Raw genomic sequence first — 288,358 nt, forward strand, 5'->3', positions numbered from 1 at the left:
CCTGTCTGAATCTATTTCATTGGAATTTTTTCAAACGTATTTTACAGCAAATAGTCTATTAATATTTCCTTTCATACAACCATATCATATTATTTGACTGTTTATAAATATTTCAATGTTTATATTATTTTTCTTGTTCTAAGGTTTGTAAAAATTTACTATAATATAAATCTTGAAATTATATATATATATATATATATATATAAAACACTATGCATTTCTGTTTTTAATGAATAAAACTGTTTCCTTCCACAAAAATTGAAATTATTCTTCAGCTTTTCCCCAATATAGGTATGATTAACAGTTTTCAAATTTTATCTAAAACTTTTTCTAATTAAATATTGAGGTGTTTCCCATACTCTAGCAGATTATTCTAGTTATCAGTTTACAGTTACCATGTGAACTGATTTCTCTCATTTTACAAATGAAGAAGTCAGTTGTGGAAGATTGGAATTACTTACATTTGACCCTTTAGAGAATAGGAAGCAGAATCAAGGTGGAGCCAATGATTGTCAGATTCTAAAACTGATCTTTATTAAAGAGGAAAAATTAAGAGTTTTAACCACAATTACATCTTATCTGTGATTGCCTATATTACTTTAGCTTAATATTGTTTTCTAAACATTAAACTGCCACTTTTTATTTATTTCTCTAGAAACATCTCCTCAGAATAACCATACACAAGTATTTGAACTGAAAAGGAGTTTATTTTTCTATGTTTTTTGTGTTTGTGTTTGCTGTTTCTTTGTGTCTAGTTACTAGTTCATGAGCAGGGTGGAAAGGAAGAGGTTATTACGTTCTGCCACTCTGAAATTACTACCCACAACCAAAATAATAGCTTAGTTTCTTCTCAAAACACATGTTTGCCATTTTTAATCACAGATTCAGTGATTAAGAATGGAATGAAAAAGAGACATGAGTAAGGAGCAATTCAAATAAACAAAGAATTAGGATGTTGTGATATATTTATAAAGACAAAAACATCTGGAATATTCCAACAAACAGTATAGATAATGCACTCTTTCTTTTTAATAAGGACTTTGAGTACCATAAAATCTCAAAATGCTTAAGTACTACTGAGATCCTCTGTTATTTTTCCTTTGTCTTCTAGGAAATGCCAATTCTGAGTTTTCTTTTTATTCCAAGGTGTTTTGTGTTCATTACTTCTGACTCATAATAGATTTTAGTCTTCTTTATTAAAGAATCTATATTATTGTGTTCAAACTGTATCATGTTAATTAAATCTTGAGCAATTATGCTTGTCATATACGACTATTCACTTAAGTCACTCTGTATTCAAAAGGACGATATGTGATGTCTGCTATTCTGAGAACAAACAATGTGCTTGAAAAAAAATTGAAAACAGAATAATTTTTACCACCTATGACTGTACCAGCCAAGGTAAGGTCCAGTTGAAGGAACTATTAGGCAGTTTGCTCCAAAAAGGACATTTAGCGAATCAGGTTCTTTCAGAATTATTTGGATGGTGCTCTTACATGTGACTTCTACCACAATCAGCAAGGTGGAAAAATAGGAGGTCTCCATTGGAATAATTACTTTCATTAACACATCAAAGTAACTGTGGTCCAGGGGTTAGGAATTTGTTACAGCTGCAAATGATGCAATTGTTGCTTCTCAACACACACAGCTTGAACAATGACACTGACACTCCAGTGTGGGTAAGCAACTATGGCTATGCTGGCTGCCAGAGAAATAGCTAAAGAAAAAAGAAAGGGCATCTGTATATGTTTGCCTAACAAACTTTATGTGTGTGCAATTAAATAGAGGAACACTGCATGGATAACCATGGATAAAAGAGCGTCTGAAAAAAAGCTTCTGGAAATAGGCTGGAAGTTTTTAATGTAAGATGATTGTCAAGCCACAATATCCATTACAATGTTTTGATTTTTTTTTTTAATTTCTCCTTTGTCATATCATTTGGTATCTTCTTCTGAGTTCCCTGGAATCATCTGTGAACACCAACCTTTACCACATTTTAAAAAACAATGTTTTAGACTGAGGAATTGAAAGCATTTATTATTACTCTTAAAATGTTTATTTTACTTTAAAATTTAGTAAACCTAATAGTATGAAACTAAACAGATATTTGTTGAATACTGTCTTAATTCTATGCATTATGCTAGATTCAGAGAAAACAAAGTATTTTCCTGCCTTTGTGGCATTATGCTAATTGATGCAACATAATTCTGACAAAGAAATAGAAAGAAAAGCAGAAAGAGGTAAGTATAATTAAAGTTTTATGAATACACATTTTGTCTCTGGATAAAGGAAATAATTATAAATTTAAAAGGCAGGTAGTTGTTTATAAGCAAAAACAAATAAGTTTAACGACAATAGGAGCAACAATCAAAAAAATATCTGAGACCCCCAATTGATTAAATTAAGTTGGCAAAAAACATGAATGATTTCTGTTAACAAAAGGAAAAAATGACTAAAATGCAAAAAAACATAATGGAAGTGCATATTAAAAAAAGACAATCATTTTTATCCCCTTAAGTGGCCAGGATTCAAGATGTGCTACATTCAAACATGTTTATATTTTTGTTTTGCTAGGACGTGAACTTTGATATACTTCAGTTTTGATTATAAATTGGTACATCACTTTTGCTATGCAGAACATGGCAATAAGTTATACGGGTCATTAAAAGTTAAAATTTTTTTTAAATTTCTGTAATTTGACTAAACATGGCAGAAGCTCTGTTTTATTCACCACTGTTTCTTCTGTAGCTTCTAAAGTACCTGACACAAAGTTACCTTTCAGTAAATTTTGGATGAATGAATGATGATTTTCAAAGCACAAATTTTAATAGCAAAGTAACCTAGAAAATCCTGGATGTCAACATTAAAGGAATAATTCATTTTTGGTCTATTCTTGTAACAAAACGTTATTCAGCTAAGAAAATAATATGTAATATTACAAAGGCAAGGGAATGCACATTAAGCAATAATACAAAATAAATTAGTCTTATAGTAGTTTATTAGCTCAAATAAATTTAAATATTATCTTAAATAAATTTAAAATAGAAAATATGATAAAATGTTGGCTGTGGGTCAAGGTTTGTGTTCTTAGAATCAGCCCTTCTGTTGGGACTCTCCTTATTCTCCACTTGTTTGTTGTTGATAGAAGTTACAGTTCAAATTGTTCTGTATTTTCAAACTTTTCATGTTTCATAAGTTTAGCAACCTAGAATGAGTATCATATCATTCTACTTAACAGTTTTCTGACATGACAAATATATATATTATGAACAAATTAAAGTTATCTATTTTCTTTATTCTCTTTATAGTCTAGCACAAAATTCAATATGAGATGCATTTTAATGTTAATGCAGACTATGACTATTAATCATATTAAATTAGATACTTATACCTGTTAAATATTAAAATATGTCCAACCGTTGACATAAATATTTCAATAAAAGGGTAGATTGTCTCAAACATTTGTTGGACTGAGCAGTTTCTCCAAATTATGGTAGGCAATTACTAGTCTGTGGCAAATGCCACAATATTCAGAAATCGAGTCTCCCATTTAGCATAAGCAATTTCCATTCCAGTGGGTTTGCTTGCATACTCACATGTACCATATTATGAAGGATTTTCAAACTAACCCTTCATTTTGTTTCTCCCATAAGTGTGATGATAAAAAATATGATTTTATTTTCTATCATATAGTTTCAGATTTGTTTACATACACTGGTGTTTCCACATAATCTTTGTAAATTGAACACTGTCCAGAAAAAAATGGGTAAACACACATATTATATAACCATATATAATAGTTACATATATATGAAGGAGAGGTGAATAATGGAAGGAGAAAGCTAAGTAACAAATAATAATGTCCAGAACAATTTTGTAAAAACTGGAAAGGAGAAGTTTAAGAAATAAAAAAGCTTTTCCCTCTACCCTGAGTTGCCTTGAGGTAATTATTGTCTGCTTCTCTGCAGAAACTGGAATCAGCATCCAAGACATCAGTGTCCTCATGAATTAAGTGCCCACTAAGTAGTTCCCTTAGGCATTGACTACCCTGTCCTACTCCCTACCAGGGCTATGGATTACAATTTAGGGAGATTGTCACTTTCCAATATACTACTTCCTCACAGTTTAAAATGTAAGATTACAAAAATTCACATGGTAAAAAGAAGAAAAAGTACAGTTAATGTAAGAGACATAGATATTTTGAATCATATTAAAAGTATTAACTTTAGATATGTATATACATATTTATATATAAAAAAACAAAAAGATTACAAATGGAAATGATCAACAATGGTCATCTGGTAGAGTTTTCATTTATCTCCTATGTTCTAAAACAGTGGTCAGCAAATGACAGCCTTCAAGCCAAATTGAGCTGCTTCCTCTTTTGGGAAATAAAGTTTTATTGGAACACAGCAGTACCCAGGAATTTCTTTATTATCCATAGCTGCTGTCACATTACAAGGACAAAGTAACAGAGATTGTCTGCCCCTCACAAACTAAAATGTTTACTATCTTGCCTTTTCAAGAAAAATTTTGCAAATTCCTGCTCTAAACTCTCAGACTAAGGCCTGGATTTTGATCCCTTCTTAAAGCACATTACCAGTACAGCCAACAGCCACCAGACAAGAGCTCACAAGCCAAAATAACTACACACATAAAGAAATCAATATCTTAAAGAAAGACAAAATGGACAACATAGGCCAAAATAAGAAGAGAATTTTAAGTAGATGGATCAAGAATCTAAAATATGTATATTAAAGATAGATTACTGATGAATAGAAAGATATTCTCAAAACAAAATAAGAAAGTTCATTTAAAAGTGAAGTAAAAATAATAGGTATGAAAATATATGAGTTAAAATAAAGAGGAAGAAAGGTTAATCAGTGGTAGATTAGATATAGGATAAGAGTAATTTAATGGATTGCAACACCAGAGTGAGGGATTTTTCCATAAAATAGCAAAAACAGCTAGAGACCTGACTTAGGATAAATACTAAATAAGATTTCCAAAAGGAGGAAAAATAAATAGAGGAAAACACTTGAAGAAATAATGGAGATATTCTTCCTATTCTGGTAATATGCCAGGCAATTATTTACCACTAAAATTACTAAATGTTAAAATATTTTCTAAAAAGATTAAATATCTGACATGATAAGACAATTTGGAACTTGCAATATGAGGTCTCAGAAAACCTGTGAACCCACAGACGTATACTCAACATTGAAGTAACTTTTGTTGTAAGGACATTTGCCAAACTTCACAAATATGGGCTTTGACTTTTAATGAGGGTATAAATATATAGGAGACTTCTCCTATTAAAGTTGGAGACCCCAAGTCTTATGTCCTCAGTTCAGATACCTATATATATCTCCAAACATCAAACATGCAGTTACTACATCAGAAAAAAATCAAAGAGAGAATAATGGGGGAGTTTCCCAATAAACGCTATACTACTTTGAGCTGGATCTTCCAAGAAAGAAATCTAAAATCTGTCTTATCCAATTTATTATGCTATGGTTTCCTTTTTACATATATTGAAGAATGACACAGGGGGTGGAGCCAAGATGGCTGCGTGAGTAGAGCAGCGGAAATCTCCTCCCAAAACCACATATATTTATGAAAATATAACAAAGACAACTCTTCCTAGAATAGAGACCAGAGAACACAGGACAACATCCAGGCCACATCCACACTGCGAGAACCCAGCGCCTCATGAAGGGAGTAAAATAAAAGCCCTGGCCCGGCGGGACCAGGCGCCCTCAGCCCAGCTTCTGGCAGGAGGAGAGGAGTCAGAGCAGGGAGGGAGAGGGAGCCCAGGACTGCAGAACACCAAGCCCGAGCCATCCGGCCCAGAGCGCAGACACAGTGCATGTGTGGGGTCCTGAATACTAGGGAAACAGGACAGCAAGACCTGTTAGCAGGTCCCTGAGGCCGGCGCCCAGGGACAAAGATAAACAAGCAGTTTTTTTTTTAAATTATTTATTAAAATTTTTTTTTTCTTGTGAGTGCTTTTTGGAAGTCTTAAAGGGACAGGGACCCCAAAACCAGACGGAAACGTCATGGGACACTTAGTAAAGCAGCAGGGAATATGGGGATCTCTGGCCACTATAATCCCTGGGCAGCAGGGAGCATGGAGACTGCTCAAAGAGATAAATAGCCTCCCGGCCGTTCCCCCTGCAACTCGGCTCCACCATTTCTGAGCAGGAGCCCAACGCACGCCACGCCCACAGCAACAGTGGAGATAAGCTCCATAGCAGCCGGGCAAGAATGAGAAGCCCTGTCTGTGCGCAGCTGCCCAGTACAAGCCACAAGAGGTAGCTGTTCTCCCAGGAAAGGAAGGCCAAAAACCAACAAGAAGGGAATTTCTTCCAGCCGTCACTCATCCCAGCTCTGCAAACTATCTCTATCACCATGATAAGGCAAAATTACAGGCAGACAAAGATCACAGAGACAACACCAGAGAAGGAGACAGACCTAACCAGTCTTCCTGAAAACGAATTCAAAATAAAAATCATAAACATGCTGAATGAGATGCAGAGAAATATACAAGACCTAAGGGATGAAGTCCGGAGGGAGATTACAGATGTCTGGAAAGAGATTACAGAAATGAACCCAAATCTGGAAGGATTTATGAGCAGAATGGATAAGATGCAAGAGGCCATTGATGGAATAGAAACCAGAGAACGGGAACGCATAGAAGCTGACATAGAGAGAGATAAAAAGATCTCCAGGAATGAAACAATATTAAGAGAACTGTGTGACCAATCCAAAAGGAACAATATCTGTATTACAGGAGTACCAGAAGAAGAAGAGAGAGAAAAAGGGACAGAAAGAGTCTTTGAAGAAATAATTGCTGAAAACTTCCCCAAACTGGGGGAGGAAATAATCGAACAGACCACAGAAATGCACAGAACTCCCAACAGAAAGGACCCAAGGAGGACAACACCAAGATACATAATAATTAAAATGGCAAAGATCAAGGACAAGGAAAGAGTTTTAAAGGCAGCTAGAGAGTAAAAGGTCACCTACAAAGGAAAACCCATCAGGCTATCATCAGACTTCTCAACAGAAACCTTACAGGCCAGAAGAGAATGGCATGATATATTTAATGCAATGAAGCAGAAGGGCCTTGAACCAAGGATACTGTATCAAGCATGATTAGCATTTAAATATGATGGAAGGAGGGATTAAACAATTCCCAGAGAAGCAAAAGTTGAGGGAATTTGCTTCCCACAAACCACCTCTACAGGGTATTTTAGAGGGACTGTTCTAGACGGGAGCACTCCTAAAACTAAACAGATGTCACCAGAGAAAATAAAATCACAGCAAAGAAAACAGACCAACCAAATATTAACTAAAGGCAAAAAAATAAAATCAACTATCCACTGAAACCAGTTAAAGGAAACATGAAAGAGCACAGAATAAAACAACCAACATATAAAGAATGGAGGAGGAGAAATAAGAAGGGAGAGAAGAAAAGAATCTCCAGACAGTGTATATAACAGCTCAATAAGCGAGCTAAGTTAGGTAGTAAGATACTAAAGAGGCTAACCTTGAACCTTTGGTAACCACGATTCTAAAGCCTGCAATGGCAATAAGTACATCTCTTTCGATAGTCACCCTAAATGTAAATGGACTGAATGCACCAATCAAAAGACACAGAGTCACTGAATGGATAAAGAAGCAAGACCCATCTGTGTGCTGCTTACAAGAAACTCACCTCAAACCCAAAGACATGCACAGACTAAAAGTCAAGGGATGGAAAAACATATTTCAGGCAAACAACAGAGAGAAGAAAGCACGGGTTGCAGTACTAATATCAGACAAAATAGACTTCAAAACAAAGAAAGTAACAAGAGATAAAGAAGGACATTACATAATGATAAAGGGCTCAGTCCAACAAGAGGATACAACCATTCTAAATATATATGCACTCAACACAGGAGCACCAGCATATGTGAAACAAATGCTAACAGAACTAAAGGGAGAAACAGACTGCAATGCATTCATTTTAGGAGACTTCAACATGCCACTCACCCCAAAGGATAGATCCACCAAGCAGAAAATAAGTAAGGACACGGAGGCACTGAACAACACAGTAGAACAGATGGACCTAATAGACATCTATAGAACTCTACATCCAAAAGCAACAGGATACACATTCTTCTCAAGTGCACATGGAACATTCTCCAGAATAGACCACATACTAGCTCACAAAAAGAGCCTCAGTAAATTCCAAAATATTGAAATTCTACCAACCAACTTTTCAGACCAAAAAGGTATAAAACTAGAAATAAATTTTACAAAGAAAACAAAAGGGCTCACAAACACATGGAGGGTTAATAACATGCTCCTAAATAATCAATGGATCAACGAACAAATTAAAATAGAAATCAAGGAATATATGGAAACAAATGACAACAACAAGCACAAAGCCCCAACTTCTGTGGGACGCAGCGAAAGCAGTCTTAAAAGGAAAGTATATAGCGATCCAGGCACACTTGAAGAAGGAAGAACAATCCCAAATGAACAGTCTAACATCACAATTATCGAAACTGGATAAAGAAGAACAAATGAGGCCTAAAGTCAGCAGAAGGAGGGACATAATAAAGATCAGAGAAGAAATAAACAAAATTGAGAAGAATAAAACAATAGAAAAAATCAATGAAACCAAGAGCTGGTTCTTTGAGAAAATAAAATAGATAAGCCTCTAGCCAAACTTATTAAGAGAAAAAGAGAATCAACAAAACTGAACAAAATCATATATTAGAACGGAAAAATCATGACAGACTCCACAGAAATACAAAGAATTATTAAAGACTAACTATGAAAACCTATATGCCAACAAGCTGGAAAACCTAGAAGAAATGGAGAACTTCCTAGAGAAATACAGCCTTCCAAGACTGACCAAGGAAGAAACACAAAAGTTAAACAAACCAATTACGAGCAAAGAAATTGAAACGGTAATCAAAAAACTACCCAAGAACAAAACCCCCGGGCCAGACGGATTAACCTTGGAATTTTATCAGACACACAGAGAAGACATAATATCCATTCCTGTTAAAGTTTTCCAAAAAATAGAAGAGGAGGGAATACACCTAAACTCATTCTATGAGGTCAACATCATCCTAATACCAAAGCAAGGCAAAGACCCCACCAAAAAAGAAAATTACAGACCAATATCCCTGATGAATGTAGATGCAAAATACTCAATAAAATATTAGCAAACCGAATTCAAAAATATATCAAAAGGATCATACACCATGACCAAGTGGGATTCATCCCAGGGATGCAAGGATGGTACAACATTCGAAAATCCATCAACATCATCCACCACATCAACAAAAAGAAAGACAAAAACCACATGATCATCTTCATATATGTTGAAAAAGCATTTGACAAAATTCAACATTCATTCATGATAAAATATCTCAGCAAAATGGGTATAGAGGGCAAGTACCTCAACATAATAAAGTCCATATATGATAAACCCACAACCAATATTATACTGAACAGCGAGAAGCTGAAAGTTTTTCCTCTGAGATCGGGAACTAGACAGGGATGCCCACTCTCTCCACTGTTATTTAACATAGTACTGGAGGTCCTAGCCATGGCAATCAGACAAAACAAAGAAATACAAGGAAAAAGAGATTGGTAAAGAAGAAGTTAAATGTCACTATTTGCAGATGACATGATATTGTACATAAAAAACCCTAAAGACTCCAAAACTACAAGAACTATTATCAGAATTCAGCAAAGTTGCAGGAATAAAAATTAACACACAGAAATCTGTGGCTTTCCTATACACTAACAATGAACCAAAAGAAAGAGAAATCAGGAAAACAATTCCATTCACAATTGCATCAAAAAGAATAAAATACCTAGAAATAAACCTAACCAAAGAAGTGAAAGACCTATACCCTGAAAACTACAAGACACTCTTAAGAGAAATTAAAGGGGACACTAATAAATGGAAACTCATCCCATGCTCTTAGCTAGGAAGAATTAATATCATTAAAATGGCCATCCTACCCAAAGCAATATACAGATTTGATGCAATCCCTATCAAATTACCAACAACAGTCTTCAATGAACTGGAACAAATAGTTCAAAAATTCATATGGAAACACCAAAGACCCCAAATAGCCAAAGCAATCCTGAGAAAGAAGAATAAAGATGGGGGGATCTCACTCCCCAACTTCAAGCTCTACTACAAAGCCATAGTAATCAAGACAATTTGGTTCTGGCACAAGAACAGAGCCACAGACCAGTGGAACAGATTAGAGACTCCAGACATTAACCCAAACATATATGGTTCAATTAATATTTGATAAAGGGGCCATGGACATACAATGGGGAAATGACAGTCTCTTCAACAGATGGTGCTGGCAAAACTGGACAGCTACATGTAGGAGAATGAGACTCGTCCATTGTCTAACCCCATACACAAAAGTAGATTCAGAATGGATCAAAGACCTGAATGTAAGTCATGAAACCATAAAACTCTTGGAAGAAAACATAGGCAAAAACCTCTTAGACATAAACATGAGTGACCTCTTCTTGAACACATCTCCCCGGGCAAGGAAAACAACAGCAAATATGAACAAGTGGGACTATATTAAGCTGAAAAACTTCTGTACAGCAAAAGACACCATCAATAGAACAAAAAGGTACCCTACAGTATGGGAGAATATATTTGTAAATGACAGATCCGATAAAGGCTTGACATCCAAAATATATAAAGAGCTCACCCACCTCAACAAACAAAAAGCAAATAATCCAATTAAAAAATGGGCAGAGGAACTGAACAGACAGTTCTCCAGACAAGAAATACAGATGGCCAACAGACACATGAAAAGATGCTCCACATCTCTAATTATCAGTAAATGCAAATTAAAACCACAATGAGATATCACCTCACACCAGTAAGGATGGCTAGCATCCAAAAGACAAACAACCAGAAATGTTGGCAGGGTTGTGGAGAAAGGGGAACCCTCCTACACTGCTGGTGGGAATGTAAATTAGTTCAACCATTGTGCAAAGCAGTATGGAGGTTCCTCAAAATGCTAAAAACAGACTTACCATTTGACCCAGGAATTCCACTCCTAGGAATTTACCCTAAGAATGCCGCACTCCAGTTTGAAAAAGACAGATGCACCCCTATGTTTATCGCAGCACTATTTACAATAGCCAAGAAATGGAAGCAACCTAAGTGTCCATCAGTAGATGAATGGATAAAGAGGTGGTACATATACACAATGGAATATTATTCAGCCATAAGAAGAAAACAAATCCTACCATTTGCAACAACATGGATGGAGCTAGAGGGTATTATGCTCAGTGAAATAAGCCAAGCGGAGAAAGAGAAATACCAAATGATTTCACTCATCTGTGGAGTATAAGAACAAAGGAAAAACTCAAGGAACAAAACAGCAGCAGAATCAAAGAACCCAAGAATGGAGTAACAGGTACCAAAGGAAAAGGGACTGGGGAGGATGGGTGGGTAGGGAGGGATAAGGGGGGGAAAGAAGAAAGGGGGTATTACGATTAGCATGCACAATGGGGGGGTGGGAGAAAGGGGAGGGCTGTACAACAAAGAGAAGACAAATAGTGATTATACAACTTTTTGCTATGCTGATGGACAGTGACTGTAAGGGGGTTTGTCGGGGGACCTGGTATAGGGGAGAGCCTAGTAAACATAATGTTCTTCATGTAATTGTAGATTAATGATAACAAAAAAAAAAAAAAAGAAAAGGGGGATTACTCCCTGATTAGATAAAACTAACTGCAAATCACCGATTAATGCATGCTTTAACTATCCTTAATTTTGATCATTTAAAGGGTGTCAGATGATCAGCTATGGAAGTACATTTTTCTGATAATATTCCTTTCTCTTAAAAAAAAAAAAAAGCAGTTCCTGTGTGGGGATCTCCAATAAGTTCTTCACAATGGTATAAAGGGCATATCAAAGTGTGGGCAAAGGGTCAAAGGGTTTCTTTGTGTTTATACAGAGGATCAAAGCCTAATTTGGCTATCTAGAAAACGAATTAAGATACGATATGAACAACTTTCAACATCAACATTCTCTGGAAGAGTCATTCCAGAAGATGATCATCAAAAAACTTCAACAAAGATCCTGGTTCTGTTGCAGTTGTAGCTGCATTCATCCCACTGGTTCCTGGGCTTGCCACTGGAATGAAGAAGGAGATATCTAAGCTGGCCTGTGCATACAGTAAAACAACAAATTTGACTGGATCTATCCTGTTGGAACTCAACCAAGAATTAGGAGAAGTGGAAGTTGCAGAGCTCCAAAATCTTGCGACTATAGACTATCTACTATTAAAAGAACATATGGGATGTGAACAGTTCCCAGGAATGTGTTGTTTTAATTTGTCTGATTTTTCTCAAAATATTCAAATTCAGTTAGACAATATCCATCATATCATTGATAATTTTTCACAAATGCCTAGGGTGCCTAACTGGTTTTCTTGGTTTCACTGGATATGGCTGGTAATTGTAGGTCTGCTTTGGTTATGTAGCTCTATTCCTGTTATGTCAATGTGTGCACGCAATTTAATTAGTAATTTAAAAGCTATACACGCTTATGTTACACTACAAGAAGATATGTCAAAGAAATAATCAATCTTCCCATGTTTTCTTCCATCTGCTACTTCTATAGCTTCTCTTCTTCCTTCATAATTACAACCCCTAAGTAGAATTTGTGCCTCATATCAAAATTACTGAGTATCATAATTCTTCCAAGTGGTAAAGACACCTCAAGACAAATGCTGGACATAGAAGTCATAGGGCATAAATCTGCAAAAAAGTAAAAAGCTAACCTTTTCAAACAATATTGCTTCTCTCTCATTTACCAACTTTACATTTCCCTGTATGGCCCTGGAAGGTTAGCCAGAGATGGGTAAGATTCCTCAAGGGAGGAACAACCTAAGAAAGGCACAGTCGCAGGGGGGCCATCAGGTGAGAAATTGGGGATCAACAGAGGTGAGGCTTAGAACCTCACCCCCCCTGTTTTGAGAGAAATCTTCTGCATCCGTGGATGTTTTGTTGCCCTTGTCTAGCTTGGATTAATACTTAGTGTATAGGCACATACCTGATCATCTACATTTGCCCTCTTACAGCACTTAACTATGTTTTCTACCTTTATCTTGCATCTACCTACCACTTCAGCATTTTATTAAAAATAAAAATAATAATAAGAAGAAGAAGAAGGGAGAAATGTGGGATTCACATATAAATCAAGTATAAAAATCATAATTGACCTGATTGTTTATAGTTCATGATGCATGATCAAAACCAAAAGTTTCTGTGATGACTGCCCTTGCACTGTTCACCATGTAAGAGCTTATTCACTGTGTAAGAACTTGTTCACCATGTAAAAACTTGTTCATTATGCTTCAGAAGATTGGAGACTGTTGAGATTTAAAAAAAAAAAAAAAAAGAATGACACATAGAAACAAACTAAATGAATGTAAAAGATGTCTTTAAATAAATAAAAATTCAAAGGGATGAGACAGCATTTTTTATGGTTTGATTGGCAACATTATTTCATGAACTATTTTCACTCATAAAATATTGTTCTTTTTTATTGTTGGCATCTTAGTTTCGATGACAACGGTAGTGGTTTGCATCTAGTAGTAACCCACAATCACTTAATGGAAGCATAATCAGATCTTCTTTACAGGAGCAAATCTATCCTAAACCTGAAGAAACATCACAAATAATTTGCCAATTAAAACAACCAGTTCATAGTCAAACAAAAGTAATTATACAAGGGAACAACTTACTATAACCTGAAACTAGCAACAACAATGGGAAGCAGATACAGATGATTAACTCTTTCTTATATTGGAATTATAAGACATATACTTAAAATAATATCAAAACTATGTTAAACATGTTCAAAGAAATGAAAAGCAAATGAAAATATCCTCAGAGGATAGTTAACTGCAAAACACAGCGATATATTAAATTATAAGAATTTAGTAATTAAATTAAAAAATTAAATAGATGAGTTTAGAAGTAATTTAGACACAGATAAAGAGATAATTAGTGAACTGGAAGGTGTCAGAAAATTATTCAGAGTTAAGCGCAGAGAAAGTAAAAAAGAAAATATTAAGGTGATATTAAGACACGTAGAAGATATCATGAGAAGTCCTAGTGTATGTCTAAGTAGAGTTCCAGAAAGAAAACCAAGGAGAAGGAAACTAGGAGTAATATGAAAATATAATGATTGAACATTATCCAGAAATAATGAAAGAATGATTTACATCATGAAGAGTTTGATTTCTAAGCAGGATTAAAAATATATTTTATACCTACAATATGTACAAAGTAAATCTACATAACATCAAAAATAAAAATATTTTAACAGCCAGAATAAAATGACAATTTACCTTGAGCAAGAGATAAAAATAAATAAGAATTAGATTGACAGAAAAATGAGAGTCAAACTTCTGTGTGACTTAATGATGATGATAAATATGGAGAGTGATGATTCTGAGACAAAAAAAATGAATTCATGCGGATTGAACTACCAAAGTGTAGTATTAAAAATGTCTTAATTTATTTGTTATATTTTCTTCATATTTGCACTAGATTTGCATATGATATAAAAATCTATGTTTAAATGATTCTAAAATAATTTAGAATCTGGAATTTTATTCTTAAAGAAAAAAATATTTCAAGAACAGGGGCACTATAAAATGCTTCTACCAGCAACTGCCATTCCAAAGGAAATTCAGGATGTTTTTCAGGCAACATGCAAGTGGTCCAGGATAACATGCTTGTGATAGAAGAAGGATTGAAAAGCAAAACAAAGTGTGAATATATCGTTACCTTTTAAAAAATAAAAATACTATGTAAGGTTAAAATGAAGAATTAAAAAGAAAACCCAAATAAGATGTAAATTGGGAAGTAAATTTAAATGTATTGTTCTAGAAGAAACCTCCTTTTTTCTTAATGAACTGATTTATTTTAGACTCTGAGTAGAATGCATTTTTTTAAATTCTAGAGATAAAACTAAAATTGCTGATCCAGAGTACACATCATCCAAAATAATTAAACTGGGAGTAAGAAACACAGAAATAAGCAAGAACCATAAAACTAGACAAAAAAATAGCAAAACACAAAATTCGATAGATATAAACAAATATGAGTAGTTAAATTAAGTCTAAATAGACTAAAATAGAGGTAAGATAATGATTAGAATGTCAATAAAAAACAATGAATATATTTACAAATATGACATTGTGTCAAAAAGACACTTTAAAAATACTATAGTACAGGGAAAAGGAGGTAAAAGGATAGAGAAAACAATTTGTGATGATAAAGCCAAAGAATGCTAGTTACCTGTACATTCATCAGACAAAAGTAGATTTTAAGGAAAAGTACATTATTTAGGGAAAAAAGGAGTTGTAACTTAATTGGACAAAGTTTAATTCACAAGGAATATAATATATTTGTGTGTGCATGTATGTGACAAAAAGCCTTAAAATACCAAACAAGAGCTACATAACATATAAGGAGATTTAAATCGGAGGTCATAAACACAGATTTAATATGCTTCTTTTAGTATCAATACATGAAACTAACAGAAAAATCAATGATGATATACAATATCTCAATAGGATGATTAACAACTTAATTGATGTTGATAGAACACTGCATACAAAAAATGCAGACTCTGCATTCTTTTCTTACTGTTATCAACTTATTTGAAGTCTTGAGACAACATGAAATCACTAAGGAACTGAGAGCTTAGAAAACAGGAGGCAATTTGTCTCTTTAGTCCTGGGGTGCTGCACAACATCTGAGACTGCAAAGTAGTGGTCTGTGAGGCAGGTTGGTGTCCTAGAAGTAAATACACAAAGCTAACCAAAGAGAAGGAAGTGATCAACTATGACCTTGATACAAAAAATTGTGGTGGATTGCTTTGGGTAAAACTGACTGGAGTGGATTAAGAAAAGATGAAAGGGGATAAATTAGAGACTTTTTTCTATCACAGATTATCTACTTTGAATATAGCACAATGAATAAGTAGTAACAAAGGGATACCGATTCCATATACCAGGGAAAATGGTAAAAGGCAGCAGGATTTGCTGAAGGAGAAGAAATTATTAGTTTACACATTTTGAAATAGAATTATATATTAATAAATGATCTTGTGCTACAGAAGAAACCATAAAATAAATTACTAAATATTTGCAGATGACTGATAATGAAATCACTACATGGGATATTTTGTAAATAATATTTTTGGGATTAAATTTAATGCAGTACTTTGAGGAAAAATACAGCTTTAAATATATTTATTAGGAAATTAAATCTAAAATACTGAATTAAACATTTAGCACAAAAAGTTGGAAAGCAAAACAGCCAGACCAAAGAAACAAGGGAAAGAGAAATAACATAGATAAGGACAAAATCATATCCACCTGTTCCAATGTTATCAAGAACCAGTTGTAAGAACCACTACTAATCCATCCCAAATCAATGCTGCATTCACATTCAAGAAAAACACATCTGAAACTCAGCCAATCTGCAAAACCACAGTCTATTAATTTCAATTCCTTAGCAAAAAGTTAACCAATCTCTAACCCCTCCCATTTTCTGAAAGTTTGACATCTCTGAGCTTCATGCTTCCCTAAACCTAAGATTCATTCTTTTTGCTCTGAAATATGGTATGCTACAAACACAGCTCTCTCTTGCTTAGCAAGCAGTCAGCTATTCCATTTGGATATGGAATAGAGGCCTCTTTCTTTGACACCATGTATCCCAAAGATAATTCATTTCCACTTAGGAAGAATTACAAGGATGTTCATTGCAGACTAATCTGTGATGTTAGGGAGCTGGAGTCAAATTGGATGTTTATAACTATGCAAGTAGATAGGTTAACAGTAATGGATACATACCTGATAGGAAAAGGCAAAAGTCAGAAACAACAGTTCAGAGAGACACATAGCAACATGTATAAATCTGAAAAACATAGTTCATGGTGAAAAAGGTAAGAAACAAGGTAAGACACATGCACAGTATAACCCAAACCAGGACACAGGTGACCTACTATATGGGAGAATATATTCATAAATGATATTTCTAATAAGGATTAATATCCAAAATACATGAAGAACTCATACTGAAGTAGGGCAGGGACATGGAACAAGCATCATTAATTTTTCCTGTTATGATGAAAAATGTTGAGAAATAAACAGTATAGAAGGACAGGTGGGACTCCATCTTAGGGCTGAGATTCCATTTTAAAAAACAGAGAGTTAGGAGGTAAGATTTCTAGCATCTTTTATGGTAATCAGCCAATAACCTACCCTATCTCAAAGCAGGAAAGGCAGTACTAAATGATATGTCTGCACTGCTTGAGAGTAACCATTATCTTAGGGAAGAATAGGAACAAGAAATTTCTTTTGTTAAGTTTACCTTACAGAACATCTAGAGGACTGACTATAGATGATGACACAATGTCTCTCACTGGAGATGGTCATCATGAGACTACATGTCAAGTCTACTCTTCACCCCACCCTTTCCCCCATTCTTGAAAACCTTAAGAGACAGAATCCTAAGCCTTTAAGCATGCATCCTCTCTGAAGTTGCCCTTGCTCCCCTTTCTTTGAGTGTGTACTTTGCCTTAAACAAACACTTACCACTGCTCAACTTACTGTGTTCTGTCCCTGTGCTCTTCCAGTGGTGAGCATCTCATTACTTAGGTATTTCATTCAATTTTTAGGTTTCAGCTCAAGTCTTCACTCTCTCTGTCCTACTTCAGACAAGTAGGGAAGGGTAACTAAGATCTCTGATCTGGGCTTTTAAGTTCCTGTTGCCTGGGTGCTGGACAGGACTGCAGCTGTACAATCATTTTCTTTAGTAGCCTGCCCAAAATCTCCTTTCTTTGCCTTTGGGAAGTTCTCAGAACATAATCTCACTCCATCCATTGCTCTGTGGCTCCCCCAAATCCTGGTGTGCTGCACAGATTCAAATGGACACTAGCTACCAGGTGACTCTGGCTTTAGGAGTTGGCAGGGAATTTGCCCTATGCTGAGCAGGAGTTCAATGAGCTTCCCTTTCCTCCCTCTGTTCTTCCTTGCTCTCTGCTGCCTGTCCAACTGCTGCCATCCACTGCTACTCTTGCTTTAATGAGTTCCTTTCTTATTGTCTGACCTGTTAGAGAATTCTTCCTCAATAAAGTTAAAAAGCCCTCCCCACCCTCCCACCCATCCAAGTTGAGGTTTCACTTAATGTGCAGGGAGAGCCCTCCCCAGATGCAGCTGCCTGATAATATGACACCACCAAGAAGCAAATAACCCAATTAAAAAATGGGCAGAGTTACTGAATAGGTATTTTTCCAAAGAAGACATACAGATGCCAATAGGCATAAAAAGATGCTCCACTTCACTAATCATCAGGGAAATGCAAAAAAAACCCACAGTGAGATATCACCTCACACCAGTCAGATTAGCTACTATCCAAAAGACAAGAAATAGCAAGTGTTGGTGAGGATATGGAGAAAAGCGAACCCTCCTACATTGTTGGTGGGAATATAAATTGGTGCAGCCACTGTGGAAAGCAATATGGAGGTTCTTCAAAAAACTAAAAATAGAAATATCATATTCTTAGTAATTCCAATCCTAGGAATTTACCTGAAGAAGGCAAAATCTCTAATTCAAAAAGAAATATGCACACCTATGTTTACTGGCACATTATTTACAATAACCAAGATATGGAAGCAACCAAAATGCCCATCAATAGATGAATGGATAAAGAATATGTGGTGCATATACACAATTCATCCATGAAAAAAGAATCTTGTTGTTTGCGACAACACAGGCAAACCTAGAGGGTATTATGCTAAATGAAATAAGCCAGGCAGAGAAAGACCAATGCCGTATAATTTCACTTATATGTGTAATCTAAAAAAAAAAGAAAATGAACAAAATAACAATAGACTCATAGAAACTGAGAAAAGACTGATGGTTACCATGAGGGAGGGTTTGGGGTGGGTGTGTGAAATAGGTGAAGAGGGTAAAGAGGCACAAAATCTTCATAATGTAAAATGGTCAATGAAAGTACAGCATAGAGAATATACTCAATAATTCTGTAACATCATTCTACTTTGCCAGTAATTACACTAGTTGGAGTGAGCATTTAATAATGTAGATAACTGTCAAATCACTATGTTGTATACTTGAAACCAATATAATATTGTATGCTAACTATATTTCAATAAAAAAATAAATCAGTAAAAATACATGATAACTAGATAACACAAATTTTGCAAAAACATGGAAACGAAAAGATACACATTCCACTCAGTAGAATGTTTGCCTCGGGAGGTTTAGGAATGGAATTGAAGAATACTAAGGAGAGGAGGGTACGGCTGAATAAAGTGAGCAAAGTGTAGCAAAGTATAAAGGGTCATGTGAAGGGAAGGCAGGATAGAGGTAGGGACACGAAAGTAGGGTAAAAACCCTAGGAAGGGAAGGGAAAAGAGGTCAAGAAATTGGAAGGGAAGGGAAAAGAGAAGAAAGGAGATAAGGAGAAGGAAGAAAGGGAAAGAGGAATACAAGGCAGACAAGGAAAGGAAGGGAGGGGAGAAGAGTGGAAGAAATTTTTTTCTTAAAATAATTATGCTTTTGATGAAAAAACAAACTAAACTTTGTTTCTTCATCCATATAATCATATATGTCTTTATTTTCTTTCATTTTACTTTTTGGGGGCATCCCTATTTTAATCATGCATTACATACCACATTTTTTGAAACCTAGGGGGAAAATTATAATAAGGATTTCACAACTTGTCTTTCATTAAAGCCATGTTCTGTATCATACCTTGGATTAGTAGGTTGCAATTTTTTGTGTAGGTTTTATCTATAAATGAATGCATTATTTTAGTTATCATGGAAAGCTCCACTTATTCAAATAACTGTACTATTGCCTAAATCATTTTTGATAATCCTCTTTCAGAATTGTTCAAAAAGTTAGTTTACATACTAAATATATACACATTTTCTATATTACTTAATTTTGCCATATTGTTTTTTATTTAAAAATATATTACACAGAATTAATACTCTCCATTCCACAAAATGAATGATTTTCACCTGTTCCCCAAATTCAATCCATTCATAAATGATGTAAATTTAATGATGAGACTAAATATGAAGATTATCCCACAGGCTCTTCAAACAGCCAACAAAACAGCAAAAGTACCTGATCTCCGGCAACAAGTACCTAAATGTTTTCTTTCTACTCTTTCCTACCCAATCTTTGAATTATTGAATTGTAGTGCATTGACAAAAAACAACATACAGTTTAAAAAAAAACCCTCTTATTCTCTTAAAATCACACATCATATCCTGGGTGTGTAAAAACTGTTGGTTCCATTTTTATCTACAAATCTTTGTTGGCGAAATTACACCATAATAATGGTATTTAGATTGTAACTTCTTGGCAGAGATATGAGATTTGAGAAGACTTAAAAATGTCTTTTTTATAAAGAATTCCTTCTGATGCTTTCAAGTTTTCAAGTCCTAGAAGTACAGAAATGGTGAAATTTACCTCTCTTGTGTTTCCAACTCATTTATTATATATATTGTATATATCATTATATGCAGTAGAGGAATATGTAGAAGTGAATGTTCTAATCTAAACAAAAGTACTGGTTATAGGGTTTTTAGTATTCAGGTTTCCACATATCAGTTTGGGTTACAGGCTGCCTAGATCAACCCACTTGAATTTGCTGACTGCTCTATTGTTCTTAAAATTTTTTTAACATTAAATAAGGAAAAACACTAAGAGATTCCTAAAGATCTTTTTACTCTGCTATTATCCCTAGGCAAGGAAGAATTAGCCTTGTAACCAGATCCTTCTAGTGTCTGCATTTAATTTTAAGTAAGAAACCGGGAGACTAAAGACGTTAAGATTTAGAGTAAACAGCAGAGGGCAGTATTTACTCATGGCTGAATTGTCTCAGGGCTCAGACAAGATTTAAATTGGAGGGGTCAGTGTGGCAGAAATGTATGACATATAACCTATATTTCCATCGCTTGGCTTAACTTACTTCTAAAAGGTTTCTCTTAAAGGGGAAATAATACTACTGACTTGATTCCTATTCACTTTTTTTTTCTCTTAAAAAATCGATGCATAGCCACCGCAGAAAATCAGCTACAGTAAAGAGTAGGGGAGCTAATCTGAACGCAGAACATTGCCCATGGGCATTTTTAAAATTTCATTTTATTTACTTTTATTTTTGTTATATCTATCCTTTCCCCAGACAAATACAAAACAAAATGAAACAAAACTTCATCAGGATTCTCTGGCTACAAAAATGTCAAGAGGGAAATACTCTAACAGAGATCAAAATTCCAAACTTTGCAACAGGAAAAGATCTCCATCTTTCCAAAGGGCTATCATTGTTATTGTTGAAACGCTAAGGTTTGGCTACTGGCACCTGGGATCCATTTGGGAAGAGAAACAAAACAAACCCCGAGTTCCCCGGGCTTTTCCTATAGGAAGTCCAAAGTGTGGTTGGTACCGTGGCCTCAGTGCCCCCAGTCACCTGGAAGGTGGGGGAAGGGACAAGTGGGAGCAAGTTGAGGGTTTAGCTAAAATTCAGAGAACTCACTCTGTAGAGAGAGGAGGAATGGGCAGAATTTGGTTCGGATTCTGTCGGACCACTTTGTGCAGCAGTTCGTTCCCCTGCCATCAAGAGAAGAGGGAGGAAATGGTTAAAATAAATCTGCGCTGTGCATTCCCAGACAGGCTTTGCTTAATCCTTCCTCCCTGCTCTAACAGACCCTCACCACCACCATCACCCCCGCCTGTCTTTTATTTCTCTCGACCCCCATACCCCTAAGTTATTACTATCTTAGCAAACTAACGGTCTTCCCCCAGACCCGCCACTAAAGTTATTTAAATGCAAATCTGACCCCACCCCCATCTATACTGTGGCAGCTTTTTGCTGTTATTGCTTAGACTCCGGCCAAGATTAGACCAAAACGGGGGACGGAGTGGGGGGAATCACCCCTACCCTCCTTCTCAGCGCCTCCGATTCGCCGGGCTCTCACACCCGACCGCCTACGGTCCTCCGGGAGGCTGGAGTGATTAGCATCCAGAGAAGCCAGTCGGAGGCCGAACGGGTCCGAGAGTGCTCGGGGTAGGACTGCCAGGCGGGGCTGCTCCAGCTCTGGCCCAATGGGGCTGCGACGAAGGAGGGGCAGTAGGTGACAGAACCCGGAGCCAGGAGAATGCGGGAGAACTAAAGTGCGGGGATCAATGAGTGGCGAGCAAAGTTTCTGAGTCCTGCTGCAGCTCGCGGTCTTCCCTCCCCCTCTGTTTGTGTTTCGGCGACGTGCTGTGTGTGTGTGTGTGTGTGTGTGTGCGCGCGCGCGCGCGCGACCGCGCGTGTGCAGCGGGGAAGGGGCGGGGAGAGTGTGAGGGACCCGCCGGAGGTGGAGAGGGGCTCGCTGAGCTCCAGCCCTACAGCGGTACTACCTTCAGCCGCGCAGGCGACAAGGAGAGCGCTGACAGGCGCCGTCCCGAGCTGCTGCGGGCGCCGCCGCAGCCCCGCGCCGACTTCCCGCCTCCCCCGCCGGCGGTGCAGGAGGAAGAGGGACTAACCACCCCTCTCCAAACAAAAGCCTTGTGGATTACAAAGTGAAACTGACAAGGGACAATAAAAGCAAAGATAACGAGGGCCGGGCGAGGCGCGCTGGAGTGGGCTTCTGACTGGGGCTGCCGAAGAACGAGTCCCCTGGCATGCTGAGGGGAGGGGACTCGGGGACCACGCGCTGCTCCAGCCCGACTCCTGCGAGGCCAAGAAGAAAGGGGAATCTGCGTTCCGTTTGGATGTACAAATAATGGGTCTGCAGGCGCCCCTGCCGAGGTAAAGAAAAAAAAAGAAATGCCGAGGAGCGCTGGATGTTGCCTGCGCCCAGCCTCAGGTTCGAAGCCGCAGCAGGGGCGGCGTCGGCGGCGGCGGGAGGAGAAGGGACGGAGCTGAGCGCTCCCGGGTAGCGGAGCCCCGGCCCCAAGGCCAGCGCTTGGAACGCAGCTCCGAGCTGCCCGCGCACTGACGCCGCCGCTTGGGCCCAGAGGCAACTTCTGCAGCCCGGTTGGAGGGGCGTTGCAGCCTCGTTCTTGAGGAGTGAGGACTTTAGGAAATCCCTCGTTTCCAACTTTTGGGAAAAGAATTCAATAATCTCTCGGTTCCCCATCACCTCCTCCCCCGCGCGCAGTGGTTCTTTCCACACGTCGCTACCGACATTGGTTCTACCTCTTCAGTTTCTTCGCGGTCGGTAAGTTCTAAAGTTTCTGAAGACAATTATTCGCAATGATTCCTTATACACCTTAAATACAGGCAGCCTCTTCCAACTCACATCCACCCGGGCGTAAACGCCCAGACTCTGGATTCAAACACAAAGTGAGGGGGTAAAATAAAGGAGGTTCAAGAAACTTTTCTGGGAGCTCGTCAACGCACAGGAGTGCCCGCGGAATGCCCTGCGGCTTTTCGTCACGCATCTCTTTCGCACTACACGTCCAAATGGCTACCTGCAGACTCTCCCTGTTGCGACTTCCTTCTGCTGGGCTGGAGGTTCTTTGAAATAGCAGAGCTCTCAGATCCATCGGCGGCATTTTTGTTGGGGCTACTCAATCCCTGTCGCTATCATTCGTTTTGCCTCACTTCTTCCTTCTCTTTATCACACCGTTCCAGGGAATCAGGACCATGGACTTGGCAGCCGACTGGGTTCCTGGCCGCCCGTGGCTCCCACTGCCCACTCTATCAGTAGTTCGGGTCCTTCGCGTCTTTTGGCTGCTATCGTTGCTACCCGGGCCGGTCCGGGTGAGCGGAGCCGAGCAGCGCCAAGTGTTCCAAGTGCTGGAGGAGCAACCTCCCGGCACTCTGGTGGGCACTATCCAGACGCGCCCTGGTTTCACCTACCGGCTCAGCGAAAGCCACGCCCTGTTTGCCATAAACAGTAGCACTGGGACCCTGTACACCACTGCCACCATAGACCGCGAGAACCTGCCCAGCGACGTGATCAACCTGGTGGTCCTTTCCAGCTCGCCCACCTACCCCACGGAGGTGCGAGTGCTGGTGCGGGACCTCAACGACAACGCCCCCGTCTTCCCGGACCCCTCGATCGTGGTCACCTTCAAGGAGGACAGTAGTAGCGGGCGCCAAGTCATCCTGGATACGGCCACCGACTCGGACATCGGCTCCAATGGTGTGGACCACCGCTCCTACCGTATTATCCAGGGCAACGGGGCGGGTCGCTTCCGCCTGGACATCACCCTGAACCCGAGCGGCGAGGGCGCGTTCCTGCACCTGGTGTCCAAGGGCGGGCTGGACCGTGAGGTCACGCCGCAGTACCAGCTGTTGGTGGAAGTGGAGGACAAGGGCGAGCCGAAGCGGCGGGGCTACCTTCAGGTAAACGTGACTGTGCAAGACATTAATGACAACCCCCCGGTTTTCGGTAGTTCCCACTACCAGGCGGGGGTGCCTGAGGACGCGGCTGTAGGCTCAAGCGTCCTCCAAGTGGCGGCGGCGGATGCGGACGAGGGCACCAACGCGGACATCCGTTATCGGCTGCAGGATGAGGGGACACCCTTTCAAATGGACCCCGAAACGGGGCTTATCACGGTGCGGGAGCCCCTGGACTTCGAGTCCCGGCGCCAGTACTCGCTTACAGTGCAGGCTATGGACCGAGGCTTGCCTTCCCTTACCGGGCGCGCGGAGGCGCTGATTCAGCTACTGGATGTCAACGACAATGACCCGGTGGTGAAATTTCGCTACTTTCCTGCCACCTCGCGCTACGCTTCCGTAGACGAGAACGCCCAAGTGGGCACTGTGGTGGCTCTGCTCACCGTGACGGACGCAGACTCTCCGGCGGCCAATGGGAACATTTCTGTGCAGATTCTTGGGGGCAATGAGCAGCGCCACTTTGAGGTGCAGAGTAGCAAAGTGCCAAACCTTAGCCTCATCAAAGTGGCCAGCGCCCTGGACCGCGAGCGCATCCCCTCCTACAACCTAACAGTTTCGGTCTCTGATAACTACGGGGCGCCCCCTGGCGCAGCAGTCCAGGCGCGCTCTTCAGTGGCAAGCCTGGTGATTTTTGTCAATGACATCAATGACCACCCTCCTGTCTTTGCACAGCAAGTGTACAGAGTGAACCTGAGTGAGGAGGCGCCCCCAGGAAGCTATGTGAGTGGAGTGTCTGCCACTGATGGCGACTCTGGTCTCAATGCTAATCTGCGTTACAGCATCGTCTCTGGCAATGAACTAGGTTGGTTCCATATCAGTGAACATAGCGGCCTGGTGACCACTGGGGCTGCTGGGGGTTTGGACCGTGAACTTGCTTCCCAGATTGTACTGAATATCAGCGCTCGGGACCAGGGGGTTCACCCCAAGTTTTCTTATGCCCAGCTTGTAGTAACTCTCCTGGATGTGAATGATGAAAAGCCAGTATTTAGTCAGCCAGAAGGGTATGATGTGTCTCTGGTTGAGAATGCTCCAACAGGGACAGAACTACTGGTGCTCAGGGCAACTGATGGGGACCTGGGTGACAATGGGACAGTACGCTTCTCCCTACAAGAGGCTGAGACAGACCAGAGGTCCTTTCGTCTGGATCCTGTGTCTGGGAGGTTGAGCATTATCTCCTCCCTGGACAGAGAGGAGCAAGCTTTCTACTCCCTGTTGGTTCTGGCCACAGATCTGGGTTCCCCACCCCAGTCATCAATGGCTAGAATAAATGTAAGTCTCCTGGATATGAATGACAACAGCCCTGTGTTCTACCCAATACAATATTTTGCTCATATTCAGGAGAATGAGCCTGGAGGAAGCTACATCACCACAGTGTCTGCCACTGACCCAGACTTGGGTCTCAATGGAACTGTCAAATATAGTATATCAGCTGGGGACAGGTCTCGGTTTCAGGTCAATGCTCAAAATGGGGTTATTTCTACCAGAATGGCCCTAGACAGAGAAGAAAAAACAACTTACCAGTTACAGATAGTGGCTACTGATGGGGGCAATTTACAGTCCCCCAACCAGGCAATAGTAACCATCACTGTTTTGGACACTCAAGACAACCCACCTGTATTCAGCCAGGCTGCCTACAGCTTCGTGGTCTTTGAGAATGTGGCTTGGGGATATCATGTGGGTAGTGTGTCTGCATCCACCATGGATCTCAATTCCAACATCAGTTATCTCATTACCACTGGGGATCAGAAAGGTATGTTTGCTATCAACCAGGTCACTGGGCAACTTACCACAGCAAGTGTGATTGACAGAGAAGAGCAATCCTTTTATCAGCTGAAAGTAGTGGCCAGTGGGGGCACAGTGACTGGAGACACTATGGTTAACATAACAGTTAAGGATTTGAATGACAACTCTCCCCATTTCCTTCAGGCAGTAGAGAGTGTGAATGTGGTGGAGAACTGGCAGGCAGGTCACAGCATTTTTCAAGTCAAAGCTGTGGACCCTGATGAGGGTGTCAATGGCATGGTACTCTATAGCCTGAAGCAGAACCCCAAGAACCTTTTTACTATCAATGAAAAGGGTGGTAATATTAGTCTACTGGGACCCCTGGATATTCATGCTGGTTCCTACCAGATAGAGATCTTGGCCTCTGATATGGGTGTTCCACAGCTCTCCTCCAGTTTCATCTTAACAGTTTATGTCCATGATGTAAATGACAACCCCCCAGTGTTTGACCAACTTTCTTATGAGGTCACACTTTCTGAGTCAGAACCTGTGAATTCTCGATTCTTTAAAGTGCAAGCTTTTGATAAGGATTCAGGAGCAAATGGTGAAATTGCATACAGCATTGCTGAAGGAAATACAGGGGATGCTTTTGGCATATTCCCAGATGGTCAGTTGTACATAAAGAGTGAACTGGACCGTGAACTTCAAGACAGATATGTTTTGCTGGTCATTGCTTCTGACAGAGCAGTGGAACCTCTTAGTGCTACTGTGAATGTTACTGTAATTTTAGAAGATGTAAATGATAACAGACCTCTTTTTAACAGCACCAATTACACATTTTACTTTGAAGAGGAACTGAGAGCTGGGTCATTTGTGGGCAAAGTAAGTGCTATAGATAAAGACTTTGGGTCAAATGGAGAAGTGAGGTATTCTTTTGAAATGGTGCAGCCAGATTTTGAGTTGCATGCTGTTAGTGGAGAAATTACAAATACTCATCAGTTTGACAGGGAGTCTCTTATGAGGCGGAGAGGGACTGCAGTGTTTAGCTTTACTGTCATTGCAACAGATCAGGGGCTCCCTCAACCTCTGAAGGATCAGGCCATGGTACATGTTTACATGAAAGATATAAATGATAATGCTCCCAAATTTTTAAAAGACTTTTACCAAGCTACGATATCAGAGTCAGCAGCCAATCTGACACAGGTTTTAAGAGTATCTGCCTCAGATGTTGATGAAGGAAATAATGGACTTATTCATTATTCGGTAATAAAAGGAAATGAAGAAAGACAGTTTGCTGTAGACAGTACCTCTGGTCAGGTGACATTAATTGGCAAATTAGACCATGAAGCAACACCTGCCTATTCCCTTGTAATTCAAGCAGTGGATTCAGGGGCAATCTCTCTCAATTCAACTTGTACTCTAAATATTGATATTTTAGATGAAAATGACAATACCCCCTCTTTCCCTAAATCAACACTATTTGTTGATGTTTTGGAAAACATGAGAATTGGTGAACTTGTGTCCTCTGTTACTGCAACTGATTCAGACTCGGGTGACAATGCTGATTTACGTTACAGTATTACTGGGACTAACAACCATGGAACTTTTAGCATTAGCCCTAACACTGGGAGTATTTTTCTTGCCAAAAAACTGGACTTTGAAACACAGTCTTTGTACAAATTAAATATAACTGCAAAAGACCAAGGAAGGCCTCCTCGTTCATCTACGATGTCAGTGGTTATACATGTGAGGGACTTTAATGACAATCCTCCTAGCTTTCCGCCTGGGGATATTTTCAAGTCTATTGTTGAGAACATTCCCATTGGAACATCTGTCATTTCAGTGACTGCACATGACCCTGATGCAGACATTAATGGGCAACTATCCTATACGATCATTCAACAGATGCCAAGGGGCAACCACTTTGGCATAGACGATGTCAAAGGCATTATATACACTAATGCTGAAATAGATCGGGAGTTTGCTAATCTCTTTGAGTTAACTGTAAAAGCCAATGATCAAGCTGTGCCTATAGAAACTAGGCGATATGCTTTGAAAAATGTGACCATATTGGTTACAGACCTCAATGACAATGTTCCGATGTTTATATCACAAAATGCCCTTGCTGCGGACCCTTCAGCTATGATTGGTTCTGTTCTGACAAAAATTATGGCTGCTGACCCAGATGAAGGTGCTAATGGAGAGGTGGAGTATGAGATCATCAATGGGGATACAGACACCTTCATTGTGGATCGTTACAGTGGAGACTTGAGAGTGGCTTCAGCACTGGTGCCGTCACAGCTGATCTATAACCTCATAGTTTCAGCAACAGACCTTGGCCCTGAAAGGAGGAAATCAACTACTGAATTGACTGTCATTCTGCAGGGCCTTGATGGACCTGTTTTTACTCAACCCAAATATATAACTATTTTGAAGGAAGGAGAACCCATTGGTACCAATGTAATATCCATAGAAGCAGCTAGCCCTCGAGGATCTGAAGCCCCAGTGGAGTATTATATTGTTTCAGTTCGTTGTGAAGAGAAAACTGTTGGGCGTCTCTTTACTATTGGACGACAAACCGGCATCATTCAGACTGCAGCCATTCTGGACCGGGAGCAAGGAGCATGTCTTTACCTTGTGGATGTTTACGCCATAGAAAAATCAACTGCTTTTCCCAGAACACAGAGAGCAGAGGTAATGGTTTTGCAGTCATTTATTTTTTTTGATGTGCTTTTTAGAAAGATCATTCTCTTTACATTTACTTTCTGAAATTATTTACCTTTCTTGTTTGTTAATTTTACAGGCGCATATAAAAATAATCTGTCACAAAGGCTGATAAAAATTACATAAAATTTGGATTTAACCCTGCTCAAAACCAAACAAAAGTTTTTCTTTTATGTTTTATCTCTTAGCAATCATATGTGTAAGGCTGGGGAGAGATCTTGAGCCATTTCAGAAGCACACACAAACAAATCTATTTATCTAAGCTCAGTCACCATACTAAACACAGCATGTCTAGTAAGGAAGTCTTTTAGAGAATGGATAATTCAGACTTAAGAAATCGCTGGTCCCCAATGAACTCTGGTAGAAGTCAGCATTGTAGTAGAGCTTTTTGGGGGGAGTGGCAGTGGAGGATGGGCTGACAGGTAACATCAGGACAGTATTAACTTTCACATCTTCAGCAGTCTTGACAGTTTCTTTATACACAGTGACTAATTTTAATGTGCTGAGCCAAGTTTGGGGAGATTCCTGATCATCTGCTTTAGCATTTTAGGCACTATCTCTAATTCAGGGTAATTCTTTCTCTTCCCTCTTGAACTAAAGCATGAAATGTGCTGTGAATTAGCAGAGATTAAGGATGCTTCTTGATACAAATCTGTGTTGTTCAGTGCCAAGGTGGAAGTACATGTTGTTTTGTCTGCTGATGGGCAAGAAATTAGCATTTCCAGCATAAGCCAGATTCTAAGCTTGGCCTTCTCTGAGGTACATTTTAAGCTACTGCCTCCATTTATCATTGGTTTGTTTTTTAATTGAACTACTTCCCATGTTGTTTGATAATCAACTAGAAATGATGTAACTTGACTCTGGAAAGCCCTTGGTTGCTATTTTCTAAGTTCTCTCTCTCCCTCCCCACTCCCCTCAAAGACACTCTGGTGTCAGTCAGCCAAAAACACAAAATTTCAAGTGTGGTTTGTGATACTTGGCAGGAACCAAGACATAATATGCTAGTGAAATTGAGGATCATGTGTTTGTTTTCTTGCTCTCTTTTCTTTTTTGGGGAGGTGAGCGATTTTCTTCGTTTAAGATGTTCATTTATTATTATTATCCTTTTTAATATCCTATGACTTTTTCATAATAACTAGTTACACATGTTCTATGGATAGAGCAGTGTATTCTTGGTCTGAAGGACATTAGAGATATAATTCTTAATAGAGATAGAATTTTTAGAGATATAATTCTAAGTGTAATTCACTTTTATCTTATATACATAATCCCTAAGGGACTTCTAACCCAGATGTCCCCCTTTATTTAATTAGTATTTTAAAATATTAACATGGTCTTATATATATTGAGCTATTTGGTTTAACTCAGGCTATAACTTATGTCTAATTTTATTTTGATTTGGGTTTACCTCTCCCCTGAGCCCATTCCATCTCTGTCTTCCTTTAGTTTGAAAACTGAAATATGTGTTAAACACAGGCAATTAAGCCATTTTAGACTTTACTCAAATTTGTTAAACTGTAAAACAAACTACAGCATTGGTCGCTGTTGTTTGGTTCAGAGCATTACATTTTATTAGAACAATATGGAGAATAAGAATAAATGCCCATTGTTACCATAGAAGATTTATTTTGTCTTATTCTTTTCCTATTATGTGTACGAAGATTGGCTTAGTTTAAATTTATTAAGCAGTGCTATCTCTGCAACAGGTATGAGGGTTAAAAATAATAATTATAAATCATTTTGTTAGTTTCAGGGGACAATATGTTACTTTTTAAAATCTCAAATAATACCAATATGAAAAGTTACTCATATTTACTATGCCCTATTTATTTAAAAATCTGGGGAGAATTCATTAATATGATTTTTTATAGAAGAAATTATCTGTCAGGGTATCTTCTGTCAACTAAAGTGCTGAAATGGTAAACCAAGTTTGAGTTCTCAAGCTCCAAACCACTCCTAAAATTAAAAGCAAATGTGTTTCTCCAAAGAATATTGAAAGCAGTAGTTGGGAGCGAGAATTTCATGTTATTATTGGTTGTGTCTTTAAAGTAAATAGAATAAATTTCTTTTTTCCTTCTACTCAAACAATGTACCATGATTATGCAAAAAGAAGCTATAAATTCCCTTTGGTTGTGAGAAGTGAACTTTAAATTGCTTGTTTCCAAGTGCAAACTTTGCTCCAATGCATTTTAAAACATTTATTCATATACACTGATAGGAGTCCAGATTGCTTACTCAGGTTTCTGGCTAGAGTCATGGTTGATCACATTCCATAGGTAAGCAGGTAGTCCATGGGTAAATGAGAAATGATTTAATCTGCATTACTTTTTAAGCTCTGACACTTGTGGAGGAGGGCTGGGTACTGTGACTCTGATATTGGCCATTTCAGAGATCTGTCCAGTTATACACCTTTACTTATCCTGTCTATCATATTAAACCTTTGGTATGAACAGGACCGTCTTTGAAGGATGGTTTTTGGTTTGCAGACACAAGGTTTATAATCCTTTTGTTTTGTGTTTTTGTATTCTCAAAGGAGCCTTGATTATGTTAGGATAGCTCATATGAGTACCATTTTTATAGGTTCTACCAAAATATAGAGACATAGTACTTCAACCAGCAGTTCTCTTTTAATATGTTTTGTGTAGGAACATGCAACTTAGGCACTTCCTTGGATCTCATCAAGGTCAGAGGCTTTGTTTCATTGATCTTATATTATCTCAGAACCTAAAATATGTATTACCTGATGTGTAGCAGGTACTCAGTTCATGGTTGCTGAATGAGATGCTAGAAGAGCTAAGAAAAGAACATGAGTTCTTGTGCCTCAGGAATAAATCAACAGAGAGAAGCTGAGGAAATGGAGGAAGTTGGGAAATTTGACACTGGGCATTAATTGAAGTAAGGACATAATAAAAATTTATTATTAGGGCATATCAGTTATCTCTACAGATGAATTGAGAATTGTCAGAAAACTCAAGGAGGAAAGGTGGAAGTTCTCACATGGAGCTCAGAGTTTAAGGAAGTACTATATATATATCCTGATCACAGTTCTCAATTTTTTTTGTCTCAGGATCCATTTATGCCCTTAGAAAATGTCAAGGACCCCAAAGAGCTTTGTATAGGTGTATCTTATCTATTGATATTTACTATTTTGAATACTAAAATTAAGAAAATTTAAAAATATTTATTAATTCATTTAAGAATCATATTAAACATATAAAATTTTTATTTTACTAAAAAACCCTTCTTTTGCCCAATTAAAAAAATAATGAAAAAAAAACATTATTTTACATTTTCATAAATCCCTTTAATAACTGGCTTGAGAGAAGACAGATGGATTCTCAAATCTTCTCATTCAGTGTATTGTATGTGTTACTTTGGTTAAAATATATGAAGAGTCCATTCTCAGTTACAGATATGGAGTTAGATAGGGACAAATACTTTGATATCCTTTCAGATAATTGTCAGTTTCTTTCTGATACTACACCAGAACTCCACAAGTGGCAATTTCTTAAAACTTACTTGTAGTGGGGAATCTGGAACTCTATCAGGGAACTATTCATAATTTGTTACATAAAAATATATTGATATATCTTGCATTCTGAATGGATCTTTTACATACGCATGACTTAGAAATATCAGGCATTGATCATTTGGAAAATATTTGTATAAGTGATAAGGATCTTATTACAAAGGTCCTTAAGTATATTGATTCTCAATTTCACGGTGATGTAGAAGTTTTCCAAATTTGGAATTTTCACTTGAAAGCTCACATTATTTGTAACATGTGTTGTTAGTTGTTTTCCTTGAAGTGTCAGGCTCCCTTTGTTCATTTGTAAGCAACAACAAAAAATGTGTGCCCCACACTTAAGTCTGAAAAAACATAGTATCTCTGTCAGTGGGTCTTTCAAATAAAAATTGTATTCCAGAGATAAAGCAGCTAATGCAGCTTGTACCTTGAACAATCATACACATGTTTTTCTTTGAGAAAACTACAGCCCTTAATACAGATTAATGGTTCTTTGTACACATTTCACTATTTGTCACACAAAATAATCAAAAGACATCAAGATTGAAGGGCCTCAATTGAATGAAATTAATAATGTTACTATTTATTTAAAAAATTTCTTCAGTTTTTACATGAACCTGGCATTTCATTTTTATTGTGAGTGCCTTGCAATGAAGAATGCAATTACTGCCAGACTTAGGAGCTGCTGCTTCAATTTGCGCTGAGGCAATAGCAGTTTTACCACCATTGCTTTCGCACCTCTTGTGTAAATGTCAATACAGTGAAAAAAGGCAAACAATGTTTTGCATTATTACGAAGACAGCTTTGATTTCCCAGGCCTCTTTAATGGGTCTCTGGTATGCCTAGATCCCCTGATCCACCATGGAAGAACCACTGGGCTAGGTACTGAAATTTTTGCCATTCAGTTAGGAAAAAAAGCCACTGGAAGTTTTTTATTAGAAGTATGAAAGACCTTATATTGTATTAGGTGAATGGACTATGGTTCTCTAGATATTAGAAATGAGTTTAGCAATTGGATAGAGAATTAATTTTTTTTTCACAGGGATATCATCAAGATTTCCAAGAGAAATGATAGAGTTAGATTTATGAGATTAGGGCAGATTTGTAAGATCAGTACTGAATACCAAGTGTTTACAAATCATTTTCTTCCAGAGGGCTTAGAATCAGAGCTAGTACACCTTAGATTAAATATCTGCATATCTGCATATCATCCCTCATAGGCAAAATATAAGCAATGGAATTGGGTATATAATAATGATAATAATAACTATTATTATATCAACATTTATTGAGTGTGTTATGTCCAGTCACTGAGCTAAGTGCTAAGTGCTTTTTTAGGGATTTTATCATTTGAACCTCACAGTAGCCCTAGTAATGTCATTCCTACTTCATACCTGTGGAAACAGTCTACGGAAAGTTAAATGATTTGCTTAAGTTCAAATTAGGTAGAGAGGAAAACTGCATTCCCGAGTTCCATAAGTTCATTATTTGTACTCATAACTCCTGTTCTAGAAAGCCAGGGCACTCTGTGATTTTGGTTAAGACAAGAGCTCTTTAATCTGTAGATAGGACCATGTATGTATGCTTTTAATAATAATCTTGTTTTCACACCCTTATTTGTTCTTTAAAAATCTTTGTAAAGTAGTATTAGGCATTGTTTGAACTAAGGGAAGCACACGTTTTGCCTGCTTCAGTCAAGACCACCAGCAGACACTCTGTATCCCTGTGGGTCAGTGAGTGATGTTAGCAGGGATGCCAAATTGAGGATTTGTGGAAGTAGTTCGGAGGGAGGGACAAAGGGTGAGGCTATGCTAGAAGGGAAACAGAGAGCCCAGGTGTATGGAGTGCTTCTAATCCACAGTGCTGTGTGCAGTTTGGAAGCAGTCACTGTCATTTATGGATGTGGAGAAACCATCTTTGGATTCATAGATGATAAATCTTACTCTCTAAGGAATAATATGAAGTTGGGGTGAAGAGAGTGTGAAGATTATATTAAAAGGGAGAAAACATTTTACTGCTTCCTTTGCTTTTGATCTCCAGGGTGTTTTTTTGAAACACAACCTGGGATTATTTTCTGATTTTGCTTTTTCCTAATTAGTATGTTTTTAAGTTTATTAAACAAAATACTGTGACTTAAAGAGCTCTCTAAGTTTTCAGGACATGTACAAATGTGTATCACAAATAGGAATACTGATGGCCAAGTAAGCTCATGATGCATATTTTACATATGGCTTCAGGATGCTTGATTTGCTCTCTCTGTTTTGGTGATAGTTTCCATAGACATAATTTATCTTCTTATGAATATATTGTTTATTTCCTTTTTACCCTTATTAAAACTTTAAGCACTTTAATCCTTTATTGCTCCACTAGATTTCGAGACAACTCTTCTAGGAATAGTTTTGAAAAGTATTTATGAACTTAGCGTTTTGTGGAATCAATTTTTATCATATTGTGTGCAGCTTGCACTCTGTCATCATTACAATGAAAAACTGCCTAAGAACCTCATTAGTTGTGAGGGACTGTTGACTTGGTGTCTATAAAGGATTCCACAGGCCCTGAGGTAGGTCCTGTATTCCAAGAATTAATAAATCTGAGGCTCAGCTTTTTATAATCCCATGAAAGTAGGTGGTATTCAGAATTAGGAGCTAGCAGGTAGAAATAAAAAAGAGTAACTAGAAAGTTATAGAGAGCAAGTTGATTTGAAAAGTTTCTTAAAGGTCCTAAATATATGTTATGGTAAATATTTTTCAGTGCTTTCAGGCCTCAGTGGTGGCAAGTTTTCATAGTACATTAAATAAGGAGGAGAGTGTATGAGGAATGCAGACAAGTGAAGAATTTTCTAAAAATTCAATTAGACTAATATTCTCTATAAAATACATACATGTAATATATATACATATATATATATCATATTATGTTCTAACATGTATACAATCATTATATAAAGACTGCTGGATTTTCCCTGCTGTTGATATCCTAAAATGGGAGCTAAAGTCATGAAGATGAAATATAATCTAACTGGCAGGTAATTTATATGTGGTAATCAAGAATTGGCTATAAGAACACAGTCTTTTTCAGGTTTCAGACATATATCCATATTTAAGAAACAATCAGGGAAAACCAAGTTTTAATATATTGAGGAAATGTTGAGACATTTATGAACCCTGCTTGACAGCTAGCCAGTGGGAAAGAATGAAATTGTTACTGATTATCTGTTTCAGATTACTTGACATTTTTCTGAAACACTTGATCATTTATAGATTCTAACATAACATACAGTGCTTACATTATGTCAGACACTGTTAAGCACCAGGCATAGTCTTGCCTTCACAGTAATCCTGGAGGTACATGTGACATTTTGTCATCTGTCACATGAGAATACCAAGGCTGATGGAAGTTAAGTTTACGGAGCTGGTTTATGGTAGAAGCTGAATGTGAATCCAGCAGGCTGACTCCAGGTTATGCACATTTAATCCCAACACAGCATTGGCTAACACTATGTATTGTAAGAATGGTTGATATTTTCTGTACTCTCATTGGCATATAATTTTTACTATGTAAAAGGTCATTTTCATATTTCTCTATTTCTTCATACTGGTGACTGAAAAAGATAAAGGAAAAAGTGAAATTTAGGTAATGACCCAGTACTAGTATTAGTTTAGGGTTCTTAGGTTAAGCTTGAATAAATACACCTATAACCTGTCAGTTCTTTATTTTGAGTTCTTAAACTTGAGGTGGAAATATATTTCCATTCTTCCAGTTACTGCCTCAACTATTTTTTTCCCTTTTTTGCAAAATTTCTTGAAAGAGTTGCCTATACCTGCCTTCTTTCTTCTCATTATTTTTTAAATCTACTCCCATTAATCTTGGCTTCTGCCACTCCAGTGAAATTACTCTTACCAAGGCCACCATAATAGCCACCTTTCTACATCCAGTGGTCAGTTCTCAGTGCTTATTGTGTACATACTTGTAAGTCATCAGACTCTGGATATTTACCCTATTTCTTGAACCAATTCCTTCTCGGCCTCTTTCACCTGCTTTTCTCCATCTCCTCAAATTCTAAATGTTGGAATGTCTCTAGAATTAGTTCCTGAAACTCTTTTCAATCTGCAATTACTTCCTTGAGGATCTCAATCTATCTCATGATTTTAAATAATATACGTATGCTGATGACTCCAAAATTTCATCTGCACACCATGTATCTCTCCTGAACTCCATACTCATTTTCCAAATCTGGAAATTAACATTTCTAAATCTGAGCTCCTATCTTCCCCAGTAAAAATTTACTCCGCCTTCAGCTCTCTTCTTAACTGATGGCAATTCCAATCTTTTAATTGTTCAGGTCGAGTAACTCAGAGTCATCTTTGACTCCTCCCTTTCATACCTTTTATACAGTCTGTCATCTAATCTTTGCTCTCTCTTAAAAATAGATCCAGAAACTGATCACTTCTCATCACTTTACTGTTCCTACCCTGGTCTAAGACACCATCATCCTTCCCTTTAATTACTGAAGACATCTTACTGATCTCCAGCATAATTTCCTACTATTCTCCTCCATTGCTTATCTGCTTTACCCACACTGGCTTCCTGCTGTTCTCAGAACTTGCTGGGTACACACCTGCCCCAGAGCTCTTGCTCCTCTCTCGTCCCTCTCATAAAATATTCTTTCCTCCAGACATGTATTTCGATAATTTCCTCCCATGCTTCAAGTATTCTAAGTGAGAATTAACCTTTCTTTACTAACTTGTAGCTGCCCTCTCATCCTGCCTTGTCCCCATTTTCCTGCTACAGGTTTTCATATTCCTCCCCAATAGGATTTACCAGCCTCGTTCACCAGCTTCTTCTCTTCTTCCCAAATGTTAAATGTTGGAATACCCCTGGAATCAGTAATCAGTTCTCGAAATTCTTTCCTTTCTCATCTACACTATTCCATTGAGGAGCTTAACCAATGATAGTACTTTAAACTCACTCTCTCTCTCTCTCTCTCTCTCTCTCTATATATATATATATGTGTGTGTGTGTGTGTGTGTGTGTGTGTGTATATACACACATATATACATGCACATACTTATCCACACACTACACATGTATAAATGTATGTGTGTGATATAATTTTCTGATCTTTAATTTTGATTGTGATATGTTTTCTTCTCACTAAATGAAGTTCCACAAGGCCAAGTATGTTTATCTGCTACATTTACTGATACACCTCAAGAGCTTAGAACATTACTCAGAACATAGTAGACAATAATTTTTGTTGAATGATTGAATGAATGAATGAATGACTTACCTGCTTCTGTCTTTTAGGCTAGTCTAGCATCTAGAATGATACTTTAAAATGCAGGTCAGATCATTTCACTCATTTGCACAAAACTCACAGTTTTCCATTTCATTCAGTAAAAGTCAAATACTTACAGTGACCTTTAAGGCCCTCTGTGACCAGCTCTCCTCAGTCACTTTTCTGACTTCTCCTCTGGGCTCTCCCCTGCTGAGCTTGCTCAGCAAACATGAGGTCCTCCAGGGCCTGGCCTCTGGTGCTCTTGCCTCAGGGTCTTTGTGCTAGCTGTGCTCTGTCTGGGCTTCTTGCTTCAAACTTCCCAGGCATCTTTTCTCAAAGTCGCCTTGCAATGTCTCTTTCCCTCAACCTTCCCTTTTCTTTCTTTCCTTTTGTTTCTTCATAGTCTCTGTCATCACCCAACATAACACATATGTTACTTCTTTATTTTGTTTATAGTATGTCTTCCCTCCAAAATATATGTTCCATAAGGGAAAAGGTTTTCATCTGTTTATTACTGTTGTATTCGTAGTACCTATAATAGAGCTGGCTCAATGCAGACATTTGGTAAATCTTTGATAAACTAAGGAATTCTTGTTGAACACACTGCAAATATGCTGCTCAAGTGCCAGGAGCTGAGTCAGTGGCGCGCTGAAGTAGAGGAGTCATTTTTCATATCTCAAGCCAAGCTGTGGAGCTTCTTCTGAAATTAGTGAGGTTAGCTAATGGGCCAGGACTGATTTTCCTGGACAAAATGACAGTGGCTGCATGACTTGACTGGGTAAGAGCCTTGTAACCCAACCTCCAGAAATCTTTAGTGTCTGAAGTACTGTGAGATTACAATGCTTATTTTATGGATATTTTGGTGAAATAGAACATTTTCGAATGTATACCAAAATAGAGCCACACCATTACCATGTTTTCTCATTTCCTTGGAACTTACCTAATTTTGCTTTAGAGAGCAATCAAAGCAGAGTAAACTGCATTGCTTTTTAGCAGTGAGTATATAGATACGTTTTAAAAATTACTACTTTCAAGATTGATAAGCTTAAGTACTGTCATTCTTTTTCAGATTTAATGTCCTTACTCAACATTTCACATCAGTAATATTTGTAAACTTGATTAATAAAATATAGCGAAGAAAATATTGCTTAATAATTGTCTCATCCTGACTGAAATTTAGTTGAAAGAGTATATACTTCTGATTTGGAAGAATCCTGATGCAAATGTCCTGGCTGCCTTCAGAATCTCCTTTTCCTCCCCTGTAAAATGGGAATGATAGTACCTATTTCACAGCTTCTTGTGAGGAAAAAAAAGAAAGGTACACAGTAAAGCAGTAAATTAGTTCCCTTTCTCTTTTGCCAAAGTACAGAGATAGGCACTATTAACATTAAAAACTATTATATTGAAGGACTATTAAACTAAATTAAACCATTAAATTAAAGAACTATTAACATTTAATAAAACACTTTATATTTCTAAAGTGTTTTTTAGAGTGCTATCCTTTTTTTCTTGGTTTCCCTAACAGAGAAGTAAGGTCAGGTTTTTCTCTTCCTTTTAAGGAAAGGCACTGAGAAACTCATGGTCTGTGTGTGGTCACAAATCTAGACTAACATCCAGGCTTTTTTGACTTTGGTCAACACCCAGCCCCATTCTGTTGTTAAGTTAATGCTATTTACCCATCCACCATTTTACTGTTGTTGACATAATTCAATAGTAGTTATAATCCTTTAAAGGAAATAATTTATTAATCCAGAAACTTTTTTGAGAAGCTTAGTTGCTTATGAAACAACCAAATTAAAATATTAGATTATTCAACATCCATTTCGTTTTGAAGCTTTCTCTCTGATTTAACTTGGGATGGTTCATCTCTCAATTTTCTTGGTAGTGAAACATCAACTACAGTAAAATTGTGTTTATCTATTTGTGTTGAACTATTTGAAAATAGTTTTGTCAACAACTGCAGTTCTCTTAACTGATGTCAAATTGGTTTCATCAAACAAAGTAAACTATCTTTTCTTCAAAATGACTTGGTTTTTCAAAAAGCATACAAAGTCAGGTAACCTCTTAAGTGAGATTTTTCTGATTCATAATTAAAACATTTCCCTTAAAAAAATGTTTTTTTACTTACTGAAAATTTCAAAATAAGAAGATACCCAGACAAATCGGCCTTCTTTCCTTCTTGGTATAATGTTGTATAGTATAGAACTCCTTGTTCTTGAGGGGAAAAAATATATATATATATATCTGGGGAGTAAAAAGAAGTATAGTTAAAACATAATCCTGGGAATCTCTGGAAAGTAAAAAGAAGTATAGTTAAAACATAATCCTGGAATTTATAAGATCAGTGTGCAGAAATATATGACTTAGGTAGCCTTGCTTAGTTCGTGTTTAGCTTTTTAAAGGCTGAATCAAACAGAGAAATAGGATCAGGAATATAAGGCATTCTGTCCTGAGACTAAACAAACACATAATTGCATACATAAGAGAGTTAACAAAAGAAGTACAGATTTTCTAAATACAGGGACCTAATAAGAATTTGTCTCAGATGCTCAAAGAGAGATTTTTTCCAGTGATGATTTTCTCAGTGCTACCCTCAATAGTACAATGACAGATTTTCAACACCTCTTTATTGTGATGTCTATTAGTGTGGGTTTATGGCAAGTTGTAGAAATGCAATTTTAGCAAATAATTTATTTATGTTTCAGAAGAGATTTCCCATTGGTAAAGTGCTTATGTGTGACTTTATTTCATGTAGTGGATTAATATTTTATAATCACGCAAAGAGCATTCCTATTGGGGTTTTCACATCAACACATCTGTAGCATATCACAGGGAAAACCTTACTATAGGATTTTCAGGAAGATTTCAGCTTAACCCACAAGGGGACTTCATCGTATTTTTAAGGCAAAATTTGTTAACTTAAGGCCATTGGTTAAAGCACTTGTCACAGACCTAGCAATTTGTGTCTTAGATTGAGTATATTTTTTAGAAAAATAATTCAAATATTATTGAATTGCTTATATTGCTTTATTGTAACACGTTTCTTCACCAGTAGCTGTATGGCAGTCCTTTAATTTCTACAAAAATTGACTCATAGTCAGTGTTTGAAAGATGGTACATTAAATTGCCCACTAAAAAGATGAAACACTAATTCACATATATGACTAAGTGGGACAGAATTGCCTATATTTCAATGCCAGCTTAATACTGTATTGCTTTTCATAATAAATTAAGGAAAGTTATTTATTGATCCATTGAGGTTGTAATTATTTACTAGTAATGAATCTTCAGTATATCAAGTCCAGAGCCTGACAGATTTAGAACACCACCTGACCTATGTCTTTCTGGAAAATGAAGAAAGTGGGAGTAAAAATTTTCTTTATAGTACAAGATAGCTTGGGATGGGAGGGACAGCACAAGCTTGCCAAAAACTTAGGTCAAACTGAACACAGATGTCTGTACTGATAAAGGTGTCTATTACTATACTTTCTTCTCAGCACTTTTCTGTGTGTGTCAGTGTGCTTATACTTAGATGAAGGATTTTCAGTTGCTCAGCAACCAAGAGAATACATTCAGAGGATCCCTTTCTGTTAAAAAACAAAAGTTGATCATGGAAGATGATAGATAGTAGAGGATGAGGCAGTGTTGCTATTGAGCAGTATTAACATTAAGCAGAGGTGATTCTCCCAGAGAGTTGTTCTTATACAAGTCTAAAATTAAATCAGTCACATTGTACATTTACTTGTTAGCTTGTCTCTACCTTCTACATCAACTACTATTTGAAAAAAAGGCCTAACTAAATTCATTATGCTAGCTAATTATGTTATAAAAATGCACAGGGTAAACATTTTATAATTTAAATTTTATTTTCATAACTTTAGCTTTTAGTAAATTTAGTTTTCCTTGATTAAAGGATTTAATATATACTTCACTTTCTGAAAGAATTTTATGTTATTGTTAATAGTGAGTACAATTGTGCCCTACATGGTCAAATACTAAAATAAACAGAAATTTGAAAGGCAGAATAATTTTGTTCAAATCCTTGCTTTACCCTTCATGCTATATAACTTTGAAACAGAAGCTATAAACTTCTCTAAGCTACAGTGTATTCATCTATAAAAGGGAGATAATTCTAACCAGTTACCTTATTAAGTGTCATAACAAAAAATATCTGGTACATACAGCAGTGAAGATTTTCCTAAAGGGCTGTTTGGTTTACTTTCATTGATGCTACATTCAGTTACTTCTTGTGTGGTCCAGAAGGTAATGATTAGGGAAAAAAAATGTAAACATCTACTGGCATGTAAATAGCTACTGTTACGTGCAGGAATTCTGATGACATTTCTAATGATACCATGTAGACAGGAAATAAAACCAAATTTACACATTTTATGTCCTGGTTCAAGAAAAGTTATTAAAGAAGCACATTAAAAAACACATCAGTGGTAATTTTTTTCATTGTACTCTATCAAGTAGAAAAACAATTTTTAGATGACAGTGGCTAGAGAGCTGAAAGACATAGCTAAGGAAAAAAAGGTTATTAGCTAAGGCAGGGAAATAATGTGGTTTTAAAGGTATTGATTTTGCAAATGACTTAATTAAAAAATTTCAAGATTCTTTTTAACATTTAGATACAAAGCAAATCCAGATAAGCATTTTCCAATTTATAGACTGTGCTCTGATGAGAGTATCAAATACTGAAATCATTTTAAACCATAGGTAGCCTATCAAGGGAGCACAATAAAAATAAAAACTTTATTGAAAGATAGGGTGTACAATTGTTAATACTATGCCAGAAATTAGATTTCATGACATATTTAGACTCTAAAAGAACTTTACTTCAATTGAATACCATCTCTGAAACATTAAGTAGAGACAGAACTTCAAATATTCCAACTAATGTCTGATCATTGCAAGCATTGCAAATTGCTAAGTTCTATTTCTAAGAAAGGTTATTTGAAAACTGTCCTTCTATCTCTGGTTTTCTGAATAAGAAGTTTTCTTTGTGTCAATAGAAGAAATGAAACAGAGTAATATGTTTATTCTGATATCAAGGCACTTGTACAGAAACAATTTTAAATGTACTATGACTACAAAGGCAAATAAATTTAAGCAGAACTGGAGTGATGGTATGACGCTAATTTTTGATGAATTTCATCTTAAGAATCACTCACTATACTGTATGCTTTCCAATCATCTCATTTAATTCTCTCAAAACTTATTTGAGTTAATTCATGGTATCTCCATTTCACAGATGGAATATAAAAAACAATGACAAAAAAAACTCAAAAAGGACTTGAGTTCCTTTGTTCCAAAGCTTTGTCTCTTACCACAGTACTCTACTACTCTTTAACTTTTCTAAATCATTTTCTTTAATAGAAAGAATGAGATTAAAGGAAAAAGAAACATAAATATAAAAGAAAACATTTGTCTTGAGTGTTGACTTATATCGTAATTGGACCTTACTTTTCTGTTTGGAATATTTATGTAATATATATATTCACTTTTGTAAAACTAGAAAATAAAATCAAATAATATTTTTTTAAAGAGTTAACAATCTTGCTTCAAAGAACATCAAAGAATCATACTAAATCAACCATTAATCAAATTGAAAGGAAAGACATGCTTAGAAAAAACAAAAAAATTATATTTGCTAAGGGTTGAATTTATAATTTATGGAATTAAATTAGATGTTAAAATAACTTCGAAAGGAAGAATTTTATAATTGATATACTTAAACAAATGTCTCATAATTAAAGACTTAACTATAAATGAATCAGTTTTGTTTTTAATAATGGCTCTGGGAGAAGAAAAAAAGGAACATTCAACTTCAATTTAGTAACTGATCATTGATATAAATTTAGTAATGGAATAAGGGGTAATACAGAGCCTGCACTTACAAATATACTAAACCACCTTTATATATGTAACTAGGCATATTTATACATGAGTTGCTTTGAAGATTAGTGTAGTTGTATGTAAAGTTTTTCTTACAGTAGTGGGTAAACAAATATTGCTGAATTCAAATTTAGGAAACACTGGAAGAAAAATAACACCTTTTTTGGAGAAACTATGCAATACAGTGGGAAGTGCTAGGGCTTTTGGTGCAGACACAACTTGGGTAAAATTCATGACCTTGGAAAAGCCAATGTAGAGATAAAATAAATAAATGTACGCAGGATATGCACCCTAATGAGTATTAGTTCACTTCTCTGTCACCTTTTTTATTTGCATAGATGCTGATTTTGTCTGAAGATAGCAAGGATACACACTGAGAACTGCATAAATGACATCTTCTTATCCCTGCCTTTAAATAAGAACAAATTTGAGAACTTTCTTACAGTGTTACTTCTAAGATGGAAGATGGACATAGGAATAGATGAGATCTTAATCTTTCTGGCCTTTTGCCCAGATATATTCACCTTGCTAAAATCTTGTTTCTGCACATTGTCACTTAAGCAGTAACCAGTGTCTTCTAAATAAGAAGGAATAAGTACTAGGAACTTGTTCTTATTTTTTATTGTGAACGATTTATTTGCCTTTGTTTGCCTTCTCATCCTTAACTTTCATTCCAGTATTCAATTAGACAGGCATAGTGTTCAGGATTGGGGATTTAAATTTGCATTTTCCAGACCCATGCCTTCAAGAGATTAAAAGTCTAACAGGAAGACAAACATCACATAAACCGTTATTAGAACATGTGTAAGATTGTTATGATGAAAGAAAGTTTTACCAATTGATTAGAGTAACTGGTTTCACACAATTGAAATCATTTATCCTGCTTAAGTGTTCAGTTTTTGTACTTCATAATGAGTTACCTGCATATTTTAAACTAGTTGAAGTGAAAAAATTTTCTTGGTCAACATTCTGAGAAAACATCTGTAAAACAAGCCTTCCTTTATTATTTTCCCATTTTAAAAATATTCGATATATCTTCATGTAGCTAGATGGAGTTTGGCTTAACGTATGCCAAGACCTTGGGTCTTGTCCCAGAGAAACTCTAGTGTACCGGGTCTAAGGCTGCTTCTTGGTCCTCGTGTGCATTTCCTCCCTTCCTGCTTAGACACAGAACCATTCTGTGCTGTTACGGTCTCAGCCCTCAGCAGCCACCATTGCCTTAAGATGCCTCAATGCATGTTTACGTTTGATGAAGTAATTGCATATCTTGGTCAGGAACTATATTTATTCATCTGTTCTCAATGTTATTTCTTAATAACCACTTTGTTAGTGGTTACTAAGCAATAACAACATGGTTATTAAAGAATAATTATTGAACAATAATAGCAACTGCCCCTAAAACAATAAAACTATTATGAACAAATGGCTATCTATGTTTTCAATTCAAATCTCAAAATAATGCTGTGAAATAAATGTTATTATTACCATTTTTGGATGAGGAAACTTAGCCTTAGTGACGACAAATTTGCTCACTTCGAGTCATACAGTGGAAAGGCAGAGAGCCAGGATTGGAGGCTAGACATTCCTCCAAAACTCATCCGGCCAATGGCACATTCTGACTGAAGTTTCTGATAAAGATACCAGTTTGAGAACCTTTAAATAAGCAGTTGATATTTTCACAGTACATGGTATATTATTTGTATAATTTTATATGTGACTATTTTTAAGATATCACTTGAAGTCCTCTTTGATATAAGTTATAAGTACAAAAAATAGTTTGAATGTAGAAGGAGGATTTTAATCAAATGAATCTGGAAAATATTCTTTAAGCTATCGCTGACTCATACAAAATAGGAGAATGTATGAAAACATTATTTTCTTCAATGTAGTTTTTCAAGAGTTTATATTGTTTATATTTTGTAGTTACTCAATTTAAGGAAAATTAAAACTCTATGTCAGTTTTCATATGTATTTTAGTTTAATTAGTTCTCAAAACTTAGTGTATATGAGAATCCTTATGTGGATGCTTATTTGAAATGCAGATTACTTTCAGAAGATTCAAGGAAGATCTTTAGAATTGTATTAAGTTCCTCAAGTGATTCTGATGCAAATGGCCCACAGACCTCATTCTAAGAAACCATTCCTCTTTGATAAGTTAGGTTTTATATTTGCAAAATCTTGCAAATTTGGAAATTCTTCTCTGAAGTACTAGTAGTAGTGGTAATAGTAGTTGGATCAACACATGGATTGAGCATGGGTCATTTACCTTTTTTAATTTGATAGCTACTCAAAAATATTATAATCATTGGGCGATAGTTGACAATCTATGTCAAATATCTGTAGCAACTAGTGAAATATAATGTGAATTGAAATAAGTAAAAATATATGTCCCTGTTTATTGATTAATAAGCTCATATAAATATGTTTCGATGGCTATCAATTTTCAGAATCCTCCCATTGCCTTCTTACATTTAACAACATAGCTTTTATGTATCTATATTTACATTTATTGTACACTTAGAAAGAAAATGAGAACTATAGATTTTTGTTGGAATAAGTCACACTTTGAAGCTTAGGAGAAAGCAACATTTCAGAAGGATACACAGGGAAAAAAAAAACAGTATGAAAGAACTATATAGTGTTCCAAGCATAAGAAATGGCTCTATGAGCCATCCCAAAGAGATTTTACTTAAAAAGGACTAAAATAAGGATCTTTTGGTCAGAACAGAATGTATGGAGTGCTTTTAAAATTACATGAGGTGGGCTTGAGGCAGTACACATATATAAGAATTCATGCTAATATTAGAGATTTAGATTCAATAGTAAATGATATATTATGGACTTTAATGATTTGAGTAAGACCTTTCATTTTTCATATTATAGTTCTACGGTCGGGCAGTCATTGTTGGTATAGAGTCCCAAAGTGTTTCTTATATCTGAAGTCTTCTGAAAAATGAAATCATAGAAGGCATAGTAATGTCCAGTTATGAGAAAATTGATTAATAATTAACGAAACTTAAAAAAAATTAGGATTCACCATGTACTCAATATCTTTTTAAATTTCTGACTAGTATACTATGCAGTATTTTTACTTCTTTTATATTCTCCCTTATCTAAAAAGTATTTGCATTTACAAATAAACATATTTTTACCTGTAAATATCAAGATAGAATCAGTAGCTAATTTTAATTATGCATTCTAAATGTAGGCTTCTAATAAAAAAAATTTAAATAATTTTTTAGACTTTTGCATGATATATTTTATGTAATTCTGTGTTGTGTTTTTGCTTCTAAGGTAAACATGTCTAATATGCAAAATACATTCTATAAGCAAAAGACTAAAAGAACACTTGAAAGAAGTTGTAATTTAGCTTAATTGAAACATGTGCCTAGCCATCTGGAGCACTTCTGCATAATATAAAGACATTTGGGATTTTAAATAAAGGATTTGAATTAAACCAGAAATCTTTTGTGTCTTCCAAAGACATTGATTTATTGAGACTGTGTAGCTTTCCCCCATATACAAAAGATTAATTATTTCCTAAGTGTCCTTTCATTCTGTCATTTTATAAAATGAATACATACAGGTAAGCAAAATAAAATCTCTAAAGTTCTATGAACAGAGGTGACAGGAAATATTCCAAAGTATTTTGTTTCAACAATTCATCAAATGATATAACATATGAATTTTCCCAAAGTAAAAAACGATCTTGGCATAATTGAATGTTTGTTGAATAAATGAATGTGTGAATGAGTAAATATATGATCATCTTAATATTACATAGGGATGATTTTTATGAAGCATATTAAGAAGTGCTATAAAATCTTTCCAACTTTTGATCTACAAACTTCTAAATTTCAGCATAATGATTGTTGTTGATAGATTAAGCAGATGTGATCTTACCAATATGAAGTAGTTAATGTAAAGGTATTTTCGAGAGTACAATTTTTATTAAGCTCCAGTAATCCTATATCTTATAGTTCAAGTGATTAAAAGTAACTTTTGTTATGAAATATGAAATTGTAATTGATATTGTTATAATAGCTCTTGGTATTATAACTTTTAAAATGTTATTTTAAATTTTTATTAAGATTCTATAACTCAACTTAGAAGTTTATTTTTTGCAGTCAAAATAAGAACCCATGGTCACTTCTTCAGTGGCCTATTTTAATGCAAAATGTACTTATGAGGTTGTCACCAGAGAGGTAGAATTTTGTTATTTGTTGTCAAATATACATGCAAATCTCCTTAGTCAAATAAATTGAGTGACTTTCATATAATCACATACAAACAAGATTGGACAAGTGTATTGAACCAACAAAAACAGGAGAAAAAAAAATTTAGGACCTTCAACACAACCCTGAAAACTCCCTTGAAAAATAAATGAATTTAATCTATCTTTATTGGCTGATCAGAGCTCGATTTCACTAAGTGACATTTATATATTCTGAAAAAAAGATAACCCATATATTTAAAAAATGCAAGTTATGTGTGCATAAAGCCTTATTTATAGTGTTTAAAATTATTAGTAGGTAATTTAATTTATTCTATGAAAGGCATCCATTAATTCACCAAAAATTATATTTGTAGTGAGATTTTATAGTTACTTGATTTGTCTAAAACTAAGTGATATGAGAATTGCTGAGTTATTTCCTTATATGTTTGCAGAAGGAACTACTGATTTAGTAGAAAAGTTAAATAAATAGAATTAAAAAAGTAAAGTTAAAATATGCTATTATATTTTGTTGGTTCTTACCTAGATTGAATGTATTCTAAAAGTAAGCCTCTAATCAAAACACTATTTAGGAAATTTATTAAATTGCTTCATGATGCAAATTTGAGGCTGCTAAATTTCATCTGTGTCCCTTAGATTATTATTGCTGAATTACGGCTATATTACCTTTTTTAGTTTTCTTTTTTTTTTTTTTTTTTTTTTTTTTTTTAGATAATTATTTTTTATTGAAGGGTAGTTGACACACAGTATTACATTACATTAGTTTCAGGTGTACAACACAGTGATTCAACATTTATATACATGATAATTCTAAGTACCAGCTATCACCATACCAAGTTGTTACAATATTTTGACTATATTCCTTATGCTATACATTACATCCCGGTTGCTTATTTATTTTACAATTGGAAGTGTGTACTTTTTCTTGGTTGTTGTTGTTAGGGCATCTCTCATTTTTATTGATCAAATGGTTGTTAACAACAATAAAATTCTGTATAGGGGAGTCAATGCTCAATGCACAATCATTAATCCACCCCAAGCCTAATTTTCGTCAGTCTCCAATCTTCTGAAGCATAACGAACAAGTTCTTACATGGAGAACAAATTCTTACATAGTGAATAAGTTACATGGTGAACAGTACAAGGGCAGTCATCACAGAAACTTTTGGTTTTGCTCATGCATTATGAACTATAAACAGTCAGTTCAAATATGAATACACATTTGATTTTTATACTTGATTTATATGTGGATACCACATTTCTCTCTTTATTATTTTTAATAAGATGCTGAAGTGGTAGGTAGATACAACATAAAGGTAGAAAACATAGTTTAGTGTTGTAAGAGAGCAAATGTAGATGATCAGGTGTGTGCCTGTAGACTATGTGTTAATCCAAGCTAGACAAGGGCAATAAAACATCCACATATGCAGAAGATTTCTCTCAGTACAGGGGGGGTGAGGTTCTAAGCCTCACCTCTGTTGATCCCCAATTTCTCACCTGATGACCCCCCAGCGACTGTGCCTGTCTTAGGTTGTTCCTCCCTTGAGGAATCTTACCCGTCTCTGGCTAACCAGTCATCTTCCGGGGCCACACAGGGAAATGTTAAGTTGGTAAGTGAGAGAGAAGCCTTATTGTTTGAAATGGTTAGCTTTTTATTTCTTTGCATATTTATGCCCTGTGGCTTCTATGCCCAGCATTTGTCTTGAGGTATCTTTACCACTTGGAGGAGTTATGATACTCGGTAAATTTGATATGAGGCACGAATTCTATTTAAGAATTCGTTGTAATTAGGAAGGAAGAAGAAAAGCTATAGAAGTAGCAGGCGGGAGAAAACATGGGAAGATTGATTATTTCTTTGACATATCTTCTTGTAGAGTAACTTCAGCATGTATATATTTTAAGCTACTACTTAAATTGCGCACACACATTAACATAATAGGAGTATAGTTACCTAACCAAAGCATACCTGTAATTACCAGCCATCTCCAGTGAAACCAAGAAAACCAGTTAGGCACCCTAGGCATTTGTGAAAACTTATCAATGATATGATGGTTATTATCTAACTGAATTTGAATAGTTTGAGAAAAATCAGACAAATTAAAACAACCCATTCCTGGGCACTGTTCACATCCCATATGTTCTTTTAACAGTAAATAGTCTGTAGTTGTAAGATTTTGGAGCGCTACAATTTGCACTTCTCCTAATTCTTGGTTGAGTTCCAACAGTATAGATCCAGTCAAATTTGTTGTTTTACTGTATGCACAGGCCAGCTTAGATATCTCCTTCATTCCCATGGCAAGTCCAGGAGCTGGTAGGATGAGTGCATCTACAGCTGTAGCAGTGCGTGGATCTTTGTTGGGGTTTTTTGATGATCATCTTCTGGCATGAGTCTTCCCGAGAGTGCTGATGTTGGAAGTTCTCTTTCATATCGTTTCTTAGTTCATTTTCGGGGTAGCCAAATTAGGCTTTGATCCTCTGTATAAACACAAACAGACCCTTTGCCTACACTTTTATATGTCCTTTATATTATTGTGTAGAACTCATTAGAGGTCACCACATAGGAACTGCATTTTTTTTTTTTTTTAATCATTAATCTACACTTACATGACGAATACTTACGAATACTTTGTTTACTAGGCTCTCCCCTATACCAGGTCCCCCCTATATACTCCTTTACAGTCACTGTCCATCAGCGTAGCAACCTGTTGTAGAATCACTACTTGTCTTCTCTGTGTTGTACAGCCCTCCCCTTTCTCCCACCCCGCTATGGATGCTAATCTTAATACCCCCCTACTTCTCCCCCCCTTATCCCTCCCTACCCACCCATCCTCCCCAGTCCCTTTCCCTTTGGTACCTGTTAGTCCATTCTTGAGTTCTGTGATTCTGCTGCTGTTTTGTTCCTTCAGTTTTTCCTTTGTTCTTATATTCCACAGATGAGTGAAATCATTTGGTATTTCTCTTTCTCTGCTTGGCTTGTTTCACTGAGCAAAATACCCTCCAGCTCCATCCATGTTGCTGCAAATGGTTGGATTTGCCCTTTTCTTATGGCTGAGTAGTATTCCATTGTGTATATGTACCACATCTTCTTTATCCATTCATCTATCGATGGACATTTAGGTTGCTTCCAATTCTTGGCTATTGTAAATAGTGCTGCGATAAACATAGGGGTGCACTGATCTTTCTCATACTTGATTGCTGCATTCTTAGGGTAAATTCCTAGGAGTGCAATTCCTGGGTCAAATGGTAAGTCTGTTTTGAGCATTTTGATGTACCTCCATACTGCTTTCCACAATGGTTGAACAAGTTTACATTCCCACCAGCAGTGTAGGAGGGTTCCCCTTTCTCCACAGCCTCGCCAACATTTGTTGTTGTTTGTCTTTTGGATGGCAGCCATCCTTACTGGTGTGAGGTGATACCTCATTGTAGTTTTAATTTGCATTTCTCTGATAATTAGCGATGTGGAGCATCTTTTCATGTGTCTGTTGGCCATCTGTATTTCTTTTTTGGAGAACCGTCTGTTCAGTTCCTTTGCCCATTTTTTAATTGGGTTATTTGTTTTTTGTTTGTTGAGGCGTGTGAGCTCTTTATATATTCTGGACGTCAAGCCTTTATCGGATGTGTCATTTTCAAAGATATTCTCCCATACTGTAGGGTTTCTTTTTGTTCTATTGATGGTGTCTTTTGCTGTACAGAAGCTTTTCAGCTTAATATAGTCCCACTTGTTCATTTTTGCTGTTGTTTTCCTTGCCCGGGGAGATATGTTCAAGAAGAGGTCACTCATGTTTATGTCTAAGAGGTTTGTGCCTATGTTTTCTTCCAAGAGTTTAATGGTTTCATGACTTACATTCAGGTCTTTGATCCATTTTGAGTTTACTTTTGTATATGGGGTTAGACGATGGTCCAGTTTCATTCTCCTACATGTAGCTGTCCAGTTTTGCCAGCACCATCTGTTGAAGAGACTGTCATTTCGCCATTGTATGTCCATGGCTCCTTTATCAAATATTAATTGACCATATATGTCTGAGTTAATGTCTGGATTCTCTAGTCTGTTCCATTGGTCTGTGGCTCTGTTCTTGTGCCAGTACCAAATTGTCTTGATTACTATGGCTTTATAATAGAGCTTGAAGTTGGGGAGTGAGATCCCCCCTACTTTATTCTTCTTTCTCAGGATTGCTTTGGCTATTCGGGGTCTTTGGTGGTTCCATATGAATTTTTGAATTATTTGATCCAGTTCATTGAAGAATGTTGCTGGTAGTTTCATAGGGATTGCATCAAATCTGTATATTGCTTTGGGCAGGATGGCCATTTTGACGATATTAATTCTTCCTAGCCATGAGCATGGGATGCGTTTCCATCTGTTAGTGTCCCCTTTAATTTCTTTTAAGAGTGACTTGTAGTTTTCAGAATATAAGTCTTTCACTTCTTTGGTTAGGTTTATTCCTAGGTATTTTATTTTTTTTGATGCAATTGTGAATGGAGTTGTTTTCCTGATTTCTCTTTCTGTTGGTTCATTGTTGGTATATAGGAAAGCCACAGATTTCTGTGTGTTGATTTTGTATCCTGCAACTTTGCTGTATTCCGATATCAGTTCTAGTAGTTCTGGGGTGGAGTCTTTAGGGTTTTTTATGTACAGTATCATGTCATCTGCAAATAGTGACAGTTTGACTTCTTCTTTGCCAATCTGGATTCCTTGTATTTTTTTGTTTTGTCTGATTGCCGTGGCTAGGACCTCTAGTACAATGTTAAATAACAGTGGGGAGAGTGGGCATCCCTGTCTAGTTCCCGATCTCAGCGGAAATGCTTTCAGCTTCTCGCTATTCAATATAATGTTGGCTGTGGGTTTTTCATAGATGGCCTTTATTATGTTGAGGTACTTGCCCTCTATTCCCATTTTGCTGAGAGTTTTTATCATGAATGGATGTTGAACTTTGTCAAATGCTTTTTCAGCATCTATGGAGATGATCATGTGGTTTTTGTCTTTCTTTTTGTTGATGTGGAGGATGATATTGATGGACTTTCGAATGTTGTGCCATCCTTGCATCCCTGGGATGAATCCCACTTGGTCATGGTGTACGATGGTTTTGATGTATTTTTGAATTCGGTTTGCTAAAATTTTGTTGAGTATTTTTGCGTCTACGTTCATCAGGGATATTGGTCTATAGTTTTCTTTTTTGGTGGTGTCTTTGCCTGGTTTTGGTATTAGGGTGATGTTAGCTTCATAGAATGAGTTTGGGAGTATCCCCTCCTCTTCTATTTCTTGGAAAACTTTAAGGAGAATGGGTATTATGTCTTCCCTGTATGTCTGATAAAATTCCGAGGTAAATCCATCTGGCCCGGGGGTTTTGTTCTTTGGTAGTTTTTTGATTACCGCTTCAATTTCGTTGCTGGTAATTGGTCTGTTTAGATTTTCTGTTTCTTTTTGGGTCAGTCTTGGAAGGTTGTATTTTTCTAGGAAGTTGTCCATTTCTCCTAGGTTTCCCAGCTTGTTAGCATATAGGTTTTCATAGTAGTCTCTAATAATTCTTTGTATTTCTGCGGGATCTGTTGTGATTTTTCCTTTCTCATTTCTGATACTGTTGATTTGTGTTGACTCTCTTTTCCTCTTAATAAGTCTGGCTTGAGGCTTATCTATTTTGTTTATTTTCTCGAAGAACCAGCTCTTGGTTTCATTGATTTTTGCTATTGTTTTATTCTTCTCAATTTTATTTATTTCTTCTCTGATCTTTATTATGTCCCTCCTTCTGCTGACCTTAGGCCTCATTTGTTCTTCTTTTTCCAATTTTGATAGTTGTGACATTAGACCGTTCATTTGGGATTGCTCTTCCTTTTTTAAATATGCTTGGAGTGCTATATACTTTCCTCTTAAGACTGCTTTTGCTGCGTCCCACAGAAGTTGGGGCTTAGTGTTGTTGTTGTCATTTGTTTCCATATATTGCTGGATCTCCATTTTGATTTGGTCATTGATCCATTGATTATTTAGGAGCGTGTTGTTTAGCCTCCATGTGTTTGTGAGCCTTTTTGCTTTCTTTGAACAGTTTATTTCTAGTTTAATGCCTTTGTGGTCTGAAAAGTTGGTTGGTAGGATTTCAATCTTTTGGAATTTACTGAGGCTCTTTTTGTGTCCTAGTATGTGGTCTATTCTGGAGAATGTTCCATGTGCACTTGAGAAGAACGTGTATCCTGTTGCTTTTGGATGTAGAGTTCTGTAGATGTCTATTAGGTCCATCTGTTCTAGTGTGTTGTTCAGTGCCTCTGTGTCCTTACTTATTTTCTGTCTGGTGGATCTGTCCTTTGGAGTGAGTGGTGTGTTGAAGTCTCCTAGAATGAATGCATTGCATTCTATTTCCTCCTTTAGTTCTGTTAATATTTGTTTCAGGTATGTTGGTGCTCCTGTATTGGGTGCATATATATTTATAATGGTTATATCCTCTTGATGGACTGAGCCCTTTATCATTATGTAATGTCCTTCTTTGTCTTTTTTTACTTTCTTTATTTTGAAGTCTGTTTTGTCTGATACCAGAATTGCAACACCTGCTTTCTTCTCTCTGTTGTTTGCTTGAAATATCTTTTTCCATCCCTTGACTTTAAGTCTGTGCGCGTCTTTGGGTTTGAGGTGAGTCTCTTGTAAGCAGCATATGGATGGATCTTGCTTTTTTATCCATTCTATTACTCTGTGTCTTTTGATTGGTGCATTCAGTCCATTTACATTTAGGGTGATTATTGAAAGGTATGAATTTATTGCCATTGCAGGCTTTAAGTTTGTGGTTACCAAAGGTTTAGGGTTAGCTTCTTTACTGTCTTACTGTCTAACTTAACTCGCTTGTTGAGCTATTATAAACACAATCTGATGATTCTTTATTTCTCTCCCTTCTTATTCCTCCTCCTCCCTTCTTCATATGTTGGGTGTTTTGTTGTGTGCTCTTTTTAGGAGTGCTCCCATCTAGAGCAGTCCCTGTAGGATGCCCTGTAGAGGTGGTTTGTGGGAGGCAAATTCCCTCAACTTTTGCTTGTCTGGGAATTGTTTAATCCCTCCTTCATATTTAAATGATATTCGTGCTGGATACAGTAGTCTTGGTTCGAGGCCCTTCTGTTTCATTGCATTAAGTATATCATGCCATTCTCTTCTGGCCTGTAGGGTTTCTGTTGAGAAGTCTGATGATAGCCTGATGGGTTTTCCTTTGTAGGTAACCTTTTTTTTCTCTCTGGCTGCTTGTAATACTTTGTCCTTGTCTTTGATCTTTGCCATTTTAATTATTATGTGTCTTGGTGTTGCCCTCCTTGGATCCCTTGTCATGGGAGTTCTGTGTACCTCTGTGGTCTGAGAGGCCGTTTCTTCCCCTAGTTTGGGGAAATTTTCAGCAATTATTTCTTCAAAGACATTTTCTATCCCCTTTTCTCTCTCTACTTCTTCTGGAATGCCTATGATTCTTAAATTATTTCTTTTATATTGATCACTCAGCTCTCTTAAAATTCTTTCATTCCTGGAGATCCTTTTATCTCTCTCTGCATCAGCTTCTCTGCGTTCCTGTTCTCTGTTTTCTAGTCCATTAATGGTCTCTTGCATCTCGTCCATTCTGTTTTGAAGTCCTTCCAGAGCTTGTTTTATTTCTGAATTCTCCTTCCTTAGTTCTTGCATATTTCTCTGCAAGTCCATCAGCATGGTTATGACTTTTGTTTTGAATTCTTTTTCAGGTAGACTGGCTAAATCTATCTCCCCAGATTCCTTCTCAGGGGAAGATGTAGCAGATGCCGAAGCTGTCTGGGTTAGTCTTGTCTGAATCATATTTTTTTGCCTTTTCATGTTGACAGGTGCTATTGACTGTCAGCTGGGAGGGCCAAAATTTTCACTTACTACTGGCCTTTCTTTACTGGGGCAACTGCGACCCCTAGTGGCTTGTGTTGGGTAATTGCGTGTAGAGTGGGTCTTTGTGTCTTGCCTGGCCGGAAGGGAGAAATTTCCCTTTCTGTGGGCGGAATTTGTCTCAGGCTGCTTCTCTGCTTTCGCAGCGCCCGGTGGGGTGATGGATGGGGGGGCTGCTTGACTGTTTGCCTCCGTGAGGGGTCTCAGAGCTGTTGCCCAGGGGGTTAGTGCACCCGGTTTTCCCTGTAATTTCCAGCTGCTGTACTGTGACCTGGGTTGTTTCCGTCAAGCTGTTAAGTCCCTGTCCCTTTAAGACTTTCAAAAAAGCCCCCGCTTTTCTTTGTCACAGGGGCATCAGCTTCAGCACCCGCTCTGAGGTCTACCCCCTGTTCTCCCAGTATCCAGGGCCCCCTGGGCATATACTGTGTCTGCGCTCTGGCCCGGATGGCTGGGGCTGGGTGTTCGGCAGTCCTGGGCTCCGTCTCCCTCCCGCTCTGCCTATTGTTCTCCCGCCGGGAGCTGGGGGGAGGGGCGCTCGCGTCCCGCAGGGCCGGGGCTTGTATCTTACCCCCTTCGCGAGGCGCTGGGTTCTCGCTGGTGTAGCTGCAGTCTGGCCACTGTCCTGCGTCTTCTGGTCTCTCTTTTAGGGCTAGTTGTGTTTGTTGTATTTTCAAAAGTATATATGTTTTTGGGAGGAGATTCCCACTGTCCTACTCACGCCGCCATGTTGGCTCCGCCTCCCTTTTTTAGTTTTCTGTTGCCTATATCCGGCAATACATTTTGATCTGTATTATAAATCATTTTATTACACTTATAACATATTTATTTTCATACGAAATTTATTTAGGCTGCTATTGCAAGTAGCAAGGTCAGTGTCCAAGGTTTGTTAGTCAAATTGTTCCATTACTACATATATGTATGTACACACATATATAGTTCCCTAACTATAACGTTATGTTTCATGACCATATGTAGATGCATGTATCTATACGTGCATTACTTTAAAAAGGTGGTGCAGACTCTGTAGTTATTTTCAGAAACAAGTCAATGTTTTATTCCTATTATGATGGACTTTATTTCCACTGGCTTAAAAACAGTGATGAATTAAAATTACTTCAGTTCGAGGGGCTGGTTACTTTCCAGCAGCCAGGGCTGAAATCCACTACACCAGAGCAAGAGACTCTTCCCATGTCACCACCAGTCTGTGTTACCACCTACTTATTCTATTTCGACTCCTATATCAGTGAAGAATTTTCATCTGATTTATAATTCCATTTGGTTAAAAAAAGTGATGAAACTTTAATTTTATTTCTTGATATAGTATTAATAGCAGTTCTTGATAATTTTATGCATCTCAGCCTTTTGAACATATTTTTAAAATTCTGAGTTTGATTATTAACTCATATGTGAAGAACTTAGCTGCTTACGAAAATAAAGTAAAAATAGATACTGGCTCTATTCTGAGAGAAATTTGAGAAAAAGAAAGCCTATAGACAAAAAGAATGGTGTCAAAAATTGTGTGAGAGTATATGAAGTAAATTAATTAAAGACATTACTAGATGGGTTAGTTTGAAAGGGCTTCCTGAAGAGAAGTTTGATCTTGGACTTACAGGAATTGCTAAACATAAATGGGCATGGAGAAAACACCAGGCATTTTCTAAAGAAAATTCAGCCCAAGAGTGTCAAATGAGGATCAAGAACAATAACAGCAGTCACAGTACCATGTCATGTTGTAATGGATGAGTAGATACAGATTTGGTTTGTGATGTTAGAGGGCATGAGCAAGAGGAGTGCATTAATGACATAATGACAGAGACTTTTTTTGATATAGTGAGCAATCTCCATTTTAAAATTTGTAGGGACCTCTTAATAGCTCAGCTACTACAATGCAGTAACCTCCTGAAGAATGTTGAGCAATGCTGTAAATTTTGCCAGAGCATATCCAAGAGACATTATGTGTGGATTTGAGTAAGATTACCTGCTTTATATATGTATTATTTTAATATATTGTATTTTTTATTATTAAGGTATCATTGATAAACAATCTTATGAAGGTTTCACATGAGCAACATTGTGATTACTGCATTCACCCATATTAACAAGTACCCCCCACCACCCCATGCAGTCACTGTCCATCAGCATAGTAAGATGCTATAGAGTCACTACTTGTCTTCTCTGTGCTGTACTGCCTTCCCCGTGACCCCCCCTACATAGTGTGTGTTAACTATAATGCCCCTTAATCCCCTTCTTCCTCCCTCTCCACCTCCCCTTCCTGCCTCCTTCCCTTTGGTAACCACTGGTCTCTTCTTGGAGTCTGTGAGGCTGCTATTGTTTTTGTTCCTTCAGTTTTGCTTAGTCATTATATTTCACAGATGAGTGAAATCATTTGGTACTTATCTTTCTCTGCCTGGCTTATTTCACTGAGCATAATACCCTCTAGTGCCATCTATTTTGTTGCAAATGGTAGGATTTGTTTTCTTCTTAAGACTGAATAATATTCCATTGTGTAAATGTACCACAGCTTCTTTATCCATTCATCTACTAATATATTGTGTTGATCCCCCCTTCCTGTGGTGAATGAATTTCCAAGTAACTTTGAAAAACTGTAAACTAATTTATTAGGTAACAAAGAATTATGAGCATAGCAAGAATAACAGGCCATTATAACTTACTTTTCCTTGTGAGCTTACTGATGAGATACTCTATTAGAGCCAAAGTTTTCACTGCAAGAAATTTCTAAAGCACATCCCAAACACCAGTCCCCAGTTTAGAAATACCTAATTGCTATTGTTGCTTCCTTGTGTGCTCAAATTGATGGGCATTACTCACCCTTCCTCTTTGGAAGATTTCTTTTACTCATCTCTATTTAGATCAAGACCCTATGAAAAAAAATCCATAGTTGCCTTCCAGGCAGAATTCATTATTCCCTTCTTCTCAGTTTCTTAACATTTTATTCACACCACAAACGTAACACCACACTGAATTACAGTTACTTGCATTTCCAATTGTCTTCCCCACCAGATTGTGACCTCTTTGTGCCTGGGCCATTTCTCACCCATCCCTGGTTCTTCAATGTCCATAGAAGTGCTTGATATGGCAATGATTAATACATGTTGAGAGAATTAATTCATTGAAGTTAATTGTATGAATAACTGGGTTTACCTTTTTTGGTCCTGTTGTACCTATGGTTTTGAAATGATTTTCTTCTTTTACCTTTAGAAAGTACATTTGTAATTTAGACATATGAGAACTGTTTTAAAGAAACAAAGATCATCCTTTATTTAAATTTCTATAGTGGCTGATGTTTTATTTTAAACATTATAGGCAATTAGCAAGTGTCTGTGAAATTGCTAAACTAGGTCAGTGTCCAGGCATCTCCGGGAGGAAACAATGAATAGAGCAGGTTATTGTCCAGCTTAATCATCACAGTATATTTCTTACATTGGAGTAGGAAGTGAAAAAAATCTTTGAAAAAGAGAAGTGTTGACTAGTGAAGGTGTTAAGTTTGATTTTCTGTGTTTTTAATTGGGAGACTGTTTGAAATGACATCAGTGCATTTCTGGTTTCTTCTCCTGTTAACCTTCTGTTTAAGGCCAAAGAGAAATGTCTAAGAACATCTAAAAAGCCACTGGAAAAGAAAGGGTAAAGAGCTAACAATACCTATTGTTTTCTTTTTAGTAAACTATTTTCCTTTAAGTTTTTTCTTGGACTTTGTTCATGTTTTTATTGTAACCCTATAAATGCAAATAAACAAATATTGACTTTGATAACACACACAAAAATCATACATAAATTATATGTTATTTTTCCTTCACTTCCCTGTTAGTAAGAGAAAGCATGACTTTAAAAAATATTCTTGTCCTATCTATTGCTAGGGTGCCGAATTTTTAGCGGCACTTAATGATTTTCCCTTCTCCTAAATATTGCCTGGCATGCATTTTTAATAAACCTTCATTTACATTTGCATGTTGGAATTTCTTTTTGGCTTGTAATTAAATTAGAATGCATTCAGAGTTTCAAAAACTTGTAGTTTACATAACTTACATTATTAACTGTAAGTGGAGTTCTGGATTTATCCTTAAGCCAAGGTATTACAGACATCTAAATTTTAAGTCAATCTATACGTATAGTACTTTCAATGTTATCCAGGCAAGTTTTCCCAGCTGTCCAGCCAACGAGTACAGCATATTCAGTATCACAGTTCGGCTGAGCCGTCATTATCTGTATGAGAGCAATGTTTCGGGGAAGGCAGTGAAGTTTTTTTTATTCAATTTGCTTTCAACCAGACTTTTTTTTTTTTTAATTTTAAGTAATGCTTTTAGTAGGTAATTAGACTTTGAGAGTTATTCATGCTGTTAGCCCAAACACTAAAACTTTGTGTCTTTTAACTCTGATTAGTGACACTTTAATACAGTCATTTGAAGTTCAGTGGACTGAATTTTCCGACATTTCTGATGTTTCTATGGTCACAGAAAAGCAACCTGTATTGAAGCTTGTGCACAATCTTTTAAATGCAAATCTCGGAAAACTGTGTATAATTTTGTATATCTGACTTCAATGCCAACTGCAAAATGTGAGGGAATTGAAATAAAAGCAGTAACACTGTTTTCCTGCTTCTTTTGTTTTTCAAGTTGGGGTACAGTATGTGGTGGGAAATAGAGTTGTCACTTTACTAAACTTGGGTCTTTAAGAATAAAAAGTTTGTGGATACAACTTTTATGTCTATACTTTTTTTGGACAAACCAATAGGAAAAAACCTCATTTTCTAACACATGATTAGATAATAAGGGTAATGCAAAACTGTTGAATGAAAACTTTCTTAGAGATAGATCCTTGAATTATTTTTTTCAAAAAAAGGTAAAAAAGTATGTCCAATTGGTTATAATTAAATCATGCACGGTGAACTCACTTTGGAGGAATTAATGCATTTTGTATTGGATTGTGGACTTGAGTGAACATTTACAACATGTGAGAATGGAAAGGATGAAAAATTATGGTTGTCTTTTGGTTCACAAGAAGCCAAGGAGGCAGGTCATTGACTTGATTTTCATGGGAAGACTGACTCATGCCTGCTCGCATACTCAGGGGCTGAACAACCTGGTATTGACAGCGGCAGTTTGGGAGGGGACATGCAGTAGCATTGTGTGATGGTTTGTTGAGGAAAAACAAGGGAAGATTTAAAACAAAACGTGAATAGGAACAGTAGTTCTGTGTCTTGAAGTGGACTGACTTTCCCTCTGTACCGCTTCATGGAAGTGTTACCCTTTTCCCTAAAGAAGGTCTATACTGTGCTAAGAGAAATATTTAGGTTATAATTCAGTGACTCTACAGAGTGGAAGCACTTTGCTCTTTGAAGGGAAAAACGTGGGAGTAATTAATTGCAAATGCTTAAAAATGCCTGAGCTAGAGAGGTACGCTCAGTGCTATTCAAGGAATATATAAAAATACCAATACTAACAGGTTTATTTTTCCAAACCAAATGAATTAGTAGCCTTGCATATTTTTGGATTATTAAATCTTGTATTAATAAATTAGGGTATTTGCATTATATTAAATTATATAGAAAATATGGTTCAATATTTAGCTATTGTCTTAGTGAATTTTAAAGGGCATATTTTTCTTTTATATCAACTTAATGAATCCATGGATATTTTCTATGAATTAAATTTATGGAAACAACAGGAATTTTATTATGTAGGCACAATCTAATATCAAAATTCCAGTATATACACTAGGGACTTTATAAATGTTTGTGTTTAACAAGTGAGAGCATCAATAAATTATGATAAGGTAATGGAGAAATTAGTGGCTAACAGTGAATATAGACTTGGTTGCATTTTTCATGAGTAATGAAGTGTATTGTGCAATGCAAAATGAATATTTATTTTTAATGAAGCCATCTACCAAAAACTGGTGAAAGAATAAAGGCATTCTTTGAATTGATATCTTATGAAGATAAGTAATAAGAAATACTTTAATTTTAGTTCCTATAGCTTTAATTAGTAACTATTAATCAGAAATATTTGTTACCAAATATATTCCATGTACAGTTTATATCATTTGCATATATAATATGCATAATATATATTATCTATCTATAAATATTTCAATCACATGACCTACTTTCTATAATGGGATATAGGTCTGTAGATAGAAAGACTGGCCTACTAATGGTGCTAGTTAAAATGATACAAAAAAAGGTATAAGAAGAAATAGAATAAAAACAGTACAGTAAGATGTACAGTTATTTTTAGAAATTAAAGTGTCAATTATACTTCTAGTGGAAAAATAATTTTCTAGAATGATCTCTTTTACCACTAATTCTTCAGTTTGTTGATATTTAAAGAGATGGCTGCTAACACTTAACCAAAAACATTCATTTTGGAAAAGAAAAATTAATTTGTATGTTTGACTATATACTTAATACATAATTTGAACATTTTATGTATTATATATAGTATAGCATTAATATAAATCATGAATAAGTACTACTTATAAGTTACACTTTGTAAGAATTCTCACTTTGTTGTATTTTCACTGGGGTTTGAATCCATTTTTCACCAAATTGAAATAATAATCACTTTTATTTTTGAAAATCAGTATGGCTTTCTTAAAATGTTGAGATGGTTTTAATGCATATTTTCTAAAGTTTGAAAAGACCCAAGACTATTATTTATTATCATTGGATCTGTGAGTTACTTGACTGAAAATTAATTCACTTTTTTACTTGGATATATAACTAATTACTTAGCGATTTTAATTGGGTTTATTCGTTAAAGTTTAGCAATTTTATAACAATAATCCACTGATGCATAATAACCTTTGCATCTACTATATGGGATTTCTAGAGTTGACAAGAATTACAATTTAACAATGAAAAGGAGCTCTTAGAAAGATAATAAATTTTGAAATCAGAGGGCTCAGGGTTTAAATTTCACATCATTCAGCCCTTGAACTAGCTCTATGACAGAAAGCTGCCACATATTTCTGACCCTCAGTTACAACTATTACCCATAAAATGCTTATGTTAATACCTACTTATTTAGTTACTGTGTATCCTAAAATTAGCTAATGTAGCAGAACCTTGAATATATTGTTTTCTGTATTGTAAGAAACATGCTTAAGGAACAAGCTGTTTATCTCATAAACTGAAACACAGCCTTTGATATTATAATATGGCCCAATAAATACATAACTTCAAAGGCAGAGAACATCACAACAAAATATCAAATTGTCCACATCTACAGTAGAATGAAGCTCTATATCTAGCACATACAATTTAGAAAGGTGAGAGATCCTTTCTGTCCTTATTTATCTTGTTCATCACTGTATCCACTGTACTGAGTCTAGCGCTTGACAGCTAGAGTGCAATCAATGATGATTTACTGAGGAATTGAATAAAGACCACGGTATTAGAATGGGAGGAAATTAATTAATGTGAAAATAATATTCTTAATCAAGATTTCTCATTGGAGGGGCTTTTATTTATGTATGGGTACATAAAGTAATAATCCTGGGGAATATATACAGATGATCCAGGTAAATATTCAAACCTGGAACCATATAATGCTGTCTAAATGGATAATCTCAAACAAAATGATGTTGAAAATGCTGTATTTTACTAATGACATAAGCAAGGCTTTTTTTTGTAAAATGGTGTCCTATGTTTTTATAAAATTGGGGATAGTTTACATTAAAGTGATCACATCAAAGAAAAGTACAGATGTATTTTATGGCAATGAAGGATACAGAAGAATCTGGGAATTTTATGTAAATAATTCTTGGAAATTGTAGTTATTTTTCAAAATTCCAACCAAATTCAGGAAAATTAGAATCTAAAATAAATCATCGTGTAAAAAATAATCAATGCATTAGGAATATTATATATAGTTTTGGTTTCTCTGGTTGAGAAACATACAGTGGTACTGGAAAGGGACATAAAATGATTGAGAGTGGTTTAGAAGAGTATAATGAATGTATAAAACATGAGGGCTCTTAAGTCTAGAGAAGAAAATAAAAAAGGCATTTTTGTTGAAGTTTATAAAATGATGTGAAATATTGCTGAAACTGGCATATGTTCAGAATTTCTCAGTATATTAAAGATAATGGCTAACACTTGTAGCTTGAAAGAGATATAGTTAGGAAAGTAATAGAATATACAGTTTTCTATTATATATAGTGTATTAACACATATGTTATGGATTGAATTACACCAAATCGTGAGATGAAATGATGGGTTGAAAGTGTAAGTTTGAGAGATTTAGATTAATTTGTGAATGACTTTCATACCCTTCCACAAATGGTCCTGTGCTTCCACAGACAGATATGGAAAACTGGACTTGTGCACGAATGTTCTTGCATTCCAAATTAAAGTTCATATTTAAAGAGATTTACAGGAATATAAGCATGCAGATAACACAAATAGATTTATATATGTACTATAAGCTATGACATGATTAAATATATATGCTTATGTCTAAACTCTTAAATATGTCAGCAGTGCATTTTGGAATAAAACAATGAATCATTTAGAATGTTGTCATTTTACTTGATACTCATGTTACATAAACTAGATCCAAATGATTTAAAAATACACAAAGGCTCATATCAGAAGTACAAAACAAATAACTGTGATTAATTTTTCAAAGGTGAAGACAATAAAAACTGATTGAAATCTGGTTTAATACAATCCAGAGTGCTTTTATAAGACCCTAAACTCAATGTGAAATTTTGGACCTTCATATTGAGTTTACAATTACTGGCTATATTAAATTTATTTTTAACTATGGTCAGGTTTCCCTGTGTGAATCCATTAATTTCAATTAAATTTGAATTCAATAAATTTCTATCCAGCAAAACTTAGTTATTTGGTACTTCATAAAAGTTCACATGTCATGTAATTAGTAATTTATATTATGATTTCTCCTGGGTAGGACAGCTTCTTGAAGTAACACAAAGGAACAGTAAATTTTGATTCCAGCAGAGTCATGTACTTCAAAAGCAATTGAATGCTGAAGTCACTTGGTTGTGTGCATCTTTGGTCACAGTTAGTGTTTTTTGTTTCGTTCTCCCCAACAAGATTGGAGATTTGAAGCTTTTCTCTACTAAGGCCATGTAAATTCAAAGAAAATGAGAAAATCCATTGGTTTTGGGTTGGCCCTAGAATGACTGTAATTTTACATTTTCTAAATTAAAAAACGAGCACTTCATCCAAAGTCCTGTTCTGTAATGCTGATTAAAAAAAAAAAAAACAGTTTCAATAACTTAGTTTCTTGTATACGACAGAAAGAATCCCGTTTGGTCTTTGTAAGGAGTGAAAGACTAGGAAGGAAGGATGTGTTGTATAGACAGTGTTTTGAGTCAGTAGTTTTTGCTTTTGTTTACTGTGTTTCTCATGCAGCTCGAACGTCCCTGTCTGTAACAGCTTTGCAGGAGCACCTTTGTCCCCAGGACGGGCCTCCAGGAAGGCTTGGATCCTTACAAGTTTGGAGAAATGGGTACTGGCTGTTGTCCATAGGAAAACAGAACAAGTTTACAGAGCTCCTGCTGATTTCCTTGAAAGTTCTGTCCCCTCCTGCACTGCTGTAAGCCATTTAATGTGACTAGGGACAGACATGGAGTAGAAAGATTTCTGAGGTGTCTATTCATCTTTCCCAGTCAGGCAGTCGATTGGATTTGACGAAGAATGCCTGACTCTTGAAGGCTGGGTGGTTCATCATATTACCCATTCTGACAAATTTGGACTGAAGGACACTTGAATTACTATTTTTAATATCAGATTAGAGGCATGAGGATGGTGACTTGAGTTTTCTCCGTAGAAGATTCCTGACTTCAAGCCTTGTGCCACTTGGCAGTCCACCAGGCGAGTGCTTAGTGGACTTGTTTATGGTCATGTGGTGTGGCTGATCAGTCAGATTGGAGCACATCTTGTTTTCTATTTTTTTAAATACTGTCTTACTTCATCTTTATTTAATGGACTTATATTCAAAGCCAATGAATCATAGGAATGTTTAATTTTAGGATTACAATGTTTATTAACATAACCTTATTGCCACCAATTTGGAATTAAATGGTACAGATGAAATACAAGAACCATCCCTGATACAGTGACTACTTTAAAATATTTCACAAATGTCATATTTGTTAATTTTGGTCCATGTGCTTTGTGACATTTAGTTTTACAATTTCCTTTGCTGTAGTGTTAGTCATAAATAAGCAAAACATAATTTCACATACATTTTCTTTTGCTCTCTTCTAATGTCTTGTTAGGAAACTTCTTGTTTAGTCATATCATTTCTATCAGCCTGTCTGCAACACCACAAATCTACACATTTCTCTTTGTGATCAAAGTAAGTTTAATTTCATTGTGTGCACAGAAGCTCTTCTTCATTCCTTAGATTTTTAGCTGTTTCAAGTGATGACTTGATCTCACTAACTATAGAACTGAACCACATATGAAGTTAGGAAGCATGTCAGTGAGAGCAGAAATTTGTTTTTCAAAAATTGTCAGTAAACATAGGGAATATTTGTACAAGCTTCCTACTGCTCATGACCCATGACTAAGTTTTTGTATTCACAATTTTTCCTACCATGAGGCATTCTTTTTTCTGAGAGAGATGGACTGTTCAGAATTCTTCAGAATTCCCCCACTTCAAGCAGAATTCTGACTCTTCCCACCTCAAGGTAAACTTGTGTTTGAAGGATACGCCATTTTATGCATGGGATTACTGTAGCAATTTGTAGCATTTCAGAAAGATAGATACCCCCTATTGGAGCATTTCAACAAACAGTAGATATATTAAGCTTTTAGCTTTATTATGGTATAACTTATTTTCACTAATAGTCACTTTTTTTTATAAAGGAATTGAGTTGTTCAAATAGTTCTTACTTTAATTTTCATGATTTGTATAACATACAAATTAGTTACAAAGACTCATGCATTGAAGTGCTGTGCTTAAATATGGTATAGTTCTATGTGATTATATGAAGGGCAATTAAAGTATTCTGCAAACATTTTTTTTATTTTGTTATCATTAATCTACAATTACATGAAAAACATTGTTTACTAGGCTCTCCCTTACCCTAAGTCCCCCCCACAAACCCCATTATAGTCATTGTCCATCAGCATAGTAAGATGTTATAGAATCACTACTTGACTTCTCTGTGTTGCACAGCCCTCCCCTTCCCCCACCCACCACATTATACATGCTAATCATAATACCCCCTTTCTTCTTCCCCACCCTTATCCTTCCCTACTCTCCCATTCTTCCCAGTGTCTTTCCCTTTGGTAACTGTTAGTCCATTCTTGGGTTCTGTGATTCTGCTGCTGTTTTGTTCCTTCAGTTTTTCTTTTGTTCTTATACTCCACATATGAGTGAAGTCATTTGGACTTGTCTTTCTCCACTTGGCTTATTTCACTGAGCATAATACCCTCTAGCTCCGTCCATGTTGTTGCAAATGGTAGGATTTGTCTTCTTCATATGGCTGAATAATACTCCATTGTGTATATGTACCACCTCTTTATCCATTCATCTACTGATGGACACTTCGGTTGCTTCCATTTCTTGGCTATTGTAAATAGTGCTGCGATAAACATAGGGGTACATCTGTCTTTTTCAAACTGGAGTGCTGCATTCTTAGGGTAAATTCCTAGAAGTGGAATTCCTGTGTCAAATGGTATTTCTATTTTGAGCATTTTGAGGAACCTCCATACTGCTTTCCACAATGGTTGAACTAATTTACATTCCCACCAGCAGAGTAGGAGGGTTCCCCTTTCTTCGCAACCTCGCAAACATTTGTTGTTGTTTGTCTTTTGAATGGTAGCCATCCTTACTGGTATGGGGTGATATCTCATTGTGGTTTTAATTTGCATTTCTCTGATAAATAGCGATGTGGAGCATGTTTTCATGTGTCTGTTGGCCATCTGAATTTCTTCTTTGGAGAACTGTCTTTTCAGCTCCTCTGCCCATTTGTTAATTGGATTATTTGCTTTTTGTTTGTTGAGGTGCATGAGCTCTTTATATATTTTGGATGTCAATCCTTTATCGGATCTGTCATTTACGAATATATTCTTCCATACTGTAGGGTACCTTTTTGTTCTATTGATGGTGTCCTTTGCTATACAGAAGCTTTTCAGCTTGATATAGTCCCACTTGTTCATTTTTGCCTTTGTTTTCCTTGCCCAGGGTGATATGTTCATGAAGAAGTCACTCATGTTTATGTCCAAGAGATTTTTGCCTATGTTTTTTTCTAAGAGTTTTATGGTTTCATGACTTATAGTCAGGTCTTTGATCCATTTTTAATTTACTTGTGTGTATGGGGTTAGACAGTGATCCAGTTTCATTCTCTTACATGTAGTTGTCCAGTTTTGCCAGCACCATCTGTTGAAGACACTGCCATTTCCCCATAGTATGTCCATGGCTCCTTATTGAATATTAATTGACCATATATGTTTGGGTTAATGTCTGGAGTCTCTAATCTGTCCCACTGGTGTGTGGCTCTGTTCTTGTGCCAGTACCAAATTTTCTTGATTACTATGGCTTTGTAGTAGAGCTTGAAGTTGGGGAGTGAGATTACCCCCCACCCCCCCCCAGTTTATTCTTCTTTCTCAGGATTACTTTGGCTATTTGGGGTCTTTGGTGTTTCCATATGACTTTTTAAACTATTGTTCCAGTTCGTTGAAGAATGCTGTTGGTAATTTGATAGGGATTGCATCAAATATGTATATTGCTTTGGACAGGATGGGCATTTTGACTATATTAATTCTTCCTAGCCAAGAGCATGGGATGAGTTTCCATTTGTTAGTGTCCTCTTTAATTTCTCTTAAGAGTGTCTTATAGTTTTCAGGGTATAGGTCTTTCACTTCTTTGGTTAGGTTTATTCCTAGGTATTTTACTTTTTTTCATGTGATTGTGAATGGAATTGTTTTCCTAATTTCTCTTTCTATTGGTTCATTGTTAGTGTATAGGAAAGCCACAGATTTCTGTGTGTTAATTTTGTATCCTGCAACTTTGCTGTATTCTGTTATCAGTTTTAGTAGTTTTGGAGTGGAGTCTTTAGGGTGTTTTATGCACAATGTCACGTAATCTGCAAATAGTGACAGTTTAACTTCTTCTTTACCAATCTGGATTCCTTGTATTTCTTTGTTTTGTCTAATTGCCGTGGCTAGGACCTCCAGTACTATGTTAAATAACAGTGGGGAGAGTGGGCATCCCTGTCTTGGTCCTGATCTCAGAGAAAAAACTTTCAGCTTCTCGCCGTTCAGTATGATGTTGGCTGTGGATTTATCCTATATGGCCTTTATTATGTTGAGGTACTTGCCCTCTATACCCATTTTGCTAAAAGTTTTTATCATGAATGGATGTTGAATTTTGTCGAATGCTTTTTCAGCATCTATGGAGATGATCATGTGGTTTTTGTCCTTCTTTTTGTTTATGTGGTTGATAATGTTGATGGATTTTCAAATGTTGTACCATCCTTGCATCCCTGGGATGAATCCCAATTGGTCGTGATGTATGATCGTTTTGATATATTTTTGAATTTGGTTAGCTAATATTTTACTGAGTATTTTTGCATCTACGTTCATCAGGGATATTATCTGTAATTTTCTTTTTTGGTGGGGTCTTTGCCTGTTTTTGGTATTAGGGTGATGTTGACTTCATAAAATGGGTTTGGGAGTATTCCCTCCTCTTCTATTTTTTGGAAAACTTTAAGGAGAATGTATATTATATCTTCTCTGTATGTCTGATAAACTTCCGAGGTAATTCCATCTGGCCCGGGGATTTTGTTCTTGAGTAGTTTTTTGATTACCACTTCGATTTCTTTGCTTGTAATTGGGTTGTTTAGATTTTCTGTTTCTTCCTTGGTCAGTCTTGGAAGGTTGTATTTTTCTTGGAAGTTGTCCATTTCTCCTAGGTTTTCCAGCTTCTTAGCATATAGGTTTTCATAGTAGTCTCTAATAATTCTTTGTATTTCTGTTGGGTCCTTCGTGATGTTTCCTTTCTCGTTTCTGATTCTGTTGATGTGTGTTGATTCTCTTTTTCTCTTAATAAGTCTGGCTAAGGGTTATCTATTTTATCTTATTTATTTATTTATTTCTAATGTATACACTTTAATGAGTTCAGACATATGCAAACACCTAAGATACCAGAACCACACTCAAAGTAGTAGATATATCTGACATTTCAGAGTTTCCCTGTGTGTCCCCATCCCTTTTTTGGTGGTAAGAACACTTAACATGAGTTCTGTCCCTTTCACAAACATTTAAAGTGTGCAGGACCATGTTGAGAACTCTAAGGACCATGTTACACAGCAGACCTCTAGAACCTGCTCATCTTCATAACTGAAGCTTTATAGCCATTGAACAATTCTCATTTCTCCCATCCCCCATCCCCTGGAAACTGCCGTTCTATTTTTTGCTCTTACCAGTCTGACTCTCTCAGATACCTCATGTGAGTGGGGTCATGCAATATTTGTCTTTCTGTGACTGGCTTGTTTCACTTAACATTGTGTCCTCCAGGTTTGTCCATGTTATTCTGAACATATGTTAGAAAATTTTGTATACTATGTTCTAAAATTTATTCTAAATCATATTATCTTTCATAAGGTGACTAACTCTTTTTCCTGCTCACAATCAAGTCTGCAGGGTCACATTTTTTTTTTTTGAGCATGCATCTCTCATATTTATTGATCAAATGGTTGTTAACAGTAATAAAATTCTGTACAGGGGACTCAATGCACAGTCATTAATCAATCCCAAGCCTATATCTTAACAGTCTCCAATCTTCTGAAACATAACAAACAAGTTCTTACACGGTGAACAAGTTCTTACATAGTGAATAAGTTCCTACATGGTGAACAGTGCAAGGGCAGTCATATCACAGAAACTTTCGGTTTTGATCATGCATCATGAACTATAAACAATCAAGTCAGATATGATTATTCATTTGATTTTTATACTTGATTTATATGTGAATCCCACATTTCTCCATTATTATTATTATTATTTTTATTTTTAATAAAATGCTGAAGTGGTAGGTAGATGCAAGATAATGGTAGAAAACATAATTTAGTGCTATAAGAGGGCAAATGTAGATGATCAGGTGTGTGCCTATAGACTAAGTATTAATAATCCAAGCTAGACAAGGGCAATAAAACATCCACGGATGCAGAAGATTTCTCTCAAAACAGGGGGTGTGAAGTTCTATGCCTCCCCTCTGTTGGTCCCCAATTTCTCACATGATGACCCCCCTGTGACTGTGCCTGTCTTAGGTTGTTCCTCCCTTGAGGAATCTTACCCGTCTCTGGCTAACCATTCATCTTCCAGGGCCATACAGGGAAATGTAAAGTTGGTAACTGAGAGAGAAGCAATATTGTTTGAAAAGGTTAGCTTTTTACTTCTTTGCAGATTTATGCCCTGTGGCTTCTATGCCCAGCATTTGTCTTGAGGTATCTTTACCACTTGGAAGAATTATGATACTCGGTAATTTTCTATATGAGGCACTAATTCTACTAAAGGTTTGTAATTAGGAAGAAGAAAAGCTATAGAAGTAGCAGATGGAAGAAAACATGGGAAGATTGATTATTTCTTTGATATATCTTCTTGTAGAGTAACATAAGCATGTATAGGTTTTAAAGTACTAATTAAATTGTGCACATACATTAACATAATAGGAATACAGCTACACAACAAAAGCAGACCTACAATTACCAGCCATATCCAGTGAAACCAAGAAGACCAGTTAGGTACCCTAGGCATTTGTGAAAACTTATCAGTGATATGATGGATATTGTCTAACTGAATTTGAATAGTTTGAGAAAAATCAGACAAATTAAAACAACACATTCCTGGGAACTGTTCACATCCCATATGTTCTTTTAACAGTAGATAGTCTATAGTCACACGATTTTGGAGCACTGCAACTTGCACTTCTTCTAATTCTTGGTTGAGTTCCAACAGTATAGATCCAGTCGAATTTGTTGTTTTACTGTAGGCACAGGCCAGCTTAGATATTTTTTTAATTTTCTCAAAGAACCAGCTCTCCGTTTCATTGATTTTTTTCTATTGTTTTATTCTTCTCAATTTTGTTTATTTCTTCTCTTATCTTTATTATGTCCCTCCTTCTGCTGACTTTAGGCCTCTTTTGTTCTTCTTTTTCCAATTTTGATCATTGTGATGTTAGACTATTCATTTGGGTTTGTTCTTCCTTCTTTAAATATGCCTGGATTGCTATATACTTTCCTCTTAAGACTGCTTTCACTGCATCCCACGGAAGGTGGGGCTTTGTGTTATTGTTGTCATTTATTTCCGTATATTGCTGGATCTCCATTTTAATTTGGTCATTGATCTATTGACTATTTAGGAGTATGTTGTTAAGCCTCCATGTGTTTGTGAGCCTTTTTGCTTTCTTTGTACAATTTATTTCTAGTTTTATACCTCTGTGGTGTGAAAAGTTGTTTGGTAGATTTTCAGTCTTTTTGAATTTACTGAGGCTCTTTTTGTGGCCTCTGGATATTATTCTGGAGAATGTTCCATGTGCACTTGAGAAGAATGTGTATCCTGTTACTTTTGGGTGTAGAGTTCTATAGATGTCTATTAGGTCTAACTGTTCTAGTGTGTTATTCAGTGCCTCTGTGTCCTTACTTATTTTCTGTCTGGTGGATCTGTCCTTTGGAGAGAATGGTGTGTTGAAGTCTCCTAAAATGAATGCATTGCATTCTATTTCCTCCTTTAGTTCTGTTAGTATTTGTTTCACATTTGCTGGTGCTCCTGTGTTGGGTTCACATATATTTTAATGGTTATATCTTCTTGTTGGACTGAGGCCCTTATCATTATGTAATGTCCTTCTTTATCTCTTGTTTCTTTCTTTGTTTTGAAGTCTATTTTGTGTGATATTAGAACTGCAACACCTGCTTTTTTCTCCCTCTTGTTTGCATGAAATATCTTTTTCCATCTCTTGACTTTTAGTCTGTGCACATCTTTGGGTTTGAGGTGAGTCTCTTGTAAGCAGCATATAGATTGGTCTTGTTTTTTTATCCATTCAGTGACTCTATGTCTTTTGATTGGTGCATTCAGTCCATTTACAATTAGGGTGATTATCAATAGATATGTACTTATTGCCATTTCAGGCTTTAGATTCGTGGTTACCAAAGGTTCCAGGTTACTTTCCTTACTATCTAAGAGTCTAACTTAACTCACCTAGTATGCTGTTACAAACAGAATCTAAAGGTTATTTCCTATTTCTCCTCCTTTTTCTTCCTCCTTCATTCTTTATATATTAGGTATCAAATTCTGTACTTTTGTGTATCCCTTGATTGACATTGGGGATAGTCATTTTAATTTTCCATTCACCTCACAATCAGCTGTTCCAACCTCCCTAGCATGGTTTTACTACCTCTGGTGACAGCTATCCAACCCTAGGGACACTTCCATCTATAGCAGTTCCTCCAGAATAGACTGCAGAGATGGTTTGTGGGAGGTAAACTCTCTCAGCTTTTGCGTATCTGGAAATTGTTTAATCCCTCCTTCAAATTTAAATGATAATCTTGCTGGATAAAGTAATCTTGGTTCCAGGCCCTTCTTCTTCATGGCATTAAATACATCATGCCACTCCCTTCTGGCCTGTAATGTTTCTGCTGAGAAGTCTGATGTTAGCCTGATGGGCTTTCCTTTGTATGTGATCTTATTTCTCCCTCTGGCTGCTTTTAGCAGTCTGTCCTTATCCTTGATCTTTCCCATTTTAATTACTATGTGTCTTGGTGTTGTCTTCCTTGGGTCCCTTGTGTTGGGAGATCTGTGGATCTCCATGGCCAGAGAGACTATCTCCTTCCCCAGATTGGGGATGTTTTCAGCAACTAACTCCTCAAAGACACTTTCTATCCCTTTCTCTCTCTCTTCTTCTTCTGGTATCCCTATAATGCGAATATTGTTCTGCTTAGATTGGTCACACAGTTCTCTCAATATTCTTTCATTTTTAGAGATCCTTTTTTCTCTGTGCCTCAGCTTCTTTGTATTCCTCTTCTCTAGTTTCTATTTCATTTATTGTCTCTTCCACCATATCCAACCTGCTTTTAATACCCTCCATCGTGCTCTTCAATGATTGGATCTCCGACCTGAATTCATTCCTGAGTTCTTGTATGTCTTTCCACCCCTCCATTATTATGTTAATGATTTTTATTTTGAACTCACTTTCAGGAAGAGTCACGAGGTCCATATTTAAATCTTTCTCGGGAGTTGTATTAATAATTTTACTCTGGACAAGTTTCCTTTGGTGTTTCATGTTTGTATATGGCGCCCTCTAGTGTCTAGAAGCTCTACTCTCTGGAGCTGCTCAGCCCCTGAAGCCATGTCAGGGGTCGCAGGGGAGCGGTACTGGTGCCTGGGGGGAGGAAAGAGCTGTTCCCGGCCTTCCGGCTGCTGTGCCTGTCTCCACTGCCTGAGCCAGTGGGCTGGTCACACAGCTATGTTTTTGTCCCAGAACAGCCGGATATGGATCCCTGCTTTCCACAAGCAGCCAGAATCCCAGTCTCCCCAGGAACTCTGCCTGTATTAACTTTTCAACCAGGTAGTCATGTGAGTCTCATGAAAGCACCATGAAATGTAGGTTTGAGCTCCCAGAGCAGATCTCCAGAGCTAGGTATTCAGCAGTCCCAAGCCTTCCACTCTTCCTCCCGCCGGTGCCCTGGGGTGGGGGAGCCGCTCGAGCCACAGCTCTGGTACGTTACCCCATTCGGTGACGTCTGCTCTTTTCTCCAGGTGTGTGCAGTCTGACTGCCGTCTTCTTTCCTGTTGCTGTCTCAGGATTAGTTGCGCCAATTAAATTTTCTAATTGTATCTAGTTTTAGGAGGAAGCTTCTGTCTCTCCTCTCACACCGCCATCTTTAATCCTCAATCTGCAAACATTTTTAATCACTTAATGAATTGATTTCCAAACTAGAATTGATGATTCCTCAAGGGCCTGGGGAAGCTATATTACCAGTATTTCTCTCCTTCTCTATTTCAACTAGAGCAGCTCCAAATTTAACTGTTTTAAATGCTCTTCTACTTAACACTCACTTTTAATACAACAATTCATTTTTCATGATAAAAAAAAAAGTTTGCCCAGAATAGGTAATCACTGTGTTTTATTTGAAAATGTACGAGCACATAGTTTGCCAACAGATTTGAGAAATGTATCTCCTGTTCTTGACGGTTCCTCTTAGAGTTCTTTTTCAGTTGTTACTTTAAGCCTAACCAGCAGTATTTTCAAGTTTTCCATTTGTGCATATTACAGCAAAGATATTTTTAAAGTGGAATTCTGAGGTCCTGATTTCAAAGAGTCATTCTTCAGATCACTTCCCCATATGGATAATTGATAATAGAAGCATTTTCCTCTGTGAGAGCTGCCAGTCTCCTCCTTTGCATGCTCAACACATGTAAGTTGTCCTTCTGTGAAATGAGACTGGGGCTTTCCTGTACTTCTCCAACATACTGCAATCTTAGCATTAAACGAAAAAAGCTGGCATGATCTACACAGGCCATAAGACTATATTAAATTCTATGGGATGCAGTGGTGGTATTAGAAAAATGATTCATTTCTGTCTTACCCTGTCCCCAGCAGAGTGCTTTGTACATAATAAGTCCTTGATGAATGTGTTTTTGATTCACAATTAGCCCTCTTTGGTATGGTATGTTAAAATATGATTCCACTTTAATTTGAAGATGTTTTCAAATCCTTATGAAATTTTAGAACTTGGCAAATTTTAGAAGGACACAAAAGGTACCTTCTTAATGACTAATAAAGATTTTAATGACCCAAACCAGATCTTATTTTTCAAGACATATTCAGTTCCATAGGAAGTTTGGCATTCAGTTCGAATGACTTTTTTATTCAAGCAGTTTTACAATAATTTGAAAATGAAAACCAGCCAGCATTTAGTGGTGATAGTCAACAGAAGTTTCACCAAAACATTACTTCATCACAAACAAAGAAACTATTCATTGCCTGTTAAGCATCATCTCAACATCTGTCCACTATTGACATCCAGTTTCATATTAAACTTAAAAATTCCGTTGTTTTCTTTTTAGTTTAAAATTGTATTTTGTCCCATGAGAATTGGCCTACAAGTGAGATAAGTATGTTTTAAAGTAAAACCATTTTATAATATGTTACCGCCCTTTGTCATTTTATTTGTTGGTCTAAGGCTTGATATTATCTTCCAAAACAGAAATAAGAGTACTGTAATAGAATTTATGGTAACATAGATTTGGAAGGACCACGGTTTAAATTGTATATATTACTAAGCAAAAGGTCTCAATGGTGGTATTGTGTTATAAAGGACGTCTGCTGTTTCTATAATATAACTTAGACAGATACATCTTTACTTACAAATGAATATTTATTACATTCTAATTTTTAGAGAAAAATATTTAATGGCTGAAAAATTCAAAACGAAGATAAAATATGCTTTGTTTGCACTGTAGTGTTTGAGAATTTGCTAAGCCATCATTATAGAACTGACCCAAAGATGTCAGAAATGTTATAATCAACCATCCTTTCTTCAGACTGAATTAGAGTTCAGTCATCATAGGCAGATAATATGCTGTTATTCAACAAATAGCCCCAAATGCATGTAATTCATAACATGAAAAAGTAAATACTTGAAAGTATGCTAATAAGAAAAGAGTCTATATGTTTCAAAGATGAAGACTGGGAATTTTATTGCCTTTTACAATTTTTTAGAAAAATCCTGTAGACCAATATAGCTAGGAATTCTTTTTTAAAGATTTTGCCCTATATGTCCATAGATTAGCTAGGTAACAAATATATTACCATGTTCTCTTATTAGTGGATATTAAAGTTAATGGAAAAATTTTTATTAGGGATTTTTAATTTATGAGCATTTCTATTTGTCAACATATATATATATATTGCTTTTAGGTATAGTTTTTGAACCAAATGCGGAAAGGAATAATTAAGATGCTTTGAGGTTACATGTAGATAGAGTCAACTTTCAAAATTCCACACATAGACTCCTTTTATTGTGGTCATCCATAAGCGAGTTGTGATTATGTCTTTGCTGATAGAATACTGAGCAGAGTATAATTCTCTTTTCTTATATGATGTATAGCAACAGTGTATGTCAAATAAGAAAAAAGAGATTCAGGCCAGTTTAAACAGTGATAGAGTTCATCCTTCTTAGTCTCCAGAAGCCAGTTCAGGGAGTTAAATTAAACTGCAAACTAGAGGGCCAAAGGCTGTAGATGGAAAATTTAGTGTCAAGCCTCAAATCCAACAAGAAAATAGAAATCAAAGAACAAAGGAAAGATTGGTAGATGGGAGAATAATGAACAAGCCATGCATAGTTTAATGAAAGGAACTGATAAGAATAATTGGGGAAGAAGGAAAAGAAAGTTTGGTTTTTAACTTGATCAGAGTCCTGGATCAAACATGGTATCCTAAAAGAACTATTCAAAACAGTATTTTTAGAATTGTTTCTGAGACTTCCCATATTTTGGACTTAGAAATGTGAGAGAAAATCACAATAGTTTAGCTTCAACAGTACATTTATATCATGGCAGACTTTCCTATGGTCCATGTGTTTTTACATTCAGATATGCATATAAAGAAATTTAGTATAGCTTCTACTTAATAATTTTGATACTTCACTTTTCCCAAATAGTTTCCTGCCTATTGTCGACAATTTTTATTTTTACCTCTTTTAATTTTAGACCTTCATACATTGATACTGACAAGAGAGTTAAAGACCTTTTTAAAGAATTATTCATGTCCAAGAAAATGATTGATAAATACATTTATTAATTTCCTTTAATTTTAAAACATACATTTCTACAGTAAAATTTGCTTCTAAGATATCTGTTAGAGTTGTGTATGTGTGTGTGTATATAAAAGATACAGATATAGATATAGAGAGACAGAGGGTACTCTTAGTAAATCAGTAGTCTCCACATATTTTGATATAACAAAATACAACAAAAATAAAAATTCCTTTGATCCATCTCATTAAAGAATTCTAGGTCTGATTCCAAATGAATTTAGGTAAATGGTAAGAAAAATTTGATTCTGGTGCTGTGGTGATAAGAAAAAATTACCCCAGATATGTTTAATCTCAGCTCTTTATACAATTTTATGCTCTTGGTCAAGATACTTAATGTTTTTGAACTTCAATTATCTTATCTGTGAAATGAGAAAATCACCTATATTTAGGGTAAAGATTAAAGGATATAATTTATGTATCGTACATATAACAGTGCCTCTTTAAATGTTACAGGTGAAATATATTTTCATTCATTTGTTTCTGGTGATGTGGAGATGGTAATGGTTTCAATCTTTTTGCTTTTTTTCTCCACTAATCGATGAACTCAAGTGAATGGGGAAGAGAGATACTTTATGGGAGAGAGAAACATATTTGATAATGGTGGTCATGATGATGAGTGATTTCAAAGATCTTTTTAAACAGATCAGCTTACTACAGGGCCATTGACAACTATGTAACACTGATATATGTAACACTGATACAGTTTCTTCCTCCCCACTCTCCCCGGTATATTTGTGTTAGAGGATTTTCTCTATCACAGCTGCATCCCTTGATTGACATAATAATATCCTGTGAGCAGCAGCCCTGCTGCTTGGATCGTGTTTTGTTTGCTGTCAGCAGTGTATCACAAGTATTTTCCTCAGTGGGCTAAACAGACTCGGAGTGGGAGGCTGATAAAAGCAGCCTCGTCTTCATGCATCACTTTGAATGATTTCAAAGAGAAAAGAAGCAGCTGTGACAGTGTTCACACGAGCCACTCAGGGTGGTCTTATCTTTGTAGTCTAACAATAATAGTACACCCTGGCTTGCATTCCTCAGCTTGAGAAAAGCAAAGTCACCCAGGAGTCATACATTTTTATTTCTTGCCATGTCTTAAAATTGGATCTGTGATAAAGGGAATGACATCTTTACCTCCCTTGGTAATTTGTCTTCAAAGTAAATGTAGAGAAGTGCTGTTTATAGATTTATTACATGTCTGAATCAATGTTTATTTTATACAGATACTTGAACTAATAGGTAACAGATTGGTATTCAAATAACCAGTCCGAAGGTTTTTTGATCGGTTAAAGGAATATGGAAAGAAGTTTTCTATGTATGCAGATCATTATAGTAATAATATTCTGCTCTAAAACTGTGATCTAATTTTTTGTCATTTTATAAGTCATGGACTGTGTTTACATATTTGAAACTGTCCCGTGTGAGAGCTATTTTTCAAAGTGACTATATTATTCAAACAGTAAAATCAGCAGTAAGCAATATGAGTAAGATATAGTTGGTTTATAGAGTGTTTTATATAATTTAACCTAATACAGTACATATACAAATGAAAGTCATTCACCAATAACAGAAAGTGGGACATTTCATTAAACCTCCAATAGTTCCTTGTTGAACATTCATCAGTCTAAAAAGATGAAAATTAAGTTTCCTGAGGGTTTGACTGTGCCTTTGTATTTCTTCTATTTACTAATCTCACCATAACCATTCTCTCCAAACATCTCCTATTGCCTGCTATCATACCAAGCTAATGGCAATAATGATGAATGAATAAAATAAAGTGAATACACCATATGATGTGCTATATAAAGTGCAATACAAAGCAATATTAGAATGAATGGAGTAATTGCTCATCAGTGTACTCAAGTGTAAAAGTCTGTGTTTCTGAGCCTCTGTAAATTAAAAAAAGCATTATAACTTGTCAGGTATCACAATCAGAATAAAATGCTAGATTTTTTTCCAGTGAATAAATATGTCTGAGTAAGTTGCTCTTGATCAGTTTTTTTGATACATTTTGGCAGATGTACAATCTCTTGATCTATAATATTTGTCATTTGCCTACTTAAAATTGATACAGATTTCTAAAGAGCAAAAAATACCTGTAAAACAAGATCTGCAATTGATTTAAAATTTAACCCAGACAATATTGGAACTTTAAATAATAATAACAAAACAAAAGAATCAAATAGAATTCTCAGAATATTTTACTAATATGCCCACTAGCATTTAACTAAATGAAACAAATTTAACATTCTAGCTGTATTTGATAACATTAGGTTTTCAAACAAAGATACAGGAAATGTTATTTTACTGCTCATTCTTGTGGATTTTAGTCCTTTCACTAAAGAGAAACAAAATGTTTTAGCTCCAATTTAAAGTGTAACAACTAAAGCATGAATTGTTGAATGCTGCTGGCATGTGCTCTATGGATATGTTTGAATCAAGGGTTTTAACAAAGGGATCAGACCTTCCTCCTAGGGGGCTGTCATTTACCAAAGACACTCTTGTTCATTGTGGGGAATAGCTTGAGAGCCTCTCAGTGTTGTTTGTCAAATCCTGTAGATTAATGAACTGAGCCCTGTATACCTTCCCCTTCACATATGAAGGAGTGCCTAACTACTTTATAGAGCTGGAAAATTATTTCCTTTTGTCCTTTGGTATTGGTTTCTTTTGTAGTTATTTAATCTTTAAACACATAAATCCACCTAGAGTTCTTTTAAGGAAACCAGGAGGAGGGAAGAAAGCCCTGCAATTTTATTATGAGTGTGTAGTTAGGGAAAAACTAAAATGGAATTTCTGTTGACTGGTATTAGTCTTTTTTTTTCTTTACATGAATGCTGTTTAACTTCAAGTCTCTATTTTTTAAATAATTGGAACATTATGGACAAATAACCTGTTACATTGTGAAATACATGATTTTCTATTACCATTTACATCCATACTTTTTGTCTTTCCTGAGGATTGGTGTGGGCTTATGGATTTAGGAGGCAAAAGTTATATCTGTCAAAAGAATGAAGACAGCTAGAGAGGAAAGTACAACCACTTACTCTGTACTTTCCTTAGAACCCACATTCTAGGTATTATAAATCATACAAACTTGTTCAGTATACATAGCACAATCATTTTATCATTTTTTTTAGAAAATTCTTCATTAGGTGTTCATACATCTTTGCTAAATGGGATATTTGCAGACCATACACTGCTTGACATACTGCTATTCTATTGACTTTTTAACCAACTAGAGTAGTGTAACATTTACCAGTCTTGAAAACATAACTATTTATAAGATAATTATTTATAATTCTAATCTTGCATAATTTTCCTTAAAATAAAAAAACCTGTACCTTTTTAATGCTGTGAGTATAATATTCCAATAGAAAAGAGAAGCTTCAAAGGGAAAACTGAAATAGTGGAGAATAGCAGTCAGAAGAAAATCATACTTGCATTTAAATTAATGTTGAAACATTTCTGTGATACCCACATTCGGGGAATGAATGTCTTTATGTTTTGTCTATTTATTGTGTGATTTTTCTTTTGATTTTCTTTCCTGTTTATCTTCCTTTTACATTTGGCCCTAGCCGGGATCTCAGGGAAAAAACAATTCCAATGTTCACACTCCTTAACCTTACTTCAAAAACAGTACTTACTGACTCGCCACTGGAGTCCACTCAGCCACTTTCCATAGATGGACTTTCCTTTGGAGCAAACTAACCTAAATTTAACCATCCTAAAGTCTTCTCTTTCTCTCCCTCCTGCCATTCATTGCCTCTCCCTCAGTTTCTCCTTTTATTCTCTTCTGTTAACCCTCTGATTATCTAAAAACTGTCATGTCCCTTCACATTGTTTCTCCTTTGCACATCACCAGCACCAACCTGCTGTCACCCCAGGATGACCGCCTCCTTCCTCTTTCCAAAACAGTGAAGAGATCTAGCATCGTAATGTCTGGATTCATATCCCACTCTTCATAATTTACCAGCTTTGTGATCTTATCAAGTCAGTTAACTTCAAGAAGCTTCCATGTCTTCATCTTGACAATATGGATAACATTTCCCTCTTAAGATTCTAAGGAGGATAAAATTGCACAATGAACACAAAGTTCTTAGCAGAGACCTAGTGCACAGGTCATATATTATTATTATTATTATTATTATTATTATTATTATTATTATTATTATTATTCCTCCCTTAGGCCACACTATTAAGCCATTATTTTTCAAGTAGTCTACTAATTTAGCAACTGTTTAATCAAGCCTATTATGTCCAAGGATCTGAGTAAACACTACTGTCTTTAAGATGCTCACAGTCTGATAGGAAAAGCTGACCCACTGAGAGATAATTATAATGCCCCTATACTATTTGCATCGAACAACAATACAGATGCACTTATAGCCATCTCCCTGAATATAATCCTAAAACTCAACAAACCTTTAGGGAGGGGAATGGATTTCAGATATAACATGGGAGGCACAGTTATCTTTATTTCATTAACATTTTAATTTGTGAAAGTAAAGATTGTAAACATATAAAATATGATTTTGCTTAATTCTGGAATAAGTATTTGTGGAGACATGTTCACTAATGTGTATTGTTTCAAGTACTTTTCATTAAGTTTAACATCAAATTGCTAGTTATTGTATGGCTCAACATTGCATTTCCCTATGGGGCAAAGTTCAATTCAGTTAGCTGCAGTGAATACGTATTAGATTTCAATTCTCTCAGGGAGGTACTGTGATAGATGTTGGAGGGAATTCAAAGATAATGAAAAAAAATCTGTTCTTTGGGATTTTGGTCAATTATTAACTAAGCATATAAAGCAGTTATTCATAAGAGGCAGTTTAGTATAACAAACAACGAAAGAACTATGATAAGGTGCAGTGGGAATAAAGAGAATGAAATCCATCAGTCTATGTTAATCTAGAAGGCATAGTGAGGGAGATGTTGTTGGGGAGAGTAAACCAAGGGTGATGTGTTTTCAGTAGTTAGTGAGGAAGTAAGGGCTCGAGTGGTGAAGACAAATTTTGGAAATGCAGTCATTGCCTTTGCTTGAAAGCGGGGAAGGTATGAAGATGTGGTAATGCTGAGAGGCAATCTAACCAATGTTCATTCACAACCTGCTTCCCTGAACAAGGGATTGTGTTAGGTATAAAATCATTTATAAAAGGAAATGAATTTTGCCATAAGATGGAGGACAGGCAACCAAAGGATTTTAAAATTGTGATATTTCCAAACTTTGGAATATTATAAACCACAAACATCACACAGAGAAGGGGTTATTCACTTGGCTGGTAGAACAGAGTCTGACAAGAGCAGCATGTCTGGCCTGAGTTTTAAGAAATAGAATAGGGAAGCGAAGTAGATGAGCTGTTGTGGGAAGCAAAGGCATCCATAAAGAAAAGTGATCATTTTTCCCCCTATAATTGTTGCTGAATCCCTGTCCTTCTATGTCCTACATCAGCCACGAGCCCCACTCATTTGTCCTCATATGCAAGACCCGGACTCACTGAGATGGACGTCAGTCCCCCATGAAGCACAGGGTTGGGTTCAAACCATGCTTTGGCTGCTTAGGTAGAATGTTGCCCTGCTCATTTTGAGTATTGCATTCTATTCTATTTCTGACTAACCAGGAAGTTTGCTCAGAGGACTTTCATTGGACTTTCCCTTTTTTCTCTTTCCAATATCTCCTTAGCAATCTCATAGAATCATTTGTCACATTTATGTTGGTTACTTTTTACATGTCTCTTTAATTCAAGAGCATCATTCAAAAGCATCATACCCGGATTACTTGCTGGAAATTTCTACCTGGAAATATAACCCCTCAACCCACTTCAAGTTCATCCTGTCCATTGAGAAAAGCAATTAACAAAGTATTTCAATAAGTTATGTCTAATAGAAAAACAGGGTATTTTAAGAATATATTGGAAGGAACTGAAACTAGACTGCGGATCACTAAAGGAGTCACTATGGAAGTGCTATTTGAACTGCTGCTTGAAGGATCGCTTGAAATTAATTAGGCAGAGTTCAGTGGTCAGGAGGCAGCATTCCAATGAGAAAGAACATCATGCATAAATGCCCTGAGGTGGGAGAGTGGACGAGTCTGAGTAATTGAAAAATGAGAAGCTGATTGAGCCTCACATGGAGTGCAGAAAGGAAAGAAGTACGAAATGACCCAGGAGAGTTCACTTGGGTGTATGTGAAAACCTTCAGAAGTCAGGTTAAAGGTTTGCTATTTCTCACGCTAAAAGGAGGAGCCACTGAAGAGTTTTCATCAAATTATCGATTTGATCGTATTTGTGTTTTATAAAACCATGATAGAACCATGAGTGGATACAAAGAGAGCAGCTAGAGGTGGAGGACGTCATGGTCTTAGTAGTTTACCATAGAGAGCATGGAGCCCTAGAGTAGTAGCCCTAGCCTTAGTAGTTTAGCATAGAGAGCAGGCTGTGGCAATAAAGCTGGAGAAAAGGGCATTGACTTGAGATATATTGAAGAAGTGGTACTGGTGGTTATTGGCGATGAATTGGATGTGGCTGTGGAGGAGGACGGAAGGGCAAGCTAGTGTTAGGTTTCTGCCTTGAACGGTTAAATGGATGGTAAGTTAGGGGGCACTGGAGATGGGGCAATCATGGGAAGGAGGGGAATGTAATTTGGGTGTGTTAAATGTGAGGGTATTCTTGACACCCAGTGGAAATACCAGGCAGGTAGATACTTGCATCTGGAGAACCACAGAGCAGTCTAGGTTAAACTTGTGGTCTGGAGTTCATTCAAATAGCCACAGGAATAGACATGTTGTGCAAAGGAGACTGGGTTCTCTTCTGATATTAAACACAATCACTTCAAGCTCAAAACCTCAGCTTTATACTTTGACTTCTCTCCCTCATTCTCTCTCACTTCCTGTGTGTAATTTAATTGTCAAGTCTCATCATTGTTGCTCTTTATTTTCTTTATTGTTCATACTGCCATTTCCATTTCCAGTAGACTAATTAGGTTCTTGTTATTTCTCACCAGAACCATTACATATTTGAGAGTAGAAAGACTGTTGCCAGGGGATTAATAGACTACTGCAGTAAGCTAGGAGAGTTATGACTCTCATTTGAACAGGAGTATTGACTGTGGGGAAAGAGGAAAATGGTTAAATTTAAGAAATATGGGATATGGAAAGGGGGAATGGGAAATGAATATTTGATTAAAACGACTAATAGGGGAGACATTAGAAATGCTTTAGTGTTTGTTTATAGAACATTTTTTTCTCCTTCATTTTTAACATAGCAAATATGCATCAAACAACATCAATATTATAAACAATTTAATATTTATAAAATGTCTATGAAACTCTTACTTATCACATCTAACAGATGAGGAAGGTTGTCGTGTGTCTGTCCCAAGCTCACGTAATTTGTGACTGTCAGAAATAGATTTGAATCCAGATGTCCTATTTCTAGACTCTGTATACCCTTATCAGGAAAATAAAAGATCATTTTAAGCACTTACAAATGAACAGCAATGAAGTAGGAAAAATACACGATTTAATATTTAAGTATACATAGATATTAAAGATCTATTAAATGTCTACTAAATACCCATTAACACATACATAATATTTAAGAACTCATGGCAACGGAGTAGAATAGTGCTTGCCAGAGGCTGGAGAGGAGGGAGAAATAGGCAGAGATTGCTAAACAGTATAAACTCTTAGCTGTAAGATGAATAAGGATCTAATATAAAACATAATGTTAGAGTTGATTACATTATATTGTATGATTGAAATTGAAGAGATTAGAAATTAAATATTCTTACCCCCAAAAAGATAAATACATAAGGTAATAAATTTAGTAGGTGGGGTGACTCCTTTCACAATGTACAGCAGTGCCCCCTCATCCAGAGAGGGTAAGTTCCAAGACCTCCAGCGGATAGTCAATAGTACTAAACCCTATATATGCTTTGTTTTTCTATATATATATGCCTGTGATAAAGTTTAATTTATAAGTAAAGTACAATAATAGATTAACAATAATAATTGATAATAAAATGGATCAACTATAGCAATACACTGTGATAAAAGTTATGTGAATACGGTCTGTCTCTCTCAAAATGTCTTATTGATCTGTACTCACCCTTATGATAATGATATGAGATGATAAATGCCTGTGTGATGAGATGAAGTGAGATGGAGGATGTCGGCATTATGACCTTGGGTTAGACTACTATTGACCCTCTGGCAATACATCAGAAATATGATCATTTTCCTCTGGACCACAGTTGACCATGGGGAACTGTAACTGTGGACAGCACAACTGTGGATAAGGGGAACTATCATATACATATGTCAAATCACCATGATGTACATTTTAAATGTATGTTACAACTTTATGTGTCAATTATACCTCAATTTCAAATAAAGCACAAATACAAATGAATCCATCCATCCATTCATCCATACTTATAGCTTAAATGTCATGTTGGGAGAAAAAAGAACATAACTCTAACTAGTTTTAAAACCATGTGTCATAGAAAGTGAAGAAATCATTTAGTTGTTCAAATTGAGTTGATTTCAAAGAGAGATGGTTGAAATGGAAAGGTTTTCCTATAGGGCAAATTCAAGTGTGACCATTACTGTTTATACTCAGACATCTACAGCATTCACCTTTCCTTGAGAAGCATGTGAGAAATTGCTGCAAACTTAGTATAATATAAAAAGTGGATTTGGTGACTGTTGCCAACAAAGCTACCATAGTTTTAAATTAGGGGAAAGGGTGTGTGTCTGTGGAAGTTCCACCCTGTCTCAGGTAGGTAGATATAATGAACAAAAGAGGAAAACGCCATTTCCTACCTGATGGTGTAGAACTCTCTAAGTCTGCCAAACCAGTTTTTTTTTTTATGCTCTTCTGTTTTAGGCTTTATAGAACTTTCTAAATAGTCAATTTAGTATTTGTTACTAGTTTGGAAATTATTTTCTGGAGCCAGTATGAAGTGTTAAGTATTTATAGACAGAAACTTTGGCAAAGAATATAGAGAATCTTGAAATGGCCTTTCACTGTGGCAGAAGAGCTTAAACAGATTCAAGTGCAAATCCAGATTTGTAGAAAGTAAGTGTGGGTTTGTGGAAATGAATTGTATGATTGAGAAAGTCGTTTTTTCCAGCATGACTTAGTGATTGTTAAATTACTGTGTGTTTTATCTAAATTGCTTGGAGGGAAGCTCCATAGCATTTAGTAGTAAACAATTTATGCAGTTAAAATATGAAAAAGACAAAGAAAAGCAAACTAAAAATATGTTTTAGAGTAGAATGGGAATTGAGCCAATAAGCCTGACTGGTAGGGGCTTTGGAGGCAAGCCAGGAAGTCTGTGATATTTCTCTAGTTAGGATATATATATGTGGTATGAATAAAAATGTTAACTCTTTCCTTTGAATTTAAGACTTTCCTGATTTTGAAACTCAAAACTGAATGCAAATTAAGACTTTCTAAAAAATATGATGAAGAAAATACCACATGCACAGATGACATTTGGCAATGCCTTAGATCTCTCTAAAATGTCAAGATAGGAAAATATCCAAAACCTTTTTTTTGGGGGAAAAAGAGAAAGTTGAACTGTAGCCAAATGCCTGCAGAGGAATTCTTATGAGAATTCCTGGAAACTGTACTTTTTAAGGTAATCATGTTCTCCATGCTTGCATAGCCCCAAATGTTACTTGAGCAAATTTAAAATCTCATCTATTTGCGCTTTGTTATTGTACATCCTTTAGACTTCAGTAGTCAAGTTTCACTTTGGCAAGGTGACAAAAAATATATATTGTGTTTGGCACTACACAATCTTAGAATAGTTTAAGAATAAATATGCCGAGAGAGTCATATTATGTAGCTTGAATTATGTTTTTCGTGTATGGTATGTATGTCTCCTTATGCTAGACAAATCTATATCAGTCTTTTGCTTTTCCATTAAAGTAAATACACATCAGATACCTGATATACATTTGCTACAGTTGGAGGTCGTAAGTGAGATATGATTTCAGGTAAATAACGTAAAATCAGCACAGCTTTCAGCTGATCTTAATGTTTAAAATCTTATCAACATTGTTTTTTAAGAGAGAAGAAACAACTGCCTATACTCAGAATGGCCAAGAAAAAAAATACCTAACTTTCCTGCAATGATTTGGGATATTTTTTATTATCATTTGTATTCATTTATTCATTCTGTTGTTTAGTATCAATGATGAAAATATGGCCATAACATTGAGGATTTTTTTTAAATTCTGGTAAGATACACATAACACAAAATTTACCATTTAACCATATTAAGTGTACAGGTCTATCACCACCATTCACTCCCAGAATCTGTTCATCTTTCCAAAATAAAACTCTGTATCTATGAAGCACTGATTTTCCATTTCCCTAGTCTCTAGCACCTGGCAACCACCATTCTGCTTTCTGTCTCGATGAAGTTGATTACTCTGGATGCCTTTTATAAGTAGATCCATACAATATTTGTCTTTTGTGATTGGCTTATTTAACTTAGCATGTCTTTAAGGTTCACTCATGTTCTAGCATGTGTCAGAATGTCCTTCCTTTTTAAGCCTGAATGATATTTCATTGTATGTATAGACCATGTTTTTCCATCCATTCACTTATCGATGGTCCCTTGGGTTGTTTCCATCTTTTGTTATTTGTGCACTGTGTGCCTTTTAATGTCGTGTGATCCTTAGAAAGGGGAACACAGGAGTGAGTAATATGACCAATGTATCTCTTTTGAGAGGATTGTCCTGAATTTAGAAAATACACAGAAGAACCAAACAGGTATGCCACTATTAATAATCTGGTATGAATAACTGAACTCCTTTTTTCCTAAGAAATTATAAATTTGAAATCTTTTTTTAAATTTGCATTAAAGCTGAAGGATGAACCGATTTTAATCTATAACTTAAATTTATTTTAATGAATTAACAATAATTCAATGAATTGTTTAAATCAGAATTGCCATATGTAGTTTCACATATAGGAAGCAAGTCAACATCTTGCTTTTTTTTTATCTCTATTTTTTCTTAATTGCTCTAACAAAGGCTTGCTTTATCTAAAAGGAGGTGTAAGATCAAAATAAAGATCAGAGCTCTAAAAAAAGTTGACATTTAATACTGTGTGCCTAAAAAATGTTCTTTCTAATGAAGGTTTATTTCTATAACTAGACTGTGTGTGTGTGTTTCTGCTGCTTATAAAAGACACTTCAACAGTACACTATTCAATACTACTAATATAAATATCAGTCTCTAATACTAATATCCAGTCTTGACTTCAGTACAAATAAGTTATGAGAAGTGAGCATCACTTCCTCATTCTATGGATTTACTGATTACTCTTATCCATTTTTTATGAGCTTTAGCAAGATATAATGCACATACCATAAATTTCACTCTTTTAAAGGGTACAACTTGATGGCTTTTAGTATACTCACAGAACTTTCCAGATGGACCCTTACTGTCTCTCTTCAGTTGATCAAGATCATCTGACCCAGTAAATTGTAGCAGTGGTGGTATTCTATCAGTATTTGCTAAATAAGCCACTTAATGAATACAAGGGTATAGCAGAGGTTACCGAATAATCCGAGCTAAACCCCAATGAAATTGCTTGTAAAAACACAACGAATAATTAAGATATGAATAATAATTCAGATATAGATTCCCAGAAGCATGCAAATAAATGATTAAAAGAACACATTTATTTGTAACATCAGTTCCTAGAAAAACAATGTAGGCTTGTTAGCATCAGATAAATCATCAAGCATGACATTTGTCCCTTACATTTTTTGAGTAGCTTTTTGTGGGTAATTTTAAATTCATAGACACTTCTTTTTCTGAGTAACTGTACATTCACAGACACACCTTGGCATCTTCAGGGCAAAATGAATAAAGACTCATGAGTGTTGTTTTGTAGATCATCACTGGAGAGAAGCCAGTATCATTACATTTAATGGCCAAGTTTGAAATTTTCCTACGGGTCTTAGTGATTTAGCAACTCATAAAACCAACAAAAAAGGAAGTTTGATCATTATTTTAGGTTCCTTCTTAGTAATTCTAAATTGAAAGTATAACAAGAACATTTTCACTGGCACCCTCTTTTGTCTTAAAATTTAGTGGCACAGCACATTTGGCAAAACAGCTTAATTATTTCTCATGTATATTTTTGGTTGAGGCAGTTATTACTATAGAAAAGACAAAAATAAAATGATTTTATTTCCTATCCTGCTTCACCTGTAGGTCCAATGAGCATCTGTGTGAGTGTTCATTTCACTGAAAGATCGATCTTTGTGTACTTGCTCCGGCCACGGCAACCTGCTCGGTGCCCTAAGAGTGGGGTTCCCTGGAGTTTGGGCCTGGAAATAGTTACTCTAATTTGTTAACCTGGTTGGGAATCACTGCACTAAAAGCCAGTAAGCTCTTTTAGGTCTCTGCCCTGGACTCTGTAGTTTTCATTATTCAGTAGATGTCTTTTGTAACTTGGCTCAAAGATTTTCCTGACTTTTGATGCTATCCATAAGAGCATTTTAAGGAACTACTCAGTTACTATTTTTAACTGATTACAAGATTTTATTAAACATTTTAATGTGTCATAATTATTAGTAAGCTCTTCATTTTAATAATTAGATTCGTAGTAACTTGCACAACATTTATATAAAACCTCTCTTTATGATTACCTTCCATTTGCCTGACAATATGCAAAACTGCATTCTTTTTTTGCATATGGGAACCCCCTTTTATATATGAAGAAGGGGAGGCTTAACAAAGATGATAGGTGACTGGATAATGGCATCAAGGCTGGGACTTAGATAACACAGAGGTACCTGTGCAGATCTCACACTGTTAATGGAGAATTTATTTTCAGCAAAACAATGTCCATAATACCCAATTACTGCTATCAATTTGATATTAATTTGAATTCTATCAGATATTCATTTCATTTATAAATTTTTGTTGGTTTTTCATTTGTATAAGAATTGTACATTTAAAAAGATTTTACCAAGTTATATTTTTATGTATTTAAGTTGGTACCACTTCCAGTCCAGATTATGCTGCTTTGTTCTACGCTTACGTGTTTTTGCCTTACAGTTATTATTTCTGAAAGTAGAGTCAAAACAAGCTAATTTTGGTTTTGCTAATATTTGCTTAAATATAAGCTTGTAGAAACCCTTAAATGTATTATTTTATAAGTAGTAATGAATACACACTTGAGTTGTTATTTAATCTTTTGTTACTTATGTTCTGAGTAATCATGCACAATTTAAAAGACTATTAACCCAATTAAACTTTTAAATTTTGGATTTTTATAGTTAACCTTTGCTTCTCCAGAGTACTGGACTTCTAAGAATTAAAACCACTCTAATCATGAATAAACAGACTCAAAAATGTTATCAAGTCCTCACAAGCCAATTTACCTTAGCAAATAAAAAAAATAAAAAGTTAGATTTAAAAAAATTTTCATTTGAAGTAGAGAAAACCTTGTTCATTATTTCATACACACATTCTCCCTAGTAAGTAGTTGAGTGTAAATTACATGTTGTTGGTTCCCTTAATAAACAGTTTGCTCAAGCAGAGAAACTGAAAAGGTAAGGGATGTAACAGCTTAATTAAGACCTGCAGAACAAGACACACCACTCCTCTACTGAAATGCTTACAATTTAAAAGAATTCATAGATGTGAGAATAGCTGTTGCCAGATAAAAAGTATGTCAACTCTGTCCCACATTAATTATTGCATTATTGGTTGCATATTTTTAATTGAGTTGAACATATAGATTTAAGAATATAGTATTTTAAAACCTAACCTGTTTGCAGCCAAATGTCATTGTAAAAGCCCAATATAAAGGGTAATTTTAAGAATGTCATTAGAATGTAAGCTATAGATGTTCAGAAAATATGGTTGGTATTTTGTCTATTGTCATACATCTACCACTTAGAACAGCATATAGTAAGTCCTCAATAAATATTTATTGGATAAATTAATGAAATATAATTACAGAAGCATAGTTTTTGCTCAGAAGGTAACAATATATGACATAACAGCAATTTTTAATATAAAGTGAACTGTAATTTAATATTTACTGAGATGGTACTGGGTCAGAAATATTTTTCTTATCACAGATGAATCATAAAAAATTTGGATATCGTAGATCTTCTCAAACTGGGCCCCCATGTGAACAATTATTAATATTTTCTTTTACTAAGATAATATTTATCTTGTTCTAGATTCTCACCTCTAGGAATTTTAGACATATCTTCTAATGTTTGGTTTTGTAAACTTATTTTTTCATATGCTAAATAAATATTTATTACCATTCCTGCTCACCAAAATGTGTAATGCATTTTTTCGAATGCATATGAGTATATCCTCTACATTTAACAAAGTTTAAAAGACTATCCTATGAACTAGGAGAAAAATCCCATGCCTAATGTTTACCATTGTAATATAACTTAATTACTTTTTCAGTTGCTACTATGAAAATTTTAAATGTAGAAAGTAAACTGAACTAACTTTTCCTAAGACAGTTTCATTGGCCATGGAGTAACTGGGTACTATATCCTCTAATGGAAAATGTTTATAAAAATTGCTTATTTTACAACTTCCTTGGTTGTATGGGAAGTCCATTCTATGCAAAAAAAAGATGTGTCATGAAAAATAAATGTATCCACACAATAGGCAACAAAGAAACCTTGACTACATGAAATACAAAAGATGGTTACAGGCTCAGTGCAATTTATTTGAGTTTGCAGTTGTTTGGAAGCATGAAGTTTGTTGTGCCTTTGTTTTGACAAAGAATACACTTTTTAAAAAATGAGAATAAATTTCTGTTTATTTACATGATTAAAAACATTAAAGAGACTGAAAAGCATATGCATGTTTAACTTCTGAAACATGAGAGCAATAGACTGTAGATCTATTTCTAAAGGAAAAACAGTGAAATTTTCTAGTAAATAAATTGTATGTATTGAATCTTTCTCTTTAAATTTTGAACTTATTTAATATATGCTATACTTTAAAGAACCATGCTTTTATGAAGTTTTGTAGAATTTATTCTTCGGGAAATTCCCATACATCCATGAGTTTATTTTTAGGGAAATGAGGCAGGTGAAGATGCTTATTTACTTAAAAAGACAAAAATTGAAAGAGGTAAACTTTGGCTGTTTTGAGTGCTATTACCACAATCAACAATACTAACCTGCAAAAATTAAGTCATTGTTGGAACAATGAATAGTCACTGTTGAGGTATTTTTTAAGGAAATACTTTTGAAAAGACAGACCCATAAAATGTAATGTATAGATGTTTTTGGTAGTTTAATGGGAATTTGTGAGAATTTGCATAATGCTTTTTTATGGTAATATTTAGAATATTAAAAATTGTTAGTTAAAACATGTTGACAATGCTTATTCACTCTTTAGTATTAGAAAAAATGTTAATAAAGACTATTAAACCTATAGTTTATTCTCTTACTAAAAATTACTCTCTGATGAGCTGAGCAATCACAGGCTGTAATATTTAAGTGCAATGACCAGAGGAAAGAGATAGATTTCCTGTAACATTTATTAACTTAAACAGGCTGAGAATTCTATTAGTCTAGACAAGAGAACTTCAGTGTTGCTTTTGTCCTTCTTAGGAATTTTGACAGTGTTGAAATGCTTGTAATTCTGTACTACCAGGATTCCATGAATCCCCTTCTCAGATATGGTTTAATCTTTTCATACTTAACAGGTGTTTGAAAAATGTGATCATTTCTTAAATATGAGTGCAAAAAAATCTAATTAGTAATAAAAGATTACACAACACATTTTTCTTTCCTTTTTGATTTCAGTAAAGGAAATATGCCTGTATTTGAAAAATACCATCCAAGCAACTATTGATATCATCCTACTGATAGTAATATAGTCATAAATTAAAAAGGAATGAGAGTGTATTGAACAAATAATCAAACCATGTTATTTCCTGGAGATGATTATTTGTAGTGAGTAAGAACTTATCATTGGCATGTCTTTTTCATTACTCTTGAGTCTTACCTCATGTTTTGCATAAGTATACAAATATTTTATCATATTTGCATGATTTTTTCTTACTATTGGGAGAATACATTTCTGTAGGAGTGTGAAGATTTCTTGAAAATGAAATATCTTTTAAAAATATATTGGTTTTTTTGGATGCTGTTATTTCACTAAAAATCTTTGGTACTTGGGCTTTGACAATGAGAAAAAGAAGATAAATAGCCTTCCATACTGAAACATCTTCTTATAGAAAATTTATTTTTGATATTTAAATATTGTCCTCAGTTCTTACTTTGATTCTCAGGACTTTCATTCCTTAATGTTATTGTAATAGTCGATAGTTTACCCCTGCTTGTTTCCTCTGCTCTTAATTTTCATATAAAACACCATTCTTTTTGCTTATGTGTATTTAAAAACAAAATGTGCTATTTCAATGAACATATTGGCTCTTAAATCGTTGAATAAACATATGTTAAGTGCCTTCTGTATGATAGACACTATGCTAGAACTAACTTATCCATTGGAACTTAGAAAAGAAGCAGTCTGAATCTGTAATATTAGCAATATACTAATAAGTCACTAAAATCAAAAAGAATAGCTGTAAGTTAAGCCTTTGTGTCTTTTGTATCAAGTAATAGAAATTTCTCCCAAAGTGAGACTGATGTGTAAAGGTGAAATGGGGCGGAGGGATTATTTTGGCATTGCAGTAATTTCGTAAAAGTAAAAGTCTAGCCAAACCTCATGGGTACTAGAAAGCCACTAAAGATGGAGTCCAAATATCCATGGGGGCTGCATTCTCTCATTGTAATTGTGCCATTTTTATTCTCTTGTAGTGTTCCCTATCTTTCCATAATTGTCTAGTCTTAAGAAAGACAATCTAATTAATTCAACCTACCCATTATTTTAGCTTCTTTTACATCAGGTATTACCACCCATTCCCCTAATCTCTGGTTTGTGGGTAGGGGAAGGGAAAGTCATATCTTATTTTGACTTGTTTTTCTAAAATACAGGGTTATGGCAGGTTAATTGTGAATGGGAAGTTATGCAGGGTAGGGAATTTATTAATAAGTTCATAACAATAAAACTAATCTCGCAGTACAAGTCATATTACAGATAATGGGTATACATTAACTTTTTAATCTTCTTTTTGCATCTTTTTTAAACAGAACACTAATCATTATTTAGAACATGAAAATTAAGTAAAATATCCAATTAATGAACTGTTTTGATTTGTGTATTATTAAATATTGCCATGATAATGTTGCATAGTAAAGAGCCAGAAAGTCTTAAAGGCCCAGAGAAATACATATTTTTCTCCCTGCATCTGTGGGGGAATCTAGTCTAGGCTCAGCTGGGAAGCTCTGCTTCAGGCTACAAGTGTCTCAGTTAGCTGGGACTCCAACGCAGTACCTGTTATTTTATTTTCATTCTGATACTGGGGGACTAGCAGAGACATGTTATTCAAATGATCACAACAGAGGTACAAAGGAGCAAGCACATTTCAAGTCTCTCCTTGGATCATACTTGAAAATATCCCATTGACCTAAAAAATTATCATGAATGAGCCCAAGTCCTGACAGAGACACTCCACCTGTGTTTGGAGGGACTGTGAAGTTGCTTATAAGGAGGTGAGAAGAATTGGGATCAATGATTCAATCTACCACAGTTTGTATCTTTAATATAAACCAGACTATTGTATTTTTTCAGCAGTCTTAATAGAAGCCTTGTGTATTTTCTAAAATCCAGTACCTGTTGGACAAAAATGAAAGCAAAGAAAAAAATGGTCGAATAATTTTTGCTTACAAAATAAACTACATTTCCTTTCTGATGTGTCTACCACGTTCAGATTACGTCTATTGAAATGTGTACTAATGAGTGTTTAGCAGGGTGTTTGTTTTAAAGAACAGAATTAAAGCTTCCATAAGTTTCATATGCAACCACACATATTTTAACTTGATCTTTTATTCTGCATTTACTTTTGGGCATCCTTAAGAATCTGTTAAAATGCAGAAATTATGCAGTATTGATTTCAGGAAAAGTTGAAGTGGTTACACATGATTGCCTATGCCTTAAGAGAAATCCTTATTTGGTTCTAATTTGAACAATATTGAAAGTGCAACAAAACTAGCTTTTTATTATGTCACCACACATTTAGTGAGTTATGGAAAGCATTTTGTTTCAAGAGTGGAGTTAACTATGTCCTGTCCACACTTCTAGCCATTCTTGTCATTTCTGGCTACTCTCCAAGTCTGACTGTTACTCATACATATTTCTTTCCTATATTGAAATCCCAGGGACATATGCTGCTGACTGTTGGAAGAGTTTTAGCGGCAATAGATTAATGTAATTGCTTTTGTTTCAGAAATATAATTGGTCACAGTTACATACATGTAGCTTATATGAGAAATAAGCTCTGCATTAAAACTCATTATGTTTATTTTTACTTTGCTTTTAAAATTAAACTAAAAATAATCTAAAATTTGTAGGCTTCCTTCTTTCTTCATATTCCAGAGCACTTGGAATAGACACAGTAAAAATTTGTGTGAAATAAATGCACAGGTAATATACATATAACTTAAATTTAAGAAATAAAGTTTGAAATGACAAAACACTTATTAACCTCAAAGTTCAAGGAGAATAGTGTCCTAACTTACCCTTTTTTTACTAAAGTATTTTATATAAAGTAATATAGTAAAATAATGTTTAGTGTATATAAAATAACATTTCAGTTCTCATTTTCTAGTGAAATGCAATCATTTTCAACTTTTTCTTGTCTCTCTGAAGAAAAACTATACCTAAATGCATAGGTTTACTTTCTGATGATCCCTGAAACTTCAGTACAGCTTGGGTTTGCAACAGACCTGTGCTCTCAGGATGGTTTTCCCTAATAGGTCACACCTCGCCCCTGCCAGTCTTTCATAATATGAGATCAGGTACCATGGGTCTTCTCTCCAAAGTTTGAATTCTCCCATTTTCTTTTCTTCAAGATTTCAGTTTATGAAGTTCAGAAATACCATCAAGATGAAACAGCACACTGTTTCATATATTTTTTATATATATTATAATTTTATTTATATATATATATTATAATATAATAAAATTAATATATATATATTAGAGCTACTATACTATTTTGAATCAGGTGGGTTATACATCATAAACAGATACCTAAAAACATCGTTCACAGCATATGATCAGACCTTGTGTACCTGTGGAGCCCAAACATCACATTCCTGACACTGAGAACTTTTAAAATGTAAACTGTTCTTTGCTAGGGCCTTCTCATAACTAAACTATGAGTCAGTTGCAAACCATAATAGATTTTTGGCTCTGCAACATGATGAAGTGTTCTGGATATAGTGAAATATTTCACCCAGACTCATGGCAGCAGAATTCCCAGCAGTGTCCCAAAATAGGGAAAGAAATGAGGAACAAAATTAAGGGAAATATGCCAACCCTGGCACCGTCCTTTCATGGCAATATAGCTCTTCATGTTTTTAAGAAATGGAAGTACTTAGAGCTTAAACTCATAAATGATAGTACAAGAGAGTGTTGAATTTTATTTTAACTAATGACTGAATATAACTCCAAACTTGAAATTTTAAAAAAGAGTCAGATGAAATTACGTAGCTTGTTCTACTAAAAAACTAACATAGGAGGTCAAACTTTCTGCTGAAATTTAATTATGACTTCTATGTAATTTCAGTGTTTATAGGCTTTGAAATAAATTTACTAAGTAAAGGCTTGTTATTGGAAGCATGGCTAACCTAGCAAGCAAAATGTCAGTCCCATTGAGTTAAAGGAATCATGTAGTGGTTGGCAAATGAGCATATGCAGCTCTTGCCAAACATTTTAAATATAAATCTGATTATTCACTTGAGCCATGGTTTTGATATTTGGACCTTGATGTCTTTGTTTAATAAATGTTGCACTTGGTTCTCAAGTTTAAGCAAAATGTTCCTTTGCACATACCACCCTGACGTAGTGATATCTAGTTGTCCCTCAGCATCGAGCCTCTCACTGAAACATGGAGCAAACTCATACTCCACACAAGGACTCATCTCAGACAGGAAAGGTGGAGTTTTCCTTTTCACGGCCAAAGGAAGTGACAGCTCAGGCATGAGGATTGTACTGATCCTGGTGTGAATTCAATTTGGTTAATTTGTTTTCGACTTCAGCTCCTTACTTGAGCCTGCATAAGATAACTAAGTGGTAGGTCTCAGCATCTTGTTTCACTCTGATGAAATAAAAAATGTTCTGAGTGTAAGACTGGATTTTTTTCCTCACTGAATTTCAGTGGCACCTATACAGTATAAATTAGGGTGTCATGTATTGCTATTGGAGTGACATCATAAGGACCTGTTAAGGGCAATGCACATTTGAACAAGCTCAGTTTTTCTTTCAGGTTCATTCATGACTTTCACAGTGTTTAATAGAGCTGCTTCTGAAGTAGTGATGGGCATTGCTTAGTAGTTTATATTCCAGCCTCCCAAGTGGGAGATTTCCTGAACAAAAATATACAAGTTTTTCTGAGGCTCTTTTTTTAATTAAATATCATTGATATACAATCTTAGGATAGTTTAACATTAACAGCAGAGTGGTTTCAACACTCACCTATATTATCAAGTCCTCACCCCCTCTCTACTGCTATCACTGTTTATCAGCATAGTAAGATGTTACAGAGTTATTGTCTTCTCCATGCTCTACTGCCTTCCTTGTGATCTACCTATATTATGATTAATTACCAATTATAGTGCCCCTTAATCCCCTTTGCCCTCCCACCCACCCTCCCCAACCCTTCCCCTTTGGTAACCACTAGTCCCCTCTTGGTGTCTGAGTCTACTGCTATTTTGTACTTTTAGTTTTGCTTTATTTTTATACTCCACAAATGAGTGAAATCACGGAGCATAATAACCTCTAGATTGATCCATGTTGTTGCAAATTGTAGGATTTCTTTTCTTTTTATGGTGGAATAATATTCCACTGTGTATATGTACCACATCTTCTTTACCCATTCATCTATTGATAGACACTTAGATTGCTTCCATATCTTGGCTATTGTACATAGTGCAGCAATAAAAATAGGGATGTATATATCTTTTCGAATCAGGGATCTTGTTTTCTTCAGGTAAATTCCCAGGAGTGGATCCTGGGTCATATAGTATTTCTATTTTTAATTTTTTAAGGAACCTCCATACTGCTTTCCACAATAGTTGAACCAATTTATATTCCCACCAACATTTCTGAGGCTCTTTGAATTTTATCATTCTGAGTATGAGGTTACTGAATTATATCAGGTATAAATTAAATATATGATGGACACACAAGGATCAGTAAACCAATAGGATTGAATTGGTTCTAAATATCTTTGTATCATGGGACAACTTTGATTAATACACTCCTTACATATCAGTAACATATTTTATTAAATTTGCTGAACATGTGATTTTAATAAAAATATAAAAATAAACTGAGCTTGCTTTTAAAACATGAATATCTCTAAGGGAAAAGTTACATGCTAGGCATGGGTAAGTTGTAGGAATGCAAAAAAGAACAAGACAATTCTTTCTTTCAAAATCTCCGAGTTTAAAAGTCACTGATTTGAAGAGTGTAAGTGATCTTTTGTAACCTGAACATTTGCAGTGATCAATTTCTATAATTAAAAATTTATTAAAGAAATCCAAGCAACAAATGCTATTATTGAAATAAATAGTTTTGGCAGAACTGCTAATTAAAAGAGTATTTAAACACAATATTGATGGTATTATAATGTATTTGGAAATAATACATGTGAATCCTAATCATTATATTTTGTGCAATGCTTTGTCACAACTTATATGGTTTAAGTGATAATTTTATTTGAGGAATTTAACTTTTGGATGTCAGTTTCACAAAAACGAAAGACAAAATGTAAATAATCATGTTTGCCACACATGAAAGCAGTAATCAAGCACTGTTTACCTTGATGCAACTTCTTTTACTACTTTGTGGTTTATGTACTTTATATCTATCCTACCAACCATTTAGATTTTAACCACTTCTGGCGAGTATTTATGATTGCTTTTTTTTTTCAGACAAAGAAACAGCTTCTTTGTAGACATTTTAAAAGCAACAAATTTCACTTGTATCTACAGAAATTTTAGATTACATTTCTTTACTTATAAACCCAACACTTTTTTCTTAAATGACTAATAGTTTTCCAGTGGCATTAGTGGCATTGATCATAAAAACCCTCACAGACTATTTTCCTTTAATGGAAATGAAGAAACTCAAAAATGAGAGCAAGAATGTAGATAAAATAGTATTTATTGATAATTAAATATTAATTTCTTCAAAATAATTTTCCTGTTGATATCAAATGCATATTTCATATAAAAGATCATTGTTTTCATGTGAAGTTTAAAGGCGTTAGCTCAAGGTATATAACCCAGCTTGCCCCCCAGTCCTGGCTCTCTCCACAGGTCCCTGGAAAAATAACCAGGCTAGAGTTAAGAGGCCAACCATTGGCTTTTATAGATTAACCACTTGACATTTCAATGCCTTGCCTTTAATTCTCTGTAAAATAAAGGAGAGAGACATGATGATATTTAAAATTCCTTCTAAAAATTTTAATATGTCTGCTTGGAAATAAGTAGAGTTTCTGAATGTTTAGTGTATTATAAATTCTATAGTTTCCCAAAAGGAAAAAATGCAGATTGCTTTCATCCTTATTTATTAGGACAATATTTTTTAAGTAGGTTATCGGAAGGTTGTGAATTAAAAAAAGGATTTCAAATTTTCATCCTGATTCACAAGGAACCATTTTATTTAGCTTGCAAAGAGCTTATGAATTTAAGAATATATTTTTAGTTGTGGTTGAGATTATGACCACAAAGCAAAGATCAATTTATTAACTAGGGAATGAACTCCTAGTAGACCTTGCCATGTTAGTCAATTCCTTAGCCTTGGCTATAGTGTGTTACTTTCCAAATGTCAATTAAATTAGTGGGTGCTATGTTTTTTATAGTTGTAGCTACACAAGTGTAATGATTTGATAATTGCTCTTGCTAATTAACAATTGCTCATTGATTATATTTGTATTCTGATTTATTCACTTAAAAATTTAAGACTAAATCCCCAAGATAAAATTTCATACTTGCTGCACTGTAGGATAAAAGGATAGACTGCATATTACAGTAAAAAGTGAAAAGAGGAAAGCATTATACTCATAGCAATAACTTGCACAGGAAGATTTTTGGTTTTTAAATATCCATTTAACTATTCAGCAAGCTGAATATAAAGGACTCTTGAATTAATTGGTCATTGGCCCCATTAATCTTAGTCATGTTTTTGTCTCTAACATGAGATAAATTCACTGCCTAGGTTTCACTGCTTAGGGATCAGGTGTCTTGACCAAGAAAGTCATTATTCTGGAAGTCCCTAAATGGTGACAGAGGTGGTAGCATCAGACAGGACTTATGGATCAACCATTAGCTGCAGCTGAGGTTTTTGTTATGAGTTAGTCAACCACAAAGCTACCAACTGCCCTTGTAATTGTAGCAGGTGAAACCACATATGTTTCTGAAGAGCCAAATATCTAAGCTCAAAGGTCAACATTTGATAGGCAGACATAAAATATGCAAGGGCCTTATCTTCATGGTGTAATGTTTCTTTCATCTATGAAGGTCAATTTTCACAAACTTTCAGAATTGATACCTTGACAATTCCCCCTCAACTTAAATTATGAAGGCTGTTGTAAGTTTTTGTTTTTATTAAAGTACAGCCACTTCTGTATTTTATACATACTCATATTTTGTATTTTATACATACTCATAGCTTCTGAGTGCACAATGTGATGGGTTTTCTTGTGTGTGTGCAAAATATTTAAGTGCAACTATTTTACTTATTTCAGGTCTAAACAAGTGTAAAGATAAATGTGAAACACTGAGGGGGCAATGCTAATCCCAAAAGCTTAGCTATGCAGTTGTTTTTGTTTTGCCTTTTAAAATAATGAATGCATTTTTTCAACATAGACAATTTTTTTAGTTTAGGAATAATACTGTTGACTACTTTAAAATCTCAGAATTTTTAAATGAACCACTAATAACCATTGTCTATATTACTTAAAGTGATGTAATTTGTATGGAAAGAAAGGAGTCTTTTAAAATTATAATATCTTAATTCTTTTTCCCAGATATCTTCTTTAAACTTTTAATGTTTGATTCCTGTATTTTTTTTTTTTTGTAGATAATTATTTTTTTATTGAAGGGTAGTTTACACACAGTATTACATTACATTAGTTTCAGGTGTACAAGACAGTGATTCAACATTTATATACATGACAATTCTAGGTACCAGCTATCACCATACCAAGCTGTTACAATATCTTGACTATATTCATTACATACCGCTTACTTATTATATTACCATTGGAAGTGTATACTTTTGTTTTTGTTTTTTTGTTTTTTTTGTGAGGGCACTCTCATATTTATTGATCAAATGGTTGTTAACAACAATAAAATTCTGTATAGGGGAGTCAATGCTCAATGCACAATCATTAATCCACCCCAAGCCTAATTTTTGTCAGTCTCCAATCTTCTGAGGCATAACAAACAAGTTCTTACATGGAGAACAAATTCTTACATAGTGAATAAGTTCTTACATGGTGAACAGTACAAGGGCATCCATCACAGAAACTTTCGGTTTTGCTCATGCATTATGAACTATAAACAGTCAGTTCAAATATGAATACTCATTTGATTTTTATACTTGATTTATATGTGGATACCACATTTCTCTCTTTATTATTATTATTTTTAATATAATGCTGAAGTGGTAGGTAGATACAAGATAAAGGTAGAAAACATAGTTTAGTGCTGTAAGAGAGCAAATGTAGATGATCAGGTGTGTGCCTGTAGACTATGTGTTAATCCAAGCTAGACAAGGGCAATAAAACATCCACGTATGCAGAAGATTTCTCTCAGAACGGGGGGGTGAGGTTCTAAACCTCACCTCTGTTGATCCCCAATTTCTCACCTGATGACCCCCCTGCGACTGTGCCTGTCTTAGGTTGTTCCTCCCTTGAGGAATCTTACCCATCTCTGGCTAACCAGTCATCTTCTGGGGCCATACAGGAAAATGTAAAGTTGGTAAGTGAGAGAGAAGCCTTATTGCTTGAAATGGTTAGCTTTTTATTTCTTTGCATATTTATGCCCTGTAGCTTCTATGCCCAGCATTTGTCTTGAGGTATCTTTTCCACTTGGAAGAATTATGATACGTGGTAAATTTGATATGAGGCTCGAATTCTGTTTAAGGGTTGTAATTAGGAAGGAAGAAGAAAAGCTGTAGAAGTAGCAGGCGGAAGAAAACCTGGGAAGATTGATTATTTCTTTGACATATCTTCTTGTAGAGTAACTTCAGCATGTTATATAGGTTTTAAGCTACTACTTAAATTGCGCACACACATTAACATAATAGGAGTATAGTTACATAACCAAAGCATTCCTGTAATTACCAGCCATCTCCAGTGAAACCAAGAAAACCAGTTAGGCACCTTAGGCATTTGTGAAAACTTATCTATGATATGGTGGATATTGTCCAACTGAACTTGAACAGTCTGAGAGAAATCAGACAAATTAAAACAACCCATTCCTGGGGAACGTTCACATCCCTTATGTTCTTTTAACAGTAAATAGTCTGTAGTTGTAAGATTTTGGAGCGCTACAATTTGCACTTCTCCTAATTCTTGATTGAGTTCCAACAGTATAGATCCAGTCAAATTTGTTGTTTTACTGTATGCACAGGCCAGCTTAGGTATCTCCTTCCTCATTCCCATGGCAAGTCCAGGAGCTGGTGGGATGAGTGCATCTACAGCTGTAGCAGTGAGTGGATCTTTGTTGGGGTTTTTTGATGATCATCTTCTGGCATGAGTCTTCCCAAGAGTGCTGATGTTGGAAGTTCTTTTTCATATCGTATCTTAGTTTATTTTCGGGGTAGCCCAATTAGGCTTTGATCCTCTGTATAAACACAAACAGACCCTTTGCCTACACTTTTATATGCCCTTTATACTCTTGTGTAGAACTCATTGGGGGTTACCACACAGGAACTGCCCTTTTTTTTTTTTTGTTATCATTAATCTACACTTACATGATGAATATTATGTTTACTAGGCTCTCCCCTATACCAGGTCTCCCCTATAAACCCCTTTACAGTCACTATCCATCAGCATAGCAAAATGTTGCAGAATCCCTACTTGCCTTCTCTGTGTTGTACAGCCCTCCCTTTTCTCCTACCCCCCCATGCATGCTAATCTTAATACCCCCCTACTTCTCCCCACCCCTTATCCCTCCCTACCCACCCATCCTCCCCAGTCCCTTTCCCTTTGGTACCTGTTAGTCCATTCTTGAGTTCTGTGATTCTGCTGCTGTTTTGTTCCTTCAGTTTTTCCTTTGTTCTTATATTCCACAGATAAGTGAAATCATTTGGTATTTCTCTTTCTCCGCTTGGCTTGTTTCACTGAGCTATGTTTATCGCAGCACTATTTACAATAGCCAAGAATTGGAAGCAACCTAAATGTCCATCGATAGATGAATGGATAAAGAAGATGTGGTACATATACACAATGATTCCTGTATTTTATATGATACTATTTCAGAACCAATCATATCAAACCTTAGTTCAAAGAAGGCATAATCAAGGAACAAGCCCTACCTTGGTAGCAGATCTAGGAGTGAGCCAAACATGTTAGGATCTGGAATCATTAAGAGGAGAGTAGAAGAGCAAGATGTAAAGCACTTCTAGGAATTATCCATGGTGTGGGGACAACATTGGAATTGAGACATCAACAAAGTGTTTCTCAGACATAATTGTAAATGTTTCTATTTGTACATATTTCTATTACCAAATGTCTTGCCTACAAGGAATGGGGACCTACCATATTCTTCTATATTTCCGGTGACTAGCATATGCCTGTATGTGGCCGATTCTAAAATATTGAAAGAATAAATACTGGAATCAGTGACCCCCTTATAAACAAAGACACACAATGATCTTGGAAATCTTGGTAGGTAGTAACATGGCACAAAGTATCAGAAGAAATGAAGGGAAGGGATTGCAGCCTAACACCCACTTGTGCCAGTGAGCTCAAATCATTTCTCCTAGATAGTTCACACCCGAGGTTATTGAGTGAATTTAGAAAAGACATGCTGAAAGCTTTTCAATATCTGAGGAATTGTGGAGTAGGAAAGAGAGACTGGACAATTAGGAGAAAATATCCAGATTTTCAAAAAACAAAATGGCCTATGAAGTTCTTAACTTTTTAATTGGCAAGTTGATATTGATTTGAGGATAACAGATAAACTAATTAAATGGGTGACCTATGGGATCCTTAATAAAATATATAACCTTTGTATATATTAGAATACAATGATGAAATGTTCTACATCCTATGTTTATAACTGATTGATCACAGATATGCCCAGAAATGCTTGGTTTTGAGTTCATTAATAATTAACTAAATTTATTCTTTCTAATAAAAAAAGAACACTTTTCTGTACCTGAAATGACGGTGTTAGCCAAAACCTCATAGAGCATACATGATCAAAGACTTCCAGCCCTATAGCTAGGGACCAGCTAGTCCTGTTTTGCTTTTCAATTCTAACAGAGATTTATTGGCTAATACAAGATTATATGCTGTTTATTTTATTTGTAAGTCATCTAGATTCCAGACATAAATAATATGCACATTTATGAAAACATATTTATATAGCTATGACATATATTTTTCAAATATAATTCATTGTTTTTATTGGAAAACTCTCTTAAACATGAGAGAGACAAATTTTCATAGTAATAAAGAAAACTTACTGACTTACATGCTCTTTGGTATTGGGTAATTACCCTCTTTACCTTTGTTAACTCATTTATTTAATGGGAAGGTGATAGTACTTGCCTCTTAGGGCTCTTAGTATTTTTTATGTGTGTCTGTGTTTGTATATATGTATACACATGCATATACATGTATCACCTAAACCAATGTCTGGCACATATATGTTAGTTATTTTGTTATAACTATTAAAATACATAAGGGGATCATTCAGTTCATTTATTCACCATTCACAATGAGGAATCTTTCTGGTATACCTAACACATTTCTAGTGTGTGGTATTGTTTCCTTATGTATCTTTGATGTCATATTTAATTCAAACTGATTTGAATTCTCCTTACTCTTAATTTAGTGTTCTTCCTAATATGGGGCACACACTCACAAACACAAACACACATTAATAAATGCACATTGTCTCACACATTTACAAAATGTCTCTTTCTCTTTTACACATATACATACACACACATGTGCACCAGCATGCACACACACAAGCATACAGAAGTTTGGCATGTTGGTTGTGAATTAGACCAAATCATGAAATTAAGGATTTAAAACAATTTGGAATTTAAGAAAAATTCTACTAAACTAAGAGTCAGAGTTGAATTTTGAAGTATTCAAATTAGTTTGCTCTTACTCTTCATTTATATTTCTCGTGTATCTTAAAGACTATGCACATGTACATGAAAATTCATACATATATAATATGAAGATAATTGCTAATTTCTGAAGAACATTAAAAATTATATTATTGGATGAACATCAGATAAGATTTCAAAGTTATTAATTCTTAAATCTGCAGTTTTCAGTCTTTTGAAATATATATATATAAAGCTCTTCCAATATGAAAGTTTAGTACACATTCAGTATGTACAAGGGATGAGCAGTAAATTGTATTTGTTGAATTTGGGTTGTAGGACCTGAAATCCTGAATTATTGAATCCTTTTTATCAAAGTCTCTTTGAGCTCTAAGGAACCCCTCAATCTATCCTCGACAGCTTGAAAACCAAGATTGACTTTTTATTGAACAACAGTCCTCCGTGCTAAGCATTTTACCAGCATTATCAAAGGCTATACTTGGTAAAATGCTCTATGATACATATTATTATCCTAATTTTAACATGGGGAAACTGAGGCTAAGAGAAATTAAATAATTAAGTGCTCAAGTTCACCCAGCTAATAAATTGCAGAGCCAGAATCAGTCTGAACACCAGTCTGCCTGATTCAAAAAAACATACTATCTCAACTGTGCAAGGAAGTTGGACATACTCCTTCTAGGCTGCAGTTGTAGCTATTGTGAATCTTTTCTGAAAGGTAGTGATGTAGAGAATGATGTCAGCCAAAACCAGAAGTGGCAGATTTCCCACCATTCCCTAGGCTAATATGAGCCATTTGTTATCAAAGCTCTCCTACTAAAGGTATAATAATTATTAAGTACTTAATTTTGTATACTGTTTTCTAAGTTTTTCTTTTTATCAGTTGCTCATCCGTTTGTTTATCTAACTCTCCCATATTTTCTGCTCACTCCTTATCAGAGAACAATGATAATCCTACCTATTACATCTCTCTCCATGCCACCCCTGCCTCCTCCTGGATGAGGAAAAACCAGAATTCTTTTGCTCCCCTCCATCTTCATAGTCATCCTCATCACTCTTGAGTCTGATTGAGTTTTTACAGTATAACTATAAAAAATGACATTTCATCCTATGAGAAAAATGTCTTGGTTATATCCGAGCTAAATGTGTAGACGAGTTTTTCTCCAGGACTTAATTTTGTGACCCAATTGGGGAAACTTTTGGTTTTATTAGCAGCCATCTTCCCTGTTTTTTTAAATCAGATATTCAGCTTTTAGCACCTAGGTCAAGAGAAAACACATGGTTTGAAGTTATTATTTAGACTTCACAAATCCTTCCTTCTAAACAATTTTTCTTAGGTAAGAAAACAAATAACTCATACTAAGATCTTTCAAACAAAGCTATTAATATTTGAAATTTATACAAACACTACATCTCAAAGTAATGATTATTTAACTTTAGACACATTAAGAAGTGCTAATAGGAGTGGAAATAGAAAGAAAAGATGTGTATTTTTCTTCCCTCACAGATTGAAAGTTGATTTTAAAGGGAAAATTTTCTTAAAATAAAATGTGAACTTCTTTATTTCCCCAGACATTTATTACTAATCTATAAACATTTAAGGAAGAAATTTTACGCCACCTCATTGATGTGTCAGGCAAAATCTAATGGTTGAATTCAGACAGCCCTGAATATGGGCAGTTCTTCACAAATCTGGGGATTAAAATAACAGTTGATCTTATCATAGACCTTTTTTCTAGTATAAACTTCAGGATGACCATTTAAAATCAGTTTTTACTACCAACAGGTCAAACAATTTTATTTGGATTTTATGTTTTCTTTAAAGATTTCACAACTTTCTCTAGAGTATTTTCTGTTTGGAGTTACATATAAAGGTCCTGATTCTTTTGGGAAAGTTAAGAAGTGGACTGGACTTTTGCTATACATTTTAATTGGTTATCTTGCAGATACAAGGGCATTCATGTATTGGTTCTTTCTCTCTTTGTAGGTAGAAATAACACTTCAGGATATCAATGACAATCCACCAGTATTTCCAACAGATGTGCTCGATCTCACCGTGGAGGAGAACATTGGAGATGGCTCTAAGATTATGCAGCTTACGGCTATGGATGCAGATGAGGTAACTCAGAGCCTGTCTCTGAATTTTTTAAATCTAGTATTTCAGTGATCTATCAAATTTATATTATATTTTGACAACTTTTATTACCCAATAATTATAAGCATTATGTGCTCTTTTCCTAAGAACCTTAACTGTTGAAATGTGTTGTTAGAATGCTAACATAGAAATTATAAAGAGGTAATTTTCTTTTGATCAGCATTTCACAACTATGCTAACTGCTGGTTTCATTTTACATTTCTTAACTGAATTATTTTAATTTTTCAAATGAAAAAAATATTTTTGTAATGAATATCCTTTTTCTAATGAATTTATCATTCCAAATTACTATCTCAGTGGTGAAGGTATTGATTTTTATTTTATTTGTAATTTATTTTATTTTATTTTAATTTTTTAAATTTTGGTATCATTAATATACAATCACATGAGCAACACTGTGGTTACTAGATTCCCCCCATTATCAAGTCCCCACCACATACCCCGTTACAGTCACTGTCCAACAGCGTATTAACATGCTATAGAGTCACTACTTGTCTTCTCTGTGCTACACTGCCTTCCTCCTGGGCCCCCATATGTTATGTGTGCTTATTGTAATGCCCCTTATTCCCTTTCTCCCTCTCTTCCCACCCATCCTCCCCATTCCCTTTCCCTTTGGCAACTGTTAGTACATTCGTGGGTTCTGTGAGTCTGCTGCTGTTTTGTTCCTTCAGTTTTTGCTTTGTTCCTATGCTCCACAGATGAGTGAAATCATTTGATACTTGTCTTTCTCTGCCTGGCTTATTTCACTGAGCATAATACCCTCTAGTTCCATCCATGTTGTTGCAAATGGTAGGATTTGCTTTCTTCTTATGGCTGAATAATATTCCATTGTATATATGTACCACATCTTCTTTATCTATTCATCTGCTGATGGACACTTAGGTTGCTTCCATTTCTTCACTATTATAAATAGTGCTGTGATAGACATAGGGGTGCATATGTCTTTTTGAAACTAGGATCCTGCATTCTTAGGGTAAATTCCTAGGAGTGGGATTCCTGGGTAAAATGGCATTTCTATTTTTAGTTTTTTGAGGAACTTCCATACTGCTTTCCACATATGGTTGACTAGTTTACATTCCCACCAGCTGTGTAGGAAGGTTCCCCTTTTTCCACATCTTCGCCAGCATTTGTTGTTCCTAGTCTTTTCTATGTTGGCCATCCTAACTAGTGTGAGGTAATATCTCATTGTGGTTTTAATTTGCATTTCCCTGATAATTAGCAATGTGGAGCATCTTTTCATGTGCCTGTTGGCCATCTGAATTTCTTCTTTGGAGAACTGTCTGTTCATATCCTCTCTCCATTTTTTAATAGGATTATTTGCTTTTTGGGTGTGGAGGCATGTGAATTCTTTATATATTTTGGATGTTAACCCTTTGTTGGATATGTCATTTACAAATATATCCTCCCATACTGTAGGTTGCATTTTTATTCTGTGGATGATGTCGTTTGCTCTACAGAAGCTTTTTAGCATAATGTAGTCCCATTTCTTCATTTTTGACTTAGTTTCCCTTGTCCAAGGAGATGCATTCAGGAAAAAGTTGCTCATGTTTATATTCTAGAGATTTTTGCCTATGTTTTCTTCTAAGAGTTTTATGATTTCAGGATTTACATTCAGATCTTTGATCCATTTTGAGTTTACTTTGTATGGGTTTAGATAATAATCCAGTTTCATTCTCTTGCATGTAGCTTTCCAGTTTTGCCAACACCGGCTGTTGAAGAGGTTCTCATTTCCCCATTCTATATCCATGGCTCCTTTATTGCATATTAATTTAACATATATGGTTGGGTTTATATCAGGGCTCTCTAGTCTGTTCCATTGGTCTATGGATCTGTTCTTGTGCCAGTACCAAATTGTCTTGATTACTGTGGCTTTGTAGAAGAGCTTGAAGTCAGGGAGCATAATTCCCCTGCTTTATTCTTCCTTCTCAGAATTGCTTTGGCTACTCAAGGTCTTTTGTGGTTCCATATGAATTTTAGAACTATTTGCTCTAGTTTGTTGAAGAATGCTGTTGGTATTTTGATAAGTATTACATTAAATCTGTAGATTGCTTTAGGCAGGATGGCCATTTTGTCAATAGTAATTCTTCCTATCCATGAGCATGGGATGTGTTTCTGTTTATTGGTATCTTCTTTAATTTCTCTCATGAGTGTCTTACAGTTTTCAGAGTATAGATCTTTCACTTACTTGGTTAGGTTTATTCCTTGGTATTTTATTCTTTTTGATGCAATTGTGAATGGAATTGTTTTCCTGATTTCTCTTTCTGTTAGTTCATCATTAGTGTATAGGAATGAAACAGATTTCTGTGTACTAATTTTGTATCCTGCAACTCCGCTGAATTCAGATATTAGATCTAGTAGTATTGGAGTGGATTATTTAGGGTTTTTTATGTACAATATCATGTCATCTGCAAACAGGGATAGTTTAACTTCTTCCTTGCCTATCTGGATGCCTTTTATTTCTTTGTGTTGTCTGATTTCCATGGCTAGGACCTCCAGAACTATGTTGAATAAAAGTAGGGAGAGTGGGCATCCTTGTCTTGTTCCCAATCTTAAAGGAAAAGCTTTCAGTTTCTCACTGTAATGTATAATGTTGGCTGTGGGTTTGTCATATATGGCCTTTATTAAGTTGAGGTACTTGCCCTCTATACCCATTTTGTTGAGAGTTTTTATAATGAATGGATGTATTCTTTGTAATTTAAAAAAACAGATTATTTAAATTTAAAAATTTTAAAGCTCTCTTTCAATTTGTCCTTTAATTTGCATGTACATATTTATAAAACAAAATATATAATTCAATAATAGCTTTATATATTTTAAGGATATTATCTAAGCAACCTAATGGATTTTCAATTCCATTAGTAAACATAAAGTTAGTGCTAAGTGGTGACTGTTAAATTTTGGGGGAGAATTTAGATTACTGTCTTCTATATTTATATTTTAAATTTACTTACATAATCATCATGCTTCAAATTGTATGGCAACTTATATGGTTTGTAATTTACATTTTCCCATGAAAAATCCCATGACTTATTTTCTTCTTGCTAGGTTAAAGGATTAATTAATGTTCTGGAGTTTCAGAAAGGGGAATTGCCTTCCCAGAAATAAGTATTCACTTCCCCCTTAAGTTAAGCCTAACACAGATCATAGGTTTTAATTTCCTTACCCTTAATTAAACCCCAGAAATATCTGAAAACTTCACTGTAGCTTATGAGTATGATCTTCATAAATGTATTTATTAACCTTTAAAAGGTAAATAAAAAATGCACAAATTTTAACAGTGAATACATAAATGTAATGACAGTCATTAAAATGTGTATTGTTTTATTTTAATTATTTAATAAATTAATTTTTATATCCCACTTCTCCACCCCAACCCCTCCATTGTGGTAACTACCAGTCATCCTCAGTGTCTATGAGTCTATTTCAATTTTGCTCATTTTGTTTTATTTTGGTTTTGGATTCCACATGGAAGGGAAATCATATGGCATTTTTCTTTCTCTGCTGGCTTATTTCACTTAGACCCTCTGGGCCCATCCTTGTATCACAAATTGCAGGATTGCTTTATTTTTTATGGCTGAGCAATATTCCATTGTGTATATGTATCATCTCTTCTTTATCCATTCATCTATTTATGGACATTTCAGTTGCTCCCGTATCTTGGTTATTGTAAATAATATGGCAATAAACAGCTGGGTGCATATATCTTTTTGAATCAGAGATTTTCCTTTTGTTGGGTAAATTCCTAGAAGTGGAATTACTGGGTTGTGTAGTATTTCTATTTTTAGTTTTTTGAGGAAACTTCATACTGCTTTCCATAGTGGCTGCATCAATTTACATTCCCACCAACAATGTAGGAAGGCTCCCCTGTCTCTACATCCTGACTAACATTTGTTATTTCTTGTCTTTTGGATAGTGAGCATTCTGACTGGTGTGAGGTGATATGTCATTGTGATTTTGATTTGCATTTCCCTGATGATTAGCAAAGGGGAATATCTTTTCATGTGCCTATTGACCATCTGTGTTTCTTCTTTGGAAAAAATACCTATTTTGGTCCTCTGCCCATTTTTAAATTGGGTTGTTTATATTTTTGGTGTTGAGTTGAGTAATTCTTTATATATTTTGGATGTTAGCCCTTTATCAGATATATCATTTACAAACATTTTGTCCTATACCATAGGTTGCCTTTTTGTCTTGCTGATGGTTTTCTTTGCTTTACAGAAGCTTTTTAGTTTAATGTATTCCCATTTGTTTATTTTTGCCTTTGATTCACTTGCCTGAAGAGACATATACAGAAAAAAATTACTCATGCTTATGTTCTAGATTTTTACCTGCTTTCTTCTAAGAGTTTTATGGTTTCATGTCTTATATTTAGGTCTTTAATCCATTTCTAGTTTATTTTTTTGTGTGGTGCTAGATAATAATCCAGTTTCCTTCTCTTGCATGTAGCTGTCCAGTTTTCCATTTATTGAGGATACTGCCTTTTCTCTATTGTCTATTTTCTCCTCCTTTGTCATACTTAATTGCCAACATAGCTGTGGGTTTATTTCTATGGTTCTCTATTCTCTTCCATTGATCTGTGTTCTTATGCCAGTACCATACTGTTTTGATTACTATAGCTTTGAAGTATAGCTTAAAGTCATGGAGGATGATATCTATCTTTGTTTTTCTTTTTCAAGTTCACTTTACTATTTGGGGTCTTTTGTGTCCCATATAAATTTTAGGATTAGCGGCTCTAAAAAAATTGGGATTGTATTGAATCTGTAAATTGCTTTGGACAAGATAGCCATTTTGGCAATATTAATTCTTCCTTTCCATTAACATGGAATTGATTTCCATTTATTTGTGTCTCATTTAATTTATTTCAACAGTGTCTTATCGTTTTCAGAGTACAAGTCTTTCACCTCTTTGGTTAGATAGTCATTTTTAAATTTTGCCAAAACATTAAGGAAAAAGAAACAAAACACACATTTAGATAGTTGTACTTTTCTATTAAAAGAGATTTGGTGTTTTAGATTTTTAGTTCCTTCTAGTTAATTTGATGTCTTAACAAAATGCAACTATGTAAATTTAAAAATCAGATTGGCTGTATTCAATGATTCATAAATCTGTCAGTATCCCATCTAGCAATAGAAAGAGCTCTACCAAGCTATAGAAAAGGAAAGATTTTTAAAGGTGGAAAGGGAGTGGAACAAGGAAATTATTAGCAGAGTGCATTGTTTTAGGCAAAATCACCTTCCTAAGGGGAATGGAAAGGGTCTATCAGGTGGATTACCTCACTAATGCTAATTATGTAACTCCATGTTGACTGGGTAAAGGCTAATTCCTGTATGTGTAGGGTTGAAATTACAATTAGGTTAGGTATTAAGTCTTGGTTTACTAATATTGGCTTTAGTTCAAGTGACTTCATTTTGGGGTTGCTGTCTCCTTTAGTAACAGTTCACCCCTTTGAATAAGACTTTTAGCTTAACTGAGAGACATAATCAAATTATAAGGTATTAACACCATTCTCAGTAACCCTTCTGTAGTTCTTGCTACTTTTGTCAGTCTTCTGTGTGGTGTTCACAGGTCATCATGCTTTTTGCTCAATCTCTGTGATATTCATAGGCCACAACCTTAGGTTAACAATTCTTAAGTTAGCCATTCTCTTCATTCTTTTTCTGATGTTCCAGTCTTAGAGAGATAATTTTCTTAGTGGTTAGTGGCTGTGAACATGACTTTAAGGTTTTGGAGAGAATACACCACTCCAGGGAGATTAGTATGATAATTATAAGCAGGACAACTCTCAAGGTTTTGGAGTGCAGTTTGGAGCCATGGTCCCAAGAAACAAACCAATTAAAATTAAATGTCAAAGAAAGACCCCAATGAAATAGTCACTGTTTTTAAACCAAGTGGCTTGCCCAGTGATTTTATGTACCTGAATTTCAATTTCCACAAAAATGTTAATCCAGATGCTACAGGTGATATTAGTCACAGCACAGATACTTCCTTGTCCAGGTAAAAGATAATCAAGGGAACAACTTTAGCCAAAGAGTCTTAAGGATTCTGGTTGGGCAGCTACCATCTTAGTAGCAGGTTTTGCAATACTTCCAATAGTTAAGAAGAGGTTTCTAAACATAGCCTCATTTACATTTACTGCAAACTAGAAAAATAGGGTCCTATCAAAGGAAGTGAACCCTTTCTAACTTAATAATATAAATCCAAGGGAGTCAACCAATGAGGTGTCTTTGTTTGTGGAAAGTAAGGACCACAGTTAGCTAACCTAAGAGGCATCACCCTGCTATAGACCAGCTGTCTAGACATTCATAGGCCCAGGGGAATGGTAGCTACTACAGACAAAGACATACCCTGCCAGGGCACAAACCATTCCCACTAATGTGGCACTGTTAATGGAGAAATAGGAGTTTTTGACGACAAATCCAGCAGTCTGAGAGGCAAAAGCTTACCTCCCTTAGCAATAGCCTGGGAGATAGAGATGATAGCATGATCTTTCTGGGCCAGTGTAAGAGGAAAGAAATGAAAAAGAGAGGTTTTCATGTTTAATTAATGTATAAAGTCTTGATCTGGTGTCTTCATGAGAAGCAATCTACCTTTATGTTGGCGACTTCTCACTCTAGTCAATTTGGCCTGAAGGTAGCTTCTTTTGTACAGGCCTAGATGTCAGGTAGAGACCTCTTTAGCTCTGAGATGTATATACAAGGTCTGAGAACCTGAAGTCTGGCTGTCTTCTGGGTAGTGAGAAACACCTGCCATAGTCTGTACAGAGGAGATTCAAGAGCAGTCTTTGTTCTTAGTGATTCCAAATCAGAAGGATGGGAGAATACTGGAAATGCTAGTTTGGTTAGTCATAGCCAGGGATTTGAGGAAACGAGAATAATTCAGGATGGAGTTCAATTTATAAGTATGTAACAAAACCTCAAAGACAATTAACAGGACTAAAATCCGATTATCTACAAAAGTGCAAACATAATTTTTCTCTCTACAATCACCCCCACTTTTTTAAGCTTATCACAGTACAACTAATTTGTTTGCATTAGATTTGTTCTGATTATTTACATAACTGCAACAAGAATAGTGATTGATAACATAAGATCTTTTTAAGATTGCTTTGTTGGAAGCTTGTAAGCAAGGTACTATTCCTTTTTTCCAAAGGGCTTTATTGGCTTCATAAAGTCAACCTTAGCTCCTTAAGCTCTCTGGTCATATGTGAGTCAATGTGTACTTCTCTCAAATATGACATTCTAGTCAAAGTCTTGGTGATATAACCAATATTTCCAGGGTGTACTGTTATAAGGAGAACAGATTCTCATTGAACTTATGCAAATAGCTGACTATAGTGCTATGAAAATAATACTGAAGAGTTTCCAAATTATGAATGAATCAGGTAACGAGAAAAAATAAATGTTTCATCTTTGTTTGCAAAGGTGTACTTTACTAATCTACTGTAGGCCATAGTAAGAGAAAAGAAAAAATTTTTCTTAAATTTGGAAAAACAAAACATAAAAGAACCAGCAATGTTCTAAACAAAAGTCTGAAGAATTAAAATCATCCTCCTTAGTTCATTTAGTCTTATGTAATTAATACTTGTTCTGTTTGAATCCAGTTTTTTCATTAGCGTTGGAAATTCGTACCTGGTTCTTCTTTTTTTTTTTTTAAAACTTTAAGTCATCAAAAACCTATATTTTAGGGCAGTTTCCATGAATCTCCTTGAAAATGAAACACTTTTGCAAAAGCCATCAGAATGAAACAATAACCATCTGTAAATGAAAAAAGACTTTAAAAAGGCCATGATTAAAAATGGCCAATGAACTCTCTGATGAGAGTTCATTACAATGCATTTAACAAAGAAATTTGCTTATTTCTGGGACACATAACATTTTAAGATCATAACTGGAATTATGACTAATAACATTATGCCAGGACATCCCAGATTTCCAGGAATTTTACATAATTTCTGGAACACTTATAACATATATCTATATGATATATAGGATATACATAAAAATGAATTAGGATTAATTTTTATTTGATAGTGCTTCCTATATAATTCAACATATCAGATAAACCTAATTGGTTTAATATCTGTTTTTATAAGGAGATAGAGCAAATCTTTTGGGATATTCCAGGGACCCTCTTAAAAATTCCAGTTAGTGTGAGGTCAAAAATATTTCATTTGGATTTTGATTTGGGGGAATTTTGTCAAAAATATGAAAAAGGTTTTAAAACACTTGGACAAATAGAAACATAGATCACTGTGAAAAAATATTTACTCATCTATTAACGAAAATGATAATTAAAAACCTCACAGGCAAATACAGAAGGTTACATAGCTCTGAGCCATAATTACTTTCTTTAATATTCAGAATACTATGTTTAACTAATCAGAGACCTGAAATTATTTTGACAAAACACAAAATCGTTGTTTTTAGGCATATGACTTTAAAAGGTAAAGGCAAACCTTTTATAATCTTTAATAAAGAGCAGAACAAAACTGCTTTTCTTTTTAACTTTGTCCTTTAACAAAAAGAAAACAAAATTCTGTTTTTGCACCAGCTTACTTTTGATATTAAAACTCATTTACTTAATTAAATTCATTCCAATCTTAGCGAGTCTTGACCACACATAAAATTCCTTTCCCTTATTATTTTTAATAGTTTTAGTTTCATATGTTAGAAATTTAAACCCTTGGGAATTTCTAGTTTAAACCCTTGGGAATTTCTAGTCAAAACCAAGAAGTGGGCAACTATGAACTATTTTTTATATTAGTATTCTATGGATTGGAAAATTTATAAATATTTTTATAATTTCTAGAAATGTGCTTTCTCATAGAAAATTTCTCAGTGTGGCATCAATCATGTCTACTAATAGACCCAAATATTTTTCATTTCTCTCTTAAAGGAAGCAGAAACTGGATAAGCTCATCTGCTTCAGTAGTTAATGAAACTAATGTTTCAGTATTTCATCTTATATAGAAATGATCTGGAAATTCAATGAATTTAACTCGGTTCATCATTTAACTTAATCTAGCAAAACTTTAAGGCTTCCGGTTGTGAAAAAGATCTGGGAAAACTATTTTAAAAGGTCAACTAAAAACATTTTATCCTACATATATTTATTTGATATACTTTACAATTATGTTTACTTATAAAAATTTTTTCATACTAGGTAATTTTTCTTGTTGACAAATTTTATAACAGAGATAATATGAACTTATTCCATTAAAAAACCCAGCTAGGATGAAAGTTATGTGTCTGCCTTATATTCAGTGTTGATAACTCTTAAGACATGCCTATTTAACATGTCTATAATTATTTAAAAACTTTGATTAACTTTAATCTTGAATATATTCCCAGATCAAGGAAAAGCATTAGGTTAGTTTTTATTATATTTTTTTAAAGCTTTATGAATACAAAATTTATGTAAGTGCTTGTTTGTTCACTCCAATTAAATAGACCTCTTTTACAACTTAATTTTAGTAATATGATCTGCAGGTGGAAAATACCACAAATCTACAACATATATATACACATATAAACACACAAAGAAATGCAAACAGAGACCTTATCGTTTCTGTACACTCAAGACTTTCCATTAGTCCAAGTTCTAAATGCCCTCTCCCTTCCTTTTTTTTTCTGGTAAGAATTACCTCCCTGAAGTATACACTTTAATATTTACATCTCAAACACATAGACGAAAATGTAATTTATTAACCTTTTAAGATAAATAGGGGAGGCTTGGGGATTGGTAAAAAGGAATAGGTGAATTCTGAACTGCCTCTACAGCTGCATTTTTAGTTTTTCAAAGAGTTATAAGGATTTGAAACTCTCAATTCCTCAGAAAATTGGGTTGCAACTTAAATGATATCGTAAGTTGATTCACCAATAAATCCTTCCACAAGGGCCTTAGAAGGTTTTGTCCCTTTGGGTTCATAGTTTTATTTTAGCTTAGGGAAGAAAGCCTAATGAAATTTTTCTTTCAGGCTCTGCAGTTTGACCAGTTTTTGACCACAGAACTACCTTGTAGCTTTTAGCTGGGACAAACAGTAAATATTTCTGGCAGTACTGAAAAACCCCTTGGATTCAAGAGGCATTCCAAAAGAAGGTGCAAAAGATATTTTATTTTCCTCTTTCTGCTGGGTACTTCAGACAGAAATCCAGAAGAGCTGACTGGCAAGAATTCTCAACCTTTGCCTGTTTCTGCCAGTTTTTCCAGGATCCCACCTGTAGCTCCAGTATTTACCAAAATTTGGCAAGGTTTTTCATTATTTATAATTAAATTATAACCTGGCTTTTTAAGAAAATAATACAGCAGTTTTATCAAAAAATCCCTCAGTTCTGTAAACTTTGGGTGGGGCCCTGTGGGACCCTCCTTCAATGGTAGATGTGGGGTGTATCAGTTCATTAACTTGCTAGACTTTGTTTATGGTTTCAGAAAGGCAATTTAGACAGTCCGCAAAATGTGGACTAAATTAAGAGAATGACTAGTCAAATAGAGGATAAAGGGAAGCAATAGGACTTATATCAATTTTTTCTTGTTTTTGATTTTGGGTGCCTCATATACCATTAATTATTCATTAGCCTTTTATAACAAGTCTTTTAAAGAAGCTCTTTTAGAATTTGAAGTCTTTTGGAGGCTTTTGTATGCCAACAGGTATCTTATTCTTCTTGTTCGTTTGATTTGGGAGCCCTTGCTTTTAAATGCACTTTTTAAATGATCTTACCTAGTTGGAACATTCCTCATGAAGGTCACTGTAATTCTAGGATGTCATTCTTCCAAGGGCTGGCAGCAGTTTGGCAGGACCCTAGCCACAAATGTAGTTTAACCCCATTTTGTGTCTAGTGATATCTTGCTGCAAAAAAAAAAAACAACCCACATTTCTGTACCACCGTATCTGGAACCCTGAACCTGGATGGTCACCAAGTCATCAGTTACCAAGTTCTCACACAAAACAGCTCTGTAAAATTTTGTAGATGCTTATGTTTTCTGAGACAATACTACTTAGACATAAAATAAGCAGGTGTGCTAGAAGGTGATCCTAACCCTTTAGATTTTAAGGATTTATTTATTTATTTTCAGCTAAGCCTGTAGGTTCCTCAGGCAAGCTGGGTTGGGGATTGTATGTATGATGTCTTACAGTGTACCTCACTGCACAGAAATTTTCTTGAGGTTGCCAGGTGGTCTTGCTAGTGTCCATCTAACCCATTTTGGTACTAATTTATCCTAATACAGGCATCTTTGAGTGTGGTGGTGAGAAATCTATTAGTTTTTAAGGGCTCAGTCTGCACCCACCGATTCTTTTGCTTTTTGGCTTTCAAGAGCCTTGTTGGCAGTAGCCTTACCTACATAACACAAGAGAAACAAATATGTGCATCTTAACATACCAGTAGCAATGAAGAATGTTACTGAAGACTGGCCAAGAGAAGGCTGTGAGCACCACCAGCAATTCCCAGTGTGGGTGAAACCAGTAGACTCCAGTAAATAGGGACTATGGACTAAAACTGGGGAAGGGATCTGAAGCAGCTGAGGGAAATGTGGACTGAATCAAGGCTAAAGACTCTGATTCTGGATGAAACCATCTGCCAGCTCAAGCTGATCCACTAAGCCCTGAACTGGAAAGCCAGTTGGATTGGGAATTCAGGGCAAAGAGAGCTAATCTCAGAACCCAGAGAAACTTACCCACGGCAAGAAAAGCAGCGAACTCCAAAAGGTGCTTAGGGTGATACACTTGTGTTTCTCATGGTCCCCAAAGGCATCAGAAGTCTCCTTGAATCTGTCCCTGGCACCAAATCAGTTAAACAACAAATATTCAACTGAGTAAATTCAAAGATCATATTGACTGTATTCAGTGATTTATGAGTTGGGTAGTATCCATGTAGCAATGGAAATGAGCTCCATTGAGCTGTATAAAAGGAAAGGTTTGTAAAGATGGAAAAGGGGTGAAAAAAGGAAATTATTACCAAACAATGCATTGTTCAAGGCAAGGTTGCATTTCTAAGGGGAAGGAGGGATCTTTTGGGTCTGGTGATCATCTCACTGGTGCTGATCATGTAATTCCATGTTGACCGGTTAACAGTTTCATTGCAGGGGGGAGGTGTTGAAACTGCAGTTAGGTATTAAGTCTTGATTTGCTGCCATGTGATTTAGACAATTGACTCCATTTGGGGCCTGCTGCCTCCTCTGTAACAACTGAGAAAAGTTTCTTCCCAATTCTAGCTGCCATTAAAAAAGTTATTTTTATTATTTTGAATATTTATATTATCATTGATAGGTATGAAATACAATCTATAGTTCCATAAATACTACATTTTCTTAAAGCTAACTGTTGTTTATACACATTTGGATAATTCAATTCATAAAATTTCATAAATTCTCATTTATCAAAAGAACAAAAAGGCTCATGCAACTGTTATAAGGGAATTCACATCCAATAATTGTAATTGTAATTGTAATGACTGTTTTGTTGGCCATACTCTCTGTAGGAATAGAACAAATAAATCGCATTTGTTTTAGATGATTTATTCAGTGAAGCAATAATCATGTTAATTATAATGTATTTATATCTAATAGGATACACTACTCTCTTAAGACCTGATTACTTGATAGAGATGCCAACATTCACCCTTTTAATGCTATTATGTTGATATTGTTATAATTTTATTTCTTTCCCTATTTTTTCTTTTCAAGATATGACAAATAAGGGTTAATACAAATGTAGTGCTGCCTGCATATTTATGTATTTTTTGTCTGCATATCTTTACATACCCTTGCACTGCCTTTATGTTTATCTTTTGAAATGTGTTTATATTTATAATGAGATTTGAGGAAGAATAGGAAGGTCCTTATGTCTGTAGGTATTTACATCCACAAGATTTTGGTGCACTTTATTTTATTTCTATTGAGCTTTGTTTTTAAATTTAAGAAAAAATCTAAGTAACTATGCAGGTATTATCACTTAGACAACTGCAGTTTAATAACAATACTGAATGTAATGTGAGGGTATCTGGGACATATAAGAAATGCCTTTGGAGTGAGACAGGATGGAAGTGCAAGGGCAGAAAAGTGTTGGCTATAAACAGAAAGACACGGGGAAGCAGAGGGAGGGTTGTTGGCAGTTTAGGAGGAGGTAGGGATGCTGACAATTTGTAGAGAGTGACTGTGCCTGAAGGCATAAAATTGCCAAGTATTCTGTAATAGGATGTCTGTGTCGGGGGATGATGCGACTGGGAGGGGGAAAGGCAGGAGATGATGGAAAGGAGGAAGTAGGTTCACACAAACTTAAAGGAAAGGGGGGAATTTTTGTAAAACTGCATTTGGACTATTATTTTTTAATGATTAAGTTAAGAGAGTTTGCTTTCCTGCTTGCATATATTTTCTCATAAATTTTTTAGTAGCATTTTAATGACTACTGACTATTTCAACTCCTAACATGAGGAACCAACATTTGTTTGGCCCTATGCCAAGCAGAATGGATACCTAGCTTCCTGCAGCATTCAGAATTATTGGCTGTTTCCTTTTTTGAGTGGCCAGCAATCCATTAATATTAATGCTTTTAGATAAATCTTTATTCTACTTTCAACTCTATTCTCAGCTCTATATGTTTAAGTTGAAAACATAAAAACTTGAAAAATATATATAATATTTGAAATGTTTTTCTCTGTCAAATCATGGCTCTGTTTTCATCCGTCATCTAGTTTGAGAGTCAGTATTGAATGCAACAGGTTTCTTTTACTTCGCAGTCAGCATTAAATTGTCACATAAGTATCCAGTGGAGTGACTTTGAAAGATCAATTGAATTCTTTAAAACACTGAGATTATGTGGGTCAGCAGCAAATTATGTGTTGGTATATTCTTTATTATTTATATGCTTTTCTTAATTACTAACTCGAATATAAATGTATTAACGTGTTAGAGAAACTTTTGTAGGGTACTGAAGAATAACCCCTGGGCAAAGAAATCGGTTTTAGAAAGCAACATGTGCATATTAAACTTAATTTAAATATCATTTGAAACATGTGTTGAGTCAAGATACATATCTTTTGCTTCCTTTTATAAACAGAATTATTATGCTTGTAATGGGCCAGGATACTCAAGCTTTTTCATGTTGCCATACTTGTTTTTGAAAATACTACTTAAGGTTGTAAAACACATTTGCAATTTATAGCTATTTACTTTTAGAATTCCTTCCACGTGCTCTTGTCTCTGTGGTTCCTCAGGAGAGTAGAATATTTTTAACCAGCCTTATTTCCACTGCACTGTAGCTGAAATACAATATTTGTTTCTTGTGCTATTGCTGATACTGCATATTTTGAATATTAAGTAAATAGACATATCAAAAGACCCAATTAGATCATCACTCTTGGCCAGACATTTTCAGACATTTACTAGATCTACTAATTTAGCACATCAGCTAATTTAAAATATGAAAAAGAATCAACATACTGACACCTTTGCTTCTGTTCAGAAGAATTACCATAACCTGAGGAGTATGAAATGTTGCAAGCATTTTGTAGACAGGACATTTCTAAATTTCAAACCAATTGTGTACAGGCTGTAAATAAGTTTTTGTTTCTTTGCTTTCCCCTAATTTCCAAATACTTACCATTTTAATAGGTCAGAATGAATGTACCTCTTTTCATACCTGAAATGTTTTACTAGAAAATATAATTTCCTTAGTGAAATAGCAAAAATAGTACAGAATGTGGTCAGATTAGATGTCTAAAATTCTTAGTGAATGTTTTTGTTAAACCGTACAATTACCATAAATATGTCAGAAACTTCATGTATGCCTGAATATACAAGATAAAAGTAGTATAGTGTTAAATTCAGCTGTTGCATTACTAAATTAAAATGTGCTTTGAGGGATTTATTTTACAAAGTATTAAGATTGGCTTGGGGAATGCAATACAAAAGTAGAGCAAATGCCACTAACCATACCTTTTGAGAGTGGTTTTTTTTTGCCTTTATTAGAAATCATACCCTTATATGTTTGACTATGAGGATAAAACATTTGATGGGCGATGGAAAAGATGTATGGACAGTGTGGAGGCACTAATTTCCTAGCATGTCAGCCTTGTATTCCTACACACCCTAAATTTATGTTCTTTCTAATATCCTTCTTGACACTGGTTATACCTCAGCATCAAAACTCAATAATTACATAGGACAGGAAATTGGAAAACGTATTTTCCTTGGAATAGATAGCAACTCAATCATATTTTGATTTCAATTATTCATTTGCACACATCTCACTCATCAAATACACTTAACCCATTATATTTCTCTTACAAGAAAATAGTAAGAACAAGAATAAAAGTAACTAACACTGTCATAAAATACCATGTCACATAAAATACTAATATTTAAAATAGCATGAAGTTAGCATCCCCATCATCAAATCTCAATGGGTTCTTTAATTTTAATTCTCTCTACTCTTCCTTGAAACCTTCCCTTTAACCTCTGTGGCATGTGCTTTTCCTGGGTCTCCTCTCTGGTTCCTCTTCTTTCTTCAACTCCTGTCTTGTCTCCTTCCCACTCTCTAAACAGATATTTAGTCCTTATACTGCTGTTCCATTCTCTATTTTAATTTAAATTTTCAACAACTCTTGTAGCTTCAGCTGTCACCTACATACCTTGACATTCAGATATTATTCTCAAACCTCTTCCCAAATCTCTAATTGTCATGTAACCATTTCTATGAGACAAAACCTGCAATCATTCGTCATACAAAAAATTTCACCACATAACTTCTGCATCAAAGTAGATCTCATCCTGAAATATCTCAACATTAGAAATCTAAAATTCTTACTGAATGTTTCTGTTAAACCATATAATTACCATAAATATGTCAGAAACTACATATAAAATCTTCTAGTGTCAAATGAAAAAAGAAAAAGCCTCACTTTACCAAATGCCTACTCAACAAAGAGGTGGTACTTTTACTGTTCTACTTCTAGCTCAGATTCCCGTCTTTTTTCTCAGGGTGCAAATGCTCTCGTCACGTACACTATCATTAGTGGAGCTGATGACAGTTTTCGCATTGACCCTGAATCTGGAGATCTGATAGCGACAAAGCGGTTGGACAGGGAGCGCCGTTCCAAATACTCCTTGCTAGTTCGTGCAGATGATGGTCTTCAGTCCTCAGATATGAGAATTAATATCACTGTCAGTGATGTGAATGACCACACACCCAAGTTCTCCAGACCCGTGTACTCTTTTGACATTTCAGAAGACACAACCCCAGGTAGGTGACATGCTTTTAAGTGTATCTTACAGGGATTGCCTTTGAACAATTGTGTACTACGTTTTGACTACTCTTTATCAGTGACTAATTTTTACCGTATGTTACTAGGTATAGAAATATATGTGCTTGATATTAAATTTTTAATTAACTGTCTTTGATATAATTCCCAAGCAAATTGCTAAGACTTTTGAGAGCAAATGAGGTTAGCAATTCATCTGATTACTAATTACAGTTATTCCTATTTCTGAAAATATTTGTGATGAGTTGTTAATTTTTCTGGCAACCACAGTTCTGATACTATTTTTCCACTTTAAGAATGTCTTATATGATTGTGGTGCTTTGTATAGAAAATGCAGAGAAAAACATGAAAACTTATGAATTCTGGCTCCAAAACTTAGAAGCTATGTGGACCAGGGCAAGTTAACTCATTTCTCTAAGCTTCAATTCCTTCTTCGGTTAATTGGAAATAATAATTTCCATTAGAATTAGGGCAAAGGTTAATTTAGGAAATACCTGTGAGTTTTTTGCTAATATGGGTTTGGGCACTAGCAGGTGCTCAATATGTGTTAGACTCTGAATCCTGAATTATCACTTTGCTTTTTTGAACATATGTTGTGATGGTTGAGTTGGAGTAATTAATTATCTGTTTCTGGTATGTGAATACTTCGTTTCCATTATTGCAAATTCTTACCTAAACCTAAAATTTTATTCTGAATTACATTTAGAATTATTTTGCATATAAAGGCAAACATTTTGGAAACTCATTTGATAAGGGAATTAAACATTTATAGAAGACTATCTATTACTGCATTTTTCCCTTCGCTCCTCAGGATTAGTTGTACGTGACCTTCATGAAATTCCAATCACATTTATCTCTTGCTTTTGATTGCAACAATGACCATAGGAGTGTCAGGTGGTGTCCCTTGGACATAAGTCTGTATTATTTCTTGGATTCTCCAGTTCCAGATACTAGCAATGAACCCCAAAATATATTCACTGAAGTCATCAATATGTTTATGAAATGGTAGTTCAAGGTAGAAAAAATAATGTCGGAGTAGTACTAATTCACCAGAACATTTACACAGCAACATAAGATCTATGGGATATCTCTATGTTTTCTTAATATGTGGGATTGTTAGTAGTATTGGTGTTAATAGAGAAGTTTGCAGAATGTTATGTTCAGTGTATTTTCATAGTGATTTTCTAGTTAAAATATTTTACTATACAAATAAAAGAATTTCATATCTGTACATATTCTCTTAGTAAAACCCTTGTCCTATTAATTTTAGACTTTTTTTTTTGATAGGTTCTTTGGTAGCAGCTCTTTTAGCTACAGATGACGACTCCGGTGTGAATGGAGAAATTACATATATTGTGAATGAAGATGATGAAGATGGCATATTTTTCCTGAATCCAGTTACTGGAGTCTTTAATTTGACTAGAATGTTAGATTATGAAGCACAACAATATTATATCCTCACTGTTCGAGCTGAAGATGGTGGGGGACAATTTACTACCATCAGGGTTTATTTCAATATACTAGATGTAAATGATAACCCACCTATTTTCAGCTTGAATTCTTATAGCACATCTTTAATGGAGAATCTACCTCTAGGATCTACTGTCCTTGTGTTTAATGTCACTGATGCAGATGATGGTACGTACTTTATTTTACATACTTTTTAAAAACCTTATTAAAAATGTCATCAGATTTTATATTTATTTCCTCTGTTCAGTTGTCACAAAATTTAGATTTATAATTATTTATATGCAATTTTATAATTTATAATTTATAGGGGATTAAAGAAGTTAAGTACTTTATCAGTTAAATTCTTCATTATAATAGTTACATGGCATACCTTATTAGCATTTTGTAAACTTCATAAACTTTACCTTCCTTTTTACCCCCCAAATGTGTGTCAGTTTTGTAGTTTAGTAGTGTAGAAGTCATAAAGTAGCTTTTTTGTAGGTTTTTGTTAGTTAAATAAAAATGTTTACTCATATTATTTTAAAATTAAAAGGATAAAATATGAAAGCAAGAGGAAAATCAGTGTTAAAACTTGCTTAGGAATGTATAGTTTTATATTTCTGACTGAAAACTGCAAATAATTTTTTGTCAAATTTTCATGCTTTTACTCAAAGGCAGTCAACTCTCTTTAATTTAGGCTACATAATCAAGCTGAGACTTTGTAATAAATATAGGCTTTCCATGTGTTTGATTTTGTTAATTGCAAAAGCATTTGGCAAACTTTGTTTTAAAATATGACGACTCTCGTGGCCTTTCTTCTAAGACCTGTTTTGTAACTGCACATATCAGATATTACAGCACTAAAGTAACACTGTACAGGTTATCTGTTATTAACTGAACTGTTTGGAAAGTTAATATATTGTTTCCCCTTTCATTGGATGCAGCAAAACCTCCTATCAATTGAGAAAACAAGGGACATTACTTTGAAGAAGAAATAGGTCTGTAGCCGAGGATATGCCTAGTGACACAGGCATATTGATCTTAATTTAGAATTTCCTGATTCTTACTGACTTAGATGATTTACGTAATCTCAGAATACCATTCTGTCTCAACATTCTGCTCTGACATAGTTTCCTTTCAGGAGTGTCTAGAAATGTCACTTAGAAAAATATCAGAGATAAAAAGCACAGTAGCAAATACATTTCAGTTCACAAAATTGGAAGTACCTTCTTTAGAATTGAGTAAGTGTATTTTAAGGATTCCCCTCATTTCTGTGCCCCTCTTACTCAGGCACAATTAATATTTGGATACGTAACTATATCTAAAATAGAAATGTCTGTAATACCAGTATTAGCACTATTGCTAATATTACTAACAGCAACTGATATTTTGGAGTACTTAGTATGTACCCTGTCTTGGCCTAAGAATACTTTATTTCCTGTATTTCAGCCCAGCTCTGTGTTTGGCTCCAATTAAACATTTTTACACAATTAGCTTAATATTTTGAGTTTATTTCTCTAGTATTTACCTGCTCCAGATAGGAATATTTTCTTCTTTATCCTAATGACTGGTTCCAACTTTTCTGTAGTGAAAAACTTTTTGATTTATTTATTATGTATTAGAGACACCCCATTCTTTCATAGCATTGTGTGCTCCCCTGGAATAAATTTCATTTACCCTTATATCTTAAATAGTAGGGATCTGGGAAAATATCAAGAACTTCTTTGTGAAAACCTGCTGGAATATTCTATGTACACATATGCACACATATTTAATAATTGACTGCAAGTTACTTTACATGGACTTTTTCCCTTTAATTGTGTTGTATAAAAGTTTCAAGCTACATTTCCCATTGTTTCAGTTTTGAATACTTTTATCAGTGGAATTTCCTGTACCTTGACGTAAAATATAGGACACAGTTCCTATTCTCTCTAAATTTCAAGGATAACTCTAAGATTTTACAAGGGAGGGTAACTGTTTTTAAAATTGCCAACTCAGTGATACTAAATATTTCTTGAAGTATTTCACAAACAATATTATATAGACATTTCTTAAATTAACCAATTTATCTAGTTTCTGATCAAAAGTTTCCTGATGAGGTAAAATTCTCATCTTCTTAGATGAAGAAATTTTATGTGAAAATCAATTTAACATTCTCTGTTATTTGCATGTATGTTTTCTCAGGGTTTAATGTAAAGTTTAAGGTTACATGATCATTTAATAGGAATAAAGCAAATCTTTTACTGTTTTCACAAGATAAGTAGAACATGTATCTGTCTCAAGGCTTTCATGAACACAGGTAAATAAGTATTACATTGAGGCAAACGATCATAAATTGAAGTTTCATGGAAATACGGCTTTGATAATTATTTTATTATTATGGAAAGAAATTGATATGCTCTTCAAAATATTAGGAAGTCATAGGCTGTTTTGAGAATAAAGAAATTATAACTATTGCTGAATAAATTGACCTATATATGCTTGGTGCACAATGTAGATCATTTGAATTGTAAATGGGTTTCATATTCCAGTGACCTGATGACCTTGTTGGGACTGCTTCGTAAGTAAAGACAAAAGCCTTCTGAAACAGTTCGGTGTGTTACAGCTGTATGATAACTTGACAGATACTAGTTCATTATAGAATAGACACATTATTTATGGATTATGAATAAGTGTACACATTTCATAACAGAACTGTATAGTTATGGTTATGTGCTAGGTTTCCTGGTGCTAAATTACTCATGAAACTGAAATAAAACAAGAAAACCAAAAAAAACCAACATAACTACACATGCACACACGATAAAAATGCCAGAGAGAATCATGTAACTAAGCCGATTTCAGAACACTGAACACAACTGGTTAGAAATATGGACAGCTTTAAGTTTAAAGATCTGGTGGTCTGTAAGAGCCCACTAAACTCAACTCTCAATACTTAGGGACAAATGAAAGAATTTTAAAATAATGTATGTGCTGTTTCATGATTTGCATATTTGATGCAAAAAGCAGAGAGAAGAATAGTCTGAGCTTTCTATTTTTCAAGATACTGCAAATGTTCAGAGAGAATTTTAATTTGCAATATGTCCTCATGTATTTTCTAGATGTAGAAAATACATGCCCAAAGTGACTTAGATTTGTCAGGAATGAAAAGTCCTTTCTGTTACAGTGAAGTAAATATAGACAGCTTCCATGGCCTGTAATTACAGTAGTAAGATTTCAGTTCCTGAGATGAGAGCTATTTCTTAGATGGTGTTGCAGTATTTTATACAAAAGCAGTTGTATTTTTATGTTTACTCTTTCAAAGATGTTAATCATCTAATATCTGTGTTTGTCATTATGAATTTAAATATAAAATCAAATTTTCCTTTGTTCATGGTTCTTGTTAAAGTTTTAATACTTACTATTTCATTCACCCATCTACCCCGCCAGACTTTTTCCCTTAAAAAAAGAGTCTGTGCTGCTGTTTACAGGAGGCTATAAAATCTTGCTGTTACGTTCTCTTTTTGCCTCTGGAATTTAATTGTTTACTCAAAGAAGTATCATACGCAGTGGACCAAGGGTGTTCAGAACCTTAATTTCATTGTTTGCATTACAATTGATTTACATAGAAATGTTGGGCTGTCTCTTTGTAGCCATGTACAGTTTTGTCAGTTTTTCTAATTTCTTTTGATCTTGGGCATGAAAGATTATATATGCTTTCATAGAACTAAATTTTATATCTCTACTTTTATTATTTTTATTCAAGTGTTTTCATAATTTGTTCTCAATAATAATCGTGTCTGAAATTATGTCTCAGACAGTAGGAATTCAACACTTACTGATCAATTTAGCCATAAGAAATGCAGAAAATTTCCTTTGACAGTAATTTGATTTAAAATATATATTAAATATACATATAAAATATACAATATGTATAATATCTACATAAAATATATATTATATATTTTAAACCGAATGTCTTTCTAAGGGTGTGTATATATGTTTATATGTGTGTGTATGTATACATAATATATTGACCAATTGATAGAAACTATTTTTTTGTACCAGTTGATGAAACTTTTTCTTTCCCCAAAGCTGTGGCATTTTAAGTCAAGGGCTGAAGTAGGCTGTTGACCTTGTTCTATCCAGATCTTAAAATTCTCTATCTCCTGCTTTTGAATTGACCTGTGGCCTCCGCTGGTACTATTTAGTCATATTTTTTCTGATCCTCACAGTCCTAATTATTCTGAACTTTACAACTTCTGCTTCCTTTACTTGTGAATAGTCTTAAACTATAAAGATTAAAAGCCACAATTTACAATAAAGGTGAAAATTCTACCTTTTCAAAGGTCTACTCTACCCTTGTTATCCTAGAAATTTTTGTGAATAAGTCAGTGCCTGAAAGTTACCTTAATAATTTTTTTTTCTCTGCATCAACATATAGATAAGGGACATTAGATAAAGACCATGAAATCACAGGAAAGGAGTAATTCTAGCATTTTTAAAAAACAAGAAGAATTTATATGGTAGAAAAGTAAATCCCCTTACTCCACTAAAACGTGTCTTTGTAAGGAACTTGACAAGTTTCAATAAAAGACAAAAGCTAATTCAAGTATTCATAGAATCCTGAGCAGGAGTATTTTTCAAGAGAAAGAAGAAAACAGTGATCAAATTGTTCTATAAGGCTCTTGGCACAGATTAAACACCATTCTGACACCTGAACAGCTGAAATGAACTTCAAAATAGAGGAGCTATTTCTAAGCAATTTATGTAACTCAACAGGTTTTCCCTAGTCTAAAATCTCAGTTTAAAATATTCATTAAAGATACATGATCCACATACACAATACATTTCTTAGCAGTTCTTATAATATTTTACGATGTTCCAGCATCTTTAGGGGATAATATACAAAATGCATGTGACATTATGGACCAGTGAAGAAAACAGTGATCTAGGGCAAGAATTCTGATTTTTCTTTCTGTTTTCACTGCTTATCTGTTATTTACCTTTAAGTTGTTTACTAAAACAATAGGCTGATCCAATCTATACATCAACTTTGTTAGAAGAATCTCTGCAATCATTTTCTGAAATGGGGTTTATGTATCATTTTTTTAAATTATAAAGTGACCCATGCTCCTAGGAAAAAACAGGTAAAAATATTATCTAAATATAGCCCAATAATAGTGTGAACATTTACATTTGGAGAATTTTGTCTATCATTTTACTGCCAACATTTCCTTCAGAGAATATTTTTAAAACATATTAAATATACATAATAAACTTTAAGAAAGAATTATTTTTGCAAAGGTCATTAGCCAGATGCTTAATAGGAATTAAAAAGTATTTATTGGTTCTGACAAGAAATGTAGAGGTAGACTTAAAACATCCATGTCTAATGTCGTACTTCAGAAATTTTATTACCCTCTCTGAAAATTGGTGTCAGCCTCAGTAAGTTATTTAAGTTATAAATGTTTAGCTAATAGTCTAGAGTGTGACACTGTTAATGGTGACCTCTCAGAAATTATGTGACAGAAGTAAGGAAGTGCCTAGAAAAATACCTGCATGGAATATTTTTCTGCCCTTTACTTTTGTAATTTAGCATTTCAACATTGCAGTAAATAGCAAGCAGTACATAGGCCAGTTGTTCACCAGGTTGTAAACAGATTAAAAGTTAACAATAAAAGAATAATACATGTGCGTTACTTCCAAAAAAAATTAACTGATGCTAAATCATCCAAAAGGTGCATTGGGGGTCATAATATATCAAATATGCAAAGTTTCATGTCAACGGTTTTGGTGCAGATTAGTCTGCAATCAGCACACATTTAAGAAAATTTAATTTTTTCCCCTCCCCTTGCAGGCATCAACTCCCAACTGGCTTATAGCATTGCTTCAGGCGATAGCCTTGGACAATTTACAGTTGACAAGAATGGTGTTCTGAAAGTCCTAAAATGTTTGGATAGGGAAAGTCAATCCTTCTACAACCTGGTTGTGCAGGTGCATGACCTGCCTCAGTTTCCAGCCTCCAGATTCACAAGCACTGTTCAAGTCTCCATTATTTTGTTGGATGTAAATGATAACCCACCAACCTTTATTTCACCTAAACTGACATACGTTCCAGAAAACACACCTATTGATACTATTGTTTTCAAAGCTCAAGCAACTGACCCAGACAGCGGCCCAAACAGCTATATTGAGTACACTCTACTGAACCCATTGGGAAACAAGTTCAGTATTGGGACCATTGATGGTGAAGTAAGGCTTACTGGAGAACTGGACAGAGAAGAGGTTTCTAATTATACACTGACAGTGGTGGCTACAGACAAAGGTCAACCATCTCTCTCTTCATCTGCAGAGGTCATAGTTATGGTACTTGACATCAATGATAACGATCCTATTTTTGCACAGGCTTTGTATAAAGTGGAGATTAATGAAAACGTACTTACTGGAACAGATATAATACAAGTATATGCAGCAGATGGAGATGAAGGTACAAATGGACAGGTTCGCTATGGCATTGTGGATGGTAATGCGAATCAGGAATTTCGAATCGACTCTGTCACAGGTGCCATCACTGTGGCTAAACCTTTGGATAGAGAAAAGAGCCCTACTTACCTTTTAACTGTTCAGGCAACAGATCGGGGCAGTAGCCCCAGAACTGATACCTCTACTGTCAGCATTGTTCTACTGGATATTAATGATTTTGTTCCCATATTTGAGCTATCTCCATATTCTATAAATGTCCCTGAGAATTTAGGGACACTACCCAGAACAATTCTTCAGGTCAGTATATTTCATTAAAACAAATATTATATTCACTTTAAGACATCTAATTTAAAAGTTCCCCTCTCCTACAGTGGTCCTGCTTTCACCACCCTCTTCTTCATCCTCATCCATAAATGACTGGTTGCAGATATAGCAAACCTTGGAAAGGAAAGTTTATGAAAATTATACCTAAGAACCTATTGATCTTTTGGATAAAAATTGTAATTTGCATTTCAATTACGTTCTTTTGGATATATTATGCACACCTTTATATATTTCCATATTTTGAATTTTGTTTCACTATAACAATAGTAGTTGCATATAGAAGATAAATTGATGTGAAAGTTTGAAAACATTCTTAGATATTATTGTTCTATGTTCTCTCTTTACAAATCCAACTAGGTGAGATACCTAGATGAAACTACTGTTAAAAATTTTTGTGAAGCCTTCCAAACTGCTATGCATGGATTTTATGCATATTTTACATAAATAAACATACTACTCTGTGCCATTTTTTAATTGAAATTTAAACATATGTCTTTGAAACCTTCTAATATTGATATATACAACTCCACCTCACTATTATTTATGATACATTTTATCTCATGGCATACATTGTATTAGTTTTACTCACATTCCCGGCATGCTTATTCTCTCCTATAGGTGGTGGCAAGAGATGATGACCAAGGTGATAATAGCAAACTCTCATATGTTCTATTTGGTGGCAATGTAAACAATTCTTTTACTCTCTCGGCTAGTGGAGAACTTGGAGTAACACAAAGTTTGGATCGGGAAACAAAGGAGCACTTTGTCTTGATGATCACAGCTACAGATTCAGGTACGTCTGTTGCTCAGTTGTGAAGAATTTCATAATATGAATAAATGAAAATGTTTTTGTGTACCATTAAATTAAATATTTGTTGAAATTTACTAATGCTTGGAATTCTTATCATACCTATATATAATTTATAGCACATATATCACTTTATGAAATTCACATGTAAGTGGTCAAGGGTTTGAGCACAGTACAAACATAGCTCTCTCTCTCTAAGACAAAATGTGTCCTCTGAGGGTGACCTCATGTGAACCACTTCAGCCACAAGGCGTTTTAAACACTTTAGCTTTGAAAACATACAGATGGTTCTAACTGGTCATGGAGTTGAGAGAGTGGGTCCAGAAGTATATTTCATTAGTCTTCTAGGTTCTGCAAAATTGTAAGTAGCTATAATAGGCATTTGATGAAGCTATACAGAACGCCAAAAAGAGTATCCGTAGAACAAATTGTCACAACATAGTATTTAAGTATTAAAGAATTTAATAATATTGACACATTTTTTTTTAATGTTGGAAGTTGTTTTAAGCTAAGGCAGATTTGTTGGAACCTCAAATGACTGAAATTATAATATGAATATTCATGAATATAATACATACATTCATTTATGTATATGTGTATACTGATAGAGAAGAACAGTTTTGAGTTTTCAAATGAGCTGGGGGTTTTTTGCTTTTGTTGAAATGTTTTCAATGAATATATTAGCATTTTGGTTATATATGACCAATTTCAGAATATATAGTATATTGTTTGATTTCACCATTTCTCGTAAAAAGAGAGCAGTACATTTTGAGTTTATAAATAATGATAGATCATGTTAAATATCCAAATGATAATGCCACTGACTGTTAACTGAGGTGGCTTTCTCCATATGTTATTTACTTTTGGGAGAGTAATTATCTAAGACTATTGCTTTATGAAAGAATTTTAAAAATATTTCTTTTTCTAAATGCATTTGGATGGCAATGCTTTATTTTATGCTGACTGTAAAATCCTGAGAAATAAGGTACAGAATGTGGTGTGGTAACCACATAAAGCTTAAACTAAGTTGATCTGAAACATGTTTCATTATGTGTATCGTTAGTATTTGCTTTATGATCAGTAGACATGAAGGGTAAGCATTTACTGTGAAAATACAGTCACTACCACATTGCTTAGCAAATCCAGTCTTTCAAGAATCACATGGAGAGAGGAAAAGATGAAACTAAATAGAAACCTGCAGAGTCAGATGTTTAGAACCAAGATTTTATTACTAAAACATCCCCATCTCAGCTTTCCTTTCCAGTTACAAGTGGAAATTTGTAGTCAATTCCAGGCACACACAAAACCACAGCTTTTGTGGAGGTGACGTGGGGGAGCAGAAACCAGGACCAGGATCAGTCACTGTGGAACTTGCTGCACAGGGAGTGTGTCACATGTCCATCATCCTAGAGTGGGGGCAGGATGTGACTGTGAATCTGGGGCACAGTTCTGGGAGATCTAGGATGGGCAGGCACAGCCCATCTGACAGAGAGTTAGTACTTTGGAACATTCTAAGTCAAAATCTGTGGCAGAGAAAGAATGTAACGATGTAGACAAGTCTGTATTCAACCATAATTCTGAGAATTTAAATTCTTTTTGTGTGCCTATGCAGTCAAGGGTTGGGCTATGGTGAAGGGGAAGAGAATGATTGTGTTTTTTTCTTTTTTTTGATATATGGCCACCTGTATCATGTAGTATGCCAGGTTTTACAGAGATTAACCCATTCCTACACATTACTTTTCTTTATCATCTCAGAGACTTAGGGGTTTTTATTTCCACTTTGTTCGCAGTGAACCCAAGACAGACTGGCTAAATAATTTGCCTTGGATTATACAGCTAATAAATAGTAGAGTAGGATTCAGACCCTAGCATATCTGACTTTCAAGTTCAGGGTATACTGATGGTTTTAGTATGTAGGTAAAATAAAATTAAGAAAAAAACTTATTTCCAAAATTATTTTATTTGCAAAACATACCCAATAGCAGTCTATATAATCTAATGATAAAAGCTTTGAATTTGAATTGATCTCACTTTGAATTCTTTTTCTGTCATAATTTTCTTTATGATTCAGGCAAGGTCTATCATCTCCTTTAATCTCAGTATCGTCTTGGTAAAATGGGAATAATACTGATTACCAAGTAGGGTATTTTAAGGTTTAATTGACACAACATATGTTATTAAGTATACGAATCACATAGTGTTTATAATGATTTTAATAAGAATTGTAATCCATGCACTTTAAATATTTTTAAATTCTTAGAAATATTTGCCCTGTTCCATACTACGTAATTATTAAAAAATACATGGATTTGTTTAAAAAATTTTCTTTAAACTGTAGCTTATATTAGGTTTCATTTTGAACACTGTACTGAGACCACTGCAGTAGTTATTCGATTTGTTGTCTGAATCATTTAATATGGATCATGTAGAAAATCACCAGAAATTGTGGGAGAAGTTTAACTAGATGATCTTAAAGTCATTAAAACTCATATGTGACCATGACTTTATGTTCAGCTCCTTTGCATACTTATGGTATCATAAATAACCATGAAGAGAATGTGAGAACTTTATAGATATCAGGTTTCAGAATCCGCAGTTTAATCCTATGTTCCAGGAATGAAGTCTCTGACACAGGATTTAAAATACATATTCAGTGCTATGATTTAAAAGTCAAATTGGTAGGTGACATGAGAAAACTCAGAAAAATATGACAGCTTTTAGATCCCAGATGCCATGTTATTCTCAAATTTGCAGTGTTCTAAGAACCAGGGAAATATCAAAGTGTTCTAAACAAGAAAAAGAGCTTGACAGTTTTATTCCATAGCTCACAAATCACTTCCCCTTTGCTCTTTTGAAATTCTTACCTGATGGCAGCCGAAAGAGTGGATGACTTTGGCAATATGGCAACAATTGAAGCAGCAGCTTTTTTTATCAGCAGCCCTCTAAATCTTTGAATATTTTGGGGGGAAAATGTTAGCATTCCACTATCATATTTTTATTTACTGACTGCATGGCTATAGAGTAGCACATCTGGAAACTCTTTAAGTACTCCTTTCCCCTGCTTAGAATGAGCTACAACCACAGTATCACATGCGTGGGACTGAATGTTACATTGCTATATAAGAAAACCAGAGTAGAGTAGAATAATTCTACCTTGTTTTTTTCCCTTTAAGATTAAGGATTAAGTTACTAAACAATAGCTACAGTTGCTTTATGTTGAGACTACAACTCAATTAAAGATGATATTTGAACTACAATTAAAGTATGGATATTCTGCTTTCATAACATTGCTTGCTGTTATTTCTTCTAGAAATATGTACTGTTCCAAGCAGAAATCCCTAGGAGGCTAAAGCTTCCACCTGATACAGTGATGCAGGTACCCAGAGAATCCAGCCTTGCGTGGTTCCTTCTAAGAGGGGAGCTGGCTCTAAAGCAGTGACTGACTGTCTTCATATGGCTTGGCATTCTATTCCCAAGTAACCTTCCTTCCAAGAGTTTTCCTTAGTATAGTCTCACCTGTGCAATAAATAAAATAATTTTAATGTAGTAAGTAGCAGGGACGTATCAGGGAACTGAGAACGATACACTTCACAAAATTAACTCAGTGAATGAATTTACAAAATGCAATATATCCTAGAGGTAAATACATAGTTTATAGTTAAACTGGGGTGTAAATTCCACCTCTGCCATTGGCTAGCTGCATGACCTTGATCAAGCTGCCTTCATATTCAAATCTATAAAGTGGATATGCTAATTCCTACGTGAAAAGCACATCAGTTGGAATAAGTAAGAGCATATCTTCTTTTAGCTATTAATATTAGTCAGCATGTTTGCTGGAAATCTCCAGCTTAGTAAGGCCACATGGAACTTTTTGACTCTACCCAACTTCACTGACCTCCATAAATGGCTCTTATGTGCACAATTTCACAATTGCTGTTATCATTCTTCATGTTGCTTCTTCTGTACCCCACAGGCAACAAGTCCATGGAGAAGGAGAAGTAGAACATATATATATATTATGTATATATATATATATAATATATACATATATATCTAAAAATGTCCTGAATTTATCCACTTTCTTAATTTCATTAGCCGCATTTTATCTAAGCCAGAGCTACAATGATAGCTTCCTAACTGCCTGACTTGCATCCCTCACAGCACATTCTCCAACAAGCAGCTAGTGAGCTTTGAAAGTATAAATTAGATCATAGTGCCACTTCACTTTTTCAAAAAGCCTTCGGTGGTTTCCAAGAATTAAATCTGCATTTCTTACCCTTGACCATATGGCATTAAGTGAACTGGCCTCAGTCTACCTCTCTGATCTCTTCTATCACCACCCTCTGTCCCCTTTTATCAGGGGCCTGCCATGGTGCACTGGGCAGGCTCAGCCATTGTCACCACCCAACTCTGAGTTCAGCATTATCATATCATATCAAATCAGCCAGTGTGGGAGTTATTTACCTGCAGAAATCAGCAAACATTACAAATCGGGTGACTTGCTTCTTAGGGAGCAGCTGCTAAACATTTACTGAAAATTGCAATGCCAGTTACCTGGCCTCTTAAAAAATGCCAACCTTTTCCTATCCTTGCCATTTTGCACTTGTACTTCTCTCTGTCTGGAGTGTTTTACTCTGTAGCCATCTGGGATTTTTTGTTTGTTTGTTTTGCTTTTCTGTTTTGGGGGAGAGGGGAGTGCGCATTCATGTCTTCATCATTTTGTCATATATCTAGGTAAAGTGTCAACTTTTCAGAAAGGACTTAACTGACCACTAATCTAAGGTCCCACTTACCTTCTCTCTGGTGTCACTCTCTGTTATTTTACCTTGTTGTGGTTTCTTAACACTAATTGTTATCTAAAATTATATGCTTATATATAATACATATGAATATGTATAGTTTGTTTGCTCCGTCAATAGCTATCATCTTTCCAGTAGAATGTAAACTTCCTAAGTCTTATTCAAAAGTGAATTCCCAGAAACACCCAGAATAGAACCTGAGACATAGCCAGTACTTACTAAACATTCATTGAATGAATGAATGATTTAATGAGTGGAAAACAATGATAATTAGTTATCAATTAATCACCATCTTATTTTAGTATGCAACTGTTATTTTATATTGATTTAGCATAGGTATATTTAGTTGATTGCTATTTGTTTAGCACTTGCAGATTTTTTCAAAGGACCTGCCAAAAGGAAAAGTTCCAGTCTTTTTTAAATCATGGCTGAAATTCCAGAAGTTTTTGCTGCATTGGTTTTGGTCATTCAGATTGACCTCTGCTTTGAAAAGCAGCACAAGTTTTTAAGGCTCTGTAGTGTTTAGTGTGATGTGATAAATTGCAGTCATATGTAAGGACCCACTGAAGCATTTTATGGCTTTAATTCAGTTTCAAATGCTTAAAATACGACTTGAGCTATATTCTCATGACTTTCCCCTGAACCTTCTGGCTCTTATTCAATTCTGTTATCTAGTAGATGTTCCTAGATGGGTCTTGTCTCTACTCTGTGCTGTGCTGCTTACCTTTTCTTAATTTGATTCACTGATTCAAAGTCTGCATAAACAGAAAATATGTGCTTTTGAGAAGTTTTATCCTTTGGCAGTTCTTTTACATCTGAGCTTCCCAAAGCAAAAACGAGTGAGCCTTCCATATCTCCCAAATGCCCGAGCACCTTTCTAGCTACAAATAATATATACTGCATATCGTATTGGGCTTCATGTGACTTATAACAAAGGCCTATGACTTTTCACATATACCTAATTAAAAAATTTTGCTAGTTTGGGGTTTTGTTGTGGAAATTTTGGTGTTTTAAGTTCTTCCAATAGATGTACATCTACACAAGTAATTTTTCCAGGTATCTTAACATTTTTTTAACTTAAGATGCTCTTCCACCTCACCAGTAAATTCAGTCTGTGAACCATTAATAGCAGCCACTACTCTCTTAGGGAACTGAAATAGTATGCAAGAAAGCAGTAAAACCAAGTGATAGGGCAAGAGGGGGATGTTACAGTTATAACTCAGTGTACAATACAGAGGGATTTTTTTAAAGATAACTATATATGAAAAAACTGTGTTAAAAAAATCCGACTTACAATGATAAGTTTATAGCCAGAGGACTTCTTGGAGATGAGCCAGTCCATTTCCTTATTTTTAAGATAAGGGGATTGAGGCCTGGAATAATTAGGCAGTTTGCCAAGGCTTGCAGACCCAGAGAGTAGCAGAGTCCAGAACAATATGCAGGATTTCTGCCTTTCAACCAAGTTCTTGCTTACCTATGCTGTATTTATAAATCAGAATCTGTTGACTCTCTGAATAACATAAATTTCCCAAACTGCAATTTTAAGAAAGCTTTTCTTCTTATATGTTATTCATTGGGTTCTAATGAATAAAACAATCAAGTGGGTTTTTTTCCAAATAAATAAATAAATATTTCAAAATATTTTTAAGTGAAGCCAAATTAGTTAACATCAGTCATTTCAATATTGATCTTTTGAAAACAAGCTTAAATTAAGTGGCATTATTCAAATTAAATTGCCAAGTAGAAGAAGATATAAAAAATTCATTAGGCCTAACAGGTGGAAGATGGTAATATTGCCAGTTATTCTTGCCAATTGTCATTTTGCATTTATTAAAATCAAACTATGATGCTGGTTTAATAGGCCTTATAAGTGAAGTCTGATTATAGTCAGTGAGACTCTTATGATTCTCTGGGATGTATTAATGCAATTCTCTGGGATGTATTAATGCATAATAAGCATCTTAGTATTGCGTTGTCAGAAAATATTTATGGAGAAGTCTCCTTCCAGGAATTCTAGGTACTGGAGATATAATGGTAGAAAAGTGAGTGTTTCTGTCCTCATAGAGGTCACATTTTACTCAGAATATATATATATATATATATATATATATATATATATATATATATATATATATATATATATAATGTCTATATTTTTATATAGTTATTATATAAAATATAATTCAAATTATAATACACAGACCAGGAGTGATATGAGATGTGATGAAACTGAATAGAGCAGGTTAAGTAGCTAAAGAGTAAGGAATTGGAGGTATTATTGTTGGTAGTAGAGTCAGGAAAGTGAAGATCTGAGTAAATAGTGTTTGCAGATGAAATAACCGAGTCAGCCATCAAGTTAGCTATATCCAAAGAACAGCATGAGGTCCTGGATAGCTGGACTAGAGGAAAGATAGGGGTTGTCTCTGAAAAAAGGTTAGGCAGGGGCTAGATTATGTAAAATTTTAGGCCAGGGTAAGGAGCTTTAATTTTATTCAGAGTTAGGTGAAGCCTTGTTAAGCTTTAGAGGTAGGCGGGGGACAGGGGAATTTGGAAAAATCTGGTTTTGCGAAGAAGAGATGGGGTTTTGTGGTAGTGCTGAAGAACAAAAATAAAAATAGAGATGGTGTTTAAAAGGCCATGAAAACAGTCCCTGAGAGATGCTAGTGTTTGAAATTAGGTAGCAGTGTAGAGGTGATGTGAAGGAGCTAAGTATTTCATCTATTTTGAAGGTAGAGCCAATTGGACTTAATGATGGTACTGGAAGAGTAGGAAGTTAGGAAAGAGCTGAATCAAACCTGAGTCCTGGAATATTGGCCTGAGACATTTGAAGATGGGGGCAGAATAGATTTTTAAGGGCAACTGTCAAAAAGTTTTTTGATACCTTACATTTAGCTATTATTATGTCTAGTGTGGATAATTAGGCATAAAAGTTTAGTTCTCAGGGAAGACTTTTGAGTAGAGATGCAACTTGGGAAGTCACAAATTTTAGATGATATTCATTCTGTGCATACTGACTGCTCGTATATACCAGAATTTGTACTATATTATCTCATTTAATCTCATGACATCCCTGTAAATTAGGTGCTATTGTTCCAACTTTATGGATTTCAACAAAAACAAAAGTAATATTTGAGAGCATAAGCAACTTAACTCAGGCATGCATCTATTTATCAGTGAAAACAGAATTTGAAGCCAGTCAACCTCATCAAGGGGAATACTTCTTAACCATTACTCACTGCTTTCCACCTATTAGCTTGTCTATATTGACCATGTTTATTAGAGTTTCTTCTCTTTGAATTAAGTATTATTTTATATTAAAAAGAACATTGATTTAAAAGTAATGTAGATTTTAGACATTAAAGCAGTTCATAAATAAGGATATTCATGAATTCAAAATTAAAGGATCGTTCACCTCATCAAATCAGGAAATGCATATCCAGGCGGTTTTATAAAGTGCACAGTGCAAAGAAAATGTTATATATGATATTAAAAACATGCAATATGTATGCTATACATGCATAACAAATGAGTCAGTTGGGCTGTATATGTATTTGCATTTAATTTGGAGAAGGGAGAGTCAATGCAGAAATTAAATACATTATTCTTTATCTATTTCTTCTGTCTAATATACTAAAGGGATAAAGAGATATTCTGGCAATAGATTTAGCCAAAAAGTTTAGTGCTGAAGCTTTTATGTGTCAGCATTATTAATAGTTCTGAGGGAGAAAATTCAGTTATTAGCATTTCTAATTAAGGGCATTTATCATCTGACTGAAATAGGGAATAAACTTCAATCTTATGCAGGAATTGGAAATTATTTTTTAATGGAGGGGAAACATGATGCTGTTTTGCAAAAGCTAATTCTAAAAGCAAAGGGCTAATTACCATGCTTTATTTTTTTGTGGAGGATATGATGACATTTGAGTTACTATCTGTCATATTGTTTAGTTGACAGGGTCATTGCATTACAAATGACTCTTTGATCAAAAGAGGGGTCAGAAATGTGGAATATGACAATTTACATCTGAAAATAGTTCTTTTTAAGTGTTCCAGAAAGATTGCACTTTGTCAGTATTATTAGTGGGAAAATGTTAGATAAGAACTTGCCTTGTCTGTTGTGATGAGCATTTTTAATAATGAAAACTGCAAAACTTTCATAAGGCACCAATGATTCCATAAATCAAGTAGTGCTAAGGTTATCTTCAATGACTAGAAAGTAATTTCTGTATTTGAGTCTAAGGCAGTTTGGGTTATTTCCATTGGAGTTGTTAACAGAAAAAATGTCCCCAATTTAATAATCTAGTAGGTATTTATTCAGCAATTCATGAATCAAGAAGTATGCAATCTAGAAGACAGAGCCTTGGAAGAACTGCACAAGTCAAGAGTTTTTTTACAGTCTAAAGCTTTAGGGTAGGGACAAGGAAGTCATAGTGGGCATTTACTGATTGGTTAAAGCAGGTTTACTTTCCTTATATGGAGCACAGAGATGCCTTGGAGCCAGTTTAGGGAATTTGTGCTGAGCAAGCAAGCATAATTGGTTGACCCAGGCCTTCCTTTTCTGGGAGAGCCAAGCATAGAAATTTAGTTAAGTTTTGGTTGGCTGACATGGGGCTTAGCATGAGTGATGCCATCTTGAGCTTAATTTGATTACTTTACCAGAATTTTTGTCTTAGATGAGGTTTTGTTCCAAGGTTGATAATGGGTGATTGTTCTACTTCCTTTTACTTCTAGTAAAACTTTGTACTGTATCTGACAGTGATATAAGTACGGTAATAAATTATTTATTCAAATACTTCTCTTCAAATCAGCTACTATTTAGTAGGAAAAATTCTTCCTGCATAGAATTTCATTTGTATATTCATAAGATACAAATACAAAAAAAGACAACTTCCAAAATTTTAAGAGAGCTAGAATTGCTGTTATGTTGCATAGAATTAAAATTTAATAAAGTAATTTCAGCTTACTCTTCACTTCATATAAGCTACAAACCTGAGTAAATAAAGGACCTTACTTTGAAATGGAAATAAACTATCTGAAATATTAAGGAAAGCATTTATATTACTTGAAAGATAAACATTAAATATGTTGAAAATAATAATCTCATTGTGAGGATTTCTTATTCCTTTCAAAATTTTATCCTGTTGAAACTTGATCATTTTGTAGCCTCTTTTGATAACTATTCCATAAATACATAATTTGATATTTTCACTAAGTAGGCAGGAGGCAGGTTGTGTTTAGAATTTGGTTATACACTCTAGTGTTTCAGTTACAACATGTACTGAGAATTTTTGTAATGTCTTTTAAAAAGTTAATTCCTCACAACAGGCTTTTTATGGGAGATAAAGTATTTAATTCACATTATATTTTACTTTATAATTTTTTTTTAATTATGGTAAAATATGCATGACATAAAACCACTTTAAATATAAAGTTCAGCAGCATTAATTAAATTCACATGGTTGTGCAACTTTTTAGCATCATTTTCATAACATTACTAAATATTTTCTTTAGTTTCACTTCTAACCTCTACTTAGTACAATCATATGTTATTAAACAACAGTGTTTTTGATAAAGATTCCTGCAGAAATACTTTAAAAATCAAGTGTTACTTAAGTATGTATATACCTAATTTATATAAATAAATTTGTAGAACTAATTTGCAGTTAAAATTATATTATGAAATGGAATTTTAAAAATACAAATTTGTTGGTCACATTTAAAATGTTCCATACTTATTTTCTTTATACATTTTCTGGACTCAAGTTTAAATCTAACCATAAACAACTTTCAATGTTAATATAGAATGGCTAAATTTCTGAATTTCCATAGACTTTCAATATGGAAATTAGCTTACTTACATTGAGAAAATGTGTTTCCTTCAAGGGAAAAAAAAGAGGCTAATATTTTATTACAACAAACACACACACACAGTCAGGAGACCCAGTCACCAAATGTTTAATGTCAAGAATGAAATAGGCTTTGCTGCAAAACAACAGAATTCAGTTAGGCAAAAATCCTATTTCACCTAAATAGCTTATCAAGTTTTAGGAAAGCATGTTTAATTTATTAGGGCTAACGTAAAAAAACATAATCATCCTACGGTTTGAACTTTAATTGCCATTTAGATTCATTCCCCACACCTACTAAAGGTATATTTTCTGATAGAGGAGTTGTCTGAAACATTTTTCTTTTTAAAATTTTATTTTAAATTTCAGTCACACCTGAGAGATACTGTGGGTTCAGTCCCAGATTGAGTATCACAATAAAACCGGTCAAGTGAAATTTTTGGTTCCCCAGTGCATGTTAAAGTTATGTTTACACTATCCTACAGTCTATTAAAGGTGCAATAATAGCATTATGTCTTTAAAGTCAATGCACATACCTTAATTAAGAATACTTTATTGCTAAAAAATGCTAACCATCATCTGAGCTTTCACTGAGTTCTAAACTTATTACTGGTGGAGAGCCTTCCTAGATGTTGATGGCTGCTGACTGATCAGGGTGGTGGGTGTTTAACGTTGCAGTGGCAGTGGCAATTTCTTAAAATAAGAGAGAAATGAAGTTTGCTACATCAATTATTCTTTAATGAATTATTTCTCTGTAGCATGTAATGCTGTTTGACAATGTCTTAACAATAGACTTCTTTCAAAATTAAGTCAGTTCTCTTAAAACCTGCCACTGCTTTATCAACTGCATTTATGTTACATTCTAAATCCTTTGCTGTCCTTTCAGCATCTTCACCAGGTGTAAATTCCATCTCAAGAAACCACTTTCTTTGCCCATCCAAAACAAACTCTTCATCTGTTCAAGTTTGATCATAATATTGTAGCAATTCAGTCACTTCTTCAGGATCCACTTCTAATTCTAGTTCTCTTGCTATTTCCACCACATCTGTAGTGACTTCCTCCACTGAAGTCGAGCCCACAGACATGCCAAAGAATTGTAATCAGCTTCTCCCAAACCCCTGTTCATGGTGATATTTTGACCTCTTCCTATAAATCATGAATGTTCTGAATGGCATATAAAATGGTAAACTCTTTCCAGAAGGTTTTCAATTTACTATGCCTGGATTCAATGGAGGAATCACTCTGTATAGCAGACATTATATGTGTAACTCTCTATATAGTCTCATGAAATGTATTTCTTAAATAATAAGATCTGTGTCAAAATGATTCCTTTATCCTTGAGCTGCAGAATGGATACTGTACCAGCAGGAAAGAAAAATACATTAATCTCACTACCCATCTCCAACAGAGCTCTTGGGTGACAAGGTACATCATCAATCTGTAATAATATTTTAAAGGAATCTTGTTTTCTCATCACTATGTCTCAACAATGGGATTAACATATTTAGTACACAATGTTGTAAACAGTTGTGAAGTTATCCAGGCTTTGTTATTCCACTGATAGAGCACAGGCAGAGAAGATTTAGCATAATTCTGAAGGGCCTTGGATTTTTGGAATGGTAAGTGAGAACTGGCTTCAATTTAAAGCCCCCAGCTGCATTAGCCCCTAACAAAAAGTCAGCCTGTGCTTCCCACCTTTGAAAGCAGGCATTGGCTTCTCCTCTCTAGCTAAGAAAATCCTAGATGGCATCTTCTAATAAAAGGTTTTTTTCATTACATGGAAACCTTTCTCTTAGTGTAGACACTTCATCAGTGATCTCAGCTAAGTCTTCTGGGTAACTTGCTGCTGTTTCTACATCAGCACTTGCTGCTTCACCTGTGCTTTCCTGTTATGGAAATGGCTTCCTTCCTTTAATTACATGAACCAGACTAGCTTCAGCTTTTCTTCTGCAGCTTCCTCATCTCTCCCACCCTTCAAAGAATTGAAGAGAGTTCAGACCGTGCTTGGGATTAGGCTTTGGTTTAAGGGAATGTTGTGGCTGGTGTGACCTTCTCTCCAGACCACTGAAACTCTCCCTATCAGTGATGAGGCAGTTTTACTTCTTATTATCATTCATGTGTTCACTGGGGTGGCACTTTTCATTTCCTTCCAGAACTTTTCCTTTGCACTTACACCCAGGCTAACTGTTCAGTCAGCCAAACAAGATACCTAGCTTTGGCCTCTCTTGGCATTCGACACACCTTTCTCACTAAACTTGATCATTCCCAGCTTTTGAGTTGAAGTGAGAGACATGTGGTCATCCTTTCACTTGAACACGAGAGGCCATTGTAGGATTATTTGGCCTAATTTCAATATTGTTGTGTTTCAGGGAATAGGCAGGCCCAGGAAGAAGGAGAGAAAGGGCAGAATGGCTAGTAAGTGGAGCAGTCAGAACACACACATTTGTCGCTTAAGTTTGCTGTCTTATATGCATGCAGTTCATGGTACCCAAAACAATTACAAAGGTAACATCAAAGATCACTGATCACAGCTCACTACATCAAATATAGGTATAATGAAAATGTTTGAAATATTGTGAGAAGTCCTAAAATGTGAAAAGAGACGTGAAGTGAGCAAATGCTGTTGGAAAAAATGGCCCCAATGGACTTGCTCCATGCGGGATTGCCACAAACCTTCAATTTGTAAAAACTCAATAACTGAGAAACAGTATGAAGCAGAGTGCAGTAAAACAAGTTACATCTGTACCTTGAACTTCATTTTGATGTTTGAACTTTTTTAGTCCCCAGTGTTAAAAGACAACACTAATTTAATCATTTCCCAAATTCAAGAGTATAAAATACGACTCAGACAAGCCTAGAACTACCCACAGTGCAAAGGATTATCAGAAGATTATTCCATAAACAGTGTGGGATTAATATATAAATCAAGTAAAGAAATCAAATGTGTAATCATATATGACTTGATTATTTTTCCTGTAATTCCTGATAAGTGATCAGGAACAGAACAAACAAGACCAAAACAGTTTCTGTGACCTAATTGCCCTTGCTATTGTTTCAATGCCCTGTAAAACGTCATGCCCCAGGACACTGGAGACTGCCGAGGATTAAGTTTAGAATTAGTTAATGGTTGTCTATTAAGCCCCCCCACAGAATTCTATTGTTGTTAACATGTATTTGCTCAATAAATACGAAGGATGCCCTCTCAGCACCACTCTTGCACAGTGAAGCCTCGAGTTCCCTGGCTGGGCCTTTCAGATCTTCAATATCTCATCGTGTCTCCCCCCTTGTTTGCAGGTCAAAAGCAGGGAGGGACCGACAAACAGTGTCTTTCTCTGCATATGTTTGTGTATGTGTGTGTGTGATTTTTTTGCACACTGTTAAAAGTGTTTTTTAGAATCATATGCAATCTTTATTTGCTCTAAAAATTTCAGAAGGTTCCTATCATTTTACCCATGTTTATTTTACATTTATATATTTGCCTATCTGTATGTATGTACATTTACAAATGTATAGATACAATACAAAAAATTTTACAAAATGAAAGTTGAATTTCATCTTCTTAATTCTAATTGTATTTCAAATGTCCACTGCACCTTCCTAACCTCTATAATTATACATTTCTTAGACCTTGACCTTTTATTTCATTTTTTTCATTAACTTCTGTCATTGTCTCACTATCCTCTTCTTGGCATCTGTGTCATTATGTCCTGCTGCTTCTTCTGATTGCATCTGTTTCTCAAAAATCAATCCCAGATGAAATTGAATAATCTCGCCTTCTTATGCCACTACCTGTATAATTTATCATTATCAGATCTTTCCAAGCTAAACATTGGCCCCTAGTGTTTTGATTCTTCTCATGGGATTCAGGATTAATTGGGACCCTCTGTTTATAAGTAGTAGACTATCTCAAAACCTTGACCTTTGTTCACAGTCTTGTTCTCTGACATGAGCCTCAGGGTGAGGCCTGTTTTCCCAGATGTATATTCCTAGAAGTATTCAGCTCTTTGATCTTTCAGCTAGGTAGTCACTAAACCAGATTTCTGTAAACAGGATAAAAGGAAAAGTTAACACAGATTGAGGACAAGACCTAATGGTATGGATTATGGGTTTATATGAAGTTGAATTAAACAGAATTGTTCCTACTTTTAATTAGCTTACAATTTAATAGACAATAGAGCAGAACGACATTGATAGTAATAACAATAATATAGAATAAAACATCTGCACTAAGAATGGCACAGTTTTATCTGAGCTTAATGAACTTAATGAGAAAGGATGTCTGTTTTTGAGAGTTGTCTTTCTCTTTGCTCTCTATGGCTAAATGTAAATAAATTGCTTACATTTTTAGAGTCTCAAGTTCTTCATATAAGAAAAATAAATAATACCTACTTCATGGAATCTGTTTATTAAATAAGTAATACATATACAAAATACATGCATCTAGTATCAAATAAGTGTTCGTTAACATGCATATACATATATATGTATATAGGCATATGCCTGTCAGTTTATATGTAAACATATGGCCTAAGTTTACACAGAATAAGTTTTTCTAACTTGCAAGATGAGACAACAAATAGTCAGTTGTATGTATCAGCCTGGAGCCAGCAGAAGGTTCTGGACTGAAGATAAAGTAACAGTTAACATTGCATGGCACTTCACTTGGGATATATTTTAAAAAGTTGGGAAACAGGACATCACCACCCTAGACCAGTTCTTCCCATGGTTAAGAGGAAGGGTTCAAAAGCCAGCAAACAAGCAGAGAAAAACAAAGACAAAAGCATGCTTCATTACTCAGTCAGCAGGTAGGAGGAAGTGCCTATAATTGTGTGGGCTGAGGACAAGGGGACTTGTATCCTTCATCTCAGAAGAGTGAAGTAGTAAGGAAACTCACTCCCTGGAAATCAGGGGGCATTCCTGATTTCCTCCCTTGATTTCATCTTCCTTCCTATATAGTTGACCAACTCACTTCTGGAGTTCATGCTGCTAGGAACAAGGGTGAGGTTGGGGTGGGGTGTGCGGTGTTGGGCCTGACTCCCAAGTTCATGGTAAAAATACAGCAATCAGAGTTCAAATTTGGTGTTAGCTAAGTCTGAGTAAGAGACTTAAAGATTTAGAAAAATGTCTTAGTAAGGTTTTTCTTGTAAAATGGAAAAAAATAAAGAAGAATGGCTTGCAAATCCCCTGAGGCAACAAGAAAACGAGGCCACTGGAGACATTGGTCTTGTAATCCTTGAAGAGAATAGAAAGAGAAGAACCCCAAGTGCTCATAAAGTGGGTTGTGGCAGATAATAAGGGGAGATAAGGAGACTCTGGGGGTCATTCTTGGCTTGAGAAGAGACCCCACATGGATATGGGATTGTCTGTGGGGCCACGGCCATCTGCTGTCACTGGTGTGCTTTCAAAATCTTCAGAAAAAATAAGATATTCTCTGGTCTGAAGATGGTGAGATTGAGCTTGCTGAATATTTTCCTGGGTAAACAGTGATTTTTTTCTTTTTTGCTTACTACTTCAGAAAACACATTAGCAATGATATTTATGTAGTTTATAGACAAAGTAAGAAATCACATGTTCCTGACTAAGTGAGTTAGTCATTTTATGTGGTTTTCCTATGTGTGTCATCAGACGCTTTAGACTACCAAAGATTAAACCTTACTTAGCAGTTACTGGGCTACTTCTTTAAAAAATATATATTTTATTATTGAGACACATACAATAACATGCACAAATCTTAGTGAACAACTTGATGAGTTTGACATGGTTATACACTCATATAACCAAGACCCTGATCAAGATACCAAACATTCTCACTGATTTTTTTCCTCTTTCACCTGTTTCACCCTACCCCCCAACCCTCACCCCTGTGGAAACCATCAGCCTGTTCTCTGTGTTTATGAGTCTGTTTCTGCTTTGTTTGTTTCACTTTTTAGATTCTACATATAAGTGAAATCAGATGGTATTTGTCTTTCTCTATCTGACATATTTCGCTTAGCATAATACCCACTGGGTCCATTAACATTGTTGCAAGTGACAAGATTTCATTCATTTTTTGTAACTGAGTAATACTCTACTGTCTGTATGTACCAAATCTTTATCCATTCATCTCCCAATGGATACTTAGGCTACCTCTACATCTTGGCTATTGTAAATAACACAGCAATCAACATAGCGGTGCATATGTCTTTTCAAATTAGTGATTTTGTTTTCTTCAGGTAAATTCCCATAAATAGAATTTCTGAGTCACATGGTATCTCTAATATTTTGAGAAACCTTATTTAGTCATGGCTGATTAGACAGCATATTAGAAATATTCAGGTCTTTAAACTCTCACCATAATTTCTAAACTTTTCATTTTTAAATCTCTAACTCAAAATGTCTTCTGCAAGGCTGTGAAAGTTTGGAGAACTGAGTGTCTCATGTATTTATATTACCAAGGAATAATTGAAACGATAATTCAAAAATCTCTTAATACCTAATGTAACACCTAAATGGTAAGATGTTGGCAGCCATGAAATTTAAAATATTGATGTATATGGAAAACTTAATATAAAATATATTATTGAGAAATAAATATAGATTAGATACAGATAGATATAGATATAGATATATAGATATAGAGATATATAGCAACAATTACTGGCATGCAGCCTAAATTTAATTGCATAGATTTTTAGGGGGTATGCCTCATTACAGAGCCCAGCTCAGTTGGCCATACTCATTTTTTATCTAACGGAATTTGAACCTCCTTGTATAAAACACAAAAACAACAGGTTGCAAAACCATTGCATTCCATAATTGCTAATCTGTTGATTTGGGTTCCTTAACATTTGAGCATAAAAACTGACTGGTATTATGCCATCAGTAATTACCATCTAAGACTATAGAAAAAAGTTTGAATAGCAGTAAGAAAAATATCAGCAAATCACAAGATTATTAGAAAAAATAATCTTGGAAGGGTTTGAATCTCAGTACCATTCTCTAATACTAAGAGTACTCCATAAACATTTTACAGACAAAGGAATGAGAGAATGAATGAATGATATATGGATTTATTTACAAAATGTTGAATGCTAGAAATAAGTAGCATTTAAAGTTCACATAAAGTAAAGCCGTTCTTTTTTTTTTGTAGGAAAAAAAATACTTTAAACAGAAAAGGAGAGTATCCGGGGCTTTATGTTAGATACAGTTAAACAGATCTTTAATTGTTCTATTTAGAGAAATTAACTTTTGAAAACACAACTAAAGAAGATAATGGTACAACCCACAGAATCTAACCACATATGGCATCTGACCTTCACCACAGAGTCGGCTAACTGTGTGGCAGTGCAGACAGCATACTCCAAGGTTTTGTTAAAAGCATTTCACTATACTTTGAAAACAGAGATGTAACAGGAAATAAAAATGAATTGTTTTACATTTATGTTAAATATTTAATAAATGCAACAAAAATAGTTCTAAGTCAGCTTGATATAGTGATACTTCCAACTAGTAGAAGAGTACAGTTTTGAAATACAACTTGAAGCTTTATTTCCCACACAAAAAAATTATTGGTTAATACTAAAAAAGGTATTTGAAGACCTCAGAATCCTAGTTGAAATTTTTGATGTTAATGTTGATAGTCCCAGCTAGAAATACAGTTTTTAACACTGCCTTGTTAGTTAGACCACTGTCCAGTGCCCACGGGTATTCTCCAAATCTGGCTTACGCTATTTTTTAATGTAATTTCAGAGAAACCAGCAGTGCCTGTTTTGTGGCATTAAAGTGATATTGTTGTGTTCTACATTGTTAAGTCAGTACCTTTAAAATAGAATGAGGTTGCTATATACTTTTTGTGTAGTGCCACTAGGAAAAAGTTGAAATACTAATTCATAAATGAAAATAGTTTTGTAGCAGAATTAAAAATCACTCAGTCACTTTCCTGTGTGTTCAGAAATTTTACTTAAGATGTTTTCTAAACTCTGTTCAGTAGTGCTGTCTATAGCTATATATTGTTAAATTTGGTATTATCTTTGTTATTTATAAACATCCACTTGAGTCTGTTTTTTTTTTTTTTTCCCTAGGATCCCCTGCCCTGACTGGAACTGGAACAATCAATGTCATAGTAGATGATGTCAATGACAATGTCCCCACTTTTGCCAGTAAAATGTATTTCACAACAATTCCTGAAGATGCACCAACAGGAACAGATGTTGTATTGGTAAACGCCTCAGATGCTGATGCTTCGACAAATGCCGTTATCAGGTTGGCACAATTTCCTTTGTCACTTTTGATTATTTTCCTCATTCAACATTTGTCTTTGGATTAAATGAATATTATGTGTAATTCTTCTGAAAATTGCATTATGTACAAACGTAACTCTATCGTGTTACCTATTGCTGACTAACCAATGATGCCTCAAGTGACAATTAAAACATAACAATTTTATTTATGGTTCTAAAATTTTATTTTGTTTTTTTGTTGTTATATATCTCATGATTTTGTAGTTCAGGAATTAGGGCAGAGTTCAGTGGGAGATTCTTCTGCGTCATGTGGTTGACTGCTGCCACTGGGTGGTATTTACCTTCTGACCTGCTGTCCTAGAGCGTCCACGATGGCTTCACTCGCATGCTGGTGTTTTGACAGGGATGCCTGGAAGGTTAGACTCAGCTGGGCCCCTGTCCTGGATCTTGTGGTCCCAGAGCTTCTCAATGTGGTTCCTTGGTAGGGACTTCTTAGATGGCAACTCTGGGCTCCAATAACCTAAGGTGAAACCTTCCAGCATTCCTAAAGGCCAGGCATGAAGGTGGCATACCATCACTCCCAGTACTTGCAGCCTAAAGGTCACCTCCTTAGTGAGCTTGGTGTGTTTAACTGAGAAGAGTGTGAGTCTGGACCAGAGTAAGAAAGTTAAGTCAGACAGATAGGCAGGGGCCAGGTCATATAGGACACATAAAGGCTTCTAGTTCATGCCGAGGAATTGGGATTTGTACATTTATTTTTAGGTGAGGAACTGTTGAATCCTTTCAAACAAGAAGCAACATAAACTGATCTGTATTTGGATTGGATCAGAGGAGGCAGGGCTATATAGAGAGGCTTTAGAGAGAGAAATTATTGAGACCATTTAGATACTAATACAGTGATTCAAACAAAAGAGTGTCCTTTACTATGGTGGAGAAATGAAAATTGAGTAAAAAGATTTGGAACATACATTTGAGACTGTAAGTAGGAATAAAAGAAAGAGGTAACAGTCATCTACTAAGTTGTTGTCTTGAACACCTGGGCAAACAGTGGTATTATTTACTGAAGTAGGTGGGATTAAAGGAGTTTTAAGTTCGGGAAAAATGAATACATTTGAGATGCCTATTAGTCATTGCACAGAGATACTAACTGTAACATTATAGATGTGAAGCTTGGGTTCAGGGTCAGGCTAGAGACACAGATTTAGGAATCATCAATGTTTAGAGCACATTAGCCAAGGAACTGAATAAGAATACTTTAGGAGAGAATGTAGAGAAATAAGGAGAGGAGCAGAAACTGGTCACCAGGAATTTTTTCAACACTTGAAATGCAGACTCACCAGGGTGGCTAAGAATTCTGGCCAGAGATACAGGAGGACATCCAGGAGAAAATGGACACAGGCTTGCATTGCTAAAGAAGAGAAGGCTACATACAAATGTTGTTCAGAAGGTTGGGACCTATTTCCATGAGAAGAGCTGCACTTCCAGAGGTTTATACAGTCAAATCCTTAAGGACTGGGAAGATTTATGCCCAGGGTCATATATATATATATATATATATATATATATATGTGTGTGTGTGTGTGTGTGCCTGTTTAGGTCACAGTGCTTAGCACCACCTGGAGAGAGGCAGATGCATCTTAATTTGCTGGTATGAGCCCAAAAGGCCACTAAATATCATCTCCTTTACTTGTCCTTTATCAAAGCACAGAAATGATGGAATCCATATCCTATGAACAAAATCTTCAGTTGAATGTTGAGAGCACAGCCTTGAGAATCAAGGTGTGTAGAATTAAATCCTGATTTAATTACAGGGCAGCCTATTTAACATTTCCAGGCATCAGTTTTCTCACCAGTAAAATAGGTACACTAATAATACAACTGACTGTGGAGTTATTATAAGGAAAAATAAAACATGAAAGTGAATGGCTTAGAATAGTGCCTAGATTTTTGGAAGACATATCCTATTTATTGTAGTGTTGGAATCTAAAAAATCTTTAGCTGACATGCAGAAAAGACTTTCTCTAAAAATAGCATTAGAATATTGCAAATCAACAGTGGGACAGTACTCTTATATGAGATGTTTCAATATCTGATTATGAAGCTGAATGTTTACAAATTTGATCCCTACATCCAGTTTCTAGAATAAAATGATATGATATCATGCTATTTTCTTCTAGTGTATGCAAAAGTTTCACTGCTAAATGTTATCCTATATCTGTGAGCAATGATGATCAATGTAAAGTTGATCTAGAAATTCCTTTCATATTTTCAGAAGGTTTTACAGAGTTGTACTGTAGGTCTGATGTGTTCTGATTTGGTAGTTGTGTATCTTAGTTGTGCAGTTGACGGGTTGTATTTTCTTCCTTGAACATCAGAGATTTAACTTTATACTTTTATATTCATGGAAATATATAAAACCCATCTGTAAAAATCTTTAAATAACTATACTAACTGTCACACAGTCAGATAAAATAAAATTGAAGTTATTTTTATCTTGTGAAAACAATTAAATTCACTTTTAAATTAATTTATGACAGATAATTATTACAGCTTAAATTTAAAATATTTTTCATAAATAAAGAAAGTAGTTATGCCAGCCTAAACTTTATTTACTCTGACCTGATATTTTTTTCATGGAACATAATGCAATTTAAGTATTAATCACTCCTGGCTATTCATGTAATCTGGGAGCACTATCCATTCTTCTGCTTCACAGAGCTATTTTAGGTTAATTTTTATATCGCCTATTTTGTATTTCATATGTGTGTCATTTGCCTAACTACTGATGGGCTCTTTAATAGCACAATCCTCTATGTCTCATATAATTTGTTAATTTCCCTTATAGTCTACCATGATTTTGTACATAGTAGCCACACAATAATTATTTAATTACATTTTGATCAAGTTATACATTCTTATGGATGATGCACTTACATTGAGTTATACACTTCATATTTTTACTTTTAATATTTTCCCCTCTAGTCAACTAGTTTGCACTAATTCCTAGTCATTATCTAGTTTATATATTTGCTTTCCGAACATCCTTTCCAGAACTTAGCTTTTATGGATATGTACCCACTTTTCTTCCAACTGGACCAAATCTCCATTCAAATCTCACTTCTAATTCTTTAAATTAAACAACACTGGAGAAAACTACAAAACTGAATTGACAGGGTCAACATTACTCTGTGCTTCTTAATCCCATTGCATTCAGTTTCCTCCAGTCCAACCATTATTGTTTTCTCCCTTGGATCTTTAAGTTATTCCCTCTTTGCTGGGTCAAATCTTCATTCTTACAGAAATGCTAAGAATATCTGGCATTGGATCTTCCTTTATTTACCTGTCATGATTTAGGAAAGTCATTTTAGTGTTTCTAGGGCTTACTATATACATTGGTAAAAGATATGAATTGTTTCTTTGCAATTTGTGATAGTTAAATATGTATTGATTACCTATATTGTGCTAAGTGCTATATATGGAATAAGTTACTCTACATAAATATCTCTAACACAATTATTGGACACAAAAGTCAATAATGTTAATTTTTTTTTTCTTTTTATCCTCCTTATATCTATTTTTTTTATTAAGGTATTATTGATAAACACTCTTATGAAAGTTTCATAAGAAAAAACAATGTGGTTACTACATTCAATCATATTATCGAGTCCCCCCATACTCCATCAGTGTAGTAAGATGCCACAGATTCACTATTTGCCTTCTCTGTACTACACTGTCTTCCTCGTGATCCCCCCACACCATGTGTACTAAACATCCCCTTCTCCCTCCCTCCCCACCCACCCTCCGACACCCCTCCCCTTTGGTAACCACTAGTCCCTTTTTGGAGTCTGTGAGTTTTCTGCTGTTTTGTTCCTTCAGTTTTGCTTCGTTGTTATACTCCACTAATGAGGGAAATCATTCAGTACTTGTCTTTCTCTGCCTGGCTTATTTCACTGAGCATAATACCTTTTAGCTCCATCCATGTTGTTGCAAATGGTAGGACTTCTTTTTTTCCTCTTATGGCTGATTAATAATCCATTGTGTATTATGGATTAATAATCCATTGTGTACACCACATCTTCTTTATCCACTCACTTGCTGATGGACACTTAGGTTGCTTCCATATCTTGGCTATTGTAAATAGTGCTGCAATAAACATAGGGATGCATATGTCTTTTTGAAACTGGGATCCTGCATTCTTAGGATAAATTCCTAGGAGTGGAATTCCTGGGTCAAATGGTATTTCTATTTTTAATTTTTTAAGGAACCTCCATATTGCTTTCCACAATGGTTGAACTAGTTTACATTCCCACCAGCAGTGTAGGAGGGTTCTCCTTTCTCTGCATCCTTGCCAGCATTGGTTGTTTCTTGTCTTTTGGATGTTAGCCATTCTAACTGGTGTGAGGTGATATCTCATTGTGATTTTTATTTGTGTTTCCCTGATAATTAGTGATGTGGAGCATCTTTTCATGTGCCTGTTCACCATCTGAATTTCTTTGGAGAATTGTCTCTTCATATCCTCTGCCCATTTTTTAATCTGGTTATTTGCTTTTTAGATGTTGAGGCATGTGAGTTCTTTATAAATTTTGGCTGTTAATCTCTTGTCAGATATGTTATTTACAAATATATGCTCCCACAGTGTAGGATGCCTTTTTGTTCTGTTGATGGGGTCCTTTGCCATACAGAAGCTTTTTGGTTTGATGTAGTACCATAGGTTCATTTTTGCTTTTGTATCCCTTGCTTGAAGAGATGTGTTCAGGAAGAAGTTGCTCATGTTTTTATTCAGGAGATTTTTGCCTGTGTTGTCTTCTATATGGTTTCATGACTTACATTCAGGTCTTTGATCCATTTCGAGTTTACTTTTGTATATGGGGTTAGACAATAATCCAGTTTCATTCTCTTGCATGTAGCTGTCCAGTTTTGCCAACACCAGTTGTTGAAGAGGCTGTCATTTCCCCCATTGTATGTCCAGAGCTCCTTTATCATATATTAATTGACCATATATACTTGAGTTTATATCTCCTTATATCTATTTTATTCCTAACATACTCTTCCTTGCACAATGTCTGCAACATAATAGTTACTGGAACCTAAATAAACATGTTGAAGGATTGATTCTAATACTCTTTATCATAGCTTCTTTTACTCACTTTTTTGACAGGGTGAGTCACTACCTCACAGTGTTCTCCAGACACTTATTACTGAAAACCATTCAATCTGATTTTCTCTTTCATTACTTTACCAAAAGAAACAAAAAGCAAAAGCTCTATCCAAGGATTCTACTGAAATGTATCAAGTCCAGTGCCCTTTTCTGTCTTTATTCTCCTTTATTTTTTGCAATATTTGCACTACAGCCACCCCCCCTCTGGCATCTTATTTTTCTTCCTCAATGTCTTGTAAGTATTACTTCTTATTTTTTACCCTGCATCTCTGACCACACCTCCCAATTTGCCTTCTATATCTCTGTTTTCTTTTTCTACAAAGTAATTTGGACATTCCCCACATCATTTTCTCCTCATTCCTTTTTTTTCCTTTCTTTGTCTTTGTGTGTGTGTGTCTGTCCATCTGTCTATCCATGTATGTGTGTGTGTGTGTCCAGATATATCTGTGTGGTGTATACGTATGTGTGCGTGTATGTGGAAGAGACAGAAAAAGGTGGAATCATCCATTTTTATGGCTGCAAGCACACAAAAAACTTGAGCATAAAACTGTGCAGAAACCCTCTAAATCTGTACCATCAACCTGAATCCATCCCAGAATTTCTCACCTGTTTTTGTAACTCTCTAGTAGCATCTCTACCTGCAGGTTCTGCAGCATCATAAACACAACACTCCAGGAGCTTCAGCCTCTCCTTTTTCTCCTCTTGGCATTCTGCTTTCTCGATGATGTTGCTTCGCTTCCTCCATCCACGATTGATGGCTAAGGATCATCCTCTCCCCCAGGCTCAGTCAGTGGACAAATTCTCATGTTTCTTCTTTTCTAATGCATCTGGCACCCACTCTTTCTGTGCATTCTTTCTGCCAAGATTCTAGTTCAGTCTATAATTACATCATGCCTGGACTATTAGAATAAAAATTAACTTACTTCCCTGACTTTGGTTTCTAATCCCTCCACTCTATATACTACACTATACTGTACAATTTTGAAAGAGTGCCTTACTGTGTCCCAGGCACCTTGTTAAGTTCTAGGGAGTTAGGCACTCTAGATATCATAAGAACAGTTTAATATAGGGGTAACTTTGTAATCTTGTAATTATAGTACTTTGTAACAAGTGTAGTTTAGGCACAGAATGGGTGCAAAGAACAACAAAATCAATACTACTTGGGGAATTCAGTAGAAGCTTCAAGAAATTGATGATATTTGGAAAGATAGAGAATTTTATGGAAAAAAAATAGGGGATGGAAGACATTCTAGGCAAAAAATAGTCACAGGTACAAAGGCAAAGAGTTATGCAAAAAGCATGACATCAGAGAAACAGAGCTATTCAATATGGTTGGTGTGGATTAGGAATGGGCCCTGTAAAGCATATGAAAAAAATTCACATTTATTTCTGCATCTAATGGAGGAAAACAATGGAAAAGTTTTAAGCTGGGCAATAACATGACTAGTTTACAGTTTATGATGATTCCTTTCTAAATGCTTGTAGGAAGTAATTTGGGGAAAGCAAAGCTTGAGTCAGTGAGTGAAAGGGCAATGGCAGTAATACGAAACAGCTTGAGGATTCAGTGGCTCATCTTTTCACAATGATACTCCCTTCCTCAAAATCTCTCAAATTCCAGTTTGCCTGTGGCATAATGCCCAGACTCCTTATTCCAGTCATTCCATAAACGGCCCCAACCGCTTCCAAGCTTATTCTGCACAAATCCTTAACATGTCGCCAGACTTTCAGCCTCACTGGGTCACTTTCTGCTCCAGGGAATAAAATCTTTCTTTCTCAAGCCTTATGGCTTTGCTCAAGTCCGTCCATATCCTAGACTGAGGTTCTGATAACTGTGGCCCAAATGCTGCCCAGTGCCCTGCCTTTTGTAATGTTATTGGAACATAGCCATGCCCATTCGCACTCCTGTTGTCTGTGGCTGCTTTTGAACTGTAACAGCAAGTTCCATATTGCAGTAGAGTTCATAGGGTCTGCAATCTGAACATATTTACTACCTAGCCCTTCAGGGAAAAAAAAAGAAAAAATGCTGACTCCTGGCCTAGAACACCTTCTTTCTTCCTTCTCAATGCTATTGTAAAATAGGCAACCCCTTTAAAACATAGCTTCAATTCACCCTTCTCCAAGGAAGGCTTTATCTGAATCGTTTCAGTCAAAAGCAGTCTCTTTGTCTACTGACTATCTAGAGCAATGCTTCTGAACAGTTTCATAGTACGTAAACATCCTGCCTGTTATATGTTTACTTTTCTAGATTTATTTTTTCCACTTAAGATGTAAGCTTGGGGACTTTCTTGTCCCCTCCTGGCATGAGCCAGGTGCTCTGTCCTTTCACTGTATCTCTAAATAAAAGCCTGTACCTTGCCTAAAAAAAAAAAAAAAAAGATGTAAGCTTGAAGACAGAATTTTTTGCCTATTTATTCATGTCTCCCTCTATTAGCTGATCTATTTAACTAAATATATGGATGAATTTAAATAGATAATATATATTAGAATATGTATTATAATTTTGCATGTGTATATACTCTGTTGTGTGTGTAAACTTAGACTTTTAATTCTTATCGTGTCTCAATTACAATGGCAAGTTCATTTCATATGAATTTATATTTAATACTCAAAACTAACAAATGAAAGAAATATGTAAGTGATCAACACTGTATAGATGGAGAGAAAAGCCTTAGAAAGGTTTAGGAATTTTATGAATTTAAGTGCTATGAGTGAGGTCAAAAATTCATGTCCAAGTAAATTGTTCCTGAGTAGAGTACAGTCTCTTAGCTATTATTAAATTATTGTATTCTTGCATCATACTCTGCAGTGCCTTGTGCTGAGCTGAGGAATAGGCAAAAATGGTTAAAAAAATCAAATGGGGGACATTTTAGCTTTATAAATGCAACAACAATTGATTTAGATTTTAGATAACAAAGATCTCAGTTTGTGCCAATAATGTGAAACAGTAATTTTTCATTCTTGTATCAGCAAAAAATAAACAGCACATTTGCTGATTTGCATTGAACTAAATCAATGTAAACCAGTTCTGTATTGACAAACCTTGATCAAGAGTTCCTTTTGGCCTTAGCAAGCAGATGCAGCAATTCTTGTCTTCACTACATTCCCTCAGACCGGGTTTCACCTTCTTTATACTGTAGTACAATGGGGAAAGGGCATGTGGAAGTCACAAAGAAGTTCAAACTCTAGATTTACCATTTACAGATTGTATGCTTGTTGGGTAACTCTATTAGTCTACTTAGATTCATATTCTTCATCTGTGAAAGAAATACAGAACAAAATCAACTGTCAGGATTTTTCTTAGTAAATGAAAACATATACAAAATGGCTTGTTGCATTCTTGGTACACACAAACACAATAAGATGCTGCAGACCTTTAAAGACCAGCATAGTGTTCAGAGTTAATAAGATAGCACAAAACACAACCTGAAAAAATTCATAACTTAAACAGAAATTAATGTGGACCAGAGAAGCAAGGGAGATCCATGAAGGGATGAGAACAAACCAAGACTTATATAACAGAGGTGAGGAAAACCTGGGCATATTATTTTGGCAATCTATCTATTTGTAGAATCACTTGTGTTCCTTCTGTCTCAGTAGTACTTTTAACGCCCAAGTGTAAATTACACAGAACTGGTATTATAGATATTATATTACAGAATTCCTCATATTTTTGATGCACTTCAGAATCAGGTAAAGTCTAGAAAAAAGTTAATCACATATCAACATGGCAGTTTATTCTTTAACTTTTAAAAATAGTAACTATACTACCTACTTTTAAACAATCATGTGGGCCATAGTAGCTATTAGGACATAGATAAAGAATAAGGATTTACAGTACAAGATTCGTTTACAGATTATTTAGCTGAACCTGAACCAGAACTCATATAACTTGCCTTTCAACACATTCCTCTCTCTAGTGCGCCATGGGCTGATCAGATACAAAACATCCAAATTGAAATTTGCATGCATTTTTTCATCATTCTTATTTTATTTTTCTTTGTGAGTGCTTAAGGGAACCAATGTTTGATTGAGAGATGACCTTTGCTGTCATAAAGCTGTAAGAAAGTTTGTGGTGATGTGAATTACTTTTTTCCCTATTAAGTTACATGGTATTTTCTAATCCACTGATAGAAACAAGGTTTCCCGGAATAAAATCACACATAATTGAGGTTCCTACAGACTTTATCAGAGTGGTAAAATGATTCAATTATTTCATGAGTCCTGAAATTCTAACTTTCAAAATTCATTTATAAACCTCTAATATTTTTATTTTGAAAAAGGAGTAGGTATTTTCTACTGTGTAAGGTCAGTAATTATACTTTATAAAGAGTCACTTCTTGTTTAGAAAATATAGGCAGTGCTATTCTCAATCATTTCTGACCTGTGCCAAAAAAGTTTTAAACATCTGAGTGATATCAAGTACTTCATAAATACTGAAATCATTTCTCAACCAAACTCCCTCTCTATTCTGTTTTCTATTTTGTGCTCATTTTATAGGGCCTCTATTTTTTAAAATTTCAGCTCCCTGGAAGTTCATTATTTCTCTAAGAAAGGATGAAAATGCTGAAATGTTTGTTTTAACCTGCAAGCTTAATAGGAGGAATCTACACTCCATTGGAGGCAATGCAGGCTTTCTTAATGTTTCTGTTAGATACTTGCTGTTGCTATGTTTCAATGGCCACAAACTGAACCATAGAAACACATAGTTAATTCCAACAGAGCATTTCTTTGCTGATATAAAAGAGAAAACTTTAAAAGACATCAATTTCCTTAACTACTCTCCAAGTTTAAAAATTGTGGACCACAGCCAATTCTGAACGTTCAAAGGCTTAGCTACTTTCCTAGCTGATCTCCCATGAATGTACAGATAACTTTCCTCTTCAGAAAGAAGAGAGAAGCTATTCTCGGAGGAAACTCCTGCCCGCTAGCCAATCTGGTTAGCATCAAAATATTCATGAAAATGTCATACCTCTCCTGATATAAAGAAAGCAAAGTAACATAGCCATTTGAGGAATAACAAATGAGAGAATTAGTAACTCAGAATGTCTCTGTATAAACAACAGTTCTTTAGTTGTCCTATATAGTCAATATACATCACAATGTTTTGTCTTTGAAGAATAAGATCTTCAACTGATCTTTTGTGCCGTATTATGATACACAGCAGAAAAATAATTTGTAAATGCATTTAACAGATGTTCATTACTGATCCTGACCACTAAACACAATGCTAGAGCAAGACTCCAATATTTGCTTTCAGGATCACTTATTTATAACAAGGTAGTCTTCTTGGTATGTTTTAGAGCCTCATGATTTAAGAAGTTCTCAAACCTTGCAAAGACCTGCTTGAGGTCATTCGACATTTTACAGTAAAGACTGTCAATATGACATCCACGTAAAATTTGAAATATTTATCTTCCAGGCACATTCTTTACTTGTGTGATCTCACTTGTAATGTTTTTCTTTACATTTATGCACAGTTTTTAAAATTATAGTAAGTAGATGCTTCAATATATTAAAGCCAGAAGAAATAACGTCCATCTGTGCTCTCTGCTTTAGTTATAGGATCATTGGTGGAAACTCTCAGTTCACCATCAACCCATCCACAGGACAGATCATCACCAGCGCATTGTTAGACAGGGAAACAAAAGAGAATTACACGTTAGTAGTGGTCTCCAGTGATGCTGGATCCCCGGAGCCTCTTTCCAGTTCCACCAGTGTGCTTGTCACTGTGACCGATGTCAATGACAATCCACCAAGATTTCAGCATCACCCATATGTCACTCACATCCCGTCTCCTACTCCTCCAGGTAATCAAACCAACTCTGAGATCTCATGGGTAAATACAACCAATACATTGGACATGTTCTGTAAATACATTCCTGTTATTTTTTTATGGGCATTTCTGATATAGCCTAAGTTTGCAAATCCTCTAAAGTTCAATTTCTTTTGCGTAATGAGGAACATTGAATCTGAAAATTTAATTTTTTTATCCCCAATTGTGTTTAAGATTTTTTGTTATTGCCACATCTTTCCTAACACGATTTCTTCATATTTCTTGAATATTGTTAAATGATTAACACAGATACCACTTGGTAGTCAAGGAGGGTTCTGCCCTGAGATAATTTGTAAGTTCCTAGGAGAAGGTGAGTTTTTCCCTGAGAGGAAGTTCCCTGAGAGGAGGGACTTGTCTCTGTTTCTCATGCCATATCCTACTACCTGGAACATTATCTGTGAGGTAGTAGGCATTCAATTTATATTTGTTGGTAGAAAATGAATATTTTACTTCAATGCTTCCTCACAGATAGATTTTCAAAATGTTTAATGAATGAGTACTTATAATTAATTATTATTATTAATTTTATTTTATTCTAGTTTTGAAAGATGAAGTTTATGGAGTTATTATTGAACCACTTTCTCATTGACAATACACATTTATCTTCCTGTATAGATTTAGTTTGGTTTCATTTTCTTATTTGCCAAAAAAGCATACTCTGTTAAGGACTGCACAAATAATCTGCCATTTGTAATCTTTGAGGTGAATTTTCAAAGAGGAAAATATGTAAATAAGGCCATAATTTAATCTTTCTTCTTTAAAACATTTTTCATTGGAAGAATAACTAAATGGATCCAGGATTCCTCCTCTCAGTAATCTTTCATCTTCTTGCAAATGTCAAATTGATATCAGTGGAAAGTAAAAAATCCATAAATTTTTCCACAAAAGGAAAAGTCAGTTATCAAAATCATACATCCCTGCTGAAGGCGTTTAACTGAAATAATGCCTTCAGGCATGATCCTAATTATAGCCAATGTGTGGTGATGCAATATAACATCTCCTATAAAAAGTGAGTGTGTAATGCTTAAGCATCTTTTCCTCATTACACTTTTTATAATAAATCAAAATTACTGGTCTTTTTTTAAATAAAGGACTTTTTGCTTTTGTCACAAACTTTTCTGTAGGAGCAGGAATGAAGGTTTGGAAAAAGTTTTTGAATGAGTATAGTGAAAAAATGTCCTTATGACAGCTTTTCTGCATATTTCTGCTACAATCTGTTCCATTGGCATCCTCCTGAGCACTAATTTGTGCAACCCCAATTGAGTCCTTTCTTTGTTAATTCTTATTTCTTACTACTTCATAGTTGTTTTAACTGATTCATGGATATATGTGTGTGTGTATGTATATGTACGTGTGTATGTGCCTTATCTCCATGTGATAGCTCATGGACAAAATATTTTTGCTGTGAAACAGTGTGTATAAGGAATCAACAATATTTTAAAACATTTTTGTTGATATGATTACATTTTTGGTAATTCAAAGATGTTTGAAGTCATAATAGAGCAATTATCTTTTTACATTGGGCAGAAACATAGCTCTTAGCAGAGCTCACATATTATCATTGATGTTTGTTGGAAGTCAAGCTATGTTAGATTTTTCTCCTAGGAGCTATAATTCAGAATGATTAGCCACTGCTTCTTCCCTTTGCTTCTCTCAGAGGGATACTGAAATATTTTTAATACAGTTGACTGTGTGGATTTTAGTTAGAAAATGGCAGGTCAGTCCCTGACGACTGTCATTAAGCAGATCTGACTTGGGAACTTTGGAGGTAATGACACAAGAGGTCCTCTTCTTCCCCAGTAATCATGAGAAAATGAAGTTATATTAGGCAGCAATATAGTATTTCAGTACATTAACTCACTACCAAATGTTTTATGTGGGTTCTGTGTGATTTTTTAAAATTGTGTAATCCCTCTTTTCTAGGTTCATTTGTGTTTGCAGTTACAGTCACCGATGCTGATAGTGGACCCAATTCTGAACTGCATTATTCTCTTTCGGGTAGAAACTCTGAAAAATTTCACATTGACCCACTGAGGGGAGCGATCATGGCAGCTGGACCACTAAATGGAGCTTCAGAAGTGACATTTTCTGTACACGTAAAAGACGGTGGCTCATTTCCAAAGACAGATTCTACAACAGTGACTGTTAGATTTGCGAACAAGGCAGATTTCCCTAAAGTCAGAGCCAAAGAACAAACTTTCATGTTTCCTGAAAACCAACCAGTAGGCACTCTTGTCACTACCATCACAGGGTCCTCATTGAGAGGAGAACCTCTGTCCTATTATACTGCAAGTGGGAATCTTGGCAATACATTCCAAATCGATCAATTAACAGGGCAGGTGTCCATTAGTCAACCTCTGGATTTTGAAAGGATACAAAAATATGTTGTATGGATAGAGGCCAGAGATGGAGGTTTCCCTCCTTTTTCCTCTTATGAGAAACTTGACCTAACGGTATTAGATGTCAATGATAATTCTCCAGTTTTTAAGGAAGATCCATTTGTATCTGAAATATTGGAAAACCTTTCTCCTCGAAAAATACTTACTGTTTCAGCAATGGACAGGGACAGTGGACCCAATGGACAGTTAGATTATGAAATTGTTAGTGGCAATGAAGAACATAGCTTCAGCATCAATCATGCCACTGGTGAGATTAGAAGCACTCGACCTTTAGACAGGGAAAAAATAGCTCAGTATGTGCTTACCATAAAGTCCTCAGACAAAGGCTCCCCTTCTCAGAGTACCTCAGTAAAAGTCATCATCAACATTCTAGATGAAAATGACAATGCCCCTAGGTTTTCTCAAATATTTAGTGCCCATGTTCCTGAAAATTCCCCATTAGGATACACAGTTACACGTGTCACAACTTCCGATGAAGACATTGGGGTAAATGCAATTAGTAGGTATTCTATATTGGATACAAGTCTTCCATTTACAATTAATCCCAGCACAGGGGACATTGTAATTAGTAGACCTTTAAATAGGGAAGATACAGACCGTTACAGAATCCGAGTTTCTGCACATGATTCTGGGTGGACTGTAAGTACAGATGTCACAATATTTGTGACAGATGTAAATGACAATGCTCCAAGATTTAGCACACCCTCCTATTATTTAGATTGTCCAGAACTGACTGAAATTGGCTCCAGAGTGACTCAGGTGTCTGCAACGGATCCTGATGAAGGATCAAATGGACAAGTGTTTTATTTTATAAAATCTCAGTCGGAGTATTTCAGGATTAATGCCACCACAGGAGAGATTTTCAACAAACAAGTCTTAAAATACCAGAATGTCAGCGGCTTCAGTAACGTGAACATCAACAGACATAGTTTTATAGTGACATCTTCAGACCGAGGTGACCCTTCGTTACTCAGTGAGACAACAGTTACCATCAACACAGTGGACAGTAATGACAATGCACCACAATTTCTTAAAATTAAATATTTCACTCCAGTCACCAAAAATGTTAAAGTCGGCACAAAGTTAATCAAAGTTACTGCAGTAGATGACAGAGACTTTGGACTGAATTCTGAAGTGGAGTATTTAATTTCTACTGAAAACCATTTGGGAAAATTTCAGTTGGACAATCACACAGGGTGGATTTCAGTAACCTCTTCCCTGATGTCTGACTTGAATCAAAACTTTCTGATCACTGTCACTGCAAAGGATAAAGGAAACCCTCCACTTTCATCCCAAGCAACTGTTGAAATAATTGTTACTGAGGAAAACTACCATACACCTGAATTCTCTCAAAGCCACATGAGTGCAACCATCTCTGAAAGTCATAGTGTTGGAGCCACTGTCAGAACTGTTTCTGCAAGAGATAGAGACACAGCTATGAATGGCTTGATAAAGTACAGTATTTCTTCAGGAAATGAAGAAGGCATTTTTGCAATCAATTCCTCCACGGGGGTATTAACACTAGCCAAAGCGCTTGATTATGAGCTATGCCAGAAGCATGAAATGACTATTAGTGCCACAGATGGAGGATGGGTTGCAAGAACGGGCTACTGCAGTGTGACTGTAAATGTGGTTGATGTGAATGACAATTCTCCAGTATTCCTCCCTGATGAATACTTCCCTACTGTCCTAGAAAATGCCCCAAGTGGGACAATGGTTGTCCACCTAAATGCAACAGATGCTGACTCAGGAACCAACGCGGTGATTGCATACACTGTACAGTCATCTGACAGTGACCTCTTTGTCATTGACCCCAACACCGGACTCATCACCACTCAAGGCTTCTTGGACTTTGAAACCAAGCAGAGCTACCATCTTACTGTGAAAGCCTTCAATGTCCCCGAGGAAGAAAGGTGCAGTTTTGCTACTGTCAATATACAATTGAAAGGGACAAATGAATATGTGCCTCGTTTTGTTTCTAAACTTTACTATTTTGAAATCTCAGAGGCGGCTCCTAAAGGTACTATTGTTGGAGAAGTGTTCGCCAGTGACCGTGATCTGGGCACTGATGGGGAGGTACACTATTTGATTTTTGGTACCAGTAGAAAGAAGGGTTTCCAGATCAATAAGAAGACTGGACAAATTTATGTTTCTGGATTTCTTGATAGAGAAAAAGAAGAAAGGGTATCTTTGAAAGTACTGGCCAAGAATTTTGGCAGCATTAGGGGCGCAGATATAGATGAGGTCACTGTAAATGTCACTGTGCTTGATGCCAATGATCCACCTGTTTTTAGTCTGAACATCTACAGTGTCCAGATCAGTGAAGGGGTCCCGACTGGAACCCATGTGACCTTTGTCAGTGCCTTTGACTCGGACTCTGTCCCCAGCTGGAGCAGGTTTTCTTACTTCATTGGATCAGGGAATGAAAATGGAGCCTTTTCCATTAACCCACAGACAGGACAGATCACTGTCACTGCCGAATTAGATCGAGAAACCCTACCCATCTACAACCTCACAGTGTTGGCTACTGATTCAGGGACCCCCTCCGCTACAGGAAGTGCTTCCCTATTAGTCACCTTAGAGGATATAAATGATAATGGGCCTATGCTGACTGTCAGTGAAGGAGAAGTCATGGAAAACAAACGCCCAGGAGCTCTGGTGATGACCCTTCAGTCCACCGATCCTGACCTCCCTCCCAATCAAGGCCCCTTTACCTACTACTTGCTGAGCACAGGTCCTGCCACCAGCTATTTCAGTCTGAACACTGCTGGGGTCCTGAGCACCACTAGAGAGATTGACAGAGAGCAGATTGCCCACTTCTATCTGTCCGTGGTTACTAGGGATTCTGGTGTGCCTCAAATGTCTTCCACAGGAACCGTTCATATCACAGTCATAGACCAAAATGATAATCCTTCACAGTCTCGGACAGTGGAGATATTTGTTAATTATTATGGCAACTTGTTTCCTGGTGGGATTTTGGGCTCTGTGAAGCCACAGGATCCAGATGTGTTAGACACCTTCCACTGCTCCCTTACTTCAGGAGTCACAAGCCTGTTCAGTATTCCAAGGGGCACTTGTGATCTGAATTCCCAGCCAAGGTCCACAGATGGCACATTTGATCTCACTGTCCTTAGCAATGATGGCGTTCACAGCACAGTCACGAGCAATATCCGAGTTTTCTTTGCTGGATTTTCCAATGCTACTGTGGATAACAGCATCCTACTGCGTCTTGGTGTCCCATCAGTAAGGGACTTCTTGACTAACCACCACCTTCATTTCCTACGCATTGCCGGTTCACAACTGACAGGCCTAGGGACTGCTGTGCAACTCTATGGAGCCTATGAAGAGAACAATAGGACATTTCTTTTGGCAGCTGTGAAGCGAAACAATAATCAGTATGTGAACCCCAGTGGCGTAGCTACCTTCTTTGAAAGCATCAAAGAGATCCTTCTCCGGCAGAGTGGAGTAAAGGTAGAATCTGTGGATCATGACTCATGTATTCATGGCCCATGTCAGAACGGAGGGAGCTGTGTAAGGAGACTGGCTGTAAGCTCCGTGCTAAAGAGCCAGGAGAGTCTTCCAGTCATCATTGTGGCAAATGAACCTCTGCAGCCTTTCTTATGCAAGTGTCTGCCAGGTTATGCTGGTAGCTGGTGTGAAATAGACATAGATGAGTGTCTTCCATCCCCCTGCCACAATGGAGGGACCTGTCACAATTTAGTGGGAGGATTTTCATGCAGCTGCCTAGATGGCTTCACCGGCAGGGCCTGTGAAAGAGATATCAATGAGTGCCTGCCCAGTCCTTGCAAGAATGGTGCCATTTGCCAAAATTTTCCAGGGAGCTTCAACTGTGTTTGCAAAACTGGATACACAGGTATGACAATGCATGGCTTTTTTTTTTTAAGGCTTAAGCCATGTGAAGCATAATAGAATTTTGAATAATGAATTTTCTCAGTTTTAAATAATTTTCCATAGAAATGGGCATAATCATAGCAAATGCTTTAAGCATTTCCTACTGTACAAACACTGTTTGAAGCACTTGGTCTGTATTTATTTTATTTACTTCCTGCAAGAAACCTACAAGATAGGAATAATTATTCCTCAGTTCATATAAACAAGGAAGCTGAAGTAGAGAAAAGTTAAGTCAGTGTTCTAAGGTGACTCAGTTAATTTGCTGTAGAGTGGGAATGTAAGCCTACACAATTAATTCCAAAGTATAAGGGCTTAGCCAATCTGCTAAGTGTTTGTACAAGAGTAAAAAAGGGTGTAATATCTTCAAACCAAAGTGTTTTCAAGTTTAAAGGGCATAGTATATTTAAAGCATAAGACCTGGATCATCTTCTTAAATCACTGTGAGCAAATATTTTTGTTGATTACTTTATATTATTATCATCTTATCAAAGTCATCATTATTATTGAAATTTGACCCACACTGTGAGGAGAATGCAGCAAGAATAGTGTTTTAAAAATTGGGATTAAAATGCCTTTTATTTCTACTAGTCAAGTAGAAAGCATAATAGCTGATTTCTCAGGTAAGCTACAACAAAATTGAACCACAATTTTCCTTAACATGCTAGAAGCACAATTAAACACATTGCAGCAAATTTGTTCAACAGGTATTTGGCATTCTAATAGGACGTGTTGTATAAATAGACACATGGATATATATATTCTGTTTTGCAGAATAATATTTCAAAGGGAGTTTTTTTTTTTTTTTTTTTTTTTAATTGAAGGGTAGTTGACAACAGTATTGCATTACATTAGTTTCAGGTGTACAACACAGTGATTCAACATTTATATACATGATAATTCTAGGTACCAGGTATCACCATACCAGGTTGTTACAATATTTTGACTATATTCCTTATGCTATACATTACATCCCGGTTACTTATTTATTTTACAATTGGAAGTGTGTTTATATATATATATATATATATATGTATATATATATTTTGTGAGGGCATCTCTCATATTTATTGATCAAATAGTTGTTAACCACAATAAATTTCTGTATAGGGGGGTCAATACTCAATGCACAATCATTAATCCACCCCAAGCCTAATTTTCGTCAGTCTCCAATCTTCTGATGCATAACGAACAAATTCTTACATGGAGTACAAATTCTTACATAGTGAATAAGTTACATGGTGAACAGTGCAAGGGCAGTCATCACAGAAGCTTTCGGTTTTGTTCATGCATTATGAACTATACACAGTCAGTTCAAATATGAATATTCATTTGATTTTTAAACTTGATTTATATGTGGATACCACATTTCTCTATTATTATTATTTTTAATAAAATGCTGAAGTAGGTAGATACGAGATAAAGGTAGAAAACAGAGTTTAGTGTTGTAAGAGAGCAAATGTAGATGATCAGGTGTGTGCCTGTAGACTATGTGTTAATCCGAGCTAGACGAGGGCAATAAACATCCACGTATGCAGAAGATTTCTCTCAGAACATGAGGGGGGAGGTTCTAAGCCTCACCTCTGCTGCTCCCCATTTTCTCACCACCAAAGGGAGTTTTTTAAGAAAACTCATGTGTATATCACCTTTTTAAAAGATGCCCATCTGTGTATACTTATTGTTTCATATTTGGAGACCTGAATTGTTTGATGGTGATATAAAGCAAGTTTAAACAGATACATATATCTGTTTCTATCTCTAATTATCTATCTGTCATCTATAATTAATTGATCAGTGCTTGGTGAGCTTTCAACTGTGCACAAATATTATGCTGTTGATAAGTTGGAGAGGGATGCTCTCTGTTATAATTTGAACACTATACATTTTTAGAACATATATATTACATTGGGTTGTTCTGTCATTTTTTCAAACACAATTTAAAATACTAGTTAAACAGATAAGATCAGGATATATTTTAAAATATTTTTGTAGCTGTTTTGCCAAATAATATTTCAAAGGGAGTTTTTTAAGAAAACTCATGTGTATATCACATTTTTAAAAGATGCCCATCTGTGTATATTTACTATTTCATATTTGGAGACCTGAATTGCTTGATGGTGATATAAAGCAAGTTTTAAAAAGCCAAGGCAGAACATAGAAACTCTGCCTTCTAACAAAACAATACCCTTGAAATATAAATGAAGAAGTGGGGCAACGATAATGTGTAATGGGAAGAATCAAAGGACTTGGTAGTATATGATTTAGCTATAGCTTTTGGAAATTATTTAACCTGGCTGACCTTCAATTACCCCATGTGTAAAATGAGAATAATCATACTTACTTATCTTTTCGGCTTGTAATGAGTAAAGATAATGAGATAATGCTTGCAAAACGCCTAGCACAGTGTCCAGCGCTCAGTATGTAGCAGTGCTGGTAGTATAGCATTACTGTGGTGCTAGCAATAGAGGGGTGACACGGACTTTCTAAAAAGGCAGCCTCAGTGGCACAAGGTAAGGGTGCGTCTTCCCAGAGCTGTATCCCTAGCATCGTGAATAATAGGGCTATGGACATACTTAAGAGTTCAGCATTTTTAATAAGCCTTTTCCCTCTTTCCCACTCCACCCCCCAAAATCACTTAACTCTGCTGAGAATTTGACAATAAGTTTTTGTTGATAAATGTTTTGGTCCCATTGTAGTATGTAATAAACTCATTCACACTTAGATTTAGAATGAGTTTACATTTAGTCCTAGAATGAGAAACTGCGAATGAATTTGGTAGAGACCAGGAGCAGAGAAAGTACCGTTAGTGAACAAAGACACCATGTGCCGATTTCAGCGTGCATGCTGCGTTGTGCCCGGGCACGGGACTGGTGCTTTCACATTACTTCCCTCTAGTTGGTTTCTTCCTTAGATTCATTGTATTTAAATGTGCATTGCATTCTTCTCTAAATGTAATCATTGAAACTTTTAGGAATACCCAAAAAGGAAAACTTTTTAGGAATGAAAGGAAGAAAAACTTCTTTTCATTATGAAACATTAGTAATATTTATCAAGTGACTATTTAAAGCACTGTCTGAAATTCCTTGCGTCATAGACATTATTATTCATTTAATTATTCGTTTAGTTCCCCTCAAACTCTATGAAATTGATATTATTATTATAATATCTATTTTAAATACAAAAAGTTGGGTCTTAGAGGGATTAAAAGAGATCAAATAAGTTGCCTCAAGCATGTCACAGAAAGTGGTCTAACGAGGTTTTGACTCTAAGCATGACGCCAGAGCCTCTGCCTTTTATACGCGTGTCAACACTCCATCACACTTTGATGTGCACTTACTGTATAGCAATGTAGCAAGTCCTTGATATCTTCTCAGAATTTTTTGCCATTATTCGACTTGATCCTTACAGAAAGTCTATGAGATAGTGTATTAGTTTGAGACCAGTAAGGAACTGAAATCACTTTAGGACCATCAGGTAAGAAGCTGTTTAATACAAGAAAAGAGCTTACAAAGTCTTCAAACTGGCTAAGAGTGAAGGTAGGAAAATTCACCAGTGACCACAGCAATAAGGACACTGTAGGTGTGGCAAGATAACACTGCTGCTGGCTGCCTGCAGTGCTGTGGTGAGTGACTCCCAGACTTGGTCCCTGTGTTGCTTTTACCCTTCATATATCCCTCGACTGATGCACAGGCAGAATCTAAACCTGAGTCCTGCTGGAAGGGAGTTTAGAGAAGGTAGCTTTCTCACTGCCAGCCCCTGTAAGGGTGGGAATGGGCATAGAAATATACTTTTATTACTCCTATGCTATGTTTTAGAAAACTGAACCTGCACTCTAGTGACTGGCCAGAGCTGTGAAACACTGAACCATAACCTCTTCCTGTAAGGAGAGTTATTTGAAGTTATACATTAATTTTACACACTGTTCATCTTCAGAGCTCACTGAAATCTCCATTTGCATAGTTGGAGATATGAACAAGAGTGATATAAACAAGTATAAAATTGAATGGCTAATATGAATCTTACTAAATTTTTTGAATCATGTAATTCATTTTTTAAATTTTATTTGCATACTTCATCCATTTAGAGGTACCCTTTCCAGTTAGTCTTCACCAGGTAACCTGACTCAGGAAGATGGAGTAAAATGCACCTAAACAACTTAAAAAGCGAATCAGAGCTAATCAGCCATAAGACAAAATTTATGCTTAAGCATTTGTGTGCCTCATAGAACAAATTTTTTTAAAATATTCATTCTAGCTAGATTTTATTTCTGTTAACATTAAGTAATTGTAAAGCCTTCTTCAAAACCAGTATATATTCAAATATTTTTTGGATCAACAAAATTATTTCAAATCACCTATGTTTTCCTATTTTACTTTTGTGAACTTTCACCTGCATTTTTAAAGTGACTTTTAAACACTATGCCATTATATACTGGAGCTGGGAGATTTTCTTACTTTCTCCTTAAAATAATCCTCAGCCAATAGCCCCCATCTCACACGACACACACACACACACACACACACACCATTGCAAATTTCATGTGAAATTAGAAATTATGCTAAAGATTAGAAGAGTGAGTAGCTTAAGAACTGCTGCAAACTGAGACTTTACCCTATGAATCCCATAGGGAGTGACTAAGTATTAGCTGAACAGGGATTTTGTGTGGAGAACATCTTGTTAGGATGAAAGAGTGAAAGGGAAGACTACCACAAAAAATGTGCAGAGATAGATTGCCACCAGTTTATTCCTGAAATATTTTTTTTCAGTTTATTTTCAAGTTTGTGACCATAGGGTCACATAATAAATGAAATAAGGATATTTTAAGTGAGTGATTTAGAATGAATTAATTTGCTTGTATAGCTTGTGTTTCAGACTCTTTTTCTTATTTGCTGGAAAAAGAACCAAAAGGGAATTGAAAACAAAAATAGTGAAACTTCATATCCAGTTACTATCACTTCATGTTTCATTGTTGAGAAAACTTCCCTATAATTTAGTTTTTGTATCACTAAATGGAACTTTGATTAGCTGTAATATAGGTATTAGAAAAGATGAATAAATTTTTGCATAGCATAGGGCATGTGAAAAATTGACTTCTAGATTTCCACAAAGTTTAATAATACTAGAAATTACATCAGTTGTCAATATGCCTCAGTAAATCTAAAGAAAATGTCTTCCACGTTATTTGTGCCTTAGAAGTTCTGCGGATCTTAGAGGAAATCAGCAGCTTAATAACAACAAATCCAGTATTTCTTTTCCTATACAAATGAAAATTTCTTGTACTTAATAGAACACTACTTAACAAAAAGCACAGTTATAGTCAGTAACCACCTAGCATTTGTTGTCCTGATCCAGGTTTTCACCATTTATAGCATGTCCCTGCATTAAGTCCTTCACAGGAGTGGATGGTGTTATAAAACACAGCATGTAGATAGAGCTTATTTCTAAATCTGTGTCTTTCCTAGGAGAATTAGTTTTTAGCCTCTTTAACCTTTCCCATTCACTTTCACACATCTGGATGCATTTTAGGTGTGGTATTTGGAGTAATGCCAGGGATTTATTACTATATGGAGAAGTTTTCCTATCATCTCAAGTAAGTCCTGATATTTCAGGAGAGGATGAGATTTGTCCATTCATTACTTTTATGTCATTTGACAGTATAAATAGGAATTTTTTTCCAGACATATGAAGTTATATACAGGTTGTGCATAGTAATTTTAGAGAAACTTGGGAAACATTTGCTTTCAAAAGATGGGAATAGTAATTTAGAATCATTCTTTTAAAATCATGACAGTCCTATGTTAATATTATCTATAATAAATGGCCAAGTAACCATAGAACATAAACAACCTTTAGTGAATTGATACGATATGAAATTTTCTGTGAGTTACAGAAAAGTAGCTCATTTAAGAGAGGATAAAAGGCCCATTTCTTATTTTGATTTTATTTCAAAGAGTGGAGTTGGTTTACCTTAAAATATAACTTACAAGTTATCAAAGCATTAATAACAGGCTTCTAGTGGCTTAAATGGTTCTTATTTGTGCAGAAAACAAGCATGTGTTTGTAAGCTTATGGATATTGTGAATGCCATTATACATAATCATGTGCAGTATCATTGAGATTGTATTTGTGTAGGTTTTAAAATACAAAGGAAAAGCAGGTTTTTATTTTGCTTTTTTTAAAATTTACTAGCAGTCCTCATTAAACTGGATATTTTTGCTTTGTTTTGATGTAAGAAGACCATAATGAAACCACAGAGCTATTCGATCAGGGTATTTAGGTGAGCTCTCTTCATGGTGCTGTTCACATAGTGTGCAAAAACCAGCTACTTTCTGCTAAAATTATGAAAAAGCTTATAGGCATAAATATTCAAAATAAGTAGCATGTATGTATTACAGAATTATATTTGCTAATAAAGTAAACAATTTAGATACAAAATGGGCTTTGATAGTTGCACATAGTCTCCCTTCTCCTCTATAAGGAGATATAAGTACAAGAGATGAAAAGTAATACTTGTGATGATATAATATATATGTGATCTAAGATATTAAGTTGAAGCCTACATGAACTTCAGGATATCTGAAATCATCAAATCCTTATGGGGTGGCCAAATTTAACAGGTGAGAATAAATTTAGCTCTGGTCTACATCAGTTAACATTAAAATGTGCTATTGAACAAGTAAAACTTGAATATATATCTTTGTTGAAAAGACTATAGGTGATCACAACAGATTAAATTTATGGGCAACACTTCATCACACCTTCTTCCCCTAAACATGAAGATATATGCTAAATTTCTCCTTCAAGTTAAACTATGATCTTGGAGACTCTGAGATACCCTGGCCACCTGTTATGCATTGATTTGCATCTTCAGTAATTCCTATTCTCCATGTGCAAAGAGCTTATACTTCCTGAATCACATCTCCTTCTATCTATGATTTATAATGTATTATCAACTCAATTAACTGATGTACGTCAAAGCAATGAGATCTCTTTTTTCTTTTAAGGAGCTGCTATGACAGTTAACATATCTTAATAGGAAAAAAGCTCCTTTAGTTCATAAGACAGACAGGGATACATACCTTCACATACGCCCTATCAGTGTACTCCCAAGCCTCAAGTCGCTGGGAGTACACTGATAGGGTTTACGCGAAGGTATCCCTGTCAATTGTTAATTGACTTGCAGCATTAATTAAGTTAATGATCCAAGATTGTATTTCAAGGTGCTCCAGCACAAGTTTGAGTAATTCAAACTGCTGCATTCTCTGATCATCATTATGCTGTCAACACTAGAATTTAAGTAGATAGATATGTGCAGAACAATACAGAATTTATTGCTGACTTCTAATTGGGTAATAAAGCATGAAATTTCCAAACCTGAAAATAGCATTCAAAGATCTTTCTCTCTATTCCAAGTAAAATTAAGACACCTTCCCTTCACATAAAAGACAAGTCCTTTTAACAATAATCTAAATTGCAACAATAACTTTGCAGACTATATCTTTGACTCTAGAATGGCACCCTTTTTCAAATTCACTAATGGTTAAAAAATTAACTTATTAAATGGAGTACTCAAACTAAATTTCTGAATGGTAAATAATTTGTATACTCTAACACCAACAAATCAGACTGTTTTTCCCAAACTCAACAATAAATTCATTTACTCAACCTCTAGCAAAGTCATTTCTACATTTTTTATAATAATCTGTTAAGGAAAAATAAGAAAATAAAAAACCAGCTTAATGTTAATTGAAAGGTTGAATTTTTTTCTCTTACTAATGTGTATTTATATTATTGTATACTCAAAGAATCAGATTCCATTAGAATTTATTTTAACTTTAAAAATAATTTATTCTCAAACTAATATTTTCTTTGTAAATTCTGCCATTTCCATAGTTGCTGTATGTTTAATACATGAGTAAGTGCTATTTATTTTGGGTTGTCTTTCCACCTCTCACGTTGGACTAACTGAAATAACCTATAGTTTATATTTAAACTTAACCTATATGTCTGTGGTAAAAATGTCATATTGTAAGGGGTAAATAAGATAAATATTTACATGTATTACAAAAAAAAACACCTAGATTTCATTTGTGTTGTTTAAACCAAGGTTTGAAAAAGGTAATCATTCCCAACAAAAAAAGATTCAAAAAAGGATATGGCTGAGATTTATAGGATCAGTGGTTTGGGTTTTTATATTTTTATGTATTTTTCTTGGAGAATATGTATGTCCAAATATTTGAGTAAGTACTATACATGACAGAGACCCCTAAGTTGGTTAGCCTTTGTTCCCCATTTCCAGTCTTCAAGAAGTGAAGTTTATAATTTTGTAGCCTACTGACTTGTTTTCGCAATATAAAGGTTATACTGACTACACCTATAAGGTATGTTAATATATGTATTTAATACATTTTTACTTACCTATAAAATATGCTAATCTATGTATTTATGCATTACTTTTAACTCAACTCTAAAAGAAATTTTCAAAAAACAAAAAGAAAATTAAACCTTACTTAGTCCAATAGCATATGTGAAAATCATTAACACTCTTATAGTGGAAAAAAATGAAAGTAGTGGGATGTGACTCTCCTGATAGTAAATAAATAATCATAAGTATAGACAATTGGTCTTACATATACTTCATTGGACAATACTGATATTGTATTAAGAAAGAAAAAACCTGACTTTTCCACAATGATTTGTCATATAGTCAGTTGGAAAACACCATAGGAGAGAATTCTCCTAGGACACAGCATCTCTCTGGTGTGATATTTTGTACAGACTTGCAGTAAAGTTGTCCTGCCTATTTCTCTAATGTAACACATTGCTACAATACTTAAAACTTAGTTTCTGTGCCTCTGTATTGGTAACTTGTTTATTTTTATTGTTTCCCCTTAGAATAGAAAGCTGTTCTGCAGTTGTTACTGTTTTACCTTATAAGGAGGTTTTCAGTTTTATTTATGAAGGAAAAAACTGTTTTAGTGACTCTGTGATATAGAGAAATGTGTTTAGCTAGCAGTGTCATGAGGGCTGATTCATACTTATAATTTCAAATCAGAACAATTGTAGATACACAATCAGGCCATGAAAACAGAACTAAGTTGAACAAAAAACTTTGACTATGTCTTAAGCATAATAAATATGATGAAATGGAGTATCTATGCTTAACATTAAGTCTAGTTGTGCATACAAAAGTTACATGCTTTCATGAGACATTTAATAAAGGCATTAGTGTAATCAGGCCAAGAAGTAGAAAATAGCTTTACAGAAACAAACTCTATTTAATGAAATAATTAGACCCCTCTATCAATGAATGGAAATTAACTAAAAACTTGATAACATCTCTTCATTTTCTTGGACTTAGAAAACTAGAAGCTGTTCTAACAAATATGTTATATATATAATAGTAGTTTAAGGTTATAGAACAGTGTTATTAGAACACATTTAAATAAAATTAAAAATGCACGTATACCACCATAACAACAAATGGAACTGGCTTTTTACCCTAAATTTGGCCAACAAGTAATCAGTTATTCAGTCATAGCTTTGTGGAACCTGGATTTGAGAGCAGACCTACATTGGTGTATGCCATAGTTTTATAATCTCGTAAGCAAGATATTAGATTTCAAGGGCCTCTTCTCCTTCATCTGTGTTTCCTGTTGCATGGATTAATTCCCTCCACTATAATGGAAACACCATATTAAGGCACTTATCTGCTTTTTTGATTGCCATATCCCCATTCCTAGCATGCCTGGCCCATAATAGGCACTTGGACAACATTAGTTGATTCAATTTAACAAGATGACCTATAAAAAATGCCTTTATAAACTGAAAAATATGCTGGTTAGATATTATTGTTTTAGAAAAAAGGCAAAGTTTATACATAATTTGTAATCAAGAATAAATCCTAGGTATTTGAAAGTATATTTGATATGTTTTCTTATTTCTTACTCTAATTTACAGTAGGTATATATAAGGGATATTTCTTGAGAGCGAAAAGGATTATAGTTTGACAAATAAGCTAAATGAGATTGATTCTTACTTTTGTAAAATATGAGTCTTTGAAATTCCTCTGGTGAAAATAGTACTGCAAAAGTTTCAACTCTTTGGTTATAAAATGTGAAAAATGAAGTGACATTGATCAGAGAAAATAAATTCAGTGAAAACATTTAAATATATTCACCATTTGTGAGTCCCTGAAAACAGTAGAGCCTTCCAAGATGATTATGTAAATTATTTCCTAAATATTATAATGCACATCTTTGTAATAGGACAAGTAAATAAGATTTTGAACTCTGAAATAGTTCACTTTCCTCATGTCAAGTAAAATGTTCTTAACATATATTTTCTCCAAAATACTTCTCTCAGAATATATTTTTAGATATGGTCATGCTGTAGTATTAATGTATTGATGCATAAGTTTTTTTTTTAAACAAGATTGCTACCTTTCAGGGAAAATGTGTGAATCTGCAGTCAATTATTGTGAATGCAACCCTTGCTTTAATGGTGGTTCCTGCCAAAGCGGTGTGGAGTCTTACTATTGCCATTGTCCATTTGGTAAGTATAGCTTCATAGGTGATGTAGAATATCAATCAGTTTTGGCACACAATTTAGCAGTTTGTTTTTGTGGCCATTAGTGATTAAAGCAATATTAGTTGTTTTACACACGAGGTTTCAGCAAAATAAATCCTCAAAGGTTAAATGTTTTTAAAAGTTAATTATGGAAATCCCATTGAATATATTGCTTTGATCATTACTAGAAAAATAATCAACTCAGGATAATTGAATTTGAGGTTGTCTCCTGAGGACATTTCCCTTCAAATATTTATGAATGCCCTCTTCTGAGCCTTGAACCTATTAAGGAAAATAACCTATAAGCACTATTTTAAATCTTCAAGAATAATTTGTCAAAGTGGTTTTTTTGGTTTGTTTTGTTTCTCTTTTGTCCTTTATTTATTTATTTTTTACATGAATTCAGTCACTCCTGTTATAAGGATTTTGTAGTAACAGACGTGCAATTTTCATGACAGGCTTTTTGTAGATAGTGCCACATAACTAATTAAAATTCAGATCAGTGTGTCCTTTTGAGGAAGAAAGCTGTTAGAATTTTTTTTTACGCATACATATTTTTTCACTAAAGTGGTATGAACTAAGAGATTCCTTCCAGGTCTCACCCAAATGTTACCCAGCAGTGGGACAGCCAAGTACTGTGAAAACAGCTTTAGAGGAAGCTTGCATTTTAACTTGGTTTCTTTCGTACATTTGTGATTATTCCATTTATTTAAAGGCTGTTTTACCTCACAAAATAGTATTCATCTCCAGATGTCTTGCAGTAGTTAAAGACCCAGTCTGTCTCCATATGCAAAGAGAAGGATATTTTTTTCTAATTTTCCCTTGGATGTATTATTGTGCTATATATACTGAAAAATGAATCTCAATGTATAGTAGAGAATAGAATTTAAAAATAATCTGAGCAGTAAATTGTAGTGTTAATGCATTTCCAAATAATTGTATGACTCTATCTAGTTTTGTTTCTATAAAACATGACATCAATAGAATGATAAAGAAAAACAGATTATAAAAGTACCTAATTGTGAACCATGAATTTTAGCAATAATTCTGATGCCCAGAAATTAGAGCTTTGTTTAAAGCCAAACAATGAAAACAAAACAAAACTTAGATGATACAGTGACTAGAACACAACTTTATTTTCAGTCCAGGATGACATTCACTGTACCCCTCCTATTAAAAATTTCTTTGAGATGCTCACCATTAATGTCCATGAAGCAGTAAAAAAGTAGATCAAGGAAAAAAAATCCACAACTTAAGATCTTCAAAAGCTCTTTCTTTCAATGATGAGAATAATCCTAAAGATGGCTGCTTTGCACAGATAACTATAATCAGGTTTCATGGTTTAATTTGCTTTTGGACAAGATAAGAGGATTGAAGTGGAAAGTGGAGAACTGATTTTAAGTGACTGAACAGAGTTTTTTTTTTTGAAGATCCGTTTGCATTTAAATTGCAAAGAAGAGTATTAAAGAATCAGCCATCCTCACCTCTCTCGGGCTTCATAGAATTGCAGGGCCTTACTCCAAATTAGGTTGTGGCTAAAGGGAATATTGTGGCTGGTTTGATCTATCCAGAACCACTAAAACTTTCCCCACATCAGCAAGAAGGCTGGTTTTCTTCTTATCATCCATGTGTTCACTGGAGTATCTTTTCACTTCCTTCAAGAACTTGTCCTTTGTAGTCACAATTTGACTAGCTGTTCGATGCAAGAGGCCCAGCTTTTGGCCTGTCTCAGCTTTCAACATGCCTTCCTCTCTAAGCTTACTCATTTCTGGCTTTTGATTTAAAGTGGAAGACATGAGACTTCCTTTCCTTTGAACACTTAGAGGCTATTGTAAGCATTATTAATTAGACTAATTTCAATATTGAGTCACTGGAGGTAGGCCAGTGAGAGGGAGAGAGGTAGGAATGGTTGTTCAGTGGACCAGTCAGAACACACAACATTTATTAAGTTCACCCTCTTATATGACTTCCCAGAGTTCATGGTGCCCAAAACAATTACAATAGATCATCATGTGAAGTATAATAATAATGAAAAGTTTGAAATATTGTAAGAATTACTGAAATGTGATACAGTGACACTACAATATAAACCAGTGCTCCTAGAAAAGGGTTGTCAGTAGACTTGCTCCACACAGGGTTGCCATTCACTTTCAATTTATAATAAACACAATATTTCTGACATGCAATAAAGTGAAGCACAATGAAACAAGGTATTCCTGGAATTGATATGAAATAGGAACAAACTGTTGCTGAAGTGTAGCTGATACATTGCCTATTGGGTGAAAGTGTTTTGGGTTGAAATGGACCTTCCCCTAACCCTATCAGAGATCCCCCAGGTTAAGGAAACTAGTACAATAAAATTAATTAAATTAGGGACAGATCACATGTAGCTGGCAGTTCAAATTTCTCCTCCTATTCCTTCCAGTGACAAAGACAAAAAACATTGTTTAAACTTAGACATTGTCAGTTGACAACAGAATATTTATAAAAGAAAAGAAAGCAAAAATCCTTAAAATAACAATGCATGATTTGAGACCAGAGAGATAGAAATAAAAAGAAAAAGCATTTGCCTTTTGAAACTGAATGTAGGCAAACATACACATAAAAAGGGTGGATGGAATGCCTCAAACAAATAGCTGGAGGTAGTTACACATACATCCTATAAAACAACATCTTAAACATAATTTTGAAGTTGGAAAAAATTTGTACTGTTTACCTTCTCATCAGTGAAAGATTTGTTGTTTGGATTTAAACACTTCTTATAGAATTTTAGAGATTTTTTAGGTTGCTTTAGAAAAACATACAGTGTTTAAGACTTTAAAAAGAGTCTGTGGGAGCTGACTGGCCGCCACCAGAGCCGCTTGCCCACCCACCGCCCACTGCCTGCACGTGCTCCAGCCCGCTGTGTCTAGCAGAGGGCCCAGCATGGACATGGCGGATGTCCCGAAGCACTTGCAGCGCGGGCCGGTCCGGGTGGGGTTCTACGACATCGAGGGCATGCTGGGCAAGGGCAATTTCACCGTGGTGAAGCTGGGGTGGCACCGGATCACCAAGACGGAGGTGGCAATAAAAATAATAGATAAATGTCAACTGGATGCAGTGAACTTTGAGAAAATCTACTGAGAAGTACAAATAATGAAAATGTTACACCACCCACACATAATCAAACTTTATCAGGTAATGGAGACCAAAAATATGTTGTACCTTGTCACAGAATATGCAAAAAATGGAGAAATTTTTGTTTCTTCCATCTTTAGTTTGGACAATCATAATTTTTCATCTGTACTTCAGCAGCCTTATGTCTCTGCCTCCAGGGATGTCCCTCTTCTAGTTCACCTTCCATTACTATAAAAATGATCTTTGTGAAATACAGACATCATCCTTTTCAGTTTCTACTTAAAATGTATCTGTGGATTGGACTAAAGATGGCGGCATGAGAGGAGAGACAGAGGCTTCCTCCTAAAACTGGATACAATTAGAAAATATAGCTGGCGCAACTAATCCTGAGCCAGCAACAGGAAACAGGACGGTGCCAGACTGCACACACCTGGAGAAAAGAGCAGACCTCACCGAATGGGGCACCAGTACTGCTCCCCTGCGATCCCTGACATTGCTTCAGGGGCTGAGCAGCTCCAGAGACTAAAGCTTCTGGACACTAGAGGGCGCCATATACAAACATGAAACACCAAAGGAAACTTGTCCAGAGTAAAATTATTAATACAACTCCTGAGAAGAATTAAATGATATGGACCTCGTGACTCTTCCTGAAAGGGAGTTCAAAATAAAAATCACTAACATAATACTGGAGGTGTGGAAAGACATCCAAGAACTCAGGAATGAATTTATAAATAGGTCGGAGATCCAGTCATTGAAGAGCACAATGGAGGGTATTAAAAGGAGGTTGGATACGGTGGAGGAGACAATAAATGAAATAGAAACTAGAGAAGAGGAATTCAAAGAAGCTGAGACACAGAGAGAAAAAAGGATCTCTAAGAATGAAAGAATATTGAGAGAACTGTGTGACCAATCCAAGCGGAACAATGTTCGCATTATAGGGATACCAGAAGAAGAAGAGAGAGAGAAAGGGATAGAAAGTGTCTTTGGGGAGGTAGTTGCTGAAAAATTCCCCAATCTGGGGAAGGAGATAGACTCTCAGGCCATGGAGATCCATAGATCTCCCAACACAAGGGACCCAAGGAAGACAACACCAAGACACATAGTAATTAAAATGGGAAAGATCAAGGATAAGGACATACCGCTAAAAGCATCCAGAGACAGAAATAAGATCACATACAAAGGAAAGCCCATCAGGCTAACATCAGACTTCTCAGCAGAAACCTTACAGGCCAGAAGGGAGTGGCATGATGCATTTAATGCCATGAAGCAGAAGGGCCTGGAACCGTGTTTACTTTATCCGTCGAGATTATCATTTAAATTTGAAGGAGGGATGAAACAATTTCCAGATAAGCAAAAGCTGAGAGAATTTACCTCCCACAAACCATCTCTACAGTCTATTTTGGAGGGACTGCTATAGATGAAAGTGTTCCTAAGGTTGAATAGCTGTCACCAGAAGAAATAAAACCACAGTAAAGGAAGAACAGCTAATTATGAAGGAAATGCAAAATTAAATTGACTATCCTCAAAGTCAATCAAGGGATAGGCAAAAAGTACAGAATCTGATACCTAATATATAAAGAATGAAGGAGGCAGAAAAAGGAGGAGAAATAGAAAAAAACCTTTAGATTGTATTTGTAACAGCATACTAAGTGAGTTAAGATAGACTCTTAGATAGTAAGGAAAGTAACCTGGAACCTTTGGTAACCACTAATCTAAAGCCTGAAAATGGCAATAAGTACATACTTGTCGATAATCACCCTAAATGTAAATGGATTGAATGCACTAATCAAAAAACATAGAGTCATTGAATGGATAAAATAACAAGACCCATGTGTATACTGCTTACAAGAGACTCACCTCAAACCCAAAGACATGCACAGACTAAAAGTCAAGGGATGGAAAAAGATATTTCACACAAACAATAGAGAGAAAAAAGCAGGTGTTGCAGTACTAATATCAGACAAAATACACTCCAAAACAAAGAAAGTAACAAGAGATAAAGAAGGACATTACATAATGATAAGGGCCTCAGTCCAACAAGAGAATATAACCATTATAAATATATATGCACCCAAAACAGGAGCACCAGCATATCTGAAACAAATACTAACAGAACTAAAGGAGGAAATAGAATGCAGTGCATTCATTTTAGGAGACTTCAATACACCATTCACTCCAAAGGACAGATCCACCAGACAGAAAATAAGGAAGGACACAGAGGCACTGAACAACACCATAGAACAGATGGACCTAATAGACATCTACAGAACTCTACACCCAAAAACAACAGGATGCACATTCTTCTCAAGTGCACATGGAACATTCTCCAGAATAGACCACATACTAAGCCACAGAAAGAGCCTCAGTAAATTCAAAAAGATTGAAATTCTACCAACCAACTTCTCAGACCAAAAAGGTATAAAACTAGAAATAAATTGTACAAAGAAAGCAAAAAGGCTCACAAACACACGGAGGCTTAACAACATGCTCCTAAATAGTGAATGGATCAACGACCAAATTAAAAGGGAGATCCAGCAATATATGGAAATAAATGACAACAACAACACAAAGCCCCAACTTCTGTGGGACGCAGTGAAAGCAGTCTCAAGAGGAAAGTATATAGCAATCCAGGCATATTTAAAGAAGGAAGAACAAGCCCAAATGAATAGTCTAATGTCACAATTATCAAAATTGGAAAAAGAAGAACAAATGAAGCCTAAAGTCAGCAGAAGGTGGGACATAATAAAGATCAAAGAAGAAATAAACAAAATTGAGAAGAATAAAACAATAGAAAAAAATCAGTGGAACGAAGAGCTGGTTCTTTCAGAAAATAAACAAAATAGATAAGCCTCTAGCCAGACTTATTCAGAGAAAAAGAGAATCAACACACATCAAAAGAATCAGAAATGAGAAAGGAAACATCACAACGGACCCAACAGAAATACAAAGAATTATTAGAGACTACTATGAAAACCTATATGCTAAGAAGCTAAAAAACCTAGAAGAAATGGACAACTTCCTAGAAAAATACAACCGTCCAAGACTGACCAAGGAAGAAACAGAAAATTTAAACAGACCAATTACCAGCAACGAAATTGGAGCGGTAATCAAAAAACTACCCAAGAACAAAGTCCCTGGGCCAGGTGGATTTACCTTGGAATTTTATCACACATACAGAGAAGATATAATTCCCATTCTCCTTAAAGTTTTCCAAAAATTAGAAGAGGAGGGGATTCTCCCAAACTCATTCTATGAAGCCAACATCACCCTAATACCAAAACCAGGCAAAGACCCCACCAAAAAAGAAAATTACAGACCAATATCCCTGATAAATGCACATGCAAAAATACTCAACAAAATAATAGCAAACCGAATTCAAAAATACATCAAAAGGATCATACACCATGACCAAGTGGGATTCATTCCAGGGATGCAAGGATGGTACAACATTCGAAAATCCATCAACATCATCCACCACATAAACAAAAAGAAGGACAAAAACCACATGATAATCTCCATGGTTTCTGAAAAAACATTCGACAAAATTCAGCATCCATTCATGATAAAAACTCTCAACAAAATGGGTATAGAGGGCAGGTACCTCAACATAATAAAGGCCGTATATGATAAACCCACAGCCAACATCATACTGAACTGTGAAAAGCCAAAAGCTTTTCCTGTGAGATCGGGAACAAGACAGGGATGCCCATTCTCCCCACTGATATTCAACATAGTACTGGAGGTCCTAGCCATGGCAATTAGGCAACACAAAGAAATACAAGGAATCCAAATTGGTAAATAAGAATTCAAACTGTCACTGTTTGCAGATGGCATGATATTGTACATAAAAAACCCTAAAGACTCCACTCCAAAACTACTAGAACTGATATCAGAATACAGCAAAGTTGCAGGATACAAAATTAACATACAGAAATCTGTGGCTTTCCTATACACTAACAATGAACTAATAGAAAGAGAAATCAGGAAAACAATTCCATCAAAAAGAATGAAAAACTTAGGAATTAACCTTACCAAGGAAGTGAAAGACCTATACCTGGAAAACTATAAGACACTCTTAAGAGAAATTAAAGAGAACACTAACAAATGGAAACTCATCCCATACTCTTGGCTAGGAAGAATTAATATCGTCAAAATGGCCATCCTGCCCAAAGCAATATGTAGATTTGATGCAATCTCTATCAAATTACCAACAACTTTGTTCAATGAACTAGAACAAATAGTTCAAAAATTCATATGGAAACACCAAAGACCCTGAATATCCAAAGCATTCCTGAGAAGGAAGAATAAAGTTGGGGGGATCTCGCTCCCCAACTTCAAGCTCTACTACAAAGCCACAGTAATCAAGACAATTTGGTACTGGCACAAGAACAGAGCCATAGACCAGTGGAACAGAATAGGGACCCCAGATATTAACCCAAACATTTATGGTCAATTAATATATGATAAAGGATCCATGGACATACAATGGGGAAATGACAGTCTCTTCAACAGATGGTGCTGGCAAAACTGGACAGCTACATGTAAGAGAATGAAACTGGATCACTATCAAACCCCATACACAAAAGTAAATTAGAAATGGATCAAAGACCTGAATGTAAGTCATGAAACCATAAAACGTTTAGAAAAAAAAACATAGGCAAAAATCTCTTGGACATAAACATAAGCGACTTCTCATGAACATATCTCCCCAGGCAAGGGAAACAAAAATGAATAAGTGGGACTATATCAAGCTGAAAAGCTTCTGTACAGCAAAGGACACCATCAGTAGAACAAAAAGGTACCCTATAGGATGGGAGAATATATTCATAAATGACAGATCCGATAAAGGGTTGACATCCAAGATATATAAAGAGCTCATGCACCTCAACAAACAAAAAGAAAATATTCCAATAAAAAAAAAGGTCAGAGGAGTTGAACAGACAGTTCTCTGAAGAAGAAATTCAGATGGCCAATAGACACATGAAAAGATGCTCCACATCGCTTGTCATCAGTGAAATACAAATTAAAACCACAATGAGATATCACCTCACACCAGTAAGGATCACCACCATCCAAAAAACAAACAACAGCAAATGTTGGTGAGGTTGTGGAGAAAGGGAAACCCTTCTACACTGCTGGTGGGAATGCAAATTAGTTCAACCATTGTGGAAAGCAGTATGGAGGTTCGTCAAAAGCTCAAAATAGAAATACCATTTGACCCCGAAATTCCACTTCGAGGAATTTACCCTAAGAATGCAGCACTCCAGTTTGAAAAAGAGAGATGCACCCCTATGTTTATCACAGCACTATTTACAATAGCCAAGAAATGGAAGCAACCTAAATGTCCATCAGTAGATGAATGGGTAAAGAAGATGTGGTACATATACACAATGGAATATTACTCAGCCATAAGAAAAAAACAAATCCTACCATTTGCAACAACATGGATGGAGCTAGAGGGTATTATGCTCAGTGAAATATCCCAGGTGGAGAAAGACAAGTACCAAATGATTTCACTCATATGTGGAATATAAGAACAAAGAAAAACTGAAGGAACAGAACAGCAACAGAATCACAGAATCCAAGAATGGATTAACAGTTACCAAAGGGAAAGGGACTGGGAAGGAGAGGTGGGAAGGGAGGAATAAGGTTGGGGAAAAGCAAGGGGGCTTTACTGTTAGCATGTATAATGTGGGGTGGGCATAGGGAGGGATGTGCAACACAGAGAAGACAAGTAGTGAGTCTACAGCATCTTACTACACTGATGGACAGTGACTGTAATAGGGTTTGTTGAGGGGGGACTTGGTGAAGGGAGGAGTCCAGCAACCACAATGTTCTTCATGTAATTGTAGATTAATGATAATAAAATGAATAACAAAAGAAATGAAAAAAATGTAAAAAAAAACAAAGAGTCTGTGTAACCATAATCTTATATATAAACATATATATGCACATATGTATATACACACATATATGTATAACTATATGTGTATACATACACACATACTACCCCTTATAAGAGTAATTTTAACTTTTTAAACCTTTAAATAAATTTCTTTCATGGCTTTCTATTTGAATGACAGTTTAAAAATCCTCATTTAATTGTATTATATTTCAAAGATAAAAATGTACCTTGCTCTAGAAACCACAACAAAACTCCTTAAGAAAAAAAAATTCCATAAAGAAGTATTTTCATATTTGAAATAAGAGTATCAACTTGAATAAAAATGTAGAACATGTTTCCAGTATCAATATGCTTTCTTCTACATTTTTATATTCAATTTTAAGTATATTTTCATATATTTATTAAAATTTAGTCAGAAGAGACCTGAGGGAACACATAGTACAAGTTTTTCTTTAATAATGTGTCTCATTTGTAATCATTATCTTTACTTTTCCTTTAACTTTTATCTTTCTGTATATGAATAAGGTATATGTAAAATAAACATTTAATATAAATAATTTTTAAAAATCTGGTTTATAAATATAAATTATATATATAATATAAAATATAAATCCTATGTGAAAAACATAATATATTTATGACATTATAAATAATATGTAGTGTTGATGCATTATGTATGCAATACATGATATATAATATGTATAATCACTGTAATTCCATTACCTTTTCTTTAACTTCAGTTATTAATTAAAAATAAATTATATATATCATCTACTCATTTATGATGAATATTATCTCAGTCTTGACAGAAAAGGAAAAGACAAATGCCACAGAGCTTTATAGTAGCTTCTAGGCCATTTTCATTTAAAGAACATTTTTGGATATAAAATGTGGTGCAGTCAAAACAACTAGATCTGTAGCTCTGGCCTCAAATTTTGGCTGTGTCTCCCATGGTTCTGTGATCTCAGGCAAGTTTTAAATATTCGGTAAAATGATGGTTTTGGTTCCTTCCAGCTGAATAATTCCTTGACTCTAAATTTAATGCATTTACAAGATATGTAGAGCCAAAATTAAGGAACGAAACCTTTGCAAGTTAACAAGAATCATGATATATTGGCATGGGTTAATTTTCCAATCCATTGCTGCTGTCTGCTAATATTTGTGGGAAAAGAATTTTGGCATAGTGTTGTAGCATCAATAAAACTCATTTTTCAAGTTTGAAAAAGAACCAGCACAAACAAATGGTAATTTTGGATTTCAGAAACATAGCTATTTCAAGTAGCCTTCTATAAATCTATGCACAAAGAGGGTATAAAACAAGAAAGAGATAAAAACTTAAAACAGTATTTCCCTTCCCAAACAGCAGTGACTTCCTCCCCTAATCTTGTGACCTTTGAAAATATCTTGAGTACAGAGACTGACATCAAAAGGTGCCACCGTCAATTGAATGAAAATTGTTTTTTAAGAATTGTGTATTATGAATGATATTCCTTAGCTGAAAATTATAGCATATTACAACTTTTAAGAAATTGACAGACTAATTTTAAAAGTTTTCCAGGAAATAAATCTTTTCAGGCATATTCCATTCCACTGATTCTAATTTTAGAAGTGGGACATTCTTTGATATGCTTCCTAATTGGACAAAGAAAAACAATTGCATCAGTTTATCATCTCTTCCATGCTTTAGAGATCATTAATTCATTCTATTTCAATTTAATTTAGACCTTATTCTTTGGAGAGTAATGAAGAAAAGTTGTTAAAAACATGACTCATCATGACTTAAAAATATTTTAATCAAAATCATTTAAGAAAATTTTACTGGAATTTGATGTGTTAATTTATCAATTTTCCCATCTACAGGTGTCTTTGGAAAACACTGCGAGTTGAATAGTTACGGATTTGAGGAGTTGTCATTCATGGAATTTCCCAGTTTGGACCCCAATAACAACTATATTTATGTTAAATTTGCAACTATTAAAGGTCATGCCTTACTGCTTTACAACTATGACAACCAGACAGGCGACAGAGCTGAGTTTTTGGCCCTTGAAATTGCTGAAGAAAGACTAAGATTCTCATATAATTTAGGCAGTGGTACATACAAACTCACCACCATGAAGAAGGTGTCAGATGGGCACTTTCACACTGTGATTGCACGGAGAGCAGGAATGGTAAGACATTTCATTCTACATTAAAATTTGTTTTGATTGTTATATATACAGTCAATCAGTTCTTCAAGTTAAAGCATGAAATGGGGTGCAAATTGAATAAATTATGTGTACTCATTATTTGACCAATTTTGTTATGAACTACAGGCTCAAACAGATAATGTCTTTCTCTTGCTCATGACAAGTGTGCTTGTCTCAAAAAAACAGTGAGAACATCTCAAAAACAACAAAAGGGAGCAAAATAAAGAAAATATCCTAGTGCATAAACACTCCACTTTATACATTTCCTATATATGTATAAGGCCATGTCAGAATTCCACATAAAATTGCTACTTTTTTTCCCAAAGTATCTCTGCTCTGATGAGACAATTTAAAAGCAAATGGGAAAACTTCTCCATAAATAAATTATTGATTAAAGATGGCACTCAACACATACTTCAGTATAGTAGTTAACAATTCTCAGTACTCCAGCACTTCAGTATACTGTCATCTGTGAGGTTTATGACATGGTTGTATTAGGATAAAGCTTTGTTTTTTGACTACCTAAGGCATTCTCAGAGTTGTAACTCAATAATGTCCAAGATTTCCATATTATATTCCATTTAATTAAGTGCCTCCCATGTTATAACAAGAATGGTATTTATTTAGTACTTGGGTTCATTAAATAAGTATTTTTCTTTATGAGGGGATGTGTACCATTAGCTTTTCCCTGTTGATAGTTGAAAGCTTTGAGGAGTAGTAGAATGTAGGGACTTATTTATGTATTCATCTATTTATATCCCCAAGTATCTCGCCATGGTTCCCCTTATTTTCAACAAAAATCAAGGATTTTTGAAAAACTAATGCTAGCAAAAAAACACTTTAAGATATTTTTGGATTTTAACATCAAGCTTTTAAAATCATAACTGCTGTTTAAAATGTATATTTTACCTTACAAAAGGAATAGAATTGGTTAAGATATTAAATCATGTATTAAAAGAAAAGTTAGCCAAAGAATAAAATAAATACTCTGAAGTAATTTTTAAAATAAGGAAACATATTCTCTAAATGACTATAGTTTTATCACTGAGCTTTAAGGCAATCTAGAAAAAATATGAAAAATGTGGTAATTATAGAATTCTGATACTGATCAAATCAATCATATATTTGATGAGAGAAATATTTCTGCCACCAAATTTTGGGAATACTTTATATTGCTGGACTATATATATAAACAACTGTATGGAAACAACATTGAAATAGTTTTTACCATGTTTTTGGTAGCTTTTTTTCTGGGCTCATAATTAACTTTAAAAACAAAACTTTTGTACCTTCTATAATTACCAATTTCATAGAGATGTAAGCTAGAAGCTATCTTAAAATATTAATTTTTTTCTGACAAATATGGGTAAAAATAGTCCTTATGAAAGGACAAAATTCTCTATCAATTTATTTTAAAAAATCTAAACAACTTTTTAAATACAGAACTATTTCCAATTATGAAAAAAAAGAATAGTGATTAGCTCTAAAGATGACTAAATGATTCCGTGAGCATGATCAAGGTTACCTGTCCAGATATTTCAACCATGGAAGAAATTGCATTCACGGTCCTACCAGATTATTAGCTGTGTGCTATTTGGATATAGGTGAGGAAACAACAAAAGTATTAGTGCAAATTTATGAATCATTTTAATTATACATTGTCTCCCATTTCCTTATAAATTTGGTGTTAATATTCTGTAACTACTACTTTTTAAAATATATTTAATTTAGAAGGTGTTTATTTAATAAAATTACCCAAACATTCTGAAAATGAGACCAAAACAAGAATGAAATTTAGTAACAATAATTGAAATTTTGAGCATTCAGATTCTAAAAATAATCTATAAAGAAAAAAAAACATTGAAAAGTACTTATTGGAGCTCTGACTTTATAATAGTTCAAGATAGCTTTGTTTATTGGAAAGGGATTGGGCAAAAAATAAATTTTTTTTCTATAAATACAGATACATTTTTCACAGTACAGTATTATTACAATTATTACAATAGATTATTTAAATCATATTTAAAATTTCACATATTTGATATTAAGTAGGTGCTTAATAAATGTTAGTCATCCTGAGTTTCCAATTACATTGATCCATACAGCCTTTCAAAGTAAAAAAATATATATAATGTTTTACTTAGTCTCAATAGTTTAAATTATGAATATGCCTAGAAAGCCACACTAACTTTAGTGAATCCTAATAAGAGGTCTAACAAAAAAATGTTCCATCAGATTTAGCAATAGACTGCTATACTCATTTCTGCTTAAAATTTTTTAATCCAGTGTGATTCCAAACTAGTGTGCTCAGAGAAAGGCCTCTAGGAGAATACGGATTTAGAAAATGGCCACATTCCTGATTATTGATGTACCTGGGCATATAGAACCTGACAGAATTAGAACAAAAGTGAAGAGTCTGGTTTTGGTATGTAGATTGGGGCTTAGTCATCCCTAATGACTTCCTAATAATGGCAGGTGACCCTAATGGGCACCTTTCCCCAGTTCCCCAAGATGTGTAAGATATGTTGCTAAGATATTGTCAGTGAACTCATAAGTAGAACAGACAGTTTTACCTGTTGACCTCCAAGATCCCTTTACACTTCTTACTTATTTTATTTAACATTTGATTCTTTCGAACTAGGGCTTGGGAGGAAGAAGGAAAGTGAATCGAGAGGTAATTTTAAGTATGCCAAAAGAGAGAAAATGCTTTCCGTTAATTGTAATATGTGGCCAGAGTCATCAAGTGTTAAATGATATCAAATGTGAAAAAGAACACCCTTGTCATTAGTACTTCAGTCAGAGAAAAAAAATGTCTCCTATTTCAAAAAATATCCAAAATAGGCCTCCTACTAGATTTTGAATCTGTCACTTTCTACAGGTCACAAGGATTTTTTTTGGAAACTGGCAAAATCATTAACTTCTCAGTTTTGAATCATTGCATAGACAGGATAGAAACATCTCAGTTTACAGCAGTACTGGTAGAAAAATTCAGCAGTAAAAGAGGGCACATATATCTCTGAATATTAAATTGCACAAGCTACTATTCAAATAAAAGTTCCCCTCCGGTATTTTCTTTGAATTGTATCATCAAGCTTTTAGATAATAAGAAAAAATCCCAAATATTAAAATTGATTAAAATATACCATTATCTAAGTTGTTTTCTTTTCCAGTTGAGGCATAGGTAAATACCCATGTGATATTCTCTAGTTCATGATAGCTTTAGGGATCTTTAGAAAGAAAGGACATTTGCATGGTATACATGGAGAGAGATGAGTTTTCCTTTTGTCTTGGAAATAAAGGGAGTCATGCTTAAATCAAAGCAAACTGTATCATGAAAATCTATACTGTTTTGAAATTAAATGTCACTCAATTTTATATATGACTGGAAAAAATTAACTATTGAAAGAGTTAACTAAACAGGGCATAAAGTCTTGATATAGAATTGGAACTGCAAATGTTTCCTTAAAATGTTAGTATTTATTATAATTTCCTTGAGAAGGTGTCAAGATTTAAGTTTCATGGCTCATGAGAGTTTATTGTATGGAGCTTATAATCAGTTATATTTAACAGATAGAAATAGTTAAAAATATTTTAGGTTTGATGCACAATAACTATAAATTGAGCCTATTCATTATATTTTGACATGTGACTTCATTCAAGATATATACTTACTCCAATCTCCCATCTAAATATAAATTCTTCTAGATAATCCCTAAAAATCATATGTAATATGATAAAAACTGGCTATTAAGAAAATGAATTATTTTCATACATAATAACTTGATTCTGGAAGACAGAAAACTTGATACCTTTGCATGTAAATCAAGTGTAACATTAGTCAACTTGCTTAACCTCCCTGTGCTTTGCTTTTATTAAAATTAACCTCAAATGATCACCATTCTTATAAATGAATACTGACATAATATTTATATTTTTGTTATACAAATAGACAAAGTTGGGCTAATCCTGTTCTGTAATTTTCAAATAAATTTAGATAGAACCCTTTATTGTCTTCACTGAAAGAAATACTTAGTCCTCCTGTGATTCTGGATTGGGGGTCAGGCCTCTTTCTGTGACTTACTGGCCATGTTCTGAAGTACCACTGGCCAAATCCTGAATATTATCCTCATAATTTCACTAACTAAAGTACATAAAGTTTTGCCAACTACAAAGTTTTACTGTAATTTGAAGAACAAAAAAGGACATCGTAATAGCCTTGCACAACACAGAATAACATACATATGCAACAACCTTGGTCTTAAACTGGACCATAGCCATCCCCAGTGGCCATTGCCCATTACAGAGAGTTTCAACTTCTATCATATTGTTGGACTTATGATTTAAATAATATTGGGGTTTCTATATATAGCAATATATAATAACACATTCTGATTAGACATACATATACTGTAATATGCTATTTATAAATGATTCTTATAAATGAAAAGAGCATCTAATTGATTTATTTTACTTTACCTCAACCTTTTTCTTTAATGCAAATACGACAGTCTTCATAGTTTGCTGTAAAAGTATTTACACTGTATTTTCAAAGCCTTTTTGTAAATGTGACTAAATATTATTAGAATAAGACTTTTAAAAATAGGAAGTCTAATTTCTCTCCATTTATTAAGTGAGCTGGATAGTATAACACACATTTCTTAAGATTGTAAACCCCAGAATCTTTCCCAGATGTCCTCTATGATATTCTAAGAGACGTTAATGGCATTTTTAATTTCTCATCTATAAAACACGGGTGCTCGAGAAGATTTTTTCAAAGTACTCTCGCATCCCCTAGATGTAATGATTTCGCAATATTAGTTTTAGATATATAAGAGAAATATAAGCCCACAAATTAACATTGCATTGTAACTCTGTTTTATCTTAATATACTAAATCAAAATATTATCACAATTTCAAAGTCACATTCACAGAGAAACAAACCCTGGGCAGTGTTAGCTGAAAGGACAATAGGGACAGTAGAACCCAAGGGGAATATTGCCTTTTCTTGCTTTTAGGCAGCTTCCTTAACTGTGGACTCCTGTTCAGAGAACCAAGAACCGGGATATTGCACTGTCAGTAATGTAGCAGTTTCAGATGACTGGTAAGTAAAATTATGTTTGATCCTTATTATTTCTTGACATTAAAAAGGAAATTAAACATTTAAAAATAATTTTATTATGGGAAATATCACATGAAAGTTAGATATTTTACCCTCTCCAGAAAGATTTTCATACTGTAAAAGATAAAAAGTTAATAATTAGTATATAAAATGTATAAAACAGGTGTGAAATAAAGTGGGTAGAGATGAGGGTAAAGCTAAAGAATGGAAAGATAAACATACCTATACTCTTTAAGAAGCTTCCTGAAATTGTTGCATGGGACCTGGGTTCTGCACGGTTTAGGGTAAGTACCCTGCTGCTCTAAAAGTTATATGTGACAATTACCAAGAGATATTTTTCATTAGCATGTAAGTGACTTTAATAGGAATTGTGACAGACAGAAAAGCACAGATACTACATACTATCTGCTGCATTAATCAAATTCCTGGCATTTCTTATCATTTCTGTAGTAGTAAAGGAGAAATGCAATCTGATATTAGAGTTGTCACTGCTTCTATGGGTCCTATGGTATCTGATTAGAGAATAAGCAACAGTAGGTAATGTTTTCCATTCAGATTTACCATGTTAAAACACATGCCAGAAGAAAGTTATATCCACTCTTTTTCACCTAACATTGTTATCTTTCCTTTCTTATGTAGGACTCTTGATGTTCAGCCAAATCGAGTCACGGTTGGAGGAATTAGATCGTTAGAACCAGTCCTCCAGAGGAGAGGACAAGTGGAGAGCCAGGACTTTGTTGGGTGCATCATGGAGTTTGCAGTCAACGGAAGGCCCCTGGAACCCAGCCAAGCTTTGGCAGCACAAGGCATCCTGGATCAGTATGCCAATTTTATTTTTTACTATTTTAAATAAAAAAGCAAAAACTTTATAATTGAGCACCAAAAAGTGGCATTATTGTGCCCAAAGCCCCCCAAATACCAAGTGTTTTATGTTGTTTTGAATTTTAAATATTTACTGATACCTGTGAAATTTTGTTTGATGTAAATGTGATATTTAATTAGAAAGTTAGTTCTTATTTTCTGGAGTCAAAAAAGAACAATGTATGTATGCATGTGCATAAGTATATGCACTTACAGAGTTGTTCTGAAGATGATACAAGTTAAATAGGAAAATCATATAGAAAGGAACCTGACGCCTAGAAATGCGTAGGCACTAGCAATAATGTAAACATGCAACTATTTGAAATTAGGTAGTTTTGCAATGTAAACATACATACTCCCCAAAACTTGATACATTTTTAACAAGTAATAATTTGATTAATTGTAAACTGTAAAACATTTTTTCTATTTGATTATTGTTTAGGTTCCCAGCAATATTTTGAAGTTGAGAAAATAACATTTCATTTACAAAATTATTCATATTGAAAATTTGGAAAATTCAGAAAAATATAAAGTATCCTATATACTAACTACCCAGAGACAATCACTCTGAGGTTGTCATGTTTCTGATTGCCTACTATTCTATAGAATGGGCGCACCTTATTTTAACAATGGTTGTACACTTCCATTGTTTCTCATTTTATTAATATGCTAATAACCCTGTGATAATATATATTTTAAAAAATCTTTGCTCACATTATTTCGTTGCTTGAGATTTTTAGAAATAAAATTACAAAGACAGAGCTATGAGTACTTCTTAATGTTTGTAACTTAAGTATTTTAATGCTATATGGCATTTGCCTTTATATATTATTATTGTTTCATTACAAAATGGCACTGTCACATTAAAATTAATCACAGAGCAGAGAAAAATACAGAGTTCTCATTGCTAACCAGTGTTAATAGTTTTGGTTCATCCTTCTCTATATTTCTCCGTGGTCACATAATTTTTTTTAAAGGGTCTTGAATTGATTTTCACTTTAAAATATGTTGTGCACATTTTTTTTAAGTCCTAAGGTATCTAAATAATAAGTATTGCCACGTTATTTTTCCAGAAAAAGGTTATAGGAATTTGTTGCTCTATGTATGCCATCTTAAAAAATACTCTTATATTAATTTTCAGTCAAATTGTGCTTCATGTTAAGCATATTTTTCATGACCTCTTAGAAAACTTGTAAGTTGAAATAGAATTATTTGAAATAAGAATTTTAAATATAATTTTTTTATCACTCTTTGTGACAAAAGATTCTAAATTTAAGACGGGCTTCACTGGAAACATTTATTTCATGTTAATATACTCACCAAGTGTGGTTTTATTCCAAACGTCTCTTATTTTGTTATGCTGAGTGTCATTTTCTCTGGATATGTTGGAATAATATAAGATCCAAAGACCAAATATTTCAAGGCTCCCAAACTTGAGGACTTATACTTTCATTTTTTCATTAGGATTTATCTAGTGTCTTCAGGGACTAACATTTATTGATACCTACTCTGTCCCAGACACTATTCCTTGAATTTTACTGTATTAATCTATTTAACATTTACAACCATTATTTGAGGTATATACTATTATTTTCATTTTACAGATGAAGTAAATGAGCTACCAGAGTTTAAAATACCTATTCAGCTAGTGAGTAGCAAAGCTAAATCAGGAGCTAAGCACTCGGCTGGTACCAGATGCAAATAAGTAAATAAGGCAGATCCTTGCTCTTGAGGTATTCATAGTCTCTAACCTCTAGTGCAGCCATACTATAGCCTGGTGATATATTATACTCCCCTAGTTTAATCATTTTCCCATTCTTCTCAATGAATATAATAATGCCTCCTCTTTCTAACGACCTCAAGCATCTCCTGCATCATCGTTTGCAGCAATAAATTTGCTTCCTAACTTCCTCAGAAAATGGAAGCGATCAAAAGAAAACTTCCCAAAAGTTCATTTCTCCAAATATGCTGTGCATCCTATAGTATACCTTATATTCTTTATTATGAATGAACTCTTCCTACTCATACAAAAACCAACTCTTTTTATGTAAGATCCCATCCCTCAAAACTTTCTAAAAACAGCCTTCCAGCTTTCTCAACAGTTCCTTTTTCATTTCAATGCATGCTATTGTTTCTTCCATTTAAGTTTTTTTTTGGAAATGTTATTAGTTCTATTTTCCTCTCTAGCTGCCATCTAATTCTGTCTTCTTTGAAAAATTGTTCTATATTTGTTGAAGTAATCAATGATTTATTTCTGTGCTGCTAAAATCAATGGTCAAATCTCCTCTTATTTAAACTTAACCAACAGTGGGAACAGTTCATCATTCCCTCTTCCTAAAAATACTGTATGCGTTTGTCAACCAGCACATAGTACACTCCAGGATTGCTTATGCTGATTTTCTTTTCACCTCCTTGACTCTTCTCTTTTGTATCTGTATGCATTCTTTAGATAATTTTTTAGGATCCTTGGTTGTATGTACTGTCTAAAGATGACGATTCTTAAATGTTTATATTCTACTTGGTCTCTTCTCTGAACCTGATATCCTCATATCAATATCCCACATGTATTTCTAACAAATATCTCAAGCTTGGATTTAAAACTGAACTTCTGGCTTTCCTTCCTGACCCCTCCCAGACCTCCTTCTCCATGGTTTTCTATATCTCAGGTAATGATAATTTCATCCATCCATCTGCTCAGCCAAAACTTTTGTTTACCTTTGACCCCTCTTTCTGATATTTACATGCAATCCATAGCAACCAGCATGACATTTTTAAAAACCAAAATCAATTCTTACCCTGACTTACAAGGCCTTCATGATCTGCCTTTCCCCTTAGCTTTCTCACTGTATCTGCCTACTCTCTCTCTGCTCCAATCATATTGGACCCAGGGATGTTCCTCAAACATACCAGGTACACTTTCATTTCAGGACTTTCTCACTTGCTGTATTTCCTCTGCCTGGAATGATCTTCTACCAGATACACTTTGCCCTCAGCTTGTTTAGGTGTTTACAAAAATGGGTCCTTCCTGCACTGCTTAATCAAATAAATATGTGGCCTCTAGGTCACATTAGCCAAAGATGTCTTGCTCAAATAGGAATGAGTTTGAAGAAATTAACACTTTTTTTTTCTTTATTGCATAAGATGTAATTTTGATTAATCTTCTCCTTTATGAATGAGGCAAGCCATGTGTTACAGGACAACTTCTAGTTGGATTAGATGTTCCAACTGTGGTTGTAACTTGAGTTTCAATGGAGTGAGTACATGAAATAAGCAGGTTAATAGAAATTTATATCTAATTTTATATCTATGTTAATAAGGTTTATATCTAAGTTTATATCTAATTTTATTTTGTGCTTTATAAGTATTTGTTATTATTTTCTTGTAGATGTCCTAGGCTAGAAGGTGCTTGTACTCGTAACCCCTGCCAGCATGGTGGCACATGTACAGATTACTGGTCATGGCAGCAGTGTCACTGCAGAGAAGGACTGACTGGGAAATACTGTGAGAAATGTATGCAAGCTGTTTCATTTTCCATCAGCAATTATAATAACCATGAAAAGTATAAAAATAGGCACCTAATATGTAATTGAATTCAAATAATTACATTTTCATTCTAAATATTAAAAATATTAAATGGGCAGTAATTGATAAAATATAGTGATGTTTTCAATTTTTTTTTAATCTGAAGAAGAGTAACATCATTTTAGAGTTATTTACTAAATAAATGATCAGCTTCTATTTTATGAGTATAAAATTTTATTATTTTTGTTTTGCCTATAGGAAATGCTAGTCAATTTATAAGGCCTAAAACTATATTCAGGTTTTTTTTCTTATTATTGTTTGGTGAATATTTTTTATTTGATATTAAAGTATAAATACCAAATGACTGAACACAGAAGTTAAAACATCATACAACATCAATATAATTTATTATAATAAAAGGTAATACTTGCATTTTAATTTGCAATTGTTGCAACTGGTTTTGATTATTACTTTTGAATTCTTTTATTAGTTATTTATCTTTAGCTCCTAATCTATTCTTAATAAGACTATGATTTTCAAGCCATCATTACAATATGGCATTCTCTAATTTCAAACTGTCCATCCTACTAACTATCCCTAGTAGGGTCTCTTTTATAAACTTGTTTCATTTTTCAAATAAGTGATTATTACTTCAATCATTGCAGTTATCTAACCACTTTTTCATAGTAACTTTATTCTACTATAATATGACAATGAATAGAAATTCATGATTATATTAAGGTATACTATAATCAAAAATATCTTAGTAGGAGAAAGTATGTGTTTAATTATCTAGGATAAAATCAAAACACAAAAATAGTGCATTGTTGCATGATGTTTTTCAAAATAACAAATACTAACTAGAAACAATTATATCTGTGATATCAAATGAGTCACTGGCCTGAGAAATGCCTGAGGTTCTTTTTTTAAATTGAAATGATTCATATACTATAAAATTTACTTTGTAAAGTGTACCAGTCAATGCTAAAACCTTTTTTGAACTCATTTGCTTTATATCCGTTCTTTAGCTATATTATTTGTAACAAACTTATATACTATAGAATTTTGAACATTTTATCAGATCATGATAAATTATATTTATACATGATGATCCATGATGATAAATTCTACATGACTATTAAGATAACGATGTGAGTTACAAACATAAATAATTGGTTGCACACTTCTTTGTCCAAACTTCTAACATGCTACTCACTAAAGACCACACATCATTTTAACTATGAAAATATATACTCATTTATGGAAATACAGTGAAATCCATTGTAAACACATTTTCAACTCCATATTTTTAACAAGTAGCTCTCTCTTCAGGTATTCATGATTTAGGTCATGTATAAAATAGTGAATAATTTTTCCAAGTGATTTATGACTGACATACAATGTTGTAAATTTCCTGGTTCTGAATTGGTTTTAAACATTTAAAATCAACTTACACAACAATTCACAAGTGGAAATTACTTTTCCAAGAGGAGAATTGAGGAGCACATTATTTCCAAAACCAGTATTTTATTGCCCTATTTTATAATTTTTTTATCACCTCTAAAAACTCTTTATGAAGTGCCAAATGGATGCATTCATTTTTCCCTTTCTGTGTCGGCGTTTAGCTAATACCCCCGACACCGCCTTATCACTAGAAGGCAAAGGGCGCTTGGACTACCTCATGAGTCCGAATGAGAAGCGGGAATATTTGTTAAGACAGAGTGCACGGGGTGCCATGCTGGAGCCTTTTGGTGTGACCAGTCTGGAAGTAAAATTCAGGACAAGAAGCGAGAATGGCATTTTAATCCATATCCAAGAAAGCAGCAATTACACTACCGTGAAGGTAAGATAAAAGCTAAGGGTGACTTCATTTGATTAGACCGCCTGCTGTGTCGTGGTTTCAATCATTTCTCCCATAGTTTCTGTCCTTTTCTTTACAACCCATTGGAGTTCCGACTAGTGCTGGGCACTGCTCCAATATCATCTATCTTAACTATTCCCCAGGCATTGCCAGACTAACAAAGATCTGAATGGGTTGGTTTCTAAACACTTTTGTCTTAGTTTAGAGTGGAGACCACTGCTAGATAGGCCAGCATAGAAAGAATTTGTTGCAATCTGTTTTGTCACATAAAAATTTATATTGCTTCTTTTCCTACTTTTAAAGAAAATAAAACAAAAAGGAAATGTGTCTCTGAAAAGCAAGTGTATTTTTTCTCCAAGGATTATTCCAAATACTAATATGTATATACTAAACTGGCAGGACCAGAATGAGGATTTAAAAATTTCTGGCTTTATTCTGGAGCATATATTAAATTAGTTTATCTGGATTTATAAATTACTGGCTTTATTCTGGAGCATATATTAAATTAGCTTATCTGGGTAAATCCTGTGAAATTAAGTGTCTTTGGAATTTCTTAGGTTAAATTACAGCAATATTTTCCAAATAAGTACTAAATAAACAGTTTTTAAACATCATATTTTATTAGAATAATGTATTGATTTATCATTAAGCTTTTACATAATTTGTTTTTTTTCTCACCTATAAATGAGATGCTAAACTGATGAGCAATTTCATTAGATAATGCATTCCCACTGCTTGTAACTTTCTTAATTTCAACTATTATTCTGCTTTCTTTCCCCCAAATAAAACTTCACTTTTAAAACCATCAGTTTCTTTAGGTACATTGACTGGTTTCTATTAGTATTATTTTCTATGTTGTAATTATAATTCTACTCATAATTTTAATTTCCTGAATTATTTTCACTTATAGATCAATATTTTGAAAATTACTAAAAGCTTAGCTAATGAAGAAAACAACAATCTAGTAGAAAATTACTAGGTTTAATTCACATGTAATACGAAAAATAAAAGCAGGTGTTTACCTCTAAACTTTACATCTTTTATACTCTTAAAATTTCTCTCCATCCAAGCCAACTCTGGCTATGTTGCATGTACATAGCTTAAATAAGTAGTACAAAAGCCAATATTTTTTAATTCTCATAAATCCTGTAGTCATGTCATTTCCAGTTGGGGATAATTTTACCCACCCTCTCACCCAGGACATTTGGCAATGTCTGGAGACATTTTTTATAGCCACAGTGCTAACTGGCATCTGATGGGTAGAGAGGTCAGGTTTGCCTCTAAGCATGCTTCACTGCACAGCACAGCACCTCGCAATAAAGAACTAGCTAGCCTGAAACGTTGATAGTGTTGAGGCCAAGAAATTCCACCCTAATCCAGTGCAAGAGAACTTCTTCAGGTTATAACTCTCCCTCCAAGCTGAAACAAAGAGCCCAGCTTCAGAACTAACAAAGCCATTGCAAAACAAAGCACATAAGACATTGTGCTGTGTTATTGTTTGGTGCTTATAATTTTAACTGTAAAGTATATCTCATGCAAAGAAAGTAAAGAAGTAAAGAAAAAAATAAACCTTCACAGTCCGTAAGAGACATTTTCTATAAGCATTGAGAGGCTTTGACTTTGAGGTTTGTGCATTATCTCTTAAGCTGCTTCCAAGTCCTCGTGCCATTTAAATGACATACGAAATATTTCTGTACAGTATCTCTTTAAGCCAAGAGATATAAAACACAATGTGGTTGAAGAAAATCAGAGATAGAATTTTTTCTCCTATAAGAAAGAAACTGAATGTCAGGATCCATTTCTGTCACCATGAAATCTTGCATTCCAACAGGACAACAACTTGCAGCTTCTCTAGATTGTGTTACATTGGTAGCAAGCACTTAGAGATTTTTTCCTGAGGGGAAAGTAAATGCTAATGAATAAAAGTAATGGCTAATGCAGACCAAAATGCACATTCCTTTTTACGAAAAAAATTTTGAAAAGCAGCTTTTCAGAGACTGAGGGTCTTGGCAAGTAAAGTAAGTAGATTTTAGAAAAATAGTTAATAAGGAGACAGAAGAGAGGAGCTGTTGTAAGCAGGCAAGTTATTTGATGACAGGAATACAATCTGCTTATACAGGCTAGTAAGTTAGTTAGAATGGACTGTTACTTATCAGTAAGCTTATCAGTGACCTAGGCCTCTGGTTTCCTTCTTTATTTTTTTGGCCCACTTTCTGACAATTTTTTCTTTTATATGTGTGTCTGTATGTGTATCTATCTATCTATATATTCTTTTTGCATATTATGAACCGGCCCATCTCCCTCTCACTCTCTCTCTCTCTCACACATGCACACACATACATGTGAAGGCAGTTAGAAGATATTTTGTGAAAATTAAAGAGAGTTGAGTAAATGGATTCCACAGAATTCAAGGAGAGAGTGTCAAGATTGGGTAGCAATAGCAATATGAGGAGAAAGGGAGCTATGGAGAATAGATAGGGTCTGTTCATATAAAAAATAAATTAGAGAAAATATCAGAGAAAAAAGCAAAAGAAAAATGTGTATAACTGTGTTGTATTGTATTTAAAATGTTTCAAAAATTTTTCCTTCGTGACATACCATATACCTCCATGTTTGGAGCTGTGTAATAATGTCAGTTGATGAACTTTATTTCTATTCCACATCAGTTCTATTGTTTTGGTGTATGCTCTGTTTGTTTTTGCTTTCAACTGAGACTAAGTATATTGTACAGAGATGGCATGAGGGATTCGGAGCTCTATAGATTAAATAAATGAGAAAATAACAAATAAATAAATCCATGAATAAATAAAACCAAGCAATTAATCGGCATGATGTTTTGAAAGTTAGGAAGGATCTCAGAGTTAGGTAGAATACTACTAGGGAGAAGTAAAACTTTAAGAATGTTGTAATGGGAACTGATTGTTATTCACCCCACTCCATGGGATAGTCTAAAGATGCTCTCCTCAGAAATTGGTCAAAGGAAAGGATGATGTGTGTGATCAAGTGGAAGAGAAACACAGAACTGCGAGAAGGCTCTTCCCAGAAAGGAGACTGACTATAACCAAAGAGGAGCTGTTTTTACTGTGTATTCATGAGACGGTGTCCTTTGATGAAATGTTATTGTCATCCTTTTTTTTTCCTATCTCTGTTTGGCAATATATTATTGTTGAGAGAGGCTACTTTAATAAAATATTACAATATGAATAATGTAGTAAATGCACTTGGCATATTTTCCACAAAGTAAAATGACACTGGTATTTTAGTTCACCAGATGTGTTTGTGGCATGTCAAAACAGTATTCTATCTGAGTGACAAAACAAACTGATCCATCCTTTCATTCCTGTCATTTGAGACGCAGTGCCACTTCATCCCCGGGCTGAGGCACCAGCTCGGTCTGGCAGTGAGAAGGGATTATGCTCCCTGAACCAAATGTTCATCCTGCCTCATAAATTATTTCATGTTCTAAAGTGTCTACTGATAACACTGGAAACTTGGTAGCTGAAAATTGACGTAGGAGCATAGCATCCTATTACCTAATGTTCTACCAGGCAAAGTAAAAGAAACCAAATATCCTTTAGATAAATTATAAGGACAGCCAAGGTGAAGACTTGCCCAGACACCTTATTATAAAGAATTCACCCTTTATTCACCATAGCTTTCATCTCAATAAATGATTTAAATAATAGGCATGATTTTTTCTAAAATTCCAGTGTGTCACATATGACAGGTAAAACAATGTACTTTTGTCTTTATTTTTCCAACCACACTTCATTTTTAACTAAGCACTGATTTTTTTCTTTTTTGCAAGTAGTTTTACCATGTTTGATCATTATAGAACATTTACTAAACTGACCAATTTTTTTTTACACTTGCTATTGCCATTAAAATATAAGTAATCGCAAGATGGTATAATTTACTTATTTTAAAATGGGTTTTCCTGATGTTATTCTCTCAAATGTGTTCTGGAAAATAATCCTATGCGTCTTGAAAAATTAGGCATATAAATAATAACACCATGAAAACTATTGAAACTATTAAATGTGAAGGTATATGTTACCAAAAATTTTAGAGGCAGTATAGATAAATGTGTTTTAATATAGCCAGGCTCTTGAGCTATTCTGTCTACTTTACATTGATCAATATTTGAAGGTTTCATTTCATTTTTATTTTATTTTTATTCAAGCATATCATAATTTAATTGCATATTATTTTTTAACATATTCTACAGATTAAGAATGGCAAAGTACATTTTACATCAGATGCAGGAATTGCTGGGAAAGTGGAGAGAAATATTCCTGAAGTGTATGTCGCAGATGGCCACTGGCATACTTTTCTAATTGGAAAAAATGGAACAGCCACAATATTGTCCATCGACAGAATATACAACAGAGATATCATTCACCCTATCCAGGATTTTGGGGGCCTTGATGTGCTCACTATATCTCTTGGAGGAATTCCACCCAATCAGGCTCATCGGGATACTCAAACAGGTAAATGCTTGTGTTGATTAGTCACCAAGAAAAGGTAAAATTGTTTCTCTAAAGGTACTTGGATTTCTGATAAAATCCATTATGAATAGTCTAAGATGATCATAATTATCTTTAGGTTTGTAATAAATTATTGGCCGTCACATTCTTAAGCCATTTGCATTTGTTCCACCCAGCTCAAAACTCAGACCATGTACATTGATGCTTTCCTGGTCCACCAAGCATCTGTTCATACATTCTTTCATTTACTCATTCATTTGTTTGTTCACATGACAGATTTTTACAGAGCCTTATACTTGGCACTAGGAGTACAATGGTGGGCTAAATAAATAGCCACTCTCCTTATAGAACTCATGGTCCAGGAAGGAAGACAAACATCAATTGGATCCTTTTACAAGTAAATGTATTATTTTTAACTATGATAATTAATATGAAGGAAGAAAATAGAATTGTAAGAGATTGTCAAAACAGAAGAAAGGGAAACTTCCCTGGGAAACTGACATTTGTACGTAAATCTGAAGTATGAAGAAGAAGATGGGAGAGTATGAAACATTATATTGACAGACACTAAAAAAAGAAACAAACAAAAGGAAGTAGACCAAGTCAAGGTCACAGAGCCCAGCACATTGCAGGCTGACATCACAGGTAAAGGATGAAGTTGGACAATGAAGTAGAGCCTCTAGACCATGTTGCAGTTTTGGTCTTATTCTCAGAACAGTGGGAAGTTACTTAAAACAAATGAATCCTTGGAGTGTCAAGGCTAGATGTGCAGTCATATTAAAGATCTTTCAGAATACAGCATGGAAAATGCTTTGGAGGAAGACAGTAGTGGACTTACTTATTATGTAAATAAATTAGCTGGGCGGATAGAGCAGCGCAAGGTATTGTGTGAGCTTTGACTAATTGTGGTAGTAGAAGAGAAGTGGGGAGAGTAGAGATATCGCGGGCACTGAAATCAAACAAACTGTTGATATTTTGGTAAAATTCAAGAAAGTTCTGACTTTCAACAAAGGGAAGGCTAGGAAACTGCAGAGCAGTACAAAAAGAAGCATGTCTATGGGAAATACCAAGATTTTGGTTTGGGACAGTTTGGGTTTGGAGGACCTTTAGAAAGACCTGTGGGTAAAGAGACCAAAATTGGGAGTTGACTTTAACTGGAAATAAATATTAAGAGTTATCAGTGTCAAGCAGGTAATTGAAGTACTGGGCATGGATGTGCTCAGTGAAAAGAAAGCCGAAGGCCTTACCTGAGTAATTCTTAAGAATCAATGGTTGTTTAGAGGACAACGAGACAGGATACTGAGTCATAGAAGGAAAAGCAGAAGGTAGCACAGCAGCTCAGGGAGAAAGTGTATCAGGGATGGAAATGTCTCTAGGATGGAGTGATGCTCCCAGTAAGAAAATTGAAAAATGTGGAAGAATAATGGAATTAAGGCATAAAAGTCAAAGTCCAGGTCATAAGTCATTCTTAATTATTTTGCTTATTCTAGAACATGGATAATAATTCATTTGGATGTTGTAAGAGAACAAGCCAGTGTAAATCATGTTCTTTTGTTAGTGTCAAAACAGATTCTTGGGTTCTGGGGTGGGAACATTAACAGTATCAACACACTCAAGACTAACTAAATGCTTCTCAATATGGAAAAAATGATCCTTTGAGGAGCTGTTTTAGATCTTTTCACTACCACCCTCACATCTTGAAACGTTAATGCCATAGTATACTCTGTATTTGCCCTTTGGATGCCCACAGAGCATTGTTATAAGTAAGGCTTTTCTTTTGTCCCCTAAGAACCTGTGTTCAACTCCTTGAGAGCAATATCCCCCCCATTGAGAATGTATGATCTAATGATTGAAACTATTGGTCTACTTTTTGTTCTTTATAAGTATTTTTAAATAATTTATTTCTATGTATGCAATTCTCTGTATACAGACATGAAAATAAAACAAATAGGTGATGAAGTAAATTAAACATGAGAGAAAAAGAAAATCTAGCCTGACTCATTCATAAATCATCAGCATAAGCAAGATCTGAGCAATCATCTCCATATTCTTGTAGAAATCCTACACATCTTGCTAAGATGTGTTCTAAGATGCACAGATTTATTGCCTTTGAAGTCAATCATAGCTTGGAGACTGGGGTTTCTAAGCTCTCATGATGTGACTGTGAAGCTTCTCGTTCGCAGATCCCACTAGCGCAGTGCTTTCAGCCTTTGTTTTCACTGAAATGCCTTACTGCTTCTTCACCCCCTGCAGGTTTTGATGGCTGCATTGCTTCTATGATGTATGGTGCAGAAAGTCTTCCTTTTAGCGGGAAGCATAGCTTGGCCTCCATCTCTAAGACGGATCCCTCCGTGAAGATTGGTTGTCGTGGCCCGAACATTTGTGCCAGCAATCCGTGCTGGGGTGACTTACTGTGCATTAATCAGTGGTATGCCTACAGGTGTGTTCCTCCTGGAGACTGTGCCTCTCACCCATGTCAGAATGGTGGCAGTTGTGAACCAGGCCTGCACTCTGGCTTCACCTGCAACTGCCCCGAGTCACACACGGGGAGGACCTGTGAGACGGTGGTGGCCTGTCTTGGTGTTCTCTGTCCTCAGGGGAGGGTGTGCAAAGCTGGAAGTCCTGGGGGACATGTCTGTGTTCTGAGTCAGGGCCCTGAAGAGATCACCCTGCCTCTGTGGGCTGTGCCTGCCATCGTGGGCAGCTGTGCAACAGTGCTGGCCCTCCTGGTCCTGAGCTTGATTCTGTGTAACCAGTGCAGGGGAAAGAAGGCCAAAAATCCCAAAGAGGAGAAGAAACCGAAGGAGAAGAAGAAAAAGGGAAGTGAGAACGTTGCTTTTGATGATCCAGACAACATCCCCCCTTATGGGGATGACATGACTGTGAGAAAGCAGCCTGAAGGCAACCCTAAGCCAGACATCATTGAAAGAGAAAACCCGTACCTCATCTATGATGAGACTGATATTCCTCACAACTCAGAAACCATCCCCAGTGCCCCCCTGGCTTCCCCGGAGCAGGAGATAGAGCACTATGACATTGACAATGCCAGCAGCATTGCCCCTTCAGATGCGGACATCATCCAACACTACAAGCAGTTCCGCAGCCACACACCGAAGTTTTCTATCCAGAGGCACAGTCCCCTGGGTTTTGCCAGGCAGTCCCCCATGCCCTTAGGAGCAAGCAGCTTGACGTACCAGCCTTCGTATAGTCAAGGTTTAAGAACCAGTTCCCTAAGCCACTCAGCTTGCCCAACTCCCAACCCTCTGTCTCGACACAGTCCAGCCCCTTTCTCCAAGTCCTCTACTTTTTATAGGAACAGCCCAGCCAGGGAATTGCATCTTCCTGTCAAAGATGGAAATACCTTGGAAATGCATAGTGATGCCTGCCAACCTGGAATTTTCAACTATGCCACAAGGCTGGGAAGGAGAAGCAAGAGTCCTCAGGCCATGGTATCGCATGGTTCTAGACCAGGGAGTCGCTTAAAGCAACCGATTGGGCAGATTCCTCTGGAATCTTCTCCTCCAGTAGGACTCTCAATTGAGGAGGTGGAGCGTCTCAACACCCCTCGCCCTAGAAACCCGAGTATCTGCAGTGCAGATCATGGAAGGTCTTCTTCAGAAGAGGACTGCAGAAGGCCATTGTCCAGAACAAGGAACCCAGCAGATGGCATTCCAGCTCCAGAATCTTCTTCTGATAGTGACTCACATGAGTCTTTCACTTGCTCAGAAATGGAATATGACAGGGAAAAGCCAATGATCTATACTTCCAGGATGCCCAAATTATCTCAAGTTAATGAATCTGATGCAGATGATGAAGATAATTATGGAGCCAGATTGAAGCCTAGGCGATACCACGGCCGCAGGGCCGAGGGAGGACCTGTGGGCACACAGGCAGCAGCTGCGGGGGTTGCTGACAACACACTGCCCTTGAAGCTTGGGCAGCAAGCAGGGAATTTCAACTGGGACAACCTTTTAAACTGGGGCCCTGGCTTTGGCCATTATGTAGATGTTTTTAAAGATTTGGCATCTCTTCCAGAAAAAGCAGCAGCAAATGAAGAAGGCAAAAGTGGGACGACTAAGCCAGTCCCCAAAGATGGGGAAGCAGAACAGTATGTGTGAACTTTATGTACTGGCATTATTAAAAAATGGAAATGAGAAACACTCAGACCATTGTAAGGTTGCCGACTAGGGTGGGTCACATTTGCAAAACAGGCCAGTATGGACTAGTGGTGGAGGGAAACTTTTAAAAATAATAACCACAATGCTGCTGAAACAGACTCAAAACAACTCTTTAATTTAAATACGCTTGGTTGAATTTATTTTCCTGCATGCATTGTATTTTGTAACTAGTTATGTGGCATGCAGCGTTTGGAAAATTTTTCCTTATTTACCAATGTTTGATTTGTGATTTTAAAATTAATACCATTGCCATTGCAGAAATGATCTAGTGCTTTCCCAGTGGGGTATGTGTATTGTTTCCATTGTAGTATTATTGTTATGTTTTGCATTGCAAGATCCTTGAGGTTTAACCCATCCTTGTAAAGTGTAGAAAAGAGCCTTCCTACCCTTGAATGAAAGACTAAGTATTAACACTTTTCTGAATTATAGATTCCATATTTGATGTTGCTCAGAAATGCCTGAAAATCTGAGTCAGTTTTACACGACAGTGGGTACTAAAATTAAGTCATTTTGTTCGGCACTTTAGAACTTCTTACAAAATTGTTAAAATTTCTGAATCTTTTTCTATTTTGGTAAACAACTGTGGTCTGACTTTCATCATGTTTCCATGAGGAATGAGATGATTGCGTGTTATCCTCAGAACACTGCCACCTTCTCCTGTTGAATGATATTCTCAGCAGCTCTTCTCAGAGATTCTTTTAGAAGTTATTTATTGAAAAATGTTCTATGCTTTTAAATTTTTAAAGAATTGACCTAAAGAAAGCCTATGATTGGACTTATTTTCCACCATTCAGTATTTATCCCAAGTACCCAGTTTTTATAATTTATATAAAGTCGAACTTCAGCACTTCTTACTTTCTATCATTTTGTAGATCATTTTTTAAATACGGTGTGAAAACTTTTTTACACCTAAACTGTGTTTTTGATACTGATATTTTCCTATAGTGAATAGTTTTCTTACTTTCAGGGAAGGTAAGAAAATACTTTTTTTACATTTGTTACTTATGTAACATTCATATTTTTCACATTTTGATATTTGTAACATACTGTATGCTTTCTACTTGTAAATGCCAACAATAGAATTAAAATATTTATTTAAAATACTTTGCATTCATAGTGTAATATTAAATGTTTATCTTCCTATGCTCTTTTCATGCCCATTTGAGAATAATCTGCTTGGCAACACGGGATGGCAAGTTGAACTATGAATGGGCAACATCATTTTCTTTTAAAAAACGTGAGTATGGATGATTGCCAGAACAGGTATTTTAAGGTTGCTTTAGTACATTCTTACCTGTCAGAGTTCTTGAACTTCCCTAGAGCATAATGAGTCTAGACTAGGTTGGGTCTTTGGGGACTTCGAGGACTAACTTTCATATGAACCTGTTGAAGCATTCTGGCACTAAATGTTGGGAAGTTCCCAGTAGATTATGTTCACTGGAGGCCAGCTTTGAAGTAGGCTGGTAGTTATAAGGACAGCAATGAATTAAAGCTAATTGTGGAAAAATGTCTGGGTCTCATTTTCTCCAAGGACCCAACCCCAAATTTTCTAAGTCTAGTTGTGGGTAGGAAAAATGACAGTGAATGCTCTTTACACACACCTGCCTCTAATTTATTGATCACTCTACTACATAAATTCTGAACTATTTTTACATGCTATCTTAGCCAAGACAAACCTCCATTTTCAGGCAGTCAGTCACCCAAGAGTGAAACAATTCAGAAGGGACTAGCCCAGAACAGGATCCTTTTGTGTACAAGCAGTTACATATGAAATAACAGGACTTCTGCAAATTACCTCATGAGCTCGGCAACTTTTATAATTAAGTATCTGCCCCATACCTAATACTTGCTGAGTATATTATCCCCTAACACTGACTGACATAATGAATAGGGATTTTAACAATATGTAAAAGTTTCTAGTGTATAAATTGTGTAAAATCTTTTAGTAAATAAAATATTTCTAAATTAATAACACATTGAGATATATGCCCGAATTATTTTGTCATTTAATAATGTTGATATTATTGTTTTGTTTCAGAATAGGAAATAAAATGTGGGCTTAATCTAAATTACAACATTCTTATAATGTGGTTTAGAGATCAAGTGTAACACACTAACACAATTTTCTTTTTTCAGTCACCTGTGATGAGTCAGAATGTTATATAGTATTTCCCTATGAATTTTAAAATTATCAACTTATGCATCAAACATGGGAACAAGCTGACTGTTCTTCATAACTTAAAACAGAAAACATTTTTTTCCCTCCAGCAACTCTGAAGCATCTCAATGTCCTTAAGGATATAAACTCTATAATTGAGAACACAGATAAAAATAAAAATGATAGACATAATTATAGCTAAGGTTAAGGGAAAAGAACTTGATGCCAAGACAGTGTATTCTAGTTTTCTAAGAATTCTTTCTAAGACAGAGAATTACTACTCCCTTGATTAATCAGTCCCAGTTCAGGCATAAGATCAGATTTTTAGAGGGAAATTTCTAGTCTTGGAAAATTTTTCCACTGAAGCAAGAACAAATACTTAGACCAAAACAAATCAGAAATATAGGGAGTGAAAGTCTCACTGAAAATGGAGACTAATACTTGATTGATGGACTAGTGAAGTGGCTCAGCATACATGTGTGGGGAGGGCGAATGGAGGCAAACTGACAAGGTAACAACCTCCAGAGTGAATGGTTAGTGGTGTCCTGCATAAGCACATAAAACCATGACCTCAGAATTTTAATCAAGCCCCTAAAAAGGGTTTACTGGATTGCCTGGAATCTGACATTCTTTGGGGCTCTTCCTGCATCTGTGTCATGGAAAAAACATTCTTTCAGGGGCACACTGAAAATCCCTTAGTGAGCATGGTGTCCAGAGAAACAGCATGTGGTCACTCCATGCCAGATCTGTAGACTGAGAGTGGCAACCTGGCTCAGGACTCTGATCATTTAGTTCTTAAGGAGCACATTAAGAACTTACATCCCTTCAAGGTTATTTCTGGAAATTTCTAAATAGCTGATATTTTTGATAACTTGTTAAGATAAATTTAAATGATTAAGAAAGTGGAGCACCAGAAGGCCCTGGGGCATCACTTCTCACCCACATGTCGCTATCATGATGTTTCCCAACACCAAGGTTGATGGGAAATATTATAACTGGCCTAACCTATAACTTTTACAAATATTTTATTTGTAAAGAAAAAAAAAGTCACCACTTGACTTTATTATTTCCAGATATTCCTTCTAAGAACGCATCACTGTTTTCATGAAAATGGATTTTTATTTACTTGAATACAATGTTATAGCAAAATTAATCTACAAAAAATGAAAAAGATTTTTCAGTTTGAATCAATAATTCAGCAATGTACTCTTTCCCCATTTTATTTTATATCATAGATTCAATTTTAAAATGACGCTTGTTTCAAGATGACTGAATTTACCTTCCTCTAAGAAAAATAAACCCCAAACTGAAATATACTTTAGTATGCATTTATTAGAACTTTCAGTGTGAAATGAATATTAAAGTCTCATTACTGAGATTTTGAGTGAAATGACACACCACTAATAATTTGCATGAGCACTACTAATAAGCCAGCCAATAGTTTTAATGGTTTATTAATCCAAGAGTTATAGGCCAGTGTTAAACATGAGTTCAATATTTTCATTTATTGTTAGTGACCGAAAAAGCATTAGGTTCAAATACATTTTGGTGCATACACTGTTAGTGCATACATGCAAATACCAATGATTTAATCCTAATATAACCTATGCATCTCTGATAATCATTGCAAACAAATATATCCTGGACTAATGACCATGAGGAACAACACGCTCCTTCAACAGAACAATACACTGTAATACAAAGAATTTCAGTATCCTGGATAAATCCATTTAATCACAAACATAATTAGTGCTCTTTATATGCCAAAACTCTTCTAGATCATGTGTTAAAATATTGAAAAAAACAAAGCACCTTCCTTGATGGAACTTACATTCTAGCAGAGGAGATAGCCAATCAATCAATAAATGCATTAATCATTACAGTGTAACATCTATTGGAGACAAGGGCTAGCAAGCCAACTAAAGCAGGGTGAGAACTAAATACTGATTTGGGAGTGCATATGCTATTTTAGGTGAGTTGGTCAAGGAAGACCATTCTGGGGACCTGACATTTGAGCAAAGAACTACATGAGGCAGGAGCAAGCCATGGACACACACAGATGATGCTGTTGTGGACAGAGGCAGTGGCATAGGGGAGCCCAGAGACGGAGGACAATCCCTGTTAGAGGGACAGTCCGAGAGCCAGCGGGGCCAGATCATTGTCAGCACAGCAGCAAAGACCGCACCACAAAAATCCTAAGGATGAATGGATATAAGAATGATGATTCAGAACAGGCTCAGAAACAGAATCATTGTTGAAGCAATCTTCATTTATGTGTATTATCTTGTAAAATAAGAGCATCTCCAAATGCAAAGTAAATCCTGAGAATGTGGATATGCACTTACTCTGCCCTGATGTCTAAGATCGGAAGACAAAAGGAGAGATATATCATTGAGATGAATGTGCAGGGCTCACATTGATTAATTCATGCTTTCCTCTGTGACCAATCCAGACCTGTAGACATCTTAATAAGAAGCATGTTAAGGTGTATGATAGTAAGGTAGTCTACTTCCTTATTGCTGAGGCATTTTTATATCCACGGTATTAGATAGCCACTGATTAGAACTGGTTGCAGACATTTTTGTTTTAAAAATTGACTTCTGTTTTTTAAATGAAGTGGATCATTTGCAAGGAAAACTTTTCAAATAGAATTGAGATAGGTTTATATTGGCTGTGGGAGTGATGGCAAACAAGATGTCTCTAAGACACAATGATAAATTTATGCCTGAATTCTAGGCACCTAAGGCTTGTCCAAATATATTTAATGAGTCTTTGTCTGTATTGAGTGTAGGAAACCTCCATTACCAATTAATCTTTTTCAAGTCCAAGTGGTGAACTAGGATTAAGGTATAAAGACATTTGGCATTTACCATGAAAACTCTTAGAGGAAGTCTTTTTATACACTGTATAATGTGCAGATGTCAGATCCACAATTATGTTAGAATTCACATAGACAGTTCTAACAAATGTGTAATTGACATCATAGGTTATCTAAGGGCTCTTTGCACTTATTAAAAGTGCATGCTGATCAAATTCTCATATTATGTATGATATATTCAGGGTAGATATACTGAAAACATGTATGAGAGAGAGTCTCCTTACCTGAAGATATGTAACTAAAATGGAATGAACCACAGAATGTTTAAGAACATGCTGCATAAAGGCAGATAATTTCCAGGTGACCCATTTGGATACTTCCAATTTTACTAGTTTATGAATCAGTTTACCAAACTTCTGAATCAGGTTGCAAAGGAAAACATACAGTCATCATGATATTCTGGCAGAAAGTTGGGATCATAATCTGTGTACCATTTTAGCCCAAATAAAACAACCAATGATGTACGAAGTTCCCTGGCAATGTCACTGAGTTCCCCATTTCAAATCAAAACCATATTGGAGTGTGGTACAGACATTGATCAAAAGAAGATTCTGTTTGCCAGAGCAGTCTGCTCACTCAAATCATCCTTTTCTTACTCTATTTCCACAGCCTTCAGCCAGAACGCTGCCAAAAACAGTTATTGGTATTGGACTTGGAAGTAAAAAATAAGACACCTACCAAAATGTCTCTTTAGGAAAATAACATGACTAACACAATAAACACAGCATAACCTACTCCAAAAATGTGTTAATTCTTGTACAGCTACAAATCTGAAGGAAGAGAAAGACATCATGTACTGAATGTGGGGTAGTGCTTGTCATAAAGTCAGATGATGAGATAGAATCTTTATGGGAAACTGATACATTTGAGAAATGGTTCTGAATAAATAGAAAATGAAGAGGACTGTCTTCTGTTTTCGCAAACCTATCATCAAGAAATGAGTTGATTATCATTTACTATTTAACAGGAAACCATTCATGTCTTTAAAATATTTCTTCTGACCCATGCAAAAAGCTCAAGATAACACGTACTGCACACACTGATGCACGGATCTGGAATGAACTGAAATCTGGAATTTTCTTTTCTTTTAAGTTTTATAGACAGTGAGCATAGACTAGTGTTCACTGAAAGGGGATGGTTTGGGTCATCAGTATTATAAAATAGAAAAATTTCCATTGCATTTGAAACTCTCTTAATTTCTTCAACTTTAGATCAAGAACAGAAGAGTTCCCAAAATGCTCAAAGGATTTAAAAATGGCAAAGTCAGTTATCTATAACTACTAGTCAGTTTGATAACCAAATTAAAACAGTTACTGGCCACTTTACATTTAATGGGCACTTAAAAATATATATATTGTAGGACATCAAATTAAAAGCAAAACTAGTCCCTATAAATTAGCCTGTAAGTGAGTCTTGGTAATGCATTTTTTTTAAATCTGCTCAGCACTGTGTGCTGAGCACTGGAAAGAACTGGGTGAATAAGTTATGACTTTTGCCTTCAAGAAACTTGTGATTTTTAGCAACTAGATTCTTCCTTTTCCAAAATACTTCAGAACTTGTACGGCTCTGTTTTCAGATAATTATTTTAATTTTTCCAAAAAAAATCTATTTGTATTTGTGTGTGCTCCACAGTAAGTTTCCTAGGCAATCAATATAATCGATAACTTCCTAAACTATGATAATCTACTGCTTTTTTTTAGGTTTAGTGGGTCTTAAAGAACATTTTAGGCAATTTACTAATATGTGTCAGCAGATCCTGCATTGTGTAAACAGGTAAGAGTGAAAATTCCTGGCAGAAAAGCTACTGCCATGAACCAGCACTTGTTGGCTTTGTTCTGTCATACACTAGTTATTGGGAAATCAGCTCATTTGGTTTCAGGATTTTACTTTATCATGAAATTTAGTGCCATTCCCCCCCCAAAAAAGTATGTGAGGTCATCCAGATTCATCATGTTTTGCTGAGTTTGTAGTAAATAGGGTTGAAGTATAATTTGGGTAAAATTACTGAATAATTTCCTCTGACAAGTAGTTTAGTCATCTCAAAGTTTCAGTTGTCTTGTAATTCCAATGCTCTTTTAATTTTTTGTTTTAATTTCTCTGGGTCCCATTCAAATTGTTATCGAATCCCTTTGTGGCTATGTTCTGTGGAAAGGAGACATTCAAAACTATGGAGGAAAAAAGTGGCCAAATGATTCAGGGTTTGTTTGATTTAATTTTTTTGATATTTTCGTTTTTTCCAACCATGTATTTTTCTAATTATTCTGGAGGAACTGAATAAAATACCTCTATGTGTCCTGTTTTTTTTTGTAAATTCCCTCTAGTATTCAATATAATTTCATACTACATTTTAAGAAGTTAATTTAAGCAAGTTACATATTTCCTAAAAGGTGCTGCATTATTAATACCCACAAAAGTTATATTTTATAGACTCAATGATCATATGAGATAATCAGAAAACAGAATCTATTATTGTCAGAGTACAAATGTATTATTATCAGTAGTGTCACAAAACAAATGATATACAACTTTATATACTGACTTCTACTATGACTCCATTTTAGAATAACAATTCATTGCTACATTTCTGTTATTAATTAGAGAGCTTGGCTTATTTTATGGTTCCACCAACATTAGCTATATTTTGTTTAATAAGTAGCAAAAGCCAATAACAAAGGAAAATACTGTAAAAGTTTAATTAATTACACTTTGTAACAAATACAACACAGATAATAAGTGGAGAGCCCCAGAGCAACCTGGAGTAAGAAAATATTTTGCCTATAATATTAAACATTGAAAAAAATTGAAGTGTTTAAAACACTGGCTTAGCGTGTCCTAGTAAAGTCTTAACTTTTAGGATAATTGAGAATTTTGGAGCAATTTCAGACTCAAGGACAAAAATATTAATTTCAGTTTTCACTAAACTAAGATGATCTCTTTTAATAGTCCCCTAATATTAAAATTGTTCTAAATTATCAGTACACAAATAAGATTAGTTTATAAAGGAAATGAAAGCAGTAAATCTAACAGTTTAGACAGGATATCCAATGAGTACAACTCTCTGATATCAATCACATACAGAGATTCACACCTTCCTTTACAAAGCAAATCATGACCTTTTTTACAATGAAGCTTCTTAAGTATTTTCAACACTTTGATAGTGTTGGGACTTGAAGAAATACTCTAATTGTCTCAAAACAAGGATTTAAAGAGAATGAATTTGTAGTTGTTATACTAGGTCTTCTCCTATTTCTGAAAGGATGTGATGTGATTCGGAAATTAAGGGTGGGTGGAGAGAGCCTTTCTGCAGAAAGACCTTGAGGCTGAGATTTAGAGAAGTCTATCAGGTAAGGAGCTAAGGAGGAGCCTCTCACAAGGAGGATCCTGCAAAGCCCTCACAGGGGGAGGGGACGCTGTGTTACGGGAACTGGAAGGGGCCTGGTGTCTGCCTAAGGTGGGGGAATGGGGAATGGCTCAAAATGGGAAATGAAGAGTGGCAGAGTTCAAATCAAACAGGGCCTGTGGTGATGCATTTGAACCTGATTCTAAGCTTTTTAAAATGTACTTAACATAATCGACCACTTAATTTCAGCTGCAACTTGAGTTGCTCAAAGTAACATTTTTTTTAAATCTTAGAAGATACACACAAGGTTTTAATAATAGAGATCTATGGCATTAGGCTTACAAAAAAAGAGATGAGCACTCAATTCATGAATCAGCCTTATTTACGTATATCTTTTTTGAAGAATGAGCACTAAAAGTCCTCTTTACAAACATCTTTCTTCTACACATTCACTGAATATTCATTGAGTACTTAATTTATGTAAGCTATAGCACTATCAAACCTTATAGTCTAAGGAATTATTGTCCAATACTTGATTCCTATTACAAAATTTCTAAGATGCATGAAATTAAAATCTACATATGAAATTATATTTAATTGTTAATTTGCTTTCATAATTTAGTTTGTTCAGTCGTTGAAATAAATCTCTTCATAGTAATTGCCATAGACGTGAGTGTGGTTGTTCAAAAAATAAACAAATTAACGTTCTCACACAGTTTACCTTAAAATATTTCTTTGATATGCAATTGTAAGTCATTACTATTTAAGTCTGTCATATTACCGTCATTATCACTTGTGACTCTGCTTTTTGCATTCAGCATCATTACAGATTCTTGGTTTAAAGTGGGGAACTAATGCCTTCCTGTTTAAAACCAGGCTGGCTTGTCAGCTCTTTTTATTTCTCTGAAGTCCACAGCTAAGCTGGTGTTTGATGCTCTGCCCTCACTGCTGGTAGTAAACCCATTTCATCCCATATTATGGCAGCTGTCTAGGCCTTGCTGTCATCTGTTCTCTACACAATCTCAGTGCAATGAAATCATGCCATGGTAAACAGATTTTTGTTCTTTATAGTTGTGCTATGTAATTAAGTCATCAGAGACTACAAAGGAATCTCACCTTCCTTTTTAACGCTCCATAGAATTTTGTTCCCTTGGAATCAAGACTTATTAGAATCAGGGCAGGTATTCCTAAGTTTAGAGAATAATGATGACTATTTCACCAGTGTTTGTTTTAGCTTCATTTTCCAATTTACTATATGTTGGCTTTGGCTGGTCATAATGGAACATACAAGAATGATATAAAACCATGTCTTAGTCCTAGGGACAACTTGATTTAGAAATAAGATATATTTCTGTCAATTTTATTTTTAATTTGGCAGGTGGATTTGGTCCTTTGAAGGTAAGTATTATTATTTCCAGTTTTAGTTAGAAATACTGAGGATCAAAGAGAGTAACTGGGTTCTAATTGCCACAAGGTTGATAAGAGCCAGAGCTTGGAGTGTGTTTGAACTGTATTTCAAAGTTCATTCTTTTCCACTACTACTTAATACTTGTATATATGTGTTCATCTTTTAAAGAGTTTTCAAATGAATCATCTAATTTGAACGTTACATCACACCTGTGGGGTTGATCAGACAAAAATGCTTATCACATTTTACAGAGAGTAAAACATAGACTCAGAGACTTGCTTAACGCTGTGGTTAATAACAAGTAATGCTTCTCTTTAAATAGACTTATTAACCCCATTTGGAGATTTTCTTCCAGTATATTTTCTTCCAGTGTATTCCCACAATGAAATGTGGGAAGGGTGAAATGCCAGAGTGACATCTGTGATGATTACTACCGTCATTTGAGGGACATTGAACTATGATTTGTCATGCTAAAATATAATGCTGGAACATGAATCTGGTGACAGTGAATGTTATTAAAAATTAGGAATCAATATTTAAAAAGCTATAGAGAAATTATGCCACCACAAAACTAAAAGAACAATGTGCAGAGAGCATCAGACCATGCTAAGAATCTTATATACATTACTCTATTGTGAGATTACATTTAAATCTCACAACTACTATAATTTTATTCTCTGAGTTGCATCTGAGAGTTAAGGCTTTATGCAAAATTATATAATTGCTGCAGAGTAGAGCAGGAATTTAATCCCAGAGTCAACTTGAAGTTCATAGTCAACTTTACTACGAAGGACACCAGTAACTTTCAAGTTACTCCAGGTTCTCTCCTGGTCACTGTACTTCGCCTTTTGCCCACAGTTCTCAGCATGGTATGCCATGGTTCTCGCCACTTGGCTTGTACATCTGGCATTTTTCCCTGTTTCTCTGTAACTTAAGTTTCTGATACTGAACCAATGTGTTTCTGCCAGGACTTCCTCTTTGCTATCCCTCTGTGTGTATTACAAGGGTGAGAGTAATACCTACTCATAAGATGGGGTGAAGATGAAATGGATTGATTTATATAAAGTGCTTAGAACATAAAATCATCGCATATAATCAGCACTCCATCATCAGTGAGAGGATGAAGCTAATCATTTTTCTCTAAACTTATAGTGAGCCCCTACAATGATTTTAATCTTGAGGCAGGTGTTTCTATTTTTAGACTAGTAGTATCTGATCTGGCCTCTAGTCAAATGAGCAGAAAAAATACCCAACTGATCTTTAATATTCCTGGTATAAAAGTATGAGCTCTTTGCTCCACAGAAGAAGCAAATGAATTTGAAAGGCCTTTCAGATATCACTGTGCACTTGCAAGGCAGTTTATATATAAGGTTCTAAGAGGACAAGCTTAGGAGTTTGTGTTTGGGATACAATATGAGTGACTGTGATATATTGCTGAGTCAGCATTTGTCTTTGGATAATGAGTTTAAATTTTTAAATATTTCTTGTCGACAGTGTTTTCTTTTCAGAAAGCCATTGCGGATGCATTCTTTCACCTTACTAAGCAAAGGGTTTTTCTTGTATTGAAATGAGATTGTTTTCCTTTGCAGTTTGCAGCCAGAAAAGTTCCCTCTGCATAAATGGCAAGCCACTTCAGTTGATATAATAATTTCTAGAGCAGCCAAATTAGTTAGTATATTTCTCAAGCACCAGAGTTACAAATTGCCATATGGCATCTGGGAGAATCATTGCTCTTGTGATGGGAACATGTATATAAAATATTTTTATACATCAATTTTTATTGGAAGTAATAGAATACTTAAAAAGTTTCAAGTGGAATAAGTCAGAGGAAGACAAATACTGTATGATCTCATTTATATGTGGATGTTTAAAAAATGAATTCATAGAAACAGAAAACAGATTGGCAGGTGCCAGAGAAAAGTGTTAGCAGTTGCACGGAAATGGATAAAGGGGGAAATGGATAAAGGGATTCAAAGGTACAAACCTCCAGCTATAAAACAACTGTGCCATGTGGATGTATGTACAGCATGGTGACTGTGGTTCACAGTACTGCATTGTATATTTGAAAGTTGCTAAGAAAGTAGATCTCTAAAGCTCTCAACACAAGAAAAATGTGTAACTATGTGAAGTGATTAAACTGTTGTGGCCACCATTTCACAATATATATTATATCAAATCATTAAGTTGTGTACTTTAAATGAATACAATGTTATATGTCAATTATATGTCGATAAAACTGGAAAAAGAAATAATATAATGCTTAAGTAAAACAAATGAATCTTCTTTGAACTACAAAGCCCTGGATGGTGTATAAGCCATTTTCTAGAAATTATAAAATAATCAATTACTCATAAATAAATGCTTCACATTTTCTTTAAGTTTTATTTTGTGGACACAGTCATCACTCAAAAGTGTAGTTTTTAATTTAACCTTTAAAATTTAAGAATATTAGTTTTTTAAAATGCTGTTCTAAGAATACTATATTATTTTATTATTTTATAAAAATAAGATACTGTCATTCTCAAGATAGAAAAATGTCCCTGAAGTTCTTTATAATAATTAGGCAAATAGTAATGCCTTAGAAAAATTCATTTTAATTTTCCAAAATGGTTTTCTACTTACAACACACAATTTTACAAAAAAGTTTTAAAGACTAAAAATATGCTGAACAAAGAGAAGAAACATTTTATATTTTCAGCAAGTCACAAAAAGAAAAATTAAGGATTAAATATTTTCCAGTCTTGGTTCAAAAGTGAGTATTTTGACTTAGTTCTCTCTTAAGTAATGCTAAATTATAGTACGAATCCCATATGGGTAACACAGTAATAGCCACATTATCCACAATTAATGAATTAAATACTAACTTAGCACTAGCTGACTGTTATTGTTTACAATCCTTTTTTCTGTTTTCTGTGAATCACATTGTGTGTAGTCTCCTTTCTGTCAAGGGACAGAGGGTTTTACAGTGAAAATTACTGTGGCATAGAAACAAAAGTATTTATTATGAAACATACTTAGTTAGCAAACTGGGTTTTTAATCAAAACTTACTTATTTATCAAATATTGGATTTCCTTGTGTCCAATGTTTGCAAATTTAAAATGGGTGGGAGCATATCTGACATGGGTTGGAGCCCGGGTTTCTAAGTACAAAGCAGAATTTATCTTCTATAAATTGTTATAATGTTATTAAAAAGTACTGAAATTCTTATTGCTCTTTCCCTTATTTGATTCCATATGCACTAACTGTGTTGACGTATTTTGTTCTTATTTCCTCCTGAGCGTAGTTTAGTCAATTGAGGTTTCCCAGTAGTCACACCTACAACTGAAAAGCCCACTGATAGGCAAGGAAGAGGAAAACACTTGGTTCAAGAGCTATTTGAGCCCCAATACACAAAGCACATTAATGAAGAAGGCTTGAGCTTCTCCTGCCAAAGCTTCTCCCTTGGGGGTGTGTAACAGTCGTGTAACAGTGTAGGAGGCCTGGAGCCGGCCCTGTGACACAACCTATTGAACTGTTTTCACACCCAACACGTCTGAGCAGTTGGGGTTTTGGAACAAACCCTCAGCTTGAAGTTTGCTCCCATCTCACATCATTTTTTAAAAATTGTACTGCCACTACTATATCAAGTTGCTGTAATCTTCCAAATGACAGCATCTTTAGTATTCCCATGATTGAGAAATTTCATCAAATAGACTATATGAAAACAAATATGTAGACTGTAAAGCAAAATGTAGATATATTCAGGATTGCCTGGGCACCTTATTTTCAGCCCTCCATTCTTGCAAAGGTGGATCCTTTCTTCCATGTCTTTCTAAAATCCCAATAAATTATCTCTCAGTGGAAAGGAGAATAATTAAAAACACCTAATTAGAAGTTGCTTTAAACAAATTAATTATATTTTCTATTTTGAATTTTTGTGTTGAGATTAGAGGCTAAAGTAGAAAATGTTAAATATCATTCCACCTTTCAAGATGTTTAATATGTGGTCCCTAAGTACAAGTGGGAGAAGGTATTTCGAAGTGAGGTTACTGTATTTTTTTCTTTCTGTTTCTGACTAGGGAATATAGGTGATTAGGGTCTATTATCCTCAGACAAGATATAAAGCAGATGAAGTATAGTATAGTACTAAAATACAGACACCAAGATTTACTGGGGTACTAAAATAACTGTTGTATATGATATGATTAAAACACTAATAAAAATTACTCTTCTTTCACATTTGAAGATTCAGAAAACATATCTTTCAGGCTTTGGGAGTGAGCTTCTGGGGTCATGTTCTGACTTTAGCAACAGCCAGTTGCCAACCACATTGCTTTGGCTTGGAGTTCATCTTGATTGCTTTGGGTAATAAATTGGTAAGCTCTGTGGATGACTTCATATTTGGAGCAATATCTTTCTGCTGTGACATTGCTTTGGTATTTAGTGAACTGTGAGTGGTTCTTAAAATATTGCCAATGACTCTGAAGGGGCCAATCTTCTGATTAAAACATGGGTTTGATATAAAAATTTCTTGTTACTATCTCTTCATGTTTAATAAAAGAGCAGCCATATTACTGGCCCTAGTTGCAATACTTGTCACCTCATTGATAAAGGATACATAAATATATTTGTGTATTTATCCATGTTAGTGATAAAAAATTCAGGATATGAAGTGAACCAGTTCTCATTACAATCTGTTGATAGAGCCGTACAAATCTTAAACCAGACCTACAAGTGAAAGGACTTAATAAAAATTTCTGTCCTTCAATGGAAGTTTTGAATGATAACATCAGATTCTTCTGACTTTCAGCCAGTCTAGAAATATAAATATATCACAACATATTTTATAACCAGTTGTAATATTTCCTCATTTTTCTGTCATGTCTACTCAGTCTTGCTGTGTGTCTCATGAACTTAGTTTCAGGCCTGAGCAAAGTTTTATAAATTGATTGTAGAAAAATAATCATTGGACTGATTGGATTATTATCAAAAGTTTTGCTGCATCTTCTTGCAGAGACTAACCCTTTAGGAAAATTTTATTTCTCATCTTACTGACTTAAGGCATGGACATGTAATTCCTTTTGCCAATTAAATGTACAGGTGTAAGATGTGACCTTTCTAAGCATGTGCTTTAAGTGCAACCTCTAGATCCACCATCATTTCTTTATCACTTCCATGAAAATAGCTTTTATAAGACAGAAGCTGCCCATTCTACCTGGTTATTGGAATGGTGAGCATATAGAGCAGAGCTGCAGTAAATATTAATGAGTAAAAAAGAAGCCTTTCTTGTTGCAAGGCACTGAAATACTGGGGTGATTTGCTACTGTAGTATAGCCTATTGAAAGCTGACTGATACAGATAAACTCATGAAACAAAGAACTGAATAGCTGTGAACTTCAACTTTAATAATGTAAGATGTTCTCAGAACTAAATTATAATGAGGATATCATGTGGTACAGAAATCATAGAACAACTCTTTTTATTCTGTTTTATAACATATCAGATTATTTCACTAAACTATCTTGGCATATAGTAATATAAATATATTAAGACAGAAAGTCATAATTCTACTTTTATCTCCCAATAGATGAGAACAACTGAGAACTAATTTGTCTGCTGTTTGCAGAGGCGCAGTTAGCCATCTGTTGATTGAATTATTAATATTTCCACTGAATCCACACTCTGTTGTTACTTTTCCTTTGGTAACAATTAAGAAGTGCCAGTTTGTAGATTCTCTTTCTTCCTGTAATATAAGTTTAATTTATCCTTTATCATTAAAACTTACATTGCAGAAGAACATATTAAAATATTCAACAGAGGGTAATTAGCTGTCTGTGTTGTGTATGCAATAATAATGCTTGAAGCTATTTCTAAATTTAGTAAGTAAACTCAGGCTGGAGCCAGCAAAACAAACGGTTGTCTGAAGTTAACAGTTAATCAGACAAACCGAATGACTTACAGTTCCCCTGTGGACATTTCTGTTTTCTCCTAACTCTCTTATTGCTCTGTTTTCTAATCAATAATAGAATCAAAATTACAGAATTTTCTTTTGCTGAGATATAAATTTCCCCAGTGACTCACCAAAGGTTGAAACAAGCAGCCATGCTCCAGAAAATTCTTATAGTAGATACTGTGGTTTCATTAACATAGAATTTAAATTTGCTAATTATTTTGTTGTTTAGAAGGTCAGGGACATTAAGGCATCAAAACTAAGTTTGAAAGAGTAACTTCAAAATATTTTGGTGAAATTTTATCTGTGTACTTTTTTAAAAAAGGAGTACTTGGGGCAAAATATGCAACTTAACAGAGCCACTTGATCTTTCTTTCCTCTTCAGTTAGTGGCAAATTAATCTCCTGACTGTTTTATTTCCAGGGCACAGATATAATTTGAGTCAGCTGGAGTTGTATATCTTGGTAGCAAACTAGACAATTTTAAATACACAGTTGTACATTTGGTCTAATCTTTTCAGTTTTGAATTCTAGTATCTTCAACTAAACTGGACTTTTGGCGCAGAGATGTAATCTTTTCTTCTTCAAGCAATTTACAAAGGCCCAGGGTTTCTAAGGGAAAAGAAAATAAAGCTGAAGAGAACCTGACATCTTGTACAACTCTGAAGGAGCATAGAAAAAAGGAAAAAGTTCAGAACAGAACTGAAAATCCATTAAATGTTTTGTATTCCAGGGGAAAACCATTTCTAATCTTGAATGCTCAGCAGAAGTTTTTCCATTACAGCTTTTCAGTGATGAGTATTTTTTCTTTAATAGTAAAGTCGTTCTCTGTTCCTGTGACTCTCATTAAGCTCTTCAAAGAAAACAGTTGTTCACTGTCCAATAATTACCCTCCTTAGGTAGAAAAGCCTGGATTGAATTTTCTGTTGTTTATTAATTGTTGTTTAGTTGTTGTTTCTTAGTCCTTTACATAAATCTCTTAATATAATTATCAAAAAAAGTTATCATATCTTGATTTTAGGTGGGGAATTTCAGTATAAAATATTTCTAAGGCTGGATCAAGTAAAGCAAGGTTCTGGAGTTTTATAATGATTTCATGACAGTTTCCATAAATAATCCTAAAGAAAATGATTCCTAACTTTTAGTTTATTATTAAGAATTATAGCATTACTTTAACAAATATAAAAGAGCTTAAAGCTAGACAAAAACATACAGTATTTTCTGTAAAAACATAAGTTAATATAAAGACCTTTCTTTCAAAAGAGGAAATATTTTTCATACATGATGTGAAAGAAAAAACTCTATGCTTTTAAAACTGGCATAAGTACTATGGATCAAATACTGTGGCTTCACTGTTCATACACTGTTTGAAAGTATATTTAAGTATTAAAATTGCTTTTTCACACAAAGTATACTTCACATTTTAATTTTACTTTTTATTTTTTTTTACTGTAGTATAGTTGGTATATAGTACTATATTGGGTTCAAGTATACAACATAATGATTTGACAGTTATATACATTATTATATTAAATTCTCACCCCAAAAACAGTGTAGTCACTGACAACATAGAAAGATGTTGAAGAACTACTGACTATAATCTCTTTGCTGTACTTTCATCTCCATGCCTAATTTATATTATGATTGAGATTTTGTGCCTCTTTATCCCCTTTACTTACCTACTCCAACCTCTCCCCCACAGTATTCACCAGTCACTTCTCAGTGTCTTTGACTCTATTGCTGTTTTGTTCATTTTGTTTTGTTTTTAGATTCCTCGTGTAAGTGAAATCATGTTATTTGTCTTTCTCCACCTGGCTTATTTCACTTAGCATAATACATTCTAGGTCCATATACATCCTCACAAATGGCTAGATTCCTTTCTTTTTTATGGATGAATAATATTGATCTATTGATGGATATTTTGGTTGCTTCCATATATTGGCTATTGTAAATAGTGCAGCAGTAAACATAGGGGTGTATATATATTTTTTGAATCAGAGATTTTGTTTTCTTTGGGTAAATTCCTAGGATTGGAATTACTGGGTCATATGGTATTTCTATTTTTCATTTTTTAAGGGGTTTTCCATATTGCTTTCCATAGTGACTGCATCAATGCACATTCCCACTAACAGTGTAGGAGTGTAGGTCCCTCCTTACTTCTGACCCACAGATTTGGGGGAACACGACGGAATGCTGAAGATCTGAAAAGTCCAGCCAGGGGACTCGAGGTGCTGCAGCACAAGAGTAATGCCAAGAAGGCACTCCTCACATTTACTGAGCAAGTAAATCTTAACACCTATAGAATACATGTAGGGGTTCAAGCGGGAATTCAGCACTCAGTTCTTGAATCTGTGTTTAGCTCTCATGCAGTCTCCAGCCCATTGAGATGTGACGTTCCCAAGAAGTATTCATTTATTTGAGGAAAACACAAGGGAAGTCATAAGACCTATTGTATGCCCAGCATTCCGGACACACTGGGGCGCATTCACCTTCTGATCTTGTTTTTCCCCTTTTCAGAAGAGTCATGTCATCAAGGATCTGGAGACTCAGATTAAGCTTCACAGAACAAGGATTCTGATGTGTTTTCTTTATTTATTAATCCCACATAGGAGGGTTCCTGTTTCTCCACACCCTCGCCAACACTTGTTATTTCTTGTTTTTTGAAGAGTGGCCATTCTGACCTGTATGAGGTGATATCTCATTGTGGTTTTGATTTGAGAATGAAAGAAGGTGATGTGGCTGCATTCATTTCCTATTGCTGCTGTAATGGATTGCCACAAATATAGGGGATAAAAATACGGTAAATTTATTATACATTTTTGGAAGTCAGTAGTGTCACTAGGCTACAATCAAGGTGCCAGCAGCCCTGCATTCCCACTAGAAGATCTAGGGGGGAATTCATTTCCTTACCTTTTCCATCTTCTGGAGGCCTCTTGTAATCCTCAGCTGTGGCTCCTTCCTCCATCTTCAAAGCCAGCCTCAGAGCATCTTCCCTCTGATCCATCCTTCCATCTTCTTTCTTTAACTCTGATCCTTGCCTCCCTCTTGTAAGGATGTGCATTGGGCTCAACTGGATTATCCAAGATAATCTACCTCAAAATCTTTAACTTGATTACATTTGCAAAGTTCCTTTTGCATGTAAGAGAATGTAATAACAGGAGCCTGGAATTAGGATGTGGACATTCTGGGGGGTGCAGCATTCAGCCAGTGATTGAGGCCGAGGGGTAAACAGTGGCATGAGCAGAGGTTGATAAGTGAAGGCAAGGACATTCTAAGTTATTTAGGTTCCTGTAAAAAGTTTAGATTTATTATTAACACCCTTGATTTTATTTTTAAGCAAGAAATTTACATGACCTAATTTAGGTCCCCTGTTCTGAGAATAACGGATTGGAGTAGTGGAGCAAGAATAAAAATAAAAACTTACTTGTTTTTGATGCTGTCATATATTTTTTTGAAAAATGAAATAAGCAACAATTAGCCTGGTGTTTGTGAGATAAAATGTGTTATTTTATTAACTTAGTTCACTGTAAAAAGGAGCATTGACTCAGCCTCTCTGCTAGAAAAGCTATTAACTGTGAAATTTGGGAAATTAAGGCTGTACTACACATTAGATTTTACATGAGTTTAGAGTTCAGTGATAAACTCTCAGAAAATGCATGGGTTGCTGCACACAGCTGAAAAAAAAACCAGTTCAGGTATCATGCAACTAATACCAATTTACTCTAAGACACAATAGAGAACCACAGTACTTCTCTGCCACGATTTATATGATCTCTTTCATTTGAATGCTGTTGCTCCAACTCCATTACTTAGTTGAATGCTCATAAAATTGTGTAATGCCCTCCCAACTCTTCTTCACTTGGTTTTGTGAAGAAATATAACCATACTATAGAATCACAACCCAAAATATCTGGGTCAGGTGATTTCTTTTGTTATACGTTTGAGAGCACTTGGCCTAAAATTCATGGAACTTATGAATCCTTGACATTGTGATCAATGATTTTCAAAACCAGATCCTCAGAACATCCGGGCAGTAGCCATAGTTACCAAAACATCTCATGCCACAAACATGGTGTGGCTGCGGTCATTTCAAAGAAGAATGCTCTGCACAACTGACAATTCTCTCACCTGTGATTCTTCCATCAGGGGATTTTTCCCAGGAAAGTTAAGTTCATTTGTAGGGCACAGGTTCTACTCTGATCTGTGTTGACTCATTTGAACCATGTGATGGCCAGTTGTTGACCTCTTCTTCAAAGAAAATAAAATCTCAGTGGTTTTTTAAAATAGTTTTATATACTGAAACAGAACACTAAAGAAAAGGCAAAAGGGGACTTACGTTTCCAGAGTGCCACACATCTGCCCTCTAAAAATTCTTACCAAACTTAAGGCTGGCTGGGCATCTGATTAAACACTCTAAGGAGCACAGTAACAAAGTTCCTTTGCCCATCTTGGTGGGTCTGAGGCAATAGAAACACTTTGCATATGTGACCTGCTTAACATGACCATCCAGTCCTAAAAAATGTCCATCTTCATATTATATCTATGTCAGTAGATACATGCATAGGAAATGCTATTTAGAAATAATTATAATTATAAAAGAAAGGCTGGGGATGAACAGAAGCAATTACAGTTGCCTCAGGATAATTTTCCTCCATTCGGCTCTTAAGAAAATCAGAACGGTTAATAAAAAGGTCAACTGGAGCAAGTTTTTTGATATTTTTAACAATTCACAAATGGCAAGCCCATTAATGCAATTTCTTTTTACCTCTCAAAAAACTTTAAGGGGCTCTTGAAGAATGAGAGAGTTTAAGAATGATGCAGCTTCTCTTGGTAAGCAGCTTTTACCTAGTGATTAAATAGCCTGGCTCCAAACCACCCAGCTCATTGTTTTTTTTACCCACAGTGTGAAAGAAAAATCATCTTTGTGCCAACCCCACATCATGTAAAACCCCAACAATGTGTTGAGTGTTACTTAAGAGCCCATAATGCATTTTTCATGAAGGTAGAAGGAAAATCCATTAAGGAGATTAATCTGTGTTCCGAGAGTCTACCTCTCCGCAGCCAAAAATATTTGTTCTCTTAACTGTGGTTTGCTGATACATGATGATAGTACTGAGGCCCAGTGATGGCATTGTTATTTGTGCTGTTATAGCTTCTGCAGATGGATCACTTGTGAATTATTTAAACAGCTATTTCTCAAAGGGAACTATGGATGTGCTGCTAAACTTTCTTTTTCCTTTTTGATAATTATTACAGTTTAAGGTTTAAAACAAGGCCATGCTAGGCATGATAATTTCTTCATGAACGTTGAGGCTGTGCAAAGCTGCTCTTCGACACTCGGGTAATATAAATTTGCTGCTACTCAGCCAGCAGTTTTCAAAAAAGATGTTGTATTGTCTATAGTACATTGTTTAATTGATTAGCAACATTGTGGATTTCACCGTTTTGATAATCTTGTTGACGAAATATATTGATTGACTTGCTTTGAATTCTGTAGTTAAGAATTTTGAAATAATGAAACGGGCCTCCTATGTCGTAAATAATTTAAGTCACACAAACTCATTGGTGGAGGAGGAGGCTCCGATTACACAGGTTTACCCTTACACTCCCTCATAGCTCAATGACTTATTCACATCCACAATGAATCTCAACTTCACTCTTTAGAATCACCTGAAGCACTTAAAAAATAGACATGCCTGGCTCCTCCCTTAGAGCTTCTGACCTAACTGGTCTGCAACTGAGCCTGAGGATCAGTGTTTTCTAAGTTTACCATGTGACTCTCACATCCAGCCAAAGTTGAGAACAATTACAATAAAAGATCTAAAAGGAGAAGGCCCTTGCAAGAAATCGGCAGGAGGAATAGAAGGAAGCAAATTCTATTTTTTTCCCCAAATATTTTCATCAACCAGCTTGGTTTCATATTTTCCACTCAGGGCTCTCCTAACTAGGAGGCATTTATGTTGAATATTGTTGTTAACCAGAAATATAAAGCATATGAGGCATGAAGTTCCCGTTTCTGGTAGCTGCTCTAGTATGTGTGTAGCCTCTGCATAGGATTGTGCCAAGTACTTACTGCCAGAGACACACACTTACTAAGTAAATCCAACCTGTGCTCCCCTTTCAGGTTACTCATGGATGCAGGGCTTTTTCTCCCAGAGGAAGGATGACCTTTTTCTAATTCATACAAAGGTGCTGCCCAGGGTAGTGATAGACCTGGAAGGAATGGAAGACTCCCGTTGGAGATTAGATCATTGGGTTAGCCAACAGAAGGTGAGCTTGCACTAACCTATAGCCTGTGGTCTCAGAGGGGAAGGTGGAGCCTTGAAACAGATCCAGGCTGGCCTTGGTCACCCAGACATATGCTTTGTGCCCATGCAGCAGTACCAGGGTCCAGAAGCAGGACAGACAAGACCTGTGTTCACAATGTCAAGAAAAGAAAGGAACCTCAAAGACTCCCAGTTTTCCTAGAGAGCTCAACATGGGACTTAATCGTACTATATGGGTTACCTCTGTAATAATTACCCTTTTATATAAGAATAATAAATTTCATGTATAAGGGAGAGGTGTTTGAGATGTCTAGTTTTGCTTTGAATAAACTGAAAAGTGATTCTACAGAGTCTTGACAGCAAAGATTAGATTAGATATGTAGAATACGGTGGGATTTATTGTAACACATAGATACACACACACACACACACAAACATACAATACACATGCAAAAACTCACAAACAAGCACACATTCATTTTATTAGAGTTCCTGGATACTCCAACCATATTAGGTTAGAACATAGAAAATTGAGAGAAAGATGACTGTAAAATGATTAAGAACATAGTGTCTAGAGTCAGATTAAATACAATTTTAATTCTGTATGACCTTGAGGAATTTACCTAACTTTTCACATTCTAGTTTCCTCAATTAAGTACAGAGGATTAATGGAAAAGGGACCTACTGGTGTGGTTGCCGTGGGGTTAAATGAGATGGTCCAGGTGACATGTTAAGCTCAGAGCATGGCACATAGTAAGTACTTAATAGAAATTATTATATGTTTTATGCTTTTTATTAATCAGCTCTCAATCTAAGTTTAACAAAGAATAAATACCTTAACATTAATTATTTTTCAACTTATTACAAAATGCTCAGAACTGCCCTCATTACAAAATAATCATCTCCACTGAGGGAGTTCTTCCTTTTAGAAAATTTACAGTTAAATAAAATCATAAGTTTAGAGAGGGACAGCTTTCTAAAATATTGGCAGGGGGCCTGGAATTTTAAAAAATAATAATAATTCTTATCGCCCTTTCAATCATCAGAACCACTACAATCACTGCCAAAACATTTCTTTGTTACCATAGAGACTCATAGAGATATTCACATATTAAATAACAAACATTATTCAATATGAATAGCACTAAAGGCGAGATACTTTTGTTTAAATTCCCGAATTAGATTTAGTTTTGCCAGAAAATGGGTAGATAGGAGATTTGAACATGGAGGATTCTGTAAATTTCATTGTAAAGTAAATTTTTGTCTTTGAAATACATTACAATAATCTGTACATTAACTAAGTGAGACTCATTGGGTCTAATCTGAAATTGTATTCTCTTCTTTAATGATTGCCCTTCATAGCCATTCTCTATGGAGATAAATCTTGCCTACCTTTTTGAACACAGGTGAAAGATTTTTTTGGATGCTCTCAGAAAATAAAGTACCCTTTGGTGACTTTAATCCCCCAACTAGTCTTAAGTCACAATGTACTTGTATTAAGTGAATGCATTCAGTACTGTAAAACTGTCAGAATTCTGCACTCCTTTCCACAGAAAATCTCCTGCTCTCTGCCAGCTTTGCATGTGTGTTTGTGGTGGGTGGGTGTCTCAGACGCAGAATAATCTTATTTGAAAGGAATCCTCCAAATATTCATCATTCCTACCTTTTCCATTTTATCTTCTCTTTTAGTCTAAAGAGGTGATGGTGTTAAGAGCCAACCACCATAAAGTTGTTTGCCTTCTTTTTCAGGGTGTCCTTGAACTTCATTTTTGAATTTAGGAGAAAGTGGTACATAATACTTTGGGGCCTTAGTTGAAATACTTTTCTTTTTATTATCCTACTGTGTAAATTGGTATGTTGTGAGGTATATCTTCTTAGATAGGATGGGGACCAGGTATTTTAAGGCAGTTTTTTTCAGTTTATGAACTACTCGAGTGTTCAGGTCAACTATACTAACCTTTTGTATGTGTGCTTTCTAATTTAGTGAAGTGACATTTAATACAGTGCAGCCTGTTCTTTACTCTGTGAAGTTACCAGAAAATGTGAAATGTTAGCAGGAAAATTAATACAGCTTCCCTAATTCCCTGAGCTCTGTAGGTATTTTTAAATCTTTTACTTTCTCCTTTCTGTCCACATCTTTCTGCTTTTTTAACAAAAGTAACAAGAGCAACAACTCGCAACTTAAGACTGTGTCTCAGGCTAAGTGTCCAGGTACACATAACACCCCCTGAAATTTGGCTAAACATAATACTCCACAACAGGAAATAGCCCATTGTAATGTATATCCAGAGAGTCAAACCCCAAAATCAAACCATACATTTCAGCCAGTATTTCCAAACATTGATTGCTCTGAAACCACCCTTTCGGCACTAGCATTTGCAGGCTACCAATTTCTGAAAGAGCTCTGGGTCAGTCTTGCAAAGTTGCCATGGGTAATTCTTATTATTTCAAGAAAAGTGGAAAAGCATTTTATGCTTGTAAGAATCTGAGAAATGTTTTTGTTCTGCTGAAAATATTCCATTCTTTCTTACCGAACTGTAGCAGCAAACCTCCCACCTGTCAGAGTCACGTATACACCAATAAGAGGGTTTAACCATTTTCCCAAGCTTGTGTGGTGGGCTCAGGCCCCTCCCCATCCCATGTACAATGTGGAGGGAAGTACATATGCATGAGGAAGAGACTCATTAACTCTGTGGCAAGTCTGTGGTTCAATGTATCTCTTTTGTGTAGGGTTAAAAAAGGTTATGTAACTCTCATTTTAATCAACATTTCCAAAATGTTAAAGTAGACTTGTTTTCTCTTTAAAAGGACAGAAAAAAAAAAAGAGAGATAATTCCTCTAATAGTATCAAATACACTTACAGACAGACATTTGGGAATAAAAAAATGGTATGTGCAGATTTTTAAGGGCTAAAGCTTTTCAAATAAATGTATGCACCATTAGCATTCATTCAGCTATAAAGGCTTTGATCTTCCTCTAAAAGAAGCTTGGGGAAAAAGAAGGGAGTAAAAGAAAGAAAAGTGAGAAAGCAAAGCTGTCAGCAATTTGAATGCTGCCAATTATTACACCACTTATAAAGAGCTAATTAAACATGATTGCTTCCAAGAAGAATCATTTTTACTCTTTTTGTGCTCTCTTTTTACTTGTACTGTAAAGGAACTTGATTATTGATAAGACCCACGTTGCAGGCTGAACTGGAATGTCTTTCTGTAATACTGGAACTGTTCCTCTGGTTTACTTGAGTCTAGTCTATACGGCATTTCTGGTTTAGGAATTCGATTCTCATGACTTCAGCCTTAAGTTCAGTTTCAACCATTTGCAAATAAAATACAGGATTACTAAATTTCTATCTGTATCTCTACTTCTCTCTCTGAATTCATATGGGATGTGAATATCATTTACTTATTAGTATTTCCAGAAATTAATAATTAATTTCCAGCTGTACTCTCAAGACTACAAATCATTCTAAAGAAATTCTTTCCTCTGCCTCACCTTCCCATCTTCAATCAGTTATCAGGCTTGTTTATGACTTCCTCCTCAACATCTCTACAATGGTGTCCTTCCTTTTTCTGTCTACTTCCAGTCTCCTGCCTTCTGTTGGGCTTTACTGAAACTTGCACTTAGTTGCTGCATCCTCCTTCATTTTTGAAGATCCTTCTCACAATTATTTTATCACTGGAGGCTAAATAATATTGCATTTAAAATATTTTAAATGGATATGTAATGTAAAATAATAAATACAGATAATTTTTCAAAACAAAATTGTACAGCTTCATGTACAATATCACAAAGCTAAGATTTATGGAACCACCACTCCACTGAAGAAATAGGACATGGCCAGAATCCAGAATTTCTCCTCATTCCCTAACCTCATAAACCCAGGGTCTATCAAAATACCTTGCTCATTTTCTATGGGATTGTTTGTCTTTTTCTTATGTAGGAGTTCTTTAAATATGAAGCGTAGAAACCTTTGTTCATACTTATAACGAAAGACTTTCCCTCTCTGTAACTTTTTATTCTCTTTCTATTCTCTTTTAATGAACCAAGTTTAAACATTTGATTCCAATTTATCAGTCTATTCCTTTTTGGTGACTGCTTTTTGTGCCCTGTTTAAAGTATTCTTCCCTACTTAAGAGCATGAAGGGATTTTTGTGTAGAATATTTGGGAAATTATATTTTTTACAATCACAATTTGACGTATGTTTACCTCAAATTGATTTGTGTATGCGGTGTGAGGCAGTGGCCAAGTTTCTTCCACACAGATTTTCATTTGTCCCAGCACTATATATTGAAAACACCAGCGTTTCCTCACTGTAGTGCAGCACCAAATTTATTTTACGTCCTGTCCCTTATATATTGTTCATTATTTGTTTATTCTTACAATGTCTCAATTACTATGACTTCATCCTTCGAACATTTTAAAGGAATATTTTCTTGATTACTCTTAATGCTTTGCTAAATATCATTTTAAATTAACTTGTTAAGTATGATACTGATAACATGCCATGAAATCCTTTATTATAAAAAGGAAGTTTCTATATTTTTTCTTTATCACAAATAGTCATTGAATTTATCAAATGCTTTTTCTGAATCTTCTGTTGATCACACGATTTTCTTTTCTGTTGTTAATGTGATGAATTTCATAAATTGTTTTTTCAAATATTGAAGTAAATTTGTATTTTTAAAATAAATACCAAATAGCAAATCAATAGCATCCTTTTAAAATATTTACTGGATCTAATTTAATATAGTTTTCTAAGATGTTTGTATCCAATTAATGAATAGATTACTGTGTAGATGTTATTTTTAAATAATATATTTCAGTGTTTGGTCTCAAAGCTTGGCCTCATAAAATGACTTGCTGATTGTTCTCTCTTTTTCTGTTTTCTGAAAGAGTTTGTGGAAAAATGGAGTATTTTTTAAGATTTTAGTATCGGCTGCTGGTGATGTAATCTAAGAAAAGGGTTTCGTTTGTGAAAAAATTTTAATAATGCTTCCTTTCAATGAAAGTGTCCTTATCTTCCTTTATTTTGCCAATATTGGTGAGTTTTGTTTTTAGTATTGTTTGATTTCATCTAAATTTGCATATTAACTTGCATAAGATGATCAATAATACTATGTTTTATATATCATATGGTGCATATATCAATGACATAATTATGATAAAATATTTTATTGTCTGAATATTTATAGTGCTCTTTCCCATTCATTCATGATGTTTATTTGTGCCTTTCTCTTTTATTCTGTTAGTAGAGTCTAAGGGATTTAACATTTTTAAAGTCTTTTCATAAAAACAACTTTGCCTTTGTTGATTATTTTAGTATATAATTGGTTTCTATTTCATTAACTCCAGTTCTTATTTTCATTACCTTCTTTCTTTGACATTTATGGATGTAAATTGCTGTGTGTTTCTACATTTCTAATTGATTTGAATGTTTCTTCTTTCCTAATACATGCACCTTCAGTGATAATTCTGTTTAAACACCACAAGAGTTGATTTGTAGCATTTTATGTACTATTTATTATTTTTTTATGAATAATATCCAATATTAATGATGCTTACTTCTCTGACTTCTAAGTAATTTAGGAGTGCATTATTTAATTTAAGAACATGTGGTATTTGGTTGTTACCTTTTTCTATGGATTTCTTGTTTTATTATATTGTTAGATTAAATCTTCTGTGTGATTCTAATTTTGAGATTTTCTTAAAGAAGCTGTAAACCTGGCATATAGTCATTGTTTTGTTTATGTTTTATGTGTGCTTAAAAATAATGTGCATATTGCAGTTTGGTGGAATTATATATCCATTAGTTCAAGTTTGCAATCATGTTGTTCAAATATGCTATACTTGATACTTACATTTTTGTACTTGCTCAATCTGTTACTAATGGAACCATTGAAAAATCTCTTGCTATTTTGAAATTGTCCATTTTCCTTTTAGTTCTATGTAAGATTTTACTTTACATGCTTTGAAATCATATTTTTAGGGGCATACAAATTTATAATTTTTATAGGTTTCATTGATTCTTGTTTAATGTGAAGTATCATTTTATTTCTAGTAATGAGTTTTACTTATAACTCTATTTGATTTGCATTAATATAGCTATACCTGTTGTCTTTTTAGTGTGTTCATGATATGTATTTTTCATTTTCAGCCTTTCTCTGTATTTTATTTAATGTATGTAACATAAAAACTTTTCATATGGTTGGATTTTTTTATTTTATCCAACCCAGCCATTTTTTTCCCCTTAATGGCAACATTTCTTTTATTTATATGTAATAATTGACATTACTTGTGATCAAGTTGCTCAATTTATGAAGTCAAATTTGCCTGCAATAGCCTCAGAATGAAGTTCAGATTTATTATCATAGCACAAAAGTTCCTTCATTAACCGACCCCTTCATTATCTCTGATCTTATGTTCCCTCTTTTTCCACCCCACCAATGCATATATTTAAATTTACTCACCCCTCCTGACTCCAAATTCCAATTGTATATTTAAGTTGGATATATGCAAATATATACTTGTGTCCTAGTTCTTTGCCAATAATACACATTTGCAGAAGTTCATGCTGTCCTGTTTGAGATCAGTGATAGACTCAAGTTTTTTACAATATAGAAAGTCTATATAAATTCAAACCACATCGATTTATACCAATATGAATAGCTTATAAAGAATATTTGAGGACAAATACCAAATAGAATAAATATAGTAAGATTTAGCCACTTGTCCTTCTGGCATACTTAACACACACACACACACACACACACACACACACACACAGGCACTCACACATACATAGCTATGTATATGAGCATATAACTACAAAGAAAGTTAAAGTGTTTTATGTCAATACTAAATATTTTGTTTTTCCTCACGCATAATAGAAATTGTATTTAAGATAACACAACCAATAAAGATTAACTTCAATGATTATTTTTGGATATGTAGATAACAAAATATATGAAAAATAAAGTGTTTCTTTATGCACACCCATTTTATTTACATTATGTAGTGATAAACAATCAATGTGAGGTAAACAATGAGGAACAGTTCAGTGAAGGAATGTTCAATTATGACATGAAAATTTGAGGAGGAGAAAATTTCCATTGTTTTTTCAGTTAAGAAAAGCCTCTCCTGGGCAAGTACAATTATATTATTTAAACACACACAAAAAAAAACAATAAAAATAATCTTATCAGCAACACTTGCTAAATGCTCATTATTTGCCAGGCGCCCTTCCAAGTTATGGGCATAAACCGATTGTTCCTCTCAATGGCTCATTAGGTAAATTGTTATTATTATTTTCAATTACAATTTTTTTTTTTAAGTAAATACAGAGAGATTAGCCTGTACTTGCCTAAAGTCACAAAACTAGTAGGTAGCAGAACTAGGGTTGGATCATAGGCAGACTTGTTCTAAATGTTTCAAAATCTGAGTTGTTAAACATTACACAGAATTGTTTCACAATAAGTGTTTGCATTTATGCAGGTCAGTGGTTTCTAAATGAGGTCCTGGAGGCACTGGGACGTTACCGGAAGCAATAGACGTCTCTAAACAATTTTCATTTTTCTAAGTAACATGATTATTACTCATATGTTCTGCAATTAAGTCTCTCCATTTCCATTCTATGTATGGGACTCTCTTCTAGGCCCTGATGATACAGCAATCAAGAAAACAAAATTTATTTTCTCAAGCAGCTTATATTTTAGTAGGGGACAAGAAATGATGAATGAGTAAACGAATGCAATAGCATAGTGGAGATATGATAAATAAGGAAACAGACGTAATAGCACTGGCTCAACCACTTTCTAGATATGTCCTTGGGAAAATTACTTGAATTCTTTACCTCTGTGACCTCCTCTGTAAAATGGGGGGAACATTACCTACCTCACTGAGGTGTTTTGAAGAGAAAATGAATAAATATTTATAAAGATCTTAGAAATGTGCCTGGTGCCAAATAAGCAATATAGAAGTACATATTAAATAAAATGTTAAAAGTATGTTAGTAAATGTTTTAAATAAGTGAGATTAAAGAAATAAAGTATTAGGGTAATTAAAGGTGGAGGAACTTGGTATTTTAGGAAAAAAATGATCAGGGAAGTTGTCTTGAATAAGGTACTGTGTGAGCAGAGACCTGGCAAAAAGCTAAGGAAGGGAGTCAAGGTACTTGGTGAAGAACATTCCAAGCAGACACCAAGGTTGGGTGGTTAGAAGAACAGCAGGCAGGGTTCGGAATCTCTGCAGCACAGGATGGTGGAGATGAGGTCAGAGAGGTGGTTATTGGCCAAGCAAAAGAGACCAAACACAAAATCTGCTTTTGTGGTGAGTTGAGAGACCATGGGAGGGTTTTGAGCAGTAGGAGTAACATGATCTCACCCACTCAGCTATGGCTTTCACACCAATTGCCACTAGTAGCTGACAGAATTCATTGTAGGAGACAAGAACAAAAACTCCACTGCACTGATCCGTGGAGAGGCGACGCTGGCCTGAGCTAACAGGTTACTGCAGGAGGTTGAGGGAAGTGATTGGATTCTAGCACTTTTTTGGTTCAAATTTAAATGCCCCAAACTAAACTCCTCATACGTCTTCCCCTGACACCCCTCCCCATCATTCACTCCCTGAGTGGTCTTTCACTACTCAGAAAATGAGGATTCCATTCTCTCAGTTATTTAGTTCAAATACCTTGAAATCATCTTTGCTCTGTTTCTCCAACCTCATTGGTGAATCACATCAAAATCTCCTTAAAATATTTCCTCTGTCAACTCTCCCACTACCTTGTGAGTCTGTCTGCCATTATGCTTCTGCCTACCTTATAAAATAACATCATGATAGATCTCTTTTTCCATCCTTCCTCCTTAAATACGTTGTTAATAGATTGGACAGAGAGAGAGAGAGAGAGAGAGAGAGAGAGCCTGTTCAGACACATCAGACTGTATCAGTCCTTCCTTCAGAACCCTACATCAACTCCTCACCTCATGGGGAATGGAAGTTGAAGTCTGCTGACTCTGAGATCCTACAGGCACTGCTCATCCCTTATGCTTGGCCTCTTCTTCCTCTGGCTTTCACTGCTCAGGCTTTTTACTGTTTCTTGAATATTCTAGGCACACACTAACTTAATTTTTTGGTATTTCTTTCTCCTCTGCTTGAAATATCCTATCCAAAGAAATCCACCTGACATCCTTCAGGTCCTTACTCAGAAGCATCTCTATCAAGTCTTCCCTGAAAACCAATCTACAATTTCCCACCCTTACACCTCCACACACACATACACTCTGTTTTCTCCCTTCTCTGCTTTTCTTCTTAACATCTGTGACTACCATTACTTTATACAGTATATTTTATTATCTGTCTCATGTTAGAATCTAGAGTCCATCATTCCAAAGACTTTCTGTTTTATTAACTGCTGTCTCCTCAGTATCTAGAACAGTGTCTGGCATGTAATAGATGTTCAATATATATATTTTAAAAATAATGAACAAGTTAAAGATAAGGATCCAACTTCATAGGATAAATCCAGACAATGGTGGATGTAATCATATCTTTGATTAAATGAATGTCTTGTTTTTCAGTCTGGGAGAGAAAAATGACATACTATAAAAGAAAAAAATATGTATTATATATGAATAATAGTTAATATGTATTATATATTGTATATTATATATATGTGTGTATCTATATGAATATACAACAGAAAAGTAATTCAATTAAGCCAATGTTTATCCAGTACTTACACATCCCAAATTTTTTGCTGGGAGGTGACAGATATGAAAATTCATGCACTATGCTTCACACAAGTGGTTCAAAATCTGTCTTGTTTAAATTACTATTTTGTGGACATTTCATGCATGCCAAGAATTAGGCTATTTCAGTTATATAGTCCATTTTATATTCTCAACTGTGTCAAGTGCTCTGAAAAGCAGACTTAAGGTGCAACTCCATCACTCTCTAGTTTGTGAATTTGGAATTATTACTTACGTTCCTAGACCTCATTTATCTCATTTGAGTAATAAAGCAGTTATTGAGCATATTCAATTCATTTTTGCACAGATACTACTTAGCATAGTGATTGTGAAAAAGCAAACTCTATTTTCTAATTATATTACTATTTTACATCTATTCATAATTATTTAATTTTATTATTAACAGTATTGCAGCTAAGCAGTTTCTGAAGATGACAGTATGAATATATGAATAATTAGAATATGGCATTACTGAAAACACAAAAAATTAAGCATTTTTGGCAATGTTGATGGAAACAACTCCACTGCTGGCAGGAGTGTTATTTGCTACAGCACTTTGGGAGAAGTTGGCCACAGGTATAGAGGCTTAAAACTGTGTGACATACATATGGGGGTCAGATGAAGTCTAAAAATGGAGAGTTTGTTCAGAAAAATATTCCAAATAAATTTAGCAATATAAACTGAGACTAATCTGAAGAATAGTTTTAATATGAGACTAAAAGTTATTGTCTTAATCTGCTAGATGATAGTCATTAAAACCTTTTTAAATGTTTATTCTCCTCTGAGTATGTAATTTGTTTTGGAAAAGAGGGACACTGGAGGAATGAAGAGCCTATTAAGAATTTATAGCAATTGTCTAAGTATTTAGTGAAATGGCATTGAACCAGTGATAATGCAAATGTTTAAAAGTGAAAAATTTGAGAAATATTATGAAAAGAACTGACAAAAATTCCAGATTATTATTTTTTTACTTTTCAAACCCCAATAACTCTGAGCTTAAAACATTAAGCATTTTCAACTTATTCCTCTTCATTGAAATTTTGAGTCTAGAAATTTTAACTAGAAAGGATTTGAAATATCACTGTCTTTTTAATTAAGCGAAAATAATCAAAAGCCTAACAGCAATAGCGCAAACCCCATAGATCATTTGGAAAATTTCACTCAGTGCCAATAAAAAATAAAAAATAAAATAAAATAAAAAAAACAAAATTATTAATGAATTATAGAGTAGTCAGTTGGACCAAAGCCATTAATCTGGCTTTGAAAGACTAGATTAAATGATTGCATTCACTAATTTAATCCAGAAATGGCTTCCTCTGTTATAAAGAAATTATTCTCCCTTTTGCACAGCATAAATATTTCCTATAAATTTGTGTCCCTTAATGTTATGTGCATGCAAAAATTTTATAATGTTCAAGTTCTTTTGAAATTTTACTGTTAATTGATGTTTATTGCCAGTAGCAAGTAATTAACTGTAAAATGCACTTTGCAATACTGTTGATTCCTCATTTCAAATGGAAAAACTTAACAGAAGTTTACTCTTATAAGTCTCTTAGTTCCAATTTTTCAGTTTAATCAGATACAGATGGTTTGTACAAGACTAAAATGTTTGTCTTTTTTTCTTTGGTGTTTGTTAGAATCTAAACCAATTGCTTATCAGTTGAAATTCTTCCTTTAAAGTATGCATTTGAATAATAAATTATTATGACATAATAGGGACAGATGGATGTTTACACCTAAACTGAATGATATGTAATTTTCATGGTCATCATTTTCCCTTTTCAAAAGTCTGTTTTGGCTTTTTTCCAGTTGCTATCCACTTCATTAGTCCTCCATGAATTGTCCAACATGTCAGTTATTTGATTTAACCAATTCAAAGGCATCCTACTGAGTAAGTAATCAAGGCCTGCTGATTCAACATTATACTGTGGGGAATAACTGTTTCAAACTGTATTATTTCTCAGTATATAAATTAAGAATACTTAGATTTTAAACTTGGATAAAACCTGACAATTTTTCAACTGAAGCTTCCAACTGGTAAAGATTTATCCACTTAGGATTGAAAGTACTAAACCCTAACAATTTGCTTTGAAGACAAATACTCATCCTGTGTTCATTTTGTTTAAAATTTTATACAGCTTGAATTTTTTTTCAGGCAAAAGCAGCCTGGATAATTTATCAATCTACTGTTAAAACCCTAAAATAATATCAATATTTAGCAATTGTCTTCAAAATTAAATTTGGATTTTTTGTTGTTTGGTTTTCGGTAGTTGTGTTTGGTTTGATTTTGCTTTTTTACTTGAGGTTCTGGGCACTGTTCCACTATTACACACAGTTCTAGCAAGATATAAAATTTGAGATGTTTCCAGAGCAACAACTGTATGCATATTATTCTTTTTCCTTGAAACCAGAGAAGATCATAAAAATGATCTACATATGAATGGACTAGCTTTCTACTCAAATCACATTAAAAAAAAAAATCCCTGTAAAATGTCATGGCAATATCCTTTTCTCTTGTTATCAATCAGTATCCAGTACACGATCTGTAATTCCAATCTTAAATTCATTGCACGTATGATCCTCTTGCCTCAACCCATCCTTCGTCATTGTTTAGGATTCATTATCTTCATCAACAGAAAGGGAATTTAAGAGCATTACTGGAGGAGCAACAGTTCTTCTTTTAGGGTCTAAACTTGTTTCCAGCACTCTAAAAGGCTCAGAAAATACTTTGAGACAAAAGAGATGGCACCACCAATTATAATAAGGAATAGTATTTCTAGATACTAATCAAAACATGCCTAGCACTTAGAGGAGAAAGGTGTAATGAAATGTAATTAGTATTGAAATATTAGCAAAATAAATAGCTATTTCTGATCTAAATAAGTCAAGACTACCCTAACTAGACGTTTCAAAAGAATATGACATATTCTGAATGAGAAAAGAAGAGAATTAAGAATAAATATGGATAGAAAATAAACTTTTAACCATAAATATCTTAGGAATTTGCCAATCCCTTTAGAGAATATATAGTAATTGTGTTTAAATTTTTGTAGAAAATTAATTTAATTATCATTCCAGAAAGTGTATTTTGTCACTCTTATTCTACCTGCTACCCTTATAAAGGTGTAATCTAAAGGAATCCTTTCATTATTGTAAATGCAGATATATGAATGGAACATAAAATAGCAATTGTAATGAAACCCATGGTCAGAAAAGAAGCCATACTACTATTACTATTGAAGTATTGTGACCTGATGTTAGGTATTATTAGATCCAGCTTAAGTTTAAATTTTCTGAGACTGTCTTCTTTTATCAATCTGCAATGGAATAAAAATATTTTTAGCATTATTTAAAATTTTTGGGAGAAATGTACCTTTGTCATCATAGATTATATCGAAGCTACTGAATCACTGGTATGCACCAGATTTCTTTCATTTTTGTTTTTTCTCCTGCTGTAACATATAGAAATAGAATATAGTAGGTATATTGTCACCCTGTCAGTGCATACCAGGAAACAGAATGTGCATATTTGTGAAATTATTGTTCAAAAACATGAATTTAAATGCTTGCCTGGAACTTTGTAATCTGAAAGGGGAGGGAACTGAAACATAAAAAAACTTTATTTTAATATTACATAAAGAAGATTGCCTTCATTTTCAAATACCATACTTGGGATCTAAACAAGTGTCATGAAACATAAAGAAAAGGAAATAGCAATTGACAGAATGATCATAGAACTTTGAAGTTAAAGACCTTGGTTCAGGGCATGACCCAAGCTATTGTCAAAAGAAAATTAGGCAACTACCAAATTTTAAAATATGCAAGACATCAGCACAACAATTTCAAATTCTACCTTAAAATTATGGAACATTTGATCCTTGCTTTTATATTTATTTTTAACTATTTATTGATTCTTTCTCTCTTTTACTGGAGTATAACATTAGAATGTTTTATTGAAATATAGTTGATGAACATTATATTGGTTTCAGGCATACAAATTAGTGATTTGATGGTTATATACATTAGTAAACATTCACAATGATAAGTGTAGAATTTAATGTTTTTCATCTATAATAAATTTCTCAAAAGGGCATTATCAAATATAGACATAAAACAAACAAAACTTATGGTGTAAACATTTCACTTCTCACTTCTACACTAGATAATTCATAACAACTTTCCCCACCAAATATAAGGAAATTTATTGTCCAAAGTTGGGTATATCTAGGAATGTAGAACTGATTTAATGTACAATGGTTTGGGTAAATCATTGCATTAATAAAATAAAGGAGAAAAATCATGGGACTTTCCCAGTAGATACTAGGGAATAATTTGATCCATTTTAATATCCATTCATTATTGAATAAATAGATAAATAAATAAAACTTTTGGTAAACCAGAAATAAAAGGGAACTCTCCTAATATGTAAAGGAAAACTACATCCAAAGTCATAATTAAAGGTAATATATTGAAATTTTTCTTATATTACAGAATGGAAATGAGGTAAAGATACTCTATAAACTTTGTTATTCAAACTCATGCCAGAATTCCTAGCAAGTGCCAAAATACAAGGCTAAAAATTAAAGGGTTAAGGACTGGTTAAAGAAGAAATAAAATTGCCATTATTTATAGAAAATATGGTTGGGCACATACAAATCTAAAGGTCTACAAATAAAATCATGCAAAATAACATGCTTAGTATTTTTTCTGGTAACAGATTAACATACAAAAATACAGGTTTATTTCCATATCCTAACAATTAATGGTTGAAAATAAGAATTTAAAGATGGTACTCTATATAGGAGCATCATAAACAAAATAAGAATGAATATAATGTAAAATGTACAAGAAATTTACATAAAATTAATGAAATACTGTTGAGAGAAATGTACTAAAAAATAAAAATAAATGCAAAAGCCATAGTCATGTGATATGAAGACTCGCTGTTTAAAAAATACCAGCTCTTCAGAAATTTTTGTGTACATTTTATGCTATGCCCCCCAAATCTCTATGAGTTCTTATATGAATTCCCAAGTTTATTCTAAATTGCATGTAGGAATTCAAAAGGTCAAAATTAGGGCTATTTTTAAAAGATGACTATCACACCTTTTTATAAAGCTACATGAATTATGATAGTGCAGCATTGGTGTGACACCGAATCGTGATTAATAGATAAACACACCAATGGGGCAGAATAAAGATTCCATAAGTGAACTCATTCATATGTAGATACTTAATTTTTAACAATAGTGATACTGAAAAACAATCAGAAGAATTATCTTTTTGTTAATACTCTCAGAATGATGAATATAGATAGGAAAAATAAAAACTTGGTCACATCTTTCACAGAGCTCAAAATCTTTTCTGTTGGGTTGTATATATATAAATGCAGATGGCATAAGAATTAGCTCTTAAAAAGCAATTGAAAGTGAGTATGAATTTTGAGTAGGGAAAGATTTTCTAAACCAAACACAAAATGCACTAACATTAGAGAAATGATTGGTAAAATGGACTTCATTAAAGATAAGGGATTCTGTACATCAAAAGATAGCACAAAGAAAATAAAGATACAAGTAATTGTAATGCACAAAAAATAAATCTCATATCACCTACAAATCGGTGAACAAAAGAACGAAAAATCTAGTAATTAATGTGCATGGAATTTAAATAGACATATCACTGAAATTCTGCCTGAATAATTTATATAGGAAAAAGACAGTGAAATTATGTAGGAATGGTGAAATTCGTACAACCACCAGGGAAATTACTTGGCGGCCTCTATTTTATTTGAACATGTACATATCTTATGACCCATAAGAACAACATTATTCCTTTACTCCCAAAGAAATGAATGTATATGTGTACATGAAGTATATATAAAAACTAAGAATAAAATTAAACATTAAGAACATATGAAGACTTGGTAAGAAAAAAGGAAAAGAAAGGAAAATGTGCTCCATGGGACAAAGTACAGGGAAGGGAGTTCAGGTTCTTCAGCTCTGTCTATAAACAGGTACCAGCCCAGGCTCTCAAAAGGAGAGTAGAATTTCCAAGCAGAATCAGTTAGATCTACCAATAATGTCAGAGAACTAGAAGTGTAAAAGTATCAATTTTATATCTCAACACCTTAATATTGAATCACTTCTTGTGCTTAAGCATCTTACACATCAAGGAGGGAGCATAATTAGGTTTATAGTAACAAACATTTCATCTTCAACAATGCCACATACCTTTAATATTATGTTTTTTAAAAAAAATTGCTGTGTTACTATTCAAAAGAGCAATATTTTATCCTCTATAGATCAGATTGTAACATTATTTTTCTTAAATATAAAAATGTTGAAAACTCGGGGGAGCCAAGATGGCGGCGTGAGTAGAGCAGCGGAAATCTCCTCCCAAAACCACATATATCTATGAAAATATAACAAAGACAACTCTTCCTAGAATAAAGACCAGAGGACACAGGAAAACATCGAGACCACATCCACACCTGCGAGAACCCAGTGCCTCATAAAGGGGGTAAGATACAAGCCCCGGCCCTGCGGGACATGAGCGCCCCTCCCCCCAGCTCCCAGCGGGAAAAGAGTAGGCAGAGCGGGAGGGAGACGGAGCCCAGGACTGCTGAACACCCAGCCCAAGCTATTCGGACCAGAGTGCAGACACAGTGCTTGCACGTGGGGCCCTGGATACTAGGTAAACAGGGCAGCAAGAACAGTGAGCGGGTATAGGAGGCCTGGCGCCGGAGGACATAAGAAAAGCGAGCGGCCATTTCTTTTTTTTTTTTTTTGCTGTTTTGTTTTGGCGAGCGCTTTTCGGAAGTCTTAAAGGGATAGGGACCCCAATACTAGGGAAACAGGGCAGCAAGACCAGTGAGCAGATGCCTTAGGCTGACGCTGGAGAATAAAGAAAAATGAGCGGCCATTTTTTTATATATTTTTTATTTTTTTATTTTTTTAATTAAAAAAAATTTTTTTTTTTTTTTGTGGTCGTTGTTTTGTTTTGGCGGGTGTTTTTGGAAGTCTTAAAGGGGCAGGGCGGGACACTTAATCCAGAGGTACAGAATCCGGGGATCTCTGGGCACCCTAATCCTCTGGGCTGCAGGGAGCTCAGAGGCCCCTTACGGAGATAAATAGCCTCCAGACCGCTCCCCCTCCAACGTGACGCCACCATTTTGGAGCAGCAGCCCGAGCCAGGCCACGCCCACAGCAACAGCGGAGATAAACTCCATAGCAGCCGGGCAGGAAGCAGAAGCCCTGTCTGCGCGCAGCTACCCAGCACAAGTCATTAGAGGTCGCTGATCTCCCAGGACAGGAGGGCCACAAACCAACAAGAAGGGAAGTTATTACAGCCATTACTCATCCCAGCTCTGCAAACTATTCCTATTACAATGAAAAGGCAAAACTACAGGCAGACAAAAATCACAGAGACAACACCAGAGAAGGAGACAGACCTAACCAGTCTTCTTGACAAAGAATTCAAAATAAGAATCATAAACATGCTGACAGAGATGCAGAGAAATATGCAAGAGATATGGGATGAAGTCCGGAGTGAGATCACAGATGCCAGAAAGGAGATTACAGAAATGAAACAAACTCTGGAAGGGTTTATAAGCAAAATGGATAGGATGCAAGAGGCCATTGATGGAATTGAAACCAGAGAACAGGAATGCATAGAAGCTGACAGAGAGAGAGATAAAAGGATCTACAGGAATAAAACAATGTTAAGAGAACTGTGTGACCAATCCAAAAGGAACAATATCCGTATCATAGGGGTACCAGAAGAAGAAGAGAGAGGAAAAGGGATGGAAAGTATCTTGGAAGAAATAATTGCTGAAAACTTCTCCAAACAGGGGGAGGAAATAATTGAACAGACCACGGAAATACACAGAACCCCCAACAGAAAGAATTCAAGAAGGACAACAAGAAGACACATAATAATTAAAAAGGCAAAGATCAAGGACAAGGAAAGAGTTTTAAAGGCAGCTAGAGAGAAAAAGGTCAGCTATAAAGGAAAACCCATCAGGCTAACATCAGACTTCTCGAAAGAAACCCTACAGGAGAGAAGAGAATGGCATGATATATTAAATGCAATGAAACAGAAGGGCCTTGAACCAAGGATACTGTATCCAGCATGACTATCATTCAACTATGATGGTGGGATTAAACAATTCCCAGACAAGCAAAAGCTGAGGGAATTTGCTTCCTACAAACCACCTCTACAGGACATCTTACAGGGACTGCTCTAGATGGGAGCACTCCTAGAAAGAGCACAGCACAAAACACCCAACATAGGAAGAATGGAGGAGGAGGAACAAGAAGGGAGAGAAGAAAAGAATCTCCAGACAGTGTATATAACAGCTCAATAAGCGAGCTAAGATAGGCAGTAAGATACTAAAGAGGCTAAACTTGAACCTTTGGTAACCACGAATTTAAAACCTGCAATGGCAATAAGTACATATCTTTCAATAGTCACCCTAAATGTTAATGGGCTGAATGCACCAATCAAAAGACACAGAGTAATAGAATGGATAAAAAAGCAAGACCCATCTATATGCTGCTTACAAGAAACTCACCTCAAACCCAAAGACATGTACAGACTAAAAGTCAAGGGATGGAAAAACATATTTCAGGCAAACAACAGCGAGAAGAAAGCAGGGCTTGCAGTACTAATATCAGACAAAATAGACTTCAAAACAAAGAAAGTAACAAGAGATAAAGAAGGACACTACATAATGATAAAGGGCTCAGTCCAACAAGAGGATATAACCATTCTAAATATATATGCACCCAACACAGGAGCACCAGCATATGTGAAACAAATACTAACAGAAATAAAGGGGGAAATAGACTGCATTGCATTCATTCTAGGAGACTTCAACACACCACTCACCCTAAAGGATAGATCCATCGGGCAGAAAATAAGTAAGGACACGGAAGCACTGAAAGACACAGTAGAACAGATGGACCTAATAGACATCTATAGAACTCTACATCCAAAAGCGACAGGATATACATTCTTCTCAAGTGCACATGGAACATTCTCCAGAATAGACCACATACTAGGCCACAAAAAGAGCCTCAGTAAATTCCAAAAGATTGAAATCCTACCAACCAACTTTTCAGACCACAAAGGCATAAAACTAGAAATAAACTGTACAAAGAAAGCAAAAAGGCTCACAAACACATGGAGGCTTAACAACACACTCCTAAATAATCAATGGATCAATGACCAAATCAAAATGGAGATCCAGCAATATATGGAAACAAATGACAACAACAACACTAAGCCCCAACTTCTGTGGGACACAGCAAAAGCAGTCTTAAGAGAAAAGTATATAGTAATCCAAGCATATTTAAAAAAGGAAGAATAATCCCAAATGAATGGTCTAATGTCACAATTATCGAAATTGGAAAAAGAAGAACAAACGAGGCCTAAGGTCAGCAGAAGGAGGTACATAATAAAGATCAGAGAAGAAATAAATAAAATTGAGAAGAATAAAACAATAGCAAAAATCAATGAAACCAAGAGCTGGTTCTTTGAGAAAATAAACAAAATAGATAAGCCTCTAGCCAGACTTATTAGGAGGAAAAGAGAGTCAACACAAATCAACAGTATCAGAAACGAGAAAGGAAAAATCACAACGGACCCCACAGAAATACAAAGAATTATTAGAGAATACTCTGAAAACCTATATGCTAACAAGCTGGGAAACCTAGAAGAAATGGACAATTTCCTAGAAAAATACAACCTTCCAAGACTGACTCAGAAAGAAACAGAGAATCTAAACAGACCAATTACCAGCAATGAAATTGAAGCGGTAATCAAAAAACTACCAAAGAACAAAACCCCCGGGCCAGATGGATTTACCTCAGAATTTTATCAGACATACAGGGAAGACATAATATCCATTCTCCTTAAAGTTTTCCAAAAAATAGAGGAGGAGGGGATAATCCCAAACTCATTCTATGAAGCTAACATCACCCTAATACCAAAACCAGGCAAAGACACCACCAAAAAAGAAAACTACAGACCAATATCCCTGATGAATGTAGATGCAAAAATACTCAACAAAGTATTAGCAAACCGAATTCAAAAATACATCAAAAGGATCATACACCATGAGCAAGTGGGATTCATCCCAGGGATGCAAGGATGGTACAACATTTGAAAGTCCATCAACATCATCCATCACATCAACAAAAAGAAAGACAAAAACCACATGATCATCTCCATAGGTGCTGAAAAAGCATTTGACAAAGTTCAATATCCATTCATGATAAAAACTCTCAGCAAAATGGGAATAGAGGGCAAGTACCTCAACATAATAAAGGCCATCTATGATAAACCCACAGCCAACATTATCCTGAACAGCGAGAAGCTGAAAGCATTTCCTCTGAGATCGGGAACTAGACAGGGATGCCCACTCTCCCCACTGTTATTTAACATAGTACTGGAGGTCCTAGCCACGGCAATCAGACAAAACAAAAACATACAAGGAATCCAGATTGGTAAAGAAGAAGTTAAACTGTCACTATTTGCAGATGACATGATACTGTACATAAAAAACCCTAAAGACTCCACCCCAAAACTACTAGAACTGATATCGGAGTACAGCAAAGTTGCAGGATACAAAATCAACACACAGAAATCTGTGGCTTTCTTATACACTAACAATGAACCAACAGAAAGAGAAATCAGGAAAACAACTCCATTCACAATTGCCTCAAAAAAAATAAAATACCTAGGAATAAACCTAACCAAAGAAGTGAAAGACTTATACTCTGAAAACTACAAGTCACTCTTAAGAGAAATTAAAGGGGACACTAACAGATGGAAACTCATCCCATGCTCTTGGCTAGGAAGAATTAATATCGTCAAAATGGCCATCCTGCCCAAAGCAATATACAGATTTGATGCAATCCCTATGAAACTACCAGCAACATTCTTCAATGAACTGGAACATATAATTCAAAAATTCATATGGAAACAGCAAAAACCCTGAATAGCCAAAGCAATCCTGAGAAAGAAGAATAAAGTAGGGGGGATCTCACTCCCCAACTTCAAGCTCTACTATAAAGCCATGGTAATCAAGACAATTTGGTACTGGCACAAGAACAGAGCCACAGACCAGTGGAACAGACTAGAGAATCCAGACATTAACCCAGACATACATGGTCAATTAATATTTGATAAAGGAGCCATGGACATACAATGGCGAAATGACAGTCTCTTCAACAGATGGTGCTGGCAAAACTGGACAGCTACATGTAGGAGAATGAAACTGGACCATAGTCTAACCCCATATACAAAAGTAAACTCAAAATGGATCAAAGACCTGAATGTAAGTCATGAAACCATTAAACTCTTGGAAGAAAACATAGGCAAAAACCTCTTAGACATAAACATGAGTGACCTCTTCTTGAACATATCTCCCCGGGCAAGGAAAACAACAGCAAAAATGAACAAGTGGGACTATATTAAGCTGAAAAGCTTCTGTACAGCAAAAGACACCATCAGTAGAACAAAAAGGAACTGTACAGTATGGGAGAATATATTTGAAAATGACACATCCGATAAAGGCTTGATGTCCAGAATATATAAAGAGCTCACATGCCTCAACAAACAAAATACAAATAACCCAATTAAAAAATGGGCGGAGGAACTGAACAGACAGTTCTCCAAAACAGAAATACAGATGGCAAACAGACACATGAAAAGATGTTCCACATTGCTAATTATCAGAGAAATGCAAATTAAAACTACAATGAGGTATCACCTCACACCAGTAAGGATGGCTGCCATCCAAAAGACAAACAACAACAAATGTTGGCGAGGCTGTGGAGAAAGGGGAACCCTCCTACACTGCTGGTGGGAATGTAAATTAGTTCAACCATTGTGGAAAGCAGTATGGAGGTACATCAAAATGATCAAAACAGACTTACCATTTGACCCAGGAATTGCACTCCTAGGAATTTACCCTAAGAATGCAGCAATCAAGTATGAGAAAGAAAAATGTACCCCTATGTTTATCGCAGCACTATTTACAATAGCCAGGAATTGGAAGCAACCTAAATGTCCATTGATAGATGAATGGATAAAGAAGAGGTGGTACATATACACAATGGAATACTACTCAGCCATAAGAAAAGGGCAAATCCTACCATTTGCAGCAGCATGGATGGAGCTGGAGGGTATTATGCTCAGTGAAACAAGCCAAGCAGAGAAAGAGAAATACCAAATGATTTCACTTATCTGTGGAATATAAGAACAAAGGAAAAACTGAAGGAACAAAACACCAGCAGAATCACAGAACTCAAGAATGGACTAACAGGTACCAAAGGGAAAGTGACTGGGGAGGATGGGTGGGTAGGGAGGGATAAGGGGTGGAGAAGAAGGGGGATATTAAGATTAGCAACCATAGCGGGGTGGGAGAAAGGGGAGGGCTGTACAACACAGAGAAGGCAAGTAGTGATTCTACATTTGCTATGCTGATGGACAGTGACTGTAAAGGGGTTTATAGGGGGGACCTGGTATAGGGGAGAGCCTAGTAAACATAATATTCTTCATGTAAGTGTAGATTAATGATACCAAAAAAAAAAAAATGCTGTTCTTGTGTGGAGACCTCCAATGAGTCCTACACAAGGGTATAAAGGGCATATAAAAGTGTAGGCAAAGGTTCTGTTTGTGTTTATACAGAGGATCAAAGCCTAATTGGGCTACCCCGAAAATGAACTAAGATACGATATGAAAAAGAACTTTCAACAACAGCACTGTCTGGAAGACTCATGCCAGAAGATGATCATCAAAAAACTCCAGCAAAGATCCACGCACTGCTACAGCTGTAGATGCATTCATCCCACCAGTTCCTGGACTTGCCATGGGAATGAAGAAGGAGATATCTAAACTGGCCTGTGCATACAGTAAAACAACAAATTTGACTTGATCTATACTGTTGGAACTCAACCAAGAATTAGGAGAAGTGCAAATTGTATCGCTCCAAAATCTTACAACTACAGACTATTTACTGTTAAAAGAACATATGGGATGTGAACAGTCCCCAGGAATGGGTTGTTTTAATTTGTCTGATTTCTCTCAGACTGTTCAAGCTCAGTTGGACAATATCCACCATATCATAGATAAGTTTTTACAAATGCCTAAGGTGCCTAACTGGTTTTCTTGGTTTCACTGGAGATGGCTGGTAATTACAGGTATGCTTTGGTTATGTAACTATACTCCTATTATGTTAATGTGTGTGTGCAATTTAATTAGTAGTTTAAAACCTATACATGCTGAAGTTACTCTACAAGAAGTTATGTCAAAGAAATAATCAATCTTCCCATGTTTTCTTCCGCCTGCTACTTCTATAGCTTTTCTTGTTCCTTCCTAATTACAACCCTTAAATAGAATTCGTGCCTCATATCAAATGTACCGAGTATCATAATTCTTCCAAGTGGTAAAGATACCTCAATACAAATGCTGGGCATAGAAGCCACAGGGCATAAATATGCAAAGAAGTAAAAAGCTAACCTTTTCAAACAATAAGGCTTCTCTCTCACTTACCAACTTCACATTTCCCTGTATGGCCCCGGAAGATGACTGGTTAGCCAGAGACGGGTAAGATTCCTTAAGGGAGGAACAACCTAAGATGGGCACCGTTGCAGGTGGGCAATCAGGTGAGAAATTGGGGATCAACTGAGGTGAGGCTTAGAACCTCACCCCTCCTGTTTTGAGACAAATCTTCTGCATCCGTGGATGTTTTATTGCCCTGGTCTAGCTTGGATTAACACATAGTCTACAGGCACACACCTGATCATCTACATTTGCTCTCTTACAACACTAAACTATGTTTTCTACCTTTATCTTGTATCTACCTACCACTTCAGCATTTTATTAAAAATAATAAAAATAAAGAGAGAAATGTGGTATCCACATATAAATCAAGTATAAAAATAAAATGAGTATTCATATTTGAACTGACTGTTTATAGTTCATAATGCATGAGCAAAACCGAAAGTTTCTGTGATGACTGCCCTTGTACTGTTCACTATGTAACTTAATCCCTATGTAAGAATTTGTTCTCCATGTAAGAACTTGTTGGTTATGTTTCAGAAGATTGGAGACAGACGAAAATTAGGCTTGGGGTGGATTAATGATTGTGCATTGAGCATTGACTCCCCTATACAGAATTTTATTGTTGTTAACAACCATTTGATCAATAAATATGAGAGATGTCCTCACAACAACAACAAAAAAAAAAATTGTTGAAATGTAAAGAAACTCAAACTTCAGAAAGAAAAAATTGACCAGTTTCTTGAGACTGTTTTTTGAGACTGTATGAACTTGAGACATACAACTTCAAGTTCACAGTGCCGACCAGATCTTCCTTCAGCCCAAGTGTTGACTTGAAATAGTAACAGGATTATCTTTCAAATGGAAAGATCTGAGACTCCAGCAGTCTACTTCCCTGCAAAATAAAGATAATCTGTGTCCATTTCTCAAGGTACAGTGAAATAGTAAAATATTGTAAGATACTGAAGAGACTAGACAAATTTTGTCCCTCACTTGAAGTTACCATTGCAACAACATTGAGTTTTCTTCATACATATGCTGTTTATGCAAGGCTTTAAGGAAGAAACCACATTTCAAATTAGTGTATGTTTTCTTTTATGAAAACTTAAAGTACACGTGCTAGTACAGACTGAACTATGAATATCACTCCATGATAAATAAAAAATAAATAATTTGCTTCAAGTTTGGAGTTTTCTTTCTTTGTTTTCTATTTAAAATTGTGCTGGCATTCTAAAGTATATGAAAGAGAATATCTAATGAGCTCTGAAGAAGTGAAGTTTATTTAGCCAGAACTTATGACAGTAACATGAAGATACTCTTTGCTAACAGTTAATTTTAAATAATCCTAAAACAGACAGCAGTATGACTGAAATAGTAATCTGACTTTAAATATAGCAAATTATTAACTCGCTTGGTACAATTTTAAATGTTTTGCAACTTTGGTGAAATTTTTTTGGAGGGGGATATTTGAAGTGTATTTATTTTCAAGTAAATTTCTCAATGTTTTTCTTCATCCTTTCACTTGTATCTACCCAAAGCAATAATGTATAAATTTGCATCAGTCCTCATTTTATAGAAGGCAACTCCAAGGTTTTCCTTAAAAGGTTTTACTTATTTGGGCAAAAAAAAGATATAAAACATAGTATCTAAAATTTGGCTTTTACAATTTACCTTAATAAATTCTAAGGAATATAAATGAAGACTTTTGCTAATTAATGTATTCATCTTCTATTCAACATGTTTAAACTATTTACTATGTATCTGGCATTGGGCTACATAATAGAAATTTAGTTCCTTGAAATCTAGATGTTAACATATTTTCTATGGTCTGAATGCTTGTGTTGCTTCAAAATTCATGTTGAAATTCTGACCCACAAATGGAATGGTATTAGTAGGTGGCACCTTTAGGAAGTGCCCCTCATGAATGGGATTAATGCTCTTGTAAAAGCAGTCCCACAGATTTCCTAGCCCCTTTCACAATGTGATGATACAAGTCAAGTCAGGGCCCTCACCCAACACAGTGGCACTCTGATCTTGGACTTCCAGACTCCAGTAATGTGAGAAAGAAATTTCTGTTGATTATAAGCCATTCAGTCTGTGGTATTTTGTTAGAAAGGCCCAAACAGACTAAAACAATAATGAATGGGGAGATTTACCTACTTCCATATATGGAGTATATTCAAGTGTGATGGGATAACAGAAGAGGTACTGGTTCCAATGGCAGAAAAAGTGTGATGAGTCTGCATGTGTAAGAGAATGGATCATCTAGAAGGAGGTGAGATTTCAAATGAACCTAAAAAATAATGTTTTTCTGGGCAAATAATAATAATAGTAATGAGCTATTGTAAGAAGAAATTAAATCTGGAGCAGAGACATGGTGGTTAGGTAAGGGAATTCATTTCTGCTCACATTGAATTGGTTGTAATCTCATGGACACTCCTGAATCCAGGGTCTGAAAATTATAGTCCATGGCTACACAACTACTTCTAGCAAAAATGACACAGTTTTGGTGAGACTATGGAAATTGCACAGCAAAAGAGTAAGATAGGAATTTTTCTAGTGTCATATAATATACCTTCACAAACATACTAACTTAAAACTAGAATTTATCATTGTTTTCTTCTAGCACTGAGATTTGACTAGGAGCAGATGGATGGCTCTTATTTGGAGGCTCTCATGATTACAGTCATTTAGTTATCGGGGATAAAAGCTGACTCTCAGCAGTGCTGAATAGCCAAGATGTCTCACTATTAGAGCTGGCAATTGATTTTGACTACTATTTGGGAACTCAGGGCTGTCTGCTGGGGGGCCTGCATGTGGTGTTCCATGTGGCTTCAGCTTCTCACAGAATGGCAAATGAAATAAAAAAGCAAATCTTCCAAAGGATAGGAAATAAATGCTGTCAGTGTCTTAAGGACTGAGACAACAATCTAGCTCAGTCTCACTTCCCATCATACTCTGTTGGTCAAAGTAGTCAGAGATCCCTCCTGTGGTCAAAGGAGGGAGAGACGGGTCCCACATCCTGATGGGAGTAGCTTTGAAGAATGCCTGATGATCTCTAATCCACCATAGTACACCCTGTAGTCATTTATTATTTGTTTTCTGGCCCTCTTCCTCTAAAAAATACATTCAATCCTTCCTAATACCCTTAAAGTTTCACCCCAATACAGAATCAGCTCAAAGTTCTGGATTTTATCACCTAAGTGAGATCCAAATGTTATAATGCTCCTTAGGTTTTATTTTTTGAATAGGGTTCCTTTCATTCTAAAATTACATGAACTAAATTTGTAAGGTTTCTCCACCCCTCTCCTCTTCTCTCAAAAAAATCCCACTGCAGAATGATAAGACTGAGTCAGGATAACCTCAATAGAAATTCTTATTCAGAAAGGAGGCACTTCTTAGCAACATTGTAGTCACTGTTTCATAGAAACTGAAATTTAGCCTAGAAGATGTCACCCGTTCCTTGATTAGGACTGAGCCCTGCTTCCTGGGAATATTTTCTTTGGCTCTTAGTTCTATTCTACAGGCTCTTGGTTCTGCCCTCTTTGCCTGTTCAGGAGAGTAGGGGGACATCAGGTCCCTTTTCATTTCATATTATCTCTGTCCCTATTAACCCACGTTATTTTTGTCTCTGATGATAAAATTCTTTCACAAATATTACAAATTTTCAGTGAATATTATTAGGTTACTCAATTAGGTAGACCCTTTTCTGTCTCGTGAAAGACCCTGTGTGAGGTTTCTGTGAGACAATGTCTTTAAGATCCTTAGAAACACTCTATTTTAGAAAAGATCAATAAGGTGATCCCTTTGGCTTTGGACAACCTGAAAAGGTATATGTTGCACCATCACAGATGTTTCTGAGGTCTTAACAAAGCATTTTTCAGCTTCATGCAGATTTCTTATTTATCCTGAAGCCATCTCCTACTTTGGTAATTTTTTGCTGGAAGACACTATAGATGAGAAACAGATTGATTTTCCAACACAGGAAGTCCTTGCTTCTTCATATTTCCTTGTATTTTATGCTCAAAAATGGAGAAGTTACTTCTTTAGTTCATGCCTGTCTTTCATATTTTCTCATTGAGAAATGAATTGGCATCTTCTGCCTTCTGTTTGAAAATCTGCAGAGCCAGATCCTTAAGTTAGTTAGGTACCCTTTTTATTGTCCACATTATTGCCAACTTTTCTGACACTGCATTATAAGGATATTGCTTTATCCAACCACTAGCTACAAATTCTTCTCTGTTCCCCTTGCTCTCCCCAGTAACCTCTTTGAGACCCTTCCAGATCTTATTAAGAATCTCCTCTAAGATCATCCAGCTTCTCTTGCTACTTGATCCAAAAGTCAGTGATTTTCCAGATTCAAAATTCCATCTGTGTTGCACAGCAATTGCTTCCAAAATTAGAGGCTTAGAACAATAACAATTTTATTTTATTACATGATTTGTGGGGCAGGGAAATTCAAGCAGGGGTCATATGACCAAATCTGGTCCATGTGGTAATGATTGAGGCCACTCAGTAGTATCCAGCTGGTGGTTGGGCCAGTCTAGAGGGACCAGAGAAGCTTCACTCAAATGTCTGATGCCTTGTCAAAGATGGCAAGAAAGATAGACTCAGTTTGAGCTATTAACCATGGAAAACAAGCATGGCCTCCAAGCATGGTTGTCAGGATAGTCAGCCTTCTTACATGGTGGATAAGGAAGGAAGTTCTTCGAGGCAGACATGGAAGCTGCCAGTTTATTAAGACCTGAGCCTGGACTCTGGTACAGTGTTCCTTAGTTCTGCATTAGTGAAAAGAGTCACAGAGCTTATCCAGATTAAAGGTGGGGTGAGGGGTGTTGTAAAGGAATTAGCTCCCCTATTTAATCCATAACTTGCATATTTGGAAAATGCAGTTACAGGAATATATGATGAGTGGGAGATAAGATTAGAACAACAGGTGGAAATCAGAATTAAGGCAATCTTGAATGTCATGAAAAAGAGCTTCAACTTTAATGCTAAAAGCAATAGAGAAGTATTAGAGTTATCTTTTTGTCAGAGGACTGTAATGTTGGTATAATTAAGAAATTTTGTGCTGAAATAAGAGATGTGGATCAGAGTCATGATGGAAAGGTAAATCTGAATACAGGTTGATAGGTTTTTGGTTTTGCTGTTGTTTTTAATGACAGAGGAGATTTACACATGATTTTAGGCTTTAGAGAAGGAGCATAAATGGGAGGAGAGAGTGATACACATGCCTAAGGGGATGACTGCTGAGATGAGGTCCTGGGATAAACCAGAGGAAGCGGGATCAGGGGTGCAGGTTTTGGGATTAGTTTTGCAAAGACGTAAATTTGCTCTTTTTTTGAAGTAAAAAAAAAAAAGTTATAATACGGCTACACTATTAAAGTTGAACTGGAGTATGTGAAAAGCTACAAAAATTGTAATAGGCCATGTCCTAATCTCTGGATCCTGTGGATGTTACTTTTTATAGCAAAAGAGATTCTTGGCAGATATCATTAAAAAAGGATTTTGAGATGAGGGGATTATATATGTCCTTATAAAAGTTAAGCAGAGGGAGATTTTACTCTACACCAAAGAGCAGGCAATATGAGGACAGAACAGAGAGAGGTCTGAGGATGGTGGCCTGCCTTGCAGATTGAAGTGCTGTCCTACTGGAGCGCTAGCCACAAGCCGAGGGACGCTGACAGCCACCAGAAATTGGAAGAGGCGAGGAAGGGAACCTTCCCTAGACCCCCTAAGGGGGCCCAGCTGTGCCAACACCAGGGGCTTTAGCACTGTGAGAGGATATATTTCTAATGTTTCAAGACACAGAGTTTGTGGTAACTTGTTACTTAGGTCACAAGGAACTGATACAGGATGGGTTCGAATTATACAATAATTCTTCAGCGTTCCAGTGTTTGGAATTCCATAGGTAGACTCTGGCATGGATTTTCATTAAAAATATATTGACAACTTTAGAGTTTTGTTAGGAATGAGGCAGTGGCACTCAGTGAAAAGCCAGGCTTTGGAGCCAAAAAGTGCTGGTTCAGAGCCTGACTCAAACATTTATTCACTTGTTGTTTCTAGACAAATTTAATTAACCCCTTTAAAACTTAGGTTTTCAATTGTAAAATGGAATTAAAATAATGTACTCATAGGGTTATTGGGAAGATACAAAACAGTGTATATATAATAGCAAGTATAGTACAAATAGGTTATTGAAATAACTAAATGTGTGTGGGAGCGAGTGCGCATGTGTTTGGAGGCAGCGTGCAGAACATCATAGTTAATTTTGACCTCTGGAGTTAAATTCTCTATGTTCAATTTCTGGGTTGGTAACTCTGAACAAGTTATTTAATTATATGCCTCAGTTTTATTCTTTGACAAGGTGATAATTATAAAATCACTTTGATGGGATCATTTTTAGATAAAGTAATGCATAATTGCAATCCATTTTTAAAGTTCCTGGAGCTTTGTAAGAACCTAATCTGCACATTGATAATTTACTACAGCTTTAGGAAGGTATAAATGTCATCTGATTTTTACAAAGATTCTCTTCTCCATTCCAGAATTTTTCCAATTTAATTTGAATAATCCATTAACTATATGTTAATTTTATTTGTTCTAGCATACATACCAGTTTACAGATGTAATTGAAGCCTGAGAATATAAGGAATCTTACTATATATGAGCCAAGTAAAGCAATTGATAAAGTTAATGTGCAGTATTAATTCCTTTTCTGACCATTTAGTATACAAAATGGTCTTCATAAAAACTTAAGTTACCTTTACAGCTTCTCTGAGCTGAGAGAAGGAAGCTATGTGAAGGTTAGGTGTTTGTGGTTAATTCTTCTGAAACCTGAAGTATTAAATATAAAATTATTCTCATCACTGAGGAAAACTGCTCTAATTTTATCTTTAATCAAATTCATTATGGTCAAATGATCAGGAAATCTTTAAATAGTATGTGGTTTTTCTTATATTTTTCCCCTTCAATACCCAATCCATAAGGAAATATCATTTGAAATGAAATCAATAAACGGATATATTGTGAACATTTTATCACAATTATTCACACATAGTGAAAAATATGCATATCACATCTGGTATGTGTATATTTCTTCTTAATGAAAACAATGAAACTTCAGATGTTGAAAGAGAGCTATGACTTTGTAAAAATCACTACATCTGCAAAATTCCAACCTACAATTTTCACATTTCCCTGCTCAGTATGATCACTTTTATTTTTCTAGAGCAACTGGTTACTCCATTCCGCTGGAGGAAAGGAGTGCAGGCTTCCAAGAGACTTAGAGAAAAATATCTACATGGAGCAGTAAACTTAAACCTCTCATTTCAGGAAGAAGACAAGGAGTAGGAAAAAGTAATATTAAAAATAAAGGAAAAAGAAGAGTTAGGTTTAAAATTTCGGTAGTAACATAGATACAAGTAAATGAGTAACACAAAGAAGGCAAAATACCCCATAAAATTTTAGTCATCATAAACAGTGCAGTTTATTAATGGAGGTGGTTGAGGGAAAGCACAGTCCAGTCTTCTAAGCTACTGGAGAAATTGACTAAGAAAAAAACTGTGTCAAAGCCACACAGGTAGCAGACGCCTGTGAGTGGGTTGGGGACTAATTCAAAGGACCTGCTTAGCTAAATATCCCTGCCTTTTCAAATGTCCCCAAAAAGCAAGGACTAAATAAAAGACTTGTGAGCTTCAGGGATACTGATGAAGAGTATGAGGACCAGAAACACATGCCCTTTATTCCTGGGCTTCCAAGTTTTAGTGAAGATTGATTCGTTAAATAAATGTGAAACTGCCTAAAGCAGAGTAAGCTTTAGCAGTCATTGCCGAGTACAGCAAATCACTTAGGCTTAGCTCTTCAAAAGGGAGGAGACAAATGAGGCAGTGTGCAGTATACCAACCAAAGTCAAACCCTTGATTTGTCCACTTCTTTGGTTTGAAGAAAAAGCTCAGAAGGTACCTTGGTCCCAACATTCTACTCTGCTAAATGCAAAATGCTAAAAGATGAAGCAAGTGTGAAAATCCCAGCCTCCAACTGAAAACAGAAATGAATTAATGTCACCAGCATTGAGAAACATGACTCCCTTTCCTAATCTTTCACTCTACAACCGATGCTCTGTTTTAATCTATCATCTTTCCAAGCAAAGGAAAGCCCCAGAAGCATGGGAGTATGTGTGCAACCAGAGGAGATTAATAAGTATGGTGTTTTATCAAGAGGCCATGTACCACCTAGTGCTTCTTGCTCATTACCATATTATTCTTCCTTTTTGAAATGGTTAACTTACTTTTATAGTTAAAATCACTGCTAAGCTTTATAGTTTTGAGATAAAAGAAGCTGAAATTCAATCTTGGGGAATTTATAATTCAATTTATATAAGGATTTTAAAATATGAGTAGCAACTGAAAATTTTTCAGAATGTCAATTTTATTTACATATTCAGAAGCTGGAATTCTTCATTCAAAAAAAGATAATTCATAAGCACCTACTATGTGCTGTGAACTCAGTTAGACTTGGGATAATTAGGCATACAAGAGTGCTGGGTCTCACAGATTGTATACCTCGTGGGAGAGAGACAGACAGTAAACAAATAAACACTAAATCAGTTAAATAGAGATTGTGATTATTGTTATGAAGGAAACAAAGAATGTTGTGAAGGCACAATGAAGTTTGAGGAGGGGTACCTAAAGGAGCCCCTCTGTGAGGAAGTGATTATTTTTACTGGGATGTGAAAGAAGAGAAAGAACCAAACATGAAAGGAGCATGGGTAACCGACAGCCCCAGGAGATGCGACCAAGAAGTGCAAGAGCTCCGAGAGAGAGAGAGAGAGAGAGAGAGAGAGAGGTGTTTGATGAGCTGCCACAGGCAGAATTCTAAGAGGGCCATTGCCAAACTTCTTGTCCCATTTATTCCACTACACACTGCTGGGAAGGAATAGGAATTCTAAGTCATTTAATCTTAAAATATAGACATGACCTAGGTGGGCTTGAAGCAATCAGGTGAGCCCTTTAAGAGCAGAGAGTTTTCTCTGGCTAGCGGCAGAAGTCAGGGATGCACTCATACTGGCTTTGAGGGAGAAAGCACAGAATAAGTTCTGAACTGCTGATGAAGAGAGGAGGCCTAAGGGCTGAGAATAACGTATTGTCTAGAGCAAGCAAGGAAACAGGGAACCTGGTCCTGCAATCACCAGGGAATGAACTCTGCCAAACACAGTGGGCTCAGGAAAGGACCACTAGCCTCAGATGAAGATCCCAGCCCTGATGGCCACCTGGATTTCAACCTATGAGACCTGAGCAATTGTGCCTCGATTCCTGACCATGGGGAAATATGAGATGGTAAGTATATACTCTTTAAAGACACTCAGTTTGTGGTAATTTGCTACAGGAACAGCAGAAAAACTGTTACAAAGCTCTAGAGACTAACAGGAGGGAGACTGCTATGACTAGACCTTCCAGAACAATGAGGTATAGCCTGAAATAATATTGTCAAGGTAAATGGTAAATAGCAAATAAATCACAGAAGTATATTTAATGTAACTGGTATGCAATTGTTAAGCATCAGTTGGACAGCATAATAGCATTCAGCACTATATGAATTAATGCAATTTTTTGTCCCAAACAATCAGACCCTGTGGTATGTCATGCCCAATATCAGACATTGAAGATACAAAGGAGGTGAATGCATCTTCACTAAGATTGAAAAAAGTATAATTGAGGACACAGAATATGCACACACAAAAATAGTTTTCAGTGGTAGAAAGAGTTATAGATAAAGGGCCATGTGTGTTCAGAAGAGTGGTGAAAGAATTAAGGAATGTGTCCCGGAGGAGTAATACGAGCACTGGGCTGTGAAAAGTGAGTTAAAGTTCTCAGACAGACATTATGTTCATGTTCTTCCTGTTAGAAATACTGTAGGAAGTGCACAGCACTACCTTTGGAATAGTCTTGCCAAAAAAAAAAGAAAAACAAGAAAGAGAGAAAAAAGAAAAGAGAGACTTAAATATGGTCAAGACTTTAGGATAGCTATCCCAGGCAGAAAATACAAGAGATGGAAAAACATATTAACATCAGTGCACACATTCAGCTAAATATAGAATGTTGAAAATTTCCAGAACAAATGATATAGAATACCAAAAATGATAATTAACATAAAAATAGGTTTAAGATATATGCCAATCGAAATATAGACCTCGTTGATATTTCCACTCAAAAATTTCACTGTACAAAGGTATTTCTGATATAATTGTGCACAAAAACAGAATAACTGTAAGATGATATTGAGGGTCTAATTTTATTTTGATGATCACGATAATTTTTTAAATATCATATCTATTAAAGATACTTATTGATGTATTTATTATTAAAATGACATAATACCAGATCTTTTCATATATTAATTATATAATTAGGAAGTAAGTTAAAAGGGGGAAAAAAGATGAACTGGAAACAGTATTTTTGGCTTTTCTAATGAGGTTTATAAAAACATGACAAGATATTGAGTTCACAAATAGGATACTGATAGAGAGTTTGAGAAACTTAAAGTTATCATGCTTGTGTAATACTTGAAACCAACTGGAACTTAGTATTTTAAGTACAGATACTGAAGTCTTAAAATATTCAAGGAGTTCAGGCATCACAGTACACAGGCATTCCTGCCTATTGGGAAGAGCATATCACTTCTACTGCATTATAAGGACTTTTCCCTCTGGCAAATAAATTTGCTCTTTCAAAAGTCAAAAACAGCTGAAGCTTAATTCTAAAGCCTCATCCACTCTCCAAAGCATGCGGCTTTTGTTTTTTCCTTAGACTCTGAAGCTGGGCATTGGTCAAATTTTTATCCTCCCCATTTTCCCTTTTAAATGAGCACTCTCATAGAACCATCTACAGCTTTAAGTGTTACTGAGCTTTTAGTTCTTCAAAGTGAATCTAAAAGAATTATGCTCCCTACCCTGCTCCATTCTTCCCACCTCTTAGGCAAGAAAAATCGGAATAACCAAAAAGTCCTGCACTTGTTTTCTTATTCCCACATCTGATTTACTATCTGGTAGTACAGAGGTTAATTCCAATGTGCCTCACATATATAAATATATTTTTTATTTTGTATCATTAATATACAATCACATGAGCAACATTGTGGTTACTAGATTCCCACATTATCAAGTCGCCACCACATACACCATTACAGTCACTGTCTATCAGCGTAATAAGATGCTATCGAATCACTACTTGTCTTCTCTGTGCTACACTGCCTTCCCATGCACCCCACTATATTATGTGTGCTAATTGTAATGCCCCTTATTCCCCTTCTCCCTCCCTACCCACCCACACCACCCAGTTCCTTTCCCTTTGGTAACTGTTAGTCCATTCTTGGGTTCTGTGATTCTGCTGCTGTTTTGTTCCTATAGTTTTTTCTTTGTTCTTATACTCCACAGATGAGTGAAATCATTTGGTACTTGTCTTTCTCTGCCTATCTTATTTCACTGAGCATAAACCCTCTACCTCCATCCATGTTGTTGCAAATGGTAGGATTTGTTCTCTTCTTGTGGCTGAATAATATTCCATTGCGTATATGTACTACATCTTCTTTATCCATTCATCTACTGATGGACACTTAGGTTGCTTCTATTTCTTGACTATTGTAAATAGTGTTGCAATAAACATAGGGGTGCTATGAAACTGGTCTCCTGAATTCTTTTTGAAACTGGGCTCCTGCATTCTTAGGGTAAATTTCTAGGAGTGGAATTCCTGGGTCAAATGGTATTTCTATTTTTAGTTTTGTGAGGAACCTCCATACTGCTTTCCACAAAGATTGAACTAGCTTACATTCCCACCAGCAGTGTAAGAGGGTTCCCCTTTCTCCACATCTTCATCAGCATTTGTTGTTCCTAGTCTTTTCTATGTTGGCCATCTTAACTGGTGTGAGGTGACATCTCTTTATGGTTTTAATTTGTATTTCCCTGATAATTAGTGATGCGGAGCATCTTTTCATGAGCCTGTTGGCCATCTGAATTTCTTTTTGGAGAAGTGTCTGTTCATATCCTCCACCTATTTTTTAAAAGGGTTATTTGCTTTTTGGGTGTTGAGGTATATGAGTTCTTTATATATTTTGAATGTTAACCCTTCATCAGATATGTCATTTACAAATATATTCTCCCATAGTATTCTCCCTTTTTGTTCTGCTGATGGTATCCTTTACTGTACAGAAACTTTTTAGCATGATTCAGTTTCAGTCCCATTTGTTCATTTTTTATTTTGTTTCCCTTGCCCAAAGAGATGCATTCAGGAAAAAGTTGCTCATGTTTGTATTTAAGAGATTTTTGCTTATGTTTTCTTCTAAGAGTTTTATGGTTTCATGACTTATATTCAGGTGTTTGATCCATTTTGAGTTTACTTTTGTGTATGGGGTTAGACAATAATCTAGTTTCATTCTCTTACATGTAGCTGTCCAGTTTGCCAACACCCATTGTTGAAGAGGCTATCATTTCCCCATTGTATATCCATGGCTCCTTTATTGTGTATTAACTGACCATATATGCTTGGGTTTATATCTGGGCTCTCTAGTCTGTTCCATTGGTCTATGGATCTGTTCTTGTGCCAGTACCAAATTGTCTTGATTACTGTGGCTTTGTAGTAGAGCTTGAAGTCAGGGAGCGTAATACCCCCCATTTATTCTTCCTTCTCAGGATTTCTTTGGCTATTCAGGGACTTTTGTGATTCCATATGAATTTTAGAACCATTTGGTCTAGTTCATTGAAGAATGCTATTGGTATTTTGATAGGGATCGCATTGAATTTGTAGATTGCTTTAGGCAGGATGGCCATTTTGACAATATTAATTCTTCCTACCCATGAGCATGTGCCTCACATATATTACACCTGTTTTTTGTAAGTGAACAGTCTTTTTGAGAAACACTGTTATTTATTGCAATAAGTGTTCCTCTCCTGTTTTCCCCAATTTTAATTTATGTTACCTGAATCTTAGAGATCAATCATTCTTTTAAGTGGACCTCATAGCTTTCTACCAAAATTATGTAACATCTGGTCAATTTTATTGAGCACAAACCCACTAATTCTGACACTCCAGAAGCTCCTAATTATTTTCCTGCTTTGTAATGATTATGTAACATTTGCCGGTACTTTTATTATTATTATTATTATTTTTTTTTTTTTTTATATTAGTAGTAGCAGTAACCTTTGGAAGCATCCCATCACTTCTCACTTAACCACCTGATTCCTTGGGTTTGAAGTCTGGGTAGGTTCTTTTCCTTTGCACCTTCCTACATCTCCCAGCAGCAGCTGAGACATCTTCTCTGAAGTCTTAACATTCCTGGGCTGCTCATGTTATGGCTCCCCCTCTACTGATGATAGTCCCTATTTATGCCATATACTCCTTCAGGTTAGAGATTATGTCTTGATTTTTTGTATTACCTTATCTTAAAGTAGAATAGCATGTTGCACATAATAAAGAGTAGATAACTAAGACTTAATAATTGGTATTAAATAATATTTGATAAATGTATAATTTGTCATATTTTCATCCCATTTTATAGCAACTTTACTAGCTCTAAACATGCACTGATATGTAAAAGAGCAGAGCAGAGCTGTAGAAATCACTCATTTAGTCAAAGTCAGTAATTTCTATACATTATTTACTATCTGGAAATGTACCTCCTACCAATATGAAGATTTTATGGACGGCTCTTTCTTCCAGATTACTTGCAAAAATCTTAAATAAAACCAGATTCAGTATCCAAGTGTGGAAGTTATTTGAGGAGTACATATCAAGAAAAGTTCTTGTTTATTTTTATTTTTTGCTTTATATACTTCAAATAATTTTCCATCCATAAAAAAGATCTTTTCATTTGTAATTCATGGTAACTTGGTTACACATGAGGTTTGTAAAAACCTTGTGGTATTGTCTCATTGTTCTAGCCAAAGCCTCTAAAAAAAAATATTAACTTATAGTTTGCACTTTTTTTAAAGTAATATACAGCAACCAGAAAAAAGTTACAGTTCTATATCATATTATATTGGAAATGCAATATAGAGTTGAATAACAGAGAGTACTTAAGTGAATATGAAAACTATATTAAGGAAATTTGTTGCGGGCAAACTGAATCATATTTTAAAAGTGATTTTCTTGGGTAATATTCTATACTAGATAATGCATTATAAATGAAAATGTCCTTGTAATTGAGTATTTTTTAACTTAAGTCTATCAGGATGGGTTTGAAAGTTGATGGCCATATTCTATTAGTAATAGTACAAAAAAAATGAAATGTAAAAGCTAGTTTTCCATTCTTATAGAATACAAATTTAACCTTCAAATTTAGAAAGCATAATTTTTATTTAAAAATTGTATTTTATATACTTAATAGCTATTCTAAGTGGGAACATTTCACTCTTTGTTAAAAAGATATTTTATGAATCTTTAATAATCTCCACTAGTTTATATCTCCACTAGTTTATAATACATATCTTGAATATTAGGGGTTTTTCTGTAATTTTATATTTTTTTTATAGCCAGAAATTAATTTTTATGTCTATGTATGAGTGTAAATGAACACTGGACAATTTATGGTGACTATTACCTACCCCACTGTATCATTTTGAGAGATAAATAAATTATTACATGTAAAAGCCTCAATATGATTCTTGGGATATAAACTTTCAGCAAATACTAACTGTTACTATAAATTTTAAAAAAGCATCTGTTATTATATATTCTAATATGAGTGATAGAAAAAAAAGGTTTTCTTAAACATGTAAAGTGACATTTTGATTGCCTGGCTTCCCTGCTAGGCAAAAAATACTGAGAGAGAAGTGCCCATGTCTATTTAATTCATTTAAGGTTCCCTGGCCTAACACAGTACCTGGTAGGGAGAACTCCAAACGGCCATTCACTGAGTCAATAAATGGTTTAACAATCCAACTGGTTAGAGTATGAGAAGACTGCATGACTTCATAAGGAGTTGCCTCTTACTTGCTGTGAATCCATAGCCAGAATTATATGTTGTTTGATATGCAAATAGTATTATATTTAAGTAAATTGTACACTAAAAATTAAAGATCAGTTTTCTATGCTATTTAGTCATGTTAAGACTATAAACAACCAAAAATGCAAATAACTGCATTTCACTGTAATCTTCTTCTTATGCAAGTTGATAATAATCTAGAAGATATTTAAGTAGTTATATTCAATGAGTATTTCATATTTTCAGTGAACAGTTCTTTTTTCATTGTAAAACATATATAAAAAACAATAAATTATTTTTATGTCATTTGTTTCGAATATGCATTATGATATATAAAGAATAAGAATTTTCATAAGTTTATGTCTAAGATGTTACATTAACATTTCATTCCCTATATTACATTTCAAATCTTTTCCTTAGGCTTATTGTATTCCCAAGTATCTAACTTTTTATAAGATTATAATCTAAAAACAAAATTTTTTAAAAGCAAAAAGACACTGTTTATCTTATATTTACCAAATGTATGCTTCATTTATCATTTATTATTTAATTAATCTTTTGATATTTGTTCTTTTTCTTGACATTAGAAATACATCATTAAAACAAAGTCTTTTAAAGAGCAATACTTTATGTTGTTATGCTTCAAAATTAATGCATCTCTCACAAGCAAAATATTTACATATAATGTATGGAACCAAGAAATTTCATCTTCAGTATCATCCACATTACAGAAAGAAGCCTTTTATACAGTATGACACAGTAAATGTATGTTTGCAAAGTGAAGATGTGCCAAATATTTATGTCACATTATACAGGGTTATCTGACGGTGTAATGGAAAAACACTGTCATAGCACATAACATCAGTGCTAGCTTCAAACTGCTGGGAGAACCTTCTGAATCTCCTAATGTATGTCGGCTTCAACATCTCAGCTTAACACTGATACAACTTTCTTCATTTAGACTTACCTGAATGTGTTGTTAATGGGAACATATGTGTTTGAATACATAGGTGTGTGTTCACATAAGCAGGAGGTCTAAAATTCTCTGATGGCCATGAAAATCCAGTGTGGATTATCACCAGCAGTTGCAGGAAAGATTGTTTTATAAAAGTACTTGGATCCTATGGTATTAAAGCTAAAACAACATGAGTGGAAAGGAAGAATAGACTCATATGCTGTTTTTACATATGGAATAGATTAATTTTAGTAAGTTGGCAACAAATGTATTCTTGCAATCAACTGTCAATCTACTAAATTTTTATTAGCTTCATTAGAATTTGGCTTCAATTAAGATTCTCTGAGGGGAACTGAGCCATATGCCCCCAAAACTCAATTTTCTATCAAATATTTCAATATGTTCTGAAATTTAAACTAAAAACTATATTTCATTGGTTGAATATGTCCTTGAATTAGAAATACAATTTGTGAATCAGAGCCACATGCTGCATACTCTATCCAGGCACCAGCAAAGTAGCAATAAAGCATTACAAAATTGTACTAAATCAATTTTTCCTCAGGCAAATTTGTCGTCATTTAAGTTCCAGTTTCTAAATGCCAATATGAACATGGCCTGGTAGGGGAAATAACTGTATTAGTATTTGGATTTTTATTTTTAATGATTTGCTTATAGAACTGAAAAGCTAAATCTATGTTGTTATTTTGAAAAAGTAATAACTTAGGCTAATTTCTAAAGGAAATGAAATTTGAGTTAGAGCAAAGCAGACTAAAGAACAGATTTTTCATAAAGGCTTTGTTTACACAGTTCATTCAACAAATATTTCCTGAGAGCCTACTCACGGTAAGACTGCCCAAGTGGTGTGAGATCCAGGAGAGCCCTCTGTTGTAGAACTGAAAAAGGGAAAGACACTCCTGAGGGGGGTGGAATGGCTACAAATAAAAATCACATAATTCTGGAGACTAAGGAGTTGTGATCCTAAAAATCTCTAGAGTAATTGTTCTCAAACCATTAGAGCCAGCTGGGAGACTTACAGCCTCATCCTCTTGAATGAACCTAGGTTTCTGTGTTCTTTATTATGTCTCCAAGTGCTTTGGTTACATGACTTTGAAGAACCTGTGTATCAGAATACCTAAGCCCAGTAGAGAGGTGGGGCAGAAAGAGCAGCACAAGTCGAAGAAGCCTTTGGATGTGTGAGTGGTCAGCAGTGTAGACAGCTCTTTTGGAAGTGGAGGCCAGTGAAAATTCAGAAAGAAGGAATAAAATCATGAAAAAGTAGTCGAGTCAAGTGGAAAATGATGGGAATGATGCCACATAAAAATAGTCAAGTCAAAAGTGTGTGCACTGAGAGGAGATGGAAGGAGAAAGAGAAAAGGGAAGATACAATGTGAGAAGAGAGGGAATCTGACGCAGAACTCCGCTGCAAATACTAACCTGAGGAAAAAAGCCCTTTCTTCCCTTGGGGAGAAGAAAGAAGAGGTGTCAAGACAGAAAGTTTGAAAAGGTGGGAGGAGAATATTATGGGAATTGTGTAAATGTTTCTTCATCTGCTAAAGGTGAAGGTAGGCTGAGTAGGTCAGTAGTTAAGAAACAGTAGAAACAAAGACGTTTGGATTTTTAAGAAGTTGCTTAGAGATACAGCAAGAAGAATTAAAACAATGAGAAAGTTTGAAGGATCTTATTCTATCATGCTAGTGAGAATATTTCATTGGGCATTTTATACAATATGTAAAACTGAAATAGAAAAGGCACTAAATAAATATTAGTTTATTTTCCAGTTTGCAAAGGATTGAAATTTGGACGTTTCATCCTGGTGGTATTATTGCAGTCATCATCTGAGATTTTTTTCTTCAGGTCATTAATTTTTATGGACATCAGGTGTGTAAACTTCATAAAATAAGTGACAAAAGGGAGCAGTGGTTAGAATTTTTACACTACAATTAAATAAACAGAGTGGAGATAATAGAACTTTTCTTCCTTTATTTATATCCCTTCATAACCTTTGATTATCAAGGCTGACCTGAGAATCTAATTTACTTAGGGAGATGGAAAGTGGTCTCACCTGGGGGGAAAACAATGACAATAGCTTGGAGTCTCAAAATAACTTTCTAATGTCCATAAAATAAAAATAGTTTCCTGGTTCTATTGTGAAGATAATGGTTTCTCAATATTACTTACTTACTATTTAATATACCAAAAACTGAGATAGAATTTTACTACATGAGAGAGAACTTAGAAATACAAAAAACACAAACTTCCAATTCATGGAAATTATGGGAAGGAAAGGGCTAGAAAATGAAAGCAGGGACAGAGAGGATACATATATAACTCATGAATTGAACTCCTATGTGCCTCCTCATTGACAATCTGGAATCCTAGAACTGTGAATGGGAAAGGTTGAGGGGGAAGCCAAAGGAGATTTTCCCATTTGGGTCTCTGAAAAGAGTCTTTCTTGCAGAATTCTCTGCTTATTAACTGGTATAGGAAAATTTGAGTAAACTAGAAGTTGAGCAGATGGAAAGCACATGATTATTGCCTACCCCCTCTACCCACGCATATAGACACACTCTTGAGTGGCATGGAAAAGGTGAAGTCTACACGTATCCTGGAGTAATAGCCAACAATGCTAGTGTACCAGAGAGGATAGAGCATCTGGTGAAATAATTCTGTAGATAAAGGTCCAAAGCAGCAAAGCAGAAGCTGAGGAGAATCACACCAAAATCTCAGGAACAGAGTGACAGCATCAAGATGGCAAAATAGGTTGTTCCTGACTTCACTTCCCCCCACAAAAAGAACTAACAACTATTCAAGACCTACGCACCCTGAGAGAATCCTAGAATAAGGGTGCGGATGGAGCCCCCACCAGCACAGAGACCACCAGGCTGTATCGGGAGGGGAAGAGAGAGGCTACCTGCGACCACACCGCCGCGCCCACAGGCCAGCACAGCAGCACGTGAAGAGGTTTCCCCTGACCCTCTGTTTCTCTGTGGGGAGGAGAGAACCCAAGGGGTCAGCGGACCCTAGAGCAGGGTCACTCTGTGGCAGCCACTAATCTGATCTCACACCAAGAGAGGTGCAGGGGAATCCTCTGGGCTCAGCCACTGGGAATCTGACTGTGACACAGAACGGAGAAGGGGCTTTAAACAGCCAACACAGACGCTGGCAGACCAAGTTCATACCTGCAGAGCCCAATGAGTAGCCAGTGGCTCTGCCCATCTGCAGAACCAAGTCAGGAGCACACTCCAGCCAGGGAACAAAGTGGAGTGTAGATCTGCTGGATTCAGATCCTCAAATGAGGAATTTGCTAGGCCTATAGCCTAGTTTGTCTATGTTCAGGGAAGGAGTAAAGTCACAGCCCCACGCACTGTGAAGCATGTCTTCCAGCCCAACTGAACAGAAAGGCTGGCAACAATGTCTGGAAGTTGTGCTGCCCAGAGGCCCTAAGGTAGGTGAGCAGCTGAGAGGCGGTGGGCAGGGCTGATTGCCCCGAGAGTAAAGTCAGTACCAGGTGTGGAGTGTTCCCATCCTACACACAGGCAGGGTGATTAGTTCAGAGCCAAGACTGAGTGTAGGTTCCTGCCCCTCTAACCAGAAAGCTTGTTTGAGAAATTGAGAGTGCATAGAGCAGCCACTACCCCTCCCACTGAGGCAGGGGAGGTAAGACATACTCCCTTCTCTTCTGAAGAGTGTCTTCCAGCCTCATCTGACCTAAAGGGCTGTGACAACTCCTGGGAGCTGTGCATCCCTGGAGTGTGAGCTTAGAGACACAGAGGCAGAGATGGTAATCTGCAAAATACAGCCAATTGTCCTGTTCAGCCAGAGAGCTTGGGGTGTGTTTTGGCTTGAGTTAAAACAAGAAGAAAGGAGCTTTACTGGCTTTAGAGCTGCTTCTCTCACTGCACCTGGGCAGAGAATTTAATGGGTTACTCGTGCTCATTGCTGAATACAGTATTCAGCCTGTCCAACCAGGGAACCTAAACAGACTATATAGGAGGCTGCAAAGCCCATTTAACAGCCCTACCTACAATGTTGCTTGAATGGAGAGCACAGCTCATGGATTTTCTTGTCAACAGAGCAAAACGAGTGATCTCATCTGGCCAGAGAATTCAGTGTAGAGTATGGCCTGCTTCAGGTCCCCAACAACAAGCTGTGTACAGGCCTTGGGTCCTATACTCCTGCCCTGCCAAGGCAGAAAAGCTAATTCACAGTCTGATTTTCAACTGAATATAGTACTCAGTCCTGACCATCAAATAAGCCTGACCAGAGAATTCAGGTAACCACAGAGCCCGCCCTACAGCCTTACCTGTGTAGGAAAGCAAGCCAGCAGTCCTAGCCAACTGTTCTCATCTAAAGGCACACCTCCCACATCCATGTCCTCAGAGCCTGAATAGTTGCCTCACCCAAAGATAGACCATAATAGCAGCTCCACCTGTCCAAGGACATTACCGGGGAACATATCCAGACAGATGACTGGTGAAGAGCCATCTCTGCCAAAGCAAACCTGGAACGTCTGGAAGAGGAACCCCATTACTCAAATGTGCAGACACTACTGCTAATAATCAAGGATGACAAAAAATCAGGTAAAAATGACACCATCAAAGGAAACTAATAAAGCTCCAAAAACTGAACCCAGAGAAATGGAGATCTATGAACTCTCAAAGAATTCAGAATGATCCTCTTAAGGAAGATTAGTAAACTACAAGAAAACACAACTAAACAAAATTAGGAAAACAATGCATGAACAAAATGACATTTGACAATGCAATAGCAACCAGAAAAGAAAACACATACATAGAAATCTTAGAGTTGAAAAATATAATAACTGATGTGAGGAATTCAACAGAGTTTCAAAAGTAGACTTGACATGCATAGGAAAGAATTAGCAATCTGGAAGATAGAATACTGGAAATTATCTAGTCAGAGAATAAAAAATAAAAAATAATATAAAAGGGTAAAGAAAGCCTATGGGAATTTTTGAATACACTGAAAAGAAACGATATTTGCATTATGGGAATTTCAGACAGAGAATGGAACACAAAGCATATTGAAAGCAATAATGACTGAAAACTTCCTGAATCAAGGGAAAGAAATGATCTCCCAGATCCATGAGGCACAAAGAACCTCAAATAGGTTGAACCCCAATACTGCTACAAGGAGACACATTATATAATTAAGTTGTCAAAACTCAAATACAAAGAAAGAATTTTAAGAGTAGCAAGAAAAAGAGAGGTGTTACATATGAGGGAATCCCCATAAGATTCCAGGCAGATCTCTCAACAGAAATTTTTCAGGCCAGGAGAGAAATGAATGACATATTCAAAATATTGAAAAAAAAATAGCTATCAGTGAAAAGTTCTATAACCAGTGAAGTTGTCCTTTAGAAACAAAGGAGGGATAATGACTTGCCCAAACAAAAGAAAGGTGAGGGAGTTCATTATCACCAGCCCTGCCTTATGGGAAATGTTAAAGAAGTTCTCTGAGTGGATGTAAGAGGACACTAACACCATACAAACATAGAAAGGTAGTATAAGTCTCAGTGTAGGCAATATATAGTCATAGTTAGATTCTGTGATATGATAATAGTGGTGCATAGTTCACTTACAACACTAACTTAAAAATTTTTAACAAAAATTGAAGTGGTAAAAATAACCATAACTATAATTATGTTATTAGTTATACACTATAAAAAATGTGCAAATTATAACAGCCATGTGTAAAATATGAGAGGAATGAGAAGTGAAAGTGTAAAGCTTATGAATTTTGTGCAATTAAGTTGTTATCTATTAAAAAAGGATGCTAAAAGTTTAAGATATTTCATATAAGTCACATGATAACCACAAGGGGAAATCGTGTAATAATTACACAAATCAACACAACAAAAAGTCAAGTATACTAATACCAAAAGACATCAGAATACAAAAAGAAAGACAGCAGAATAAGAAGCAAAGAAAAATGGATTTACAGAACCAGAAGCCAATGAACAAAATGGCAATACTAAGCCTTTACCTGTCAATGATTACTATAAACAAAGTAGATTACTTTCTCCAATTAAAAGACATGGAATGGCTGAATGGATACAAAACAGGACCAAACATGCTGCCTGCAAGAGGCTCACTGTAGACATATTGACTGAGAGATAGAAGGGATAGAAGATATTTCCAGAAAATAGTAAACAAAACAAAACAAAAAATCAGAGATAATGATATTTAGACAAAATAGACTTTGAACTAAAAGCAATAACAAAGAAGGTCTTTATGTAATGATAAAAGGGTCAATATATCAAGAGGATAGAACAATTTAAATATTTATGTACCCCAAATTGGTGGACCTAAGTATAAATATGTAAGTATATTTTAATATACACTTTTAGTTATATACTTTACTTTAAATAAATTTAAATATATTTAACATATATTTATGTTACATAAAAAAACTAACAGAGCTAAAAGGAGAAACAAAAAGTAATAGAGTTATAGTTGAGGACTTGAATATCCCATTCTCAGCAATGGATAGATCATCCAGACAAAGAATCAACACGGAAACAGCAGATTTGATCAACATTATAGAACAAATGGACCTGATAGACATATACAGAACATTAACGCAACAGCAGAAGAGACATTCTCAAGTGCACGTGGAACATTTTCTAAGATAGACCATATGTCAGTCCACAAAACAAGTCTTAAAAAATTCAATAAGTATCATACAAAGTATCTTCTCTGACCATAATGACATGAAACTGAAAGTCAACCACAGGAGGAAAACTGGAAAATTCATGAACACATGGAAATTAAACACTTTCCTGAACAGATCAAAGAAGAAATTAAAGAGAAAGTTAGAAAACACAATATACCAGGGCTCATGGAATATAGAAAAGCAGTTCTAAGCAGGAATCTTATAGCATAAGTCCCTACATTTAGAAGCAAGAAAGATCCCAAAATATAAACAACCTAACTTTATGCCTTATAGAACTAGAAAAAAAAACCTGAGGTATATACTATATTTATTTTGTGTCCAGTGGTAAGTTACTATAATGCAAATTTTTCTCATTCTGAAAAACTTGTATTATTGGAAATTCCTTATAGCAGTATAAATTGTGAATACATATATAAAACAAGAGTTAAATGTTCTGATAAGAAGATGTCATTGTCTCAAAACCTTAAAGACATTATTTATTTGATAGTATTGTGGCTGTTGATTACTTATAATTTCTAAGCTGACTTTACTAGGTATATTTCAGAAATATCTCTGACATCCAAAGAGTACACTTCTAGTGCTAAACCTCTAACATTTTATTTTATTATGTAGAAATCGTGTTTCTGAAAGAGACCTGTCCTGAGTTTCAGCCTCTCACACTTTCTGAATGGCAGAAAGGAGACTCAATAGATATGCTAGAACAGAGCTTCAATTTTATCATCAGAAATCTTTTTTTTTTTTTCTGGCAAATTGGAAAAGTAAGGCTGCTACAGATGGACTAACAATATTTCTTAATCAAACCAGATTGGGGAAAATGAAATTTGGCTGATGATCAGTTCTAGCGGAAAAAAGCTTTTATTAATTAGACCAGATGGAGGTCAATAATAGTGATATTGTAAAAAAGAGTTAAATTAAATCGATAGCTGTTAATTAGCATTAACTAAAATCTCCTGATATTAGGAACTTTTCTAAAAACTTCTTGAAATTAAGTTCTTCCTTAATTTTGCTGCTTGATTTTTTTTCTTTAGTGTAGAATATTAAGCCATCAAAATTTGCTCAAAGTATGTAGTAGCCATTATGGAATGATTCTTTCATTTTTAAATGTATTTTAAAAAATTCATTAAGCATGTACTCAGTGGTGCCTGAAGACAATGTTAGGCCACGGTCATCTCTAGGAGGCAGAGAATTCAGATTATTAATAATATATATTATTCAAATGCAAAGTTATTTTTAATACATGACAAAGTTATCTACATAAATATGTGTATTATAAATCAAATTACTAAACATATGGCTTGGTGTGCACAGCAAAAGTATATGTATAAGTCTTCATTTTTTAATAAGTTTTTCTTTTTATTCCTTCCTTCTTTGTATCTAATTTCCCTCCCTCCCTACCCCCCCTCCCTCCCTCCCTCCCTCCCTTCCTTCCTTCCTTCCTTCCTCTCTCTCTATTTATTTATTTCTGTGAAAGAAATTTAGTTTTTCCAAAATGACAGAAAGATTTGTTGAAGTCACTACATTTGAAGTTAGAGTTCTTTGAGAAACAGGACACCACCACTCTTACTTGTATGAGAGCTACAGGTCACATGGGAGGGGTTCTGATGGTAACTTTGGAATAAAGGCCTAGTCCTCTGATACCAGGAAGAAGATGTTTAAACCAAAGAGAAGAGCTGATGGCTGTCACTCTAATCCTCAGAAGATTCACGAGGAGGAGAGAGAGGGTGGAAAGAGATGCACTGTTCTCACAGGCAGGCTCAGTGGTAGGAAAGCATCTAGTAATGTTGCACATACCGGTATCAGCCTAACAGACAGGGCTGTAGAATAAAATAATCTTTCTTTGAGGGCTTCAGAGGTATAATCATTCAGAGGCCAGGCCATCCAAAGTTTGCTGGAAATCCTGGCTTAAAAAATGTTGTGAAAGACCCTTAAAAAAATTGGTGAAACAACTTTAGTGACTTTGTCTTCAGTGAAGTGGAGCAAAGATTTGTAAGGAGTGTCAGGAAAATAATTTTGCCAAGATTCATAACAGAACCATTGGGATTTTAAATGAACACACAGAATTAAATAAATAATAAACCAATAGACAAGTAAATTATTTTTGACACTCAGAATCAAAAAAAGAAAGATTATCAAGTAGACAGTATTTAAAATTAATGAGGCAAATATACAAATAATTACAATCGAGTCAAGGATGAAGGAAAATGGAAAAAAGTAAAACAGAAAAAAAAATGAAAGTGGGGCAGAAGATGGCGGCGTGAGTAGAGCAGCGGAAATCTCCTCGCAAAACAACATATATCTATAAAAATATAACAAAGACAACCCTTCCTAGAATAAAGACCAGAGGACACAGGACAATATCCAGACCACATCCACACCTGAGAGAACCCAGCGCCTCGCGAAGGGGGTAAGATACAAGCCCCGGCCCCGCGGGAGCCGAGCGCCCCTCCCCCCAGCTCCCGGCGGGAGAAGAGCAGGCAGAGCAGGAGGGAGACGGAGCCCAGGGCTGTCGAACACCCAGCCCCAGACATCCGGGCCAGAGTGCAGGGCCCTCGATACTGGGAAAACAGGGCAGCAAGAACAGTGAGCAGGCACTGGAGGCTGGGCGACAGAGGACATAAGAAAAGCGCGCGACCATTTTTTTTTTTTTGCTTTTTTGCTGCTTTGTTTTGGCGAGCGCTGTTTGGAAGTCTTAAAGGGACAGGGACCCCAATATTAGGGAAACAGGGCAGAAAGACCGGTGAGCAGAGGCCTGAGGCTGGCACCGGAGAATAAAGAAAAATGAACGACCACCTTTTTTTTTTTTAAATAAAAATTTTTTTTTTTTTAATTAAAAAATTTTTTTTCTTGTTTTTTTTTGTGGTCGTTGTTTTGTTTTGGCGGGTGCTTTTTGGAAGTCTTAAAGGGGCAGGGCGGGTCACTTAATCCAGAGGTAGGGAATCCGGGACATCTGGGCACCCTAACCCATGGGCTGCAGGGAGCAGGGAGGCCCCTTACGGAGATAAATAGCCTCCCAGCAGCTCCTGCTCCAACGCGACTCCACCATTTTGGAGCAGCTGCCCGAGCCAGGCCACGCCCACAGCAACAGCGGAGATTAACTCCATAGCAGCCGGGCAGGAAGCAGAAGCCCTGTCTGCGCGCAGCTGCGCAGCACAAGCCACTAGAGGCCGCTGTTCTCCCAGGAGAGGACGGCCACAAACCAACAAGAAGGGAAGTCCTTCCAGCCGTCACTCGTCCCAGTTCTGCAGACTATTCCTATCACCATGAAAAGGCAAAGCTACAGGCAGACAAAGATCACAGAGACAACACCAGAGAAGGAGACAGACCTAACCAGTCTTCCTGACAAAGAATTCAAAATAAGAATCATAAACATGCTGACAGAGATGCAGAGAAATACGCAAGAAAAATGGGATGAAGTCCGGAAAGAGATCACAGATGCCAGAAAGGAGATCGCAGAAATGAAACAAACTCTGGAAGGGTTTATAAGCAGAATGGATAGAATGCAAGAGGCCATTGATGGAATTGAAATCAGAGAACAGGAACGCATGGAAGCTGACATAGAGAGAGACAAAAGGATCTCCAGGAATGAAACAATATTAAGAGAACTGTGTGACCAATCTAAAAGGAGCAATATCCGTATTATAGGGGTCCCAGAAGAAGAAGAGAGAGGCAAAGAGATGGAAAGTATCTTAGAAGAAATAATTGCTGAAAACTTCCCCACACTGGGGGAGGAAGTAATCAAACAGACCACGGAAATACACAGAACCCCCAACAGAAAGGATCCAAGAAGGGCAACACCAAGACACATAATAATTAAAATGGCAAAGATCAAGGACAAGGAAAGAGTGTTAAAGGCAGCTAGAGAGAAAAAGGTCACCTATAAAGGGAAACCCATCAGGCTAACGTCAGATTTCTCAACAGAAACCCTACAGGCCAGAAGAGAATGGCATGATATATTTAATACAATGAAACAGAAGGGCCTTGAACCAAGGATACTGTATCCAGCACGACTATCATTCAAATATGACGGTGGGATTAAACAATTCCCAGACAAACAAAAGCTGAGGGAATTTGCTTTCCACAAACCACCTCTACAGAACATCTTACATGGACTGCTCTAGATGGGAGCACTCCTAGAAGGAGCACAGCACAAAACACCCAACATATGAAGAATGGAGGAGGAGGAACAAGAAGGGAGAGAAGAAAAGAATCTCCAGACAGTGTATATAACAGCTCAAAAAGCGAGCTAAGTTAGGCAGTAAGATACTAAAGAGGCTAACCTTGAACCTTTGGTAACCACGAATTTAAAGCCTGCAATGGCAATAAGTACATATCTTTCAATAGTCACCCTAAATGTTAATGGGTTGAATGCACCAATCAAAAGACACAGAGTAACAGAATGGATAAAAAAGCAAGACCCATCTATATGCTGCTTACAAGAAACTCACCTCAAACCCAAAGACATGTACAGACTAAAAGTCAAGGGATGGAAAAACATATTTCAAGCAAACAACAGTGAGAAGAAAGCAGGGGTTGCAGTACTAATATCAGACAAAATAGACTTCAAAACAAAGAAAGTAACAAGAGATAAAGAAGGACACTACATAATGATAAAGGGCTCAGTCAAACAAGAGGATATAACCATTCTAAATATATATGCACCCAACACAGAAGCACCAGCATATGTGAAACAAATACTAACAGAACTAAAGGGGGATATAGACTGCAATGCATTCATTCTAGGAGACTTCAACACACCACTCACCCCAAAGGATAGATCCACTGGGCAGAAAATAAGTAAGGACACGGAAGCACTGAACAACACAGTAGAGCAGATGGACCTAATAGACATCTATAGAACTCTACATCCAAAAGCAGCGGGATATACATTCTTCTCAAGTGCACATGGAACATTCTCCAGAATAGACCACATACTAGGCCACAAAAAGAACCTCAGAAAATTCCAAAAGATTGAAATCCTACCAACCAACTTTTCAGACCACAAAGGCATAAAACTAGAAATAAACTGTACAAAGAAAGCAAAGAGGCTCATGAAAACATGGAGGCTTAACAACACGCTCCTAAATAATCAATGGATCAATGACCAAATCAAAATGGAGATCCAGCAATATATGGAAACAAATGACAACAACAACACTAAGCCCCAACTTCTGTGGGACACAGCAAAAGCAGTCTTAAGAGGAAAGTATATAGCAATCCAAGCATATTTAAAAAAGGAAGAGCAATCCCAAATGAATGGTCTAATGTCACAATTATCGAAATTGGAAAAAGAAGAACAGATGAGGCCTAAGGTCAGCAGAAGGAGGGACATAATAAAGATCAGAGAAGAAATAAATAAAATTGAGAAGAATAAAACAATAGCAAAAATCAATGAAACCAAGAGCTGGTTCTTCGAGAAAATAAACAAAATAGATAAGCCTCTAGCCAGACTTATTAAGAAGAAAAGAGAGTCAACACAAATCAACAGTATCAGAAACGAGAAAGGAAAAATCACGACGGACCCCACGGAAATGCAAAGAATTATTGGAGAATACTATGAAAACCTATATGCTAACAAGCTGGGAAACCTAGGAGAAATGGACAACTTCCTAGAAAAATATAACCTTCCAAGATTGACCCAGGAAGAAACAGAAAATCTAAACAGACCAATTACCAGCAATGAAATTGAAGAGGTAATCAAAAAACTACCAAAGAACAAAACAGCCGGGCCAGATGGATTTACCTCGGAATTTTATCAGACATACAGGGAAGACATAATACCCATTCTCCTTAAAGTCTTCCAAAAAATAGAGGAGGAGGGGATACTCCCAAACTCATTCTATGAAGCTAACATCACCCTAATACCAAAACCAGGCAAAGACCCCACCAAAAAAGAAAACTACAGACCAATATCCCTGATGAACGTAGATGCAAAAATACTCAACAAAATATTAGCAAACCGAATTCAAAAATACATCAAAAGGATCATACACCATGACCAAGTGGGATTCATTCCAGGGATGCAAGGATGGTACAACATTCGAAAGTCCATCAACATCATCCACCACATCAACAAAAAGAAAGACAAAAACCACATGATCATCTCAATAGATGCTGAAAAAGCATTTGACAAAGTTCAACATCCATTCATGTTAAAAACTCTCAGCAAAATGGGAATAGAGGGCAAGTACCTCAACATAATAAAGGCCATCTATGATAAACCCACAGCCAACATTATATTGAACAGCGAGAAGCTGAAAGCATTTCCGCTGAGATCGGGAACTAGACAGGGATGCCCACTCTCTCCACTGTTATTTAACATAGTACTGGAGGTCCTAGCCACGGCAATCAGACAAAATAAAGAAATACAAGGAATCCAGATTGGTAAAGAAGAAGTTAAACTGTCTCTATTTGCAGATGACATGATACTGTACATAAAAAACCCTAAAGACTCCACCCCAAAACTACTAGAACTGATATCGGAATACAGCAAAGTTGCAGGATACAAAATCAACACACAGAAATCTGTGGCTTTCCTATATACTAACAATGAACCAACAGAGAGAGAAATCAGGAAAACAACTCCATTCACAATTGCATCAAAAAAAATAAAATACCTAGGAATAAACCTAACCAAAGAAGTGAAAGACTTATACTCTGAAAACTACAAGTCACTCTTAAGAGAAATTAAAGGGGACACTAACAGATGGAAACTCATCCCATGCTCGTGGCTAGGAAGAATTAATATCGTTAAAATGGCCATCCTGCCCAAAGCAATATACAGATTTGATGCAATCCCTATGAAACTACCAGCAACATTCTTCAATGAACTGGAACAAATAATTCAAAAATTCATATGGAACCACCAAAGACCCCGAATAGCCAAAGCAATCCTGAGAAAGAAGAATAAAGTAGGGGGGATCTCACTCCCCAACTTCAAGCTCTACTATAAAGCCATAGTAATCAAGACAATTTGGTACTGGCACAAGAGCAGAGCCACAGACCAATGGAACAGACTAGAGAATCCAGACATTTACCCAGACATATATGGTCAATTAATATTTGATAAAGGAGCCATGGACATACAATGGCGAAATGACAGTCTCTTCAACAGGTGGTGCTGGCAAAACTGGACAGCTACATGTAGGAGAATGAAACTGGACCATTGTCTAACCCCATATACAAAAGTAAACTCAAAATGGATCAAAGACCTGAATGTAAGCCATGAAACCATTAAACTCCTGGAAGAAAACATAGGCGAAAACCTCTTAGACATAAACATGAGTGACCTCTTCTTGAACATATCTCCCCGGGCAAGGAAAACAACAGCAAAAATGAGTAAGTGGGACTATATTAAGCTGAAAAGCTTCTGTACAGCAAAAGACACCATCAATAGAACAAGAAGGATCCCTACAGTATGGGAGAATATATTTGAAAATGACACATCCGATAAAGGCTTGACGTCCAGAATATATAAGGAGCTCTCACGCCTCAACAAACAAAAAACAAATAACCCAATTAAAAAATGGGCAGAGGAACTGAACAGACAGTTCTCCAAAAAAGAAATACAGATGGCCAACAGACACATGAAAAGATGCTCCACATCGCTAATTATCAGAGAAATGCAAATTAAAACTACAATGAGGTATCACCTCACACCAGTAAGGATGGCTGCCATCCAAAAGACAAACAACAACAAATGTTGGCGAGGCTGTGGAGAAAGGGGAACCCTCCTACACTGCTGGTGGGAATGTAAGTTAGTTGAACCATTGTGGAAAGCAGTATGGAGGTACATCAAAATGCTCAAAACAGACTTACCATTTGACCCAGGAATTCCACTCCTAGGAATTTACCCTAAGAATGCAGCAATCAAGTTTGAGAAAGACAGATGCACCCCTATGTTTATCGCAGCACTATTTACAATAGCCAAGAATTGGAAGCAACCTAAATGTCCATCAATAGATGAATGGATAAAGAAGATGTGGTACATATACACAATGGAATATTACTCAGCTATAAGAAAAGGGCAAATCCAATCATTTGCAGCAACATGGATGGAGCTGGAGGGTATTATGCTCAGTGAAACAAGCCAAGCGGAGAAAGAGAAATACCAAATGATTTCACTTATCTGTGGAATATAAGAACAAAGGAACAAAACAGCAGCAGAATCACAGAACTCAAGAATGGACTAACAGGTACCAAAGGGAAAGGGACTGGGGAGGATGGGTGGGTAGGGAGGGATAAGGGGGGAGAAGTAGGGGGGTATTAAGATTAACATGCATGGGGGGGTAGGAGAAAAGGGAGGGCTGCACAACACAGAGAAGGCAAGTAGCGATTCTACAACATTTTGCTATGCTGATGGACAGTGACTGTAAAGGGGTTTATAGGGGAGACCTGGTATAGGGGAGAGCCTAGTAAACATAATATTCGTCATGTAAGTGTAGATTAGTGATAGCAAAAAAAAAAAAAAAAAAAAAAGGGCAGTTCCTGTGTGGTAACCTCCAACGAATTCTACACAAGGGTATAAAGGGCATATAAAAGTGTAGGCAAAGGGTCTGTTTGTGTTTATACAGAGGATCAAAGCCTAATTGGGCTACCCCGAAAATGAACTAAGATACGATATGAAAAAGAACTTCCAACATCTGCACCCTCTGGAAGACTCATGCCAGAAGATGATCATCAAAAAACCCCAACAAAGATCCACGCACTGCTACAGCTGTAGATGCACTCATCCCACCAGTTCCTGGACCTGCCATGGGAATGAGGAAGGAGATATCTAAGCTGGCCTGTGCATACAGTAAAACAACAAAATTGGACTGGATCTATACTGTTGGAACTCAACAGTGAATTTGGAGAAGTGCAAATTGTAGCGCTCCAAAGTCTTACAACTACAAACTATTTATTGTTAAAAGAACATATGGCATGTGAACAGTCCCCAGGAATGGGTTGTTTTAATTTGTCTGATTTCTCTCAGACTGTTC

General features: G+C 35.3%; 1 protein-coding gene across 1 annotated transcript; it reads left to right on the forward strand.

Annotated features, from left to right (window-relative positions):
• Window positions 1-23,206: 23,206 nt before the first annotated feature.
• On the forward strand, window positions 23,207-212,564 carry FAT4 (FAT atypical cadherin 4). Its single transcript, XM_036922957.2, has 18 exons — window positions 23,207-23,323; window positions 23,740-28,926; window positions 108,024-108,155; window positions 124,167-124,428; window positions 125,735-126,085; window positions 131,736-132,658; window positions 133,304-133,478; window positions 152,199-152,379; window positions 163,072-163,322; window positions 165,272-169,621; window positions 180,106-180,210; window positions 191,108-191,415; window positions 196,449-196,534; window positions 197,192-197,371; window positions 200,799-200,923; window positions 202,561-202,778; window positions 207,025-207,286; window positions 209,537-212,564. Exons 2-18 carry the CDS (start codon window positions 23,752-23,754, stop codon window positions 211,399-211,401), a joined length of 14,949 nt encoding a protein of 4,982 aa, XP_036778852.2. The 5' UTR covers window positions 23,207-23,323; window positions 23,740-23,751; the 3' UTR covers window positions 211,402-212,564.
• Window positions 212,565-288,358: the final 75,794 nt, after the last annotated feature.

Source organism: Manis pentadactyla, chromosome 5 (assembly GCF_030020395.1).
Source record: "Manis pentadactyla isolate mManPen7 chromosome 5, mManPen7.hap1, whole genome shotgun sequence".
Lineage (NCBI taxonomy): Eukaryota > Metazoa > Chordata > Mammalia > Pholidota > Manidae > Manis > Manis pentadactyla.

Bases quoted from the DNA above. Each gene is read 5' to 3' on its own strand.
- FAT4 (XM_036922957.2), top strand. From the start codon at position 23,752: ATGGACTTGGCAGCCGACTGGGTTCCTGGCCGCCCGTGGCTCCCACTG. The intron at 197,372-200,798 runs GTATGCCAATTT...ATTTTCTTGTAG, and splicing joins GCACAAGGCATCCTGGATCA to ATGTCCTAGGCTAGAAGGTG. The intron at 207,287-209,536 runs GTAAATGCTTGT...CACCCCCTGCAG, and splicing joins TCATCGGGATACTCAAACAG to GTTTTGATGGCTGCATTGCT.